Source organism: Arvicola amphibius, chromosome 2 (assembly GCF_903992535.2).
Source record: "Arvicola amphibius chromosome 2, mArvAmp1.2, whole genome shotgun sequence".
Classification (NCBI taxonomy): domain Eukaryota; kingdom Metazoa; phylum Chordata; class Mammalia; order Rodentia; family Cricetidae; genus Arvicola; species Arvicola amphibius.
Genome location: NC_052048.2, coordinates 60409691 through 60668564, shown reverse-complemented (window position 1 = coordinate 60668564; position 258874 = coordinate 60409691). Strand labels below are relative to the sequence as shown.

Sequence of the window (258874 nt, the reverse complement as noted above, 5' to 3'; positions counted from 1 at the left end):
AGGTGTTCCTGAGGCCCTCTTGCACCCACCGCCAGGGGAGTGCAACCCTGGAGAGGGTCCCAGAAAGAACAGCTTGGAGCGGCTTTCATAGGGTGACCAGCAGGGGGCAGCACTCTACCAGTTCCGGAAACCGCGAAGGGGGAAGGCACTCCTTGACCTGGGCGGGGAGTACTGCGGCTGAAGCAGCTGGGGCGCCTGCCCTCGAAAAGTGGGGCTTCTGGACCACCCAGGGCAGTGGACCCACCTCCAAGGAACCCTGCCTGCACCTGGGTCAGCAGACCCGGCTAAGAACACAGCCTGCGCCCGCTGCCCTCCCCCTGAGCTCCTTCCTCCCAGGAGGACAAAAGTTGTACCCGCAGCTCCAGCTGGCTCATCTGTCGCCTCTTTACCTGCACCTGGGTCTCAGGTGATTTTTAAGAGGATTGGGGGCGATCGCAGTCTGGCATCCTTTAGGTTCCTGAGTTCGGCAGGGACTGATAGCTGCAGGGAGCACATGGCCGCAAGGCGGCGCCCGAGCCTGGGAGAGTGCTGGGGGCTCAGGGAGGTACCTCAGGGTGATAGCTGTAAAATATGAAATTACTGTATGAGAAAATAATCTATTCTCAATAAAAAAGAAATAAAGAAAATGTAAAATACTGCAATTATTAATAAAAATGATTAATAAGAATGACCAGTGTTATTGTATGTAAGTAGGAGAAAGTTCTCTAACAGAATTGTTATTTAAATAAAACGTTTTTACAATACTATTTATAGCATAAAAACTGAAAAAATTTTTAAAAATGAAATTACACTCGCAGGAAGATGGGGGCAACTGGAGCCCATTAAGTGAAGCAAAACAAAATAAGTCAGTACAGACAGACAAACGCCTGGTGCTGGCTTTCATGTGAGGAACCCACATTTAAATTTATGTAAACATCCAGGACATGGAAATAGTAGCAGGTTTGCAGTAACAGTGAAGGGAGAGACCTGGGGACCGGGGAAGCCCCAAGAGAGGAGAGAGGGTAGGGAACTCATGAGGCCTTAGCATACCACATGCACAGGGATATACCCCTTCCTCCACCTCCAGCAACAGGGAGAACCCGCATCTGCCCACAACATCTCCCTCCAAGGGCCATGTAACTTCACAATGTCCTGCGGGGCACCCAAGGTGGGCCTTTGCTTCTCTTCAAGATAGTGTCCCAGGAAAAGGCAAATCTCATTCTGTGGTAGGGTTAAGCTATGAACACAGGCTACCTGAAGCCTTGACAATCAATGTATGTAGTTTCAAAAGGCAAAACAAAAACAGAGGGGGAAATACTTAGGGGAGGGGGAAAATCAGTGGAGGAGGATGATAAAAACGTTTAATTGCATAGGTGTATCAAATGTCACGATGAAGCCCAGTAGTTTGTAGGGTAATTATGTTAATTTAAATAATATAAAATCTATATAAATTTATAATACATTAAATATTGATATGTATTATAAATATAAAATTATATTACTTTATAATATATATTAAATACTAATATATATATATATATATATTTATATATGGCCCCAGCAGCAGAACAGGCCCGCTTGCCCTTGGAAGGCCACACCCTTGGCTCAGAGCATTCGCAGTTCTCAGAGCACAGAGACCCAGCAGACTGCAGGTCCTGCCATTTTCACCCAGTTCCTGGCAGAAACTGCAGCTGGACCAAAGCCGTTCCCTTCCTGCTCTGTAGGTTTCTTTCTCTCTCCTTAACTGAGCGGGAAGTGACCATTCCCTGGGAGAGGTCTGGCTTCCGGGAAGAGGAGCAGCAGGAGGCTGGCTCCTGGCTGGGTCTTGAAGCTCTAGGTGTGTTGGGTGCTCTCTTACAGTAGCTCAGGCCCCTCTACCCTGCTGTGTGGGGATACTTGGGTGCTCTCCTCAAACTGACTTAGGAGCACGAGGACACCAGCTGCTGTGCCCTCCAGCTAGGAGGCATCTGACATCTGACTGTAACTTTGCATCTTCCTAAGGCTTTGGAGATGAAGGGCTGAAGCATTGCCGGGAAGCTCTTGGCACACTTTCTCATGAGGTCTTTGTCCTCACACCAGTTTCTTCTGGGCTTCTATTCCTTTTGGCAGCAGGAGAATAGTTGAAGTCAGGGAGGTAGGGACAGTTCCCAGTCCACAGCCCCTCAGGGACCCATAAAGAGTGTTGGTGACTGAGGTAAGCCGGCTGCCTGCCCTGGAGCTCTGGGGTGAGGATTGGGAGTGACAAGTTCCTGCTTCTCCATAATAATGGTGATGGAGAGAAGGCCAGGCTCCAGTCTTCACCTTCTGCCTGGAGATCTGCCTCTGCTGGGATGCTCGGCAGTGGAATTGGTCACCCACTGCCTGGGGACAACAGCCATTAGCTCAGATGTAGACCTGGAGCTGAAGGCTGGGCACTGTGAAGCCTCCAGCATCAGGCAGAGCTCCTGTCTGCGCACAACATCCCAGGGTCCATGTTGCTTTACAGGGTCCTGCAGGGACCCCAAGGTGGGGCTTTGTTGCCTGCCAGAAGGTTTGCCCAGGAAAAGGCACATATGACTCCGAGGTAGTTTTAAGTTATGAACACAGACTACCTGGAGCCTTGACATCCGGTGTACGTAGTTTCAGAAGTTCTCTGGGCCTGGGTCCTGGCCACAGCTCAGCTTCCCATAAGCTTCCCTCATCACGCCTGTCTTCCTTCTCCACACCTGTAACCCCCTCCACCTGCATCCTTCCCTGTTGCACTGGAGAAGGCCCATGCCCCAAACTTGTCTCTCTACATTCTGGAGGCTCTGCATAGGCAGCCTCTAGAAAGTCTTTAGCCCCATCTCACTGGTCACCTGTTGCTAGCTCTGCAGGAAGTTAACAGTCAAACTAGTCATCTATAACAATCAGTCATGTTAAGTTTACTTTCAAGGTTAATCAGAAACATATTTTAAATAGATAGATGTCTTCAAACACTTCAGAGACATACAGAATAATGCTTTATAATGTTTTAATAACATAGGAATTTTCATGACGATGAGACATGTCTGCTCTTGGCAGCACCATTTTACTCAGAGAGGATGACATGCATCAAAAATAAAACTCCATATGGAGTTGGCTTTCATTTGTGGCAAAGTTAGCCACTGGTGACTCAACTGCTGGCAGTATGCTGTCCAAATTGGACTAGCAGAACACAAAAGAAGGCAACTGTCAATCTTTCCCAAGACAAATTGGGTCAGTCCTCCAAAATTCCTACTTCACAGAAAAGTCTGTCAGATATTCTGTAGGCCTAAGATGGATGCCCCAACATTACAGAGGAACCTTGGTGTGACTGTAAGGGCAGCCATATGTCTCTATCATTTCTATAGTTTTAGAAGTTGCTTACTCTGCACTTCCTGTTTACTCAAGCAATATTGTAGCCTTCTGGGGTCTTTGATGGGGTTAAAGATGAGATAGTTATAGTTACAGTTTTCTTTAGTCATGATAGAAGTTAAGTTAGGCACAAAACTTTGGACTCATCAAGAGAAAATAAATGATAGAGTATTTTCTATGATTTTTCCAATTGCAAATGGACTGGACATTGTAAATGTAATTCTTAGCTGATAATTGTTTTTATTACATATAGTTTTACTATATTAGAGTTAAAACCCTTCCTTTTTACTTAGACAAAAAGGGAAAAATATTGTTCAGTCTTGGTACTAAAATCTTTCTTTTTCTCTTTTTTTCTTTCTTTCTTTCTTCTTTCTTAAGACAGAAAGGGGGAAATGTGTGGAATAATTTTTTTGTACACTCTGAAGCTGTGTCACTCTTACTGGTTTAATAAGAAGTTGAAAAGCCTATAGCAAGGCAAGATTTCCAGGCAGAGAGGACACTGGGAAGAAGGTGGAGACACAGAGCAAGTAGGATGGTCATTACAGAGATGAGGTAATAAAGCCATGAGGCAAAAGATAAATTAATAGAAATGGGTTCATTTAAGTTATAAGAACTGGTTAGAAACAAGCCTAAGCTGAGGCTGAACTTTCATAATTAATATAAGTCTCACTGTTGCTTTTTGTGAGCTGGTGGGCCATAGAAAAGCCTGATTACAGTTTTGCTTTTTCTTCATACCGCTCCCCTTGTCCAGCACTGCTCCAGGGAGGCTTCTGGCTGATGTGTCTCCTGGTCTCACTGGTTTGTTTTGGGACACGGTGTCAAACACATGCTCCTCTCCTGGGCTCATTTCTGGGCGAACCATCTGTCACAATAAGCCATAACAAGAATCGTCTGTGGGGCACGTCTCTTCCTTATAGATTCTGCCACGACCTTACTGGTTCTCTCCAGCCTCCTGCCCCATAGACGCCCCCTCCATCTGTCTGCCCATCCTCCCAGTCTCCCCCTTCCTGAGCTTTCCTGACCTTTTGACTACAAAGTTCTGCTCCTTTATTCTCTGAGGTTTTGAACTAGGTGGTGTCTGTGTGAGCCATTTGATCCAAGTCTGTGCCTGCAGAAGGTTCTAAGCTTGTTTCTAACTAGCTCTCTGGGAAAGAACTGCTTCCCTCTGCAACAGAGTCTACATGCCCCAGTGTGGCCTTGAACTCACTATATAGACCTGTGCTGAACTTCTGATCCTGAGAGCTGGGATTACAGATGTGCACAGATGAGCACGACCATGTTCAGTTTTTGTTGTCATGGGGACAGAGTCAGGGGTTTGCAGATGCTAGGTAAGCACTCTGTCAAATGGCCCAAGAACTGCTGTCTTATTCCTCTGGCCCCTCACATACAGCCCCGGGGAACACATAGACCCTGGAGGGCAGAAGCCACGTGGGCCTGAGATTTTGAGCTTTCCTTTGGCCCTCTCCGAGCTACTTATATCATGTCTGACTATGGAAAGCTGTCCCCAGATAACTGTAAATTTGATACTGTCAGGGACAGCCACATTATAGAGGAGCCTGGTGGGTCAGAGCACAGCCTGTCCCTGTAGGCAGCCATGGTATAGATTCTCAACCTTTGGGTTTCAACCCCTTTGGGGTCAAGCAACCCTTTCACACCTAAGACTGTTGGAAAACAGATCTTTACATTAAGATTCATAACAGTAGCAAAATACAGTTATGAAGTAGTAATGAAAATGATCTTATGTTTGGGACTCCCACCATGAGGAACTGTACTAAAGGGTGGCTTTAGGAAGGCTGAGAGCCACTGGTCTGGACAGTACTACCCTCACACTGGCCTCTGCTCATTGCCACCCTGCCCTTATATATGGGGACACACGATGCTCGCACTTTGCAGACATCTTGGTGAAACTCAGCCTTCCTGGAAAACCTGGGCAGCTGCCTAGGAATGTTCCCAGCCCGGGAAAAGGGCAAGTGCCTCACCTGGCTCATCCCTTGAAGAATGACTGGCTCTGCTTTGAAGGAAAGAGCGGGCTATGTGCTGGGAGCCGCAGGGTAAAGCCTGGGTCTTACAGGGTGAAGGTCTGGACAGGGTGCTCTGGGTGGGGGTGGGACTTCTCGGAGTTGCTGCCCACAGTCAGTACTGTTGTGTGATATTTGCTTGTGTTCTGACAAATAGTTTGCCTGGAGATCAGAGGGCAGAGCTAGCCACTGGTTAACCACAGAGGCTGGGCAGTGGTGGCACACACCTTTATTTTATTTTATTTTATTTTATTTTATTTTTATAAAAGAAAACATTTATTTGGGGCTGGCTTACAAGTTCAGAGGTTTAGTTTATTATCATCATGGCAGAAAGCAAGGCGACACACACACACACACATACACACAGACATGGTGCTGGGAAAGGAGCTAAGAGTTCTACCTCTGGATCAGCAGGCAGCAGGAAGAGTCAGGAGACACTGGGCCTGGCTGGCGTGATCATTTGAAACCTTAAAGCTCACCTCTAGTGACACTCTTTCTCCAACAAAGCCACCCCTCCTAATAGTGCTACTCCATATGAGCCTATGGGCCAAGAATTCAAACCACCATACATATATGTATGACAGTCTGGAATAAAACTTTGTAGGCTAATCTAAAAATTTAAATTTGAAGATTAGAATAACCTTGAAGTAATATTTTTAATGGGACAATTGCAGGTCTCAACAACGGCAGGTTTCTGTCCGTAGCCAAGCAGGAAGAAGGAATGGGCAACTATCAATATAGGATCAAACAATGAAAATGCATACCTGTCTGCATATCTGTAGAATGGTATGGTCTAAAGAGACTCTGGACCCATTCGTTGCAACACTTGGGAGAGGCAGTGATAAAATAGATATCTCTAGAACTATGGCTCTAGGCCCTAGAGCAAGTGTATTTGAATCTTAGTCAACAAGCATGACCTTGAATCTGTTTTGCTTTGCTGTCGGTGCGTGTCATTTCTTGTGCTCACAGTAGAGGCTAAGGCTGTTGATGGATGAGATGAAACCACGTTTTCCTCACGTCCTTCCCTCCACCAACCAACATTACAAATTTGAGCACAGAGATCCCAGAGGAACCACTTTCGTGATTTCAAAGTGGAGAACAAAACTATTATCAGGCTACAAAGAAGAGGAGACTTGGATGCAGCAGAGGGAATCACTCCTTGGCTCATAGTTTCTTCTAGATTGAAGTCCATGTACAGAGACCTTTAAACCCAGCACTTGGGAGGAGGAAGCAGGAAGATCAGGAGTTCAAGGCCACCCTGGGCTCCAGGAGATTGAACCAGTCTAAAAGAGAAACAGAGCTGGGCAGTGGTGGCTCACACCTTTAATCCCAGCAGTAGGGAGATGGCGACAGAAATAGAATCCATTCAGTCTGAGGATTCGTAAAGACAGGATCACCCCATTTGGTCTGAGAATGTGTAGCGATAAGAACTCTCTAGTGGTTGACTGGTCGGCTTCTCCAGTTTGTTAGCTTTCAGCCCCGATGTCTGACTTCGGGTTTTTAGACTAATTAGACTAATTAGACTAATTAGGATCGTGCTGCACACCATCACTCAGATCCCACGGGAGAAGTCTGAGTGCCCTAAATGTAAGTCACACAAAACACCACACCTTCTTGTCCACTCTCGTCACCAGCAAGTTCATAGGACACCCCCCCACATCCTTTACAGTCTTGGTACCCAAAGGATGGTGGTCCAAGACGTACAGGGGTTAGGATGTGAGGACTTGAAGGTGGAACAGGACAGTAGACGCAGTACTTGGGAGGAAAAAGCAGGAGGGTGAGAAGTTCAAGGTCATCCCTGGCTTCACAGTGACTTTTTACTTTGCTTTAGCTAACTTTGTCATACAGCCCAAACCCACCTGCCTAGGAATGGCACCGCACCACCCCCTACACCAATTAATAGCTTTGTTGTTATTGTTGTTGTTTTTAATGTCTCATAGACAAGGTCATGGGTCACTTTTATTGAGCTGTTCTTCCAGGTTCTTTCTCCTCAGGTGACAGGTTTGTGTCAGGCTGACAGCTGAAGCTAAGGACAGCAGTGAGGACAAGGTCATCCTGGGACGAACGAGCTCCCCTTTCCAGAAAGCAAACACAACCAACCACAAAGTCTCCCTGATGGGCACACGCAGGCTTGGCTGATCACTGCTCAAGTGCAGTCATGTGCCTTTGGCCTTTCCATGCCCAGCATCCATAGGGAAAGCACTCGCACTATGGTTGTTTGGAAGGGGCTTTAGAATCCGGACTCTCCACAGCTCCTCTTCCCTGAAATACTGGCTTTCCTCTCGGCTTCACACACTAGAAGAGACACTTCTGAACACTGCGTGTTCACCTGTGATCCTTAAGCCTGCTCAACCCTGAAGAGATGTGTGTGCTCTGCTTAAAAAGAGAAAGGCAAATAAATAATACAACAAAACAAAAACCTGCTGTTTCTTTTCCCAAACAGCAGCCGCAGCTGAAGCCTCAGCATTGACACCAACACTATACCACCACAGCTGCAGCCATGACACCAGTGGCAACACGGGGAATAGCCACAGCAACAAAACCACGATAGCATCACCACCAGCAGCAGCCACGGCATCGCCAGCAGCAGCCACGGCATCGCCAGCAGCAGCCACGGCATCGCCACCAGCAGCAGCCGCGACATCGACACTAGCAGCAGCCGCAGCATTGCCAGCAGCAGCCACGGCATCGCCAGCAGCAGCCACGGCATCGCCAGCAGCAGCCACGGCATCGCCAGCAGCAGCCACGGCATCGCCGCCAGCCCCCGCTTCAGCAGCACTCTTAAGGGTCCACTGCAGCATTGAGTCTTACAGGCCCCATCCTCTTCTTTTATACAAGATTCCTGCCTGAGCTTCTCCCGCAGCGCCCTGTGAGGATGAGCTCATCCTTTGAACTTGGCAGGCAAGAAGCATTCTGATCTCGTTCAGCACAAGCACAGAAAGGTGATTGTTAGGCAGAAGCTATGCTGTCAGCAATCAGACGGAGCCAGCCCTTTCTTCCCCAGAAGATTCTGGCCAACTTCTAGAGAAGTTTCTGCTGGCGGGGGTTGCTTACACTCGCAGACCCTGATTCAATCAGAGGCTCTAAGATCTGGTCAGCTTTGAGGGTCTCTATGGAGAACAGGGGGACCCAGGAGAAGCAGACTAACAAGAAAACAGAAATGTGGGACAAAGGAAAGCAAATTAGACAAATTATTGGAACCTGGGCAATGGAAAGGCGGGGTTTGGAGGGGAGCCAGGCACCCAGCTGGAATGAGGGTGTGCCTGTCCTGCTGCTATTAGGTGGGCGTAGGGACCAAGCAGATGACAGTGAAGGCCTTGGGCCAGTTCTACACAGGAACCAGAACAAGAAAGCAATCCGCTGGGTAATTATGTGGCTGAATGCTCAGTGAAAAGGGCCTGGGGTTAAAAGAAAAAAATCACCCATTGAAATGAATTGGAAAGATGTCAAGAAAGCTTTTCCTGCTAATTTCCTGGTTGTTGCTATTGTTTACGTTGTTTGTTTTCTGGGGGGAGAGTATCTTTTTTTTTTAAGATTGCTTTATTTTTATGTGTATGCCTGCTTTGCCTGCATGTAATGTAAGGGCGCTGCATGCATGCCTGGTTCCTGCAGAGGCCAGGTGTGGGCATCAGATGCCCTGGAGCTGGAGTTACAGATGGTTGTGAGACACAGCGTGCTGGGAACTGAACCCAGGTCCTCCAAAAGAGCAATGAGTGGTGGAGCCATCTCTCCATCCCCCAAATAAGTCATCCGAAGAAAGGAAAATCCTAATTTCAATATTAAGGGATAATAAAACTAAATTTTAAAATTCATTTTTTTAAAATGATGTTTCTTACACCTTAGTGCAATGCCTGTGAAGGCCAGAGGCACTGGGTATGACTGAAGTTACAGGCAGTTCTGAGCCACCTCATATGGGTGTTTGGTCCTCTCACCTGCCCCTCTCTGAGAGATTTTGAAGCCTGAGTGTATACCATGGATGATTCCCTTTAAACATGTAAAGAATATGCATGGTATGTGTGTAGACACTGACTGGAAGTTACTGGTCATGAGAGATTTCTGTGGGAAAATAAAAGCTCAGTTGAAGATAAGGTTTTACAAAGAGCCAGTGAGAAAAGCACAGGTTTGCAGGCACACTGAGCCAGAAGCAGGAGTAGCTCCAAACATGAGATCAGAAAAGCAGTCATGGCAACAGATTGCGCACACAAGAGTGCTGGAATTACTAAAGAGAAATAACAGCACGAAGAACCCATAACAGAAAAAAACAAAACAAAACAAACAAAAAAAATCGAGAGAAGCACCAACAATAAAACATCCACATGTTCAAGCTCGGTTGTAGAAACAACTAAGCTAAAAACAAAGACAGCAGAGATCGCCCACCCCTGAAAACAACACAAGGCCCAAACATACAAACATACATTGATGGAGGACTCTCATTGGTTAATAAAGAAACTGCCTTGGCCAGCCCTTAGGTCGGTGGAGTAGACAGAACAGGAAGAAGGAAGTGAGGTAGATGCCTCGGGCGATCGCCATGCCTCTCCTCTGAGAGAGAAGGGATAGAGCCAGCCACCAGGTCAGACATGCTGAATCGTTCCCCGTAAGACACCACTCATGGTGTTACACAGATTATTAGAAATGGGTTAATTAAGATGTGAGAATTAGACAATAAGAGGCTGGAACAAATGGGCCAGGCAGTGTTTAAAAGAATACAATTTGTGTGTTGTTATTTTGGGGCATAAACTAGCCAGGTGGTCGGGAGACGGGCGGGATGAAAAGCAGGCCTGCCTGCAGCTCATCACTACCATACATGCTAAAAAAAAAAAAAAAAACAAAGCAAAGCAACCCCCCCCCCCAAATCTAGGCTTTGGAAAGCAAAACCAGGAAGTCTTCAGTGTGTGATTGCACCTGTGCACCCCCACCCACTGAAGCTCATTATGGTCTGTGCACCCCTGTAACATCTACCAGCTAACGATAGGTTCACCATGAGGGACAGACAATGCCTAGAAGACCAAGAGAGCTTTCTAGTATAAAGATGTGGTAAGTTGTAGGGATGGGGGATATTAGAACCATAGGGTTTCTGGGTCAGCATGCGTTCATCAGGGTAGGAGGCAACCAGAATCAACGTGGGAGAAAGAGATGGGAAAGTGTGTGTGTGTGTGTGTGTGTGTGTGTGTGTTGAGAAGGCATGTATGCACACACATATATGATGTACACGTGTAGGTTAACAGTCAGTCTCTGGTGTTGGTCCTCAGATGTCTTCCACATTTTGTTTGCGATAGTCCTTTATTATCTACAGCTTTACATATCTAGAGCTTGTTTCCATGGTGATTGTAAATTCCATCAGTTTGGGTCAGGAGCGGTGGCACATACTTTAATTCCAGTACTCAGGAAGCAGAAGCAGGAGAGTCTCTGTGAGTTAGAGGCAAGCGTGGTTTATGGAGGGAATGTCAGGCCAGCTAAGGCTATATAGTGAGACCTTCCTTGTCTCAAAACAAAACATAATAAAACAAAAATCAAGTCTCACCACATTGACAGTCATGATAAATGTTACACTTAAAAAGAATAAAAGGTTACCATTGTGTGAAATGATGAGAAAAATGGATCACATGACATCTATAGACAAAAATCATAAAAATGGCACTAGAATTCATCAGTGTTTTCCAAAACATAACTACCAGTGTGGTGGTTTGAAAGAAAATGGCCTCCAAAGAGAATGGTGCTATTAGGAGGTGTGGCCTTGTTGGAGGAAGGGTTGGGGTGGGCTTTGAGGTGTCTTTTGCTCAAGTTTTCCTCAGGGTGATTGTCATTTTTTTTTTTTTGGTTTTTCGAGACAGGGTTTCTCTGCAGCTTTAGAGCCTGTCCTGGAGCTAGCTCTTGTAGACCAGGCTGGCCTCGAACTCACAGAGATCCGCCTGCCTCTGCCTCCCGAGTGCTGGGATTAAAGGCACGCCACCGCCTGGCTAGGGTGATTGTCATTTAACTTCCTGTTACCTCTGTTCAAGATTTAGCTAGCACCACATCTGCCTGAATGCTGCCATGCTCCCTGCCATGATGATAATGAAGGGAACCTCTAAACTATAAGCCACCACCTCAACTAAATGTTTTTGTTTTTAATAGTTGCCATGGTGATGGTGTCTTTTACAGCAATTTAACCCTAAGATAGATGTTGGTACCAGAAACTGGGGTATTGCTGTGATAGACCTGACCATGTTTTTGTTTGGAGAAATTTAATGCTGGCACTTTGAGTTTGGAAGGAGCGGAATGCTTTAAGTGTTGCTTAGTGAGCCCTACTGGTAGGAGCAAGGAAATTTGAGCTAAGAGTGATTTGGACTATCAGGTACTCACGTAAGAGATTTTAGAGGAGAAGATTAGTATGTTCCTAGAGATCATTCTTGTGATGTGTTGGTGAAGAAAGTACCTTTTTCCCTTGTCCAAAAAGTCTGCCTAAGGCTAAAGTGAACAGTTTTGTATTAATTCTGTAGAATAAACTCTGTTGTGTGGTTATTAGTGGTAACTCTAATGAAGATTTATAATAAAAAGGAGCAAGCTGAGAAGGATAAAATACAGAATGTACAGATTGAAATAAGGGGCACCAGGAAGTAGAATGGAGCTAAATTCTGTGTCCAAGGAAATTAAGAAATGGAATAAAGGGAGTGGCGACCTCAGGGCAAGATCTCTCCCAGCTAAGTTTCCAACTTGTGAAAAGGAACTAAAGAAAAACTTAAGAGCTAGGTGTGGTGGTGCACACACGCCTTTAATCCCAGCACTCAAAGGCAGAGGCCGGCAGATCTCTGAGTTTGAGACCAGCCTGGTCTACAGGTCCAGTTCCAGGACAGCCACACTTAGGCCGTAAAGGTAATAATCGAAAACAGAAAGTTGGTGAAGATGTGATTAAATGTGGGGGCCATGTTCCAGCCCCAGTAAGCAGCAGAACTTGGCAGCTTCAGCCGTGTGGCTCTGGTTTTAGAGTTAAGGATAGAAGAAAGGGATTATGGAATATGCCTATGCATCTAAGGCAAGTCGCTGAGGCCAGGCATGTGTCAGGGGTGTCTTGAAATAGGAGGCCTAGAGAGGCCAATGTATGAAGTTGTGAAGTTGAAGCCTGGATTGCCTTGGAGACCCCAAGATGTTGGAGATGCCAGAGTCGTGGGATACCTGCTGAGGAAAGCTGCTAACTCAGAGTGGAAATAGCCCATGAGAGAGAAGTGAGCTGCAGCCAACAAAGCTGAAAGGAGTCGGAGATCAGAAGAGTGCTTTGACATCAAACATGTAGCGTCTGTGCAGCTGGGCTTTGGTCTTGCTTTGGTCCAGTGTTTCCTTGCTGTGCTCCCTTCCCTATGTTTTAGAATAGTAACGCGTATCCTGTGCCAATATATGTTGGAAGTATGTGATCTGTTTTTGGTTTTGATTTTACAGGGATTACAGCTAAGAGATTGCATGAATCTCAAAAGAAACTTTGAACTTTAGACTTTTAAATAAGTCTGTGACTATTATAGACTATGGGGGACTTTTGAAGTTGGACTGAAAGCATTTTTTTTTGCATTATGATGTGGCTACAAATCTTTGGGGGCCAGGGACTGGAATGTGATGGCTTGGAAGAAAATGGCCCCCAAAGGGAGTGGCACTATTGGGAGTTGGGGCTTTGTTGGAGTGGGTGTGGCCTTGTTGGAGGAAGTGTGTCACTGTGGTGGCAGGCTTTGAGGTCTCTCTTGCTCAACCTTCCTCAGTGTGACACTCAGTCCACTTCCTGTTGCCTTCTGATCCAGATGTAGCTAGCACGAGGTCTACCTACATGTTGTTGCTCTCTGCCATGATGATAATGGATGGAACCTCTGAACTGTAAGCAAGTCACCTCAATTAAATGCTTTCCTTTATAAGCGATGCCGTGGTCATGGTGTCTCTTCACAGCAATAGAAACCCTAAGTAAGACGGCCAGTAACTGTAGTTAAAATATATTTACAATAACAACAGCAAAGGCTAAAGCCACAAACTTCTAGAAGGAAATACACAAGTGTAAGACTTTTATGGAAAACAAAATAAGTGATTTATTAATTTATTATCTGTTTTAAGGACAGGGTCCCATGCTGCCCAGGCTATCTACAAATTGTTGTCTGGTTTGTGTGGCCCTGGAGATCAGATCTAGGCCTCTGGACACGTTAGGCAAGCCTCTACCAGCTGCACTCCACCCCTGGCCAAGAGCAATTATTAAAAGGCATAAAGCCAGTTCTAGCTAGTGAGAGACAAATATCCCGGAGAGAAAGACTTAGTATAGGAGATAGCAGAATAAACAATCCCTAGTCAAGTTTATTCAATTTCAATAAAAGTTCTTAAGATAATTATGGCAGAACTGGGAAAGATGTCCAAAAATCCAAGGGACAGAATAAAAACAATTGTGGGGATGAGAGAGCTGCCCTGCCAGATCTCAAACCCTGATGCCCAGTCGTAGCAGAGTGAAGTACCTGCTGGATGGACAGAGACTTTGGGGACAGACAGGGTCACTACACCTCACTTTAGGGGAGAGTCTCTTTTTATCTAATTTAAAAATGAAGTAGTGATTATAATAAGTCATTTGCAGACTCATTTGATTTTTGTGTATGTGTGTGTGCCTGCAAGTATGTATGTGTATTCAGAAGCCCTCCTGGACCAGACGAGGGCACTGGACCTCTTGGAGCTGAAGTCACAGGTGGTAGGAGACTGCCCCACATGGGTGCTGGGAATTAAAGTTAGGCCCTATGCAAGAGCAGCAAGCCCTCTTAACCTCTGAGCCCTTTCTTCAGCCCCCTTAACAGGTCCTTTAATAAACTGTCTTAGGCAATAAAATATGTAGAAAGTATAAGATACCTACTTCACTGCCTGCCTGCCCGCCTGCCCGCAAGCACCTGGATTATAATGTGAAATTTAATAAAGGAGGACTCAGAAGAGTTGTGTGTCTCTCTACACTCATCCCCTGCCAGCTGGGTCCCGATGTGATGCCATCATGGCTGCCTTTCATCACAGGGAAAAGTCCCTGAAACGGGCCAGTGGCAGATGTTCAGAAACAACTGGCTGTCCTGAACAGAAAAGTTTCAGCTAAGCAAGACGACGGAGCTAGAGCTGGGCACACGTGATCCTCTGATTCGGGGTTTGTAAGCATCAGAGAGCTCCGTCTACTTTTCTATTAAGAGCGGAGGAGTACAATCTGCAGCTCTAAAAGGATCAGATGCTACGTGCATTCCGGGACAGCGTGTCTGGACTGCTTGTCCCAGAGGACGAAGTTTGCGGAGAGCTAAGCGTTCCGTTTAGTGCAAGGTCGCTGTGACTACTCGAGCTTCTCAGGGGTGCTGGGACTCCGGGGAGCTCCAAGCAGGTGCTGTGTGTGTGTGTGCGTGTGTGTGTGTGTGTGTGTGTGTGTGTGTGTGCCTGAGTGTGTATATATTTGTACCATATTAGTTCAGGAACCTGCAGAAGTCAGAGGCATCAGACCCCTGGAGCTGGGGTTACAGAAGGTTGTAAGCCCTGTGGGTGCTGGGAAGTGCCCTGGATCCTCTTCAAGAGCAGTGAGCATTCTAGATTGCTGAGTCATTGCTCCAACCCCTGCTGTTTCATCATTATTATTATTATTGGTTTTTTGAGACAAGGTTTCTTTGTAGTTTTGGAGCCTGTCCTGGAACTAGCTCTTATCGACCAGGGTGGTCTTGAACTCACAGAGATCCACCTGTCTCTGCCTCCCAAGTGCTGGGATTAAAGGCATGCACCACCACTGCCAGGCAATTTTTAAAATTTTAATTTTTTTATAATTTTTCTTCATGTGTGTACAATGTGGGTATGTGGGCACGTGTGTTATAGTATGCATGTGGTAGTCAGTCAGAGGACAATTTTTGGGAATCAGATCTCTCCTTCCACACTGGGTTCCAGGGATTGAACTCAGCCCATCAGCCTTGCATGGCAAGCTTTTACTCGACATGTTATCTCATTGACCCTGCTTTTTAAATTTTAATTAGTTTATTTATTTATTTTGTGACCCATTGAATTGAATTAGTGCTGCTTCCATTTATCCCGGTAAACGGGTGATTCGCTGGAGTTGGGAAACTTGCCAGTGGCTACACCGAGGAGGAAAATGACTCCCTTCCTCAGGAGTCAGCTGCATGTTTCTTGGCGTATAATTCTTTAAAGATTTCAAATAAGATGGTCATCAGTGGATGAAGTGAAATAAAGGAAGAGTGAGCTACAATGCCTTCCTTTTCCTATACTCTTATTTATTACGTCCTATCTCAGGTATGCCATTTCCCTTTGCGTGTATGTGCACACGCACATGTGTGTGTGAATCCTGTACATACGTGCCACGGCACACGTGTGGACGCTGGAGGGCACCCTCAGGTATTATCTTCGCCTTCCGCTGTGCTCCACTATGTCAGCCTCTCTTGCTCTCCACTGTGTAGCTGGCGTGTGAGCTGCCCCTCCCTGTCCTCTCGCCATAGGGCACACTGGTATTGCTGACACATGATCTGTGACCGATTTACCACGAGTTCTCGGGATCACAACTCAGGTCCTCAGGCTCGCATGGCAAGTACTTTACCCATGAAGCCACCTTTCCATCTTCCCTTTGCATTTCCTCTCCTTGGTATTGCCCAGAGCTGGAGCCTGCCTCTCCATATCAGGGTGCCTTCTCTCGTAATGTCTTATAAAAACATACTGTGTGGAAAAAAATGCCAGGCAGTGGTGGTGCACGCCTTTAATCCCAGCACTCGGGAGGCAGAGGCAGGCGGATCTCTGTGAGTCTGAGGCCAGCCTGGTCTACAAGAGCTAGTTCCAGGAAGGCTCCAAAGCTACAGAGAAACCCTGTCTTGAACCCCTACCCCCCCCCCCAGAAAAAAGAAAACATACTGTGTGTGTGTGTGTATGAGAGAGAGAGAGAGAGAGAGAGAGAGAGAGAGAGAGAGAGAGAGCGAGAGCGAGAGAGAGAGAGACAGCATGTAGTTCAGAGGTCAGTATCAAATCTCTTTCTCACTATGTAGCCCTGGCTGACTTGTAATTCACTGTGGATCAGGCTATCTTTGAACTCAAGAAATCGGCCTGCCTCTGCTTCTTGAATGCTGGGATTAAAGGTGTGCACTGCCACTCCTACCCATTCACTTTGCATTTTGAGAAAGGATTTGAACCTGGAGTTTGCTGGCCACTGAGTCCCAGGGATCCTTCTGTCTCCAGAGCTGGGGTGACAGGCATGTCCCACTATCTTGGATTTTTACCTGAGTACTGGGGACCTGAACTCGGGTCCGTTTACCCACTGAGCCGTCCGTTTACCCACTGAGCCTTCTCCCAGTCCTGATGCTTCCCGGCTCTTTGTCCCATTTCCAGAGCACAGCTCTCACCCCATCGCCCTGGTTCAAAAATGCGAGATCAGCTTTGCTGGGTGTGTAATCTGTGTTGGCATGACTTCCTGCCCCTCTAGGTGCAGCTAGGGGAGGGGGTTCGCTTCCTTACAGCTGGGAGCCCTCAGGCAGGGCAGACAGGGTCAGGTTGAGCCTTTGCACTCCCAGACTCACTGGGCAGTGGTCTTGTTTCTCCTAGGATTCCTCACAAAGCTCTGGCACCTACTTCTTCAGTCCAGCTGGAGAAGGTCTTGTCCGACTAGACAGCGTATTTGGGATTCACAAAGGGACGTTCTGCTGTAAATCTGAATGCCATCAGGCATGGGGGAATTGAACACCGACTCTCCCCAGCCCCAGTGTTTCTTGAGGATCTAATTCTCACCGGTTATGCTGAGCCAGGATTTGTCAGGATTTGGGCTGAAATTGCGCATTTTCCATTCCCCCCTTCCCAGAGAACTGGGGCTGGCACCGTGAGAGCCAGTCCTCCTGGGAGCCAGAGGAGAAGCCGATTCTCGGGAACGCAAAAAAGAAAGAAAAAGGAAGTCCAACTTGGGGCCATTTTTCTAGTAAGTGCAGGAAAATGGAATATTTCAAAGAAAACCGTTGGGCGTGTTGGCCTATGCTTGCATGTCTACCATCCCGGCCCTTGGAAGCATCTGCCTGTGACCGTGAACACACTCGGCATGGATCCTGGGTGTTTTCCCTTCATCCTCACCAAAGCCTGGAGCTCTGTCCCTGAGCACCCAACTAGGACCTCGGCAACACTGGTGGGTCAGTCGTCCAGTTGGCACCCACACCTCCTGCAGGTGTCACTCTGCAGACTCTGAACTGTCCTTTCCCTCCCAACTCTGCCCAAAGCTGGACTGCCGAGGATCATTCTTCCGATCTTTAGGGCACCTTAGACTTCCAGCGTACTTCTGCATAGGCCGCCAGAACTAAGCTTCCGTTTTTCATTACATTTTTGTCAAGGAGTTACAGCTTTAAAAGAAAATTATAAAACTGAAAGTTTGTGTACATATATATACATACATAAATACATACACATACATATAAATACATGCACACTTGTATATATAGTCTAATATATGTATTTATAGATAGATATAAAAATACATATATTTTAGACTACACCCCCACATATATGACTAAAAGGGAATGAATAGGTAGAAAATGTGGTAGGACCACATCTCTCATACCATCATCTTCCTCCCCAAATTCTTCTTCCTTGGGGGAACCAGTTTTAGAGATTTACTTATCATCTTATTTTTTTTTTAGCATACAACACAATCCCTTGTATTTACTGCTTTTCATTATGGCTGTAGCTAGGACTTCTATCATTAATCTGAATAGATGAGAGAATAGGGACTCTCGTCTTATTCCAGACTTTAGAGGAGCCGCCTTCCGTTTTCCGCTGCCACTCAGTGAAGTGTTACAGTGTCTTAGCTATTCTCCCGTTGCTGTGTTAGAGTGCCCTAACAAAAGCAGTTTAAGGAAGGAGAGCATATTGTGGGTGGCAGTTGGAGGGTACCCACCTCGGTGGTGAGTTAAGGTGGCAGGGGTATGGCAGAGCAGATGGCTGGAGAGTCCAGGGAACTGTGCTGCCCTCCTTTATAAGAATGGGCCTTCCCGCCTCAGTTACCCTAAGGAAGATAACACTCAGAGATGTGCCCAGAGGGTGGCCTTCTCAGGGGCTGACACCAGATCCTGACCGCATGCCTCATCACAGTTACTACGGGCTTGTTGTATGGCCTTTAGCATGTCCAGGAATCCCTGTCAACCTTCTTTACAGGGATAGTCAACCTTGTTGAAGGCGTGTGGTGCGTCTATTGAAGTGATTGTGATTTCTGTCTGTAAGTCTGCCTGTGGGCTGTTTCATTTATTAATTTGCAGGTGTGGAACTATCCTTGCATCCCTGGAATGAGATCATGGTGTATGCTCTTCATAAACTATTCTTAAATTTGGTTTGCAAGTCTTTGTTGCAGATTTTAGCATCTGTGTTCAGGGTCATAGTTTATATTTTTTTAGACAGGGTCTCAATATGTAGCCTTGGTTGGCCTGGAGCTTGTCGAGAACCAGCCTCAACAAAAATATCTCTTGCCAGGGTAGGGGTGTGGGAATTTTAGTAATGTAAGTAAAGAATCTGAAGATGCATGAAACTACTAAGACAGAAACCATAGGATAATACCGGGAAGGTATCCTAGTTATAACTGAAATCCTGAAATCCTTCATGTTTAATTTTCTACAGCTTTTATACCCAACATAAATGGGGGGCAGGGAGGAAGAAGGTAACAAAATACTTTATTAACATGGTATAAAAGGTAACTCACAGTCATTCACTTTATCACTCTGGGACATCAAACCGTTAGCATTCTGTACTCTTGTAGTGAAGCTGCTCTAGGTCATGCATACTGAAGGCCGCCCTTCCCCAGGTGACCTCATAGTTACAAAAGAAGGGGCAGAAGTATGTTTGCATATCCTGGCCACCTGTCAGGATTGAATGGAGCTCTCTTCATGTCAAAAGAACCAAGCAATCACATCCCGAGTTGGGACATGCAACTATGTTTGTCAACCATGTTGAGCGACCTCCAAACTCTCTGACCATCAGACCAGGTGGAAATTAGCCTCACATTTTGGGTCTCCACAGGAACTCACTTTGTAGCCCAGGCTGGCATTGAACTCACAGAGCTCTACCTGCCTGTGCTGAGATTAAAGGTGTACAACACCACTCCTGATCTCACAATTTATTAATTTTTATTGTGTCTTTTTCTGGCTTTGGTATCAAGACAATGTCCACTTCACAGAATTGTTAGCTGTGTTCCTTCCCTTCATTCTGGGGACAGTTTGGGGAGCATGGGTGCTATTAGCTCTCTTTTCAAAGACTTGGTAGAATCCAGTGACTTCTTTGGGATTCTTGTTGGGTAGGCGATTACTGCTTCAATCTCGTTGCTTTTTCTGGGTCTGTTTAAGTGACTTATATCCTCTTGACTTAGCTTTGTGAAGGTTCAGGTTAACTCAATCCATTTTCCTTTAGACATTCTGGGATTTTCTATAATTAACTTCTGGACCATTGTGTAATAGTTCTCTGCATTTCACGGGCATCTGTTGTAAGAGCCTCTTTCTCAGCTCGCCTTCATCAACTTGGGTCTTCTCTCTCTGTTTAGTTTGATCTCTTTGTTCATTGACTCTTATTCTTTTGGTGGCCTTTGAATTATTTGCTGCCCTGATTTTAGTTATTTCTTTCCACCTAACTGCTTCGTGGCTGTTTTTGCTTTCGTAAGACTGGGATGTGCTGTTATTTCTTTGAGAGCTCTGATCTTCTAATGCAAACACTTCACAGCTACAATGTTTCTATGAACACCTTCCAGAAGCTGTGACAAGTTGTGCTTTCTATCATGGTCTTGTGAACGACTTGCTGGCCATTCAAGAGGGTAATGTCTAATCTCTAGTACTGGTGAAGCTTCTGTGGGTTCCCTTGCTCTTTACTTTCTAGTTTTATGATCTGATACAAGAATGCATTTTGATTTTTGTGTATTTAAGACTTGCTTTATGTTCTGAAACATGATCTGTTTACAGTAAGTTCCACGAAGAACATGTGCTCTGCTGCTATCGGGTGGCGGCATATTCCATAGCTGTCTGCTCAGCCTGTGTCATGTATGGTACAGTTTAACTCTGGTTTCCTTTTTTAAAGATTCATCTTCATTATTTTAAACTAAATGGATATGTGCGTGTATCTCTGTGTGGTGATGTCCAACCAAGTGCAGTTGCTCTCAGGGGCTAGCAGAGGCTGTACACTCATGTTTAGACCAGTGCAAGCCTCCTCGCACAGATAGCGAATTGAACTCGGGTTCTCTGCAAGGGCAATGTGTGCTCTTGGTCAGCAGGGCATCTCTTCAGCCCCAATTCTGAGCTTTCTTTGTTGATTTTCAGTTTGGATGAGGAGTGCTGAAGGCTCCACTGTTATGGTACACACACAAAAACATAACTTTTGTTCACTTGTGTTTGTTTTATGAAATGGGGAGCCCCAGGTTTCAGTGCATACATGCCTACAATTGTCTATCTATCTATCTGTCTGTCTGTCTGTCTGTCTGTCTGTCTGTCTATCTATCAATCAAGAGAACAATCCATCATATCTATATATTTATATCTATATATACATGTATATAGATGTATAGCAGTCCCCCTTTTTTAACCTCTTCTGTTTTGACTTGAAATGCTCTTGATCAGATATCTAAGGAAGGTAGCATTCCAGAGAAGTTCTGAGGTGGAGAGCGGTCCTTTGATGACTGGAAGGTGAGTGAGGCAAGGCAGGAGGTATCCCAAAGTGGGCTCTGTGCTCTTAGCTGTTCCCAGCCACAAGTCTGCTCACATGGTGAAAGACACAGGTCACCAGGGTGGAACCTGAGTCCCCAGGTGCTAGCACACAGGACCATTGCTCCTGTTCCCAGCGTGAACACCTGTGGACAGAGGTGGAAAAGCCAGCCTGCCCAGGAAGGTCAGGAGGCCTCCAGTGCTCCCTTCCTTCTGTTCCAGCAGGATTGCCAGGACCAGCTCCACTCCTCCATCTGCTGATCCAGTGGGAATGGACGGCTGCTGGACCTCCTCTGCGGCAAATCAGTGACCTTGTGTCCAGTTGTCCAGGCCGCCACACACACATACCTGGTGCCACAGCCACACTGGCAGCCTCACTTCAGTGGGGGAAGTCTGGGAGGAGTCTGGCTGGCTTTCAGGCACCTTGTGTGTGTGTGTCATGCCTTTCCTGAGGATGCTCTGACACCTTGTCTAGTAGGCAGTAAATTTTTATGGCTTGAAGCTGGAAAAAAGTGGAAGCTTGGGTCACATAAATACTAAGTGGGGGAAGTGGGCATCATTTCATTAAATTCTTCTTTTGTGGGAGTGGGGACGTAGTTCAGTTGGGGAAGTGTTTGCTTAGCACGCGTAAAGCCTTCAGTTCAAACCCCAGCACAGGAACTGGGAGTGGCGATATAGGCTTAAAATCCTATACCTGGGGAGGCGGAAGCCAAAGAATAAGAAGTTCAAGGTCATCCTGGGCTGCACAGAGACTCAAGGACAGTGCGGGGTACAAAACAATTGAAGCAACTAAAACACAAAGCAAGATACTTTTGCTTTTAAATATTTTAAAGATAAAAAAATAAATTGTGCATTGTTGTAGGATATTTTACTCTTTTGGCTTTTTGGACTCGAGCTCCCAAATAAATCACACACAGAGGCTTAAGTTATGAGGCCTGGCCTTAGCTTGGCTTGTTTCTTGCCAGCTTGTCTTAATTTAAATTATACTGACTACCTTTTGCCTCTGGGCTTTTACCTTTCTCTCTTCCTGTATACCTTACTTTCCTACTCTGTGACTGGCTGGGTGATTGGCCCCCGCTGTCCTCCTCTCCTTGTTCTCTTGCTTCTCCTTCTCTCTCCTCCCATATTTCTCCTGTTTATTCTCTGCCTACTAGCCCCAGTCTGTCCTTGCTGCTGCCTCGCTATTGGCCGTTCAGCTCTTTATTAGGACAGTCAGGTGTTTTAGACAGGCACAGTAACACAGCTTCACAGAGTTAAACAAATGCAGCCTAAACAAAAGTCACACACCTGAAAATAATATTCCCCAACAATGCATATATGTGAGTTTCTATGTGTTAGTTAAGTGTGAATGCAGTATCCGCAGAGGCCAGAAGAGGGCATCCAATCTCCTCTGGAGCGGGAGTTTCTGTGGTTGTGAGCTCCCAGATGTGGATGCTGGGATAGGAACTCTGTTCCTCCACAAGAGCAGTACACGGTGTTCTTCATCACCGAGTCCTTTCTCCAGCCCCTGTTATGAAATATTACAAACAAACAATGACTGTGGTAACTGATGCCTCTTTACTTATCAATAGCTCTGCAAGACGCCAACATGAAGCCCCTTCTGTCAGATTTTCTAAAGGAGAATGAAATGTTGCCATGTACAGCGGAGACTCTGTCTTGTTAGGTTTTCTATTGCTGTGATGCAACAGCGAAGCCAAGAACGCTGGGGAGAAGAGGGTTTATTTGGCTCACACTTCCACAGCCCTGTTTGCTGCCAAAGGAAGTCAGGACCAGAACTCAAGCAGGGCAGGAACCAGGAGGCAGGAGCTGATGCAGAGGCCACGGAGGGTGCTGCTTGCCTGCTTGCTTCCCCTGGCTTGTTCAGTCTGATTTCTTATAAAACCCAGGACCTCTTGCCCAAGGCTGGCACCACCCACGATGGGCTGGCCCCTCCCCGATCATTCACCAATTAACACATGGCTAAAACCTGATCTTACAGAGATTTTTTTTGGGGGGGGTGGCCTCTTTGAGACAGGGTTTCTCTGTATAACAGCCCTAGCTATTCAGGCTGGCCTCAGACTCATAGAGATTCTCCTGCCTCTGCCTCCTAAGAGCTGGGGTTAAAGGTGTGAGCCACTACTGCCTGGCTGGAGGCATTTTCTTTTTTTCTTTTTCTTTTTTTTTTTCGAGACAGGGTTTCTCTTTGCTTTTGAAGCCTGTCCTGGAACTCACTCTGTAGACCAGGTTGGCCTCGAACTCACAGAGATCCACCTGCCTCTGCCTCCTGAGTGCTGGGATTAAAGGTGAGCACCACTACCGCCCGGCTGGAGGCATTTTCTTGATTGCCGTTCTCTCCTCTGAGACGACTTTGGCTTATATCAGGTTGACATAAACCATCCAGTGCAGGCTCCGAATCCCTTCCTGAAGTCTTCTCTTGAGGAGTTGCCACTCTGTAATGCTGGCATTCATTTTTTCCATGTATGTGTCAACATTCATTTATATGTATGTGTGTACATGTTTGTGTGTATGTGTGCCCATATGCATGGAGGCCCAAGGCCAGTGACAGGTGTCTACCTTGATTGTCCTAAACCAGTGGTTCTCAACCTTCCTGGTGCCACAACCCTTTAATACAGTTCCTCATGTTGTGACCATGAAATTATTTTTATTGTTACTTCATAACTGTAATTTTGCTACTGTTATGAATCATAATATATGTGTATATATGTATATATACACATATATGTATGTGTATATATGTTTATGTATGTATACATGTATATATGTATATATATACACACATATAAAATATATATATCTTTGGAGATAGAGATTTGCCAAATGGGCTGTGACCCACAGGTTGAGAACCATTCTCTAGACGGTCTCCCAATGAACTTGAGCTTACTGATTCAGGTGGATTGGCTGGCCAGTGAGTTCCAGGGACCTGTTTATATCCACTCCTGCAGCACTGGGATGCCAGACCCGCTTATATCCACTCCATGCAGTGCTGGGATGCCAGACCTGCTTATATCCACCCCTGCTGTTTACATCAGTGCAGGGTATCTGAACGCAGGGCCTCATTCTCGGGTGGTAACCACTTTACTGACAGCCATATTTCCAGCTCTAAGGGTTTGTATTTCCATTAAATATATGACTACACATGAAACACAGCACATGGGTTATTTTTCATGCTTTCAAATATTGAATAAATAGCATCAAACTTTGTATTTATTCCTGGTCTACCCTGGGGATGTAGGTGGCGTCTTCAGCTTCCGCCGAGCCATCAGCTTTTGTCAGCTCTGACATGAGGCGGTCACAGCCGCTGGAAAGTGCCCTGTCTCACAGTTCTCTCTCTCAGCATGAGTCAACGCTTCAACTTTTGAGTTCTGAATGTGGATGTTTAGGTCAATTTCCTCACTTCCGTGGATAATATTACAAGCCTAATTATTGGACGCTGTCTTGGTCAAGAATTATTCCTGCCAAACCATTGTGTGTAATGGATAAACTGTGAGCAATATTTTCCAGAGTGCAGAGGTGGGGTGGCTGGAGGGGGGAACCCGCAGCTCCACCATAAGTTAGTTCCATAGGATTCCACAGCTTGCAGCCCTCCCGAGGCTCTCTCTACCCGTCTCTCTCCTTAACGAAAGCACTCCCATTTGGCACAAAGAACTTCCCTGGTATTGAACCAGACAGGAAGTGGAATGTTTGGGTTTTGTGGAAGGCTGTTTCTCATGTTTTGCTGGATATTTTTCCATGAATCAAGGACTATGAACTAAAACTACAGCCATCTTTATCAGCAAAGATCTCTTTGGCTTCTAGTACAGAACTGAGGTTCAGTCTCTCTTTTCACACCCCTGCTCTTTCTCTCTCTTGTGTGTGTGTCTTGTGTTTTGAGACACAGTCTCATTAAATCAGCCTTGGCTGCCCTGGAACTCACTCTGTAGACCAGGCTGGCCTTAGACTCAGAGGTCCACCTGCTTCTGCTTCCCAAGTGCTGGAATTAAAGATGTGTGCCACCACACCCAGCTAAATTGTTATTTTTGTTCCCCAAGGTCAACAAACATTTAGTTGGATCAACTAAGAAGCATAGAAGTCTCAGCAGCCAAAAGGATAACATTAATTATCACGAGGGATATCAACTCCCGGATAACCTCAAAGACAAGGGTGACTTTCTGACTTGTAACTTATCAAAATGAAATGTGAGGGGAAAATCTTCACAGGCCAATGATTGTGGGAAAAGAGATTAAAATCGGTAATAGCAATACATCTTTCATGAATGAAAGCCCAAGTTGCTGATGACTCAGCTGGCCAGTTCTACTAAACACTTAGAGGACTATAGCAGCTGTGTGAATCTCTCATGAGAAGCTCATGCTTCTCTGGTGTGTTTGATTCTTTCCTTGAGTGCTTCTCCCTTGGTTAGCACCCCTGTTGAATCACTGTTAAAATAATCATCTCAGTAAACTCCAACAGGGTTCTACACTGACTCGGAAACCCAGGAACCTGGCTTCACCGGCATGCAGGTCTTGGCCACGTGGATTTCTTTGGGATTTGTCTGGATGACTCTGAGCCTTTGAGGACCCTCTGAGAACAACATTGTCTACATCTGTAATTTGTCAAAAATAGTCAAACGTCCTTTCAAACACGATGTCCAGTGTTTTCTGCAGAATTGTGGAATGTCTGGAATTTTCGCAATGATTGAAATTTCTCTGTCTATACTGTGAGCATAGTCGTTGATGGTCACTTGCTACATGTGTACTTGTGAGACTGAGGGACGGGTTTTACATTTTACGTATTTAAATTAGAACAGACACGTGTGGCTAGTGAGGTTGTATTGGATGGTGTGGGTCTGCAGGTATTACACTAGTTCCGGCTGCCAGAACGTCCAGTCTTATATCAGAGGAGTTCCCACGAGACTGTGTGGTCCACAGTTCCAAGTGCAAAGTAGATGTTGCAAACGGAACAGCCTGGGTCCCTGCTTGCTCTGGACGCTGTTACTCAAGGACTGTTCTTCCAGAGTCGACTTTCGTTGCTTGCAGCCAGCAAAGCTTTGAGATGTTGTAGGTGTTGAGCACCAGGCATCATTGGCCCAGCTCTCTGTACCCCATTGTTCTTAGGGCCCCCACCTCTGCTTGCTCGGTCCACACCTCAAACCCTCAGCTCTTTCCATTCTGATTCTTCAGCTCAGCTGCCCTGGACGAGCTACAGATGTGGCTGCTCCACTCCCTCCCCATCCTGTTAGCATCCACATCCTCCTGTGTCTACAGCCACAGCTTCATCCGTACCCATGTCTACAGTTCTAAGAACGTGTGTGGACCCTTCAGACAGGTGTGTTCTCCCTCATCACTACACAACAGTGGTAAAACCCATTACATTAATAACGAATCTATAGACCTCATTGAAGCTTTGCCAAACACTCCAGTATGCTCCTTGCAATGTCAGAGTCCTTTCCTCTTTCCCACCACAGCACTTATGACCTTAATGAGTGTTTAAAATCGTAGGCTACTGTTCTTCGTAAGTCATATTTGCGATGACAGTGTTCATGAGTGTAGTTATACTGGATAGTTTTATATTAACTTGACACAAGCTAAGGTCATCCAAGGGGAGGGAACCTCAGTTAAAGAAAGAAATGCCTCCATTCTCTCTCCCTCTCTCCCCTTCCCCTGGCCCCACCCCACCCCCACCCCATGCTCCCAACTTTTGCCCGGCCATGTTCTCTGCTTCCAATTTCCAGGAGATTCTATATATGTTTTTCTTTAGGTTCACCTTATTATTTGGCTTCTCTAGGCTTGTGAACTATAGGCTCAATGTCCTTTGTTTATGGCTAGAGTCCACTAATGAGTGAGTACATACCACATTCATCTTTTTGGGTCTGGGTTATCTCACTCAGGATAGTGTTTTCTATTTCCATCCATTTGCATGCAAAATTCAAGATGTCATTGTTCTACCGCTGAGTAGAACTCTAATGTGTATATGTGCCATACTTTCTTTATCCATTCTTCCATTGAGGGGCAGCTAGGTTGTTTAAGGGAAGGATTGGGGAGAGCTTGGGGGAGTGGGAGGGTTGAGATGGAGTAGGGAAGAAGATATTTTCATTAAGGAAACCATTTTAGGGTTGACAAGAGACTTAGCTCTAGAGGGGATCCCAGGTGTCCAAGGGGATGTCCCCTGCTAGGTACTTGGACAGCAGAGGAGAGGGTGCCTAAACTGGCCTTGTCCCATAGTCACACTGATTAATATCTCGAATATCACCATAGAATCTTCGTCCGGCGATGGATGGAGATAGAGCCAGAGACCCACATCAGAACACTGGACTGAGCTCCCAAGGTCCAGTTGAAGAGCAGAAAGAGGGCGAAGATGAGCAAGGAAGTCAGGACTGTGAGAGGTTGGTCCACCCACTGAGACAGCGTGCCTGATCTAATGGGAGCTCACCAAATCCAGCTGGACTGGGACTGAACGAGCATGTGATCAAACCAGATTCTCTGAATGTGGCTGACAATGGGGGCTGACTGAGAAGTCATTGATAATGGCACTGGGACTTGTTTCTACTGCATGTACTGGCTTTTTGGGACCCTAGTCTATTTGGATGCATACCTTCCTAGGCCTAGGTACCACAGGGCAGGGTACCCTGCCCTCTCTTAAGATTGGAGGGTGAGGGAGGAGGGTGAGTAGGGGAGCAGGAGGGGAATGAGAGGAGAGGAGGAATTGAAAATTTTTGAATGGAAAAATAAAAATTTTTAAAAAATGTAAAAAAAAAAGAAGAAATGTCTCCAAAGAACTGGGCTGCATTTTCCTAATTAGTGATTGATGGGGGAGAGCCCAACTCAGCGTGGGTGGTGCCATCCTTGGGTAAGTGGTCCTGGGTTCTATAAGAAAGCAGGGTGAACAAGCTGTGGGGAGCAAGCCGGTAAGTAGCACCCTCCATGGCCTCTGCCTCAGTTTCCGCCTTCAGGTCTTCCCTGCTTGAGTTTTTGTCCTGACTTTCTTTGATGGTGAACACTGCTGTGGAAGTGTGAGCCAAATAAGCCCTTTCCTCCCCACCTTGCTTTGACTGCAGTGTTGCATCCCGGCAATGGTGACCCTAAGTAGGACAACCCACCAGGTGGGAGTTGATACAGTCACGATAACGAGAGGAATCCTTACAAGTTCCGCTGGAGCACGGGCTGTCCCGATGTTCACTTTCATTTTCCAGTCGTCTAGCTGTCTGCGTCTGCGATATTTCTAGATGTTTTTCTTTCTTCCCGTGCTTCCCTCCCACCCCTACCCCGAGCTCCCAGATTCCCAGTGAAGCCAGGTGTTGTCTAGGCTGTGGAACTGCAGTATTCTCAAAGGCTTCAGTCAAAGTGTAAATTGGTACAAAAGCTGGAAAAAAAAATCCAACATTGATCGATGTTGAAAAGTGTGTGTCTTATGACCCAGCAATTCTATTTATTGGAAAATTCCCGATCGCTGTGTTGTGTAATGTGGTAGTGGCTGACCGCATGTGGTTCTGGAGTCTGTGAAATGCCAAGCTAGCACTGAAACACTGTAAATAAAAAATGCCCAGTGGGCTGTGAGGATTTAATAGAAAATAATTAAACTATCTCTTTTAGGTTTTAAAATATTGAGTATATACTGAAATGATAAAGGTTTGAGGATATTCACTCAAACAAATTTATTATATTTTCAGTTTATAAAATACGGCTGGAATGTAATCAAGTCAGATTGTTGACATAAACAAGCAAGGATCAGTAGATGTGCAACGGAGGTAAAGAGGCCTTGACTGATGCAGGGGAATTCCAGAGCGGGAGTCTTCCAGAACGTTCTGAAGTTGAGGCGAGGGGGAGGTCTTTGTGGCACTCTACCAGCTAGCCTGTGGTTTTCGTCTGTCTTCCTGGATGGGAATGTAACTAAGGAAGTCTCTGTGTTGGGGAGGGAGTTGTCTCAGAAGGGACTCAGCTAGCCTTAGCCCTGGTAGTCCCAGCAGCGTGAGAACAAGGCGCTGACCTTGCAGAGGGTTCCTGAGCAGAGAACCCACTCTGCCACAGCTGCCATTGGTGCCACCCCTTCGAATCTGAGCATTTTATTTCTAGGTTCTAATTTGTCTCAATTCTTGGGAACTGATTGTAACACTACCCCAGTTCCATCCCATGTTCTACTCACTATGTGCTTCGGGAACTGGACTGAAAATTTAAAAACATAACAGAGACAGAGACAGACAGACAGACAGGGCCACGGGAACATCCTTGAGACAAGAATGCCAAGAACGGCCACTTTAATTGCTCAGGGGTAGCTTATATAGGGCTCTGGCCACGCCCCAGCTCTCGGGATCTTTCAGCTGCAGACTCATCAGAACCCACTCCCCTGCCATCAGGGTCTCGTAATCAGAGCAGCTGCAGGCTGCTCAGAGCAGAGGAAAACAAGTTGTTTATAAGAAATTCAGGGTCTGGTGGTCCGCAGTCCCCAACAACTGATATGAGAGAGTCGGTGGAGTGCATGCAGTTGTTGCTGTAGCTGATGCCGAAGCTGACGTGAATCTTGGTCATCCTTGTCTTCGGCTAGTTTCTCACTTGCATCCTTGACTTCTCTAGATTAACAGTCTGACGGAGAGACTTATCCTTATCCCTGTAGGATCTGAGTTCTGTTCCTCAAGCCAGGGTGGCTGTTCTTGTCCATTTGCTATATGCCTGGAGCCGGGAGGCACCCGTGTTGAGTGCCCCACTTTCTCCTTTCTCAGCAGCAGTACCCCACAGACACCCCAATGCTTTACTCCAGGACTCACCAGAGCCTATCCAGTGCCTCAGACTTTTGTCCTTGAACTCAGCTCTACTTTTGCCTTCCCTGGTTCTGAGACTTTCATTGTGTCATGCTGCAAGATCCTCAGACTGATGAATGGTAGTTTGAATGTAATTGGCCCCCATAAGCTCATAGGAAGTGGCACTATTCGGAGGTGTGGCTTTGTTGGAGGAAGTGTGTGGGGCGGGCCTTGAGGTTTCCTATGCTCAAGAAACCTCCCAGTGTCTCAGTCCATTTCCTATTGCCTTCATATCAACATGTAGCAGCTCCTTCCCTAGCACCATGTCTTCCTGCACACCACCATGGTCCCCACCATGATGATAATGGACTGAACCTCTGAACTGTAAGTCAGCCACCCCAATTAAATGTTTTCCTTTAAAAGAATTGCCATGGTCATGGTGTCTCTTCACAGCAATAGAAACCCTAAGTAAGACAGATAGATTTCTCAGTCATCATAGATAGTCACATGAATGAAGTCTTTAAGTTTTTGTCTGGAGGGAAGAAGACAATCCAGGGTTTGGCATTAGGAAGGACTGTTTGCAGCAAACAGTTTGAAATTTACCCCTGTCCTATCTCTATATAGATGCAGATTTGCATGCATATGGATTCTGTCCCTTTGGAGAATTCCTATATACAGGGGTAAGGGCTGGGGGAGGGGAAGGAGAAACAGGTAAAGTATGGGGGCTCCTGAGGGCAAGACATCTATTCTACCTATCACTGACTCCTGGAGTGTGTGTGTGTGTGTGTGTGTGTGTGTGTGTGTGTGTGTGCAGAGCCGTGCACTTGCGTGTTGCACAGACCTGTAGAAAGCAGGGCAAAGGCTAGCTGTGGACATGGGTGGACAATAAGTCAAGGCCAATAAACGTACTGGGCTCATGGAGGCTGTTGACAGCAGGGACGGTTGGGGTGGTTGATGTCAGGTTCTCTCTTAGCTTAATTTTCTGTTTATCATAAAATATTCAAAACTAAGTTCAATTAATTCAAAGGGAAACAGATAGCAAGTGAGCAATTAATGTCTGTAAGTAGTCACGTGACTGAACTTAACAGCGGCAGAAGAGAGGGACCCTTTCTGCCAGTTGAGGACAACCAGACCGTGAGCACACAAACATGCTTGTCAACAACAGTTTGACTCATGACTGACACAGACACGCAGCTTGCTCCACACAGTTGTGACATAACAGGGATCTCATGACAGGATGCTCGGTAAACAAATGAGGCAAAATGGAGCTGATGAGTCCCTGGTGAAGGCCAGGGCTGGCCTTCTCTGCTGTCATCCACCCCGAGTCCCTGGCATCTGTTTTTATTTTTCTACCCAAGCCAAAAGTCGAAAGGGACTTGACCCCAGTTGACACAGAATGTATGGACACGTCGAGAAGTGACCCAGAGAGGACAGGGTTAATGAGTTGCCAGAGGGACCCATTCAGTACCACCCAGGGAGAGTCCACACTTCGGAATACTTTGTTATTTGCTTGAAGGGAATGTGGAAGTGGGAACTGAGATCTTATTTATTGCTTCCATGTTCTCTTTCTCTCCCCCTCTAATGTGTGTGTGTGTGTATGTGTGTACAATTGTGTACTGTGTGTAGAAGCCAGAGGTCAACATAGGTGTCTTCCTTGTTCACCCTCCTTCTTATTTTTAAAATTACACGATTAACTTTATAGGCACACGTATGTACTTGCCAGAGCCTGTGTGTGAAGACTGGAAGACGACTTCCGGGAGTCATTTCTTTTCTCCACCCTGTGAGTCCTAGAAATCAAACTCAGACTGGTTTGGTGGCAAGTACCGTCAGCCACTGAGCAAGCTCACTGGTTCATCCACGTTATTCTTTGAGACACAGTCCCCTACTGAACCTGATATCCACCAATTCAGCTAGATAGGCTGGCCAGTGATTCTTCTGTTTCTGCAGTACCTGGATTATAGGCACACGCTGTGTCTAGATCTTACGTGGGTGCTGGGAATCCAAACTCAGGTCCATACTTGCAAGACAAGTACTTTCTGGTTGTTTTTGTTTTTCTCCTCCTGAGACAGAGTCTCACTATGCTGCCTTGACTGGCCTCGAACTCACTTTGTAGACCAGGCTGGCCTGGAACTGGCAGAGATCCCCCTACCTCTCCTGAGACTCAAGGCATATGTCACCATACCTGGTGGCCCTTGGTTCCTGAAAGGAACTCCTATCCCAGGCAAAGCTTCCATCCCCATTGCTAGTTTTCTTGAACTCTTGGAAATGAAATTCCTCTTTGATGTTTAATTGCTCACCTGGCTTGACTGAGCAGGAACCCTGGGCCAGGCACTGTGTGTGGAATTGCTTGTGACTGGGCTTCATGGATGTCCTGCATCTGTGGGATAGATTGTGGCCGCAGGACCCAGCCTCCTCGGAATTCCCACTTCAGCCACAAACACGGCAGCTCCTCTCCACCCTTTTCTTGCTCCTTCCTGGGAGGCAAGGCCTGCCTGGCTGGCAAGGTGATGAGACTCAGCAGCCACAGGATGGCTTATTGCTGATTAGAAGGAATCTTCTTTCGCAGCAGTTTGAATACATCTGGAATTTTCAATGCACAGAGATGGGGGTTCTACCTTATCTCGATCCCCGTGTGATCACGGCACTGAGCTGGAGGAGACACTAGACATGGCCGAGGATTGTCCCTTGTACCAGCTCTTGTCTGGAGGGAAGAGGACACTCCAAGATTTGGCGTTAGGAGGATTGATTGTAGCAAACACATGCCAGTTTGAGGTGAGAAAGGAAACTGCTCTTGCTGGAGAGAGAACTGCCACCTGAAGCTCCCCCTGCAAGGTGATTTGTCCGCTGGATGCTTGGGGTCTGCAGTCTTTGCTGTCAGCAGGAACCTGGAGAATGGAGCACAGTGGAGCTCAGGCAGAAGCCAGTCTCCAAGATAATGGATCATGGAGTGGGTTAGCTCTGTGTTATAGACAGACCAAGCAGGATTTGCCTGAAATCCTTATCTACATGAAAATGTGGCTGGAAACATAAGACCACCATTAATTCCAGTCCAACTTTTTTTAAAAAAGGATTTTATTTCTAATACATCTTTGTGTGTTTGACATGTGCCTGAAGGTGTGATATGTACACGTGCATGCGTGTGCCCAAGGAGTCCAGAAGCAGGCATCAGATCCACTGGCAGTTGTGAACTGCCTGACGTGGCTGCTGAGAACCAAACTCTGGCCTTCTGCATGAGCAGGAAGCCGTCATTCTAGTCTGTAAATAACATGAAGAATAGCGCTAAGCAGAAGTTCATAACCTGTGTATCCTGCAGAGTTGGGGTGGCATCTACAGATGGGGGTGTTAGTATGCTGTGGTTCTCTCAGGGCGAATAGTTTTAGGCGTGACTGAAGCATGGGTAACTGACAGGTCCCTCATTTCATGACCTTCTCTAATAGAATAAAGCATGTTTTCTGCACTTGGGTGGGGCACACAGGGCTATCAAGTCCCATGCTTTTCAAATCGTTTGTAAAAATGCAAATGGTTACACACGGGAAGCCGCCATTTATGAGCTCCTCCCATTTTAGTGTTGGAAGTCCTGACTGCAGTTAATTAGGCAGCTTCCAAAGGAGCTCTGTCTGGCGTTCTCTACTGACTAGCAAAGCCGTGTGGACTGCCGCCTCCGCTTTACCAAATGCCATGAAGTTGCACTTGAAAAATGATGAAAATGTTGCACTTTTGAGTTCCAAATATTAAAATAACATGTCCTACCAAACAGAGAAGACAGCACCTCTAATTCTGTGGCCGTGTGAATGTTGAGGGGACAAAAGAGGAGTCGGGTCACATGGGGTGGAAGCACAAGACTTCTTAGATGTGGTTAGCTTTGGCATGGGCTATGGTGGCTCCAATGATCACAGTGCAAGCGACAAAATAAAAACCACGTGTTTGGTGTATGCCAACCCTGCCTGTAAATCACATGTGGTGGTTTGATGTCCCTCATGGGCTCATGGATTTGAACACTTGTCTCTAGTTGGGGGAATTTTAGAACCTTTGGGAAGTAGAGTCTTGCTGGAGGAAGTACACCACTGGGGGCGGGCTTTGAGCTTTTGTAGCTTGACCCCACTTCCGGTTCTCTTTGTTTGCTTCCTGGGGACAGAGGAAGTGTGGTCTCTCTGCTTCCCACTTCCAGGCTAGCCTCCTGCGCCTGCCAGACTGCATGGCCTCTGGAACTACAAACAAAATCAACCCTTTCTCTCCCACATTGCTTTTATTGTCTGTGTATTCTATCACAGCAACAGAAAATTTAGTATATATTTTATATTATCTATATTATATTATAGTATTCTCGTTGTTTTATACCTGACTACAAATACTTCAAGTGACAGTGTGCTGGCTATTTTTTTTTTTTTTTTTTGTCAACCTGATAGAAGCTAAAGGCAATCTCAACTGAGAGCACGTGTCCACAGAGTTGTCTGTAGACAAGTCTATTGTGCATTTTCTCGATGAACGATTGATGTGGGAGGCCCAGGATATAGGGTGCGGTGCCACCTCTGGGCAGGTATAGGAAAGCACTCTGATCAAGTCAAGGTCAGCAAGCCAGTACGCAGCATTCCTCGTGGCTTCTGCTTCAGTTTCTGCCCTGACTTCCTTTGATGCTGGACTCTGATGAGGAAGAGTGACGTGAAATTAACCCTTTCCTCCCCAAGATGCTTTTGGCCATGGTGTTTCATCACAGCAAATGAAACCTTAACTGAGGCAGGTTGAGATGAGATCTATTGGTGAGCACCCATGGGACTCCAGTTCTTGCTCATGGTGGGCAGTTGGTTCATAATCTCATTCCCGTCTTGATGATGCATTGTGACACTACTCAGAGAACTAGAAGCTATTTCAGGAGAAAGTTGACAGTCCATGAAAGTGGAATGTAAAAATTTGAAATTATACCATACCATATAAATTTCCATTTAAAAATGATTTATTTTTATTGCCTTTATTTATGTTTATAAAGTGTGTATATATATCTGTGTGTATATGAGCATGTGAGTGTAGTGCTCTCAAAGACCAGAAGGGGGTGTTGGATCCCACTAGAACTGGAGTTGTAGGTGCTTGTGGATCCCCTGACATGGGTGCTGAGAACTGAACTCAGATCCTCTGGAAGAGCAACAGGTGCTCTTAACTGCTGACCATATCTCCTGCCCCATTTTTCAGTATAAGACAACTAGAATCAATGTTGGTGTAAGAAGTAAGATAGGATTCCAGCTTTTCTTTTTTTCCTTCAAATTGCTAGTTAATTATCCCAGATTTTGTATTAAGGACAAAATTAAAGATTTTGTATTAATTAATCTTTGTATTAAGATTTTGTATTTGTTTAAAAATCCATTACCCAAAGCTTTAAAGTGAATATTAATGAAAACTTGGAAAAAATGGTGGTCTGATTGTTTTGACAGATGTTGAATTTAGGCCTGATGAAGTCCTATAAGAAATAAGCCAGGAAACTAGGAAAAGACAATCGCCCTATGTGCAAACAGCTGCCTTGGAAGGGCCAGGGCATAGCACAACTGAAGCCATGGCAGAGACTGGATAAAAACAGTGACATAGTCTGTGATGGACAGGGAGTCATCACAGCATCGCCTGGTCAACTGCTCTGTGAGAAGAATTCATTTCCTTTCTGCTCCAGCAATCAAATCAGTCTTCACTGGTTATACTAGTTACTTCCCATGAGGTCCAGTACTCACTGGTTATATTAGTTACTTCCCCATGAGGTCCAGTACTCACTGGTTATACTAGTTACTTCCCATGAGGTCCAGTACTCACTGGTTATATTAGTTACTTCCCTATCAGGTCCAGTACCCGGCAGGAGCAACTTGAGGGCGAGTGGGTGCAGTCACGTCTATCACGGCAAGGAAGGCATGGCCGAGTGAATCCTTGGTGGTAGGAGCATGGTGACTACTGCTTCTCCATGGCAAAGCCACAGCTTCAACCCTCAATCCTGCCGGGTGACTCTTCTCTGCCATCCAGGCCCCACCTCCTCAAGGTCTGGGAGCTCTCCAAAGCCTTGGAGTCCCAGGTGTCCAAACCCAGAAGCCTGTGGAGGGGTATTTCAAACCATAGCACCCACACAGTGGTTTTGTGTGTTCGTTTGAGACAGGAGCTGACTACATAGCCCTGGCTAGTCATCCACTAGCAGCAAGCATCCTGTCTCCGCCTTAGGATATTTTTCGTCTGCATTTCTCTGTCTTCACTTTTTATCTCTCACCAAGAATTCACTTTTTCTTAAGCTTTATTTATTTAGTATGTACACAGTATTCTGTCTGCATGTATGCCTGCAGGCCAGAAGAGGGCGCCATATCTCACTACAGATGGTTATGAGCCACCATGTGGATGCTGGGAATTGAACTCAGGACCTCTGGAAGAATAGCCAGTGCTCTTAACCTCTGAACCATCTCTCCACCCCTCCCCCAAGAATTCACTTTTAAATTAGAAAATTATTACTAGAAATGAGGACCATTTTAAATCTTATAGCTAAAGAAAGAAGTAAAGATTTTAAGCAGAGGGCTGGAGAGATGGCTCAGAGGTTAAGAGCATTGCCTCTCTTCCTAGAGGTCCTGAGTTAAATTCCCAGCAACCACATGGTGGCTCACAACCATCTGTAATGGGGTCTGGTGCCTTCTTCTGGCCTGCAGGCATACACACAGACAGTATACATAATAAATAAATAATAAATAAATAAATAAATAAATATTTATATAAAAAGATTTTAAGCGGATAGAAAATAATTTGAAGAAAAATGTCTTTCAGTGTACATTTCTACATTTATTTTGTGCCTGTGTGCGCGTGTGTGTGGGTGCTTGTGTGCTTCAGTGTGCCTGTGGAGGTCAGAGGACGGCAACTCTTAGGAGTGAGCGGTTCTCTCCTTCCAGCATGTGTGTTCCGGGAATCGAACTCAGATTGTCAGGCTTGGCAGCAAGCTCCTTTGCCAGCAGAGCCCTCTCACCAGCCCGCTAGCTATTTCCTTATGACCCCCTTGGTAAGTACTTGAAAAAAAAAAACCGTGTACTTTATTTTAATGACAAGCACACAAATAAAAAGTAAAAGAACTTGTTTTAGGTATTTATTATTATTCTCTTAAAAAAGCAACTTCCAGGGTATACCATTGTACAGGTTCAGCCTAGTCTCCTACAGCACGGTACAGTGATGCTAGGTCTTTCATAACAACCACTCGGAGGTGCTGAACATCCATAACTAAATTATCATAGAAAAAGAGAAGAGTCTAATGTTATGTGCATCCAGAAATCATATTCTAATGCTTTTAAGTCGGTTCTCCAAGCATAATAATGCAGCCAGACTCAGATAGCTAAGACGACAGCTGACCAGAATGTTCCCTTCCCTTCCTCCTGGTGAGTACCAACAGGCTTGCTAGGGTTTGCAAACAAATTCCACCCTTTACACAGCATGAATTCCTTCTGCTGCTGAACTGTTGGTCAGTATCTTACACTCATCCTTTGATGGACTTCCCACCACCACGTTGTGTGCAGGCGGCAAGTGAAGATCGTGTCTGCTCCTTCTAAGGGTCCTAGTGAGACCCCCCCTCCCTGGCTGAGAGCCAAGATGCTCCCTTGGTGTACGGGTAGCTTTGTCCCCAGTGCTGGAGAAAGACAGCTCTTCTGTCTCGCATGCGCCAAGCTCCAGGCAGGACCCTGCTTGTGAGCGAGCTGTCAGAGGAGGGACTGACTGCAGTTCTCAGCAAGGCTGTCATTGATGTTGTGTAAACGAGGGTGTCGTCGGTTCCGTAACTATTGGTACATTAAAGCGGTATGGTCGTGGGAAATCAACAAGCACAGCTTGGAGAGTAACCTGCCGTGAAACATCACTGGCTTTAATAATTTACTACAACTGTTCTTTTATTCACACCTATAGGACGTGCTTCCATCTGTCACGTGGAATATGAATATATACAACAAAATTTGGCTTTTATATAAAAAAACTCCATAAGGACAATAACAAGGGGTCAAACAAATAACACACACGGTTTCCTAATTAGAACCACCATCTCCTGTTGCTTACAGGGAATGACACAAAACCGATGGACTTTGTAAACCAGGTAGACTTTCCTGCCCAGAGTAGCCTACTATGAAAGGTAGTAACCTTGTCCAGTTTCTAGAAACTTCTAAGCATAATTCTGAATGACCAAGGAAGACATACCGAGTCAATTCTAAGGTCAAACCTTGCAAATTCTTCTCAGAATCACCATGTACCAACATTCCTTACTCCTCAGACACTTTACTATGGCCTCTTGGGAAACTGTACAGGGCACAGGGTGGCCTGCTCTTGGGAGCCTGCTGCCTTCCCTGGAGCCCACTTTTGTTGAACAGCAACGCCAGCATCTTGGTTCAGACTTTCTTATGGCCACACAAATGTGCAGTCGTGGTGTGGGGGGCCCGTTTTGTACTGCCAGCAGTCAAAACAGTAGCCAAGGGGGAGGGGGCTCATTGTCCGCATGCTGTGAGCCTGGGGAGCCCATTCTCCTGGGAATGGGTGTCTGGGGCCCAGCAATGCCACCACCCTTGTTTAATGAGGGACTTGCACTAAAGAAGCTTTGTTCAGTAAGAGTAAGGGAGGTCGCGTCCTTAAGTCCTGAAAAGCAGGTTATGGCGAGGTCTGGGGTACAAAAGTGTCACTTTGGTGTTGGCACCGTGGATGGGCCATCATGGGTCATGGACTTAGGCACCCCTAGGTCAATTCTCCCCAGACAATACCTTTCATGCCGGTAGCTCCCCCATTCTCCTCTGCTTCTCTAAGGTGGGGATTGCAAATAGTGTTTATCTCTGTCAATTCTCAGTGATGACTGACAGGCCATTAGAGCTGCGGTTTGAAGTATTGTGGCAAAATATCATTGGGCTAAACTGCGAAGTAGTCCTGAGGCTAATTAGAAATGTCAGCCTGGGGAACAAGAATTGGCGCCTACGGAACTCACCATATCTGATGCCTCTGCTCTAAATAAGCAGAAGGAAGGAGGCTAACTTGTTCTTAAGGGGTCTTTGTGGACCACAGCCCAAAGCACAGAAGCTTCAATTTCTTGTTCCAGCTAAGAGTTTATAGTTTTGGGAGCCTGAGATGGGAATTTCAGGACCTATGGAAAACGGAGGGTAAGAGCATGATTTTGGAGGGGCTGCACACTGCCTTTGACAACGACCTCTGTTTTCATGGTTGGGTAACAATGCCCAGGATTTATGTGAGGCTAAACGTCTCACTGATCAGGCGGCAGATGTGGAGAAATGGGGTGGCAGTATCAGGCAGGGCTTTTCTGTGTTACACACAGGGTGTATTTCAACAACTGCTAATATTTGTGAGTAGATTGAAGGGCCAAGGAGAAACACACAATGGCCTGTTTCCGAGTGAATCAACGGGGAATAGCTTTCTTATCAGACCAGGATTACTGTCTCTCAGCTGGACTTCCAAATCTCTGGTGTCCTGAAGACGGAGGACGTTGTGACCTCATGTGGAAGGTGCCATGTGATCACCTCTGACCTATGCCAAAGCCAAACCTCTATGTGTAAGGCGAATATTAGCAGGCTGCCTCTGACGATGACAAGGCTTGGTGGTTTAGGGACTGTGCTTGGCTAAAGCCACCTCTAGATGTACCAGGTGGATGCTCCCATCAAGGCTTGCTCATCGGTGCTAAGGACTGGCTCCATTAACGTCTCAGCGTGGCAACACCTTTTCCACCGCCAAGACTGCTTCTCTCCTCACCGGGAACCTGGGGGGGGGGGTGGGGAAGGAGAATAGAGCGTGTGTTCTTATACAAGACATCCTGCAGATCCCCCGTAAATACCTGCTTGATGCACCCTGGGGACACCACACCTTTTCAGAGTTGCTGGCCAGTGCCCAGGGGTAAAGATGGCCTGGTTCCCAGTCCAAGGGTCAAGAGTCAAGTCATGGAGGAAGGTGGCATTCAGAATCTCAACCAGGTTATTTCTTATCCAATGCTGCATTCCGTTCTCAGAAATGACTTTCTTCCTTGTCTCCATGGGACATGATCTGGTTGAGAGCATCTTGGCAGTGCAGCCATCTCTGGAACCTTCTTCTAGAGGTGAGGGGTCACAGGCTAGAAATGTGACTGCAATTGTCTCATTGTTTGTCTTCAGGCAGTTCAAAATTTCCATTTTGTTCTGCCCATCACGACTTGCTTTGAAATCGTGCCAGGTCAGTCACCGCTCACCACCTTGGGCTGGGAAGATCTTTCTAACAGTAGAGGAACCTCCTCCCGGAGTTTCTCAGGCAGCCCAGAGCACAGACTTTGGGTTCTAGACAGAAGGTCTTGGAGGAGGTCGGGAGGGGGGTGGTGCCCTGTTAGGGGGCGGGGCCTGAGGAGGAGGGGGGAGGATGGAAGGTGGGGAGGGGATGGGAGGAGTGGGGGCACTAGGGGCTGGGGGAGGGCAGTGGGGAGCAGGGGGTGGGGGCGTGTAGATAGGAGCAGGAGGTGGGGAGCTGGGGTGGTAGGCGTTGTTGAGGGGATACTTGGCGGCCTGAGTGTTCTTCACTCTGGTAAAGTTGATGCAGCGCCCCTGGAAGAGAATCAGAGGAGGACCATGAATGGATGCTGAGCACGGTGGACCGCCGCCATGCTGCCGCTGACCTGGCCACCTGATAATACATTAGCCACTGGTCTCTTTGAATCCTTTCCCTTCCTGATCCGGCTGGGTATCAGACTGCTCCAATCCCTTTCCCTTACGGTCTCTCACCTTGGGTGGGGAGAGAGGGAAGATGGCTGACACTAGCTGGACCATAATGTTATGGAGGGTGTCACATTTACTTTTAGCCTTGCCAGTAGGGTTCCTGGCATTCCCTTCCCTGGAAAGAAGTTAAGGTTGAGAAACAAGAACCTTTCCCTAGCCCTTCACACCAGAATGCTTTTTTTTGAGGGTGTGTGTGTCTGGTCACAGGACTCTTTCTAGACCTGTCCTTGTAAGAAATTCAGCAAAGACATTTCATTGCTGAGTGTGTATGTCTCCTAAACTCGGCTTCTTTTTCATGTGTGGCTTCCTAGGGACTTAACAGGACAATGCTGAGAGACCCCTGTCCTTCCCCCAGACTCTGGAGAGCACAGAGCCTGGAGCAGCTCATCTTCGGCTGTGACCTCTGTCTTCTTTCTCCAGGCACCGGGCCCCACACTTGCGCCATGGCAGGGTCTCTTTTGCACGTTACCAGCTGTGCAAACTCCCTTAGCTTTCTGATGAGCTCCTCCCACACTGCCAACCAGGCCAGGACGGCCACCCTGTGTTCCTGGCCTCTCTTGGCTTCCCAGGCCCATGGGGCATGTGTAGCTGTCACAGAATCATCTTCCCTTCAAAGAAGGCCTTGGGAGGTCACTTCTGAGTGTGCCCTTCTGCTTCTCCTCCTGTTTATTTATTCACTGCTGGTACAGGGCACTACCTAAAGGTCTCCCCACACCGACACATAGCCTGTAATTCTAGCCTCGGTGGAGGCATGTCTAGAGAGCCCCCAGCTCCCCACATTAGATCCTAGGAAGGCCAGAAGGGGAATTCAGGGGGCAGGCTGTAGAATTTAAGGAACAAGTGTGTGTGTGTGTGTGTGTGTGTGTGTGTGTGTGTGTGTGTGAGAGAGAGAGAGAGAGAGAGAGAGAGAGAGAGAGAGAGAGAGAGAGAGAGAGAGCATGCATCCTGAGACCTGGCCTGTGATGGATCAGGAAGCTGCAAGCTTGTGGGGGTATGGGAGATGAGACCCTTTCCTTTCCTGTGTGCCCCCATCCTTCACGTGAGACGTCCATCTTCCCAGGAAACTCTGGCCCCCGCTCTTTATTTGCTTTCTTGGGTATTTTTCTAGTTACTGTCCTTAGCCACATCGTAGCCTGCACACTGCAGCTGTTTTATCTGTAACTGCTTAGCCTCTCGTGACAAGAGGAGATACTCTGCTTTTCTACAAGAAACCTCCCAGGATGCTTTGCGTGGAAGGTCTGGAGAGTCACAGTCAGAACGGAGTTGTCTGAAGTCACATGGGAAAAGCAGAGGCTTTGGAAGCATTAGCAATGGTCTGGGAATTCCTTTCCAAGACATCACGCTAGCCAGAGTGTCTGGCTCAGAAAGGGCCGGACCTGACCGGACTCTATCTGTTTAGGAATTACGACGTCCCACACAGGTGCCGGCACCCAAGTCCTTGGTGTGGGTCTATCACAAGGTGAAGCCAGATCCAAGCTTTCCTGGGTCTCCACTAACTCCAGCAACCACCTGGTGTCTTCTCACTTCCCCTCCCAGAGCACCCAGCTCTGGCCAGCTTCAAGGGTGAACATGGCAACTGTTGTCTCTACTAGCTAGGCCACTCTCTCTCAGAGTTGAGTGAAGCTGAGCCCTGTTACAGTTTTCTAACGACATTGTATAGGGCTCTTTCCCTCAAGTGCTATGACTGTCTGCCATAGAGTCCCACAGTGATCTCCGGAGCCACCTTCCCTGTCTTCCTTTCTAAACACCTAATGTGTACTAATAGCTTCAGGAACTGCGGTCCCTTTGAAGATGGAGATTCTGGGCTACTGGAGCTTAGGAGAGGACCCCTCTGCCTTTGGATTGTATTGTTGTCTCTAGGCCAATTAGTCCAGAAGGCCACGTGCTCACTGCGTAGATGAGCACACAGCTTTCCCCAGAGGTTCTCTCTGCAGGCTCGGGAGCTCCTGGCCCTCCACCAATGTCTGCTCAGAGCCCATGCTGGGAGTCCAAATCCGTGATGTGGACTGGGGCTCTGGAGAACTGGGGCTGCTTACAGGCACCCTGGGAGTCCTTCAGTCACTCTCAGGAAAGGGTCTAGAACACAGTGTGGTGTATCACACTTGGGAAACAGCCGAATTTAGTGCTGCCCTCTGCTGACGGGGAAACAGATGTCGGAGGCAGACTTGGCCTCCCCTGTGGTAGATATGCAGCTGGATGTAGGTCTGACTCCAGGTTCAGGGCTGAGCTGCACGCCACACAAGGCTTCTATGATAAAATTAGTAAACAGGGAGTAAGTAAAACGCAGGCAGGGATGGAAGAAGCCTCAGTGGCCCCTCCTGCCTTCCTGTTGCTACATAGCTGCTGTCACTTACCGCTTGCAAGACCTCCCACAGTGCTTTGCACAGGCAGCTGATGGTCGATAAATTTGTATTTATCTTACTGAGAAAAGGTGCAGACTCATCACCAGCGTACCCTGGAGCACTTTACAGTAAGACCGGCTCTTCAAAGAGCGGCCTGGCTCCCGAGAGTTCTAAAAACCTGGGCCAGAGGCGCGGGCACAAACATGAGCTACTCGGAGCATAATTGGCCTAAAGATTAGTTCGCAGGGCATTTTCTTTCCCTTCTCGCTCTTAGTTTTCGCTTGTGAGGGGATAATAGAAACACCAGATGTCGTTAGTGTTGTACTCGCCAGCAGATCTCCAGTGTTTGCTTAAAAGGTTGCTATGGCGACCAGAGCTTTCTCTCATGATACTGGCCCTTTGCAACTCAGTTTAATTCTCTGCAGCACTGTTTCTGGGTGGCTTGAGTCATATCCAAGGCTGGCTTTGACCTTAGTTTACCTTGCCTTCTTTATTAATAAAATAAGAATGCCATTTTTTTTAACGCACCAGTAGCACACGCTCTAATAGAATTTTTAGTTACAGATGTTTAGCCTGCATATATGTCTGTGTACCGTGTGTGTACCTGGAGATTGGAAGTTGTTAGGTCCCCTAGAACTGGAGTCACAGAGGGTTGTGAGCTACCACATGAGTCCTAGGAATTGAACTTGGTTGCTCCTCTGTAAGAGCAAGCAGTGCTCTTAACCACTGAGCCACCTCTCCAGCCCCTTTGGTAGAATTTTAAGAAGACCTGGGGATATAACTGAATGGTAGGGCATTTGCCTAGCACCCATGAGGCTCAATCCTCAGTACCATACGAACAAAAAAAATCCAAGAGGAAAATGTGACAATCTCTTGTAATACATGGGAGGGGTATCAGAAATATCCCCCCCGCCACGCACATCGTCTATGAAGCATCCATGAGCACTTCAAAATCCTATGAGTGAGGCATCATTATCTCCATGTGGAGAAACGAAAGGGAGAGCTCAGGCCTATTTAAATAATTTGTTCAAAACCCCACAGGCAGCAACAGGTGGGGTGGGAATAAAGCCTAGTTCTGCATGGCTCAGGAATGCATTCTTTTTACTATTATCCTGGCTACGAATAATAAGTGCAAAAAGATCCCCGAAGGACCAATGGCCAGCTTTACACAGTGTAGCACTTGGCCACAGTCCGTGAACTCGCCACACAGATGTGAGAGGTTGTTCCAGAACGTAAGTCTGTCTGCTCAGTTCACTCTCTAATGCAAAGTTCTTCACAGCCTCCAATGCCATGGGGTTCCGTGACGCTGGCTTCACTCTACCTGCAGGACGTCCAGCCTGTCTTGCCTCAGCCCTGTGGACACCTTTCCGTGGCATGGACAGTACTCACTACTGGTTTCATATGTCTCCCAGGCAGCCCAGGGTCTCCCCTTGAAGCCAGAGCTCCTAATAAAATCTCGAGGTCCAAGTAGTCACTTGATAAATAATCCTTACATAGTGTGGGTCTCTGAGCAGGAGATTCTTAAGGCTCATCTAGTCCTCATAAGCTTGCTTTTTAGAAGTCCAGGCTATGATGACAGGGCTATCTAGATATCCTTAAGTTATCTTGCCATGGGTTCTTCCCTGTTCTTGAGGAGACATAATAAGGATCCTATGTGCTCCCTTTGGTCTCTCTCCACATTTCTTGCTGGATTTCTTGTAGCTCAGGCTAGCCTTGATCTTGCTATATTGCCAAGAATAACTCTGTTTCTATTCTGAACTGTAGCCCACACAAGCAGGTACAGCCACACTTAGTTTTTGTGTCATGCTGGGGATGGAACCGAGGCTTAATTATTTTTTTAAAAGGCAAATGTCCTCCTAACAAATCCCTTTGCCTAATTATGGTGTGGTTGGGATGCAGGGTCCTGATGACCACATTCAAGGTTTCCCTTGAACTGTAGAGGGTATGGAGACAGGGAACTGGGAGTATGGGACTGTGGTCTGTCGGGGTCTTTGCTTTGTCCCTAACACACTCTTCCTGTGAGACCTACGGAACGTCACCCTCTTGGAGGCCCTCTCTTCCTTGGTCTTCTGTACTGGCTAGATGTGTCCAAGGGCCCTTAGCCCTGAGCTCTATGATTTCATCAGATCTGGGTGACTGCAGAATCCTCCGCCTGCAGTTTAATTGGATTCTTTCGGGCAGCCAGTTTGCACATCTTTTCGTGTTGCTTAGCTTGGCTAGCTCCGATCCTGCCTTTGTACTGCATATCTTCCAGCTGTTTGTTAGATTTTTGAAATATTAGGAAATTGGAGATTTCAGCATAGGAGCCTTCACCTTCCACGCTTAGGCAACTCTTTTGAGGATTCAAGCTGGCCCCTGAGTTCTGAGTTTGAGCTGTGGGATGCTGAGGAGATGGGAGAAGAGCTTTGGGGTGAGTGTGTTTGAGAAATGTGCCAGGGGTGAGCTCATGTATGCTGAGTGTTAGGAAACATCTGGCTATCAGGCACGCTCAGCAGAGATGGAGCTGGCCTTCGGAGATGGTTTAAAATATGCCATGGCTCCCACAAACTAAACCAAATAGTTTCCTACGAACAGAGGTCATTCAAGGAAATTGGATTTCACAGAGAGGATACTAAAGCAATCTTGGAAAAAGTGCAATGTGCAAGCCAAGTTTCTTCTACAAATACCTGTTCTCTGATCTACTTCTCACAGAGGGCAGCAGGTTTCCACAAGTGACAAAAGAATTAGCCTTCCAAAGTTTGTTTGGAGATGGCTGTTTGGGATGGGGGTTGGGGAAAATCAATCTTGTAAAGAAACTCTGGTTCTCAGAGTAGAAAGAAAATCTCAGAGCCATGGGCTCACTGATGTCCATTGATGAAACTATTGAAGTTGGCGCTTTGGGGATACCTTAGGAGAGACGACACCAAAGCAACATCTCCCCACGGACACCTCTCTCCATGCTCTGAGTCACTGCATCCCTTCCCAAGTGGTTGTATCGTCTATCAATCACAGGGGGCTTCAGACAGTTCTGAGAAAGCACCAAGAGCTTGCCCTCATGAGGGTACATAGTCCAGAGGTTGAAACAGAGCCAATGATTCACAAACAAATGGATCCTAGCAGGCATGTCTGTGCTCTATCATTGACTGGGCCAGAGGTAGGCACCTGATCTGGGTTGGATCAGGAAGATTCTCTCTCCTGGGAGTCAGAGCATCCAAGGAGTAAAATGCGGGTGGGTAGAACCAACCCTGAGATGAGAAGGAATGGAGGTGAGAATTGGGATGGGCGGGGTACCATCTTCTGTGTGACAGAGAGAAGCAGAGAGGACATTTAAAACCCCCCGACTCTTGCTGTTCTCTCTACTGCACATCTAAAACTGGGGTCAGGTAGTAGACAGGTCTCCCAGCCTTTCCCATGATATCCTGGTTTTCATGTAAATCTCCATATATAAATATGCACACACATGCATGCACACACATTTGTAGAAGCATATAAAATGTGCATATAATAAGTGTACACACACATTCAGTTTTCTTCCTGTCTGAACCATTCAGTGTCTCCCACCTACAGGATATCCAAGCTCTTAGCATGAGCTGGGGTGGGCTCCTCCGAATCTCTCTGGCTGATTTTCTTTTCTGTCTTTGAACCCTATACTTCAATGCTGGTCCGTCATTTTAAAAGAAGACACCATGCTCTGGCTTTACTCGTGACAACATTCACATCACAGGTCCAGTTCCATGACAGAGATAAACAGTGCAGGTATTGCGTGAGCCCTGAACCCGAGAAAGTGTGCTGTCAGGATGAAGCGGACATCCAGCTCCACGTTCCCCCCTCCCCGCAGCTCGGCTCGTCTGGAATGCATTTCCTTTCCTAGCCTGCTTTTTATGTGCTGTCCGGGAAAAGGATCCAAGGTCAACTCTCTTGGTTATTTGATTCATTCTGCTGACACACAGGCTGGCACGCTCCCTGTAATCAGCCCTTTTGATGCCAAAACTAAGGGCAAGATGAAAGCCCGAGGAAGATGTTTGGCAACACGAGGAAGCTAGAAAAATGAAGATGGCATACCTTTACCAAGACACATATGATTTGTCAGTAATTACTACCGAGGTATGATTTATTTCATACAAATCCCCCTTTCATCTGATCACAGAGTTCTGTGTTCTATATTTATGAAAACTTGGAAAATACATGAAGGAAAGAAGAAAAAGGGGACGAGAGAAGGAACACAGGTAACAGGATTCAGAATCATCTCCGTGGTTTTCCACCTTAGAAAGCACAAACACCCGTGGGCGGCATGTGTTTAGGATAGTCAAATTAGGCTGGGTAAAAAAGTACATAACACTCCCTTCTTGTATTCTGTCTCTTGCACCCAGGACCTTGGGCATGCTTGGCAGGGTCTCCGCCACTGAACCAGGTGCCCAGCCCTTCACTTCCTTGCTATTACTCGTTCTATAATTGCATAGATGTCTATCACTCACCTTAACCATATCTGCCCCCCGACTCCCTTCCCCTACCTCCCCTGACCATTCCCTAGGGTCTCTCCTTTCTTGCTTCAGGTGCCCCCCTCCTCCACTGAGTGCAATTAGTGCTCCCCACATGCACGTGGCTGTGGGGTGTCCACTGATGCATGGGGAACACGCCTGAGGTCCCCCCTGAGAAGGACTGAGTCTCGCTTTCTCCAAAGCCAACAGCTCCTCAGCTGTGGTGTGGTCCCGGAGGCACCCCACCCCTCCTGCCTCATGCTGGGATTTCTTACTCAGCTTGCACAGGTCCTGTGCTTCTCTGATGTTTCAACCTTCTCTCACACAGAAGCAACAGTGCAGCTATTAAACTCATTGTGAGTCAGTAGGAACCCAACGATCTCTGCTGCAAAAGAGACTGTGGTAAATGATAGATGTGTTTTCATTTACCCACCAGTCAGGAAAGGCACAGTGAGTTAGCTAACGCACATTCGAACAGCTTTTGATACTACTGCCAATCTTTCATCTGGGAAAATGGATAATAAATGATGCTTTCAACTACGGTTTTAAGAGGGGACGGCTTTCAATGTAATGATCAGAGGCAACACAATCTCTTCTTCGGTAGTTGTTTCATATGTGCGAGGTTATGTTTTACATCCACACCCTAGTGACTAGCCTGCTCACAAGCTCTGCTCACTTCTCTACTGGGCTGTTCCTTTAAATTTTTTTTAAATGGCTCTGAGTCCAGTTCATGTTGCCCACGTCTGCACAGGTGTGTGGTCATCTACTGGAGCCTGGTCAGCCCAGCGGGGTTCAAGAGAACAACTCCCTCTCCAAGGCACATCGACACCAGCATGGCCAAGCTGGGGGTGTAGGCTATGTGGCCCTCTCCACCTGCACTAGAACCCTGCCTGGCCTGGTCATATGCAGGCAACCACAGTGGCTGTGAGTTTATGAAAAGTATCTTTTAAGTTCTAGTTTTCTGAGTCTAAGAATGTAAAAATAAAGTTTTTTATATACAGCAAGATAATCATATTTATAAGTATTTTAGTCACATTAAATATTTTTCTATTCAATTGATGCTTTAAAAAGAAATATTTAAGCCTGGTGTATACTGGCACATGTCTTTAATCCCAGCACTTGGGAGGCAGAGGCAGGAGGATCTCTGTGAGTTTGAGGTTAACCTGGTCTACAGAGTGAGTTCCAGGACAGCCAGAACTATACAATGAGATCCTATCTTGAAACAAACAAACAAACAAACAAGTAATATTTAAAAATTTTATCAAGTATTTTTGAGGACTCAATTTAATATTTTATTTTGGTCTACTAACACAATAAATTTTAAAATTTTTCTAATGAAAATTATCTGAGTATTTTGAAGTAAACTAAAAGTTCTAGAATCATATCACTAACCTTTGATTTTGTGTGTGTATGTGTATGTGTGTTTTTTTTTTGCTATGCTCAAGGCTTTTATTTTAAAAAGTACAGAATGAAATTCTTGATTTTATTTTATTTTGTAGTGCTTCCATTTGTGACTGAAGTGAAGGAGGAAATATTAACAATGGCTCTCCATGAAGTCATAAGTTCAGGGTGAAACTCACTTCAAAATCATTTCAGAAAAAATAAATATATAAGTAAGCATCCATAAAAACTGCCACAATACATATGTAAGCATCAAGTACACTAGCTATAATAAAAATCAGCTTTAATGATGATTTTGCTGTTTCCACACAAAAAGCTCTGTATTTGAGGTATCACCGTAAGACATGCCAATATGGCACATGCGTGTATCAACCTAATAGTCCTGACCAGCACAGAAACTCCCTGCTAGACTTGCTAGTAAGCTAAGTGATTCTCTTTAAAAAGGGGATATTTTAATTGTTATAAAAACATGGGAGGCATGTGCTAAGAACATGCATTTCATAAAACATTGACACTTGTTACAAATACTTTCATCATTTTCTTATAGATTCCATTCATTTAAAAACATAAGATCAGTAAAGCAGTTTTATCTTCAATGATATTTACTCAAAAAACCTAAAAGACTCCGTATCTGTGTTGAGACCCCCTTTTGTTACTCTTAATATAATGTGGTCGCACACGGATCAGTCAACGATGCTCACATTTCCAAAGAACTTCCGCAGAGCCTTTTTCCAGGTCTGCTGATTGTTTTCTTTCCGCTAACTTGTTCTTACACTAACTGGCTCTGTGCGTCTGTTTTCTGCGGGTTAATCTCAGTTTCTTCTCTGAGTTTTAAGCCGCGTGTGTCTACTTTTTTCTCAGTCAGCAGTGGAGGGCTTCGGGGCTCTGATATTTGGAAACCCCAAAGGTTTCCCTGTGGTGCTCTGTTGTGACTACTTCCTAGATGCCTGCGATCTGCAGCTTTGGCTTTCTTCTAGGTCCAAAGGTAATTTGTGAGTGTTTGGAAACTTGTAAGTGCTTTCTACAAAGTAGAATTTAATCCATCATTACTAAATTTCAGCATGTGTATGCATGTGCGTGAGTGTGTGTGTGTGAGTGTGTGTTATGATGGGAAAATATGATCTATAAAAATTATATTTTTCAGATTTTCTTGTGTGGCTTATGCTATAGTCAATTTTAATAGATTAAAAAAGTAATGTGTAGTCTCTACTTGAGCTGTGCTGGCAAATGGCTCTCCCCTATGAGAGCCTCTCCCCTTCAGCTTGATCTTTGTGGCCCAAGGGTGGTGAGGGCACAGTAACTTTCTCCCCTAATATTTTATACAATTATACTTGTTCAAACTTGACTTTGTTGTTCCAATCTCTGGGCCTACCAAGAGCAGCAGGGAGGGACCCCTCTCAGAGCCAACTGGGCAGAGAATTCCTTTTGCTCTCTGTGGTGCCCGTTTGTCTGAAAAGACGCTGCCCTGAGTTTTCCCTTCCTATATCCTGCCACCCCCGCAGGGCCCGATGTCACCTGCACCTCTGTCCCTCAGATTCTAATGGCCTTAGCAGACCTGAATGATATAAATGCCATAGAAGAGGTGTGCTAGTCTTGAATGTGATTTCAAGGGCCTGGAAGTTTCTTTTCCTGGTTTCAGCACCCTGGCTTTAGTCCTGGGCTGTTCCACTGCAGAGAGCCTCATGAGACACACTGAGACACAGACAGGTGAAGGAAAACACCCTGAGAGCTTCCTAGGACAGGTAGCCCTGGGAACTTCAGCCTCCCAGCTTCATAAGAAATCTCAGGTCATAACTATTTAATCTTGGACCTGCTCAAACCAGAGAACTAGAGGAAAAAATTGTAAGCTTTAGTTAAATTAGCACATTTTAGAATAATTTGTCATGGAGCAGTACTGAAGGGAAGCCACCCATTTTTGCCTGGCAGGTGCAGGCACAGATGCAGGAAGGTGGAGTCGGTGCTATCATCGGCTTCTCCTTTCCTTTGGAGTCTGAACTCAACACTTCTCAGGGTACCATGGCCTGACTGGGTAGAGGACATTACAGCTCTGACTCCCGGGAGGACGGTAAGATTGTCAACGAAAGATGTAACCTTGGTGGTAACCAGAAGAGGTAACTCCAATGGTAACCAGAAAATACAGTCCCAACAGTGTCAGGAAATACAGCTCCACTGGTAACCAGGAGACACAACCCCGTGGTAATCAAGAAATACAACCCTTGCAGTAAACAGGGCATGCAGACTTGACTCAACAGAAGACGCAGGATTGACAATAACCAGAAAGTGTGACCCTGACAGCAACAGAAGATACAATGTTGACAATAACCAGAGGTGTGACCCTGACAGCAACAAAGAACGCAACATTGACAATGACCAGAAAGTGTGACCCTGACAGCAATAGAAGACACAACGTTGACAATGACCAGAGGTGTGACCCTGACAGCAACAGAAGACACTGCATTGATAGTATCCAGAAGACGCAAGCCCAAGGATTAACAGAGGATAGAATCCTGACCATAACTGGAAGCTCCAACCCTGCTAATAATCATGTGAAATTCTTCTTGTTCCCTTGATGCCACCTTGCAGTGCACATTTGGACACCGAGGCTGCTGTGGCACAGAGAGCACTGTCCCCAGAGGGGCCTGGGTTGACATCTGCCCATGCAAGTTCATGCCTCTACCCTGGACCTGCGCCACTCAACCCCTTCCTCCCATATCTCCTGCAGCAGCTCAGGGTCAGGCTCCTCCAGTCCTGGAATCATGCGAAGTTCATGTGCTTGAAGTGCCAATTCGACTGAAGTGCACCTTTTTAAAAAATTAATTTATTTCACACCCTGACTGCAGTCTCCCGTCCCTTCTCCCCCCTCCCCTCGAACCCCCAATCTACCTCTTCTCCATATCCACCCAGAAAGGGGCAGGCCTTTTATGGGCATCAGCAAAGCATAGCAGATCAAGCTGCCGTAAGATGGAGCTCTGCCCTCCACCCCCATATTCAGGATGGGCAAGGCAATCCAGATAGAGGAATAGGTTCCCAACCAACCAAAGCACTAGGGACGGCCCCTACTCCCGTTGCCAGGAGTCTCACACAGAGCTCAAACTCTACAACTGTCACATGTATGCAGAGGGCCTAGGTCAATCCCATGCAGGCTCCCTGGTTGTTGGTTCAGATTCTGGGAGTTCCCATGAGCCAGGCCATGTACCTTTTTACGTATTTATTTACTTGAGAACTAGCCCAGAACTCAACTTGTAGGCTAGGCTGGCTGACTAGTGAGGCCCTACACCCCTAGCCCTGAAACTTCAAGTGTGCACCAGCATGTCTGATTAAAAAAATTCTTTATGTACCTAGATGTTTTACTTCCATGCTTCTACGTGCACCACTTGTGGGACTGGCTGCAGAAGAGGACACTGGGGCTCCTGGAACTGGAGACACAGGCAGTTGTCAGCCACGCATGTGGGTTTTGGGATTTGAATCCAGGTCCATTGGAAGAACAACCAGTGCTCTTAACTAATGAGCCCTCTCTCCAGCCTCTCAGACTTTTTCTGGGAACTGAACTCAAGTCTTCATGCATGCAAGGCAAATGCTCTATTGACTGAGATATCTCTCCAGCCCTGTTTATAGATCTTGGTTCTGAAAAAGTGCGTGTATGTGTGTGTGCCATCAGATTGAGGAGATGAAGGGATTGTGATCAAGAGTATAAAGAGAGACCCTCTAAACAGGGATTAGATCTAAAATTTCAGACCTTTTGGGTAGGAAGATGAGGGCTCAGGCAGATTTGTGGGCAGTATTTTGGAGGAGGGTTGGGTTGGCAACATTTGCTGGAGAAAGGAACTTGTAATGAGTGGTGACCCAGCATGTTGCACCCTAAACACTGCTTAATTTTGTTCTTGTAAAACCTAGCGCTGGCATTGAACCAGCATCTCTTCATTGGAGACATGAAGTTCAATGTGCACTCCATGGGTCCTGCCAAGTCGCGCAGGGATTACTTTGCCAAAGAGCCTGGTTTTAATTGTCATTTGGATAGGTCTCAGCAATGCCATTGCTTTAATGCACTTTTCTACAATTTAAGGAAACACGTGGCACAGTGTACCACGTGGAGTCTGAGCCAGGATGAGTGGACTTTGCTCCATCTTCCTTCTATTGTTTTCTGTCCTTCCCTGTCAAACGTCTTGGCTATGTCTCCGTCTACCTCTATGGTCCAGTTGAGGGCCTCTAACTACTTAGACCCATCATTAGTGCAGTATTTCTATTTATTATTTTATTTATGTTGTGGTATTTGCCTAAAAATGCTGGTGGCAAAGATAAACTAAGATTCCTTAGCCAAGAGCATTATTTAGCTTGGAGAGCAAAATGTAAAATTATGAAATTGTGATTCGTTGGGCACATAGCTCGGATCTGTCCCCACTCTTATGTGCTCTCATGTCTGAAGGGAGGGCGTTTCTCCTCACTTCAGACCGAAGAAGGCATAGAAGAAGAAGACAGCCTCACTCGACAGCCTCACTGAAGAAGACGACCCAGACGCGTACGCCTCCTCAGGCCCCTCCTTCTCCGTCTCTTCTCCCTTCTCTTCTTCTACTCTTCTCCTCCACTTCCTATTCTTCCTCCTCTCTTCCTTCCTTCTCTTCTCCTCTTCCCACTTCTCAAAGGGTGAGCACTGCTATCTTTAGGATAGATTCTGTTCCTGAGGTATTTACAATCTTCCCCCAAAGCAGAGACAATTACTAATTAAAAAGGTAACACCTTTGCATTTGTGATTGCCACACTGCTGCCACTAATGGCTTAGGTATAGACTCCATGTTTGCTCCCCTCAGATTTGCATAATGAAGGACAAAATCCCCTTCATTTGGAGTCAGGTAGAGTTTCATGAGGTCACGAAGGTGGGACCCTCAGGGTGGATCAGTGCCCCGAGAAGCAGAGGCACCGGAAAGCCTATTCATTCTCCATGTGTGATACCGGGGAAAGACCATGTGAGCTCACAGCCTGCAGGAAGCCCTCACCAAAATCCAAGCATGTCAGCATCCTGGGTTTGGACTGCCAGCCTCCAGAAATGGGAAGAAATAAATGGGTATTGTATAAGCCACCCAGTTTACATTTTGTTATGGTGGACCGAGAAGATAGACAGGCACCATCAGTAGGTGTGTCCTGCCTAGGTTCTCAGCACTTCACACAGGGGCCATCGTCCAGTCCCACACAGGGACCAGTTATGAGACAGAAAGTTACAGTCTCACGGAACCCTCCACTCACTAAGTCCTGACACCACGGGGGACTGCTGCTGAGCACCCACGGTGCCCCCTGAGTGCTGGTGAACACTGCGAGTCTGACTCCACAGGCCTAAACATTGTGACAGGGTCTCGGGGTAAGCGAGTGACACGGAGGGGACAAGTCCAGGCCTGCCTGATTCTTCCTTCTCTTTCAGATTGGAGTGAAGGGACAGCACAGCCGCTCAGAGTCATCTACCCGAGGTTTTCTTTTGGTCCCAGTGCGCCTTAGCCCCCTCCCTCCTCTCTCCACGCCACTGCTCTCCCTTAAGAACATTAGCGCGCTCCAGATGCTTTCCCCGGGCACCTTCCACCCAAACCCGCCTGTCCCTCAAGCCTCTCCCCCACAATCCTCTGCACTTCCATCGTGACAAGTCTCTAAACTGGTCCACGAGATTGATGGCGGTGGTTTCTTCACAGGTTTAATCTTTCTGCGGACACAAAAGATTACAAGGACAGAGCTGGACAGCTGTCTACTGTTTCCTTTCCCTTCTTTAACAGTAGAGATTGAGTTGCACTGGGCACGTCGCCATGCTTCCCAGCTTGCCTTGTACAGGGTGGTTAGAGAGAGTAAATGACACCGAGAGACCTGACCTAGTGGGTGGGGAATGGGTGTGGCCTCCCTTACAACCATGAGGATGAAGGTGGACCGTGTGCATGACACAGACAACTTTGGGCTGTGTCTTCTTCCACTCCTGGGGTAAGGACCATCCTGAGGGCCTGGTGGAGTGGCAAGGCAGAAGTCCTCTGGGCCCCTGGCCACGTGGGGACACCATATGGACCATCTTGTTTGGATTTGTTATTTTGAGCTTTGGCTGGATGAGCTGATTTTCTATCAAATATTATATAATTCAAGAAAGACACTCCTAAAGAAAATGTTCTGTTACAAGGGAGAGGCCACAGAGCTGGGCATCTAGGGGCAATAGCAGTCTCTCACAGTGACATCCTGGGGTTAGGCAGAGCTTTGGGGGTGCTTCCTCATTCTGGCTAGGTAGCTGGCTTTCCAGTGGGAGCAGCTGGCTGTCCAGTGGGAGCCCTTGCTCTGTTCTCAGGTGAGCCTTGCTATGACCCTGCCTGCCTCCTCAGCTGAAACCAAAGACACAAGCCTCCGGCGCGCTGGAGGCTCACATGTGACATCTGCAATCGCATGGTCAGAGAAATGGAAAATTTATAGCTCCAGGAATCTGGGATTCATTTAGGAGCTTTAATTTAAATTATCCAACCTCAAAATCATTTTCAGGCCAACACTAGGTTCCAATAGCTTTCTCATTATGCAACCATGTAAAGCTGATCCTGGAGTGAGCATGCGCCCTGTGCGGATCAGCCTCATGTCTGTGGTTGAGGAGACACCTCACAGTTCAAAATCTGTGATGCCCAAGCTGAGCTGATGTTCTCTCTTACCCAGGGAGAAATCACTTACTGTCCTCCTTGGGTTACACGAAGACTCTTTAAAAAGAAGCCCTGCTCTAAAGCCTTTAGAGAGAGGCAGGCCGTAAAGGACAACAACACAGTCTTGATAATTGCTAAATAAAAACAAATTAGGTGGTGGTGGGGCAGTGGGTGGGTCGTGGAACATAAGCCCAGGGCTGCAGGCGTGCCATGCAGGGGTTCTGTCGCCGGGCTAGGTGCCCAGCCCTGATGAATCTTATTTGTTCGTTAGTACCAGACTCAGGAAGGGACTCTGCTGGTGTCTTCTGCACCACAGAAGTGAGGGTTGTCTGCACTAGGACACAGGCCTCCTGCAGGCCTGCCTGGCTTTACATGGCTTCATAATGAGGAAGGATATTGGAGCCTAGTGTTGGCCTGAAAATGATTTTGAGGTTGGATAATTTAAGTGAAAGCGCCCAGGGGAGGGGCAGTGCCTGTTCCTCCCGGGTGTTCAAGGCCGTATGGGGAGGGCAGACGCCATCTTGGGTATGGGGAGGGCAGACGTCGTCTTGGGTATGGGGAGGACAGACGTCGTCCCAGGTGCCTATCTGGGCTGTGGTTACTCCCTTCACTTACTCTCTAATTGCCCACATTTTCCGGTCACTGTTTTGGTTCCCAGAGGAGCTCTTCCAATGAGCCAAGGATACCTCTGGGACAAGCGCGACCTGTGTGGCCCCCCTGCTTTTATGTCCAACTCCATGGCCTTCTTCAAATGACTGATTGGCCTTTTACTGGGCTCAGAAAGGACAGAGGTGGAGCTGGGCTTCACAGGGACTGCTCAGAGACCAGACCTGGAGTGAATTCAGCCAGTGAACCCAAATAACCCCGAGACTCCTGGGAGAGGAAAGGTGACCTCATGCTTAGTAAGACCAAGGTTGCTCAGCCTCTGGAGACCCCACTGGGAGTGGGAGTGGTTTAGCCCACATTCCCTGCTGAGGCTGTGGTCACTGACCCCCTCCCATCTAACTGCAGAAGAGATTGCTGAGGCTGACAGATGTGGCTGGGTAGGGAGGCGGAGGAAAGAACGCAGCTGTGGGGTGGCCCTGAACCGCTCACTGCTTCTCTGGAAGCTTCTGCCATAGCCACTTCCACCTGGTGCCTTGATGTTTTCCAGCCGTTGTTCTGTAAGCTTGGCACCTCATCATGATATCTGGTCTTAAACCTGGAGAAAAGCACCGGGCACCTCTCTGTGTTCAGTTAGCAGACTGTCTGAGGGAGTTGAGGGACGATGCTGTGGAGCTGCAGAGTGACCTCAGGTTTGTACCCGTTCTCAGCTCGGTCCCCACTTCCATCCTGTCTCTGCACATCTCCCTGTTGAGGAGGTGCTCGCCCTCCCCTGTCACATGTCCTACCCAGGCAATGGAGCCAGCCAAATTAAGACTTCCTCCTTAAGGCATGTTTCTCAGTTAGTTCGTCCTGACAATGAAAGCAGACACAGCCTCAGGTCTCTTGTCCTGAGACACTCTCATCACTACACATCACTACACATACCATGAGCTCAGACCACCTCCAGGTTTGATAATTCCTTCAGGGCATCTAAGATGCCAGACGTTAGCAAGGGAAAGTCCCCAGATATAGGCATCGGCTAGTAAGGGGGCTATCAGAGTAATTATCTACATTTTTGAGGCCATGCCATGGCCTTCAAAGACTATCAAATCTAGTTATGAGGCCTGTGGACAGGAACGTGGGGATGAGGCAGGCAAAGAGATCAGGGTATATGGAGCACTGAAGGCTGGCTGGGTGGTTAGCACAGGGGCTGACCCATCTTGCTGGCCCGGAAAGGTGATGTTTCTAAAGGTGCCAGAGGCCCCAGGCATATGCTCTGAGGGTTGGAGAAGCAGTGTGTGGGATATGAACTAGGTGTTGCATGAGTCTAAGTCCTGCCCCATAGCTGTTTAGCACATCCAGGTCCCTGCTTGTGCAGAGCACCTGAGCTAATGGTGGGGCCATGGGCTCTTAGATGCAGAACGAGCCAGGTTAGCAGTTTCTGGGTACAGTTTTCAGGGAGAAGAGTCATAAACTGCTGCTTCTTTTTCAGTAGTCAGACACCCGACTCCTGAAGGGGCAGTATCAGTATGCGCACGGGGCAGAGGTCAGGCTAACGACTTCCTCGGTCACTCTTTTAACCTAGCTTTTTGTGACAGGGAGTTTGCCGATTCAGCGAGGTTGGCTGGCCGGTTAGCCTCAGGCATCAGCCTGTTTCCACATCTGAGGTGCTGGGATTACAAGTGTGCACTGCTGTGCTTGGTAAGCAAACAAAAGACAAGAATAACAAACACCCACGTCCTGGAAATCAAACTCAAGGCTCTATTCCTGGATGGCAGGTACTTGACTCCGCCCTCTCCCCAGCCCAAGAGTGATATCTTTTTATGGGAATAAAGGCACAATCTCCAAAGTCTGCAGGCATTGATGTACCTTCTGAGGAGATCCTGATTCATTTTAGGATAGTTCATTGCATTTATTTCTGGCTTGTTAAAGCAGAGATAACCCAGGATCTGTACTGACGCAGGTCATCTGTGAAAGACTGCCAATGCAGTGGCCCGGTTTTAGCCCCTTAATTGCCACTGCAGAGTCAGAGAGACCCTGGCCATACTGTCACAGCAGACAGTAGCCATAGTGACTGGGGACGTGACAAGGTGGAGGGGATGCCACTCACTCTTCTCATACCGGAGTTTAAAGCTCACAGGGGCATAGACAGGATTTTGCTCACTCAATATGAACAGCTCTGAATCTGAGCATGCCCGCATGCTCCCAGGCCGAACAAATCACCCGTGACCTTCAGCTCCTTCCTCTTGAGAGAAGTTGATGTTTAGATGTTTAGATCAATATTTCAGTTTGGTCACGTCTATTTTAAGAATACAGCATGTAATGAAAGCAAACATTTTTCACTTAAAGATCTTAATTATTAAGGCTATTTTCTTTGCCATGTGCTCTTCAAGGTGTTTTTCATGAGGCCCTTGTCTAAACTGGCTTGACCCGTGATCTCCTTTCTGGATCAGCCTTAGAGGAGACATCTCGAGTCATGATTGGTGTCTTCCCTGTGGGCGTTGCCGAGTGAAGTGACAAAGGCAGAGCTTCTGTCTCTCCAGGATGGCAAATTAGCCGGTGGGAGACTTCTCATATGAAAGAGGAGAGAAGTCGGGGTGTGTGGAGGGGCGCAGATGTCGGGTGTGTGGAGGGGCGCAGATGTGGGGTGTGTGTAGGGGCACAGATGTGGGGTGTGTGGAGGGGCACAGATGTTGGGGTGTGTGGAGGGGCGCAGATGTGGGGTGTGTGGAGGGGTACAGATGTGGGGTGTGTGGAGGGGCACAGATGTTGGGGTGTGTGGAGGGGCACAGATGTCGGGGTGTGTGGAGGGGCACAGATGTCGGGGTGTGTGGAGGGGCACAGATATCAGGGTGTGTGTAGGGGCACAGATGTCGAGTTGTGTGGAGGGGAGCAAATGTAGGGGTGTGTGGAGGGGAGCAAATGTAGGGGTGTGTGGAGGGGCGCAGATGTGGGGTGTGTGTAGGGGCACAGATATCAGGGTGTGTGGAGGGGCACAGATGTGGGGTGTTATAGGGGCACAGATGTCGGGGTGTGTGGAGGGGCACAGATGTGGAGTGTGTGGAGGGGCACAGATGTCGGGGTGTGTGGAGGGGGCGCAGATGTCGGGGTATGTGTAGGGGCACAGATATTAGGGTGTGTGGAGGGGAGCAATTGTAGGGGTGTGTGTAGGGGTGCAGATGTCGGGGTGTGTGGAGGGGCACAAATGTCGGCATATGTGTAGGGGCACAGATATCAGGGTGTGTGGAGGGGCGCAGATGTGGGGTGTGTGGAGGGGCACAGATGTCGGGGTGTGTGGAGGGGCGCAGATGTGGGGTGTGTGTAGGGGCACAGATGTCGAGTTGTGTGGAGGGGAGCAAATGTAGGGGTGTGTGGAGGGGCACAGATGTCGGGGTGTGTTGAGGGGAGCAAATGTAGGGGTGTGTGGAGGAGCACAGATGTGGGGTGTGTGGAGGTCAGCAGATGTAGGGATGTATAGAGGGGAGCATAGACATAGGGTTGTGTAGGGGTGCAGATGTCGGGGTGTGTGGATGTCAGCAGATGTAAGGGTGTGGGGGGGACGCAGATGTGTGGTACAGGATGGAATCATTGGTACCCAGGGATCCTCAGGGCCCTGTGAGGCTCCAGATGAACTCGTTGGTACACAGGGATCCTCAGGGCTCAACTGTCTCATCCTTTAGTCTCACAGTTAGCTGGGACAGGCTCCCAACAATCCCTGTTCAGGAGACAGTAGACTAATAGGGTCTGTCCCTACCACACACCAGGACGGCGACTGTGTTGCAGATGTTCATTCTAAGCTGTACACTTAGGTCAAGATGTAGACTGGACATTTTGAAACATCAATTTAAAGAGGTAAAGAATTAAGCATTCATATGCTTGTTCTAAGAGCTTTTTATAGACATGCGGGCCTTTGAGATGTCTTAGTGGGTGCAGGTCCTTGCTACCAAGCCTTGTGACTTGAGCTCCACTCCTGGGTCTCTGGAGTGGAAGGAGAGAGCCAACTTCTGCAAGCTGTCCTCGGACCTCCACAGGCTGCTGTGTATTGCATGTGTGCTAGTGGACGCACACACACACACGCACACACACACACACACACACACACTCATACACGGATGTTGCAAGAGCACAGTGACCCCAGTGTGTAATTAGCATAAGTTACAAGGAGGCCCTTCATGTTCTATCTATAATCTGTCATTTTGTTCATTGCCCTCCCTATTCATGGGAAGATTGGTCTGCCTCCAACCTGCTAATGTCCCACTCTTCCAGGTGCTGGCGGCAGTGTCTGGTGGATGAGAAGAGACTTCTGGGGGATGCTGCTGCTCCAGCAGCAACTGCTTATTTTCCCCGAGGAAACTTGAGGTCTGGCATAGCCTTGTCTTGAGCCCTCCTGTATCTATGAGTTGAGCCACTAAAAAGATAGTTTAGCCACAAGCATGAAGTTTCTCTAAGGCTAGAACATTATTGGGGTCCCTCTATGAATATTTGTTAAATTTGGATGCTTACTTAATAGGTAAAACATTAACACACACATGAACCAAGAGACCTCACCTTAGTTGGCTGCACACATTTACGAACCAAGTTTCTAACTCCAGGTTTAATAAAATGCAAACCGATACTGTCTATAGTTTGAGACAACTTGCTGATAAAAATTTCCTTCTAGTGTCTGGCTTTTGTTTTCAACAACACGCCTATTTAGAAAAACACACAAGGTTGGTCTGGTAAGATGGCTCAGTGGGTCAGGGCACTTGCTACAGAACACAGGGACCTGAGTTTGATCCCCATGGTAGAAGGAGAGAACCAACTCCTCCAAGTTGTCCTCTTGCCTCCACTTTCGCTCTGGGGCATGTGTACACCCTGCCCCCCAATAAATAACACACACTAGGATGCTTACTGAGGGTCTCAAGATATCAGCCCTACAAAGTCCCGTGGTGAGTTTGCACTGAGCTGTCTCAGCAGCTCTGGCCTCAGCGGGACTGCAGGGCTGGCTTTGACTTTCTATGCTGATGGTTCTAAGCTAGAGGTGCCTTCCACACGGAAGCATGGGGCGAGGGTGGAACAAGAGGCTCCATCAGCACAACAGTAGTTAGGAAGAACAGTCAGCTGTGGCACGTAAGTAAAGAGAACCAGCTGAAGAAGTACCCCTGAGCCAACACGGGAACCCACGGCCTGTCACAGCCCACACTAAGAGCAGATGTGATATGACTATCCACCTACAGCAAGGCCTTCTCAGGACACCCAGAGGGGAATCAGCGCCTCTCCCCAAGGTGGGTGCCGCAGTCAGGAGAGCTTTGCACAAACTATGAAGCCTCGCAGAACAGCGCCTTGGGCACAGAACTTTGGACTGCCTGCTAATGGCAGGTGCCAAAGCACCTTGGTCTGGGTGAGCAGGAGAATCTGACCCTTAGAATTAGGAAGGTTGTCAAACAAGTGGCTGTCACTGCATTTATGGTGAAGGACCAATGACTGCACGAGAGTGGTTGCAGAAGAGCGTCCCATTGAGGAAGATCTACTCCTAGCCAGTTGGTTAAGGGAAGAGATGCTTCAGTTTCTTTCATGTGTGTGTTTGTGAATGAGTGTGTGCACACACTTGGCGTATGTGTGCTTATGCTTGTATGTATATGTGTTATTTTTTAAAATGTATCTCTGTGTGTCTGGCTTTGTATGTGCACCATGTGTGTGCAGTGGCATCAGAGTTCAGAAGAGAGCCTTGGTCCTGGAACTGGAGTTACAGGCAGTGTGGGCCACCACGTAGGTGCTGGGAACAGAACCTGGGTCTTCTGCAAGAACAGCAGGAGCTCCCAACTGCTGAGGCATCTTGGAGACTGCATCTTAATTGCTGGGCCATCTCCCCAACCCCTTGTCATTTCCTTTCTGGTAGGTACTAGGAAACTAGCTAGGTCCCAGGACCTATTTTCCCTCGTAAGAGGCTACACATGTACAAAGAAGTCCTTCTAGCCATGACAAGGGCTTATGTCCCATCATTCTCCGTGCAGGTTCTGAATGAACACAAAACCCTTGACAAAATCATCAGGGCTGGATAAGAAGCAGCTCTTTCCATTAAAGGCTGGTGAGGGAAGGTACCTACCATGGCCAGGGAGGACTATGCTGTTGGGTCTTACTGTGCTCTGGGTGTATGCAATCTGAGTATGTCTGTATTTATGTATAAAATCTCTGCACCACAGCATGAGCAGACCGAAGAACAGCTTTCTGGGGTCAACACAGAGTGGCTAGTCAGGCGAGGCATCTGGCTTGTTTTAACTGGACTGGAGCCTTGCCTGCCGCCTTTGGCTCCTGCCTCTAGTGCCCCTGTCCCAATTAGGAGTTGAGGGTAGGTGGGGTGGGATAGTTAACAGGCTGTGGTTTCTGCAAGTCTTTACTCACACTGTGAGTTACAGAGGCCAGATGCCTGGGTGGGTTTCACCTCTGGAGCTGGCTTCCTGGCTGTTGGGGTTTCGTTCTCAGTGTGCCTCCAGACCCCTGCTGGAGTCAGTCAGTGTTAGAGCAGGGAGTGGCGTCTCTGCTGGGCCAGACCAGCTCGTCCAGCCAGGAGTAGGTGCTTCAGGAAAAAGTAACCTGGTCACACCCACCCAGGGGCATTCAGCCAGGAGAGCTGAGTTTTCCAGCGCTCTCTGACAGCCTGAACCCATGGCGTGCTGGAATGACTGCTGGCGGATGACAGTGGCACCCCCTTGCTGACAAATCTTTGACGTGAGACTATGAAAAGGGCTCCCAAAACCATCCATATATATTAGAACTGAGAAATAAAAGAACTCACAGGCAGTCCCTTGAGAACTTAAAGAAAATTGTCCCTAGAAATGAGCTCAGAACACTTAGGCCACCGCGGTTGAAACGCCCGGGGAGACAGCTCTGTGCTTTTCACACAAGGACTCTCTTTTTCCATGGTGGCCTCACGCAGGTTCCTTTCTCTCTGAGACAAGAGGCCTCAGGGAATGCCGGACTCCCCATGGTGAGTTCCCTAAGGGCTAGGGGCAGCCTGGAACCTCTTCCCAGGAGACACCCCGATGTGTACCAGAAAAGGTGTGTTCCTCTAGAAATCAGCAGGGCTGCTCTCTGGGACTCCATCTGACCTGGGGTTGCAGAGTCACAGTCCTGGAGGCTGAAGGAGACCACAGATAACTTCTCAGCATTTCTCTGCTGTGAGAACAGGAGCTGAGGAAGAGAGACTTTTCTGCAGGATTCCCAGGACCTAGAAAAGTAACCCAACTGTGTCCCCATGAATGTCCCCCTTCCATGTGGGCCTCCATCATGCCTGCTCTGCCTTTTCCCGGCTCTGGCTTATAGGAATGGATGGATGAGGTCACTCTTTACAGTAACAGCCATGCAGATCTGTGCCAGCCATCACGTGAGCGCCTCCTGCACAGAACCGTGTCGACTCCTCAAAGCTCTCCCATGAGCTCATCTCTCAGGATCAGGGAGATCATTAGGGAACGGCACACGCTGAGGAGGTCGGCTCGATCGTGAAGTCTGTTCTTACACTCTCGGCTGAGCCATCCTGAGCTCTGACTGGGTGTACAGAAATAACTACACAGAACTGAACTCCCTAGGGGGAACATCCCATCTCTCTGATAAAACCTAGAGGGATGGAAATGAAGAAGCCATATCTGCGACCTGGACACGGCCCAGCAGCAAGGGCAGGAGGTCCTGAAACCTTAAGCAATTTTGGTGGGAACTGCTGACTGGAGTCCTTGGCAAGAGCCTAGACACATTATTAAACAGATGGCCCCTAAGCCCCAAAGACAGGAAGCAGTGGTCACCCTGTGAGCAAAGGTTTGCAGAGAACAAACTGTGCCAAGCCTCATTTTTTTTTTCCTGCAGCCCTTACTGGATTCCCAGTCTTGCTGACAGATGTAGTTTATCTGTAGCTCAGCAAATGAGTCCACACTGTGGCAAAGCACATTTACAGCAAGGACAATGATGGGGGCTTCACAATTAGCTCCGAGGAGGTTAAACAACAGCACTGCCTGAGTGTTGGCTAACGCAAGGGTGGCTGATGACAACGGACATTTGTTTTTGTGAGCTGGGTAAACAGTTGGTCGTGCCATCAGATCTACGGGGAAGTGCTTAGCCGCCCTATGAAAGGCTTCTTTCTTTGGTTCAGCAAATGCTTATAGAATAGATGACCTTTGGGAAGCAGAGGGCACAGTCTACTCCGACTCAGGGGGAAGTTGCCTCTACTGCTCATTTTCTCCAGACCTCTGGAGAGCCCTTGGTCGTGGGGATGGCTGAGGGTGCTTGAGACCTTCTACTTATGGTGTGTAGACATAGTAAGTATTTCATGAGCACCTAGGGACCCTGTGAGAAAACTGTCTGACTATATTTGTTGGTATGTACATTTATATGTATGGATATGTATATGTGAATGTTTGTATGTCTGTATATACATATGAGTCTAAGTGTGTAAGTATGTATTTGCATCAATGATATGTACATTTTTGTGTCTTCATTATCCATTTAGAATCGGATCAACATCATTTATCTGTTTTTTCTTACTTGCTGCCAGGTAAAGATTCATTTAAGTAAGCATCTTTCTCTTTGACTCAGATCTGTTTGAAACCACACAATCTGATAATATTTATGATTCCTTCCAGCTCTAAAACCCAACTGATTCCTAACAGTCGTGTGGGTGGATAAAGTGCTGGCAGGAAGCTCTTAAGACGTATTGGCCTTACCTTGCATTTCTCTTTGCCTTCTTGCCAACATCTCAGGGTGCCCACTCCCTGCCTACTGTCTCCTTGCTTGGACCTTGCAGGTCCTTGATGCCAGCCTTCTTGTCCCTCTCTTGTGTACAGGACAGTGACTATACTGATGGCTCCCTTGTACTAGGTGGAGAGATCTGCATTGGCAAGAAAAACTCACCTAGCAGAGAGGATCTGTGATTGGCACTTTGAAACAGTGTGGCCAAGTGAAGGGAAGGAGGAAGGACAGGAGACAGGAGAGATACTATGGTGTGGTGGATCCTCCCTAGACTTGGACTGGAGATGTGGCTCGGTTGGTAGAGTGCTTGTTCAGCATGCACAAAACCTGGGGTTCAGTCTCCAGCCCCTCATAAGACAGATGTAGTGGCTCTGGAGGCAGAGGATCAGAGGCCACTCTGGGCTACGTGAGATCTCTCTCTCTGTCTTTGTCTTTGTCTCTGTTTCTCTCTCTCTCTCTCTCACACACACACACACACACACACACAAAGTGGCCCTTGCCTAGGCTCACGCTTTTATTTACAACCGTATGTAATACTGCTTACTGTGGCCAGCACTCTACGAGAGTCCAGAGGGGTAGCAAATGTTGGATAAAAACCATTTGGGAGGTGGGAGATTCAGGTCAGCGGTAGAGCGCTTGCCTAGCAAGGCCCTGGGTTTGTGTCTCAGTTCTAAGGTTAATTTCAGTTCCTATGTCTAATGTCTGTAGGTTGAGGGCACAGGGATGCCTCTAGTTACTGCTGGTGGCTGATTCAGTGATTATGCAGCGACTACTTACTGTAAGCTGGCATGTGGAATAAGCAGGCTGAAGCTGAACCCCCATGAAGCTTATATTTAAATGTGAATAACTAAAGTCTGAGACGGCGGTCATGAATGTTAGAATGGACATTTTGACTGGACTCTAAGACAGAAGAGGTATTAATGAGAAGCTGAACTAAGCACCTGGCAGTTGACCCCCTAGAGCATGGCCTCCCAGGCTAGTTGAAGGCTGGAAAGGCAGGCAGGGAGGGTCTGCAGGGACAGCAATGTCGGGCTGTGTATCTCCAATGCTTCTTCCTTCAGGGGTACAGAGGAGAGTTTTACTGGCTTCACCTGAACTAGAGGGACTCTTCCTAGTAAGGGGCTGGGAGCATTTGGGTAATTCCCCTGAAGGAGTGGATACAGGAGATGAGGTAGCCAGTGGGGGGTGGGGGCAGAGTCAAGGAAGCCACCTGCCTCTTATACCAGTGAGTGTCTGTAGGCCCATGCAGGCCATGTGGGAGGGGACCCAGTGGGTGGCACCATGGGTCTGTCCAAGAGGCTATTAAGTAGGACAGGAGCTTCAGTAGCAGGTGGTAACTTCTGGATCCCAGAGGCTATGGAACTGGTCACAAGCAACACTAGGGGGAGCCTGCCCATGCCAAGGAACTAACTACAGGCAGAAGGGTCTCGGAGTTCTAGAGAGCACAGGAAAAAAAGGCAGTGTTAAGTGTGCACAGCTCAGCTAGCCTGTCTGGAAGCAGGAGGAGTGGGGCTCACAGGTTAGACAGTGGCAGGGCCGAGGAGCACACAGACAGGAGAGGAGAGCCAGCCTGCTTCCTTCACACGGGTGTCTAGCCCAGCTAGCAGAGGAGTGAAAATTTAACTCTGGGTCAAGGCTGAGATTTTATTTTTCTACCAACCAAAGACAGACTGTTTTCAACAGTGCTCCTCCAAGTAGGTAGTGTCTCGCCTGAGCTGATCCTGCCTAAAACAGGGAGAAAAATCTGTCTCCGTGAATTAAGTGTATAAGGTATGAACAAAACTAAGGTCATATTTTTGTCTGTCCCATAAATTAACAGTTTGTGTGCACATATGCATATGGCTATAAGTAGACATGTGTACATATGTCTGTAAGTGTACATTGTGTGCATATGTCTGTAAGTGTGCATGTGTGCATATGTCTGTAAGTGTGCATGTGTGCATATGGCTATAAGTGTACATTGTGTACATGTGTGTGCATAGGACTATAAGTGTGCACGTGTGCATACGACTGTAAGTGTAAATGTGTGTGCATATGACCATAAATGTACATGTGAGCAAGGAAAGCTGCAATTGAGTTGACCTTTCTTCACGCCCTATCCCAGCACTCAAGGCCACTGTTCCCTGTTGGCACCTGAACTGTAGCCACTGGGTTGTTGCTTGTGAAAGTCCTGCGGAATGTGGATTAGAAACCAGCCCTGACACCCAGGCCCTAGCTCTTTCCACGAACCAAACTTGGAAGGCTGACTTAGGTGTTTCTCTGACACCCTGGAATGGAATTTATGCATATGCATGAAAGGAATACATCTGGGCACTTAATGGACTGCTGGAGACAGGAATCGGGGACCCACCCAGCTTGGACTTCCATAGGCCCAGCTTTGCCAGGGTGGAGCCCTGGCAGACTGGCCTGTGCAGAAGGTAACCACGTCAGCAGAAGCTGAGACTCCCTTGGGGGCGTCTGTCTGTTTAGTCTCGTTGACAACATGCTTTTTATTTGCATTTGAAAAACTGGATGAACGGGAATAAAATTCTGGCCCTTTTAAGAAACCAGGTTTGCGAAAAGGGATGGCCATTTGTGTACCCCTTAGAAGCATGAAGCTGGTGTGGGACACTTCTTGCGTCTCCTTCTCCGGCGGCCGGCCATCTGGCTGAGAAGGAGGCTGTGGATTGCCCAGCCAACCCTGAGAAGCAAAGCTCCAGTCAGCCACGTAGGCGCACTCTGGCCCAAATTGCTTGGGGCCTCGGCTCTGAGAAAGGCAGACCCAGGCTTTAGCCTTCTGCAGCAGCAGCAGCTCATGGTTGGTTTCTTTGTATCCCTCAGGTAATTGCTTTTCATATTTAGTAGCACCGTAAACTGTAGATTATACTGCCTATAAAACCCACACGAATCAATACTTGGGCTATCCTTGTAATAGTATAAATATGCATCTATTTATTTAAAAGTTCTGGTTATGGCGAGGGTCATGGCATGAGCATACCCACCCCTTAGAGCCGGTGCTCTGCAAATGTATCCTGCCCATCAGTAGAGCATGGCGCGAGGCAGCTCCACTCTGGATGATTCTATGAGGAGAACCTCATGGGCCCTGTCTGTCACACAGCAGTGAAGCCTGCTTTCCCTGGGCTCTGCCTCCCAGCTAGGCTCGACAGAAGTCTAAGATCCTGGGGATTCTCTTTCCTCTTGTGACACTCAGTTCTTCTCCTTTCCCTCCTTCCTACCGCTCCCAGCTCCTTCATTTTTCCTGCCTTCCCACTTCTCTGCCTCAACAAGAACTTCCTGGATGACGCCATATTCCAGGTGTCAGAGACAGAAAGAACAGAAGCCTCACCCAACCCTAAGCAAGTGTGACCTGAAGCAACATGAGGACGGTTCTGAAGCACAAAGATCTCTAACAACTGGACCTGACCAGCAAAGCTTTTGAGAGAAGAGGGGACTCCAGCCAGCTTCAGCAGTAGCGGCAGGAGTCCAGAGTCAGGAGCACACAGGTCTGTGGGCTGAAGCAGGGCCACAGGGCGCAGTCTCCCCAGAGCCAAGCTGATGGACTAACTATGGAGCTCCGCGATTGTCAGAGTGCCTTCCACAGAGTGTCAGTCTCAAGGAACTCTCTGTGAGAACAGAAATGTATCTACTTAGGAAGAACTGCATGGTGGGTTTTCCTCAAGGATTCTGATGCACATCAGCTTATTAAAGCATTTTGGAAGGGAAGGAGGGAAGAAGGGAGAGAGAGAGAATATTACTCTATCAACTGTAGCATCCACAGATTTATTTGATACCTGTGAGCAGCTCTAAAACAGGTGTTGAAGAAAACAGCTTGTGTGGGCAGACGGTGGGAGATAGACTCGGAGGGAGTAAATGGAGTTCACTGACTTGAGGAGCAGAGGCTCCCTGGGGTCCAAGAGGGGAGGGCGTGGAGTGGACACAGATGCCCTTCACACCTGCAGCCACGGCTCATCCCTTTCCCTCTTCCAGGAAGAAGTGGGCTGTACTGGCCCCATGCAGAAGGGTGAGCCCTCATTCCTGCACACTGAGCGCATCTACAACCCTTGGGTATTACCGAAGCTCGGTGGACACGCCAAGGAATTGTTTGAGCTGGCCCGAGGAGGGCGGCAAATGCACACGGAGCACATACAGCCTGCCACGTCTGCTGACCCTCCCCGCTGCCTTTGTTTAGCCAAAGCCTGAGCACAGGCCTCCAGGGGCAAGCTTGGGCCGCACCTCCTCTCATAACTCCTACAGTTAGGCCTTGGGCTGACCTTAGTTCTCCCTCTACCCATGGGATACCATGGGATATCTCTCTCCTCATCTTTCTAAGAGGATGATTTATTTTATGTGTAAGGGTGTTCGCCTGCACATACACACGTGCACCATGTGCCAGAGGAGGGCACCAGATCCCCTTGGTTAGAGATGGCTGTGAGCTGCCTGGTGGGTGCTGGGAACTGAACAAGGGTCCTAGGCAGGAGCATCAAGTGCTTTTAACCACTGAGCCATCTTTCCAGCCCCTCTCTCCTCATCTTACTGTCAGGGCTAAGCAACCACTTTCTGATACATCACCTGGTACTTAAGTACAGTTATTCTCCATGTCCCCGGCTTAAGCGTCCAGCCTCAGGGTGAGCTGTGTGCTCTGGTCACCAGCCAGTGTGATAACCAATATTTGGTTTTCAAATGGGACCTGCATAAGTGGGCAACTGGACATACAAACAGCCCAGCTTCCTGCCAGCAAAAACGAGGACAGAAGACTAGAACCCTTTGTTTTGATCTCTATGGAGATGAGTTTGGGTACCAGAGTCTCAGGGTTTATCATAGATATCTTCTCAAAGTCAATTAAGTCAACAGCTCCAGGACAATGAATTAACAAAGAAAAACCAAAGGGCACAAACCTTCAGCCTCGCCCCAGGCTCCTCCTACTTTTCAGGTGTTTCTTCGGTGGGAGGACTAGACAACCCAGGACTGAATGTCTAGGGGAAGACACTGCAGGAAAGGAAGGGGGGCCAGGAGGCATTCAGGTGTCAAGAAGGGTGAGCCATCCATCAGTCGGTCTCTTACATACTTCCAGGATCCGTCCATTTCTGTCCATTTTTGCTGGTTGCATGCTGGCTCATCACCACGGCCTTTACCCAGCACGTGTGCCGGTCTCTTCTCTTGACTCCTAGTTTCCACTCTAGTTTCCGTGTAATTGGTCTTTCCTTCTGTCAGCATCCAGGGAAGTCTAGAGTTAAGTGACATTTCTACTAGCCCTCTGCTCTAGACGTTCTCGTGTGCCATAGAGGAAAAGCTGCACAACTGTCCTAGCTCAGGAACCCTGCCCGCCCGGTCCCTGGCTTTGCCTCTCTATCCCCTGCCTACCGCACGCCACTGCCCTTGCAGCACCAGCAAGCCAAGCTCTCTCTTTCCAGCCTTGCAAGCTTTGCCTGGCTGTCCTGATCGTGACACAGTCTGTTTCTTTCTGTCGCCCAGAGCTCATCCTCAATGTCCCCTCTTTAGTGAAGGTTCCTCTGCCCCCTTGGGCTAGACACCCATTCTCCTCCTGCCCATCTCGTACACTGTCCTGACTCTTAGTGTAGCACACAGCTGGGTGCTGTGCACCTAGGGGTTGGACTTCAGGGAAGGACCACATTGCTCACCAAACTATCATAAATGCACATTGAAGGAGCCAACTCTGGTCCTTCATGTTTTTGCTTTTGTTCTTTAGGGACAAGGTTTCCCTGTGTAGCACCGACTGTCTTGGAACTCACTCTGTAGACCAGACTAACGCTGAACTCAGAAATCCACCTGCCTCTGCTTGTGGAGTGCTGGGATTAAAGGAACGCAACACTATCTCCTGGCCAATTCTTCCTTTGATCAGCCATAGGCAAATGTTTTAAAACCTTCTGCAGAGTGAGTTCCCACCACATAAAATGGGGATGAGAATACCTACATCACAGAGCAAGAGGAGGTGAACCACAGTTGATGGCTCTTACAAACACAGCTCTCGCAGCTACTCAAGGCACATGGATTTCCTTTTGGCAAAGAGGAGATACTTGCTTTCTAGGCAAAATTTTGAAGTCAAAATAGAGCACAGGCCCTAGAGATGTGCAAGAGTGTAAAGCAGAGTTTTCAAGGTTACAAGCACTTTCTTCTCTGTGCGGCAGTGCGGGACCAAGGAACTGACCCAGAAAAGCAAAGTCACACCTGACTCAGCAGAAATCTGGGAAGGGAAGATGGAAATTCCGAGATTCTCATTGTGCCCTCAGAGGACAAACAGTGGCAAGGTTAAAATCCTGTCATGTCACCTAGGCTGTCTGGACCTGTGTCATCCAATGGAGACATGACGGGGGCCACGGGTTCCCCTTCCACTCTGGTAGTAGTCAACATTCGTAAAACATACAGAGAACAGACAAAATTGGTTTAGATGATGTTGTACCAAGTCTAATACACCCATCCAATGTGTCTACCCCTGACGGTCCGGGGCACTTGTCAACACTGAGCCAACAGCCATGCTCAGGTGCTCATAAGTGGTAGGACAGATTGACTGTTTTTTTGAGGTGCTCAGTCATCTCTTGTAATTTTTATCTTAAAAATTTTGATTGTGTGTATATGTATGCATGTTTGTAAGTGCTTGTGTGTGCACACAGGTGTAGGTGCCTGCTGAAGGCATCATACCCCTTGCAGCAGGACTTACAGGTGTCTGTAAGCAGCGTACCATGGATTCTGGGAACAGAACTCCGCCCTCTGCAAGAGCAGCAAGTGCTCTTCACTGTGGTGCTCTAGCCTCACAAGCAATTTTTAAAATATGAATGAATCTACATACTGTGATGATATTTTGTTTGTGATCTAACAAATAAAGCTCGCCTGAAGATCAGAGTGTGGAGCTAAGGCACTAGTTAGCCATAGAGACCAGGCAGTGGTGGCGCACGTCTTTAATCCCAGCACTCAGGGGGCAGAGGCAGACAGATCTCTGTGAGTTCAAGGTCGCCCTGGCTACATAAGATTTGATCCAGTTTAAAAAGAGAAACAGAGCCAGGGAGGTGATGGGCTCACACATTTAATCCAATACCTGGGAGTCACACACCTTTCATCCCAGCACTAGGGAGGAGGAGAAAGGAAGGGATTGGCTGGGCAGGAGAGGGAAACATAAGGCTGGAGGAGACAGGAGCTCATTGCATTCAGTCTGGGATCTGTGGTGTCAGGGTTTTGCCCACTTTGGTCTGAGGACTGGTCGAGGTAAAAGGTCCATTAAGTGGCTGACTCCTTTACTTCTCTGATCTTTCAGCATTTACTCAATATCTGACTCTGGGTTTTTATTATTAAGACCAATTAGAATTAGCGCTACAACTTACCCACCTATGTGCCCATCTTCTGGGAGTGGTGACCAGGGAGATTATTTCCTTAAAACCAAACACTGTTTTCTTCCTGTAGCCTCAGTATTTCTGGAAAGATCCATGGAGAAACAATTTTCTTGCCAATGGTTCACAAAGCTCAAGGGTTTTAATAGTCGAACTGTTCCCAGTGAGACAAAAATCAAACTTGGAAATGGATGAGAACGGAACATGCTGTCAAAGGAACGGGCTGCAGAGAGCAAGAGAACTGTTATAGAATGAAGGCCGAAAACGCTGGCCCGCCTTTGACTCATAAATCTACTAGCAGCCTACTCTTGGACACAGAGTGGGTGAGCTTTATGGGGACAGGGCTCTCAGCCTGGTGGTGGCAATACTCTGATGGCCAAAGCATTTTTGTCATCACTGGTGTCTAGGAAATCTGAGTCTATGGGCCATGTTTCTGGTGAAACCACCCGGGCAGTCCGGCTCTTCCGAAAACCCCCATGCCGCTTACCAGTGGCATTGTATTGGGATGCTGGTGTGATGTCAACCACAGGTAAGGCCCTCTGTTTGTCAGGAGGTCGTTTTGAGCCCTTGGCAAACTCATTTTGCAACACAGCCCCACCCCCAGCAGAGGGCCTGACACAGATCAGGGGAGGTAGCCTACAGTACAGTGAAGACTGTGGGTTCTGGGAGCTTCTATGGTTTTATGTGCTGGTTTTAGGGGTGTCTGAAAGCATTGAAGGTGGTCCTGGTTCTGAAGTTGCCTTGGTCTGGGTGAGGACACACAACATGGTAGGTATTGAGCTGCTAGCCCCCAAGCCCTGGGGTCACTTGTTCCTTTCATACCTGAGAAGCCCAACCTAGGCTGGCCAGAACTTCTTCCCGGATGGGAGGAGAAAAGAGAGTCACTATCCTGCAGAGTAACAGGCCCCTTGTGGACTGTGGACTTGTTGTCGGGCCCATGTTCTTGGGGACATTGCTGAGGCTGCTTTTCCAGACCGGCATTTAGAATTTCCCGGTGGGATTATGTATATGGCAAAGTTCACAGAAGACCCATAAGGCCATGCGCAGGATGGAGCCCAGAGTCAGGGACTCAAAACAATGGCTGGTGTGGCTGCTAGAGCCACACCACCCAGGCGGCAGCTCAGCCCGATGCTGGGTGAAACTCAGAAATAGATGAGATGAGTCTAGAGGTGAGCACCCCAAGGCTACCTTTCATCACTGTGGGCTCTAAATGTGGCTTTGTTCTTAGAAGTATGGGGCCAAAGAGGAAAAAGACTAGGTGTAGAAATTCATTCTTAGGATACAAAGTCAGAACAAATTTAAGTAGTCATATTAGTATCTGACATTAACAAAAATGTCAGTAGTGGTTATAATGAACGTTCTATGTTTAATGACCTCATGCCCAGAGCTGGCACCCCCAGGGGACAGTGCGAGAATACTTCCTCAGAAGAAAGAAACAGTGTGAGCTATTTCCTCAGAGTGGTGTGGGGAACATGAAAATCAAATCTGATTGTGATCTCTTCCTTCACAGGGCAGTCAGCTCTTACAGGGAAGGACAGATTGAGAAACAGCCACACTGTGCCCATGCTGGAAGTCCAGGAGGCAGGAAGAGCTGTCGGAGCAGAGGGCAGGATGGGATCCTAGAGGTGCAGGTTCCAAGAGCATCTGGAGGATCTGGAGGGATTAAGGGCAGAGAGCAGAGCCCGCATGGAGTGTGCCTCTCCCTCCCCACTCAGTGCCACCTCCTCCAGCTCCACCTCCAGCCTGGGCCCCACACAGGCTATTTATTCTCTCTAGACAGAAGGCCGTCGCCACCCTTCACTGCAAGTTAACCTTTATGTCAAACTATTCCCTCGGACCCTGGCTTTGGTCAGCTCTCCTTATTCCACGTCTCAGGGAACCCCGAACTCCCACTTACACTGTTTACCATTTGGAATTGTGATTCTGTGAACTTTCTCAACTATTTCACTGTGCGATGCCCGAGGCAGGGGCTGCCCTGGCTCCCGTTGGCGCAACTGCTTGGCTTGGGGCCTGCCAGAGAGGGAGGGACCCGAGAGTTGTTTGTTGATGAATGGATATGCTCTGTCCTAGACAGGGCTTCTAGTAATAGTGAAGAGTACAAGAATAAAAATAGAAATGCAGATTCCAAAAATAGAAGGTAGAAATAAAGAAATATAAAGTTGTGAGCCAAGGAGAATGAGAGCAGTTGTCTCAGCAGCTTAAGGATTAACTGTTAACGGTGGGTTACTTTGCTTTACAAAAAGCCTCTGTCTGCAAGGCTGAAAGTGGCCTCCTGCAAACTGAGGGTTGCTCCACAAACTGAAAGTTAGCCCCAAGATAACACCCCAGCCATCCATGATCAGCAATGGACATGGGCTGAGTTAACCTTTAAGTGGTGGGATATACACGACTTTTTGGTTGTGGCATCTTCCCATATATACCCTTCCCTGCCATGAGAAACTGGCAGTGTCAGGGGAGGTACAGAGCCTTGGTAAACACTGTCAGGGGAATGCCAGGGCAAAACAATGGACTAAATACAAACACTAGTTTAACTGGAAAAACTCTGTTAATGGAAACTGTAAAAAAGACAATTTGTATCTGAGTTTTACCTCAAGATTGTAAAAATTCCTTTTTCATACCTGATGCTTGTTGCTTCTTGCTATAAAAAGGGGAGTCTGGAAACTGTCCTTGCAAGTCCATCTCTAAGCTGCACTCAGCTAGCTGATAAGCTTTTGTGCCCCATGGAGATTTGATTTTTTAATTTTTATTTTCTTTCCCTGGAATAAGTTTATTTTTGGTCCACTAGACTTTGGTGGACTGCCCCCATCTTGCGCGGCCCCCTGGACCCAACAAGAGAAAGGATGGGAGGGGTGGGACCAGGGAGAGAAAAGAGAATGTGTAGCCTGGAAGGACAGCAAATGAGAACAGGTCCAAGCCTGGGCCATTAGCAGGAAGGGTTCATTAGACAAGGTATAAAAAACAGAAGGTACCAGAAGGAATAAAGACAGGAAGGACTTCCCTCTGTCTTCCAAAACTGGTCCAGGTTTTCTCTTTCTCAACATATAAAGACAAGCCTTTTCTTTCTTGTAGAGGCCGGATTATACAGGCCATATTCCTACATGGTAAACTAGTCAGAATTCTGAGCGACCTGGCAAGACAAACAGTTTGCACCTTCTCCACACAAGGTGTTCGCTTAGCCTTTGATAATGAGACAACCTGATGCCATCCTGTGCGAGGGGTCAGGATAATGCTAATGTCGTCGGCGCCTTCTATTTGTAATTTAGGAGGTTGCCTAGGGAAGAGGTGTTTTCCAGTCTATGTGACAGAGCAGGCATAGATAGGAAGACACGACAAATGGGCACAGAAAGGAAGACCTGAACGAAGACATTCTCCCCGCTACCCTAGGAAACGGAATGCGAACGAACTTCCCCTCAGTTTACGTTTTGGTATAAAATCTGTTTGGAGGATAACGTGGTGATTTTCAGGATGTGAACTTGGGATTTCATGAAGGATCCCTGAAACTCCCTCCCGATTATAGTCACGCGAGTTGTGTTTTCATTCCCCACACACCTCCACTCTGGTAAGAGAAATTATTTTAAGGGGAAGATTCCAGAAGGCCTGGGCAGTGCAGGATGGCTGGATTCGACTGGTAACCACTTTGACTAATGGCCCCTGTGATTTGAACAGTGCAGGGGTCTTAAGTCCATCTTATCTGCCAAGAGGCCAGAGTAAGGGCAGTGTTGGGGACCATGTGAGATGCTGTACCTGGGTGACTGGGGTCTCCCAGCACCTTCTAGCTCTCAACTTACTGACTCCAAATGAGGGACTGGAATACAAGGTTTGACAGACCAGTCCCTCCCTGAGACTGAGGGTCAGATTGATGGGTGGACATGTGGTCATGGAAAAACAACACAAAATGGGCTGTGCGGCCGTCCATAAGCAGCCTGGCTTGCTCCATAGAGAGTTCTGGAAATCCAATTCCCAAGACAGGGGGTTGCCACCTATGATCCAACCTTTAGGCCAAGAGCAGAGCTTCCTGACAGTGATTCCTGACTGAGGACCCATCCCAGAGGCCAGCAGGTCCTAGACAGGACTTTTCAGTGGACATCAGATGAAGGTCTACCAGGAGAGCTAGGTTGCTAGACACAAGTATTTTTGGATGAAAGCCTCAAGCTTTCAAAATTACTATGCACTTGGGGGAAATGTTGGGCCCTAAAAAGGTAAAAGCCCCATTCCTCTCAAGAACGATTGGAAGAAAAAAACAACCAAATACAACATAGAAACAACATAGATAGAGATTTGAAGGGTGTTTTCTGACTCAGGTCTTTATCATTTGCTTCCTCCTCCCCCCTGTTTACTGTTTGCAGCCTGGAGCTGGAAATCTACAGTCTGTTGTTGCAGCTGCCAGGGAGATGAAGCAACGTGGAGCTAGAAGTCCAGGGAGGAGCCTGGTAGGAGGATGAAGAGGAAGAGGGTATGAGGCACACTTGTGGGAGAGGAGTGTTTTAATAAGGGGGCTGAAAGAGAAGGAAAAAGGAGGGACAACAGAGAGCCGCAGCATGCAGGAGCCTTCACCGTCAGAGACGCTCGCTACTGTGGAAGGAAGCTGGCACAGAAAAAATCCAAAGATGGAATACGTTACAGTCAACTTTGGGCTTGACTTCTCTGAAGAAAGTTAACCTTGCAGGTTTTGTGTGCAGTCTGGTTTTTGCTGTGGGGAGAGAATGTTTTGATCTTGTTTCTTTCTAAACTCAGGAAAGTAAGCCAAGAATTCCAAGTACTTGTCTCCCCCTCCAGAGACAGAGGGAAAGATTTCCAAGGGTGAGACCCAAGCCATCCTCCTGAGAATTCAGCTTCCAGAGGACGCCAAAGTAAATCACACCCTCTAGGACAGTTCCCATAATTTGCATTTTTTCTTTCTTTTTTCTTAAGTGACCCACTTCTCACAAAGGTTTGTAAGAGTCAGGAGCCAGCTGTCAACAAACTGGATTTTTGTTTTAGATTCTCAGACACCTACCGAAGGTCTCAGGTCTTAGTCGCAGCCAACGTACACGTGTCGTCTCTGCAGGAAAAACTTGACTTTCACATAGACAATGAGAGTCTTTACGCTGTTGTTGGTTTCCAGGACAGAGCATTACTGTGTAGCCCTGACTACATAGAAATAGTCCTGGAACTCTCTGTGTAGACCAAGCTTGCCTTGAACTCAGAGATCCACCTGCCTCTATCACCTGAGTGCTAGGATTAAAGGTCTGTGCTCCACAGCACCTAATTAAGACAATACGATTCTTCTCATAATTGTTGACTGGAAAGTAGGAAAATAATTCATCCCTCTCTGCCCCTGTGTGTAAACCACAGCAGTGCGCCCTTCCATCCAGAATGAGTCCTCCCTAATGTCATCCCTCCCTGCCACTGTGTGTAAACCAGTGCAGAAAACAACAGTGTGCCCTGCCTTAAGCAAAATTTTGAACGTAACTTGCTAACATTTGCAGGAATTGGCACTGTCCCTGGCTGGGATCCTCTGACCATTACTCCACATGCTTCACTATCCTCCACTCTGCCTGGCATGTCCTTGAAGTCTGACTTGAAGCTCTTCGCTTAAGAGCTTCTCTCAGACCCCTTTGAGCTCAGACGTGGCTTGCAGCAGCCAGTTTTTGACTCCCACAGCGGATAAGACGCATTCCTGGGGGTTTTAGCCACATCTCAGAGACCCTCCACCAGGTTGTGCTGGGGGACCTGCCCTGTTTGTTCCACTCCCACGCAGTGAGTGTCATGGAATACCCAGCACTATTGGGTATTCTGCTGAATGAGGGAAGGAACGAAGAGGACCGAGTGTGTGGTTAAATCTAGAAGCCCTGAAGTCATTCTTATGATCCTCTTTCCAGTTGTGCCTGCCGAGAGCTGAGCTCTGGTCCCCAGCTTTATGTGAATGGATGTCACAGGTGCCTGTGCCACATCAGCATGAATGGTTCTGTGTTTCTGTAACCATTTTCAGTTAGAGCAGTGCGCATACACCAAACTTGAATGTCAGAATGAAGTGCTACTCCATTGGGCATCACCAGTGCCCATCCTAGAAATGGATCCTTTGTGGGGGTACCACAGATGTTTGTTTGATGGGAAGGAGCCATGGAGAGATGAAAAAGAGGGAATACAGGCCTCATGAAAGAGAAGAAACAAGAAGACAAGGCAGGCATGCTTGCCCAATGTCAGTGCATGGTATTGGAGGCTCACCTGTTCTAAAGGTAGCAGTCTGAGGACACTCTGGGATGGACAACCTACTCAGCTCTTTCTTTTTTCTGTGACAGCGCAAACACAGAGCCCACATAATCTTGGTCCCTTGTTGCTAACAGCTGTGCAGAAGACAGGCCTGGGGCTGGAGCTCAGATTGCTCAACCTCCAGGGCTGGTTGTGCTGACATTCACGAGCGGCAGACATTGTTTACATACATTTACGTGTGCGTTTCCTCAGATCTATTCTGATCGTGAGGAGTTCCCAGTCTGCAAAACAAGCTCTGAGCGTGTTGTGTGCAGGGAGTAATGGAATGTACCAGTCCCTGATGCCAGATCTGAGAGCAACCAAGGAGCTAAAAACAAAACAAAGGTCTAGCTCCATGGGTCATCCAGCAGCACGTGAGGGACTGGAGTTCATGCTAGGGCAGACAGAAGGGGGTGAAGCTTAGGTTATGGAGAGACTTCCATCCACAGAGACTCAAGGTTGGGTTATCCTTCTTACTCCCAAACAACCACAACATCAGCAGCCAGAATCTAGACTTGGCATCCCTCCCTGGGTGGAAGGAGACTGACTTGTCCACTGTCTCCGAGTTTCAGAATGTGGAGACTTGCCTTTAAATTGTTCCCAATAGGAAAGGACGACATTTTGTGGAGCCATTCTACTTGTTCTCAGCCCTGGACCCTGTTAGAACCGCCCAGAGAGCCTAGACCGTAGCCAGAGCGATTAAAATCACTGGAGCGGGAGCCATGTGCCTTGAAGCCGGCCTGGAAAATCGCTACATGTCATCGCGAACTTTCTTACCTAATAATGTATTTCGGAATTAGTGATCTAGGCAAATGGGTCTGGCTAGGGAGACTTCTTGGCAGTAGCATCAGGGCTTATTACTTTCTTATTAAGCTATGGTACAGATATTCTGCACCAAGGCCATGGGTCATGTGGAAATACAGGGAAAGGTATGTATGGAAAATCTTGTTAAAATCCAGGCTCTCAGGGTTGGGGATTGGGAGGGCTCTGATGGCAACTGAGTTCAGTTATCTCCCTGGCTCTAAGAGTGAACCCCAGCCTGCAGCATTAGTGTTATCTGAGTCACTTAGAAATGCTAATTCCAGTCTTGCCCATAGGTCTGAGTGGGAATCTCTGAGATGGGGCCAAGCACCTGTTAAACTTTCTAAGTGATTCTGAAGCCTGCCCACCCCTAGAACCACTGATCTGCTTAGGAACCCCCAGCTGATGTATCTTGTTTTATTCCTGCGTGCTAACCTTAGTTACTGAAGAAAGGGTCTTTGGAAAAGTCAGCCTTAAAACTCAATAGAAAATGGATCAATAGGGCTGAAGAGATGGCACGATGGTTAAGAACATTTGTGCTTGCTGAAGACCTGGGTTCAGTTCCTACCATCCATGTCAGGCTGCTCACAACTTTTTGTAACTCCAGCTCCAGGGGATCTGATGCTCCTCTATGGGCACCCCCCCAACACACACATACAGATATCCTCCACACATACATTAAAAAAATAAATCTTAAAGGTGGATCAAAAGATAACTGGACAAAGAGAAAAGGAGCATCTGCAAAACTGTCCCACCAAATGAGCTCATATCAGACAGCTGACTTTCCTGAGTCCATTGAATCGGCTGAAGACGCTGACAGGAAGGCAAATTTATGTAAACTTTTAGGGCCGTGACTTGGGAATGCCTACGACAGCCTGAGTAGCCTGCACGAGATTGCCGTGAGGTGGGAATGCCTATGACAGCCTCAGCAGTTCAGAGCCGGACCACTTAGCCAAAGGACCCATTTCTCAGCTTAGTATTATAACAATATCACTTGGGAATAAATGTTCCCAAAGGAAAAAATACACAATGAAAGATGGCACGGTCTCTCTAAGGTAACCTTAGGACAGGGCACTCGCTGGATTGGAAAGCTCACTCCTTGGATACAGTGAGGAGAATAAACCAGGTTTATGAATGGGAGGAACAGCAGTGACTAAGAAAGGCCACTGAAAAGTTCTCACGAGCCTTCTGAGTTTTCCTTCTCAGGCTAACGTTCTAAAAGATGAGTAAGTCCCTGAAATCCGAGCTGCTCACCTGTGCAGGAAGCCTTGGGGACAGTCTAAAAACGTGCAAGGGTACTCTTTCACCATGTGTCACACGGGTTCTGCTTTGGCACTGCCATGGTGGAAGCATGGGTACAGCTTTCTGTGTTGATAGGGTCACCACGGAGATGGTGAACCGTGATACCCAAGCTAACAGATGTTCGTTAGTGGAGGGGAAGGGAAGGGCACAGCAATAGAGAAGCAGGACCAATTGGAGAGACAGCAAGGTCCGGGCAGATTCAGGGACAGTGGAGCTCCATTCAGCTGGCGTCAGGAGTTGACCAAGGGATGAGGGTGACAGCAGATGAAATAGAAAGGGAGACTTTGTTTTGGTCAATCCAAACATTAGAGTTTTCTTTCTTTTTTCCTTCTCTCCCTCTCTCTCTCTCCCTCTCTCTCTCCCTCTCTTTCTCTCTCTCTTGTTCTTTTCCATTTCTTGCATGTCAGACGTCAAGAGGATACACTGAAGGCTTTGTTTTAGAAACTTTAGAAAAGGGCACCCCAGTGACTGTTTACTGGAAGCAGGGATTGGTGCAAGCAAGGGATCCCTCCTTCCCCTTGCTTAGTAAACCTTTAAAAATGTTAGGATGCTGGGTATAACCAAATGGTCACTGGCTTGCTATTAAATGGTCCTGTCACTCTCCCTTCCACACTGACCTAGGATGTCCTGGGAAGGGTGTAGGTGGGGAAGCAGCCATGTCTGTCCTGTGCTCAGCTCTGAGGTTAACAGGCTCAAGTTTCCATAGCCCTGCATTGGTTGGGCTGGCCCTACATCCATCTGTCCTTCAGGTATGTTTGACTGGAGAAGGGGACAGGAGCCAAGAGGAGAGCTGCCAGGCTCCCGCATACAGCATCTCAGAGTGTGGCTGAGACTTCTGTTTTTGTTTTGCTTTAGAGGAAAATTCAGACCTGTGACTCTTGTTCACAGGCACATGGCTGGTGGGAGTGACTTCGAGTTGATGGAAAAGTGGTCAGCCCCATAAATCTTGTATCAGTCATCACACAGGTCTGTAGGGAGTGAGTGCCTGGGGTTATGCAAAACAAGCAGGGGAGGAGGGGTGGCACACCACAGAGGGTCCTTTTCTGCTCTAGAACTCTCTTAGGCATAATTGAGGGTTCTTAGCCTCAGGCACACCTGTGGGGGGTTCTTAGCCTCAGGCACACCTGTGGGGGGATTCTTAGCCTCAGGAACACCTGTGGGGGGTTCTTAGCCTCAGCACACCTGTGGGAGATTCTTAGTCTCAGGCACACCTGTGGGGGGTTCTTAGCCTCAGGCACCCTGTGGGGGGGTTCTTAGCCTCAGCACACCTGTGGGGGGTTCTTAGCCTCAGGCCACCTGTGGGGGTTCTTAGCCTCAGGCACCCCTGTGGGGCTTCTTAGCCTCAGGAAAACCTGTGGGGGTTTCTTAGCCTCAGGCACACCTGTGGGGGATTCTTAGTCTCAGGAACACCTGTGGGGCTTCTTAGCCTCAGGAAAACCTGTGGGGGTTCTTAGCCTCAGGCACTGTGAGGGACTATGTTGAGTAGGTTAACTGAGGTGGGAAGACTCACACTATAGGTGGACAACCCAGGTCCCGGGGTCCTCCACAAGGAGAGGTGACCTGAGCACCAGCGTTCATCCCTCCCCACTTCTGGACTTTGGTGGCAATGTGACCAGCTGCATGACTTCTGCCCTAATGGACTTTAGCCTCAAACTAGAAGTTTGAATATATCCTTTTTCTCCTAAGTTGCTATTCATTTACTTATTCCAGTGTGTGTCTGCATGTATTTATGCATACCACATATGTGCCTGGTGCCCACAGAAGCTGGGAGAGGGCATCAGTATGGTACAGGTGCTGGGTGCAGCCACGCAGATTCCCTGGAAGAGCAGTGAGGGCTCTAACTACAGAGTCTTCTGTTCAGCTTCCACACTAAGGTGCTTTCCTTGGGGGTTATTTTATCAGAGCAACAGGGAAAGCAGCTCAGACAAGGGGCTACCATTGCCTGCCAGCTGTAACGCGATATGGTTACCATTATCAAATTACAAAGAGGAAACCCAGAGGTTGGGGGTTTGCCTGAAATTTTTCCTCGCCAGGAAAGAAGTGACTTCAAGCTGAAGTCTGCCTGGCTCATAGAAGTCCTTAAGAGGACACCTTTATTTTGTGTTTGGGTAAACAGGCCAGGTTCGCAAGGAAGATGCAGGTGGCTGGAAGCAAAGATAATTTGTTCTGAGCCTGTCTTTCCTCATCTGTGGATTCAAACATCTCATAAGAAGGGGCATTGTCTCCATTTACAAAGAGAAGACAAGGGTGGCACTACCTGGATAGTTCCTCCTAGTGGGAGATTCTTCAACTGGGGCCCCTACAGATCCTGGTCAAAAACCCTTAGAAGAGTAGAAGCCTCCCTGCCCCAAGAGTTCTGGACAGCTGGCTGGAGCTCGCCAAAGCCTTCATGCCTCTCCTGGGGTGCTGGCTCTGTGTCTCTTCCAGTGGCCGGTGTAGATGAGGGCCCACAGACGTCCCACTGGAGGCTGCCTGTAGCATAAGCCTACCCAGAGCCGTCACCCACTGCACTCCAGACTGCAATTCTCAAGTTCTAGGAAGCTAAATGTGATATATTGCTGTCAGAGTCCTTTTCAGAAAAGCAAACCCAACACAAGGTCTGGTAACAGCCAGGATTTAAGAAGTTGGCATCTGATTTGTCGGCGCAGGAGACAATAGCTGTAGTTGTTCATGAGCAGTTATTCTGGCACTACTGAAACAGAGGGAAAGAAGTGTGTGTGTGTGTGTGTGTGTGTGGTGTGACCGCTAGCGCAGCCTACCGTGTCTCCCGGCTGTGGTCTCATCACGGACACTCGGTCATATCCCTTCCTTAGCAGAACCCACAAGGCATCGAGTTTTCCCTGAAACAAATCAAATACAAGAAAATTACATATAAAACCAGCCTGGTGGACAGCCACTATAGATATGAAGAAGATGACATAGAAAACCAGCCGGTGGACAGCCGCTGTAGATATCAAGAACTCCCCAAGTTTTCCCAGCATGTTAGAAACAGATTCAGCAACATGGTGAATTTGGGTTAGGGGTACTCCACTCTCGACGCAAGGGATACACTCTAAGAGCGGCAAGTAAGGTCGGGAAGATGAAGCGGAGGATACACTGCTTGCCATGCAAGCCTGAGGACTGAGGTGCAGATGTCTCCCACGGGTAAGTCATCCCGGTGCAGCGGAGGGCAGGCTGGCGAGCTTGACTAACTGATCTGCGAGTTTTGGGTTCAGCAAGAGAATCTGCCCTGATAAACAAGGTGGACAATGATTGAGAAAGACACTCAGTGCCAACTTCTGCTCTTCCCCCCCAACAGACACACACACAGACACACACACAGACACACACAGACACAGAGAGACACAGATACACACACATACACAGACACACACCCACAGACACAAACACAAACATAGAGACACACACAGAGACACAGACACAGATACACACAGAGACACGCACACAGACAGACACACACAGAGAGACAGACAGACACACACACACACAACACACTGAAGCTCATTCAGTTTCTCTCATCACCCTCTCAATCGGTGGCCAAACAAAAGAAGACGATGACAGCTGTGGACAATTCCTTGCCCTCCCCACAAAAAAAAAAAAACCCAAAACCAACAAAAGGCCCCTATATGGAAGTCTAGGGCCAGGCCCTCAATAGCTATGGTGTGCTTGGCTTATGATAAAAGTGCATCTCAAAAAGGACTCCCTAGAACTCCCAGCCATGTCACTTTCTAGGACAAAAGGGGCTTTTGTTGATGCAAACTAAACAATGGAGATGAGAGACCAGCATGGACCACCCAGGGAGACCCAGGATTAGACTCCCTTAGAGGACTCAAACCAGGGGGACTGGCCTTGAGGAGGGAAGGAGCTCAAGCCAATCAAGAAGCGCAGGCAGCCTCCGGGATCTGGACAAGGAAACAGATTCTCTTCTGGTGCCTCCAAAAGAAGAACGGCCTGGCCCCCCAACTTAGATTTTTAGCCCAGTGAGGTCTGTGGGCTTCTCATTTTCAGAACTGTGAGATAAGAAATCTGTGCCGCTTAACCTCTTGTATTCTATAATTTATGATAACAGTGACCAGAAACCAGGGCAGGCCTTGCGTCCCACTGCCATATTCTGTGGTCATCGGCTTGCTGTGTATCTCTGCCCACTGGAACATCAACCTTACCAAAGCAATGGTGTGTTTGGTTCTGCCCACTGCTGTGCACCTAACCCTCAATGTATGGTGCTGGGTGCTGAATGACCGTGGGTACTAGGTGCTGGGTGCTGAATGACCGTGGGTACTAGGTGCTGGGTGCTGAATGACTGTGGGTGCTAGGTGCTGGGTGCTGAATGACTGTGGGTGCTAGGTGCTGGGTGCTGAATGACTGTGGGTGCTAGGTGCTGGGTGCTGAATGACCATGGGTGCTAGGTGCTGGGTGCTGAATGACCATGAGTACTAGGTGCTGGGTGCTGAATGACTGTGGGTGCTAGGTGCTGGGTGCTAAATGACTGTGGGTGCTAGGTTCTGGGTACTGAATGACCGTGGGTACTAGGTTCTGGGTGCTGAATGACTGTGGGGGTGCTAGGTGTTGGGTGCTGAATGACCATGAGTACTAGGTGCTGGGTGCTGAATGACTGTGGGTGCTAGGTGCTGGGTGCTGAATGACTGTGGGTGCTAGGTGCTGGGTGCTAAATGACTGTGGGTGCTAGGTTCTGGGTACTGAATGACCGTGGGTACTAGGTTCTGGGTGCTGAATGACCATGAGTACTAGGTGCTGGGTGCTGAATGACCATGAGTACTAGGTGCTGGGTGCTGAATGACTGTGGGTGCTAGGTGCTGGGTGCTGAATGACCATGGGTACTAGGTTCTGGATGCTGAATGACCATGGGTGCTAGGTGCTGGGTGCTGAATGACTGTGGGTACTAGGTTCTGGGTGCTGAATGACTGTGGGGGTGCTAGGTGCTTCCACATTGTATCCTCTCATTTAATTTTTTCGGCAGTCTTCAGAGCAGTGTGGAGAAAATGGAGACTCAGAGTGATCAAATGACTTCCCCACAGACAGACACCCGTCACTGGGCATTAAAATTGTCTGACTCCAAAGCTCACACACCACCACTGCAGCCACAGATCCTGCCCTGAAGAGCTTTACCCCACAGCACGGGTAGCAGGGTGGTAACCCTTTAGGGTCTCATGGGATCGATTTTGTCCTAGAAATTCTGAGTAATATAATAGAAAATGTTAGAATGAAGAGCACATGACAAGGAAGGATAGGGTTATTTTGCGAAAGCTGTGTTTTGTTTGTGAGCGCATATATCTTAGACCTCCATGTGAAGTGGGCATCATACAGGAGCCTTGGGAATATTTGATGGCATGGGGTGTGCAGTGTCCTGGACAGTGACAGGAAGGTAGGTCCTGCAGAGCTCGGCCTCAGTAGAAACACTTTACACAGACAGCACCTATCATCCCAGAGAATTCCAGGTTTTGACGTCACTTTCTGGTGGGTTAGACACACACCTGAAAAACTCAGCTCTTGAACACTGGCTAGCTGTTGCTTAAGCTTTTGAGGGTTCAATGTGGTCTTGCCGAGTGTTGAGTTTCTCATATGCTATTGCAAAGAGGCTATAAAAGTCTTTGAAAATATTCTGAAGTAGGTTTAGTGTCACTGCTGGACAGAACTGGTGTGGGGAGTTTTCTGCTGGAGAGTCAGCTAAATGTTTCCTAGAAGGCTTTTAGGCACAAGTCCTTACAGCTCAGGATATTAGGTGGGTGATAGCTTTCGTCTTCTAGTATTTGGCTCATTAATCACCCCACCCATATCCCCTTATTTGCCAGCCACTTAACCCCTGAACAAATGAAGAACAATGGCACGAGGCTTAAAGAAGAAAATCTGGCTATTAAGAAAGGAATGGATTAGCTCAGCAGAGACAGAAAGTTGCACGTGTAGCAAAGAGCGGCTGAGCTCTGCAGGCCCAGGAGAAAGTGAATTAGGCTCCTTGGTGGAGCAGGCAGCCACACAGAGCCTAACACAGAGTACTCGAGAACCCTGGAAAGCTGCAGCTGGGCCTTCTCTTCTCCCACAGATCCGTCCCAACTTCCCAGGGCTTTCTCTTCTTAAAGTGGGGGCAGGGGTGAATAATACTGTTTTCTCTATAAATGAAACTATAAAATAAACATCGAAGTTATCTCCTCTCAGGAAAAGTCTTCATAATAGGCCATCTGTAATCAAAGTTAAGTCACTGAAATGACAACTGGGGAAGCTCAACCAAGATGGAGGAGCAGGGCAGAGTTACTCAATCTGTGGACATCTACAGGCACATGCTCAGCTTTTCTTTGTGTTCTTCCAGCACCCCCTTCTCAAGCTGGAGTGACATTCCTCCTCCTCATCACCCCCCTCCCTGCCGTGTACTCTGGCTCCAGTCATGCCCTCTGCGTGGCTCGCACTTAGATGGTCAAACCCTCCACATTCTGGAGGTCCACTGCGCTGTTCTCCCAGGAGTCTTCCTTTCCCCTGGCCTTGCCTCCGTTAGGGTTGGCCTGTGTCCTCCTCCCTCTCTGCTCCTTCCCCTCTGCCTGTGCGTGACTTGGGTGCAGTGCTCCTATGGGCCTGATTTGTGCTATGCCTGGCCTGACTCTCCTATCCAGTCTCATGCTTCATGTATTCTGTCTTCATCTTGGGCTTCTCTTGAGATCCAGGTCTAGGTACAGCGTGACCTGTTTAGGTCCAGATCAAGGCATGGAACGACCTACCAAACTTAAATTATGATGATGTACAGATGTCTAACAGGAGCCAAAATCAAGCAAAGTAAATCAAAAGATCTCTCTTTTCCCTGCATGTTCCCTTCCGCACACCCTGTCTTTGTCCGTGGAGGTGGACGCTATACAGCAGAGGGTTGGCCTCTCTCCACGTTGCTTCATGTCCACCATCAGTCATATTTGGGGAGTGTTCTCATCCCCCGCTCACCTGTCGCCTCTTTCCATCCCACCATTTCCACATTCCCTGATGTGGCCAGGGCCCTTGTCACATGCCACTTAGTCAGTGAAACATTCCCTCCCTCAGGCTCCTATCCTCTTTCTCTGTGTGCACTGATGTAAGCTTTCCCTATCAGTCCAAATGGATGCATAATGGTTAATAAACTAAACCTCAGACCCCGTGTAAAGGTGGAAGGAGAGAACCGACTGACTGCAAAGTTGTCCTGATCTCCACATGGAAGCTGTGGCACGTGACCTCCACACACACACACACACACACACACACACACACACACACACACACAGACGCACGCATGCACGCACGCCGTGGCACATGACCTCCAAATGTAAGCTCTGGCATGTGACCTCCACATGCAAGCCGTGGCATTGTGACCTCAACATGTGAGCCGTGGCACATGCCTTCTCCCCATCATGCACTCTCTCACACACAATAATAAAATTTAAAAATTAAGGTTAAAAAAAAGGCTTTAAAAGCAGACAGGTTTCTGACAAAGGTTCTCAGAGCCCAGATTTTCTGAACATGGCAGAGAGCCGTCATTTTAAAGCGACAGTGTCAGGCTTGTTCATGGCTCCCTTCTGAAGGCAGCAGTGCCCCAGAGGATCCCTTCCAAGGCCTGAGGGGGGTGGGAGTGGGCATCTGTCTCTGTCACATTTGTGTGTCCTTCAGGCTCAGCGTGTACACTTAGACTCTGGTGTTCGTCCCCCAGGCGAAATGCCCGCTGCTTCCGTGAAACTGTGACAGAGCCTCCACCACAAACCCCAGAGCCCCAGCCAGGGTGTGCTGGCTGACACCTAAAAATAGCTTCTTCCATATGAAGTGGACTCCGCTTGACTGGTAAATGGGAAATTTACCAGTCCCAGGCTCCCACAGCCACACCTCACCGTGCCTCAGACGGTAACTAATGCATGGAGACTGGCGAAGGGCCATGCCGCTTGGGCCGTATAGCGGGGAGACCTAGGGGCCACCATTCTCAGCACCCTGGGGCGTGGCTGAGCTTCTGTGCTCATTTTGCCGCTCTTTTGGGCTGTCTATTTTAGCTAGTGGTTTCGGCTCTGCGATGGAAACTTGACGATAGCTCAATTTATAGCGCTGCTCTGAGCAGAAAGCTGGAACTCCAGGCTTGGGAATGCATGACGGTTTAATCTACTGCTCTGTCACAGGCTGCCCCTTCTGGGGGGCAGCCTGGCAGTCTTTCAAGGCAGGCTCTGGCTTGGTCCCTTAGCTGTCGTTTCTTTCACTTCCTGGAATGTGGAGAAGCTACTGGAAAAAGAGATGGATAGTTTCTCTGACGTCTGCAGTCAGTCCTAGTTTTAAGCCAGTTGGTGGCCATGTATCTGGGCATGACTTAACTCGTCTGAAATGGCCAATTCTGTTTAATGAGAAGCACGGGGTGCTGTAAATCGAGGAAGCAAAAACCAAGCAAAGGAAAATGCAGCTAAATACCAGGGGAAATTCCCCATCATGAGCCTGGAACAAGGATGGGGGAAGTGTGGTTGGTGTGGTCAGTGTCTTAATATAGCATGGGGTACGATGGGGGGACAGGAGGAGGGGCCTATTGTAACCCTTTCCCCTCACCTCCTGCTGGGCTGCTTAGCCCACCTGCTTCTCCAATCTCAGGAACAAAGGAAGAAGGGGGGGTCCATTGCAACCCATTTCACTGTGTAGATGGTACTAGCCACTTTTGCTGACGAGCTAGACATGGTCCCAGGATCTGCTGAGAATTCTGTGCTGGATCAGGGTTCTCCCTGTTCACAGCGGGGATGGAAGGCAGGCTCAGTGTGTACTGACCCTTCTCCTGTCCTCACCTACTGTCTGTGTTTCTTGGCATGCTGCCCCTGCACTAGCTAGCTTCCCTTGGTGCATGGTGGGGGGACTGGAAGGGCATAAGTGGGGGCCGTTTGTTTCTTCATCCCCTCCCTGCTTCCCTGTCTCCCTGTGGTAACTGCATCCCTGTAGGGCATAGGTCTACAGACATCTAGAAGGAACTGAAGGACAAAGACTTCAGGAAGAGGAAAAGTGAGGAGGATAAGAACTTGCATAACCAGTTAAAAACATCAAAACCACAGTCTCTGTGAGCTCGGAAACTCATGTGTGCCAGACACAACAGGGCTGACACACGCTTGAACTCACAGCACTGGTGACAGCACACAGGACCTGCACAGGTTCAAACCGGATAAAAGTTCCAGCACGGAGGAGGGGAAGTGGGCATGAAGTCCCATCCCTAACCAAGAAGCTGTTTGCAGTTGGTAGACAGCTGCTGGGAAAGGGAACTGGAGTCAGAGATTCTCCAGTGGAGTCAGGGGAAATTCTCCAGTGGAGTCAGAGATTCTCCAGTGGAGTCAGAGTCCCTGGGTCCTATCACTCCAGGGCAGGCCCCGTGTCCAGTAGTTGCCCAACACAAAATATCCTGCACATTTTTGGTGTGTCTTTTTGTTTTCTTTGTCTTATTGTTTGCTTTTAATTGAGAGAGAGAGAGAGAGAGAGAGAGAGAGAGAGAGAGAGAGAGAGAGAGAGAGAGAGAATAAAGTTGGGTAGAGGGAAGGGAAAGAATATGATCAAAATATATCTTATAACACTTTTTAAAATAAGCAAATGTCTTTTGCTTGTGGAGGAGACAGCTGGTGGAGAAGATTAAGATGGCTGATCTCGCACCTTTGCCACAGCTCCCAGTGGTTGCTCTCTCCCTCTCACTGGGCCCTGCAGGCCTAGGGGCGTAATAATTCCTCTTGTAGCTAGTCCCTGGTGGCCTCACTGTGGGGCCTCTGGGCCTAGGTCGCCTTCTGTGAGCCCTATTGTTTGCAGTGTGCCTTCTGTGTCGATGTGGAACTGGGATAACACCATGAGAGGGTACCACACGGGACTTAGTACCTCATGAGGTCCTGTTGATGCCCACAGGCATCTGAACTAGAAAAGGCTCAGCACGAAGCACACACATTAAACACATGAGGTCTGGACCGCTAGTGGGAAACCTGCTCCTCCTCCGAGCTTCTCAGGTTCTTTCTGCAGTTTTCCCCTTTCACAAATCCGCCATTAAATGTCCTCTTCCTGGACAGAGCGTGCTGTGCTGATGGAGCTGGGTGGTCTAATGTGATGGGGCTTGGGAGTGCTTTCTCGGCCCCACCCCTTGCTTTGGTGGAACCTGGTGGAATCCCTGCTCTGTCAGGCTCCACACTGTTTACTGGGACATCAAAACCTAACTGGTGCCCGCAGGGGGTGAGATGCAGGGAGAAGGCTCAGAAACCAGGGATAATCTCCTCAATTGCCACCCGCCCATCTCGGACCTAGCGGAGGGCCTGTGTACATGCTGGCATTAGCTGTTCCACCAGGCAGGAGGAGCCTGCAAGCTTGCTCATGACCTCAACCTGAGTCTTGCCCAGGCAAGAGTCAAGAGTCTAACAGGCTTCCTCCATCTCTCCTGAGCGGTGTCTCCAAGGCTTGGATTCCAAGTGACGCCACATCAATGTGGTGGGTGTTAAAATGGCCCGGGTTTCTTTGCTGAGACTCCTAACACGTCACAGAGAAATGGCCAGGTGCTCAGTTCCTATCCTCTGAGCTCCAGCCCTGCCTCAGGCAATGACCTCTGGATGACACCCTGTCTACTGGGCTTATTAAAACCCAGATTCTGGGCCCTATACTGGAGTTTCTGATGCAGCCATTCTTAGGTGGGACCCCTCAATATGTGTTTCTAACAAGTTCATGGGCGAAGCCAATGCTGATGGTTTGGGGACCACACTGTGGGAATGGGTGGTTTATTACAATGACCAAGGAAGCTCGGGAGCCAGGCTCCTGGCATGATGAAGCACGGGTGTGATCCCTTCTGCCACAAGCGCCAGGGCATTCTGTGTAACTAAGGGAGACACTTTCTCAAAGAGGAAGGGTCGGGGAGGGAGCACCAGCCAGAAGTCCTTGGGGCGACAGAAAGGTATTATTGGGTGGGACGCTCGGGTGTGGAATCTAAAGGCTTGGCAACTGCGATAGTTTTGAGCTGGCACCTGGAATAGGCAAGGCTTGAGGGCACCTTGGAGGTCTTTTGTGAGATTGGGCCTCGAAGCCTGGATCCTCATTCTGACGTCCTCTCCCCACCCTTGGCTCATACAGGGCTGAGAAGGCCCACCATCAGTATCTGTGCCCGGCTCAGCAGGGACTTGACAAGACTCACTGGGCAGACGCAGATTTCAGGAGGGTGCTGGCAACATGTTCAGATTTCTAAACCTATTTGTCCACATCCTGATTCATTTAGCAAAACTCACCCTGAAGCTACCAGTTAAGAAAGGAACAACATGCCCTTCCAACCTCTAAGATTCCAGAAACAAAAATTCAGCTAGAACCAAGGATGCGGTGTTAGTCACAAGGTGGATTCCTGAAAACAGCAGGACAGAAAATCCCCTTTCCTCTTCTCGGAGGATCCTCTCGGCTCCTTCCTGTCTGCACACCACTGCACGTTCCTCACTGGCAAAGCATTAGCAGCAACAGCCGGTCCCCCAGCCAGCTGGGCTTCACCCACAGCTCAGCGTTCAACCCTTTGCCTCGGGGAGGCTTATCCTAAAAAAAGAATCTCACGGCTTCAAACAAGCCCAAATGGAAACTGCACCAAAGTTCCTGTGAGCCTGAGCTCATTCCTCCGAGAAACGGCAGCTTCCAGTTCAGACACATTCTACCTAGAAGCACGCACACGTGCGTGTGGAGGCCAGAGATGGACTTGGGTGTCCTTGGTCACTCTCTGCTTTACTTTTTGAGACACAGTCTCTCTCTGAGCCCAGAGCGCACCAATTTGCCTAGACTCCCTATCCAAGGAGCTTCAGTGAGCTCCGGGGATCTTTCGTTTATGCAGCAATCATTTACAGGCTCAACTATCTTCCCCAACCCTGGCATTTCTCTTGATTGATATAAGGGCTGTTCCTAAGCTAAAAGTACTGAGAGAAGGCTAAAAAACGTGTCTGTGCAGCTCCTGGAAGAGGGGCAAGGCTGTAGGCATGTGTGTGGGTGGGAAAGGAGAGTAACCAGCTGCAACCTTGGTTTGCAAACCTTGGAGAAAAGACTTTGCAGGAGCTGGGATGGATTTTGTCTAGAGTTATAAGCTTCTCGGGTTCCAGTGGCTGTCACAGTGCAGGTGCAGAGGGGCAAGGACACAGAGAAAAGTCCTGACCCCGCACATGAGCCATGTGCACCCACGGTGACAAAAGCCCCCTAGAAGCATTCCTCACCTCCCAAGGCTTTAACTTCTCAAGAAACCAGAATCAACGAGGGCCCAGAGCTGGTGGTGGAGTGCCAGGGGGCGGGGCGGGAAAGAGAATGGAAAAGAAAGAAGACTGGCTCATAGCTGGGCAGAGACACACCTTGATGGGCGAGTACCACTTCCGGGGGGAGGGAGGCCGGCGCATGTTGTTGTTGAGATTTCTGGGCTCCGGGAATTCATACTCTTGCTCTGGCATCTTCACTCTCGCGTTCTTTGCCTTTTCCAGCTTAGCCCCTTCCTCCGTGGAGCCCTTCTCTCCCCAGCGAACCTAATGGTGGCAAAGGCCCATAAAACAAAGTTACAGGATTGCACGCTTTGCCCCTTGAGAACCAGAGTGGCAGGGGTGACATGCGTGCCCCTGGGTCCTCTGTTCCTTTAGGGTCGTGAGCCAGAGATGTGGGAAAAGGGAAAGTGGGGAGCAGGAAGGTTGACAGAAATGGGGAGTCATGGGCTGGATGAATCAGAGGGAGAACTGCCTGGATGGGTTTGAGAACTGGGGTTTAGTCCAATGAAAACAGAAACCACTGGGGGGTTTGGAAGACATGTGACCTCTGCTGACTCACGATGGGCAAGATGCTGGCACGCGTTTAAAGGCTGTACCGTCCACCTTTCCATCTTTGTAGCTCATAAGTAACCTCTTCCCAAACCCCAAGCATGGGCCCCCAGCATTTTCTGTGTGTTTCTATCACTAGGTGGTTGGCCACAGGCAGCTGTGCGAGGGCTCTTACCTCCATCCTTTTGATGCCTCCCACACCGCGTCCACCATAGTAGGAGGCATCTACTGTGGGCCATTTCTTTTTAGGCAGACCATCATCATCTTCTTCCTGCCGAGAGATTGCGAGACATAAAGACAAAATCCCCTAAGGTTGTGTGTGTCTACTATGGTGAGGTAGACAGGAGCAAGCTGATACAGTCAAAGCACACGGTTTCAGAGCACAGTTAAGTCCCCATGCTCACGGACTCTGGAGGGCATTCTGTCTCTCTAAGTACAGTGTCCTGATCTGTGAAAATGGGTATAAGTCTGTGGACAGACAGCCCCGGAAGCAGGCCCGTTCCTTCACAGCAGGGTGCTGTTTGAAGGTGCCTCTGCTCTTCATGGGAGGGTAATCTCTAAGGCAACAGTGTTAGGAGATGCTCTGAATGACGCAGAAGAAGATCTCATTAGATGCAGGCCCCTTGCCTCTGGACTTCCTGGAACTGTGAGAAACTAGTTTCTTTCCTTGATAAACCATTCAGCCTTGGGTATTGTATTATAACAAGAGGAGACAGATGATTTTGTGTCGTCATTTGTTAATTACAGAAGTGCAAACATTGGTCACCACCTACTCCAGCTGTTCTGTGATACACAAGAGACTGTCAGATCCAAAGCAGCGGACAGGAAGTTCTGACTTAATGCCCTGTCCAGTGGATGCCCTGCCTCTTAGTATAAGAACTTGAGTCACATCTGTGTTTGCCTTTTTTTGGAGATAGCTGAACGCTCATGTATAGAGCAAACAAAAAGCCATCTCTATCCTTTCCTTGGCTTCCTGGCACACTCAAGGCACCCTCTCTCCAGTCTCGTGTGTGGGACCTTAGAAAAGGAGGGCAGATCATCCAGAGACAGCCCCCCCCCCCCCACTGCATGTAGATTCACAACAGGAAATACTTAGACATTCTGGCAGCTCCACCAAGCCCCACTTTAGTCCCTGACCTGAGCTTCCCCTCCAAACCAAACAACAGCCATGAAAGTCAACCTTGAGCCCAATGTCTGAGCAAAGAGAGAGCCAGCATTTCCCTGCAGTAAGCAGAGTACTGTGTATGCACCAGGGCAGGCAGAGTTGCGCAATCCCGGGGAGCTGGGAGAGAACCTTTGATGTGTTTGTTCACTTGACCAAAAGTCAATGGAGCAAGTTCTTGGGGCTCAGTGATTCTGGGAGGTGTCTTTCCCCAGTCACCTTCAGGGATGTATTCTGAGTTTTGTTTTGGTAAATAAACTTTGATGACCTCCATAGCTCTCAGTCAGGATTGGCTGAGCCAAACTGTTTCACAGCATCAAGTAGCAGGAATCAGGGCCTTATGAAAATCAATAGGGGTTGGTCAGAAAGGAATGGGCCGAGCCACCCTAATCTGTGAGGGTACCCACAGGAGATGGCAGGGAGAATGGACGGCAGGGTGGGAGAGGAGAGCCGGCTACCCCCACAGCCATGGTCGCACAGTGCTGCCCTCCAGGCCCTTACATAGGTCGGGAGGGGGATTGGAATCCAGCAAATCCAGGAGACAAAATGACACAGAAGCAGCAAAAGCCGTCGGCAGTGTGAGACATTGCCCAGCCAGGGTTGCAGTCGGTTTCCCACCAGGGAAGTCATGTTTAAATCTTAAAGGATGTTTTGCCCCAGACATCACTAGACTAACCTTTGGGCAACACCGTGGTGGCGTATCCCTCAGACGACAGAGGCCAATTTTGACGTGTTTGTCTTCAGGAAACCAAGCTGAGCTTTCTCAGGAAACCTGAGAACCTGCGCTCTTTAACTCTGCCCGCTGTGCCAGGCTGCGGTACAATCCCACACGGCACTGTGCAGGGGTTTGTGTGCCTTCCCCATGCCTCCTACCCCTTCTTCCAGATATTTCCTAAGTTACCTAACCTGTGTGGACTTCCAGTTCCCAGAGAATTCAAAGCTCCTTGTGCTCACCTCTATTGACTCAACAAATATTTAATTTTTAAAGTTAGTTATTAAGCAAAACGGTGGGTGGAAGGAGTGAGGTTTCAGATTTTGGGGCTCTCTATCTCTCGCACATATGCAGTGCACTGCTACTGGTCCAGGATGAAGGATGCCAGCCTTCAAAGCACTGGGCTCTTCCTGCTTTTCTGACATCCACACCCAGTGGGGACCAAGGGGAGCTTTGTTCCCCAGCTCACTGTGAGGGCCCCTGGGAAACCATGTGAAGCAGAGTCCAGCCCAATCTTTCTACCTAACTTTAAGTATCATAGCACCCTAAACACATCTTGAACCCATATGATAAACTCTGGGTGACCCCAAACAAGAGTCACTTGTATGACCTTTCCTTCGTTCCCGCCAATGACTGTAGTGGAGGTCCCATGCCAGACAGTGTTAGTGGCCTGGGGCTGCTTGCCTTCTGTGTTTGTCCAGTGATACTCTCCCTGGGTTCACCCATCTCTGTCTAAACAGTCAATAGTGATATGAAGTCAAACACTCTCTCTGCCATATATATACACACATATGAATGATCTGGGTAAGCACTAGTTACCGAAACCTTCATTGTTGAATAACATTGTGTCTCGAGGGAGCCATGTTATCATGAAGTAAACAGCACGGCTCTAACACAAATGTAGTCAAGGCATCCGTAGAGGTGACTATACCCAGATAAGCCTCCAGACAGAGGGCACTGCTAACACAATCTCCCAGAAACTGCCAACTCTTTGGGACAAAGTCAACGAAGATCAAGTCTCACTCTGGTGTCAGTGGGAGAAGACCTCACCCCCATGTCCCCTTTGAGGTGTTACCCTGAGCTTCCTCCCTTCTGCTGAGATCTGCAGCTCAGATGACTGGTCTTTATGTTGGCTTAGGGATTTCACTTCCAGGGACAGGGAATCCCCGAAAGACATAGTTTTGCACTGAGCGTTTTGTACTTCCTATCAAAGAGGATTCGACACGAAAGAGGATCACTATAGAGTTATGAAGCTGCCTTCATCCTGAGTTTAGTTATTTATACAGTGGTGCTCCTCTGGGCAGGATGGTTTTATGTAATTTGACACAAGCTAGAGTCATCAGAGCGGGGAGGCTCAACTAAGAAAATGTCTCCATAAGATTGGTCTGTTGGCAACTCTGTAGGGCATTTTCTTAATGAGTGCTCCATCAACAGTAATTGATGGGGAGAGCCCAGTCTACTGTATGACACCCCTGGGCTGGTGGTCCTGGGTTCTAAGCAGGCTGAGCAAGCCATGGGGAGCAAGTCAGTAAGTAGCACTCTGTATCAGCTCCTGCCTCCAGGTTCCTGTCCTCACTGCGTTTGATGATACACTGTTATATAGAACTGTCAGTGAAATAACCCCCCCCCCCCAAGCTGCTTTTGGTCATAGTGTTTCATCACAGTAGGAACCTTGACTAGGACAGCTTCCCTTGGGATGTGATGGTTACAGATCGATGAAGGCCAGTTAATATTCAGCTTGTCCATATATACAGTAGGCAAGGGGTTGCCTTCACAGGGCAACCTATCTCTCCCTTTTCTCTCTCCTTTCTCTCCGACCCAGGCTGACCTCAAGCTGGAGGTCCTCCTGCTTCAGCCTCCTCAATACTGGAGTCCCCAGCATGCACTGCCACTCCCGGTTTGCCCTCAGATTAACTAGATAGTTCCTGACCTTTGAGTATCTAATGGTCTTAATCTTTAATGCAGAGGGAGGAGTTAATGCAAGACCCAGAGACCGCCAAGAAGGAGAAGGGAGACATCCACTTGAGGACATCAGAGGAGAATCTTCAGGGCACTCTGAGGCCAGTGCACACACGCTGTGCTGAGGCCTCAGTGGAATCTTCACCTGGGCTGGGCTGGAGAAGTCGTCTAGATTCCAATTAAGATTTTCAGTGCATTGAATAAAATACTTAACATGGTTGAAGTTATGTTATTTCTTTCTGTGGGGTTTCCCTCTTTCCTTTCTTCCTGCCAGAGCGCTAAATTAGGAAGAGGACTAGGGCCCCAGGAGCCTCAGGGACAACACACATGCTGAAGTAATCTTCTTGGCAGTAGGAAGTTGCCTTAAGCCTCCCACAACCTTCAGGTCCCAAGTGTCTACGGTCATCATTGTGTTTCAGGAACTACGTTTGCCTTTTTCTGTCAAGTATGGTCTCCATAAAAATGCCAACGAAGCTGAAAAAGCTGTTTCTTCCTTTCCCTCGCTTTTGTCTATTCTTTCTTGTTTGGGCTCCAGCCTTACATCTTGCATGTGTGTGCACCCATGATGTCCATGAAACCTTGTACTAGATGTTACATGTAGAGGACATCAGGCCCCATACTACCCCAGTACCAAAATCTCCAGCATTTCACCTTCAAAAGGCCAGTTCAAAGCAATCTCCAGAAAGAGCCACTCCAAATTCCACTGAGGGGGAACATTTTCCACCCAAAGCAAACACAGCGACCGTCAGGATGCCTCACTTGTTTTGTTCTGGGATTCAGAGAGAAAGATGCACACAACACAGGCAAAGTCAAACAGAAATGTGGACTAGGTGCGGTTCCTGCTCTTGGAATGTTAAGAACAGACTCAACACGGAGAGAAGGTTCTCTTCTCCTTTCTCTCTGTACAGCAATGCAATTTCCTCCCTTGATTTCTGGGCAGAGAGCTAACATTCCTGCAAGATGTGCTTTAATTGATTGCAGCTATTAAGTCTCTCGGCGTTCATGCAGCTTTCAGCACACGAGAGACACATGGAATTTCAAACCTAATCATCGTTCTTTCTATGTACGGAGGCTGAGCTGAGACAGGGACAGCTGAGCTGGGACAGAGACAGCTGAGTTTGGACAGGGACAGCTGAGCTGGGATGGGGTGGAGGGTAGGGGACTGAGATGGGACAGGGATAGCTGAGAGGTGGTATCTGAAGTGAATACAAAAAATAATGAAACAAACAACCAAACAAAACCCTACAGAAACCTAGCTAAGAACTTGAAACCCCATCTTGGTTCCTCTTGGCCCCAGTAAGTTTTCAGATCTAGGGCTTCTACTCTGGTAGTGTTACTCCCAAGGATCCCAGCAGTCCCAGGCTGGGAAAGCCATTTGCTGTGAACTCCCGCCCACCAGCAGCTGTTAACACCTCTGCTGGTTTATTAGAGCCGCCCTAGCAGCACAGCGGCTTCCTGGCCCGTTGGGTGGAAGAGTCTGAGCGGTTGTCTGTAGACCGTGAGGATTTGAGAGTGAGGCCAGGATATTAGTACATCCTGCTCCAGCACAGTCATGACCACCTGGCAGATTTTACATAATACTGTTTTAAATTAAAGAAAAACGGGAAACTTGGCACAAGTCATAGGAGCAGGAATTCTATGCAGAGTGTGGCAAATTTGCCATAACCTATACATGTGAAGTGTATATCTGCAGGGGGACAGAAATCCTAATACGTTTCCGAGGGAAACTTAGCCCTTTAAAACCCCAAATTATTTATTGTACTGGTAAAAACATTCATATGTAGCAAGACATGTCTGTGATCCCACCCCTGGGGAGGCTGAGTTAGGAGCAACATGAGTTCAAGCCCAACCTGTGACACAGAACCCTGTCTCAGACAAATGGAGGGGGTGGCTAGGGCTATAGCTCAGGTGGAGAGTTTGTGGAGCATGTGTGACATCCAGAGTCAAGCACAGAAAAAAAAGCCGACAACTAAAACACATCCCATCAGCAGGAAATCTTCCAAAATCCTTGCAGACAGAAACGCCAGACAAGTGTATGCGCTTTAAAGTTTGTCTTTGTGGAGAGAAACCAGCGGGCCCCTGGCTGCTTGTGTTGCTCAGGTCTTGTTTACCCTGGCGAGGGAAGGCCCAAAGGTTCCCTTTCACAGACGGTGGGGCCCAACCATGCTCAGCAGGGGGCTATATAACCGGCCAATTTGCCCCATTCTGCCACCTGCACACCCCCAGCACCCTACTTTGGCCACTTACCTCACTTTCCTCAACAGGGGGTGGGGGGGACCTCCTTGATGATCTGTAAATGGAAAGGAGAATGTGTCAGTGGGGTCTTTAACCTCCTGCTCCCTAAGATTCTGCCTTAACCACCAGAGGAACAGTCCAAGCACGAGCCTTAAGTCTATGCCATGACCTGATTGGACAGGGTAGCCCAGTGAGAGCAGGAACTGCCACATGAGTCCATCTTCAGTGTGAAGTCCTGTGTGAAGAAGCACACTCCACAGCTGTTTGTCTCACCTGGGCAGCTGGTCTCATCGGTCGGTTCACTTGGCCACTCAGGCCTGAGGCCGCCCCTCCCTCCTCCCAACCATCTACACTTTAATACAGGACGGCGATACACATGAGCTAATGGGTGCTCCGGCACCAGCGAGGTTCAGACCAGGCTTCTGTGGCTGCAGGCCCTCGACCACCGGCCTCAGTGGGTCCATGTGGAGACGTGTGTCAGGCTGAGCAGCCCCTGAGAGAAGGCAGTGAGGAGGAGGGCCCAGGGATCTCTCCCAGGTACGGACGATGCAGAGGCAAACATATGCCAGTAACTATCTATAAGAATATTCCTCAGCTGCCCTGTCTGCTGCGTGAAAAGAGACAGACAGTTCCAGTAAGTCAATGCGAGTCCCTTCCTCAACATGGTGATGGGCCCGACAACTCCAGTCATGAATGGACAGTCCGGCAGTTAACTGGAGCTGAAGGCATTTCCGTAGCACCTTGGCTATGAATCATTGGTCTCCTACATTCCTTGGGGACCTGTTACCCTCACTCAAGCTTATAGTTAGGATTTTGGGACCCCACATGGAACACTTTCTTTAGGTGACGTCTGGCAAATACAAATCTTGTCCTGTAACCTCTGCTGTCTCAGCACCAGGGCTGCCCAGCAGTTCCCCGAGGAGCACTTTACACCCCTCCCCCTCTACTAAGTGTATGGCTTCTCTAAGTTAACAATACGAAGTGTTCACTAGGGTGCTCGTCCTTACCTCTGTCTCCACCCTACCACAGTCTGTAATGTTATCCGCATTGATTAGACAGGCTACCAGCAGCCAGGGGGCCGAGGCTGCTCCAAGCATCTGAGTACAGTATTCGTTCATTGAAGAGGCAGAGCTCAAGGCCTCCTGGGGTTTGGAACTACTGCTTCATCTGCTTCCACTTCCTGTTACTGTGGGAAGCTGTGCACCCACTCAACTCACTTCAGAGTCACACTCGGGGGAACCTCTGGGGAAGACTCTTACTGCTTGCTGCTGACTTGCCATCATTCCAGAGACAGTGAATTATTTTAAAACAGGAAATGGCTGGAAGCTGGAGGGGATGAGGAGGTGGGGGTAATGACTTGAGTGGGAGAAGTGGGGGGGATGGCAGAATGTTTGCAAAAAAAAAATGGCAGATGCTGTGGCTAAGACAAGGTCCTCAGATCTGAAGAGGTTCATGGCTGCTCCTTCACTGCATGGGAGCCTAGCACATTTGTCAAATGTAAATCCCAGACCTGCCTGTCACTGTGAGGATCTGAGAAGCCTCTGGGTCTCCTGGAGCCTCATAACTAAGTAGAGCAAAAACATAAACTTTGCAGGGGTTGAGTCATCCCGAGCAACTGCGTGTGCAGTACCAGTACTGTGAAGACAGATCAGAGTGCCCTCCCCGTGTGCTTCCTCCTCCACTGCATCTTTAATAACCCCCTGCATAAGCCAGGTGTGTGGCTGTCTCCCCAACACATGGGAGATAGGAGCCTGATGACTGGACAGTTGCCATGGGATTCAGGGATGTCTGCGGCCTCACACAAGTGAGCGCATGATATGGCTCTATTGGGGAGCGCTTGCGCTTTAAGCATGAGAACGGATGAGTTCAATCCCAACCAGCCACGTAAATGTCAGATGTGGAGTTTTGTGGCTGTAATCCCAGTACTAGAGAGGCAGAGGTGGGACAGTCCTTGGAGCTTGCTGGTCGGCCAACCCAGACTAACCCACAAGCTCCAGGGTTGTCTCAAAAATAAAGTGGGAAGCCATTGAGGGGGACACTCAACATCTAACAATGGTTCTCACATGCACACAGGTATACATGCATACATACTCACATGCACATGAATACACGCACACACACGCCACACCACACTTAACACATGACAACAGTTGGACACACAGCATCAGAATGACTCTGATTTAGTTTACTCCACACTTATTGAATATCTATCCCAGAGCCTACAGAGGGCTGGATCGAATGGAGCCCCAAAGACAGTGCCATCATCCATGACTTACTAATATTGGTTACAAGGAACTGGTTTGTGATCCAGATTCCACATGAATACACAGTAAATGTGGCACCTCATTTTCTGAAAATCAATCCACCATGTTCAAATCAGTCCACCGTGTTCAGCAAAACAGAAAGTGGTACTCTAACCTGGCCTTGTCTGCCGAGGGGCTGGCGGAGGCAGCAAAGAGGTCCTCCAATTGCTTTGAGCTGGTGAGCCCAGCCTGGCCTGGGACATCATAGCCAGAGAGCATTATAGCTATGTCAAGAGCAGCACATGGCACCCTGGGCACTCCCCCGAGCATGGGAAATGCCCATCTTTTTATTCTCCACAGTGGGAGTATCTGTTCTCCAAGAAACTGCTATTCAGAGCTTCATGGAAACACAACCCTTACTACACAATGAAATTTTATTCAACTTCAGGAAAAACTGAAGTAATAAAATTGGATAAAAGTAGATGGGATCTTAAACGAATTATATTATACGAGATGATCCAGACTCAGAAAGATAAGCAGGACATCTCCTGTCTTAGGTGGCTTGTAGCTTTCCATATTTTTATATATGTATTAACATAAATATGTAAGTGAGGGTGAGTGTGGGTATTGGCTATGAAACTGAAAAGGGGTTCGTTAGAAGAGACAGAGGTGTTGAGGAAGTGGGGCAAAAGGGATCATGTGATATAAAAGCAGAAAGGAGGTCACTGAGGATGGAGGGCAAGGGAGAGGATGGAGATGGGGGAGAAGCAGGGAGGAGAGTCTGTGGAAACCAATCCTGTACTGCTGGGAATCAACCCAGGCCGTAGCCGGTGCAGGGAAGCGCTCTACCACTGACTTACACACAAGCCAAGTTCAGGTTCTTGTGAGCGCCCCAGGTGGTTGCTGGAGAAACAGTGAAGCTGGTCGGATGAGATATGTGGCATGACAAGCTTGGGCTGGCTTACAGCTGCAGTTTAACCATTGTGGCTTACAGCCAGCTTCAGCTGCCAGGGCTCTAGAGAGCGTTCTCCATACCTGTAACATGCGGTGATGCACTGGTGGCCTGACTGTGTGTGTGCTTGTCCTCTGAAGTGCTTGTGTACGGTCTCAGCTCCCACAGCTCTGATTGGTCTTGCTGACCCAGCTGCTGTGTCCTGTGCTTTGGAACCCACACGTGTGCTCTGGCCACCCTTCCTGACCCGAGAGTGTCCCCACCCACAGGACAGAGCATCTAAAGAGAAAGAAATCAGGCCTCCACGCACATGAAGGGCAGGAGGTCACAGGGCTGGCTACCACCCACTCGCAGACTCTCCACTACAATTTCCCATATGTTTTTCAAGATTTGTTTTATTTTTAGATTTTATATGGATAAATGTTTTGCCTGCCTTTATGATAAGTGAATCACAGAAGTGCTAGTACCCTTGGAGGCCAGAAGACGATATCTGGTCCTCTGGAGCTGGACTTTCAGAAGGTTGTGAGCCTTTGGTGTGTTCTAGGAACTGAACTCCTGTCCTCGGCAAGAACAGCCAGTGCTCTTAACCGCTGAGCCATCTCCCCAGACTCATGGCTTTATATTCCCCCCTTGCCTGTCTCTTCTCTCCATGACAAGAGTTGGCTGTTGGTGAAATCGCACAAGCTCCTGGGAGCCAGAAGTTTATCTCATTCTACAAGACATGGTACTAACAGAACTACTTTTCTGGCCCCTTTCTCTAGAGTCTGTGTTTGCATTCCGCTTTGTTTGTGCATGAGTTGCCCTCCTAGTGCTCCACGCACCTCCTCTGGTCACTCACTGCTGACAAATACTCCACCAATACACAGGCCTCTCTGCCATCTCCACGGGCCCAAGGCATCAGCTGAGGCTAGTGAGTCTGTTAAAATTATGAACCCGCCCTCTAATTTTAAGGAGCTCAACAGCTGCCAACCTTTCCAGCATTAGAATTGTGTAGGGGACTTTTTGCTAACAGAACTCAAGGTGCAATGCTTCCTTAGCAGACTGGGGCCAGACACTTGCATTTCGAGCAGGTTCCTAAATAATACTGACCCCGAGGGTCTGTGGACCACATTCTGAGAACCAGGAATGAACTGATTTCTAGCCAGTCTGTGTATCGATCTGCTCTGGGCAGAGGTGTGTTTTGTGTTAGGTCAGATGTTCCCACAGCTGTGCTGTGGATTTCTGTGACTGATCAGAAACCCAGCTCTGAGTCCTGTGTGGCAGGGATTTGTAATTCTAGTGTTTGGAAGAGAAGGGAAGGGGATCTCAGGTTCGAGGCCAGCATATGTTACACAGTGCCGCCCTCTCTCTAAACACTGCTATTGTTTCCTTTCTGTTGCTGTAATAAAAGACTCTGACTAAAAGCAACTTAGAGGGAAGGGCTGATTTGCCTTATGTTCTCAGGTCCCAGTCCATCCCTGAGGGAAGTCAGGGCAGGAACTCGAGTGGGAACTTGGAGCAGAAACCATGGAGGAGTTTTACTTGCTGGCTACGCTCCCAATGTTTAATGAGCATCCTTATACAATCCAGGATCACCTGCCCAAAAAAGGGTGACATCACAATGGGCTGGGTCCTACCACATCAATTAACACTCAAGACATACCCTCAGGCCAATCTGCTCTGGGCAAGCCCTCAATCCAGGCTTTCCTCTCAGAGGACCCGAGGATGTGTCTTCCAGGGACTCAAGCACAGATCTTATCTGCGGCCCACACCATTGGCAGTGAACTCTGCGCTCGCAACTCTGATCTTCCAGGAGATACAAGCACACATGGGCAGCTTTTGTCTCTGACCTGAAGCTCGGAGGCAGGTTGCTCAATCACGATTTCTGGAAAGTATGAGCGTGTGCTCCTCTAAAGGAGAAGGTGCAGGAAGCATTTCCTCTTTCTTTCAACATCCTTGCTCTCAAGTAAACACTTGGCACTTAATACTGCAAGACTTGCTCCGGACTCTCAATCCTCTGGTATAATATTTTGGGGGTGAGTGGTACTTAAGATATTCAAAGTCTCTCCTTACACCAGAACAGCCTGGGACACTAATGTGTGGTGGGAAATCTCACAGCATCTAGGGTGGACAGAGGACTAACTGGCACTTTTCCAGATGCCACTGAGACCCATTCTGTTTCTCTTCCCCAGCTTCCAAGTCCATGCACTGCCCTGAGGGTGGATGTTTCACTTCTCAGCTCTGGGTCTCAAACTGACTTCCCGGACAGTGCTATAGTGATCTGACAAACTGGGCACTGCTGTCCAATCTGTGCTGTCACAACACAGCTCCATCCCGTGTGTGTTTGTTTACGTGTGATAGACACAGCTCCATCCCGTGTGTGTTTGTTTACATGTGATAGACACAGCTCCATCCCGTGTGTGTTTGTTTATGTGCTATAGGCACAATAGTTCTTTTTTCTATTGTAAAACTGAGAGATCGTACTAGCTTGAAAGAGATGACTTTCAGAGGCCAAGAGAAATTAACAAGTATTTTAGTTTTGTGTGTGTGGTAGTGGTGAGAGACTCGTGGAATGTTCACCATCAGACGTAGAGAAATATGTGACAAATCTTTTTTGTGTCCCTGAGGGGAAAAGTTCGACTGACTGGTAGTGAGTTGGGCAGGAAACACAAAATTTACACACGAATGCACACCTCATCCATTTCGTGTGTGCAATCAAGCAGGGACAGTGGTCCTGAGTGTGTGCTCTTTTCTTTATGGAGAATTGTATACAACACCGTGCGACGGGGGTGTGTCCTGGCTACAGCAACACCATGGGGATAGGGGTGTGTCCTGGCTACAGCAACACCATGGGGATAGGGGTGTGTCCTGGCTACAGCAACACCACGGGATAGGGGTGTGTCCTGGCTACAGCAACACCACGGGATAGGGGTGTGTCCTGGCTACAGCAACACCACGGGATAGGGGTGTGTCCTGGCTATAACCACAAGGTGAGGCAGGGGTGTGTCCTGGCTATATGAACCATGGACCGAATGAAGGAGAAACCTTCAGCGTGTGGCGAAGATCCTTAGACAGAGGTGAAAGGAGTGGGATGCTGGGAGAGCCAGGGGCAAAGAAGCTCAAAGTGACTTCATGGGAGACCTTGAAGGTCATGCCAGGGAGAGGACAGAGGGGCTCTTGATCTCTCTTTTGCTATACATGGGCCACGGGCATGTGAAGGTACAATGGTGGAGCAGGGTTGCTCATGAGAAGCAATATATATGTTAATATATATGTATACACATATGTATATTTTTCTGAGACAGGTTTTCTCTGTGTAACAGCTCTGGCTATCCTAGAACTCGCTTTGTAGACCAGGCTGGCCTTGAACTCACCGAGATCCACCTGCTTTTGCCTTCTAAGTTCAGGCTTTCTCCACCATGCCTGGTGATTTTTTTGAGTGGGGAGAGTAATCAGGCAATCTAACAGCAGGTTTTCCATCTCAGACAGTGCTGGGGAAATACCAAGACAGTGAGCCCCAGCCATCATGTCCTTCCTCCTGGCTAGCCTCTGCTCTAAGGGGCACCACTATGTCACCTTCGTGCTCACAGCCACACTGTGTGTGCTCACTCTTTATATACTAGATCAAAGATATGCATTTTCTGTAGTAATTTTTATCATACTTTGTGGTACCTAGGGCCAACAAGATGGCCCAGGGGATAAAGGTACTTTGGACAAGCCTGGTGAATTTGATCTCCAGGACATACATAGTGGAAAGAGAATTGACTTTTGCAAGTTGTTTGCTAACTTACACACATGCTTAAAAATATAATAAAAGTTAAAGTGTTAAAGACACTGAAAAGGACGAAAATTTTATTGAGTTTAGCGTTGTTTCCATAAAACTATATTTCATTTTTAAGATTTATATGTATGTATGCATACCTGCTTGTTTGTATGTACATTACATGTGTGCAGTACCTGAGGAGACCAGAAGAGGGTGTCGGATTCTTTTGAATTGGCACTAGAAATGCAGCCTTAAGGACTCTGATACTAGAGAGGGGAGGGATGTTTGCCTTTTACACTCTAGCCTTTTGTTCTCATCCCTAAGTCTTAAGATAAGCATTCCCATCTAAATCAGGAAGCCACAGGCAGGTGGGAACTCCATATGAGAGACTAAGACAGACAGATCAACCATCCTTCCCACAAACCGACTGGCTGAGTTTAACACAAACCTCAGGTCTGATTGTGAAGTGATTGCATCTGGCCCAGCACAGCCTCAATCTATAGCTTTTGCAACCCACAAGCTGAGCAAAGGCTTGGGCAAGGCATTTGGAAGGAAGTACAATACCTCTTCAAAGAGAAGAGATCTTTTTAGAGATAAGACCTTCTGAGTTTCTTTCTCCATTTGGAACTCCAACCTGAAACTGTTTTGTGCCTCTTACCTGCCTGAGGCTGGGGTTGTTTAAGAGGCCACATTTATTGATATCTAAAGTGACAGTCACAGTCGGAATGCTAACAGGAGTGGATAAGGCCCAAGGGACTGACGTCTGGGCACAGTGGCCACAGTGTGATGCCAGGGTCACTGCGGAACTCTTGGGAAGTGGCACAGTAACATAAACCCATGAGCTCAGAAGCCATGGCTTGGAGGAGGAACACCTCTGACCTCTGTCTGGGCTATGAGCCAGCTGTTTCCAGTTGTTAGCAGGGTCAGTGGAGTCTGAGCAAAGCCACATAGGTTAGTGTGTTGATGATGTGGTATTTTTGAGCTAGGAGACCCTGAGGCAGACTCCAGGGAGGGAGGGCAGAGGCCCCCTCACAGTCCCGGATTCTGCATTTTGAGTTGTTTCAGCCTCCTCTGGGATTGTATGCCTTCATCATTTCTGGTGGAATACCAGTGTCCTTGGTGTGAGCATGCAAAGACATTGGGGATTGTGGACAAAAAGGGTCAAAGAAGATCCAGGGTCAGTTTATTTGGGGATTCACCACACACACCATTCCAATAAAGCCCTGAGGGAGCCTGCCATGAAGACATTCTTCAGCCTAGTTCAATGGCATCTTTCAAGCTATTGCCTAAACTCCTTCTGATTTGAGGTGTGCCGTTTTAACGTGGAGTGCCATTACTACCCAGTGAATGCAGTTTGGGAGAGCTGTCCCTCAGCACCATAGTTTCGATAATGCAGCTTGATCTCAGAGCCCCAAACCAGGGAATCTCCAGAGGGACTCAGAGGAGGCAGACTGTAAGGAGACCAATGGGAAACAGCACAGTTCTCAGTTCCTGCTTATTTAATGGGGATCTGAAGTTAAAGAACTTCCCCATTCCTTCAACTGAAAGTGGAAGTCGAAACTTTGGCAGTGTGTCTCCAGTGACGGCTGGCCTCTTTCCCCTGTACCTGTAGGCACAGGAGAAGGGTGGGTGGGTGGATTTCAAGATAAGCCATGAGGTGGTCTCAGGTGGAGGAGGGAAGCTGGCAGGAGAAGGTGGAGTTGCAGAGGGGAGGGCAGGGATGCAGAGGGGGAGGGCAGAGATGCAGAGGGGAGGATGGGGATGAAGAGGTGAACAGGAATGCAGAAGGGTAGGGTGGGGTGCAGAGGGGGGGGCAGGGATTCAGAGGGGAGGATGGGTATGTGGGGGAGAGGAGGGATGCAGAGGGGAGGGAAGGGATACAGAGGGGAGGACGGGGATGTGGAGGAGGAGAGGAGGGATGCATGGGGAGGGCGGGAATGCATAGTGAATACTAATTTCCTAAATAGTGGAGTGAGAAGATCCAGATGGATGGTGTAGGCTGGAGAGCAATCAAGGAACACACACATTCGTCTGAGCCCACAATGCTGGATGAGCCGTTGTCTGCTTGTGCTGGGTTTAAATCACACAAACACTAGCAAGCTCCTTGGTGATGCTGGGAGTGGGTGTCTGAACCTACAATTTAGTGCTATGACAGGGATGGAGCCAGCATCTGAAGACTTTATTCTTGTTTCAGTTTAAGGTATATCGAGTTCTAATTGGTTACCAGAAATGTCCAACAGGCTAATGTGTTAAAGAGTCCCTGAGATTCAAGAAAATGAATCAAATGTGACTGGTGTAGGAGGTTCTTCTGTCTATGTGTTGCTTTCATTGGTTGAATAAAGAAAACTGCCTTGGCCTTTTGATAGGGCAGCACTTAGGTAGGCGGAATAGACAGAACTGAATGCTGGGAAGAGGGGCAGACATAGAGCTGCCTTGGAGCTGCCAGGTCAGACATGCTGAATCTTTCCTGGTAAGCCACGACCTCATGGTGACATACAGATTATTAGAAATGGGTTGAATCAAGATGTGAGAGTTAGCCAATAAGAGGCTAGAACTAATGGGCCCGGCAGTGTTTAAATGAATACAGTTTCTGTGTGATTATTTTGGGTGTAAGCTAGCCAGGCGGGATGAAACAAAGGGGCCCCGTGCTCCTATAACATGTGACCTTTACAAAACTACTAGAAAACTGCTCACAAGGTCCCTTAGATACAGATTTTCTACAGAGCGCATGATGAATGGGCACGCTCAACCCTGTTCTAACAACCCAAATACAGTCCTTGTTCTTACCTGGGCTCAAATGTAAGGGTTTGTCTGGACCTAAGGGGCAGCTGGTGTGACTAGTGGGACTGAGAAGAGCTGCAATTGTAGACTGTTTGTCTTTGAATGCGGGAAGAACCACAAAACATAAGATTCTCTATTTCCCTATTTTTATGAGTGCGGCTCAGTGATTTACATGCTTGCATCATTGTGTAAATCATTTTAGATCTTTTAAACTCTCTCTCTCTCTCTCTCTCTCTCTCTCTCTCTCTCTCTCTCTCTCTCTGTCTGTCTGTGTGTGTGTGTGTGAAGGTCAGAGGACAACTTGTGGGGTCAGTTATCTCCTTCTGCCATGTGAGTCCTGGGGATGGAGCCCATGGAGCTAGGCTTGGTAGTAAGTACCTTTACCATGACACCAGCCCCTGAGTTTAGCTTGCAGTATATGGAAAGATCTCTCTGCTTAGATTCCTGCTATACCATTGACCCATCGGTCAATAGTTACTGTCAGTCTGGGTAGACTTAGAGTCCCCTGGGAGACACACTGCTGGGTGTGTTTCTTTCCGACGGAGTTTAACTGAGGAGGGAAGAGATACATGGATGGGGGCTATGCCATCCCAGGGGCCGGGGCCTCAGGCTGAACAAAGCAGAGAAGCCAAGTTGAGCATTCATCTCTCTCTGCTTCCTGACAGGGAACACCATGTGACAGCTGCCCATGTCAGGGAGTCATGACCCATGGTGACTGAGTCCTCAGACCACGAGCCAAGATCATCCAGATAGACCTTGTATTCCATAAGCTGCTTCCTTTCGGGTGTTTTGTTACAGTATCGGGGAAGTTACTAACACACTCCCCATAAAATGAACATCATATCTAGGATAAAGAAACTGATGTATCTTTTGTTATATGACATTTGGTAAACATAAAAACAGCCTATAACATATGAGTAGGTTATGATAACACAAACGCTCAAGAAGTCACCACCCAATACAGTTTGCACTGTGGGTGAGCTCTTTCCCCAAAGATGAGTTAGCTTTTTTTTTTTTTTTTTTTTTTTTTTTTTTTTTTTTTTTTTAGCTCAGTTTGGAAAATAGACAACTTAGGTACTGGTCACTGTTCTCCAGTTTGGAATCACTCTCTGCGGCTGCCTTTCTCTTTGCCCTGGTTGGGTTCAGTGGGAGAAATGGATGTGAGTAAACCCTGGAAGGACTAACAATGCGGCCTGAGATGAGAAAACGGGGATATTGCTGCAGAAATTGAGGCGTAGCATGAAATGCGTGCATACTATGGGATGACCATCAGTGGTGTATGTTCTGAAGACAGAGAAACTGATGACAGCAGAGAAAGAAAATCTAAGAACCAGAAAATCCCAGCAAGAGGTAAGAGGATGACCACAGTGGGCGTGGTAGGGAGGAATACAGGGGCAGGCAATGACTCAGTCTGTAAAGCACGAACAAGACTTGAGTTCAATCCCCAGAGCCTATACTTTAAAAAAAAGATGAGATGTGTACTTATGATCCCAGTGCTGGGGAGGCAGGGACAGGACGACCTCACTGGCCAGCCAACCTACCCTAATTGCTGATTCTGGGCCATGCAGGGACCCTGTCCCCAAGGAGAGAGATGATGTAACTGACGATACTCAAGGTTGACTTTGGCTTCCACGTGCTCATGTACACACATGCACATGTACCTGCATACTCATGTGCATGTACCTACACAGACATGCAAACACGGTAGTTAGAAAATATAGCCAGGTATTCTTAGGATAGGGTGTTCCTGGAGACGGCCCTCCAGCCCCTTGGATACTCCAGGAACTTTGAGGTTTAGTTAGGTAATGTGCTGTGCTCTGGAGACCCCCAGGCTTAGTTTCCAACAGTTGCAGCTAACAGGCAAAGACAAATAAAAAGAAAACCATAATGGTATTATCCGTTCCATGGGGAAGCTGTGCTACCTCCGTACCTGGGAGCAGAAGGTGAGAGCTGAGGTTGGAGGAGGGCTGGGTTAGGAAAGGCCTACGCAGGTCACCTTGTGGGAGGGACTGAAGAGCCGCGAGAACTTGGGGTGGGCTGGTTATGGTGATGATCTGGGGGCTTTTTGGAGTCAGCTGTATTAGTTACTCTTCTTCTTATTGTGACCAAATACCTGACAAGAGGTAATGTGTGTGTGAGTATGTGCGAGAGTGTGTATGTGTGTGTGTGTATGTTAGTTTGTATGTGTGTGTATGAGTGTGTGAGAGTGTGTATGTATGTGTTAGTGTGTATGTGAGTGTATGAGTGTGTGAGAGAGTGTGTATGTGTATGTTAATTTGTATGTGAGTGTATGAGTGTGTGAGAGAGTGTGTATGTGTGTATGTGTATGAATGTGTGTGTTAATATGTATGTGAGTGTATGAGTGTGTGCGAGAGTGTGTATGTGTGTCAGTGTGTATGTGAGTGTATGAGTGTGTGAGAGAGTGTGTATGTGTGTGTATGTGTGTATGTGTATGAATGTGTGTGTTAATGTGTATGTGAGTGTATGAGTGTGTGCGAGAGTGTGTACGTGTGAGTGAGTGAGTGTGTGTGTGTGTTTATTTTGGCTCACAATTTAAGAAGGAACACAGTCCATGATAGTGAGGAAGTTATGGCAGCAGAACGTGCGGCACTGGTCACATTGTGCAGAGAGTGGAGAGGGGAATGGGCCAGGTTAACAAACCTCAAACCTCATTCCCAGTGATCCACTTCCTCCAGGGGGGCTCCACCTCCTAACGAGTCCATGACTTTTCAAAACCAGTGCCACCAGCTAGAGACCAAATGTACAGACACACAAGCCGATGGGGGACATGAGAGGCTGGTGCAGGCTTCAGTTTGGTCAGTTGGAGGTATTGGCACAGACGCAGGGGACAAGCAGGTCCAAGGATGATGTGATGACTTTGGATGTTCTGAGAGAGGGGCCTGCAAATGTGACACCCTGTGGTTCCTTGTAATGGAGCGTGGCTGGGTTGTTTACAGCCACACCAGGGATAGGTGACCACATGAAGTAGTCAGTCATTGAATCTGGTGACACTGTCTGGGGATAAGATGAGGAGAGGAGGGTTGGAGAGAACCTGGAGAAAAAGACACAGGATATAGGCGAAAGTGAGCAGAGATATTGGAGGCATGTGCAGACACGGGGAACACGGTGCCTACTCAGCAAGGGACACGTGGGAGCTGGGAGGGGTGCTGGGGCAGTAAATTCACCATCACTGGCTAGCCAGGATGGAGGTCATGTATGTATTGTTTGTGTTTTCAGAAAGAAAATTTAAGGGCCTGATGTCTGGTCCCACTTTGTGTCCCTGCCTTGGGTAAGTAGAGACTAAAAGGTTAAGACTGGTTTGTCTAGGGTGGAGGCCTTGCAGGTTATTGGACACTGTGAATCTGATCCCGGAGAGAAACTTCCTGTGCCCACACTCTGTAAGCCTCTACGGTTCCAGCTGTTTCCTTACCATGGATACGCAACTCAGTTATGGGGTCCAAGTGACATTTCCCACACTTGGAGGAAGGGTAGGAAGAATGACAGAGGGAGGTTTGAGGACCATGGCTCACAAAGACACTGTCTGTTAGTTAGAGGACTGTGGGGTGCAGTCTCTCAGGGTGGAGGAACTTTCCAGAAATCTCTGAATGGGTCCCTGTGGGGAGGCCCTCTTTCTTGCACACCACACTCCCATTCCGGAAACACATGACTTCATCCAGCCCCAGTCAGGATCCCTAAAGTGAGTGGTCAGCACAGAGTTTGGAGGGCACTTGAAACACTGGGGTGCACGTCAAGAGTCAGCAAAAAGGGACAGGGCAGTCAACAGCATCACAAACAGAATGCGTTGTCTGTCTGTCTCCAGGATCTTTCCTCATCCAGGAACCCTCAGCCTTTCAAAGGAGACCACATGAGGACGACGCTGGCTGCCTTCCCAGGCAATGGGGACTTAAACCAGGTAAATTCGTTTAAAATTATTTTGAAAATTGCAAAACAATCCTGCCTTGGATGACACTGCTTCCTGTCATGAAAAGTTTATTTTGGGAAACATTTCCCACCGATATAAACCCAGCATCGTACGAAGTATCAATAGATCCCAACTCCAGCAACATGCTTTTGGATAATGAACACACCCAGCATCGGCTGCATGCTTTTCCAATGCCAAATGCATATGCTTTAATCTTTGCCTTCTACATGTCTGTACCCAATGACTTTGCCATTGGAGGTCCTGCCCCCAGCCCATCTTGACGACTCACACTACTCCTCGGTACCAAGCCTGGTTTATGCTGATTTTGTCAGAAAACAAAACAAAACAAAACAAGCAAAATTTATCTCCTACTGTTGCAGTTGCTGGTCTCCCCCTGACCCCCACTGATGGACCTGGGGTCTTCTGGTTACCCTTGCCTGTTATGGCCTGAAGTTGGCTCACTTACCACTGTGCAGCAGAGAGGCCAGAACCACCAGAGCAGTGCCAGGGCCAGCAGCAGGAAGAGGATCAGCAGGGCAATTGCCAGGATGGAGCCGTCTGACTGTGGGCGAAGAGAGGGTGGTCAGTGACAGGTGGGGCGCTTGGGGTCTCTCCTTCCGTCCCCTCCCCACATAACGATGGCAAATTTGAGGCCTAGATAAGTTCACAGTGCAATGCAGATCTGAGTCAGACTATACCCATCATTCAGAGTCAAGTGTCCATAAAGCCTCTCTTTGGCTGATTTTCAAGAGAAATAGATTTGATGTTTCAAGGAGCCTCTGATCTTTATTTTGGGATCATTCTGAATGATCCATCTTACAGGTGCAGAGGTAGCTTAAGACTGCGCTTTGTCTCTGGGTACAGTCAGATTTCAGTCCCCAAGGCCTGGGGTTCTGGCCACCGCCTGGGCTGATTCAGAACAACCCTACTTAGGATTCAGCCCCACACCCTACCCAGGAGTGCGTGCAACAGCCTCCTCGGGTGTGGGTGGAAAGTCTAGAACCACTGATGAGAGGCCACATCGGAAAGGGGACAGGGCCACTTCTGCCAGCTGGCAGGGGAGGTTAGTGTGGCTGAGAGACTGGCAGTCAGCTCATGTGGCTGTATGTGGTGGGGGAGCCAGGCAGCCGAGGTCAGTATTAACCGCTTCTACACGTTCCCAGATCATCCTGCAGAAGGGCACGGTTGCAGGGCCTGAGGAGTAGCAAACATAAGTTCCCCTTGTCATCAGCTGTCACGTTCTGAGACTGCTGATTCAGGAAGCACCCAGGATTATGAGTCTAGGTCCTTCCCTGCCAGTTATACAAGGCAGCAGCTTCCTGGGGGAATGGGGCACCGCTGTGCACATCAAAAGCTGCTGAGTGAAACTGGTAGCCCCATCTTTGACCTAAGAAAACCATCAGGCATATTTACTTAAGTTATAATAATACAAGTAAAAAACAGTGGCTGTGCAAATTCTTAATGTACAGTTTATCAAGCCATCAGCTACTATGCTGGAACGTGCTACCAAATAACATTTAAACAAGGGAGACAATTCCTGGCATAAAGAGATCTCTGTGCACTCAAGTCAAGAGCGAGGGACAGGAAGATTGTCTCTGCCATTTACTAACAATTTCACCAGTAGCTTTTTATTTGTTTTGAGACAGGGTCTCGTGTGGCTCAGGCTGACCTTGAACTCCTGATCCTTTTGCCTCCATCTCCCTAACGCTGAAGTGCTAAGATTATTCCGTCAGTGATCTGGGCGATCCGTAGAAGGGCTCAGGAGGATGGAGGCTTGCCACTCAGCCGAATCACCACCATGGTCTTTAGGGAGACCATTTACAGCGCTCCCAGGCTCTGAAGGCTCTCCCCCCCCCCCCACAGCTACCCAGGAGGGCGGCTGGGTGGCCTGTCTAGGACCCCACAAGCTAAATGGCAGAGCCAGGAAATGAGTCACTCCCACTCTGAGAGGTCGGTAGGACTCTGGAAGAGGTTTAAAGGCAACTCTCATTCTCTGGAACTCTCTGGAATGTCTTTGACCAAAAAGCCAGGGAACGAAACACCCTTGGCTCCAGCCAAGAAGCCAAGGTTTGGGAATGTGGGATTGCCCTCAAGGGAGCCAGGCCTCAGGCTCAGGTGCAAGGCTGGGCAGCCAGAGTGTGGGGTGGGGGAAAGCAGGGTCCAACAGCAGACAAGGCCACGGAAGGAAGGCCCATTGGACCCACGCACGAAGTCTGGAACGAAGCGTATCGTTAGTGGTGTTGATGAGAAGTCACGTGTTAGTTACGGGCAAGTCTTGTGGCCTGTCTGTCTCTGTATTCTAGGTGACAGAGAGAAGTGAGAAAGCCACAGCCTCTGTAGCAACTGATGACAGCAGGGGCATGGGACGGGAGCGGAGAGGAGAGGGCCAGGCCTTCCCATACAAGTGATCACTTCAAACTCTGAGCTGGAACTTTCCTCTGTTTCCCCATAGCAACCAACACAGTGAACATTTCAGATCGTAAACCTGTCTGCACTTGGAATAATAAGTGGTTTGGTCACCAAGAGGCTTATAAAACTTCAGCCTCCATAAAGAGTGCAGACTTCAGCTATTCACATTGTACACGTCACCCCCTCCCTTATTGTTTCTGCCTCAGATAAACTTAAGCAGAGCCTGAGATGCTGCACAGCACGCTTCTACACTCCATGGAAGACAGGGGCAGTTTCCATGGGCAGCAAGGGCAGAGGACTGCCCCGTGGCGGGTGAAGAAGCTTCTAAGTCACCCAGAGTGGACACTGGCAGCTGGTTCTGCAGCAGCCCCTTAGGAGTCGTATTCCACCTAACTGTAGTGGAGGAGGAAGAGGGGGTTTAGCAAGGCACCCTCTCCACATGCCAAGGCCCAGGGTGGGGTGTTTAAACATTTTCTTGTGCCTTGGAGAAAGCTGCTGCCGAGGTTCCAAGTGTTTCTGGAAGTCATCGGTGCCACGTTCATAAATGTCACTATCAAATAAGAAAGAATGCCCTTTGTTTGCTAGAAACAGACCTGGAGCTAACAGCTCATCAGGAACATACACAGCGAGTGTGTATTGTGTCTATACTCTGTGCTTAGTGGGCAGAGCTAAGGGGCGCGGATCAAAGTAACTAGACAGCCTCAACGCGCTCAGTCTGTGGAGTGATCTAAGCCACAGTGCAGGGGGTCATGGCTACTCAACGCCTGCATTCCTGCCATGGTCTGTGGAGCGATCTAAACCACAGTGCAGGGGGAAACGCCTGCATACCTGGTGCCGAACTAAACACACTCTCTCTCTTTGCACATTCTGATGGAATGGTGACGATAATGGCGATAAGAATAATTACGAACATAACTAATATTTATTAGGCACTTATGTGCAGGAAGTAGCTTTATTCTTTCTGTGTGCTAGGCTAGCACATTTCATTCTTATCAATAATTTGATGAACTCTAAACTTCATTTTTTTATACTCCCCCCCCATACTTAAATATACCGAGGCAAGGAGATCCAGAGAACCTTTGAAGGCTTACAGAAAGGCCCCAATGCTTGTTTGTTTTGTTTTGTTTTTACACAGAGTTGGAGTCTCAGAGTCTCTCCGTAACTCAGACTGACCTAAACTTCCTCTTTGTGCCTCAGCCGAAAGAGCACTAGAGAAGCTAGAATTCAAGGGTGGGCAACCTGGTTCCCAGGTGTAAGCAGCTGGCTCTTGGCATTAGCAAGCTGCCTTGTTCTGAGGAACAGTGCCTGGGAACCGGCACTTCACATAGGAAGTGACTCTTGGGTGGGTAGCCACCCCACAGGGGCAAGGAGAAAGGAGAGATGGGCACTCCTGCTCAGAGGCAAGCATGAAGTTTGTTCCATGAAGGTTTGAGTGGGGATCCATGGAGTGGGAACTCAGCGTGTGTGGAGTCAGGTGGAAGACAACTGGACTGGCTATAAGAGGCCACTCAGGGCAAATGGAGGACTGTGGCGTCTATCCACACCCAAGGGAAATTCTGGGTAGCCTTACCTTGGGGATTCTGTGATCTCATGGTCAAGTTTGTTTCCTGGGAAACCAACATTGTTTATACTATAGAGTCACAGAGCATGAGAAGTTCAGAGATCAGAGACCAAAGGGCAGGCTATAGCTCCCAGTCCATCAGGTTCTTATGGGTGAATTTGGAGAGGGTCACTCCCAAGGTGCTTGCCTTTTAATGAAAGTGTTCAGTGATCATCTTACTGACTGTGGCTGGACAGCACCTTGTGCTTCCTAGAATCTCAGTGTGGGACTCTGCTGTGGAATAATCTCAATTAGACAGAAAGGGGGAAATGCTGTGGAGTAATCCTCTTGTACACTGTAAAGATTTGCCACTTGAATTGGTTTACTAAAATGCTGATCAGCCAGTAGCCAGGCAGGAAATATAGGTGGGGCAGCCAAACTAATGTTTATGGAAAGGAAAAGGGTGGAATTAGGAGTTGCCAGCAGACACAGAGGGAGCAGGAAATGAATGTACCATTCTAATAGAGATACTGCCATATGGCAGAGTGTCAATAAGGAATATGGGTTACCTTAAAATGTAAGAGCTAGTTGGTAATAAACCTGAGCTTTTGGTCAAGCATTTATAACTTGTAAGCCTCTGTGTGGTAAGTTGGAAAGTGGTTGCTGGATATTTTGGAATAGGTGCTCAGGACAAGAAACTTGCATTTATAGGGCTCACTTCTTGAGGCTCAGAACTAGCTCAGTTGCTCTAACCTAGTCATTCCTTCTTCATCTTCATCAAATTCCTAGAGGAAGATCTTTACATCTCCATTCCTCCCCACATGCCAAGGTACAGGCTCTGTCTGGTGCCAAGAGTTATCTGGAATGTTCTACAATATATACCAGATTATGCCCAGCCACGATAGAAGGTACTCTGTCTTGTGCTCTGTACCTTGCTCTAGGGCACACTGCCCTGCCTCCTTGAAGTCTGACCTCTGACCTCCAATAGCCCTCAGTGTTCCCAGCTCACTCTTGGCCCATTCTGTTTTAAATGACACCTGCTCTGGAAGACTTCTTCCTGGGTGAGCATCCAGAAGGCTCAAGTTACCACTGCACACAACCTGATTCTGGATCGGTGTGTGCTGGGCCTCTGCCCTGCCTGTCCATCAGGCCTATGTGGACACAGCCTGGGGTCTAGTGGAGCCATCTGGGCCAGTAACTGCCCTCAGGAAACTCTGTCTCCAAGGCCCTGTCTTGACTGGCTGTGTGAAGTCAGGCTATGCCCTGCTGTAAATTATTACATATTGCATATAACTGTACTTATTAAAGAACACCCTAGAAGACTCTATTTTACACATATCTGCTGACTCCATTTGAGGGAGGAGGAGGAACGCACCTCCTCCTTCTGTGTGTACCAGAAACTGCACCATCAGTCAGGAACCACCGTCTGGCACAGACTGATGCATGATATCTTCGCAGGCAGGGATGAAATCACCCAAGAAGTTCACTGTGTCTGAATTGCAACTGTATGGGCACACAGATGTATTAAAATCAAATCATGTAAACCAGGCTCATGAAGTTATTAGGTACATCAGACCAAGGAAAAGGTGTAACTCCTTCATCTGGACCCCATAAAGTAATGAACACAGAATACTTGGACGGTACGGCTCCGCACCAACCTGTCATCTAATACCTGTTGAGTGCATCATGGACCAACAAGCAAAGACCTTGCTAGAGCTTCAGCTTGTCTGGGTACCCTATTGTCCATGCGACTGCCTGCCCATCCACATGCTCACCCATCTGGTCCTGGACCTCAACCCACCATTTCCAGCTCTGGACGCTTCTTGTTCCAGCTTTCCTCACAGCTGCAACCTTGTGGCTTTCACGCCCTGATGCCAGCAGCAGCCTCATCCCGGCTGGCACTGATCCAGTTCTCTAACAAACTCTCTCACTCCTGGACCTCCTGAACTCTGTCGTTATTGTGTAAGCCACATATATGCATGTAGATATGTGGATTGTGTGCCGTGTGATAAGAGTTAATATTAGTCATTAAAATTGGCATACAAGAACCTGTATTTATCTCACCCAGGCCACCAGGGTCGACGGATTATAAAACAAATGGCTGTCATCGAAACAGCCAAACCGTGTGAATTATTGTTATTCAATAAATGCTGACCCCGTGGGAAGACACAGAGCTGTTTGCCTGTTTCTGGCACAGTGTGCTCAGGACACCAGGTGGAAGCAAGCAGGTGGTCCAGTCCACAGCGTGTGGGGTTATTACCGTCCAGCTGGGGAGTGCTGGGCTTTTCCAGTGAGCAACTTCAAGCCTGTCCCCACCCTACACTCAGAGCTGCTACAGAAGGGAACATGTAGACAGGCGGGGCGACATGAAATCCGAAGGTGAGGGGTGCTCAACTCTGCTCCCTTCTCACTGGAGCACAGTGGTTGGCTGGGATGGTATTCTCTGAATGTCAGCTTCATCTGGCTTCCCTAGGCTCTCAAAATGAGGGCAGCCGCTCTCTTTAAGACAAGGAGGGCATTGCACTCAAAGGTAAAGATTTGCAAACACACAAAGCGAAAGCTTGTCTTGGTGGGTGGAGTCTAGGGATTTCGGATTTCTTACCCACAGTATGGCATGGGGGAGGGGTGTGGGATCATGTCTGGGCTTGTTTGCTGTAGGAGACAGAGGCCTCTGGATGACACAAAACTTAGGACCATTGCCCTTTTCTGTTTTGTTTTGGGGGTTGCCATAGTGAAGGGACAAGAAATTAGCAGGAGCCTGGGTTTGTTCGATGTAAAGAAATGTGAAACCCGAGTCTTCAGGCCAGGCTGTGCTGGGAATCTGCCTAATGCCCATGGTCTGGGGCGCAGCTGAGAAAGCCTCTTCCTGCAGGGCCTAGAGACAGTGACGGTTAAGACTGTTCCTTCCCCACTCCCGACATTTCTTCCCGTGTTGGGGCAGAGCGTGTGTGATCCAGGTCTGTTGCTTCCTCCCTCCTCACTCAGCAAATAGGGCAAGAGCTCAGGGCACGCCTGCATCTGCCCTGCCTTGTCTCTTGGGCCTGTGTGGCTCCAGGGTCGGTTGCCCTGGCTGCCCTACTCCAGCAGGCTTTCTGAGGCCCGTGCTTCCACAGTCTGAGGAGGGGCTCTCTAGAGTAAGAGAAGAAAAGTCATCCTAGGACCTTAGAAAGCAAGGGGCCCCAAATTCTAACTAAACATTTCTGGGTAACTCAACCCCCACTAAGTGTCTTCTCTGGCCAGTGCCCTGTCCAGTGTGGGTTGATGAACCTGTTCAACACAGTTCCAGCCCATTTTTGGCCACATTCAGCCAGGCTTTACCCCATGGCCCTGAAGACAGCATTGAGCTCCTTCTATGTCAGTTCCCTCACAGTTGAGGCAGGAAGAAGGCACACTTTATTGTCCCGACTATGTGGCCCCAGTCTCATTCACCCTAGCATCAGGGTGACGGCAGCAATGGTGCTTTGAGAAGCACATGCCGCAGGAGAGATGGGACAAGAGCCCGAGATGGTGGGTGGTGGTTTGCTGCGGGTTCGCGGTCTCCGCTAAGTTGGACAGTGTCGAAGCTCCGAATTATTGAAGCCACTTGTGTTTTCAGAGGGCTGGGCTGTCTGAACACACAGCATTTAAAAACTGAGTGTCTGCTGGGACCCCTGAGTGTTAGGCTGGTTGAACGATATCCACAGGACGCCTGGGGACAGGCTGATGACATGGGACTCTAATGTTCTCCACGTCTCTTCCTTCCCATAACCTCCTTTTCTTTGCTACTAAGCTGGTTGTGTCTGAAACACACTGAGAGCCCTGAAGGGAAAGAGACCATCCAGCCAAGGGCAGCTCTGGCCACCCACTTGTGACGTCACAGCAATCTGTTTTTTTCTAAATGGAGCTGTTGCTAGTGAGAGGAGCATGCTCAGTCAGGGACTATCAGCTGTTAGCTTGTCCCTGCTTTAGTGGGGACACAGAGTCAGCCCAGGGCCGCAGGGCAGAAGGGCACAGGAGGGCTGCACCCTGCTCTCCTCTCCCTCAGGCCAGGGCCACGCTCTGACAGTCACATTCCAGGGCTCTGAGGAATGCAGAGCCTTTCTAGCTGGCTGCACAGAGCCCTGCTTCCTGCCCAGACAGAGCCAGCGGAGCATGGGCAAGTTTTATTTTGAAAGATGAAATTTAAGTCATTTTACTGCTGCTGAGACGTTCTGCATGGGCAAGGCTGGAGCTTGCGTCTTCTCCCGGTATTTCTGGCTCAGCTGCCAAACCTGTCCCCTCACCTCGCTGAAACTCTAGCCCTCTGCACCTGTGCTGGGCAGCCCCACCCTGCCCCGCCCCTTCTTCCACCTCTGACCATTCCCTCCCAGCTTCTTCACAGGCTTCAGCTGGCATGGAAAAGCCAAAATGCCCCGTGGAGCCATCCTTCCCCACCATTAGAAAACTCCTTAATTTCCTTAACTATTAGCTCAGTCAGTCCTGCGTCTTCATTTGGTGGTCTCAGGTTTGCGTGAAGTCTGGTTATCTTGCTGTGTGGCTCCTGGACCCATCCTTGGTCTGTTGCTTTCTTCCTAGCCCTCTCCAGAATGGGCTCACTTTACTTCCTGACTCAAACTCTCATCTCCATACAGACACACAAGTCTTTATCTTGAGCCTAGACTGGTCCTGTTTTCCTTCCCACTGACATCTTAAGCACAGTGGTCCAGGCTGAGCCTGCATTTCTCCCTCACACCTGCTTGCTCTCCAATTCTGCCAACCCTGGCTGGAACCCTGAAGTTAGGAGAATTTCCTTTTCCTATCCTTCTCTCTCCCCTACTGCCATACTCTTTGTCAGTGTACCCTGCCCTCTGACCCACACCCTAATTCAACCTGCCTCAGCCCCGTCCACTTCCAGGTGAGGTTTAGAATCTCCAAGTGTAACCCCAGGTTTTCGGGGTCCCACTCTCTACACAACACCATGACACCTAACCTGCTCATCTTTAGACATCTGTTATGCTTACAAATGTTCCTAACACTGGAGAAGATGGTGAGAATGGCACACCCCTTTCTTCAGAAAAGGACAGCCACATGTACAAACAAGCTCACAAGTTTTTGTTAAAGCCTCAGGGAACCCGTCAACTCCTTGAGACCCACCCTGAACATTCTGCAGGCATGGTTCCGGCTGCTCCTCCCCAGCCCTTTCTCATTTCTCCACAGTCTCCCAGCTCCCTCCTGACTCGGTGCTCAGTGGCACCTGGGACAGTGTCTGCTTCACGTTTCCCCCAGTTTCTTCCCGAAATGCCCTTTCTACCCTCCATTGCTTGGGCAACTGATTTTCGGTGCTAGCTGAAGCATGTGTCTTTCATACCCAACACCGATGAAGCACCTACTATATGCCTTCTCAAAGCACATCACAGACACAAAGATGTAGCTGGGCAGGGAAGACAGAGCAGTGGGTGTCTAGGTGCCTGTGCTTTCCTTAGCTCTATCTGAGCATTTCCCATGTCTCACAGGGGCTCTCTTCATGCTCTCCCCTACCCCACCGCATTCACTGGCTTTAAGCGCCCAGAGCATACATCTGATTTTGTCGCTTTTTTACTTTTAAGCAAAGTACAGTGTTTTAAATGGAAGGATTCGTCAAAGGGAATGATTCAAGGTGGCCACCTCACTATTGGCTAGCTAGGAAGAAATGAGAACATGGCAGGTTGATGTCTGTCACAACCTCTCCGGAACGTACCCCTGCCTCAGACCTTTGCTGGGACAGCTGTACCAGCCTCACTGCAGAGAGCTTGGCTGTGAACTCTGAAAGGCGATGCATCCTACCATCCCCTCAAGTGAATACGGGGATGTGGCAGGCCATCCAGCCCCTCTGTCTTCTCTGCAAACGTAAAGCCGAGACGACCATTCCTTCCCAGGCCTGACTGATTACCCGAGACAAGTCTGCAAGAGCCCATGGCTGTCCTTCAGTCCGCTTGGCTTGCTTTCCCGTTCTCTCCTCGCTTCCACGCTCCGCACCCGGGTTTGGCTCAGGGGCATGAGCCTGATTCTTGTGAACGACCTCATGCTAACTTGACTGGCCTACAGTGTGTGTGTGTGTGTGTGTTGTGGGGGTGTCCCCGATTGCATATTTGAAAAACCAAAATCCCTAGCTTGCCACCCTAGCGTCCATGAAAACACAACGCAAGGGGATTTTCTACTGGTAAACCTAAGCCCCGCCAAGGCTGACCAAACACTAGTGAGGGCAACATAACTAAACACACAGATTCATTCTTGCCACCCGAGAGGCAATGATGGCAACGAGACTGACAGCACTGGAGACGGTACAGTCGTCACCGGGAAATGTGGGCAGTGCGGGAAAACACCTGGGTGCGAGCCCCCTCAGCCTAGTACAGAAAACCCCTGGTGCGAGCCCCCTCAGCCTTTGTGGAATTCCTTTTAAAACAGGTCGGGGAAGCAGGGGCCTGTTCCTGTGGGAAATGTAAGAGAACGCCCACATCTGAACGAACTGAATGGCCTGCAAGCTACAGGCTTTGGGAGCCGAGACTCCCTCTAGGATACAGCTACCGGAGTCTCTGAAACCCACGAGCAGATCTCTCCTCATGTAATTTCCACCATCTGCTTCCCCAGATGACAGAGTTTGTGAGAATCAAATGACAATGGCATCTCTATTGTCCTTCCTGAGGACATTCGAATGCTACATCTTTAAATTCCAGCAGTTTCTAAGCAAGCACAGGAACTAGTCAGAATAGTGACAATATTCTGGAGGAAGTCTGGCTTTCTAAGTACTCAGAAACCATGCAGATGTGTAAACTATAGTTTGGTCTATCTATCTATCTATCTATCTATCTATCTATCTATCTATCTATCTATCATCTATCTATCTATCTATCTATCTATCTATCTATCTATCTATCTATCTATCTATCTATTCCTGTCCTGAAATGAATGAATTCTGGCCCTGCTAGGAAGACAGGGCAATGTCCAAGGGCCGTCTCAGAGAGAAACACAGGTTGCAGGCAGTCTGGCTAGGGGATGAGATAACACAGAGCCAGAGCTCACAGAGTGAGGATATGACATTAGCTGAGGGCAGGGCACCATCTGTGGCACGTTCACACAGCCCTTGCCTGGCCTTGAGGGCACAGTGACACTGGGTGGGGGGGAGGAGAGGGGACATTCCAGAGGTAAGACTGAACCATTATCAAAGGTCCAAGTGGGGTGGGGGAAGTGCAGAATGCAGGAGCTCACCACACATGGTATCTGGGGGAAACCGGACACACTCTAAAAACTTGACGGCCACCATGTCTTCCTCTTAAAGACACACGGGTATATATTTAGGTTGGGCTTGGACCTTCTATGAGGGTCTTAAGAACTTCAAGTGTTGCGGTTGCCTTTTCTAAGTCTGAGAATTTGGGAGATACAGGTAAGATGGCCACTTCTTTCATGCCTCCTGGACGGGACAGCGGAGCCACTTTCCTGGTGCTGGGCTGTGTCTAAAAGATCCTAGGAAATATTCTGGTTGTCACTTATTCAAGTGCTTTTTAATCTTGGAAGAAAGGACCAAAACATTAAGCTCACTGCTCTGGGCAATGAGTAAATGAACATCTGCTTCAGCAGCCACGGGGAAGGCAAAGGAATGCTGGCTGGGGTCCTGCTGCTGTGGCACTGGGGGGAGGGAGAAACAAACTCGACTTCTGGGGTCCTTGGTGGCCTAGTGCATGTGGTGAGACAGTTGGTTGTTCCCCGAAAGGTGTCTGTTTACCCCTGCGAGACCTGGCTCATTGCTGATAGCTAAAGAATAGCTGGCTGTTCTGTAGGGGAGAAAGGGGATAATTTGCTTGCTCTGGAAGAATAGGATAATATGATTTATGCCAGTTCCAAATAAGATCTGCTTTACAATTAAAAAAATTACACGTGTGTGTGTGTGTGTGGTGTGTATGTGTAGTATGTGTGTGGTGTGTGTAATGTGGCATGTGTGTGTGTATGTGGTGTGTATGGTGTGGTCTGTGTATGTGTAGTATGTGTGTGATGTGTACAATGTGGTATGTGGTGTGTGTGTGGTGTGTGTATGTGTAGTATGTGTGTTATGTGTATAATGTGGCATGTGTGTGGTGTGTGTGTATGTGTGGTGTGCATGTATGTCTATATATGTCTATATGTGTGGAGGTGGAAGGCAACTTTGAGAAGCTGGTTCTTTCCTTCTACTGCAATGGCTCTGGGGATGGAAATCTGGCCATCAGACTCGGTGGCCAGCACCTTTACCCACTGAGCCATATCACTAGCTTTTGAATAAGAGAGAAAATGACCTCAGAGGCCAGGACAATGTGCAATTTGCTACACTGTTACCGTAAATTGTTGCATGCTGTCATGGCCTCGCCTAATGACTTTGTGTTTAAATATCAGTCAGTTAGCTCAGTGTTGGGGGAAGGAGATCTCAGGCTCCCTCCACTTCTGATTCCATTTCACACACGGATATCTCTCCCTTTCCCCCTTTCCTTCTCTTTCTTTTGATGTTTCGTCCCATGGAATTAGCTCTCTTTCATAGCTGATCAGTGATTACCCCAAGTCTTAGCCCTCTGGCTTAGCACGGGCCACCAGGAGCCAGTGGAAATGGACACACTGGCCTTTCTCCAAGGCCTGTGTACTTGCGGTGCACACTTCTCCCCCAGGCTCTGACTCAGAGGCTGGCCTTAATAAACGCACAATTCACACACACTTGGTTATCTGATATTGGGATACTTAAAAGCTTATTATGTCAAAGTAGGAAAGGGAGGGACCAAGAAACAAGAGAGCAGGAAAAGTGCAGCCAAAACAGCACAAAAGCTGAGGCTGAGCTGGAGAGCCCAGGCCTAGCATGCAGGGGGCCCTGACTTCTGACCCTCCAGCCCTAAGGCAAGCAAATCCTAACAAGACAGTGGCCAGAAACTGCTTTAGGGTTCCACCGCTTCACCACTCCAGGGGCTCAGAGCAATTGGACAATTTTAGCTGGGGGTAAAAAGAGATGAAATATAAACTACAATATTTCATAACATTCCCTGTGAGAAAGGAAACCGAGAAGGGCAGGGGTGCTCCCAGCATGCATTGCTCTCTCAGTCCGCTGTGTGAGTGACCTCACCCCAGCCCAGCCGGTGACAGCTCTAGGTTTGGCTGGTCTTCCCAGGGAACCTCTTCAGCAAGAACACAGCCCTGAGGATCCATGCCTGTTTCCTGTCACATCTGCCATATTCAACTAAAAGCTACCTTGCTCTCCACACCATTCTTGTCTCATAATTTTTGAGTGGCTTGTTTGAAAGACTTATTTTGTTATTTACTTATGTGCACACACGTGTCTGCATGTGTGTGTACACATGTGCTTTGGGTGCCCATGGAGGACAGAAAAGGGCATCAGATTTCCCGGAACTGGAGTTCTAAGCAGTTATGGGCTGACTGACATGGGAGATAGGAAATGAACTCTGGTCCTCTGAAAGAGCATCTTACTAGCTCCTGCCCTTTAAATACATAATTTTAAAAGTTTTTTTTTTTACTATTTTGTTCTTTGATCTCTCAAGTCCAATGCGGATATGACCTATCACTATTTTTTGTTTCTTATACAAACACTTAGGAATATGAATTTCCCTCTGATAGCTGCTTTGGCTATACCAGAGGTTTTGGTATGTGGTGCCTCTGCAATCAATCAGTTCCAAGTGATCCTTAACTCACATTGGCTCATAGATTACTCAGCTGTGAGTTTTGAAGCATGCAAGATTTTAATAATTGGTTGGTAGCTTTGTTAACTATTGATATTTAATTTTTTCATTCCAGAACATGGCTGTGTTCTGTATGACACAAGTCCTTAGGTAGGTGGTGGAGAGGAAGTGACTGATCAGATGTTTTTAAGTATATTCCATTTTTTTAACTTTTGCTTTTACAATACAGATGAATGGAAAGTATTCTGCCAGATTCCAATAACCCTCTCTGGGATGCCTCCTGTTTTATGGTCCACTAAAGAAAACATTTGCCCATTAATTCATGGTGCTTTATTGATTAGCAGAATCATCTTAATTTCAGAGATGTTAAAATGTGGAGGAAACAGTGTGTGTGACTTCTAACCAAAGCGACACCTTGCTAACTATTATACCTCTCATCTTATACAGCCCTAAAATTCTAACCCCTATTTAGGACTTTGCGCTGGATCCATAATCTGTCCAGCAGCTATTTTTTTTTACTGTATCATTCAAATCATTTATACTTTATTAACTTTGTGATGTCCCCTATCAATTCCTGAGATGCACATAGCTCTCCTCGGAACAGAGAAGGCGGGTCTACAAACTTTTCTGTCACCCTCTCAGATTTGCTATCTATGTGGTGGGGGTGTGTCACTCCATGTAGACCAGAATCATGGGAACTTCCGGGTGAACCGCTACTACGCACATCACGCTGTGGTCCTCATGACAGCAATATGTCACTATTGTCTTCTCTCCTTTTTCTTCTTGCTATACAGTTCAGTCTCCCTTCATTAGACAGCCACACTCCTTTGCTTTTTCTTTTTATTATTATTTTTTAATATAACTTTCCTCATATGTTTCGTGGAATGTGTTCTTATTGTAAACAGCAGATAGCTGGGGGGTTTGGCCATACAAGCCATCATTCCGTGTTTCCTTATGGCTGACCCACCACATCCATTTTGTTTATAGACTCCTAAATTTAACTTGTACTTTTACCATTTACTATATGGGTATCTCAGAGTTTTCCAAAGCATAGTTGCAGAAAAAACATTTTTTTCTCTTATCAACTCTCAAAACAAGGAAATTTCAAACTCAGGGTGCACATTCCTTACCGTACTTAGAGATAAAATATTTAAGATTCAATCATTCAAATATCCAAGAAAAATAAACCAGCGTGAGTCCTCCTAAACATCTTAAATATATTTTTATGCATCTGAGGGCTATCAAAACAGAGGTGCTGGCAAATTCCTTCTGTTTCATTTGTAAGCAGTATCTGAGATCTGAGCTTTGCACTCGTATTCCTATGGCTCTCTTCCCTCTCCTGACGATCGTGCACCAGACCACAGGTATATTATTAAAGTGACTTAAAAAACAGGACATCGCTTAACCAAACAAAGCTTTGGGTGGCTCTCTGAGTAAACAGAAGCGCTGCCTTGCAAACAAGAACGCGTGCTTGGAGCACTGTGGCTGAAACCTCATTCGTCCTAGGTGCAGCCTGGCTGACCTGCATCTCACAGGGGACCCCCTCCAACACCAACACTAAGGTCTCTCAAATTGATTTCCTAAATGTAAAAGCCAGGTTCATCGGTTACACTCTGGAAGGCTGTGTTTACCCTTCTCATTTCATGTGCGCTTAGATCCACAATCGCCGACGCTCAGTTGTGGAAGGAATCTGTTGGTTTTGCCAGCCCAGTCACCATCTGATGCCAAATGACCTTTTCAGAACTCTGCCAAGCTGACAATTACTTGTGCTTGGACAGAACCATGGCAGAGAACTCAGTTGTGCCTGAGACAGACAGCTGCACACCTGCTTTAGAATGGCCTTTTCTCTCTGTGCCAGATGTGTCCCCAGATCAGTGAGCTCCAGCTCCATAGTCTGCATAACACAGTAGATTCTGTAATGTTTCTCTCACATCCAGCTTCTTCGGGCTCACTCTAAAGAACCCTCCTGTCACTGAACATTAAGCTCAAATAGAGAGTTTACTTTTGCCAGGTTCCAGGGGCCCATCACCCCCTTAGTTTTAGGAAGCAAACTTCGTTACGGTGTCAGGATGTCTTCAGAAAGCGCGTCACTAGGCCAGTCGCGCAGAGATCACAGCCCAAGGGCGAGAGCACCTTATCCCGAGTCCAGCATGGCACGGCCAGGATCAGGATGGAAGCAGATTCATCTGGCCCAAGGCTGCACTCAGTTTTATTGTTCTCCTCAAGCAAATCTTTCCCGTTTTCCCAGCCCACACATGTTAGAGGACACACCACTTATAACAATCTAAAGCGTGTAGCTGGCCATCCCTTTTCAAGGCTGAGCATGAAGTGCGAGGATCCAACCATTTGTGCCTCAGGGCTGCAGACCCGACACCCTTGGCGCTAAACTCCTTCAACTAAATAATGGAAAGTAAAAAAGGACTTATTCTTTCTTTGACTGACCGAGTGCATAAACATTAACACCCCTGGCTGCAGTTTGCACATCTGCAGTGTGCAAAGGTAGGGGCAAGCTTCTGCAGCAATGCCTTGGACTTGCTTTCTATGGCTTCGCTTTGCCTAACCCCCACATTTCGTCACCGTCTCTCTCAAGGCCCCTTTCTACCCATCCCCCAGGGCAGCCTCTTCCAGGGGATGGGAAGGTCAAGGAGGGGGTGGGCATGGGAGAGAGCTGGGTGCAAGGTGGGATGTTGCTGGTCTGTAAAAGCCTGTGAGGGAGGTCGGAGCTTGGGTCTCACTCCTTCAGAGGTATCAATTTGGGGGAATCTCTTCTCTTATTGGGGTGAAAGACACTTACAGGCAAGCTGCATACGTGTTATGATCCTAGCATTTTTTAAGGAGCCGTTGGCTTTGCTTTGCAGGAAGGACACTGAGTGACTGGCTGGAAAGTAAACCCCAGATGTGGCATGTCTGTGCTAATTCATTATTCGTCTAAAGATGCATAGACACAGAAGCATCTCGTCTTTAGAACTAATGAGGGGATTTTGCAGGCCCTATGTCCTGCTGCACCTCATACTGTACAATGTTTACCTTTGGGCTGTCTTCCCAGCAGAGCATTTGTGTCATGGCTTCTGGAGGTCAGGGGCTGGCTGCTGTTCCCAGACTCTCTGACCCTCTGTCCGCACACGCTGGCCCTACTATGATATCTCTGGTTTCATTTGCCACTGTGGCCCTGTCCCTGGACTTGGTTCCTTCACTAGGAGGATGACCCATCACAGACTTTGATGGATGCTTTGGAGGATGGACTGTTTACTTGACCTTGGAAAACAGAAGGGAAAATATCTGCTCTCATTTGTACTCCTAAGAGCGCACAGTCATTTTTTATTATGTGGCAAGATGAACTTGCCACTCGGCCCAGGCTACTGGACTCACTCCCTACCCGGCTGGTGAAACTGAAGGAACTTTGGCAGTGGTGGCTATGCCAGGCATCTGTTTACCTAGAGAGCTGACCATAAAACCAAGCTGAATCTGTGGGTTTCCAAGTTCTTTTAAAGCTATTGGTAACAGATCTAAATCGACATAGAAAATGGGCCTGCGTGGTTGTACTGGATGGAGCTGAACTCTTCAGATAGTACTGGGTGGTGGACCCTGTCATTTCTGTACTTACACCTGCAGCCACAGTGGCCTCTGTCCTGTCTGTAGTCACACCTGCAACCACGATGGCCTCTGTCCTTTCTGTAGTCACACCTGCAGCCACAGTGGCCTCTGTCCTGTCTGTAGTCACACCTGCAGCCACGGTGGCCTCTGTCCTGTGTGTAGTCACACCTGCAGCCACGGTGGCCTCTGTCCTGTGTGTAGTCACACCTGCAGCCACGATGGCCTCTGTCCTGTCTGTAGTCACACCTGCAGCCACGATGGCCTCTGTCCTGTGTGTAGTCACACCTGCAGCCACAGTGGCCTCTATCCTGTCTGTAGTCACACCTGCAGCCACGATGGCCTCTGTCCTGTCTGTAGTCACACCTGCAGCCTTGCTTGGTGGCTTCTGTCTGGCATACCCCTTTCTGAGCAGCCTCAGCAAGGCAGATTGTCAACGCGGGCAAATACCTATATCTGTCTCAGACAGAGGACTCTAAAAGGGACATACAGAATGGATTCTGAATGGAAGGCTGTGGGACTCTTTCGTGAATGGACTAGGCTTGAGTCAAGAGAAGAACCCCTGTTTCTTCAATGGATTTTAGTGGCTTTTCTCTTTTTTTTAAACTTTAGATGACAAAGTAAGAATTAGGTAGCTATGAAGGTAAGAGTCTTTTCTGTTTAAGATTTAGTTGGCTGGCTTGTTAAAAATGTAGACTCCTGGGCTAATTCTGATTGTCAGAGTTTTCTAACCATTGTACTATGGCCACTCTGAGCCAGACAATTCTTTATAGTGGAGGAGGCATTGAAGATTGCCCTCTCAGTCTCTGTTCTACACACACACATACACGCATGCACACACACACACACACATGCACACACACATATTAATAGAAAAATACCACCTATTGGGACGAAGAATAGTCTGGATTCAGGATATAATGACTAAAATGGAGGTGATGGTGCCAGCATAATTTCTCTGTTCATTATGGTACTTGCCACCAAGCATGGCCCCCCTAAGTGATCTCAGGACTGACATGACGGAAGGAGAGAACCGTCTCTGAAAAGTCATCATCCTGTGGTCTACATTTGCCCTCCCCCCAGTATTAATAAGTACCTGTAAAAAAGTTAATGAAGAAAACCATTGGAGGACAAGCTGGAAGCGGAAGCACATCCACAGAAAGGGAACGGTACCCTAAAGGTGAAGTGTGGCATAGAGACTGTGGTGCCACCACAGGTAGGGACACAGATGTCATCTGCATGGCAGGGATTTCAGAGTTAACGGAAGAACATCTGCCCTAGTAAACACTGCTTCTCTGCCTCCAGAGGCTTGACTGCTGCCCCAAGGCTACTACTTACTTTATTCCTGCACTGGGGAAACATTTTTTTATACCAAAGCAGCAGAGGAAGACTGCAGCCCAGCCCTATCTGACTTATCAGTAAACCGGATTTATGGGTTTCCTGCCTCTAGTTATCCTGTAAACAACATTTTCAAAGGTTTTCCTCCCTGATCCTAAAACCCAGGCTTATTATACCCTAAGAGGGAGTGTGCCTCTTAATCAGGTGGAGAAAAAGCTGCCATGGGTCATGCACAGAAGATCCTGTAAGGGGGTAGGGAGATGAGCCGATAAACAACAGAGCCACCGTTCTTCAATAGACAATCCAGGCTTCCAGCTCCTAGAACACGTTACCATTATCCCAATTACAGCCATGCACTGTGGGGTCTAAGAACAGCTAGATGACCTGACACGATCACTCTCCAGTGTGGTTGTGTTGGGATTTCATTTGTTTTGTTTTGTTTTGTTTTAAACGTGTTCTCACATAGCTTGGAATGGCCTGAGAACTCACTATGTAGCTGAGGATGACCTTGAACTCCTGACACTCCTGCCTCAGTCTCACCTGAGCTGGGATGACAGTGTGCATTCCCACGGCTGACTCGGAACAGGGGCTTCTGACTTAATAGCTTGAATGAAGCCCCCCATTATTCTGTAGCCACAGCACATCATTGCCATACCCACAATGCTCAGGGAGTTTTGATGTCTCAAGCTGGAGATCACTGAATTCTTATCTTCGTTTAAAAAAAAAAAACAAGAATTTATCTGACCAGTGACACCAAATGTTTTTTTTTTTATTATTAATCATTGTTTACAGTTAAGCTCTTTTTCATATAAACGAGGGAGAAAATGGAAGAGTAGTCTCCATTTCCATAGTGGTTAATTAGACTTAGCGCCTTTATGTTTCCTACCTTTCTTTGAAGATTGTGATTTTTACAACCTTGGTAAGAAAGGCAAAGAAGCCCTCACAGAGAGCCAGCAGTGAGTCTGGCCTTGGGTCGCTTACTAAGGCGATAGGACCAAGAATGGTGGGTTTGTGTCCTGGGAAAGGAGCCATTGTAGAGTTGAGAAATGGCCCCAATCAAGAGGCAGCAGGCATAGAAACAGAAGCAGAGGGGAAGAAACACAAGTCACAGGTCTGCCAGGCCCCCAGCCCTTGCAAAGGGTGCCTACCCCAGCATGGAGCCTCTGTCTATGCATTCCCATGTAACTATCAATCATTTTTTTTTCTTTTTTTTCTTTTTTTTTTTTTTTTTGGTTTTTTCGAGACAGGGTTTCTCTGCAGCTTTTTTAGAGCCTGTTCTGGAACTAGCTCTTGTAGACCAGGCTGGCCTCGAACTCACAGAGATCCGCCTGCCTCTGCCTCCCGAGTGCTGGGATTAAAGGCGTGCGCCACCACCGCCCGGCTCTGTAACTATCAATCTTAAGATCACCACTGTGGCATTACCGCCTCCGCAGACATTGCTTTTGCCCCCTTCTTTAAGAAATCCTACAGTATTTACACCTGACTCGCGCAACCCTGTTCTCTCTGTGTGAACACACATGTGTGGGTATGTACAAAGTCTAGAGGACACCCTCTGGGGACATGTCTCAGGAGCTGTCCACTTCATTGTGTTTGAAAGTGCTTCTCATTGACCCGGAACTTGCAAAAGGAAGCCAGGCTGGCTGGTGAGTTAACTAGAGTGTCTGCCTGTCTCCATCTCTCCAGGCTGGGATTATAAATGTGCATTATCATGCCCAGTTTTTTTTTTATGGTGGGTTATAGGGATCAAACCTCAAACCCCAACCCTACCCTCATTCTTTATTACACACAAGCCTGGTGGGCTCCTTCCTCCAACAGCAACTTTGCAGATTATTCACGGAGACCAGATACCCAGAAACTGCTTAAGAACTGCTGGTTGAACAATGTTCTGAATTCTGTGCTCTTTGGGTAAAACACGATGATAGACTTATAAAGTATTTATTTAAAAGAAGATAATCTTCAAGGAAAGTCCCTTAAGGTCCTAAAACTTGTTTTGTACTGTACTAAATCAGTGATTTTTTTTTCTCAGCTTTAGCTTGGGGAGGAAAGGAGTCTAGCTAGACAACCTAACTGAGGTGTCTCGGAAATATTGGGGAAAAGGGACCAAAGCCTGACACTTTCTATAGCCGGGCAACTCTGCCAGGTTTACCCTGAGTGTAGAATCTTTTGGTGCTAAGTAGAAAAAAATCTCTATCCTGTAAAACTGCATGGAATTTCTGCCTCTAGCCAGAGCACCAGTTATTCACAGTGGCTCTTGAAATGCTCGGAGCACACTTGTCCAAATGGGCACCAAATAAAGCAAGAAATCTTAGCTTCATATTTTAAAATGAGTTTTGCTTCCTGGTGACAGCCTGGGCAGGCTGTGACGGGCATGGGCAGGGCTAATCCTTTGTCCAGGCCCCAGGGATCATTCTGATCTGAAAACCAAGTCATCCAGACAGACACTAGCCTGAGATTTCTCACTCCTGGATGCAAGCCTTCCGCCTTCCACTGAACCTCTGCTTTGCCTGGGGCTATTTTAGTGTTTAATCTGAGCTTATGCTGGGGCCAGTGTGACTGGAGCTCTGTCTTTGAACTGGAAGGTTTTTGCCACCTTGCTTGTATCCTTCCCATCACTTAGGTGTGGCTGAGTGACAAGCGTGTACACCATGGACATGTCTTTTCTCCAAAGAGTCCCAAGTCCCTCTGTTACCATGTGACCCAGGACAGGGTGTTTGTGGGGGACTCAGTTCTCTAGAGAGAATCCATTAGTTCAAACTGTATGGGTGGCTTGTGAAGACTCTGAACTCAGGATCCTTCTGCGTAAGTCTCCAGAGAGCTGGGGTTACCGGCATGCAGCACCACACCCAGCTAGCTTGTTCCGTGATAAAACTCTTGAGTGTTGACTAGCTCCAGGTCTTCTGTTCATTACAGAGACCATTTATATAACACCAGCAATAGTATCAGCATGTACACGCTTACCATCTTCTTTTTCTTAGTTATGAAACAGAATCATAGGACAAATAAATAACCTAGTCAAGACTACCCAATGAATAACCAGCAAAACTGGATGTCCCAATTTCCCCTCACCCCCAGGTCTCCTCCTCAGCTTTCCTCCTGTCTGTCTGTCAGCGGTCATGCCATCCTTTTAGATACAAGGTCTGGCTCTTGGGGACATCCTGGTCTTTCTTTTCTCAAGTTTCATATTTGATACCTCAGCTTCCCTCCCATGTCACTGAATCAAAACAGAATTCCCTCAAGAGCCACGCAGCTCCCTCGTTTCCTGGTCTGCTCACTGGCTAGCTCCACAGATAGAGCTTTCACATGCAAGTCAGATTGCAGCTCCCCTCTTCCAAAGCCCAAGTTCTCACAAGGCCTCACATCCCCTGTCTCCGGTCACCTCACTGACTGGGACCCTTGACAAGACTACTGCTAGCCTCCTGACTTTGCTTCAGACGCCAGAGGCCTTTGGCCTCAGGGTCTTAACATTAGGGCTCTTGGTTTGAAAGCTTCTACCCTCTTCAACCCTCCTGTGGCTTCACAGTTAACTTCCTCGCTATCCAGGGCTGCCACCTTCTCAGTGTGTCCCCTTCAGGGTTTACACTGGAACCCACTCACTGAGGCAGTACTAAACTCTCTTATTTAGTTTTTCTCTATCACGTATAGTTTAACATAGCATGGAATCATTTCTTCTCTTTACTGCTCATCGTGTATTCCCCACCCTCTGTCTACTGATGTACCCTAAGTTCCTAGGAGGCTCCATCTTACCATAAATTACTGTTTATTAAGTAGATGAAAGAATGGACTTGCATCTCAAATAATAGGGTGGCGATAATTTTCTTATAGACTAACAGGACAATGTCAAGTAAAAAGGAAACAATGCAGAATATATTGGAAAGCGATTTTAATCAAGAGTCCATTGAACTGGAAACTTGGTGATGTAATCGGAGAAAGGCAATTTGAGGTAGATGGGGGTTAAAGTGAGTTGAGAAGACACAGTGGACGTTTCCTGGCATTATTTCAACTTTGCAACAGATTGGTAAGGTCACCCTTTCTTCTTCAGAGACTCAACTTTAAATTAGTAGTCTTGGATTTTCATACCACAAGCTAAGTCAGTCCTAAGATTGTTTGCTTTTCAACTTCCCTGTCCTTGAGGTCTGAGAGGCATAACTATTTGTCTGTAGTGTGGTCAGACATAACAAATAATTATTAGCTCCGAAGGGTGGTGGAGAATACTTCTAAGCAGGAATTAGCAAGGACAGTCATGCCCATCATGAAACTCGGCCCCCTGTGCATTTAGAAGGTACATCATATTTGCCTCATTTAGCTTTAGGGCTCAACTGCCATCTCTCATTTACCTGCAACACTACTAAGGCCACAATACCAATTACCAAAGAGTTCTAGCAACACACTTTCTAATGGCTGACCCGGAAGGAGCTTTGTAGACATATTCATTGCCTTCCTTCATTGCTAGAAAGATCTAACGGAAGGCATGCACTTAGCTAAAGAAAGAAAATTTCAAATAACTGTAGTACAAACATTTCCATTAGGGGATGAGTGAAATAAGCCCCAACTTCCCAGGCAGGCTGAGCTTGGAAACAGTGACTCTGCTAAGAAGGGACGTCACAGGCCTAAGTGTTCCCTGCACAGCTCCCACTCCCCCCCTCCCCCCGCATTACCTCCTCAGAAGGCCTTGGGATCGCCAACACCAGGGTTCATGCTCTAGTGTACTGTGGGATGAAGGTGTCTCACACACTCCCTCTCTTTTAAACATATAGTTTCGATTTATTGGACATCGTATTTAAAGAAAAAACCTAGCTCCTCAGGTGACTTTAGGGGTGGTCAGAAGTGAGAACTGCCGGCAGGATCCATGTTGTGGGAGCCAGCAGAGAATACTTTGTGTCCCTAAGGTTAGGCCCCTTCCTTCTCGCTCTCCGGCTTCATCAGTTTTCCCCCTAGATTATTTCCACAATCACAGGAACAAGTCCCCATTGTTCCTGTCCCTAAACAACAGCTCCTCTAAAAATTCTATGCCTTTCTTTAGCTGGTGCCCATTTCCTGCTCCTTAAAACAGAACAAAAATAAAACACCCAGACTCTTTAAGATATATTTTCTACGTTGTCCAATTCCTTTCTGTCTCCCCAGTCATAAGGGTATCTGACGCAGGGGCCCACCCTCACTACAGCCTGTGCAGTATTGAATCTCCTATGCAGGCTGGGGCAACCAGGGATTCTCCTCAGCCCCAGGGACAGAGAACCCGAGAGCCTGACACAGGTATCACAGTAAACCACACCTGACCCAGATGCATCAGGGCTTGGTGGACAGAACAAAGAATCAAAAAGCATTTCATGTTTGATGCTGGGGAAGGCTGGGGCTTGGGAAGAACAGTTGAAAACAATAATGGCGAAGGGGTGGGAGGTTGTGACTTACACAGTGTGTGGTGGTGATGATGACGGAACTGGAGATGAAGGACAGGCCATCGTTCATGCTCACCTGCAGCGCAGCTTTCCTGCAATGACAAGAGGACAGGATGCACTTAGCATGGGGTGCTGCGAGCAACTGCTTGAGAGCCAGACAGCATGCTTACTTCCCTGTGGGGCCCGAGATTCTTCCTTGTAGCAAGCAGAGGACAGTCTCTAAGGGCCGCACATCTGTGACATACAAGAGATGCTGGGGTGTGTTCAGCTGACATGTCAAGGTAGGATGTTAACTCTGCATTGCAGTGAACTGCAGTGGGCAACGAAAGCTTACCTCATTTGACCTGTTTGCCATACTTCGTGATAAGATGAAATAAGACAAAGTTTCCCTCCTTCCCTCCCTCCCTCCCTCCCTCCCTCCCTCCCTCCCTCCCTCCCTCCCTCCCTCTCTCCCTCCCTCCCTCCCTCTCTCCCTCCCTTCCTCCCTTTCTCCTTCCCTCCCTCCCTTTCTTTTTCCTTCCTTCCTTTTTTGAGACAAGGTTTCTGTGTGAAGCCCTGGCTGTCCTGGGACACAGCCCTGGAGACCAGGGTAACCTTGAAGTTAGGATCCACTTGCCTCTGCCTCCTGAATGTGGGATTAAAGTTCTGCTCTACCACATCCCATTAGATAAAGCACCTTAAGAGCCATCCAAGTCAGTAGGGATAATTGGGCAAACTGTAGGCTGCATGCTCAGCTCTTGTTAGTGAGGACTCAGTGGTCTGATGGGGAAGTTTTGTGGGTCCCTGTAAGACTCGTGGAAAGACAGCTTGTGGACAGATCGGTTTGTCTTCTCCGGGTTTCTGTCCATAAAGTCTCACTGAGATAAGAACTGACACCAAGCTATATGATTTCGGGCTGTTTAGCAGGACCCAGTGAACACTCAGTCTGAGTGGGGACAAATGGTGAAAGGAGACTTCAATGCTTTCCTTGGACGCCATCTCCAGACTGCTGGGCACGGTCTGGAGAGGCTCTTTCTGCTCTGTAATCGTCTGGGCTCTGGGCCCCAGAGTCTTGCCCTAGCTCAGGGTGCTGACCCTCTTTATGGACATATCACTCGCACTTATTTTAATGGCACCGTGAGGTGTTCCCTGTATGTGAGGCCAGGGAACGGAGGGGAGCACCTGAGGCTCTGTGGAGGCTCAAGAGTGGTGCCCAAGGTCATGAACCAACCACGGCACTTACTTTGCCTTTCTGAGTTTCTTTGTCTTGAAGGAACAGATAACAGCCATTTTCTAGGGGACAGATGATGATAGGGTGAGGTAATACATGTGAGAACTTTCTAGAAATGTGGTTGGGATTGAGTCAGCAGCCTCAGGCTTGAGCCCAGACTCTTCCACTGGCTCCTGTGTGACCCTGGGCAAGTTATTCAAATCCTTCTCGCTGGCCTGAATGAGAGTTTGTTGTGAACTAGAGATGCTCAGTCGCCCTCCTGGTGGCTGGTTTGCCCTAGCTTTGGCACCATCGTCATTGAGGGAATGAGAGAAAGAGTCCGTGATGGCAATGACAAAAGCTACCGCTGCCCCTCTGGTCCCTCTGCCTCCTCTTCCCCGGCTACGGGACTCTGTGGATGATGAAAACTTACATGCCAACTTCTTTTAAGATGGGTGCTGGGCACAGCAAGTAAGTGTCTTCCACAGCAAACGGCTTCTCATCTGCAAAAAGGAAGTCGCAAGGTTATGTTTCCCAATTCAGTATCTTTGGAGGTCATTAACCATGTCCAGAGGGACTTGATGAAAGCAGAGAAGTGTGTGAAATAAAAACTCCTCTTGCACTGAGTTATGGTTGTAATATGAAATGTCCCCTGAGGGCTTACTGTTGAAACCAAGTACCACGCTGGTGGGCGGGGCCTAACTGGGGGAAGCAGTCACTGAGGGGCTGTGTCTAAGGCTCTCTCTCTCTCTCTCTCTCTCTCTCTCTCTCTCTCTCTGTCTTTTCTCTGTCTCTCTCTCTCTCTTTACACACACACAGACACACAGACACAGACACACACACACACACAGACACAGACACACACACACACACACACACACACACACACACACACACACAATTTGTCTCTTTCTCTCTCTGCCCTAGTCCCCTCCCTGGCTGCCATGAGACAAGGTACTTTCTTCCTTCTCCCACTTCGGACTTGATGGATTGAAACATTTAAGACGTTTGCTCTCCTTGTTTCCCTTAGGTATTTGTCAGAGCAGCAGAAAGCTGAAATATGTACTAGACCCCCCCACAGAGTAGCACCCCAACATGTGTGGTAGCATCTACTAAAAAAGAACTAATCAAAGCCTCCTTTCTGACGCTGGTCCCCTGGTCCCACGTCCGCTGAGACAGCCCTTTTACAGCTTAGTTTGAGTTTCCTGTTCTCTTAGGGACAGCTGAGGGGTTCTAAGGAGAGTCACATCTACGTCCACTTTGAGGCCATCTTCATGGAGAAGATGAGCTGGCAAACACAAGCAGATACACCATGGTATCCCTGGGTTTTAGAAGGCAGGCTGCTTCCTTTCCATGATCCTATGGTTAGGTTTCAGGAAAATCCAAATAGGAGTTAGGTTTTATTAGGGAACTGGGAAGGGGTGGGGCCTGGCATGAGCCCCTAGGGCAGAAGATCAGTGTGCATCATAGAGATTGTAGGAGAAAGCTATTCAACAGGCTCGTCTTTAGTACACAGTACAGCCTTTGCAGAGACAGCTAGCTGATAAAGTTCTGTGTGCAAGCAAGAGATCCCAAGTTCAGATCCTGAGCATCCATACAAAAGCCAGGTAGGTGGTGGGTGATTGAAATCCCAGCACTGGGGAGGCAGAGACAGGCAGATTCACTGACCAGCTCCGCTAACTGAACCACTGATTCCTTCTTGGATGGCATGCGGCCAGATGGCTGCAGGGTCTGGATGCCTAGCCAACAAGCTGCTTGCCACCTTGACAGCACTCTGCTAGTGACAGCCTTGGGAGCTAAGGCAGGAATGGATCTTAGGTTTTCTCGCTCACCTCGAGTGTGTGTGTGTTGTCTTCCTCTATGGTTCTCCATCTTATTTGTGAGATGGATTTTCTCTGTGATCCTGGGTCTTCCTGATTCAGTAAGGCCATCTAGCCGGCAAACCCTGGTTATCCTCCTGGCTCTACCTCCCCAGAGTTGGGATTGATGACAGGCTTACGTTGCTGTGCCCGGCTATTGATTTCTTTTTCATACGTGGGTGCTAAGGGATTCAAACTTAGGTCCTCATGCTTCTGCAGAGCACCTTACCCACGGAACCACTTCCCCACCCCAGGATCATTTTTCAGATGCAAAATGGAGGTTCAGAAAGACAGGGCCATCTTGGTTGCACAGCAATAGACACAAAGCCAGGTTCATACCCCAACTCTGCAGCATCCTGTCCTCACAGAGAGACTTCTGGCTTCAGGGAAGTCTGTATGAGGGAATAAGCCAAACTGTCCGGCGTGGCTGACTGGAACCTGTATTTATTTCCTCGTGGCTATGGTTTATCCACAGCTTTTGCACCCAGTACCTGTGGTGCAGCTCCACCCACAGAGCCACAGGCAGCCACAGGGTGGCCCCAGAGGCCTTGTGACTTTAGGCTGCATGCCGTGGTTAGAGCTGGAGGGCTTCTGAGGAGGTCACAGCAGTGAAGCAGTCAGTGTCCCCGCAAGGGCCCCATGCACTGGTCCTGTGAGCTCCTGTCTTGTCTCCCTGCCCTAGCTCACAAGGGCCGGGAGACAGACTGTGTCCTCAGCAGCAGGACCTTTCTAATTCTCCTCTTTTCATCTTCCTTTTCTGTTTGGGACACCAAATATTTCTGGGGCATAGTAGACGGGAGGATGGAGGGCTGTGGCTGCCTGGGGTACAGCTCTGATGTCCCTGAGGTTGAACCCAGGCTGGGAGGCTGTGGGCTAGCTCTGTGGAGCTGGCATTTTCTGCCCTGAGAGGGACTATTTGGTTTGGAGCCTGTTTTCACTTTACCACAAAAATGAGTGGCTTTTTCCCCCCTCTCTCTTTAAACAAAGGAGGGCCATTTGGTTTCCATAACTCAAGTCATCTGACTCCTTCCTGGAATGGCCACTTGGGAAGCAGGGCATAGACTTCCTCCTCTGCCACAGAGGGGCCCGTGCCTGGTTTGGGGGCCATGCCAGTCCCACTGCAGCCCCTGCCAATGCCAGTGTGTTGTGTTGTGCTGTTTATGGGGCCGTAATCCATTCTGAGGACAATGCGGGCCCTGCTGCTCTGCTCACTGGGTGGTCATTTCACTTCACTGCTCTCTGGCACCAAGTAGAAACGGTAATGGAGACCAGGAGCTGGGGCACTCCGCACGGCTGTTTGCACCCAGGGAGAAAATTAGAGAGGGGTGGGAGTTGGAGACCAGAAGGTTTTTTTTTTTTTTTGATGAATTCGAAAAACAGATATTTCAGAATTGTAAACACACCTATGACATATTAGCCTAAATCCTTTGTCATAGGAGTCTGATAATCAGATAGAAATTTGACTTAAGACAGAACTGAAGAATCAATGAATGCCATTACATTGAACTGCTGAGTGCAATCTGGAAGGCGGGCATTCCGGAAGCTGGGTACAGCTGTGGGAAGGCCAGAAGATACCGATCTGACAGACTCAGGCTCAAAGCCCAGGTTTTCCTCTGGCTAGTGGTTTACTAGGATCAGGTTCGTCTACAGGTGGCGTCTCTGACATCATTGTGCTGTTGTGTGCAAATAAATAAGAATGAATGCAAGCACAAAGCCTAGTACGTGAGGCTCAGTATGGATTCGAGAGGCTTCCTTCCACTTTATTACACGGCACCCAAGCCTTTACAATCCACTGCAAATGTGAAGACCACAGCTTTCAAAGTGCCAACGTCCGGCCATACTAACGTGGCTTAGACATTAGGAGTTTTGGAGGTGTGTGTGTGTTTGTGTGTGTAAAACTAAATAAATATGCATAAGAGTTCATCCACCCTTTGTATACACACAAAAGCATTTATGATGGTTTTGCTCAACACTGAACAGCCACAGTCTTATAAGATGCGTTCATACCCGTCCAGAAGGGTGAGAGATGCTTGTACTACAGTTTGGGGTTCAGAAATGCTAATTACCCCAAATGTTAGTTAAATGGGTTAGCACTACACTACTAGAGGGGTCACAGCTAAAATTTGTATCTGTTTTGCTGAAATGATCGGGACCTTGAATAGGCTAAATTGGCCCCCAGCAGTGAGCACACCCTTCAGGGCAGAGGACTAGAAGTCCCAGCGCCATAGCGAGGCCTGCTTTAAGGACAGTGAATTAAGAATCCGGAACCACACTGAAATGAGCCCAGTCCCAGGGTTCTAACCTCACAACTAAATAACATCGTTAGGTTTGGGGAGAAGTTTCCAGCATCCTTCTCTCCCATTTGGTGACTGTCTATGGATTTGGGATAGAACCAAGATTGAAATTCATTAGCCAATCCAAACACCAATCAGTGGATTGTTTTTAAGGCTGATGAAATAATTCAGATACTTTACAAGTCTTGGCAACCTTTTCTTGCTATGAATATGTATTCTGGCAAAAATAAACAGAAAAATGGTCCCTAGTCTTATCTAAGCCTTCAAGAATTGATGTAAACCCCTGAAAGGAGTTTACATTCCTGCTGAGCTATTTGCACGAGGTAGGAGGACTAAGCTGGGCTGCTCTGCTGTTGCTCTCAGAGCCCCCTTGGTCTAGGGAGCATTTCATGGCTTCTCTGAACCAAGTGTAAGGTCAGTACCAAATTATCAGCTGGTTTGTCAACACAGGACCAAATTAAGTGGAAAGAGGAGTTAGAGTTGGCTGAACAGGTCCCCTGCCCTCTGCCTTCAAATGCTAACAGCTTTGAGGGAAACCAGAGTCAGGGCTCCCTAAATTGGTGGAATCCAAAGCATCTGGGTTGAGCTTCATGGAGACACAGGCTGAAAGGAGGTGGCCAAGTGTCCAGCTGCCTCAGGTGTCATTTATGAACTCAATGGGTCCTCAAAGGGACCCACGACTGAGACAACAGAGAGGCACACTACTGGGCAATGTTGAGTGTGGGGGCTCTATGCTGGAAGGTTTCCACAGATGGGGGTAACAGCTCAGGATTCTAGCAGTAGACGTCTGCCTACTTTATGGAACGAAGCAGAGGCTGTGAAAGTGGAGCATGACTTCTGCTAAGACAGGCTGAGCAGCAATGGTGAAGTCAAGGGAAAGGGGAAGAGGAGTCAGAACCGAATGTGGGTGGCATGTGGGCCAAGCGTGTCTCCCTGCAATGCCCTCCTATGCTCAGCAGGAACCAGAGACCGCCTTCCAAGGGGAGAATTGGGAGTTTAACCTGGTGCTTACACATGACCCCGAGCTATCTAACCCTCCTGGCCTGGAGCTGGAGGGCTTCATGGAGCCCTCACTACCCAGCTGCGGTAAGGTCACAGGTTCGAGGTAACTGTCCTGGATCAAGGAACTACTAAGTCAGTAGTTGTGGCACAGGGGCCCCCAGGCTCTGCTCCCTATCTCCTCTCCCCGTCCTGGTCTGTGGGGTAGCCTGCAGCAGGATAGAGTCATAGGCAGACGAAGAGTTGAGCTGCAGAGGCCCAGCACAGCTCATAGGGATATAGCCCTGGGCAGCGCCTTTTACCCTGTTCACAGCTTAGAGTTCTCCTCTGAAAGATGTCAACAATACTCAGCTCTTGTTTTATAAATCGGAATGGGAATCGTTATTAAAGTTTAGCCTTTGATAAACACTCAACACATTGTCTACAGTAATAAGGTGGAAACACAGGATGAGGGCGCTTTTAAACTCAGGGGCTCCTGCAACTTGCCCAGCTACGATGTGTGTGTGTGTGTGTGTGTGTGTGTGTGTGTGTGTGTGTGTGTACACATATATGAAACACAATCTTTGGAACATGTATACATGGTGCAATAGTTTCTCAAACGGGGAGATTTGCCCCATAAAGGGGTATTTGGCAACATCTGAGACAAAATGGGAAATGGCATGGACATCTCCACCAGAACCTCCAAACCTCAGTACTGCTGGGAGGGAAATGCCTGGTGTAATGTCAGATGTGGTTCAAGATCATCCCTCAGTCCATGGCAGTAAGGCTGAAGGCATCAATTCAGAGTTCAGGGCCCCTGGGTTGCTGGTGCAATGTCCAGAAAGTTCAGAACTGTCTAAGACGATGAGTACAGGAAGGAGAGGGAGCACGTTTGGAGAATAGGAAGAGTGTTTCCCAGCCAGTTTCTCACGTAGGCTCCGTGGGACCCAGACCATCCTTGTGACAGGTTGGCACAGCATCAGCATAGAAACACGGTTCATTCGGGCATTGTGTTAATGTCGGGGTCATGACCTGATGGGGGTGGGGGAGCCGTAGAGCAGCAACCGATGTACAAATACCCGCGCAGGGTTCAAGGCTGAGGACAGTTACAGCAGGAAATGAGGGTTGCCTTGGTCACTGCATTTGAGGGAAGGGATGATCATATGCACAAGCTTTGGTTTCCGTAGCTGTTGACACACCAGTGTTTAACTGCTTGCCAGAACCTCTTTTGAATTCGCAGGATAAAATTTTATTTTTTATCTGTTACAAAAGTAACATGTGTAGTATAATTATTCTGAGTTGACAAAACTCTTAAAATATTTGATAATCATAATTCTCAGTGCTAAACTTTTTGGGTGCATATGTGACAAGCTCTCCCCATACATCTCAGACTGCCTTTAAACTCACTGTGTAGCCTAGCATGGCCTTCCCCTGGTAGTCTCCCAAGTGCGTGAATTATTAAGGGAGTGAACCACCATGCCCAGTTGATAAACATCATGGAGGCCTTTGGGTATATATAATATTTCATTCTCTGTGTAGTGTTTTTATAGAATTGGGATCATACTACACATAACTTTGTGGGATTTGGCATTTACCTTGCTCTGAAGTTATTAGAGCAGCTCTGGGTATTGCAAGAACACTAGATGAAGGTAATGAGGCACAGGGTTCTCACAAAGCATTTTCTCCTCTCTATAAATCCACACCAAAAAAAAGTCTTCACTGTTGACTTCGTAAAACATACAAATTATCTTCTAAGCAAAGAATTGGCCTTTTAAAATGTTGTAATCCCGAGGTCAGGATCACTGCTGCGTCCAAACAGCTGCACTTTGCTAAGAATAAATATACTTTTAAAAACCCTGTTTTTCCCCCATAAAGGACAGTTGAGGATTCATGCACAAGGCATGTGCCTTGTGACATACAAACTCTTCTGACTGTGCACAGTTAGATTTGGAAAATGTTTCCCTTTGGAGTTGCAACTAAGAGGCAAGGCCACCCCAAAAGCCTGAAGCATGACCACAGGTCACAGCAAGAACTTGAAGGATGAAATCTTCACAGAAACCCAGTGCAGGGGAGGGAAGGAGGGGGCTGGTACACACCTGAGCTGTGTAGCATGTGCATGGCATGTGCATAACATGTGCTGACGTGGTGTGTAAGTTGTTGCCCAAACTGAAAGGCAGAGGGAGACAGCTACCAGTGCGTTTATTCTTTCCCTCAGCAGACCCAATCCAGCCTCTCCAAAGGAACGCCGAATAAATATTTAAACAACACAAAGAACAGCCTGCCTGGGGCTCCTGGGCTCTAGCTGTTTCTCTGCTCAGGATCTTCTCTTGCATCATCCTATGAAAATGACAAAGGAGCAGGGTTGCACCAGGTCCCTATCCATCACTATACACATACGGGCAGTGACTATGAAGGTTCAGCCACCTGGTGCAGAAGAGAAGGGGGACGCCAACTTCTCACATAGAGCAGAAGGGGAAGGGTAGAGGCAGGGGAACACATCCAGCAAATTTTGCCTCAACACTGCGTTTTTCTGTAGGGTTTACCATTTTCTGTTGGGGCCACTGAGCACTTGGTGGCCCCACAGCAAGTCTGACCGCATACAGGCCCCTGCACATAACTGTCAACTTGCCCCTGTGAAAGTCTCTCTGGTGGCAGACCTCACAATGTACATTCCCAGGGTAGACTCCAACCTATCTGCTGTTTTGTCTTGGTTTGTGTGACATGAACATGCGGTGATGTACTCTGTCCAGGAGCCACTTCAGAACTAGGACAAAAGTCAAGCTCTCCTGAAAGGAGGGGCAATGGAGATGCCCAAGCAGTAAGGAGAGGCTCCCGAGGCTCAGGCCAAAGGGACCACTTAGGAAAGCAGTGGGACTTCACCATGGTCAAACTGCCAGCCACTGAAAGTGATGCTCTGCACCCTGGGACCTGTCTTCGCTGGACTGAGGCTCACCTATCTGCTCTCTGATGTGTGACATCAGACAAGCAGTTTAATCCTGAGGCATCTTGGCTCTAGAGGTGCGGCTTTGGGATCTTGGGGAATCCAGGTTTCTTGGCAAAGCAGAGATCGCTCAACTTTAAGTTGTTAACCTGGTCATCTAGCAGCCTCTGGGACTTCATTAACCTGAGTTTGTTTCCTCATTAGTAAAGATGAGGGCACAGATAACTCTTCCCTCACAGCCTGGCTATGGTGCAATGAGGTGGCACGGGGGAGAGATGACGCAGAAAGAGATACACGGACAGACAGAGACCAGCTGGATGCTCAGCAGTCAGCAGCTGCTGCCTTTTAGATGAAACTTGTTGGGAAAGAATCAAGGCCCCACAGGCTCCTTATATCTCTAAGTGACACTGTGACATTCTAATGGGACAACAGCTCCTCAGGAACTCATCCAAACTGCATGTGCATGCAGTGCCTTTGACCAGCACATGTAATACTCTAACCCAACTTTTGCTGGGAGGTGTACGATTTCTTTTTCCTCTGTCTTTTCCTTTTATCTGCTGTCACAGATACACCGGCGATTGCCTCTGGGTGCCCCCAGCAGCCCTGGCTCCCAGATATCTTCTAAGATGAAGTATAGTTTCTGGATAATAAGACAACGTTTAAAAAGCACCCTGGACCATCTACATTCAAACAAGGGTCTTTTTCTTTGGGGATGCTGAGCCTCTTTAGGGGAACTTTCAAAATAGCCTGTTTGAGAAAGTATCTTCGAATGGGACAGAGCCCTGTTCTTTGGGGGGTGTACAGAAAGTAAGCCATGGCTAGGCCTGTTAAGTAAGAAATCAAGCTGGGAAGTAACATTTTATATAAACAATAAAGCATGGCCCTGAAACCATAGAGTGAGCCTTGTGAACTGCACTAGTCTGTAAAACGTGTCCTTGCTTCTAGCCACTGTCACACAAAGACAGTCTAGCACGAGCTGTGTTATTGCATTAGTAAACTGTCCGTTTATTATTTACCATGCATAAAATGGGTTGGTCCTCAGCTCATACCCCGGGGTCTCTATTTTGGCATTCTAATCGCTATGCAAGCGGGTTTCCAATTGGAAGCAGACCTTCTCTTGGTACAGCACACTGCAGACTGAAGTAGGCTAACGTGCAGCCAGGGTAAACTGCTAAAAATTGTGGTATTTCCAAGGTATGCAATTGGCCAGAAGGCACTTCAGCCTGGCGATTGGAAAGCCAACCAGATGCTAAGTATAGTATGTGTGCTATACCTAAATAATTATTTAAAAAATTAAATTAAGTTTAAAAATAACCTTAGTGAGCTCTTTTCTAATTGTAGGGGGAGCATGGGTGTGTAGCAATCTTAGATAGGGAGAAGAAAATATGAATTTACTGTTGTCTTATTCAGGGATGTCTGCTGCTAATGGCACAAGGTGTGTCCTTCAAGTTTGTTGGGAACGTGTGTGAAGAAAAACAGACCCTAGTGCAGCTCCTTCGTACCGCCTGTAGCTGTTCTAACACAGGACGCAACATCCCTCAGCGCCAGTCACTGCCCTACAGTATTAGCTAATTATAAAGGGCGACTCACAATTGACATGTGGCTCATCTACCATGAAACATTCATGCCGTTATTTAAATGTCCCTACCCCCTCTTCTTGCTTTTTTTTGCCATCACGAGCAGTAGCATGATAAGCAGTCACGCCGCCCATGTCTCTGTATATCAGAGGTTCTCAACCTTCCTCATGCTGCGGCCCTTTAATACAGCACCTCGTGTTGTGGTGATCCCCACACAACATTGGTTTTTTTGATCCTTCATTTTCATTGCTACTTTTAACTGTAATTTTGCTACTGTTGTGAATCATAATGATAAATATCTGTGTTTTCCAATGGCCTTAGGCAAACCCTAAGGGTCGTTTGACCCCAAAGGGGTCACAACACACAGGCTGAGACCTGCAATACACATTCCCTTTCATTTCCTTTGAAAGATGTGGATATTGAAATGTGGGCCAAGAATGGATAGAAGGCCTCTCCCGTGAGGAGACCATCCATTAGCACACTTAGGTGGGTCTCTCTTTCCGAGACTTTCCTTTGAGAAATGCACCTCCTTGCTTGCAGGCATGTTTTACTCTCTTCCTAGCACCTCTCTTTCTTCTAACCCTCATGCTTATGCCTGCATGAAGATATCTTTATATCTTAAACCCCAACTCTGCTTCATTAAAAAGTTGTGTGAAAGCAGTCGGCTCATTTCAAGAATTGCCTTCTAGGGTTTCTGATGGTGTCTCACTGACCATGCATGAAAGCGCCTTTGCCTGCCTCTTTACCAGTTCTGGGCACCGGGTCTTTGCCACCCTTCCTGACTGCTGCTGGATATGGTGGCACATGCCTGTCGTCCCCGTACTTGGGAGGCTGAAGGATTAGGAATTCGAGGCAATCCTCATCTACATGGTATACCAGGGGCCAACTTGAGCTTCACGGGAACATGTGCCAAAGGAAAATCCAAGAAAGCCTCCTTGCCTGCCCCTGCTCACACTGAGCCCTTTCCGTGGGGTTGTGGGCCACCATTTTTCTTAGAAGTTTCCTTTTCATATATTTTATATTTCACCTGTTTTTTTTCTTTTGTAAACAACTTTATTATTTGTGTGCACATGCATGGAGTCCAGAGGAGAACTCTGAGGAGTGGTTCTCTCTCTCCACTGTGGGAGCCGGGATTGGACTCGGCTGGTCAGGCTTGCAATTTTAGCTGCTGAGTCATCACATCAGCCCAATTTCCCTACTTTTTTTTTTAAAAAAATTTATTTTTATATGCCTGACTTCAGCAGATATCTTTATACTAAACTTTTGACCTCGTATTATATATATTATAAATAATTTTCCTTTATTTCCTTTTCCTTTTGATTTTTGTTGGGGTTGGTAATAGGAGAATTTAAAAACATGTGCTTACGCTATCAAATTTTTCCTTCAAGCACAGTCACTTTTTGCTCAACATCTTTATACCCTTGGTAATTATGCAAACATTTACTTTTCTAGAAATTTTATATTTTCATGTTCACATTAGAATTTTCAGGTCATCTGGAATTTGTTTAACTGGAAAGTGTAAGATAAAAATCAAACTTAATCGTTTCTCTAAGCAGCTAGCCAGTTGTCCCAGCATCATGATCGGAATGGTCATTTAATTCAATGCTAAGTTCATGCCGGAGTCTGGCTCTGTTTGGAGCTCTGTTCCTTTGCCATTTGCCAGTTATACTGGTCACACAGTCTTTGAATGACTACGCTTTTTTGGTTCATCCTAAAGTCAGCTCAGGCAGTTTCTGCATTTTACTTGGCTAATCTTGTAGTTTATTCTTCCATATAAAGCTTAAAATTATTTTAACTTTAAAAGCACCACGGAGATTTTCACTGGGATTGTACTAAAAGTAAATATTAAATTTTAAATAAGCGATATCTTTACAATGCTCATTTATTTCTCTGTTTAGTAGGAGTGGCATGGTTCCTAGTAATAATGAAATAGCACCCGCGGTCAGGACTGGGCGGCTGTCCGTAGCAAGCCTGCGATAAGTCCCGCCTGTCACACTATGCCTCTTAACAGCCTAGGACACAGATGCTATCGCCACAAGCATCGCACAGGGAAAAACCAAGACACAAAGTGTCGGATAACCTGTTACCGCCAACAGCTGGCGGTAGCTGAGCCAGGGCTCTTCCCTGGTGTTTGTCTCCAGAGACGGCACTACGCCTGGAGACTAGACCATGCATTTATTCTCATTTTAAAAATAGTCCTCACAAAGGTTTTCCTTATATGTCACTCATATGTCATTCTGTATGTCTAGACAAATTGTTCTCAATAGATTTTGTTTGTTACATTTTCCCTGGATATTTTTATTTTAAAAAAGATTTTATTTTATTCACTTATTTTTATATGTATATGTGTGTGGGGGAGCTGATGCCCTGGCGCTGGAGTTATAAACGGTTGTGAGCCACCTGATGTGGGTGCTGGGAACTGCACTAAGGTCCTCTGGAAGAGCAGACAGTGCTCTTAACTCCTGAGCCATCTCTCCAGCTCCCTGGAATGTTTTCTAATGGTCGCCATTGAACTCTGGACAGAGGTAGCAGTAAAAGTTGAAGTGCTTATAGCTGGGGGGCAGTGGTGGGGTGAGCACAAGCAGAGAACAGTGAAGAATAGGTATGAAAATGTCACAATAAAACCCATTATTTGTATGTTAGCTAAAAATTAATTGGAAATTAGAAAAAATTTACTGAGGGGCTAATTCTGAAACATTCAGTTTAATAACCCTCGATTGTCTAGCAATAAACTAAGAACTCTAGTTTTTTAGGAATGCAAGATCATTCCAAAGTATTTAAAAGTCTTGATGTTATCATTATTTTCTGGTGTCTTTAACGATGCCATGACATTGTCTAATGTGGCAGAGACTGGCCATGTATGGCTTTCAAGTATCAACAGCTGCCTTCCGCATGTGGGGACCACCTCAGCTAGCTCCCTAGAACGCTCCCACCATTTATAAGATGGTGATGCTAGAACCACCAGATAAACATTGCAGAGGAGGTGGGATGACTCGCTATTTCCTCCCAACTTTAAAGTGACCATCTCTTCATAGTGACATAGTCTTGGAATGACATTGAGTTTCAAATCTGTACATGGAGATGAGTGTCACTGTGTCATGGAGATGCGTGTCACTGTGTCATGGAGATGCGTGTCACTGTGTCATGGAGATGCGTGTCACTGTGTCATGGAGATGCGTGTCACTGTGTCATGGAGATGCGTGTCACTGTGTCATGGAGATGTGTGTCACTGTGTCATGGAGATACATGTCACTGTGTCATGGAAATTATGTATGTCACTGTGTCAAAGAAGTCCTATCTGATGTTTTGTTTCTAAGTGATTTTAAATATTTGAACTGAGAGTGAATTCAGCACCTTCTGTATCCAGTGTGGCTAAGTGCCAGGCATAGTCTCTCTGGGATCAATTTACTGTCTCTGTCTTCGGCAGTCCCAGTGTGCTGGAGTGGGGTGAGTTTGGAGTTCGAGGTGCCCTCCTAGTCCAGTGGCCTGTATTTGTCTGTGAGTGAGTGGACAGTGGGCACAGGCGGTGCCGGCAAAGGGGTGAGAAACTGGAGTTCACGGATCAGCTGGCAAGTGCCGGCTACAGCGTGGGTCTGACCCATGTGTTGTGCCCCCAACAGACACACACACACAGACAGACACAGACACAGACACACACACACACACACACAGACACACACACACACACACACACACACACACACACACACACGGTTTGCCCCACAGAGGCCAGTTCAAATTCTCAGAGCTCTTAACTTTCCTGGGGTCTGAGCTTGGGAGGGAAAGCGAGAATTTACAGTGGCTTAGGAAGCAGCTTCCACACTATGGCTGCTCAGGGACATGGAAAAATGGTTTCAAGCAGCACACACATTTTAAACATACGAGAGCATTCCAAATTTTTAATAAAACTAACTGAATGTTTTCAATGTTTGATATTATCCCAAGCCAGCAATTCCAGATGTCTGTTAGGAAGCTAAGGTGTTTAAGCTATCAAGATGGTTTGAAGGTGTCAAGGAGAGAAAAAAAGGTGTGCCCTTCAACTTTCCTAATTAAAATAGAGTTAGACCTCCTCTCTTCCGGGGGTATAAGGAGAAAACCCAGAGTGAGCAGTGAACGGCCTGTGGGTGGGGGTCTGCCTTCCTTCCCTCCCAAACCTCTGGGCTGCAGAGCAGAGAGGATAGAGCAAGGAGCACACAGCGTGATGGAAAATACAGCCCAGCGTGGCTGCTGTTTATCACTGCAGACAGGGAGCCAGTAATTGTCCGCGTGATGGATGCCAGATGCAAGTAACAACCAGGCTCCCGCCATCTGCCTTTCTGAAACCAGACCTCCCATCTCTCCTGGATGGCCACCGAGTCACACGTCTTTAAATTCAGATCTTGCCTGCTGCAAAGGTCTCCCGGAGGCTCGGCTGCTGTGAAAGCCTGCTTTCCCTCATGAGATGCCCTTAGTTTTACTGCCATTGTTCTGACTGCATGCAAAGTCTTCACCACAATGAGTGTTTCTTGGCTACTCTAATCAAGAACCTTCCAGATTGAAAAAAAGTCCCGGAATCCACACATGCAAGCCCAGTGGTCTGGTTTTTGCTTTATTCAAGATTGATCAATTTAGACCCATCTTGTTTTATCATTTCTTTAAAATCTCCAGTACTTGGCTGAGAAGCCTCGAGAGTTCCACAGGCCCTAACTAAGCAGGGCTTGCAGGACCAGCGGGGGTGGGGTCAGGGACTTGGTAAACCATAAGAAGGAAGCAGGCACTCACTGCCTCCTTAGGTCTGGCTCTATGTTTGTGTGTATGTGTGTGTGTGGGGGGGACACTGAGAGCTCTTGTCAAGCCTTGTCCTGATCCCCAAGCTGGGTACCCTTGGGCTGTTCCTACCCAGTGTGGTCAGACTCTGGTCAGAACCAAGGGCACAAGAGGACCAATTGTTCTCACTGGAGGCCTCATTAGCACTGAGCAATTCTCTGAAGTGGCTGTGCTGGCAATGTCCCCCGTCCCACCCTCAAGTTACCAGGACTTACTGAGTGTGACTGAGTCGTTGATCTTGAAGCTGCAGAGGACCCTGTCCACGTTGCGGGCGTGTCGGAAGCCATTTCCCCTTATGACCACTTGAAAAGACTCTGAAAGGAGGAACAACAGCACACATTACTTGACCATCACCCATGGACTTGCTTTATGTCTGCTCCAGAGCCTCTGGCTACTGTTTCCGTAGGCTTCAGAAGCCCAGGGATCAGGTCAGGTAGGAGAACAAGGACAGCGTGAAGGCTCCTTCCCGCTCACTGACCCCTTCTCTCCTGTGTTCTCAAGGAAGACACTGTTTCCTGCTCAGAGGTGCCACTCCCTGCTTCTGCTCCTGCCTGCACTGCCGTCCTCCCTATCTCTATTTGAATCTTACCCACTTTTCCAGTCTAGACAGTGCTAAAACAGCCAGAGGGGACCCAGAGAAGAGTCCTCCACTTCCTCCCAACATCCCTCCTCGAGTCTGATTTACATTTTGGAATCTCCTGAAAGATTTTCTTTAGAGTCAAGATACCTCAGGAGTTTTGGGGACTACGGTCCATGGCACGTAGAGCCTGTGGGGAACCACTGCTGGGCACGCAGCGATGTAGTGCCCTTTGGTCTCTTTCTCCCCAACCAGGAAAGCATTCCTTTAATTAGTGGCGGTGTGACTTTTGCAGCTTTCCCTTCTCCTGGATGCACTGTTGTTCCTCAGGAGCCATCTATCTTGGTTTCTGAAGCAGGGTCTTCTCTGACTTTAGGCTTGCCGAGTGGGCTAGGCTGGAGGGCCAATAAGCCCACATGCCTTTGCCTTCCTGATGTTAAAAATTAAAAGTGTTGCCACCATACTGGCTTTAAAAGATTTTTTCTTTAACCTGTAATTGAACTCCAGCCCAGAAGAAAAGCTTCAGTGTCTGTTAAAGTCGACCTAGAGTAACTTGCTACCTAAATAGAGGCTTCGCTGGCAGAAGAATGGAATTAAAAAGCCAGCATATGGGACTCTTTCAATGTTAAATAAATGTCATGAGTTTATGTCACTTTCATTCCCATGGAATTCAAAGATCTTGTTTGCCAAAGCAATAACTGATAGTTAATGGTCCCTCGCTGTGCCAGCCCAGTGGTGAGCGTTGTATGGATCTGATGTCATTTCCATCCCCCTGCAATCCAGGGAGTGTAGCTGAGAAAGTGATCTCAGAGAGGTTATGTAATTGCTCAAGATCGCACCAATTAAAAAACCCTCAGACCTGTTTTGGAATCCAGGGCAGCCAGGCACCAGGGACCACTAGCCTAGCTGTCACCCACTATCCTCGTAAGACCATCTGACTGAAACAGAAAACGGATGTTCACTGTGTTGTGACCCTTGAGTAACGTAGGAGTTGGGGTATGATTTCTTTAACGCCCATCTTTGGACTAACTTTGGACAGGTGTGCTCATCTGACAGTTGTGTTGGGCAGACCCACACATGAAACAGGAAACTGTGAGGAACCCAGACACACTGTGGGTTGAGAGTACAGATAAGGAAGGCTTTCAGAAGAACTGGGGCCAGAAGAGAAAGGGAGTAAGACCGCAATCTTTTGATGATTTACTCAGAGCTAGCAAAACTGGACTCATATCCTCAGGGTCAGAACCTTGGTTGGGAACTTTATTAATCAGTGTGGTTTTTCGGGGCTACAGTCACGAGCAGTGAGAATTTATACATGCGTATTGATACTTACAAGCTATTGCAAAGTTTAGAAAGGTGTATTTAAAACTTTAGATGCTTCCCATCCTGGCCCATCTCTGATCATCGGCTAGTTCAGTGGTTGGAAAGACTCTTACTGCATCTTATTTTCTCAATGAAGCTCAGGGAAACTTATCTTGGGTTTCTAGTTTGAATGCCAGACATACAGACATCTGGTCGACACTTCTGCAGATTCTGCATGTTTTCTGCTTTGCCTTTGGCCTCCCTCTCGTTCCCTCAGAGATCAGCAAAGGGAGAGGAGATGCTGGACACAGGCTGCATGCCAAGCTCCCTTCTCTAACACCATGTTCGGCACTGCCAGCTCAGCTGTCGAACCCTCTATAAAAGCAGCTCCCCACATGTCTGGTTGGCTCAGCCTCAGGGAGTAGAGGAAGGAAGACATCAGGGACCCATGATAGGAATCAAACCATGCAACCATTTAGGCCTGGGGAGAAGATGCCGGAGTGAGAGGCAGACTCCTACCCTGCCTGGCACAATTTCCACGTCAGCACACATATTTGGTTTCCAGAACAGCTCAACGATCTAACCCAGCAGCCTCATTGGAATGCCAGATTCTTGTACAAAGAAGTTATGTAATCCAGCTCTGTGCAATGGATCTGTAGCAGGAGGATCCAGGATACACCCCATCCAGATCATTCCTCTCTAATGTCCCTTATCCCCAGAGCCCTACAGTTGACCCTTCACAGTCTACACAGTTCAGTGTGTACAGAGAATGTGAACACAGGATTCTCTGTAGGATATCAGCTCCTTCAGGAAGTTTCTGGATGGACTATGAGCCTTCAGGTAAAATTGTTTATGTCTTTGATTTAATCTTTTGTGATAGTTCTCCTTTTAGGTATGTATCCTCAAGACAAAGGCAAGGCAGAAAACATGTAATTTAAGGTTCTTGATGACAGATGTTAGCATTTCTATGTCTTATAGATGCTGTCCTGCTAACCTGGGGTCATTTACCTCCATGTAAGCTCACTGGATGACTGAAAGAACAAAATGGGGAAAGGCAAGATGCTCATGTGTTCAGGTCCAAGCCAGGTCTAATCTGGGTACTTTTTGAGGTCAACAAATGAAAATATGTCCAACACCATTAGTCATTATGGAAATGCAAATAAAAACTGCAATACTATTTCATAGCTGATAAGACGGCTATACTGAAAGTAACAAGATTAGGGGAAGAAAGGAAAATCCATGGGCATCGTTAGTGGGATTATAAAATGGTAAACCTCTTTGGCAATAGTCTGGCTGTTTCTCAAAATTTTAAATATGATTACACCATGAACCAAACTTTCTCCTCCTAGATATGTTGTAGGACAATGGTCTTGTACCCTGCAAAGATTTGTCAGTTGTATTGCTTTAATAAAATGCTGATTGGCCAGCAGCCAGGCAGGAAGGATAGGTGGGGTGATGAGAACAGGAGAATTCTAGGAAGAGGAATGCTCAGTCTGCAGTCTTCACCCAGATACAGAGGAAGCAAGATGAGACTGCCTTGCTGATAAAAGGTATCAAGCCTCATGGCTAACACTGACAAGAATTATGGGTTAATGTAGCATGTAAGAGTTAATAAGAAACCTGAGCTACTAGGCCAACCAGCTTACAATTAATGCAGGCCTCTGTGTATTTCTTTGGGACTGAATGGCTATGGGACCTAGTGGGACAGAAATCTCAGGCAACATAGATATATATCCAAGAGAAATGAATACTGGGTGTCCACACAAAAACTTGCACAAGAACTCACAATAGCACTGTTCATAAGAGCCCGCAATAGAAACAGCCGATGCCCACTAACTGATAAATAAAATTTCTCTACATAACAGAATATTACCTAACCATAAAGAGACCAGGTTCCAATGCATGCTGTAACATGGGAGCCTTAGAAACACTGTGCTAAATGAAAGAAGTCAGGTGCAAAAGGTTGCATGTTGCAGGATTCCATTTTTGTGAGTTGCCTAAGTTAGCAAAATCAGGAAGCAGACTAGTGGTGGCTATGGTGGGGGATGGGAATGATTGCTCACTAAGTACAGTTTCTTTCTTTCTGGATGATGAACGCATTATGAAATTAGGTGGCTGCTGTGGCCACACAACATTGATATGTTAACAACATCAAATCAATTGTACGCTTTAGAAGGGCAAATTTCATAGTTTGTGATTTAAAAAGAGCAAAAAGTAAGGGATGTAACAAACCTACTTTACACCCTCTTCTTCAGTTTTCTTCCTTTTTTAAAAAAACACATAGTTTCTGGATGGCTTCCCATCACTCCCTGGACTAGAAAGAGAAATATTTGCACATTTTCCCCTTTCTCAGCTCTCTCAGCACTGCTGTGTCCCACGACAGTCAGAGCCACTTCATCCTGGAAGTCGGTTTGGATTTTCTTTCCTGATAAATGCTTATTGCACCACCCAATATTCTTTGGAACACTGAGATTTTACAACATGGTCTGTGAGTCATAACCGGGGTACATTAGCATGCACAGAAAGGGTAAGATTTGACATGAGACACATAAAGCAGACAGGATGTTGACCTCTTTACCACCATCAATGTTCCTCCACTGCCTCTGCCATCTCTCCCTGTTCCTCCTTCCGACTGAGGAGCCGCTGCTCTGCTTTCTAATAAAGCATCGATCAGGTCCAGCGTCCTGGGAGTTCATCGAGTGGGGTCACACAAGCAAGCGTTCCACTTGGCTCTCCCATCAGCGCGATTAAGACTCACCTGTACTTACTTTGAGGTTTACCCAGGGTTTGTTTTAGGGATGAGTATTATTCTAACATACAGAAAAATTATTTTTTTTTGTCCATTCACTTGCTCATGAATATGTGAGTGGTTTGCAGCTTTGGGTCTATTAAAAGTAGAGCTAGTATTAACAACTACCTATTGATTTCGTCTGGTCATAGATTTCATTTTCCCTTTTATTTTGGGCAGATGTCTAGGGATGGCAAGGCTGGGCCATTCAGTCAGCGTGTGTTTAACTTTCTAAGAAACTGTGGGCTTCCCACTTGGCATTTTCATCGCCAGTTCTTCTCCAATCAGAAATATCTTAAACTAAGGGGAGTGTGTGTGTTCAGAAGACCATGAAACGTTCCATTCAGAAGAGGGTCTAGCAGCAAGCATGAGTGCTTTGCAGAACACCAAGCAGGTCAAGAAATGAGAACACCTTCTGACTTTGCTCGAATGAGTCTCCTTCAAGCATCTAAAGTTCAACAGCAGACATGAAGGCAGAAATGGTTTGCTTTTGTATGAACCTTCCCTGCCTCATCAGAAGCCGTGGGAAACAGTGGGATACTCCAACTGTCTCTGAAATGTCATGTGAGGGACTGGGTATGGCTTCCTTTCTAGAAGTGCTGGTAAGGACTTTAAATGCAGACCAGACTGGATCCCAATCAGTCCTTGCCTGAAGTCCGTGCTTATCGAGTATGTGATGAACTCTGAGCCTGAGACCCACTGAGCTCAGCACAGTGTGTGTTTCCTAAACAAGGGTTCAGATAGGTGGAGCAGCCTATAGATGGGCCATCTTTCCTAACTACACGACATGCACGAATGGTTAATAAGAACCTTCAAAGGCATCTGTGTTGGAAGGGAACCAAGTTATTTAAATGAAGGTGGTGTCAAAGCTGCCACACAGCAGGTGACTACTGTGTGCTTTGCAACAGGGACTGAATCAAGACAAAGGAGTGAGCAGAATGGCCATGAGTCAGGGGTGACAATAGGGAGTGGAAAGGGGCTATTGAGTGGGAAGAAATACACACATATTGGTTACTCATTCCCAACAATGGCTATCCTGGGCAAATACAGCACCACTGTTATTAGGTTTGATTTCCCAAGATAGTACAAAAACTGGACTCCTTAAGTACATTGGTGTTTGAGCATAGTAACTGTATCTTTAAAAACCGCAGTGTGGATAAAAAGAATGCATGTGACAATCACTCAAAGCCTGCAGACTGGCAGACCCAGCCTGGATGCATTCTGCAGAGGTTCTGCTCCTCAGGCACTTGGGTTATTGACACTTCTTTTAGTGACATGTACTTTCAATCCCCTGTATCAATGAAATCAGGTTTTCCCTAAACCTGTTTGTGTATGAAACTGGCTATTTGAGCCCAAATTCTATCCTTAGTAATTATCCTGTAAGAACCTTATTCCTCTCTATATCCTGCTGCCTCACACAGTGTCTGCCACTGGACAGCCCACTCAGAGAATCTGGCAGATCTCGTGGGCCCTAGTACTTCTGCGCCATATGCATTAAGTTTATGTATATAATTCTTAAAATTGTCTCGAACATCTTAACAGTATGTGAGGAAGACTGAGTAATTTATTGAGTCTAGAATTATTGAGGAGGGCTTTTTATTGTCTAAATGGCTATTGCTTTTTAAAATTCTGTTTCATTCTACTTAAACAATTAAAAAGTGGATGACCCTCTTACGGTTGTATGGAAGGAGCTAAAAAGGATCAAACAGAGAAAAGCCAAAGGTATTGTTAAATGAAGACACTCATCAGATTTTACTAATGACCAATTTAGTGCCAGGAACTTTGCTAGGCAGTGGGACATGCTTAGGGGAAAGAGCTAATGATTCTTGAGAATTAAAAACTGCCCATCCCCTGCAGGCTTTCTGATGGATCACAGGGTTGCTCCACAGCCAAGGTTGCAAAGCCGTAGCCTGGGTTTTCATCCCGCATGAGATAATTGCACAATCAAGGGACTTCCTTGTCTTCTAATTACTTTAAAGTTTAGGATTATAAAAAACACATTGTATTCACACACAATACACAAAGTTCAAGTCCTCCAAACAGCCCACTTCCTTACAAGACGCTCCCAAAACTTAGGATGACTGTCCAGTCCAGTTTAGGCTCTTCTCTGCACGGCCCTTTACAACACCCCAGTATGCGTTTATGCATTTATCTTCTGCCAAATTTCCCTCCCCTGTGTTTTTGATTTATTCATTTTATATGTGTGTGTGTTTTGCCTGCATGAATGAGTGTGCACCAAGTGTGTGCTTGATATCCTTGGAGTTTCATCAGAAAAGGGCATCAGGTCCCTGGAGCGAGAGGTACAGATGGCTGTGAACACCCTGTGGGGGCTGGAAACCAGGGTCTTCTGCAGGAGCAGCAAGTGCTCTTAATCCCTGAATTGTCCCTCCAGGCCACCCACTTCTTCCTTACATGGTGCACTGTGGAGCTCAGGCTGGCCTTGAACTAGCCTCAGCCTCCCAAGTGATGGAACTGTACATGTTAATCACCCCACCAGGATTTCTTTGAAGACATTCTCCTGGAGTGTGCCCTGTGGTGAACATATTCCCCTGTCATCTGTGCTGGCAAAAAAAACCCAATTATTTGAATATAGAAAGGAAATCTTCTCAAATTGCTTTTCCTTAGGAAATTAACACATAGCTCAGATAGCCACCGTGTATTTTGCTAACAACTTTACATACATGTGTATGTATACCCGTATGTATGTATTCACGTGTTCACATATGCACTAATATATGTATGGGGTTTATACATATGTGCACATTTACATATGCATTGATTCATGCTAACATGTATGCATTTATTGTGATGTTGACACAGATTTAGTGTCTGCCTCCTTGGCCATTTTCAATTGCTCTAAAATCCAATTAAGAACTGAGAAGGAAATCTTTAAGCAAGCGCCTTGATTATACCAGTAAAATATGCCATAAGCGAGCTTTTCTGCAGGATCTACTGTCTCATCTGGGTTGGGCGTCAATAATCAATGACTGGCATTTGGTGTTCAGAAAGGCTAGAAATGGGGTATCAATAGGGACTCTCAACAGTGAAAGACAAAAGGTTCAGGGGGACAGGGACCCACAGAGTCTATCTTCATATACCCAGCACCCAGCAATGTGCCTGGCCCACGGCAGGTTAAAAAGCCCATTACACGGCTGAAACAGAGCTGACGCCTGTGCATCAAAAGAGCACACCCTTGAAGTGGGAGGCAGCCCATACTGCAAAGCTGGCCAAAGCCCCCGTCTTCATCACTTGGAGATGATACTGAAAGTCAAGGCAAAGGCTGCTCCCTAGAGAGCTCCTCCACTGATGATACATTCTAGTAGACCTTACAGCGATGCCTGCAATTCTCTACCACTATTTTGTGAGCCCTGGTAGATGGAACAGTTAGGCCAAATGAATATACCGAGTACACAGAATACTTAAGAACAACATTCCAAGGGAGGCCCAGGGTTCACAGTGACCCTCTGGTGTGATCTGCAGGGCGGTCACAGGTGGGGTGGCACTGGGATCAGCCTTGCATCAAGGTGAGAATCTAGTGTTTCTACAGTTTCCTTGTACTCATGTCCCGTGAAAGAAGGGATTTTGATGGCTGATTTTAGACTTCCCAGCAACTGACATGGTTCTCCTTTCTTTTCCCCACAGCAGATTTAATTAGCAATTTTTGATTTTTGGAGTCACACCTACCTGCCTCTTGTCCTACTTCTATGCCCTTACACATGAAGCAAATACAGATTTGAGCTCGAAATACCAACTTAATGGAAGCGATTAGGACTTAGTTTTCATTTACCTCCTGCGCATATGGTAGACGGTTCAGCTGCCAGAATTTCGATGCAAGATTTCTTTAAAATCTAGGTGGAGAGGAAATAAAACAGTCAATGGTGGGCTTGTTCTACTAAAAGAGAGAATTAAGACAGTACTACGAGACAGAGAAATTCACGGACATCAGAGTGCGGGAGAAACCCTGCGTGATGCACCACTGTCAAAACCACACGTCAATGAGCCAGGCTGCGCCAGGAGCCGCCGAGTGTCCAAATAGCTCTAAGAACCATTCATTCACTTGATCCTTCCATATTTATTTTAGGATTTTATTGAACCTGTTATACATGAGTCCCGTTGAACCAAGAGATTCAGTATGGCATTACAAATGCCATCTCTAAAATTGCTTCCCTGGAGAAGATGTGAACATGTCAACAGTTGGTAGGCCCCACGGAGTTGAATTCTCAAAGGAGGCATCACTGATCTTGTGAAGATGGCAGCAGTTTGGCTTGGAGGATAGTGCCCACAACGCCATGGGGCTTTCCCTGTGACGTGACACACAATGGCCAGTCCTAGTAGAGTAAAGCTAAAGGGGCAGATGGAATAAACCAGAAGGGACATGGGGACCGTTGTGGGGACACTATGCTAAGGGTACCTAGAAAAGGCAGGTGCAATGGGACTTTAACAGCCGTTGGGTCAGCTGGGGGTACAGCTGGGGAACATGCAGGGCGCAGAAAGAGTGACCAGCAGAGAGGAGGAGCAAGCCCAGATGTGGCTGGAGAGAGATGGAATGCTCCCTCACTGCAGGCATGGCGGTCACACTGTTCGCAGCTTCCTGTCTGAAAAGTTGACCTGGTGAGCTTCGCAGCTTACATGTTTGCTTACTCTCCTGCTGGACTCTGCCCTTGTTCAGACGGGACTCATCCTCTAGCTGAGTCACGAGGGACTGAACAAGAGCCAGGGGACCGTGAAGGCTCTGACGGGGCCAGGGAAGCTTCTCTTCACCATCTATGCATTCTACCCCTTGTTGGGTACCGACTGACATTTCAACCAAGTATTTTAAAGAAGTAGGGGGCACTGAACTAATCTGCTAACCAAAAATGATTGGGGCTTACTTACTATGAAATTTGAGATGGCTCGGAGAGCTAAAATGTACCATTTCTGAACGTGTGAAAGGGTATTTGTGAGATCAACTAATGACGCAATTCGGAGAATTCAGTTTGTAGAAGGCAGAGGTGACTTTCAGAAGCGGGAAATGTCCATTTGTCTGCATGGACGTTTACTTAGGGAAACCTCTGCTTCCAGCTTACGTTTACACAACACCCCCTCCCCAGTATATAATCAAACGGAGAGGGCAGTAAACTGCAGTTCAGAGAATGGGCTCAAGGGTAAGGAAAGGGAGAGGACGTGAGCAGTGAGCTCAGGGAAGACATGCGGGGGGGGGGGGGGGGGGGGGGGCTTATCTTCCGTGAGCAGTGGGGTTGGCGCCAAGCCTTCCAGTAACAAGTGCAGAAGAGGTACTCAAGAACATCTCAATCCAGGGAATGAAAACACATGAGTTTCTCAAGAAAGACAATATTTACCCATTCCAGGGAGAAATCTGGGCGTCCTCAGAGAGCAGCAGTGTAAAAGGAAATGAGCAAACAAGCTTAAGAAAAAAATCTTTATCTGGAGCGCAGATGATGGAACAGCAATGGTCACTCAGCTCTGGCAGTAGTTACGGCATGGCTTTTGGGAGCCGCTACAGCTGGAAGCTATAAAAGGTAGCCTTTCTTTGCCAATTTTATTTTGAATCATTCCGCGTATGTGTGTGCGCATTCATGTGCGTACATGTCAGTTGTGAAGCCCCGGGACAACACTGGGTATTGTTCCTCAGGCTCTGCCCACCTTCTTTTTGAGAGTCTCTCATTTAGGCTGGTTAGTCAGCCAGCCCCAAGGATCTGCTTGTCTCTGCCTCGCCAGGGCTGAGATTATTTACTTAGGTTTTTTTTTGTTTTTTTTGTTTTTTTTTTTTTTTTTTTAAACTTGTGTTCTCGGGCTAGAACTCAGGTCTTCAGGCTTGCAAAGCAAGCACTTTACCGAGTGAGCCATCTCCCGGTTCCTCAGTTTTTAAAATGCACAGTTCCTAGGCCCTTCTTGCCGAACAGCTTCATGGGGTTTTTGTAATTTGCCTTCCCATGACCCTATCTGCTTTTAGCTTCCTCTTGACTCTGCACTGGGGTGGTGGTCCGCTCAACTTTAGCTTAATCAGAGACCCTCCCTACCCCACACAGGTGTGGCCTCGTGCCTCACTCCTGCTAATCCCTGTCCCAGCTGCATGGACATGCAATGTTCTGACGTCACGTTTCTCTTGTGCATCTGTCACTGTTGGAGTGACAAGTCCCTTCGTAGTTGACTCTGGACGCTTTGTTTCAATGCTGAGCTCTTAATTCCCCCTTGTCATGAGTCCTGCCTTGACATCAGGGACAGCCCCAATGATAGATACATCTGGGGAACAGGCACGTAGCTTCTCCATGCTTCCCTCTCCTAGGTCCATCTCCTTTAGGCCTTTGGTAGTATCCTAGGACAAGATACTGCCTTCCTCAAGTGGCCCCTACCTGAATGTGATCTATGCTCCCCCACCGTATACTGCTTTCCTGGGTCACTTTCCAAGTCTTCAAGGACAGAGCTCCAAACAGACCACATTTAAAGAAATGGAGCAAATTCAGAGGGAGTGCCTCAGTAAACAGTGGCAGCAGAGCAACGCAGAGCTGTGTTTTGATGTTTTGCAAGAATTCCTCAGATTTCCCCTAGAAAGTTGAATCAATCATTTAATCATTCATAACTGAAGATTTCAAAACAGTATAAGAAGAAAGCCGAACTATTGGGTCTGTCTTTTTTCCGTTTCCCAAAACAAGTACATGACGTGTCTGCTCACATAAGCTCCCGAGTTTCCATCGACATATCCGAACCAACCCTAACGTGTAACCAGGATTTGGTAAAATGAAATTTCCATGAATCTTTGACTGCAGACATACTAACAGGGTCTGTCACAATAAACACACGCTGTATTATTTTCTTGAAGTGTCTGCAATTAGCTGATAACTCTAAGGAGCGTATAAAAGGCCAAAATATGTCAGCCAAGTGCTGTGATTCAATCAAGTAAAAGCACAGCTTTCCAAAACTTAATCTAAAACATCTGGAAGGGATCGTAACTGCCAGTAGAATCAAATTCACTAGGGCAGATAGGCAGGCTTTGTCCCGGACTATAGCCCCTGCTAGCTTGAAATCTCTGGTGTCAAAAGGTAGAAAAGTCTTAATGGTACGCGTGGGTCTTGGGGGTGGGGTCACCCCTCGATTATCAGCAGCCCAGACTATATTGTCATCAGTCTTCCTGAACTGCAGCCAGCAGCAGACCAGTTCAGAGACTCTCTGAAGGTGAGGAGCTCGAGGGCCCCTCTCCTGCACAGTCAATAGTAGCCAAGGAGGATGTATGGATATAGTGTTAGGTCCAAATTCCCTAAAATGGCAGTGATCTGGACATAGGGGCATTGCTGGATGATAGATAAAAACTCACAAGCAGCATCCCTCAGAAACCAGTCAAATGGTTTCTGCCAAGAAGACCCACTTCCTTCATCCCTTCTTACCTGGACAAGTGGGGTATCTGCGTCCCTATCAACATGTGACCATTTGTTATGCACACCAGAGACCCTGTGCTAGCTTCCCGACTCTTCGCCCCACCCCTTCTTCGTTATGCCAGTTCCTAGGCTGTTCCAGTTTACAGGCTTCCCAAACAGTTTCCTTTAGAACCCACAAAGCCTTTTCCTGCTCTAATTTTCTCTCTGTTCCTGAGAGATAGCTCCGGGCACTCACCAGTCGGCTCCTCTCTCTGTTGCCAGGAGACAGCCATGGCGGCTACAGGCTCCTCCAGATGCCTCTGGCTACTCACTTTCTACCATAGGGGAGACAGCCATGCAGCTACCATATTTACATCAAATCTTCCTTTCCACCCATGGAGCCGTCCAGTTCAGGATAACTTCCCATTGGCTGGTTAAATCTGCCCAGTTCTCTAACACAAAAACTTAGCAATTGTCTTTAATGTCATTTTCCCTGCGACTCTCCAGAAAGAGTCAAATCCCTGCCAGTGAGTCCAGGTGAGAGGAGCATGAAGAGATCTGTGGCCTCCTTCACAGCCATATCACATTTTATTTTTTTAAAGATTTATTTATTTAGTATACAACATTCTGCCTTGATGTATGCCCGCACACCAGAGGAGGGCGCCAGATCTCAGTACAGATGGTTGTGAGCCACCATGTGGTTGCTGGGAATTGAACTTAGGACCTCTGGAAGAGCAGCCAGTGCTCTTAACCTCTGAGCCATCTCTCCAGCCCCCATATCACATTTTATAAGTATGTATGCTTCTAACGGGCCGCTGCCTTCAGATCATATACACTACATGGGTTAAGACTGCATCTGTTCTTACCCACTCCTGTATTCACAAAGACTAACCTGGCACATAGTAGGGACTAAATATTAGATTAAAAAGTGAATTCAAGGAACACTTTCTGTGTTCCCTTAATACAGCAACCTTCTCATGGCTTTTCTTTCTATTATGTATGTAATTCCTGGGCCTTCTGAATACGAAGCCATTGTTTCTATCACCCTTACTTGGACTGCCTTCCCAGGAGGACTGCTTTGCTGCTTTCCTCTCTTTAGTGGATAATTTTCCAACCATAATGTTGTAGATGGTTCGTTCTAGGGCGGCTTTCTTTTAAAAGACATTGTCATCTTTGCTCGGGAAACCCCACAGAGGTCTCTGTTTAGAGGGTGGGACTCAGGCTACCCCAGAAGGGCCATACGATGTCACAGCTGATAGCAGAAGGCATGGGTGAGCCTGGAACCCTGTTCTTTAAGACAGAGCCCGACAGCCTAGGCCATGCAACTGATTCATTCCTAGTTTCTAGGCCATCTTGTGAGCTCAGATGATTTAATCTGTAACTTGTGAGTTAAATATGAAGAAAGTCAGACACCATTCCTAATCAAATTCTACTGTACACTTTCAATCAATGGCCACACATCTATTAACAGCAGACATGGGCCAAGGTCCTCGTCAGTCCTTACAATAAACACTGAGCATTTTACATATATCTTCCTGAGGCACAGCGGTTTTATGTGTTCTGGTATAATATGCCAAATGAAGAAAGCACAAGCTAAATGCATGGGAAAGTCTGGGTACAATCCCCAGCCTGCGTAAGTACAGCCTCCTTTATTCATTTTATCCTAACTTGCTCAATGGGAATCTGGTCTGAAAGCAGGCAGGGAAACTGAGGACACTGCTTTCTTTCCCACTGAACCATGTTCCCACCATGTCTTCAGGAGGAAAGCTCGGGTACCCCTGACCACTTGGTCCCAGTCTGCTCAGCAGGAGAACCTGCTCATCCTCCACCCACCCCACCCCAGCCCACTGGAGCGCCCCACTAGTCCAGCAAGGTTGCTTGTCAGAAGCCATTTTTCTATGAAATCACGGCTGCTGTTTCCTGGAGAGAAGGGACTGTAGAGCCCAGGCAGGGAGCTGCGACTTGCTGAGACTGCTCCTGGAGCCCCTGCAGCTGTGGGAATCTTGTGACTTGGGGCCTTTTAACAAGCAGAGTAAGAACAACAGCAGGAGAAACGCCTGGCCCTGAAGTCTGCAGAGCTTTAATGGAATTAGTAACTGCTGAGGCAAGTGACTTAAAAAAAAAAAGCCTTTCTGCTCTACTCCAGCAACTACAGTTTGATTCTATTTTTATTTCATATTCCAGCCTGCCAGGAAGAACAGAGCCGAGAATGCCGCCTCTTGTCTCTTAGAGCTGCAATATTGGAAGCACGGATAGGGTAGGACTGAGGGGATTCTGCTCAGCTACAAAATGCCTATCTGCTGTTTAGTGTGGGTCTTCCCTGGGTCACGAATGCTGTGAAGTTCTCTGGGCAACTTTGTAAGGCCTGGTGCCAGAAACAGGATAGACAGGCAGCTTCTAGGGTCATACAACTTAGCATCTGTGGAGAGAGGGGCTGCCTTATGGTAGGGAAGAGATCCAAGGGAGGCCCGCAGAATGGCAGCCACTGGGGTGTTCCGGGAGGGGAGAGCTCCTGCTGCAGGAGACGCCAGGGTAGTCTCCAGGAAGAGACTCCACAGCACCTTGGGGTCAAGACATGTCTTGAGACAGGAGCTGGAGGGGCCCCAGCAGGGAAGCAGTTCTGAATATGAGAAATGAGCTGGCTTAAGGCAAGGGCTACTGCTGTGGAGAGACTTGCTCTGGAATGAGGTTTTAGCTCCCTGAAGCAGGACACGGGGACTGCAGGGCTGCCCTGTGGACTCTGAGAGAAACCCTCAGTTCCTGGTGGGGGCTTGGAAGACAAACACTGCCTTTGGTCAGAGTTTGCTAGGCTCCAGGCCAGATGTGGGGGCTACATCTCTTCCTAGGAACAGAAGGGAGGGAGCAGCACAGGATCTGGTTACCATGAATAAAAATAAATTTCAATATCCTTATGGGCAGATGTGTCCCCGGTTTGCTGATCCTACAGCTTTCCTGAGAGGAGGTTCTGCCAGCGTTTGCTCAGCACTTGTTGACTGTTGATCATACACACACAGGCTGTATGCGCTGACTCATGCTCCGGTTAATAGGAAGCCAGGCATACCCTTAAACATCAACCGGAGGGGAAGCCTCTGAGGCACAGATGGCAAGGGCCAGTGGCTGGGCTCCCCTCCCCATAACCAGACACTGCCCTCAACTGCAATAAGTGGGGAGAGCTGGGGACAAAAAAAAATCATAATAATTAGGCCAAGTGTCAAGAATCAAAGCTGCAAACCCATTCCAGTGCTCTCTGAGTCCAGCTCGCATGCAGTTTCTGGTGTTATTGCCCACAGCCCTTTGAAAAGGCAAACTAAGGCCCAGGAGCATGGTCAGATCATTGCGTCATTGTCTCCCTGGAGAGTTGGTGATAAACTCAGGTGGTGGCAGCAGAATTCCCCAGTGAACCACAAGGAGAGGAGACAAAGGAATGGGCTCTTTCTTTAAAATTTACCACCATATTCTGAAATAGCAAGTGGGAATCCTGCGAGGGTCCCGTGAGGGCAACTCTGGCCTAGGTGTGAGGTTTTCTTTCCCCCTGAACGGCAGCCTTCAGAACATGGGAATTTTATTACCTTTGGTCCTTTAAAAACACTGAATAGACTAGTTTACATCTTCAGCGATACCATCCAAATGTTCCTGACCTCGGAAGCTATGCAGAGCTGTGGCTGGCTAAAACTCAGATGGAAGAAATAACAGCTTAGGAGGAACGCCTGCATGAAGGACCACAGAGTCTGATAGTCAAACTGTCCGATTCTCATGAGTAACTGAACACCAGCTGAGCTTCTGGAGGTGCTTCTAACCCAGTGTAGAAGGCAAAGGACTCCAAACCCAACCAGTGTGCTCCAAGATTGGACCCGTGGATTCTGTTACCTTCGTGTAATCATGTGAGTCACTTCCTGTATTTGGTTTTTAGAGTCTCCCTCTCTGAAACGGAGCTGTTTCTGCCTAACGCTGCTCAGCAGAGCTAGGGATCACTCTCTCGAGCAGACACTGGCAGCATATCCTGTATTGCCGCTCACTTGCTGAGATGTTTGGTCCTGGTTGATTTACCAAACCTTTCCAATACACAACATCCAATCTATTGCATGGCTCCAGTGAGGGCTGAGTGATGTGATCAGCCCAGCGACTGAACTTGGTGGCTTTTATTTTTATGTTCTTAAAGTCACGGAGAGAGGAAGAACTGTGGGGTCCCCCTGCCCACGAGCTTTGTACCCATGGGAATATTAACTGGGCATCAGGTTCTTCATCTGCAAATGGCAACAAAATATGGGCCATATGGCAATGGTAGGGCTTTTAAATGGAGTAATATTAAATGGGGAGAAGAGGCATTTGTTAAAGCATATTTACTCCAACAGAGACTTCCTTCTGCCCTCTTTCTCCCATAGATGGACACAACAGATTCTGTAGGTCTGGCAGGCAAGGGTTTCCTGTAAGAACTGGGAGCCTCGAAGGGTGCCGAAATGACCAAACTAGGCATCAGAGAGAGGCAGCAGAGGACAGGGGTAGACCTTCCCCTGCGCAAAGAGATCCTGGGCACCTAGTGTCTACTCTACTTCCCCAAGTGGAGAAGGTGGGGCTTCTGGAGACGCTGCTGGGTTCAAGTTCCCCGGCACACCATTCTGAGCATCAGGTATGACAGTTCATCCAACCTGCCTGTGGGTCCCTGCCTGGCCTGTAACTCAGGATAATAGGTGATTCTCCAGAGGGCAGTTACAGAGGGCCCTGGGAAGTTCAACAACCAGTGGCATCTCTTCTTCCTTGCCCAGGCACATACCCTCTCGAGACTGCTTCTGAGCACTTAGTCATCTCCCAGGGGATTGTGGGTAGGAGGCCACCATGCCTTTCTTTCCTGAGCCTTGGGGAATGGCTGCTCTGTTTGCAGCCTCTGCACATGGCTATCTTAGAGCAATCACCACGGCCTTCAAGTCTACCTGCTGCTTCATCTCATCTGCCAACCTAACACATCGCCCGTTCATTCTACCAGGCACCTTCTCAGGGACCACACACCCGCTCGGTAGCTCCAAGCCTGCACGTCAAGGTTATCTTCTTAAAGGAGCCTGGATCACTGCCTCCCACTTCACTACTCTCCTGAGGCACATGCTATTTCTTCATACTGTTTGCTATAAATTAACTTCATATATTAGTTTTTTTTCTGGGTCTCTCCCATAGATTTCCTGTCCTCTGTTGTTGGGACAGGCCACTTTCTGCTTCACTTAGAACTGTATAGTCAGTATCTACAATAAGAGATTTTTCAATTAGCATCTTCCTTCTTCCTTCCTTTCATTTTATTTATTTATTTATTTATTTTGGTGGGGGACAATGCTGGGAACAGAACCCAGGGCTTCACAAATGCCAGGCAAGCAGCTGTGAGTTACCCACCTCTCTGGCCTGTCAGTGAGCATTTGATTGATGAATCAGTATTAGCCCTTGCACTTTTATTTGGGGCTCAAAAATGCAGAAATCTTTGTGATCTGTTTGAGTCATCAGAAGCTGCTCTGCTATCTCATTTTAGATAATTAAGTCCGGTCCTATTTTATTACAAGAAGATAGCCAGTCACAGGCTAGTGATGGGAACGAGCGGGAGTGGGTGCCTTGGGCTGGGGGAAATGATGGCTTTTTTTTTCTGATACTGGAAAGAGAACAGAACCCACCTCTTAAAAGCAGCCAGCCAGCTCAGGCCATAATTATTTCTGTCTGACTTGAGAAGGATGAGCCCTGCCGTGCTCGTCTCTTTCTCTGTCCGAACAAACAAGTTAACAGCAGCCATAAACATGGGTTTCCAGTCCTGGGAGGATCAAAACTGATGTAATTCCCAGATAAATGCTTATAAGAAAGCCGCCATTCAGTTAAAGTTTGGAGCCTGAAGTCTGCAATGGGGACACTGTCCTGACAGAACTTGTACCACACCCTTGGATCTATTTCAGTTTGGGGCTAGGGGCAGTTTTACAAGCACCCTGGCTCACACTGAGCTCGGGTGAGTTGTTTGTAATGCTGAAACATTCAAGGCCAGCACTGATTCACACAGATAGAAGTGCCAATAATTTGTGTAAGAATTGACTCTTGAAGAGCCTTGGTCATGTGGCTCATGAGAGCTTGAACAGGGAAAGGAATCCCAGCCTGTCCAGAAGCTGTCTTGCGGTGGGCTTCTGATGGGGCTACTGTCTCTGGTGTGTCTATGTAAACAGACAGAGAAGAGCTCAAACCCCAACACAAAGAACTCATATGGCAACGAGGATGCTTATTACCCTGGTTTGATCAGAGCATGTTGTATAAATGTATTGTGATATCACACTGTCTACCATTGTGTCTGTACTGAGACATCACACGTCTACAGTTGTGTGTTCTGAGACATCACATATCTATAGTTATGTGTCTGTATTGAGAACCACATGCCTACAGTCCCTGCACACAGTGTGTGCCTGATCTCCTGTGATCTCAGAAAGCTAAGCAGGGTTGGGCTTGGTTAGAACTCAGAAAATAGATGGGGCCATCTTATATTAGACCCCAGAAATGTACAATTATTAGATGCTAGTTTAGAATAAAATAAAAAACAGTGACACCCGCTGCCTGCAGGTGCAGTTAAAACCCTTCGGAGCTTTGGCAGATTTGATCCAGGCCAATGTGCTGGCTATCTTCCCTCACCTCCGAAATTACCAGCAATCAGAGCTGTCCTTGTCACCCCTGGATAGGCCCCACTCTCCTCCAGCCTCAGGGAAGGAGGATGAACTCAAGTTCCTTCTCTGCTGTGCCACCCACCTCCTTAAAGGTCTTTCAGCGGCAATTCAGGTCAGCCCACCTTGTGAAGTGACCCTTTCGCGCATAGCTACAGGGTCAAGGTCAGCCCGAACCCCACTGTTAGGGCTCCACAGTGCTAGGCTGCTGCTCCACGTGGTGCTTTAGTTCTGGTGTTATGCTCCCGAGTATGCCACAGTGACCCCAGAAGTTTCTGTGCATGTGTGCAGAGCTGATAAACAGGAGGAACTGGTTTGGCTTCCACCATGTGGGTTCTCTGGGGACAGAACTCGGGTAGTCAGGTTTGGCAGCAAGAATCTTTACCTACCGAGCCATCCCACTGACCCACCCAGACATGCAGGAAGTTCCTTCCTTCCTTGTGGACTAATTACTGGGTCTGACATCCTCCATTTTGCTGATTCTTTCTACTTTTTCAGTAGAGTAAGTCTGTACATATTTAAGACGTGCATTCGCAGTCTGAAGTGAGACTGTTTTTTCATAATCCTCAAAACTTCTGCTTATAGACATCAGTGTTCTAAAAGCATTCCTGGGCACGGGTTTCGGGATCCACCTTGGCTGACTACTGTGGAGTGTTTTGGGAATGATCTCAGAGCTGACTGGAACTGCAAGTGAAACTCTTACCTGATTTTTACTTTGTAATTATTTAATTTGTAATTTATGGGTTAGATTTTTTTTTAGGTGTCATGTCACTGCGAGCAGCTATGTTTAGTCATGGCTAGGTAGGCTGCAGGTCAGTCTAGCTCCGACTCGGAGAACAGAGGCTGCCTGCGGTTTGGCTTGCTACCAGGGCAGGGTCTTCCTCAACTTGTAGGATGGAGTTGGCACGAGAGAAAGAAAAGAAACGTGACTGAAAGACCGAAGGCAGATCTAGGTCATAGTAGACGAAAAGACCAGTGAAGGAATGTTCTCTCAAGCAGAAAAACAACAGAGCATGCATGGCGGGGGAGGGCGGGTTCAGGGAGAGAGAGAGAGAGAGATCATTCTTCAACAGCCGATCAACCCTTCAGAAGAAGCCTGTACTCACTGAGTGGATTATGCCTTGAAGGGCCTGGAAGCCGTCATTCACAGGAAACACATGGTCCTTACTGTCTGCAATCCGAGCCAACTGAGAACAGACAGACAAACAAGTGTAGAGACGTGTCAGGCATGGATGTGCAAGGCTCGGGAAAGCTACCATGGACTGCATGGGCTTGGGGCACCCATGAGTAGAACCCAGAGGAACCTGGAGCTTCACCAGGCTCAGGGCCTCACTGAGGGGCCCTCAGCAATAACACACTAACCAGGGAACCCTGGAGCAGGCTGAGGATGGCACCAGCTCCTGCATTTGTTTGAATCTCTTCCTTCTTGGGAGCAGAGGAAGACTGCCCAGTTGGATGAACAAATGACTTGGGGTGATACATTTTCGATTTGAGGATACTGGCTTGTTTTTCACCCAGATAGCTGCTGGTAATTTTATTCAAATCAGACAATTTCAGAACCAATTTAGGCATTCTCGTAGAACCAGGCTGATGAAAGGGGTCCCACCTTTCACCCCAAATGCCATGAGGGTCAGGCCCATTGCTTCCTTCTGCTTTGTGAATCGGAAGGAGGATGAGGAGCAGCTGACCAGGGACCCTCAACATTCAGAGTCCTGGGACTGCCATAGAGCCATGGCAACTTTAAAATTGTTTTCATTGTTTTTTACTGATTGCAAGAGCAACATATTTATTATTTTAAAAACTTAGGAAAATTTAAAAATTAAACTGGAAGAAAAACAAGGTCTATTCATAATGGATCTTCCCTCTATATTTGTAGTTTGGCATGTAGACTGTCACACTCTTTTAAAGCAAACACATGTGTACTTTTTCTAAGAGTATCTCACTGCTTTGCAATCCTGTTTATTTACTCCACAACTTACTGAGAACACTGTAACAAAAACAACCATGAGCCACATAGAAGAGCTCCTATTTAGGATATTACTTAACATTTAGGTTTCTACTTCTGGGCACACTCAAACTATTCCTACATTCCTGAATAGAAAATGCATTACATTTTAATAAGCAAAAAAATCTGTTGCTTGAAAAAAAATCGTATTTGTCAATTTAAAAAATTTAGAAAGTTTTCTAAGCTAATTGAGACCTGTGTTGAGACCTTGGCAAGTTAATGTTACCTAGAAAGTTAAAGGAGATGTGCCCTGGGTGGTCTATGCTTAGATCCCAGAAACTTCAAAAAATGATGTCAAACTCTTCACACAGCCAAAACTTTCTTCTTGCCTAGCTTCCCAGAGAAACATCCTATTTACGGGTATGTATTCCACAGATGCCCCCACTACGCTGAATGAACTTGCTGTCCATCACTCCTGAGCTCAGCACATTTCCTAACGGGGGAGAGCCAGGCTCATACCTGAGTTTCATTGAAATCCTTCACACCAACACAGTAAACAATTGCGCCAAGGTCCCGGGATCTGTTAGCCTGTGTGAGGAGACAAAGGGGATTAAAGGGAGATGAAGGGGCAAGTGTCGCTCTCTTGAGCTTTTGAGTGCAAGACGGCTACCATGGCAGGTGACGCAGTGAAGGAGCAATCTAGATCCCAGAGAGCACAAAGGTGCATGTAAAGCATGCGGACTAGAGGACAGTGGTTAGTGTCAGGGGCACCCGCCAGAGCAGCCTTCAGTGACAGCTCTGGGAGGATCTGGGACATATCCAGGAAAAAGGTCGGCCTTTGCTATTCCTGAAGTAGGTTTGTTGGCATACTTTCTTCTTTGGGGGATGACAGCCCAGTCTTAAAAGGGAATGTAGCCTTTGGCACCAGGCTCCTTAGGCAGATGCTTGGCTTCACTCTGTACCGTGTCTGGGGAATTAACTGTGACCGTCGTGCAGAGCTCACTGGGCCTGGGATGTTTCTAAAGTCAGCATCTTTTATGAACTAGAAGACTTTATCTCACTGCCACAAAGCAAAGCGCCTTCATGGTAGGTCCGTATCTGAATAGGTAGCCAGGACCTTTGCGACACTGAGAAGGCAGCCTACTAAACAATATCCTGGTTTTGGCTTAGTGTTATAGTCGATATATTAAAGGTATGTTGATTTGCTTTGGTATTTGTTTTCTGTATTTCCTGGGTTTCAGGCTAGACCACAGGAACTCCTCAGCACATGGAGCAGATGCTCAATAAATATGAACAATAAGCATACAGTGCCCATTACACGCATATTGACTTGATTGTAACTTCTCCCCTTATGAGATGTCAGGCCCCCTGCTTCTCACACTGACTTGTAGAAGGGACAGAGCATAACTTTTCTTCTTTATGTTGGGAACATTTCCTGCTGTACTCAAAATGAAATGAACCCCCTGAGACACAGGCTATCCCTCGCCTCTCTCTATCAACTTCAGGACTCCTCTCCTCTATCTGGGCTTTCTGGGGAGTCGTGCAGAAGGGAGGATTCATGCGCTGTATCTCCCTGGGAACGCTTTCTTGTGCTGAGCGCTTTCCAAGTCTGTATGCGCCATACCTAAAATTGCTTCCAGCTAACGTCTGCCTCGAGTCCCCCACAACTCATCATCTGCTTTATTCCAGTTCTTTCCTTATTAGGGGTTTTATTTTACGTGACGGTTATTTAGTGCCTAAATAAGCCATTTTGCATTCCGTCACATAGTTAAGTTTAGAACACAGAAATGTACTACTCCCCAGATGCTCAGGGCATCTGTCATGTTAGCTTGTGTTTCCCATGCCAGGCATGTGCTCCTGGGAGAAGGAAGAAAGGAAAGCATTTCATGGAAGAGCCTAGCAACTGTGCCTCACTCTCTTGTGTGTCTCTAGAGCGTAGCCAAGACCAGGCTCAGAATGAACAAACACACTACTTCACACTTGTGGATGGAGTTCAGTTTAAGCTAAACAGTGGCAGAAGACCCAAGACAGCAATGCTGCCATTAATGTCTTCCAGCATCTGCCCCCCACTTTGTATCTTTTCTCTTCTGTGTGAATTCCTGCCTGGGCTTGAGTGAGCCTGTTTCTGTATATCTGTGGGCTCATCCACTGGGACATAGGTTACCAACCAGTGACCACACCTCTGAAGAAAAATAACTTTCTCTCCAAACAGCCATCAACACCAATATCTCCTCAGTTAGAGGGTGAGGCCTTTGGAGTTTATCCTCTTGGGGAATAATTTTTGAAATCATAAGGAAACAGAAAAGAGGGCTGCAAAGTTGGCTCACCAGTGTGCAAGGCTCTTCCAAAGAACCCCAAACTGGTTCTCAGCACCCACATCAGACAACTCACAACCAACTCCAGCTCCACAGGGATTCAATGGCTTTGGCACCCACACTCACACGGTGGTTCACAACCATTCATAACTCCAATGTTGGGGATCTGGCACCCTCTTCAGACTTCCACAGGTACCGGACACACACACACGGTGCAATACATACATGCAGGCAAAATCCTCATACACAGAAAATAAAATTTTTAAGCCTTTTAAAGATACAGTGAAGACAAACCTTAGAAAAAGGGAGGAAAGGAGAAAAACAGGAGACAGCAAAGAGTGTCCCACCCCCTCTGCTTAGCCTCGCTTCCTGAATCGGTTTTGTTGTTGTTGTTGTTGTTGTTTGTTTTGTTTGTTTTTAGAGACAAGGTTTCTCTGTGTAGCCCTGACTGTCCTGGAACTTGCTCTACAGATCAGGCTGGCCTCGAACTCACAGATCTCCGCCTGCTTCTGCCTCCCAGGCATGTACCGCCACCACTGCCTGGACTGAGAATCTGAATGTCACTCTGGTGTCCTGGTTCTTATGTACCTCAAGAAGCTCTTTCTCCATTTCAGTAGAAAATCTGAGGGGGAAAGGAAGAAAACTGGCACTACCACTTTCTGTTTAAAACTCTTGTGTGACCCTTTGTAAGCTGCTAAAGTAATGCATTATTTTCAATAAGGGAGCAGTAGACTTTTTTTGAAAGGAGAAGAGTGTTTACCATGTGTGAGATGTGAAAATTCACATAAAAATAAGGTGCTATGATTATTTTTATGCTTGAGACAGTCCCATTCAGGTTTTGCCAAGAACGACTGTTGCTTTGTCTGAATACAGAGAAAGACCTGGTCTCTCCACACACGCCAGGTACACACTACACTCTAGCACTGAGCTGCATGCCTGGTTCCATTTCCACACTGAGACACAGCGGCTGTTACTCACCTCCCGCTCTGAGTAGAAGAAGAGATCTTCATGCAGCTCCCCATCCGTCAGTGCAATGATGACACTTGCTGTCCTGTATCCTGCTCAGAAACAGCAGAAACCTCTTGTTTATCCTGGACCCCAGGGCACTCCACAGAGACCTCTCACTAATCCTGTACCCCAGGACACCCCCATAGAGACCTCTGCTTATTCTGTATCCTCAGGACACCCCCACAGAGACCCTCTTACTTGTCCTGTACCCCAGGACACACCCACACATCCCTGAGATTTTATCTTTTTAAGTTCAATCACCGAAAATGAACACAATAAGAACCGTCAGTCTTGTATTGGGGTGTGGGGCAACTCTAAGACAAACTTTTTAGGGTCAGACTTCTGGATTTCTCGGTCTCATCTCAACATATATGTCACCTGGCTGACCAGGTGACATGGCCGCTGAAACACTCAGTCACTGCCACAGCTCCTGTGGCCAAAGGTCACCAGGCCTGGGGCAAATTCCACACTTGGACTGTAGTGGCCCTTCTTGAATGCCATAGCCGACCACATATACCACACTTGCCAAAACATAATATTTATCAGAATTTGCAAGCTGACCAGAAGTATTACAGCTGTTGGCAAAATTCTACTGGAATTCTTCCAATGTTATTTAGACTTCCAGTAACAGCGCTTACAATTGATTTTGCTGGGCAAGTTTGAGGCCTACCTTATGTGCAGCAGTTTAATTACAGTCAAACAGGAAGTGGCTATTAGGAGGAAAGTCCCCACAGTTATACGGAATCTCATTGAAGAGACTTGTGTGACATATCGGAGTGCTCTCCACGAAGGAGGCCAACAGCAACCAGAGTGGCGATGATGTCCCTTCCTGAGGACTTAGTAAGAATACTTTAGACATTTATATTTAAGCTAAGGGACGTTTCAGTCAAACTTGATCTAAATACCAGATTCAACCACAGGAGCTCAGAGAGAAACAAGGTAATTAAATCTGACACAAAAATCCAAGACCTTACTAGCCCATCCAAGTATTTATTAATTTAATCAATTCATCATGCTAAACTATTCATGTGAATTGCAGACTGCAGCCGTAACGGGATCTTAATTGTTTTTAAATAATGCTTCCTGGCACAGCCTGGCAGAATTTGGTTTGATAAAAGCCACCTTTCTAGGCACTTGTTCTTATTTCTTCTTTGATAAAATGAATATACAGAATTTATGGACCATGTTACACATGTACTTTGTGTAAAAATTCCCTTTCAGAAGCAAACGCTGAGCTATGAGACCCTTCATAATGTGACTTTATGTTACAATCTTACCTTGACTGTTTTCATAGTAAATCTGCTCACTGGCCTGAAAAACACACGGAGAAGCCATTAGAACATTAGCCTCACAATGCTGCTTGCCAGTCCAGTATCATGCATGGAGGCCAGCCCAGCTGCATGCATGGAGGGAGACCAGCCTGGGTTGCATGCATGGAAGCATGATGTTGCTTGTCTGCAGCCAGGGCTGTCTCCATTCTTAATGTGACTCGCCCGGGTCTCACTCAAAGTGACAGTGCTGACATTCAGGTAAAGTGATTCTCACCCTTGAGTCAGCTAACTGTTGACATGGGTGGAGATCTTCTCAGAGTCTTGGAAAAGTTTCCTTAAAGCCAAAGGTACTGAAATTCCATCTCAGCCATTGTGGCTGCCAGCCACGAAAGACACTTTGGAAATTGAGGGACTTGCGTGTGGCACAGTTCCTGAGTGACATCTAAGTACTGGCTAACAAACCATTTGTGGGTGTCAGTTAAGGAGGGAAAATCCATTCCCTTAGTGCATTTGAGGGCAGCTGTCAGTGAGCTTATGGAGGGAAACTGGGCTTTCTTATCTCTAGGCATTATAAGTCCCCTTAACACACATGCTTTATCTCATCAGCCATCTCTGTGCTGGATCCCAATGTGACGCCTTATACTGAAGAGTTGAAAATCGTCCTGAAATTACCCTTTCAAATCCTTCATGCATGTAAGTGTCTCCTCCGGGCAGAACTTTCTGGAGTTCTTCTAGGCCTTGTCGGATCTGTTCCCTGAAACCCAAAAGTATCTTGTTAGCCTCATGAGAGTATGTTCACCTCGCTGTTGACAGCATAGGCACCAGTTGCTTTCTGTTCACATGCTGGATTGCTCCAATAGCTCCCCGAACCCTCCGGTGGGCATTATCCATCCGGAGTCAGTCACAGCTAGAGAAGGATGGTTAGATTTCATCAACGAGAGGAAGCTTTCACAAGGATCTCCACTTGCTTTTAAGATGTCCCTCTTTGGTAACAGGGACAAAGCTTTCTCTCAACACTGAAAATTAACCTTGAAATGTTCCTGCTCCTAAGGGACACACGGTCACACACGTGGAGACACAGATGGCTTCTGTGAGCCAGGGAGGGATGAGCACTAAGAAACAAGGAGAAACCAGAAAGAGGCCACCTTAAGATGCATCTGGGAGGAATCCGAGCAAACGCTGCCAAAGGAAACCGCGCAGTCAGCTTCGAAAACCAAAAGGAACATGGAATCCATACTTCCCATACTAGCAGGAGCTATTGGTTGACACCTGGGTGCTGTTCCTTTGTCTGGACAAGGTGATGGTGGGGGAAGGAAGAGGAAGTGAGACAGAGGATGGGAGAGAGCTGGAGTAGCATCTGGAGCCACAGGGTCTCCAGACCACTGACGCGGGACAGTAAGATATGCATTCATGTTCCTAGCTCTGCAGTAGCACTGACTATGCTGGAGCCTCTGAGCCCTAATCCCACTCCTGTACCTTTGAGAGGGTAAACCAGGGAGAAAGAGCCTTCAGGTCGGAAGAGACTAACATTCCGGGGGAACATGATATGTTAACCCCACTCACAGATGCTGATCTTGCCTCCCGATAACCTCTCAGTGTGGGTGCTGCTGTCCCTGCATCACAGAGATAAAGAGGGCAAGACTGGGAGCCGAAGGTGCTGCCTCTGCGCATCCCAGCTCAGAGTTCCACAGACAGGCTCTGCTGGGGATGGGCGATATGATGTTCCCAGCACTCAAGCCTTGTGGTGGCTCTTCAATTCCACAGCTACGACCCTGAATCACAACCCCCCCCCCCCCAGGAGCCTGTCCAAGGCCTCATGACTAGCTATTGCCAGGGGTGAGATAGGATCCTAGAGGCCCTACAATTAGGGGCACTGAGAAGCTTTTTCTTGAATGGGTGAGCCAATGAATGGAACACAGCTGCTTATCCCAGCATTTGTTCGGGTAGAAATTCTAATGATAAACACCAATTCTGAATAAAAATTGATATGACAGGAGGCTTGGTTGGGAAAGGGGGAGGGGAACATTGTAATGGCACACCGGAAGGGCCGGACACAAGTCCCCGCTGTTGCTGCTTTCAGGTGGACGATTCAACGCCCTGTCACTCAAACTTTAGGGAAGGTGCAGACGTTGTCTGGCTGCCCCATTAGAACCCAGCCGCACAAGGCGGCCTCAAGAAGTGGAAACCTACCTGGACCTCTGCCTGAATCATCAGCAAAATATCTGGAAATGGATCCACACCCAACCCAGACAGCACCGGGGGCTGCACCACCATCTGACCTTGCTTGCAAAAGCCTCTGAAATAACACCTGCTCCTCTACTTTCACTTACTCTGTGTGAGGCTGCCAGAGGCTTCTTAAAATGCAGATCAAATCACACCGTTCTCGCCTCTGCTCAAGACCCTCCGTATCAAGTCCCTGTACAAGAGGAGCCTCCCTTGGCTTTGCGGTGCACACCTGTAGGTGTGGCCACTGCCTCCCTGTCCAGTCTCTCCTTTCCCTTGCCTGCTTCCACCACCCCAGACTCAGCTGCACTGGTCTTCTTGGGTTCCTGGTTTGAAAGACCCTCTGCGTCAGCAACCCCTGTAGCGCGACCTTTTCCTGAACCAGGTCTGTTTGGGTCCCTGCTATGTTTTCTAGGTCTTGTGGCTGGAATTTGACAGACATTCAACAGGTTCCTGTGAAGTGGGTGGGGGAGCAGGTACCACGACTGTCAGTCATCTTGGAAAGAGAGGGGCCTCACTTGGCCATGTGGAGGAAGGCCAGGCTGAAGTGGGGCCTGGTCACTGGCCCTGGGACAGGTCTGGGCCCTTGCGGTGGGTGGAAGCCATTTTTTTGTGTTGTGATTTTTTTCCCATCACATCCAATATCTCAACATTCCATCAAAGGGCATGATTTCAACTGTGTTGTTTGGTTTTTGATGAGAAAGAGAAAAATAATGCATGTTTTAGTAAAATAGATAAAGACAAGAATGGTGTTCCTCAACAAGGCCACCAGAGGTGAGGATGGGACAGGCACCAGTTGTCACCTGGCAGAGCTTTGTCTTGTGGATTAGGACAAACTCATTTGTTCATGATTTCCTAGCAGCAGAGGCAGGGATGGAAAATCAGAGTCTGTTCCTGAGCTTTGAGAGATAGCAGTCCCAGGATCCTTCAAAATAGCTAAGAGGAGGGGAAATCATGGGGATGAAGATTATTCTCTGAAAATTAGATTGGGTGTAGAAAGTAAATATACAATCCTAAAATACACAAGCAGAAAACATCCCGGGAGTCTAAAGCAGTCCTGAGGGGAAAAAAAAAGCAAAACTGGAAGACTACAATACTCGACCTCAAACTACACTACAGAGCCACAGTGACAAATACAGACGTATAGACCAGTGGAATACACTAGAAGATTCAGAAATAAACCCCCATTGCTACAGTCACTTATTTCTTGACTGTGTTAAAACAAGCAAAAAAACACCAACAAACACCCCATACATTGGAGGACTAGAGAAACGGCTCACTGGTTAAGAGTTCAGAGTTTGGTTTCTTAGCACTGACACCAGGCAGCTCACAGTATAACTATATAATATAACAGCTCACCTGTAACTTCAGCTCACAGGAATCTAATGGCCCCGTCTAGTCTCTGAGGACACGAAATTCATGTGTACATAGCCCCTCTCAGATATATATATATATATAATTAAAAAGAAAATAAATCTTAAATATGCATTGGAGACCAAAGACAGCCTCTTCACAAATGACGTCGGAATGGGTTATCCATGTATAGAAGGATGTCATATGATCCCTACCTCTTGACCGGTACATAAATCAACCCAAAATGAGTCACTGACTTAATTGTAGTACCTGAAACTCTGAAACTACCAGAGGAAGAGGCAGAACACTTCGGCATAAGCATAACAGAGACCATGTAAAACGGGCTTTGGCATCTCAGGAAATAATGACCAGAATTGGCTGAGGTTGTATTAAACTCAAAATCTCCACAGCAAAGGAAACCGCTGAACGAAGAGAAAGCCTACACGTGGGAGAAGAGATGAACATCCAGAATCTGTAAGGAACAAACAGTAACAGCAAAATACCCAAAGAACAAATAATTCAGTCTACCCACAGGCTTTACAAACGGAGAAACACAGAAGGCCAAGACACACTCGAAACAATGTCCAACACCCTCAGCCACTGGGGAAAGTGACGTTACACTGAGATTCCATTTCACCACAGACAGAATGGCTATCTCCAAGAAAATGAGGAATGCAGGGAGGATGTGGGAAAGAGGAGCCCGTCTCCATTGCTGTGGGACTTTAACTGCTGAAGCCACCATGGAAACCAGTACAGAGTTCCCCAAAAGCTGCAAAGACTTGTCGGTGGCAAAGCCGTTCCACTCCTAGGCAACACCCGAAGGAATCCAGTCAGCCCGCGACAGGAGTAGGGCATAGCCATGCTACGGATGCACCATTCATGATGTCCAGGACAGGGAACCAATCCAGATGTCCACCAAGAGATGGACGTACAAAAAGATGTGGTGCAAATATGAAGATATAAAGAATGGATATCATGACCCAGGAAATGTACTACAGTAGAGATTATAATGGTAGGTGAAATAAACTAGGTTCAGAAAGATAAATAGTGCATGTGTTCACTCCTATGTGGAAGCCAGAAGAGAAAACAATTGAACACAGTACAATGAGGCGAGTTAGGGCTGTGGAAGGGAATAAAGGGATAGGGAGACCAGAAAGCACAATATGAGGGACATATGCCTAAGCTGGGCTGCGTGCAAGCTAGAAAATCTCTGAAGAAACTCGTCACTTTAAACTTCATAAATGCTAATGGAAAAGTTAAGGTGATCTTGTACTTTGGTCATGGACTAGTAAAGCTGGAATATTCTTGGAGGACTAAAGCTGGAATATTATGTTAACACTGAGCTTTAAAAAAGAAAGTTTAAAAAATGGTGTGTTGGGGGCATGGAAAATGTTCCTTGGCTTTACTGTATTCTTCTTCTGCCAAATAAAGTATGAGGACAGGGGACTTTTTTTCTAGGCCCATTTCTTTTCTTTTACAAAGATTTTCTTAAGCTGGTACTCTCAGCATCTCTCTCTCTGTATGCCTCTCCATCTTTCTCTGTCTGTCTGTCTGTCTGTCTGTCTCTTCCTCCCTTTGTCTCTAGAAATGTCTCTGATACACTGGCTTTTTAACTGGTCACCTGCTTTGTTGCCTCTTCCTCCACTCCCTGACCTTTCTCTAAGACCCCCCAAAGCATCTAGAAATCTGCAGAGAGACTGGCCTGGGAATGGTGGGTCTGTCCTGATACTGGGACAGCTGCTGCTCAGGGGGCGAGTCCTTATGTCGTCTTAGAAATCTAAGGACTGGGATGACGACCTCTCTGGAAAATTCAATTACCATGCAACATTAACTTCCTGGGAATCGAGAGGCTGGGTGTCCTACATAAGAGGCTGCTATTAAAATGTCCTGTTTGCCTTGGTGGTTTCTCTGTCGGCCAGTGTTCCCACTTAGAAGTTGGGGGTTTGCAAGCCACACATCTCGTGTTTCTTTAGCAACACAACACTTAAGGACCGGCGCGGCGGAGGCAGCTGTTGGATGAGCGGGTCCAGCTTCCGTGCACTATTTAGTCATCTATCGCCGTCTTAGCGTCTAGCGAATCCATGCGTGTAGCAGAGCGGTGGGCTGCCAGGTGGTCGTGGGAGGAATCCCCTGTGGACTTGCGGATGACTTTCCGGGGTCGTAGTCTGATGTCTGCTGACGTAAGCCCTGAAGGAACAGCGCACCAGGACGCACTTCCTCTACCTCCACTGGGAAATCCTCCTCGGGGTTACTACACTCTGTCTATCATAAATTTTGTTAAAATAACCTCCCCTACACGTAGATAACCCAACAGGAGGTCTGCACTGCCAGTGTAGCAGCTCCCTGTGAAGGCGCATCTGTGGTACTGGGCTTTTCTCAGCTGCGCTGTAGCTGTGGCTCTGGGGCCTCACTTACACAGTAAACACGTGTGACCGTCCAGACCCCCAGGTCAAGACCTTCTGCTGTCATCCTGGCACCCCCCAGTTCTAAAGAGAACACTAATAACTGCTTACAACACACGAGATCATGGCTTTCTCAGACACTCACCGAGGGTTGGTTCAGCGCTTGCTTGAGAAGAGCTTGTCCAATCTGTTACCGAGTTTATTTCTAGAAAGGACAGTATCCCCTTGCTTTCTCTTATCTCTATAGCAAGATCTTTTCATACTGATCATATTTGTAAGTTATGTGTTATCTCTCAAAAACCAATCTTATCAAACGTTTATCAGTTCCTTCTTTTAAAATTCTCAGAATTTTTAGTTATTTTCCTCTATTTACTTTGAGCTTCATAAAACAGAAAAGCTGGTTGCTGCTGTTAAACCCTTCACACTTCTCGTCTGAGAGACACCTTTGCTGTTTTCTAGCTCTTCTTGCACGCTGACCCGAGTCGTGTGCACAACTGCTGATTCCTGGGTTTTCACTGTGCTTCAGCTGGCAACACTGTTTAACTTCCCTTCTGCTTTCTTCTTCATCGGTAGCTTGACCTTGACAAAATGGTGTTTGGACTTTATCCAGTAAACAGTTTTTGTTTGGAAGTCCACTTTGTGTAATATTAATATAGCCGTTCCAAGTTTTATGGTTAATGTTTATACAATGCATATCTTCTACTCGTTCCCTTAGCCCATTGCTATTATTTATCCCATGCATTGCTTGGAATATGGAATTGTGTGTAGAAGACTGCCCTAACAGTGTCCTCAACCTCCGAGTACCCCTGCTCTCTTGTCCCTTCCCACACTGCTTTGCACTTGGCTCTGTGACTTGCTTTCGCCTGGAAGACATCGGCAAACACAATAACCAGGGCTCTGTTCTCTGGGTTTGCCATCTTCAAATGCTGCAGACTTGGAGGGCAGCATGTGATCTCCCAACCTTCTGAGAATATCACGGATCCTGCTTTTTTTCAACCTTTTATTTTTATACCTAGAATTATTTGGGAAGAGAAGCCTCAATGCCTCAATTGAGAAAAATGCCCCCACGCTGTAAGCAAGTCTGTAGGGCATTTTCTTGATTGATGCCAGAAAGCCCAGCCCACTGGAGGCAGTGCCAGCCCTGGGCAGGTGGTCCTGAGGAACATAGGAAAGCAGGCTGAGCTAGCCATAAGAAGCTTTCTTCCGTGGCCTCTGCTTCAGTTCCTGCCTCCTGCTTCCCTCCTTGGGCTCCTTCTTCTGTGACTTCCCATGGTGATACAGTATGATCTGAGAATGCACGGAGGAAATTAACCCTTCCCTCCCCACAGTGCTTTTCTGTCATGGTGTTTCATCACAGCAATGGAAACCCTAAGACACAGATGTGCCATCCTTGGCAACTGAGGCCGGTCCTCAGTCCATCCTCTAGAGAAAGGCAGCTGGATGAATGGTCCAGCTCTTGGTTGGCTCTTGCAGCTTTCTCTAGTGTGGTATCCTTCGTCTTTGGTCGAAATATGTTGGTCACTTTCTGTTTAATGTAAATATCGGCACAGTTGGGATGAAGTCTGTGTTGGCTTGCAATGGCCAGTTCTTTTGTTTCTCTTCTACATTCTTTTGTTTGATCAATTACCTCCGTTCGCCTTTAAAAACAGAGCTATCTGTTGTGGGTGTCTCTCCATCATCAGCCTTTTTTTCCCCAGCTGATCATTGGACTTCAATACACATTCTTATTTTATTAATCTTATGCCTTTCTCCGTATAATGAAATACTTCACATCAATATCATTCACTTTCATTTTTGCTACTATTGTAATCTATCTCACTTATTTATTTATGAAGCTTTAAAATATAACAGATGCCATACTTCTGTTGAGATATGCCACGATGCCCAGGAGACGCTCCGAGTCCTCTGTGCACTACCATTTCCTGTGTGTGCAGGCCCAGCCCATCCACTGATGTTTACAGTTTTAGTCCAGTCTTATTCACGGCTCTCTGACTTCATCCCTTACCCTTAGTGAGCTGTGGTGGCACTGGCCCCAGGAGATCTCTTGCTGAAGTAGCCATAGAGGCTTGGTGCTCTCTGGTACTCATCCTGACTGCTTAGAGCACATTTTCGGGTCTAGCTGGCCACCCTCCTCCCATGTCAGTGCACTGTGAGCAGGACTAGAACTCTCAAAGTCTGAAGTGTGATAAGAAAACTAGCAACATTTCTTTTTTGGTCTTCATGATTCTCTGATAAATTTGTTCTTGTCTTTGATCTTTTCTTTGGAATATTCAGATAGCCAGCACTGCTATTCCGGTCCATTAGAGCCACAGTAAGTAAAGTGAGAACTATTTTAACAAAAGCAAGATGGTCCCACTCCAGCCGTCCCATGATGAAGACAGCCACTAGCAAGGTGGCCAATGGATGGGTAATGTATACAGCACAGTCACACTTAGTAAACATGACTCAAGGGAAGGCAGAGGACTGCTGCTGGACGTCCTCACATACTGAGAAATGAACGCAATTTAAGACCTACGCATTGTTTCTAGAAATTTCCCCTCAACAGTGAAGGCTATAGTTCTCCACCACACATAGTACCTCTCTGTCCACATTATGTAGCCAAGCTGAGCTGGAGGGGGAGGGTAGAAGTATGCTAGATCTATCTGGATAATACAACATATGAGGTGCTTGTGGGCAGGAAGGATCTGCAAAGACAGAATTAGAGGAAAGAACCAAGAAGCCAGAGGGAGTGGAAATCACAGTGGAAATTAAGCTCACACAGCACTCTACCTTTGAAGATTAACCAGTAACACCAAAAATACTCCCGTACTGAGCAGCCCACTCACCCACCCTCCCCATCACAGAGCACAAGAAGTCCCTGCTTCTGCCCAGCCCAGTCCTCACAAGGAGACGGGCATGCCCAGTTGATAAAATCCTTGCTACACAAGTAAGGCCCTGAGTTTGATCCCAGAACACAAGTGAAAAGCTAGGCATGACAGCATGTGGTTGAAATCCAAACATTAAGATAGCAGGAACACATGGATCCTTGGGGCTCATGGGTTAGACACCAAAGAGAGATCCCCCAAGGTTGACCTCTGGCCTGAACCCACATAAACATATGTATCCATAACTTGCTACTCCCACAACACACACAAACACACATTTATTCATTATTAAATAAGTAGTTCAATATGAAGTATATTGTTCCTGGGGTTGTAAAAGTATACACATTCCTGGAGATGATAGACTCCAAATTCAAGGCAGCAATTCCTTTTGTGGAAAAAGACAAAGATTGTGCCCCCAGGAAGTGTCTCCTGTGACATTCTATTTCTCAAGCCTAGAGGTGTGAAATGGGAGTTTGTGATCCTTTTCTCTACACATTTTCACACCCCAAATGTTCAACCGTTTAAACACTTGCTGGAATGAGCAGCAGAAGAGGAACTTGGGGGTTGTGTTTGGGACCTGTCAGGGGCAGCCATAAATGCAAGGTTCAACAGGTCCCCCAACTGCAGCAAGAGTGACAGCCCAGATGACAGTGTCACCATCTGGCGTGACCAGGATTTTGCAGGGAGTGGGGTGGTGTGGGGCAGAGACCTTGATTCAGCTTCTGTCCCTGGATGCGAGAATGCAGCCACAGTTGGGGCCAGTGGCACAGTGACTATGGAAGATTTGGGATGCAGCCATTCATCGAGCACTCATGATAGTAACTACTGTTCACTGAACACTTACAGCATGTTTGCACTATGAATCCTTCCAGCATTTTACAGAGAGAGAAAAGGTGCCATATTCAAGTTCTTCCAAACACTAAATATCCAAGACTCCTCTCCCCTCTCAGCTTGACCATGCTCTGGAAACATCTCTTGGTTCTGAAGTAGAGTGATTCCATGTTGCTATTCCTGAGAGATTGGGCTCTAAATAAATCCCTCTTTAAATTTTAAAATGAGAGGGGAGAAGAGTCTTGGATATTTAGTGTTTGGAAGAACTTGAATATGGCACCTTTTCTCCAGTCCAGGTTCCCACAGTTACACAGCACAGTGGCCTTGAGCCTCCTCTGCCTGGGTACCCCCACCTATGATATAATAACAAATGCAGCTCTAAAGAGAGCCCCACGGGTAGACATTACTTTCTATTTACTGGAACATGGTAAACGATTATTAAAGAATATATGTAGGCACCCCCACATATTAATATTATACACATATGTGGTCCCATGTAAGTATCTCATAGACGACAGACCAGAAGGCAACACACAGTAGACACAGGTAGACAGCAAAGGTTATATGCAGTAGGGAAAAAATAACTGAGATAAAATCTTAAATTTGTGAATAAAATCTGGCGCCGAGTACATGAACGGAGCAGCACAAACAACCCGGTCCATCTGGGAATCCTTTTCATTACTGGTAAAACGAGGCCAGTGGGTTGAATAAGATATGATAATCCTCTGACTCGCGGCTGTTTTGTTTGTTGGCTTTGTGTTTGAATCTGGGAAAGTCTGGAAGAAAGGCGAGACTCACAGTCCAAACCGGTCCTTTAGGAATACAGGTCTAACCCTCAGTGCCCTTTTCAGAGCATCACAGACACAGCTAAATACCAGGATCCAGCAGACGGTCTTTACGGCCTGAAGGAAAGCAAGCAGGGTGTCAAGCCCAGATCTTAGAATCCCTGAAGGAAACGGAGCTGCTGGGATGGAGGAAGACACATCCTCTCATTCCAGGTCACAGGAGGATGGCCTGAGCTTCCACAGGGGAGGGATCCTAAACCTGCCACCCAGTGAGGGGCCTGGAGAGGGGTCTTAACCCAACTACCCAGTGGTGGGCCATGGGAGAGATTGAAATCAGTCACCCCCTGGTAGGTCATGGTTCTGGAGAGGGTACCAGGCATGTTGACATGCACCTGTAATCCCAGGTCTGTGACGGCAGAGACAAACAGTTGCTTGGGGCTCTTTGTCTAGTCAGACTAGCTGAATCAGCTGGCTCCAGATTCAGTGAGAGGACCTGTCTCAAACCCATACACATAAAAATAAAGAGAATCTCAACAAATTAAATAAAAAGTGTTGGGGTGAAATGGAGAAAGACGCCAATGTCCCTCCCTGGCCTTTCCATTCGTGTGCACACACTGACATAATGAAAAAGACAGATTAAACATATGTTTAGACCATCAAAGAGAACTAATAAGCAGATCAAAGGAGTAATGATAAATAATAGAAGAAAAAGGTGTTGAGTGGAGGGAGTTAAAGTGTCAGATAGAATGGCTTAGATACTCTACACAGTCATTCACAGAATCAGTAAGATGACTCTGACCCAGATATAATGCTAATAATTTTTTAAATATTTGAGATAGAGAAAAAAATCTTCCAAAAGGTTCTGGGAAAGAAAATCCTGGAGCTAGGGGTTGGGGGTATATAGCACATCGAGCACATGGAAGTCCATCAGCGAAATGAATAAAGCGAGAAACTAACACCCCAAATTAAATTATCCTAATTGTCTTCTAAGACCTGAGGGAAGGGTAAACAAAATCACATGGGAACACCTTCCTGAATCATTACCTAGCAAGAGTAAAGCTGTTATACCTGCAGATGAGTCCGAAGTTAGCACGGAGAACAAGACACATCAGCAGAATGAGGTTCAACTTCAACAGGTCTGAATTCAGATCTATTTATTTCAACACCAGCTTTTATTATTAAGAAAAGATAAGATACCAAAAAATAATTCCTTTCATCTCAAGATGGCAAAAAAGCGTGAAACAGAGGAAATGAGAATCCATAATGGTAATATAAAATAATGAATCATAAAATTGAAAAAAACATACAAAACAGAAGTATTGATAAATTTAAGGAACAAACAATTAGGCAACTGAGAAAGCTTGAGCTAATAAAATATTTCATTAAAAGGGTGTGTGTGTGTGTGTGTGTGTGGTGTGGTGTGGTGTGTGTGTGTGTATACAACTGTACAGGGCCAGGGATATGGCTCAGTGACACAGTGACACAGTGATACAGCACTTAGATAGCATGTCCAAGCCCTAAGTTCTACCTACAATACCCAAGAGAAGGAAGAGTGGGGGACAGGGACAGAGAGAGAAAGAAGTGGGTGGCAGAGAGAGACAGAGACAGAGAGGAAGATAGAAGAAAAAGTTTTGTAAAAACCAGCAATTTCCCCTCAAGACATTATTTTTTAAGTTACTTCTGGAGTCGCAGGCTGAACTGATTGTCCACGCTAAAGTCCCATGGATGCTCCTATAACAATTATATGCTGCTTATGAAGCCTGTGGATTCCAAACACCAAGCCCACCATGTCTGTGAGTGCTAATAAAACTAGGTGCTGGAACAGGTGATGTTCCACTCACAGTGGGAACAGTTAACCAACACTGAATGCAACTTAGGAAAAAAAAGCTCAGACCTTCCTGGAGGACATACCCCAGAAGTGCTAAGCACCCTGAAATAACAGTGAGTGCTGTGTCGAAAAAATGCCTCCCAGGGGACTCGGATGAAAACCCCAAGGATATTTGGAACACTAAAGAAAACCCTAAAAGCACATGGTTGGAAAAACCCACTAAAGACCAAGGAGATTTTTGCTCAATATTAGAAATGAGGAAAGACTGGTCCTCCAGATGTTGAAACTAATTAAAACAGCGTGGTTGGGTGTAGAACTGCAGGAAAACAAAGTGGAACCATAACAGAGCAGAAAGCAGTGCCCAAGTCCACCCAGGCCACTTCTATGTGGCTGGTTAAAAGGCTGCTCCACAGCAGTTCTGGGATGCCGGTTCCCAGCACAGGAAATGTCAAACATTGGCCCCATGCCTTACATAGCAATAACTTGGGGCAAAACTTAAATTAAAAAATGCAAAATGCCATAAGCAAAAGCAGTAATAACAGAGATTATGAATAAGAATGTTAGCTTTTGAATAATGTACAATAAGAATAATATATTAAGAATAAAGCATAACCAAATACAACCAGAAATGTGAAAATCAGCCAGCACTTTAAAATCTTTTTAATGGTTTCTACTCCCATGGTATGTAAAAACAAAGAAGAACTATATGAGCACATTAACAGACAGCACAAGGGCCCTTGGTGGCACCCACCAGCTCTCTGGGTTTCCGCTAAAGTGATAGACTCCTCGGACACGATCTCATAGTCAGAAAATAACATGTTTGAAGTGTTCCAAGTAATGTCATGATTAAGACTTGAAGTTTTCAGGGCCTCGTCTGTAGCTGTTAACGCAACACTGCTGTATTACAATACTTCAGTCGGCACTGGACATGCTACTGTGGCCCATAGATCTTGGCTTGTTTAAAATGAAGAAGATGAGCAACTGTGGAAGGGGACATGACCTGACACAGGCTCTGACTCAACCAAGTTCAGAATCCAGAGATCAGAAATGAGTTCTGCCATTAGCCTGTTAGTAGACCTCAGTGAACTTCCGGAATCTCAGTGGCCTCATTTGTGGAAAGGAAGGAAAGCCCAAGCCTTCCACAGCCTACCATGGCCTTCCACAGCCTTCCACAGCCTTCCATGGCCTTCCACAGCCTGCCACGGCCTTCCACAGCCTGCCACGGCCTTCTACAGCCTTCCACAGTCTGCCACGGCCTTCCACGGCCTTCCACAGTCTTCCATGGCCTTCCACAGCCTGCCACGGCCTGCCACAACTTGTCACAGAACAGCAGCCACAGGAATGGTTAGAAAGTGAACAAAGCTGAGAAGAGTCAAAACCCCCCAAAGATGGACCACACAAGTGAGTTTCAGATTTTCACTTTCTCTTTTCTCTTGTGGTCTTAACTTGACAATAAGTTCCATGTGGTAGATGAAGTGTCTTGGAAAGGCTGAGAAAATCCCCATTTCTGGGAATCCTGGGGAGAGGAGCCTCCTACTCTGGCTTTGCCTCAGAAGATGGCTGCCTCTTGGCAGCCTATCTGACCAAAATGCCAACAGACACCCCCTCTTGGGCTGATTCTGGAGTGCTTCTGGCGACTCCTAAGTCTGTGGCCAAAGCTGGAGGTCTCAAGGTCACTCTGGTGCTGCACCAGGGTAGGTTCCAAACAGCCTGGTTTCATTAACAGGGAGGACACTGAAACCTCTGTCCACACTAAAGATAGAAGAGTGGCCTGAACCCAGGTTACAGCAAACTGAAGCAAAGAAAGGAAAACAACCCCCCCCCCCCAAGGTTTAGGCAATATAAAAATAAAGCCACGTTCTAAAAACTTACTCAACAAATAAACACACCTAAAGACATGATAAGCTCTCATGGGGAGCAGCGATAATGATGCCAGTCCCAAGAAACTGGAACCGTGGCAGACATGAACACAGGTACATGGACCACCCTGTGAGGTCACTGTGGACACTTGGAATGGAGATGAACCAATACTTGACAGAGGCACGGAAGTTTCAAGAATTTAGAACTGAAAAAGTAAATGTCTGTAATAAAGGATTCAGCACAGGAGCTGAATGGCTGAAGGAAGATGACAGAGGGAGGAGGGAGTACTGGCCTGGGAGCAGAAATCATCCACCAAGAACAGAGAGAAGGACTGGAAAAGATCTAAAGCAACTGTAGGCCTGTGTGGAGTAACACGGAGATGTCTTTGCCTGCTCTGTGGGAGTCCCAGAAAGAGCAGAAAGTAAACGCTACAGAACAAATGAACAAACAGCTTGTACAGCGGGCTTGTAAACTTGCCAGATCTAGAAATGACTTTACAGACTCAATACGCTCTGCCCAGCCCCCTGCATCATCATCAAACTGCTGAGAGCTAAAGACGAGAAAGTTTAACAGTGGTTAGGAATCGCTGCCGTAACTGCACACAAAATAAGGACTTAATGACACACCGTGAGAAACCGGAGAGGACTACGTCATCGTTCTCATTGTGGTTCATTTACTATGCCTCAGCACGCAGCCGTTTACACTTTATTTCTTCAATCTTCCCATAGCTGTCTGAATGCATTTTGGAACCGATGAACATATCAGAATACATTGCTAATATATCTCTAATATTATGCTTTTTGATTAACATATGTTTTCATCTTGTTAAAATGAGAATCTTTCCTGACCAATGAATGCCTTGTTGTTTTGTGTGGGAGTGTGTGGGAGTTCTAGTGTAGGCATGGGCGTGCATGTGCACAGGATGTGTGGGAGTTCAAGTGTAGGCACGGGCGTGCATGTGCACAGGATGTGTGGGAGTATGTGCTGGCCCTCAGGTGCCTTCTTGAGGACGGATCTCACCTAGATTTGCTGAGCAGGCTGGCTAGCTGCGTGCTGAACTTCCAGGCAATCTGCCTGTTCTCAGCACCCATCCCACCATGGCTGGGATAGGAGGCACACTCAGTCTGCCTTGGTAACGTGGACTGGAGTTCCAAACTCAGGTCCTTATGTTGCCTCATGTTGGCAAACCAAGCATTTTACATCTCTCCAGCCTGGTGCCTTTTATCTTCACAAGTTTCTTTTAAAACTCTATAAACTTTGTCAAATACACATAGGGTATATCAGCATCCTTGACTATCTCAGAGGGATGCTGAGAAGAGCAAATGCTCTCAGAAGAGACAGATTTCCTGTAGTAATATTTCATTTGTATTTTATTAAATAAAGCTTGTCTGAAGATCAGAGAGTAAAACAGCCCCACTGGTCAGCCTTACAGACCAGGCAGGGGTAACACATGCCTCTGTTCCCAGCAGTGCACGCCTTCAATCCCAGCCCTAGAGAGGAATATAAGATGGGAGGAGACAGCTCTCAGGAACAATCTCATTCAGAGATTCCTGGAGGCAGGATCACCATTTCAAACTGAGGTAGAGCCAGTGTCTGGTTGCTTTGCTTTTCTGACCTTCAGGTTGAACCCCAATTTTTCTCTCTGAGTTTTTATTAATCGTGCTTCAATTCCAGAATCCAACAAACCATTGTAAGACAAGGTAGAACTGGATCAAAAAACTCGATCCTTGCAGCCTCTCTCCCTAGGGCAAGTGAGTTTGACCACTAGTCTCCTCTGTACGTGGTAAGATTGAGTGTGTGTCGGGTGCATGCTTGACCAAGCCATGCAGTCACCCCCGGAGGCTCACAACCTTCAGCAAAGTGGGGGTGCTAAAGAAACTAGTGTTAATGCAGAACCCAGACTCTTGCCAAGTTAAGTGTATGGAGAGTGGGGCTAGCCACTGACTCTCTGGGTTCCATCTCGCCATGTGGTCTTGGCTGCTGTAATGTCATTGGCCACATCTGATGTGCAAATGCTGGCATATACTGACTCTCCAGAAATGTGAGCTAAATAAAACTTTTCTTTATATAAAGTACCAAGTCTGTGGCATTTTGTCAGAGCCACAGAAAGATGGACTAACCCTTGCCCTTCCTGCATTTCTTTTTCCAGTGCACCTATATTTAAGTCATCCAGGAATCCCACGTTCCTACAGTGCTTCCCTCAGGTGGACCATGCCTCATTTTTCAGAAAAAGTATTCAGTGGCATGAATGCGAGGAGACTTTTCATGGCCCTTCCCATGCATCATGATAACTAGGAATAAGTGGCGTGTGTTAGTCACCAACGGTCTTCATGTGTGATGTGGAACATGGTTAAATCCCTGAGAATGTTTGTCAAAACTGACATTTTCCCTTACTTAATTAAGCTTTCCTTCTATTTATTTGTGCCACAACTTTCCTCCTTGACAATCACACAGGGACACATTTCAGGCTCTTACCTCCCAAGTGGAGTATTTACTGGATTTCCAAAACTCTAGCTTACCAAATAAATCCAATCCAAATGGGTAAAAACACAATCCCTAAAGAACCAAATTGGTCAACATTTTGCTCCAACTCAGCAGATGGAGTTAACATTCAAATGCAAGGCTCATCTAAACATGGTCCAGTTATTTAAAACATCTCACCAGTGTCAGGAAATGTCATCGGAAGCCACTGCAGAGTGAGCCAGCAGAAGGCCCAGATGCAAACATCACGGCTCGAGTTAAGAGATAGATGTTAGATAGACGGGCACCTGAGATGCCAGGAGGCGCAAATCTCAGGGCTACTCAGGACAGACTTTGAAAGGACGTGTGCAGAGTCCCCTTACCTGTCCTCAGTTAGCTTCATTAAGGTTGTCCCTCGAGTGGAGAAGACAATGAAGGACATCCTTAGCTGTGGGCTGAAAAGGAGAGAAACTCTGTTAGGTCAGACAGAACACCTGAGGCAGATCAGTCCCTTCCCAGCTTCCTTCCTGTTTTTGGCTTTATGACATGGCTCCCAGCACTGAGACACCACCTAGATGGGAGTCCCAGTGGGTGTGGCAAGAGTTTAGCCAATGGCCACCTTGAAGCTCTGAACCAAGCTGCCTTCTATGTCTCCCTTCTGACAGGACACTGTCACAGAGTAGATATATCACAGTAAGAAAGATGAACTCTATCCCAACCCAAGACTTCCCCAAAGGGAGCTTATCTACAAAGTGTCTGTGAAATGGGGAATCGTATCACCTAAGTCTGACAGCCTCTCCAGAAGAAGGGAGTATCTCAGAAGGATCGCTGTTCACTTAGCTCCTCCTCAGCTGCCTCTGAGGGAAGAGGGGCAGCTGGGCCACAGAGAGTCTCTTCTGCTCGGTGGCTCTATGATTTATTCAGCACTCAAAAACTTTCAGTGTAAAATTCACTCTCTGGGTAACAGGGCCGTCTCATGTGAGGACTGGCAAGAAGCGCTGGCAGCCTTCACAAGGCTTGGCAACTCGCTGCCATCCTGCAGGGCGCTTGTCAGAAGGCCAACTGGTCAACCAGCATAGCACCAAGCTGTGTCTTCACAAGGCACTGACCTCACAGAGCTGAGCTGATAATGATCCTTGAACACACAGACCTCTTTTCATTGCTTAGCTTCAGGCCCGAGGCTCAGTTGCCTGCCCATCACGGCTGTCTCCTAGCATCACCCCTGACGCTGCTGCATTCTCCGTGCTGCTCCCCAAGTTATTTATCATGAAACATAAATCAGATCTTGTCTTTTAACTGCTACAAAAGCTTTGGGCACTCTTAGTACTTTCCATTATTTCTATGTGCCTGATGTGTCTTTGATTGGGGGTTTTTGCTGTGTCTGCTTTAGCAGAGTGAAGAAGCAATGGTGATTGGACAGGCAGGAGGGCGTCAGCAAGAAAGTAGAAGTTAGAAGAGGAACCAAGGCATCCAGGAGTCTAGAGTCAATGGCATGGAATGGACAAAGTGGGAGAATGGCCCTAAAGGTGGGCAGTTGGTCCTCATGGGTACAGGAAGGACAAGCATGCAACTCTTCGGGGCAGGACTGGGTGCTAAGGGAACATCTGTCTGCTTCCCTCTAGGCTCTCAGTGGCCAGGAAATGGGGCTACTTCCTGAGTGTGATGGGAATGAAGCGTAGGCCTGGAGCTCAAGGAAAGGGTGAAGAGTAAGAATTATTTTTAGGAAGGTGAGGGGGTCAGAACAAAGGGCAATTAAAGGATTTCAACTCAGAAAGACCCTCTGCAGTCAGCAGTGACATATTATGCTAGTGTCAACCCATTTTATATTGGCTACCTCTACCCCACAGTGTGCTATTTAAGAAATAAATAAAATCATCATTCAGGTTTTGAGAAACCCGCACACTGATTTCATAATAGCTGCACCGGTTCACACTCCAACAACAGCAGATAAGGCTTCGCCCTTCTACACATGCTTGCTGGAATTTGTTTTCTTGGTAACAGCCACTCTGACTAGGATGAGACAGAGTCTCAAGGTAGTTTTGATTTGTATTCCTCAGATAATTTTTCTGAGAACTTTCTGTTCAATTTCATAGCCCATTTTCTTAGTTTTTCTTTTCCTGATGATTAATTTTTGAGTTGTTTGTATGCTTCGGATGTTGCTTCTCCTATAGGTCTGTAGCTGGCACAGGCTTTATTTGATTCTATCTATTACTTCTTCACTTGATTGACAGCTTCCTTCGCTACTCAAAAGCGTTAAATTTCACAAAGCCCCGTTTGTTAATCATTTGCCTTATCTTCCCGTGTAGCCAGAGTCTTTTGCAGAAAGTCTTTACCTATGCATATATCTTGTAGCAGTTTCAGAGTTTCAAGTCTTCAGTTGAGGTCCTTGATCCTCTGGAATCTATTTTTGTTCAGGGTGAGAGATATGGATCTAGTTTCATTCTTCTACATGCAGATATCCAGTTTCCCCAGCAGCATTTGAAGACAATACTCCCCCTCTCCTTATTCAAGAGAGTACCTGGCACTGTTAACAGCCCTTGGACCATTGCAGAAACAAAACTCGGTGACAGACTTGGCCCCTGCACACAAGGGATCTGCTATGGTCTGGATATGGAGCATCTCCTTGAAATCTTATGTTTTGATGCCGATGTAAGCAGTGTTCCGAGGTGGGGCTTCAGATTGGATCAAGAGACACCACCTTCATTGATAGCTCTAACTACTGATAGAGTCAACATTTGAACAGTCTGCTGAGAGGTAGGGAAACTGTGGAATATGGAACCTAGGTGGAGGAAGTGGGTTACTTGGTGGTGTTTTCTTGGTGTTCTACCAGGTCTCCAGTCCCTGCCTGATGCTGCCTCTGTTTCTTACCCACCAGGAGGCAAGAAGCATCGCTACACCGCACATTAGGCCAGGAAGCTCTACTTCAGGACAGTCTGAGAACAGTGGAGGTAGCAGGGCACGAAACCTCTGCCACCATGAACCCATATGAACCCTCCTTCTAGGCTGCTCTCCAAGGCGTTTGTCACAGAGACAGGAAGTATGACCAACACAGAAAGCACCTCGAGGTCTAAGAGTAAGCCTTGTAGATGTCTCTGGTTTTTTCTTTCTTCATCTGTACAGCAGAAGACTGGGGTAAGTATTGACTCAGTAGCCCCACCGTGTCTTTGATTCTAATATAGTGAAGAGTATGGAACCGCTGATGGGCCTGGCAGACAGCACTGGAGGCCACTTCCATGCAGATGCTGGGCAATATGGCGTCACACGCTTAATCTTTGTCTGTTCCTTTTATGGAGCCTCTGTTCATCCAAAGTTAAGCCCATTGCTAGGGTTGCACAGGGAGCTTGGATTCAAAACTCATCTCGCCCAACTGGATCCTCTTCCACTGGGCTCCTCAGCTCAGAGGGAGAAAAGAAGACAGCAAGTGGAGACAGAGCAGATGCTGTCAAGGACTTGGATGTGGATGTGCTTTGTGTCACTTGAAAGGGTCACTGGGTGAGAGTGCAGGAGAGGATGTTTGGCTCCATAACAAAAAAAGACTTTAAACTGAAATGACCCAAAAGGCAGGAATTTCCCACCAAAAGCTTTTCAACACGCGGCTCCCCAATGGCTCTCAATCTAGACTGTCATATCGAAGTTCAATGATTTGTCGAAATGTTTGTTTAGCATCACACATACATGGTCTCTCACCTTGCCCGTACCTCTTCTCCATGTTCTCCTCTCAGCACCTACTTTCTAAGTCACCCGGGTTTAGGTGATTCCTGCTGCAGATTCAAGGCTACCCTTCCTTTCCTCTTAGGGAAGTAAGAGCATGTTGCTTGACAGCTAAGTATGGGAGGAGGATGTGTTACCCTGGACTCAGAGGACCCTGTGCTATAGAAATGGACTGAAGAGTTTTGTGCTCGCTCACATTGGTCTCCATGGAGACCATCTACCACTAGGGGACCCACATCAGCCCTCACAATGCCCACACCAGCTGCATCAAGGATCTTGACAACACAGTGCAGGTGCATCCAGAAAGCTGTGTGACCCCACAGATGGTGATGTCACCTCCTTTAGTGGGTGCACCTCCAAAGTTTATAGTGACCATGCTCAAACCTGCCTGGGAAGATGAGGTCAAGCCCACAGAGAGAGGATGCAGGGGTCATGTGGCCAGCCATGACTCGCTCAGGGCTGTGGTGTGTTCACATTAAAACCAGAAGGGCTGTAAGCAAATTGGCATGAGCTGGTCACCTAGCACCTTACCCACAAGTCTGCTCAGTGTGCACTTCCACCGTGTCTGGGAGTTTTCGGAACAGTGGATGGGCTGGATTTACCACCAGCCATGAGAAAGGGGACTGTGGAGTGACACGCACCTGATGAATCTGTGAGCCAGCTGCTCCACAAAGTAGTAGATTTCATTCCAGTGGTGCAGCACGCTCCCTGACCTGCGGGACAAAGCGGCATGTTGTTAGGACCTTGTGTAGGGTTCCTCTTCAGTCTATTGCTCTATGCAGAACCAACCCATAAACTGGGCTCGTTCCTTACTTGGAACTGGAATAAATTTGGAAATTATCTATAAGGCTGTTTTAAAATTTTTAAGAATTCCTCCAACTCCATCTCCCATTGCCAACCCGGCCTCCACTCCAAACTCTTACAATGAAGCAAGCAGACAAACAAAAGCCCTGGGGTTCGAACAGATCACAGGCTGGCTCCAGTTCTTGATAGCACTGTTATTTCTTTCTTTCTTTCTTTCTTTTTTTTTTTTTGTTTTGTTTTGTTTTGTTTTTCGAGACAGGGTTTCCCTGTAGTTTCTAGAGCCTGTCCTGGAACTAGCTCTTGTAGACCAGGCTGGCCTCGAACTCAGAGATCCGCCTGCCTCTGCCTCCCGAGTGCTGGGATTAAAGGCGTGCGCCACCACCGCCCGGCCCAGCACTGTTATTTCTATGCTCCTCTAAAAGACTTTATTCCAATTCCAGCGAATAAAATCAGCAAACTGACTGTGGTGGTTTGAATGAAAATGGCCTCCATGGTCACATAGGGGCTGGCATTATTAGGAGGTGTGGCCTTGTTGGAGGAAGTGTGCCACTGGGGGTGAACAGGCTTTGAGGCTTCAGATGCTCAAGTTGGCCCAATGACACACTCTCTTCATGCTACCTTTGGGTCCAGATGTAGAAATCTCAGCTACTTCTCCAGCATCATGTCTGCCTGTGTGCTGCCATGTTTCCTGGCATGACGATAACCTCTGAGCTGTAAGCCAGCCCCAATTAGATGTTTTTCTTTTTAAATTTGCCATGGTTATAGTTTCTCTTCACAGCAATACGAACACTAACTAAGATACTGACATAAAAATTACATATCAAGTCTTAATTTGTTTATAAATACAGATATCTATAGAATTTTTAAATAAATCACTGGATAACTGAATCTAGCAGGTTTCCTAAATAATAACCAACCAATTGGTGGACTTTATTTTAAGAAGGCACCGAGAGTTAAACATGGAGGGAAATCTTTTGTCTCTAATGTGGTTATTTAGAAAAATAAATAAAAGAAGAAAATGGCTCAGCCTCTCACTATCTCAGACGGGAATGCACCCACCAAAGAGAGGGAAATCAGTTCTCTGAAAATATGCAGTTGTGGGATTTTTAGACTTGGAAAGGCTTTTGAATCTTCTGGATCTGACATTGTGATATTTATAATCTTCTGCTCACCCCCTTGACTCCGCCTGTTTTCCCACAGTGCGCCTGCTCAGGCTCTCACAGCAGGGACGATCTTAGCCTTTGTCTCTCAGATCTGTTATGCCATTTCCCTTAGGTGCACAGATCTGTGTACCGGCAAATGTACCGGCAAGTACCGGCGGTACCGGCGGTTGTAGGGGTTAGGGAATAACTACGATAGTCCTTTTATAATTAATCAGTTTTAATACAAGGGGAAATAAGGGAACTTACAGAACCAAGGGTCCAGCGGAGCAGAAGGTACGCGGGGGAGAGCAAAACGGGGCTCCTTCCGGTGCCCCGATCCTATTTAAGGGTATCCTACTTCCCTGGGGCAGCCACGCCCCTGAACGCAGGGATTGGGCCAGCTGCCCCAACAGATCTGTGCAGCCGAGCCCCAGCCTGTCCTGCTGGGAGCTGAGGCAGTGGCGTGCTTTCTGCTCTGACTCTTCGTATTGTGAACATTTTCTGCTGGGGTCTGATTTCGTTTTACTCATTTATTTCTGTGTGTTATTTGGGTACATGTGTGTGCATGTTTGAGTGTGTGTGTGCACATATGTGTAATATGTGTGTGATACATACACATGCATGCACTGTAACCTGAGGCCAACAGAGGGCATCAGATCCGCTGGAGCTGAGCTGGAGGTTGTGAAACCCTTTCCTCCCCTTTCTTTTTCTTTTCTTGGTTTTGCTGGGTGTTATTCTAGGTCTTTTATGTTTTAAATTTAGTGTCTTAATTATTTGAAAATTGCATCCACATATATAATGCTCAATTTTTGTTCATTTTCACCCCAACTCCCCTCTTCTACCCCCTCCCACTGAACCCAGCTTTCTAAACAAAGCCCTTTCTCCACTAGTTCTCCCGCTGCCTAACAGGAACATCTTTCCAGTGCCACCTAACATCAGACCTCTGTGAGAACCTGGCCACACTGAGAGCAGAGACTCAGGCTCGGGAGAGAGGAGCCCTTCAGTGCACTGTAAAACAATGGGGTTTTACACCAACAACCCTAGCTGAACCCAAACCCCCACTCAGGAGGCTGGCCACTCCCAGCGAAGCTGACCTTTGGTAGCTCAGACGTGGCCCCTCTCACTCTGAGCTTAGAAGCAGATTCCTGATCCCAACAAGGAGAAGCCAGGGTTGGCTGGAGAAATGGCAGCATGTATTCAAGCTCGGCTTTTCTCCACTCAACTGTGCGTTGTTAACCTTATATGGTATGTCATGTCCCATTTGCCTGCTAAGAGTTAGTACCTGAACCCCAGCCATGTAGGACTAATCTAGTCATTGCTATCCATGCTGCAAGGTAGAAACCAAAACTTCTCTCTAAGCCCAAATATAAACAGTACCAAAAGATGCTTTTCCATCGAACTTGGTGGGTTTTGTGGTAATGGGACTAGTGAAGGATCTCTTCTCGGGATTTTTGTGTCTCTATTCTGTAAGTACAAATTCCATCAAACTTTGGAATTAAAATAGCTTCCCAGGAATTCTAACTGGGCACAGCATCACAGAATCCTCTGTTTGAAGATTCACTTGATTCACTTGGGATCCAATCAGAGCCAAGATCAGTGTCCTCTCCCAGTATCAACTGTGGTGGCTTTCGCAAAAGGGCTCACTACTCCCCAGGGAGGGAAACCACCCTTGTTCACTCTACGTCTCTATAAACGATCACTGCAGAGGGCACTTGCAAAGCTCCTTACTTTTATTTGTCTAGTTTGTCTCCAGCATTTGAAATAGGATAAGAAGTCAAGAACTATTTGACATCACACCTAGTGAGGGATTCTGTATAGAACAACCTGGCATTGCCCTCAGGTGACAGGCCAGGCACTTGCAAGGTTTAATAAGCAAAGAGTAGGGGCAAAGACAGAATCCCAGATTTTACCCATTTCTTTTCTGAACAAAGCTGCATTCTTTCCTGTTTCTGAGAGTTTCTAAACCCCTGCGGTTAAATGCCTTAGAAAACACATTTGTTATACAAGCAACCAGAGCATAAATAAAAACGTAAGCAAGCAAGCATGTGGCTGGATCCACTACCAGCAACCTCTTACCAGGGAGAGCTAAGTAGCTAAGAGAGAGATTACAAAATGGTCAGGCCCCACTCATCCTTAGCCCCACCTGGCTTAAGTCATTGGTGTCAGTGACCCTCTTGGGTCCCCAGACAATCCTGGGTGGGGATGGATGCATTCAGTAGACTTCAGGAAGATTGGGTGGACCCAGAATTAGAGCCAAAGCCCTCTTGCCACTGTGTGCCTTCTCCCAGCTTCGCCCCACACAATTCTCTCTCCTTTGCTCCTCTTCCTAAGAAGCTGGAGCCCATGCGGCCCAGGCCTTATCAGCTGTTGCCTTGTGGCCACAGCCAAGTCTCCCTCCTGGACCTTCCACTTCTACTTCAGACACCACTTCAGATCCAAACCACGCCACTGAGCCCTCTTCTCTGCCCTTGGTCTGGGGACACACATCCTGCTCCATCTGGTTCTGTGAGGCCTCTACCAGCCAGGATGTTCAACTCTCCTTCTGCCATGTGACTTCCCCTTAGTCAACCCAACTGATGGCTTTGAAAACAATGACGCTTACCCTGCAGAATGCAGTTAGGGAGTTGGGAAATCAGCGACTGGGGTATGGCCAGCCTTTTTTTTTTCTCACAGAAATGAAACAAAACAAGATTGAAAAACCAGAATGTGCTGTTGAAAATAACCGAAGGCAGCGCTATAGGGAATTTCTGGTCGACTACAAGTACGGTACAGGCGCCGTGGTAGGATATCAGGGTTTTTCTGTGGCTCGTGATTCAGAAGATATCTTAACCAGAGAGGTGCTCCCTTCTCCACTCTGCCTTTCCAGCGTGCGTGCATGCGCACGCGCGCGCACACCCACACCCACACCCCCCCACACACACATATACACGCACCACAAGCACACTTCCACCACACAAGTACTCACACATTCATGTACACAAAAGCACACTCACATACATAACACATACACATGCATGCATATAGCCACCACACACAGACACCACACACAGACACCACACACACACCACATACTTACACAGACCACACACACACACACACACCACTCACATGGACCACACACATGCCACACAAATAGTTGCACAAACAATACACACTAACATGTAACATGCATATACACATACTCACACATGCACACACACCACACTCACATGTACCTACACATGAATATACACACACATACACACAACCAAAAAAAAGCTTACACAAATTTTTTGACATGAACTACTGGTACTATGTCAAGTTGTTACTGGTGGGGAAGTGACAAACAAGGGTCCACAGGACAGGGTTTTAAAATACAGCATAATCAAAGCAACTAGTTCCCTGTCAGAAACACAAGTGTAGAAGACAAGTAAAAGGTAGACCACCACGAGGCTCACCTCCAGCCGCAGTCGGACAAGGGCACTGGCAACCATACTTCTTCCCCACAAAGCAGACATGGGCACTGCCCACCATACATCTCCCCCACAGCAGACATGGGCAGTGCCCACCAAACATCTCCAACACAGCAGACATGGGAAGTGCCCACCATACATCTCCCCCACAGCAGACATGGGCACTGCCTACCCCGCAGTGACCTGCTTCCAGGCATGAGGACTAAGGCCGGGGTCCCTGCCGTCTTCACCTATGAGCATGTTTTCATTTCCTTAAATGGCATTGCCCACATCATCTGTCACGTCTGCATCTTCTCTATGCTACGGCAGCAGCGTGCAGTAGAAGGATGCCTTCGCTTTGCACAAGGCCTGGTGTGGGAGGGCCTTCTGTCTATGTGTTGTTTTGATTGGTTAATGAATAAAGAACTGCCTTGGCCTGTTGATAGGGCAGAACTTAGGTAGGTGGGGAAAACTAAATGGCATGCTGGGAGAAAGGAGGCAGAGTCAGAGAGACGCCATGGAGCCGCCGCCAGAGATAGACATGCCGAAACTTTGCTGGGAGGCCATGACCTCATGGTAATATACAGATTAATAGAAATGAGTTAAATTAATATAAGAGTTAGCCAATAAGAAGCTAGAGCTAATGGGCCAAGCAGTAATTTAATTAATACCATTTCTGTGTGATTATTTTCGGTCTAAGCATCCTGGGAGGCCGGGAAGAACAAGCGACCTCCCCCACCAATGGCCTGGCTTCCATTCCTCTTTACTTTCATAGGCCAGTAGGTCGAGCACTGGTTCAGCGTCTTTTATACGTAGTGGAGGAGATGCTGTGAACTGCTGCAGTCTTTCTGGCAATTGCACAGGAAATGGTCCTCTCTGCATCACTTGCATAAGAAATGTGCATCTGAGAAAGGCAGTTGATGGATACTCCCCTGGCTCCTTGAGAATTTCAGAAAAAAGAAGGGCAGATGCTAAAAGGGAGGAGTCATATCGGCTCTAAAGGGGGCAAGTTCCCCACCCCTTAGCAGGCACCCCTCATGGTGACTGTGTTAGGCAGACAGTGGGACAAGGGAGGACCAAAGATTTCCTCACAGTTTTAATGAATTTAGTAATAAACCACAGAGCTTTAGAAAGACTTACTGCTCCTTCAATTTTCTTTATTAGCAGTTAGGACTAGTGCAGATTGGAAACTCAGGGCCCTTGTTGGAAAGCTCTTAAGAATTTCAAGTCAAGGTGGTAATAACAGATAGAGCATGTGACCAAATGCCAGCCCTTCTCACCGAGGGCACGGGTCCCAACCACACAGGCAAACACCCAGAAAGCCACCTCAGTAATGATATTCTTTGTACAATCCTACTGTATTTTCTTAGTTCAGGGGTCAGTTAACTGTTTCTGTGAAGAGCCAGACAGTAACTACTTTAGGCCCCTTGGGGGCGTGATATATGGTCTCCATGTCAACAACTCATTTTTTAAGCATAAAAGTAACCATTGAGCCCTAACAAATAAAAGTGATTCCGTTACAACAAAATTTTTTTTTAGCGAAACAGGGAGTGGGCCAAAATTTGACAACCTCTGGATTAGACAGCCACTTTCTTCCATTCTGGATCTTTCTACTTTTATTTATTTATTATTATTATGATGTGTTGATATAAAAACATAAATATCTTCCTTATAGCAGAAGTTCTGAGGTACTTCACAGCTCACTTCTGGTTCTTTGTCGCTGAGATTATGGAAGCAAAACCTTGTGTGCTGGGAGACATGGGACATTATCTGTGACTTAATAAATATTTCATGGGCATTTGAAAGGGAAGTCTAGTGTCTGTGGGGTATAGGGTTTAGGATGGATTTATTAAATCAATATTAATATTAAATATTATTCATATGCTGTCTTCAGAACGTGTAAGTGTTCAGAGTCAGACATGAAGATGCCATGTTTTCCCTCTCCACACAGGCAGAAGCCATCTTGGCACATTTTGTAAAAGTCGAAACACTGTGAAGTCCATGATTTTTACCAGGGTTCAGGATCCATTATTTGACCAAATTGTTATTTTCTTGATATTTTAAATTTAGGATTCAAGGTTTTACATTGGTGCACAGGACTGAGCGCCCAAGGTCCAAATGAGGAGCAGAAGGAGGGAAAACATGAGCAAGGAAGTCTGGACTGCGAGGGGTGCTCCCATCCACTGAGATGGTGGGGCTGATCTAATGGGAGCTCACCAAGCCCAGCTGGACTGGGACTGAAAAATCATGGGATAAAACAGGTCTCCCTGAACATGGCGGACAATGAGGGCTGCTGAGAAGCCAAGGACAATGACACTGGATTTGGATTCTACTATGCATACTGGCTTTTGGGGGGCCTGGCCTGTTTGGATGCTCACCTTCCTAGACCTGGGTGGAATGGGGAGGAACTTGGACTTCCCACAGGGCAGGGAACCCTTACTGCTCTCTGGACAGGAGAGGGAGGGGGAGTGGAGGGGGAAAGGGGGTAAATGGGAGGCGGGGATGAGGAGGAAATTTTTAATAAAATAAAATAAAATAAAATAAAATTGGTAGGCGGTTTTGTCCATGATCACACTATCTTCAGCAGATTCCGGCTTCCTAAACACACTGAGAAGAAACTCATCTTCGCCTGTGTCTGTGAGGGTCCAGCATAGAAATCTCTTAGTCCTTGAGGACATGGCAAATGTGTCCAAAGGACCCCACTCTCCCAGTCTTCCTCAAGGAAGTGCATGAATAAAAGGTAGAACATCTCACCTGAAAGGGTCTTGGGGGAACAAAAAACCTATAACATGGGCAATTCTCATCAAAACGTTGGGTGTTCTAGCTATCTCTGACCCAAGCAGGTGGGACTGGGAGGAGATTGGGAGCAAAAAAAAAATCAACAACATTTACTACCTTATGTAAATGTAGTAAGAGGAATTATTGGCTATTTTAGATTAAAAGTGCATATTTTCTTTGAAATCTAACCAAGTCTTGCACTTTGCTCCCTAATCTCATTGGAGCATTGTTAGGGCCATTACATACTTCTGCTTCTTTTTTACATCTTATTTTAAATATATTTTTTCATTTTGATACTAATCTCTTCAAGTAGTCTTTTCAGTAGGGAACAATGGATGGCACAGACTTTGAAGCCTACATGTCTGAGAAGGCTGGCTGAGCAGTTTAAAAGCCACACTCACTCAAGAGCTGTAATTACTGGGGTTGTAGAGCAGTTGGTGTTGTAAACTAAAAAACACTAAATGACAACCCAAGTCTTACTTTTGGGGGTGTGGGGGAATCTATTGTCTTCTCTTTTTCTGCTTACTCATATGCTTTAAGAATTTTTCTAGGATCAGGTAATCTAGGGACCACTTAAAAGTTCATTTGGCCCAGTGTTTGGTGAATCATAGAAGTCAATCTCCTCTCTCTGTCTCTGTCTCTCTCTCTTAAGGAAATTGTCTTCTACCATATTTATTTACTTATTTGCTGTATTATTTATAAATATGTTCTCTTCCTAGAAATTAATGTCAGATACTCATGTGCACACTCACACACACACACGTGCACACAAACATACACACACTCACAATGTACTTTACACACTATTAGTATTCTAAAGTCCTCTCTCACAATTTAAGTCTGGGAATATTTTCTGCTTACGTTCTTGCAAAAGTTTCACAAAGGGTCTTTCAACGGGATGACCCTACTTTGGGCACTTTTCAGTGAGGTGGCCATTATTTCCAAGTATTTTAATATTTAGATATGGTGTAGGCATTCCCCACAAAGACTTCTCATGATAGACTGTTCTTGTTTGTTGACATGGTCCCAACTCAACATTGAAATTATCAGGGAACTTCTTGTTTCCTTAAAGGGCTTCAATGCTCACGGCTGGCTTCATTTATTTATTTGTTTTTATTTAGTTCGATAGTTGGGTCTAGCTGTATAGCCCAGACCACTCTTGAGTTCTCATCCCTCCTGGCACAGCCTTCTGAGAGCTACAACCACAGGTGCACACCCCACATACAGCATCACATCTTCTACGCAACAATAACACAGTTTAAATGTTTCTGTGCATCTTGATTCACCTTTATGAATTTCATTGAAAAAAACAAAAACAACGCCCTTTCTAGAACAATCTGTATCTATCTGAAAATACTTTCATGCTTTTTTCACTAGCAAATGACACCAAAAAATAATTTTACTCATTAAAAAAGATGATTTTTGGAAATCATGATTCTTGGCATTAAATGTTCAAAAGCCATTGTAGGCAGCCTGTGTTTTCTTTCTTCTTTAGTCTTGAAAAGAATTTCTAACCAGAAAATGTCTACATATCCTTATCTTCTAATAAATGATTAATTTTGATTCTTGGTCGAGGGAGCTATCCAGTCTGTATTTCAGGCTTTCCTTCAGTCAGACACACTGTCTTCCACTAAGTCTTTAAACGATTTTCCCCTGAATGTTCTTCAGCAGTGAGCACTCTGGCACTCTGGATGTCCCCCCCTTCTGTTATCATCTCCCCCTCGTGGCTTTCATCTATCTATTTCCTCTTCAAACCACGCCCCCTCAAGCCCGCCTTCCAGCTGCACTTTCTGCATGGCCAGCTCTGCTCCTCATTACTTCTTGGGTGCCTTTAACTATTTCCTTATTGTTTTATACTTCATTAATTGTCCTAGATCCCTTGCTTCCCATTTCATATTTTATCTTCTGTTTCACAAATTCTTGTTTTATTTGCTTCACTAAAGCCATGTGGTGCTAACCGCTGTCTTTAACACCTTTGCCTTAACAATTCTATTTAACTGCTTATTTTAAGATGTTAAGATCTTTAGGCTCCATCTTCATCTGTGAACGTGAAGTGTAACTGAACTTCAAAATACAACAAATGACTGGGCATGAGTTCTACCGTTTGTGTCCTACAGTTTTAAGCTCCTCTGAGAACATAATCTGAGTAATGCAGTTGGCCTTGATAGGCTGAAGAGAGCAGTCGTCATCAAGCTAGGCAGAGTTGGGGATGGACTTGACCCCTGGCCTTGGCCATTCACACAAGGACACATCATCCTTGCAAGGTTTGTTGCTTGGCTCTGAACATTTACACCACTCCCACTTTCCCCTTGTTTTCTTGGTCTCTACCGGAGGTTCTCTCGTGCTGTATCTGGTCTCATTCTGGATTCTACTGCAGCCACGTAATCAAAGACAGAAGTTCCCACTTCCCTGGAACCCACACCGGATAGTCAGTGTCCGAAAGATGTCCAGGCCATTTCTTCCATGACATGAGGGTCTCTCAGCTCTCCCACATAGCCGCTCTGTGCGGTGACAGCACACGGTGGCATCTGGACACTCTGTGCGGTGACAGCACACAGTGGCATCTGAGCGCTCTGTGCGGTACAGCACACAGTGGCCCCCTGGGCGCTCTGTGCAGTGACAGCACATAGTGGCATCTGAGCGCTCTGTGCGGTGACAGCACACAGTGGCCCCTGGGTGCTCTGTGCGGTGACAGCACACAGTGGCATCTGAGCGCTCTGTGAGGTGAGAGCACATAGTGGCATCTGGCCTCCAAGGAATAGTTTGTCCCACTCAGGTCCTACTTATTTTTAATTTGAGTTGAAGATTTGATTGAAAGTTCCCTGGGAGCAAAATAAAACTTTAAACCATAACTATGGTCCATAGATTGACTAGGAACCTTGCAAAACAATAAACATAGTCAAAGAAGGACAGGGAACATTATTTTCTCAATTCTTTTATACTGCACCATTGTAGCATATTGCAGCTTTTGTATGGCTTCGTTTATCCAAATAGCTAAAGCATAACACAGTTAGCAAAGACGGAGAGGCTGGAGGTGTATTTACATCAGTTATTGTTAACCTGAGAATAATGTAGGAATTTATAAACCATATTTACCAAATATATTCTATTTATTAAACATGCATTGTTATTATTTATAATGTTTATATTTTAGGACAAAGCTTATCATATAAACATCCATTCTACCAGGTCCCATTCTTTACTATTCCCTACTTCAAATTTATTTCCAGCTTTGATACTGTTCCAGAAACTCCTTGAAAGTGTTTCTCTATTTCTTTTTTTAAACTTGGCCACAGGGTTGAAAGTAGACCCTGGCTGATCTCTTCCAAACCCAGCCCATCTGCTTTGTTTCTCATATTAAACCTACAAGCTTTGCCTGTCACCATGCCCGGATGTGATGCAGGCTCCCCTAGTCACCCCCAAGGCCTCTGTCGAGAGAATGGGCATCTCTAGGTGACGGCAAGAGCAGGGTGAGGCTGTCTATGTCTAGCATCCTGTCCTGAAGTCACAAACTATCTCCCCTTTCTCACTCCTTGGATCATTACATTTTAGCTTTCGCACTTATGATGTCCCCAGTAACACTTCTAAGAACCATTAATGCCTTCATTAAAAAAAAGATTACGTTTGTTTATTTGTGGTGCAGGAGTGGAGGTCCATGGACAACTTGCTGCAGTCGGTTCTATCCTTCTGCTGTGAGTCCCAAGGAATGAACTCAGGTTGTCAGGCCCCACAGTGAGCACCGCTGAGCCCTCTCCCAGCCCTGATGCCTTCCTCTCTGCCAAAACATTGTCTCCGTCTTCATCTTCTTGCGCCTTTTTATTCATCCATTCATTCAGCCAGCCACGTTCTTTGGAATCGACAGGGGTAAATAACGAAGACTCCTTGTGTTCTGAGTACTCTCAAACAGCAGGCCCCTGTGCTGAGCGCGTGGCGTTCACTGTCATTTAGCAATGGCAGTTGGCACTTTGGGTGTGGCCAGTTCTGCTCCCTCTGCTCTACATTTCCCCGCTTACAGGTGAGTTCACAGAGAAGCCAAGCAACTTCTTCAAGGATGCACAGCTAGTAAGTGGTAGACTTGGGATTTGATCCAGTTAGTCTAGTCTTACAATCCATCATTTGGTTTCAAACCTCAAGTCTTCAGCATCTAACCCTGTGCAAATGACCGCTATGCAATACTGCCTCCCCATGGCGGGGTTAGGAAATGTACAATTGCAGTTGATGGTGAAGATCGAGATACACTGATATGGGAACTGGGGAGTGGGGCTCCAGGAAAGGCTTAAAACTGTGGCATTTAACTGGTGGACTATTGCCCACAATAAATGAACAAAGGGTGGAAGACCAGTCACAGGTTTGTCTTCAGTCTGCTTTCTCTCAGATGACAGCTAATAATCTCAATCACTATATAATTGAAAATCCAGTTTTGAGAGACAAAGGAAGCTTTAATTACAATGGGTTAACAAAAATACACCAGGCCTCTCCTGGGCAAGTCTGGATGTTTGGTCACCTAGGTACCAAGGATTCCTACCATCCCAGATGTACCCATTGGTGGTTGGCTGTTGAATGCTATAGCTCTAACTGGGATGCCCCGCTCTTATCTCGCTGCTGCGCAGCTTCGGAAACCTGGACTTGCCTTTTCTGGGCGGGGTGACAGCAAACTGGTCGGGATGCTGCTTTTAGATTTTTGCCATTGCCAGAGGTCCTTTGTCTACTAATGGGTTCTACGTCAATGCACAGAGGTCTACAGAAATGCTACAGTCTGGATGAGATGTTTCATGACGAGCATTGAGCGTTTTTCCTCTCCTTCTCAGCACTGGGCCACCCCACTGCTGTCACAGGGTAGGAGTTGTGTGGGGTTGGGAGATTCTGAACGAGAGAAGGATTTTAAGTAGATGCAATGCAGAGGGGGCGATTGTTCCTGATTACCTGGGGACCACAAGATGCCCCAGTCATGTGTCTTAAAGAGAAGTGGGCATCACTTACGTGGAGATGGGGTGGGGATGGCACCACTGCAGCTAAAGGTGTGGCTTAGTTACAGGACTCACACAGTATCTTCATTGTAAGTTTAAAAGGTGTGGGATGTGGTAAGAGATGAAACTTGGGCACTACACAGTGAGCACAGCAATGAAAGTCCTGAGTGTTTCGCCAGGGCATTCACCCTCGGTACTGAGGGAGCGTTAACCATGTTGAGAGCATTGCATAAGAGGAGGAAGTTGGTGTCAAGGTTAGATTTTGTTTTCATTGTTGGTGTTTGGATTGATTTGGTACTAGAGTTCCAGAAGACAAGATGGATGAGGTATAAAAAGAGATCAATTTGGGGAGAAGTTCACTGAACTGATAAAAAAAATGGTGGAACCCTGAGCTAAGGAGATGGCCGGGAGAATGGGGCAGACCCAGGGCAGATGTGGGTGTCAGATCTTCAGCTCAAGTGCCCAGCTTGCAGCAGCATCATCCTTTGAGACCAGTACCACGGGAGGAGATGGCTTAGAAGCAAGTGTCCAGATAATCCTCCTTCCCCCAGCTTGCTCCCCTCCTTCCCTGGTGCTACAGTCCTGTGTGGCTTCTCTCCCCACCACCCTGCTCTGCTCTGCTGAGCGTAGCTTCTTCTTCTGCCCAGACAACTCCTACTGGCAAGTCCTCTGGGCTGGACCTTGGCCGTCCCCCTCCTCAAACCCCACATCTTCTTGACATTTTAAAGTCCTTATGTCATTATATTAGTTATGAGCCATGCCTATATTTTCACCTGCTGCCCTTGGGCTAACAATATTCAAGGCTTTATTTCCAGTCCCAAGGCTCCAATGAAGCCGCCTACTCAGTGTCTCCACCCAAGCGCCCTCCATGCTCAGACTCGCTCCAGCCACGACAAGGCTCTCTAGCATTCTGAAACCTGCTGCTTCCCAAGGCAGCTTCCCCTCCCCCACACTCTCAGCCTACTGCTCAAGTCTTGCTCTCACAACAAAAAGCTTCCAGCTTCACTATTCTCTTGTCTCCATCCCCGCCGCAAGCAGAGGTGATCGATATATAGCTAATAGACATGAGGTGATCGATATATAGCTAATAGACATGAGGTGATCGATATATAGCTAATAGACATGAGGTGATCGATATATAGCTAATAGACATGAGCACACCGCCACTGCTCTCAGAAACTCCTCATCTTAAAAAAAGAAATTACTAATCTACAAAGTTATTGCTGGAAGGATAAAGTCCAGATTCTTCCAGGGTCTTCCCTGTCACACTTACACGGCAGTTAATGTCACTCGGCTTTTCTGTACATTGCTTCTTTACCATTTGGCAAAATCTCACTCAATTTCCAGGTTCCTGCTCCAAAGTTACCTCCTCTCCAAAGCCTGCAAAAATCCCTCTCTTATCAACCCAAACTACATCACTAGCATTTCTCTTGCTTTGTCTTTTCCAATGCACCTCGAGCTCCCTGAGAAATGGACATGCTCTTTATAATTCTTAAGGCTTAGCAGTTTCACAAATACTAAACTGAGCCAGGCATGGTGGCACACGCCTGAAACCCAGTACTTGAGTGACAGAAGCAGGCACGCCAAGAAGAGTTGAAGGCCAGTTTGGGTTACACGAAATCCTGTCACAACATGCATACACACACACACACGCACACGCACACGCACACACACACACACGCATGTGCACGGGAGTGGGGAGAAGAGGAGAAGAAATAAACAGATTTGATATGTACCTTACCCTGGTGAGATAGTCTCCATCGCACTGAACATGGAAGCATCATTGGAGGACCACAACATTTCTCTAGGGTAGTTATCACCGCCAGCGGCATGGACCACTGATGTCTTCATTGCCGCTGTGTCCACCATGACCATCAGCCTTGTTGCCATCATCACTGTTATCATCACCCGTCACTGTCAGCACCATGAGCATCATCATCTCTTTCACCATCACCACTATGATCATCCCTGTCACCATCAGTACCATGAGAGTTACCCCTGTTATCATCACCACCATCTCTATAACCATCCCTCTGCCATGACCATCACCATCATCCCTGTCACCATTACCCTCATCTCTATCACCATCATCCCCGACACTACCATCTTTGACACAATCAGTTACCATCACTATCATCCCTGCCATTATCATCAGCTCCATCATCCCCATCACCTTCATGTCTGTCACCATCATCCTTATTATCACCATCAGTACCAGCACCACCATCTTTAATACTACCACTCATTGCCTGGATTTCACGTATGTTATATATGTCTGAATTTCACTCATGCATGCATTTGCCAAATGCAGGTTAAAAATTTTAATATTTAGAACATTTCCCTGAGAATAAGTTTAATGCCCATTTTATTAACGAGAAGGAGCAGATCATTGGAGAGGTTAACAGATTTAAAATCACTTCCCCAAGTCCATAGTGCTTGGTTAAAGCTTGAGCTAAGGTTTAAAACTGGAGCTGTCTAAGCCCAAAGTTGGCATCCATAGCCCCTGTGACTGAGCCTTCGTTTATCCCTGTGCAGCAATGAAGCACAGTTCATTCTAGAGACTTGATGGAAACAGAGCCAAGGTTGGTCCTAGTGAGTGAGCATCGTGGCTTGTGTGTGTGTGTACAAAATAGGATTTGTCAACACTGGTGGACAAGTAATGGCCTACCTGCTACACCGTTCTCCCTCCTCCAACTGCTACACCCGTTCTCCCTCCTCCACCTGCTACACTATTCTCCCTCCTCCAACTGCTACACCATTCTCCCTCCTCCACCTGTTACACCCGTTTTTCCTCCCCAACCTGCTACACCGTTCTCCCTCCTCTGCCTGCTACACCCATCTCCCTCCTCCACCTGCTACACCGTTCTCCCTCCTCCACCTGCTACACTGTTCTCCCTCCTCCACCTGCTACACCGTTCTCCCTCCTCCACCTGCTACACCATTCTCCCTCCTCCACCTGCTACACCCGTTCTCCCTCCTCCACCTGCTACATCCGTTCTCCATCCTCCACCTGCTACACCGTTCTCCCTCCTCCACCTGCTACACCGTTCTCCCTCCTCCACCTGCTACACCGTTCTCCATCCTCCACATCATGTTGGCTTTTTCATCACCACCCAAACAAGGACTCTCTCTGGCGTTCCGTTTGCAGGAGCATGCTGCCTCAGCTACCGTTTGTTCTTCAGGGAGGAGGGAGGCCAGTTGTTCTTGTCTTTCCCCTTGGCCTCACAGATTCTGTGAGAATGAGTGACCTACACCATGGCCATCTGAGAATCATCTGAGGAGAGTTTGTAAAGTTCCAATAAAACCAGGACCTAGCCTGGGCAGAGAACCACGGCTTTGGTACTCACTTCCAAGGTCAACACTTCTCACTGGTTCTTTATAACTTCCCCTGACCCTGCCCCGCCCCGCCCATTGCCATTTCTGCTGGGATGGATCCTTGGGTACTAGTAATAAACAAACCTTTTTTAGTGTATTTGTGTGTGTGTGTGTGTGTGTGTTTTTAACAATTTGTTTTGTTGGGATTGTGTTTCTGCATGGAAGTCTGTGCCCCAGGTGTAGTGCCTGCAGAAGCCAGACGAGGGCATCGGAATCCCTGGGATTGGAGTTGTAGATGACCATGAGCCAATGTGTGGGTGCTGGGAGTGAAATCCAGAGACCCTGGAAGAGCAGCAGTGCTGGTAAACACTGGGCCATCTCTCCAGCCCGGAAGCAACAAACTCAGCATGTGTTGCTCTACTCTCCATCCTTTATCAGGGATTCTCAACAAAGTGGAACCAACCCTAGGTGGCTCTTAAAAATAAATATAGAGCCGGGTGGTGGTGCCACGCACCTTTAATCCCAGCACTCGGGAGGCAGAGGCAGGTGGATCTCTGTGAGTTAGAAGCCAGCCTGGTCTACAAGAGCTAGTTCCAGGACAGGCTCCAAAGCTACAGAGAAACCCTGTCTTGAAAAACTAAAAATAAATAAATAAATAAATAAATAAATGAATGAATGATAAATGTAATGATCAGGAAGAATCATGATATTTAGATGACTAGAACTAGGAATGTTAAGTTACCCTTCACTCCTGCATAATGAAAAACTGCCTTACTGGGTGTGACAGCCTCATCTCCATCAAGAAACACTGGTAGGAGTAAAAAAACCCCAAAGTCACACTCCGAATCCACCTCTTAACTCAGCTGCCTCCGTGTACCAGGGCTGGATTTGCTGCCTAGCCGTCAAATTCCCTCAGATTCCACCAACTAAATAAAGAGAAATTCTTGTCTTTCAAATGTATTTGTGTCACACTTTGGTGACTTCCCCTTTCCACCCTATCAAGCTGATTCCTACCTGTGGCACTAAAGGGTTCCTCTTAAGTATGGACGAAATGGGGAAGGGAAGAAAGGAGATGTGGTGCCACCTCCCAGGTAGATCTGAAATGCTAGCCTCGTAGTCACTCCTGATTGGTTAGCACACCCTAGCCCATCAGCTCCAAACTGACCCCTTCCAGACGTGTTGGCTCCTTATCCGGCTTAGCTGCTATTCTTGCTTATGCAGGCCAGTGGAGTGTATAATTATGCTTGCAGTAGAGGCAGCAAGTGCCCACACATATCTGGCATTTCTGTCTTCTGGCATACACTTCTTCAGCCCCTTTCCACAAGGTGAGGGCCCATGTCCAGTATGAGCCAGTGGGCTATGAGTGGCAGGATTTGAGTTGCTTCCTCTGTAGCTGTGATGGAGAAGAGACCCTCCTTCTCCATCCATGGCAGCCCTAGCTCCCAGGACAGCCATGAGTGCAGCCTGTCATGAGTCTTGAAGGCTGCTTATCACCAGAGCATAACGTAGCTCGCCCTGACGCCCTGACTTATTTAATGTTCTTTTGACTGCTCAGTCTTGAATTTTTCAAGTAAATTGTGGCTTTGAGGTTGGTTTTACAGATTAAAGTGGCCTCAGCCAGTCTTTCTACACTTCAGTTCCCCCCCACCAGTACAGTGGTGACGGTGACTGTACAGATGTTACGGGACTGTAAAGGCTAACCAGGCTTGCACAGATACCATTTATACCATAGCGCCTGGCAGGGAGCCAGGACCGTGACAGTCACTTGTTATTTGTCCTGCTGATATAAACTTGACTTTGATTGCCCTGCCCCAAACCATCACTGGAGCCTTCAGCTTTGGCTTACCAGAGGCCCTCTTGTGTTCTCTGCCTAAAAAGCCACCAGTCCAGACTGCTTCCAGACTGCTTCCGGCTTCCAGACTGCTTCTGGCTTCAGCCGTCTTTGCACCTCCCGGGACAGGACATGGCTTGTTGTAGGCACTGTCTATCCCGGTTTTCATTGCGGGGCCAAGTGCTTCAATCACTTTGACCACCACTGAGTACATGTCTATGTCAAGTACATGAATAATAAGCCAAGTATAATGGAGGAAATCAAGTGTCTTTCTCAATGAGAACTTGGTGTGTCTGAAAAAACACATCAAAATGTGTCCAAATAGCCTCTTTGTCTTGTGTTAGTACAAGGGGCTAAATCTGGCCTCTCGTTCTGCCACCCAAAACGGACACCCATTTATATTAGCATGAAGTGAGTCTAATTTGCATTTGTGTGTCAGGTGTGTCTGTCCAAGGGCTGCCAGAGTTTGTCCTAGACACTGGGAGATAATTACAGGTTATAATTATAGGAGAGATGGCTTCTCCCAGCCCCTCCTGGACTCTATTCTCAGTGTGACACCGAGTTTTCCCAGGTCTCCAGAGGTAAGAAAAGTGGAGGTAATGTACTTGGCAGTCGTAGAGGTAAGTTAATCACCCAGATAGAAACACAAAACAAACGCTTTCATCTTACTTGGGTCTCGTCTACACCAAGCCTTCCTATCTGTAGGCAGTTCTACCAATGATCGCTTGGCCCACTAGGCCCTCTTCAAATCTGGAACCAAACTGCTGGAATGTTAGAACAAAATAAAATCCTGGCCCCAGAGAAATGCTTGTTCTGGTGTCTTTTAAGGTTACTATTGCAGCTTGTTGGAGGTAGCCTAATGCCTGCTGCCCCCTCGCTCGGTGCCAGCTTTGCAGCCTCGTTACTCTAAATGACTTTCCAAGACATTCAGAAAACAAGCCCCATCTGTGTACCTTGACATATCCGCAAGCTTGAATTTCCCCGTTCCATCAAACTCAATCTGAACAAACCACCAACTTATTGGACCTTTAAGCGCAGAATACTCGGAGGCACTGGTCACACCCGGGAGTGTGAATCACTAGCCCCAGGTCTCCGGGAGGTGGGAGGGGTGGATGCAGGAGCATGCAAATTTCTCACCAGCAGTAGCTGATGGACACTGGTCCAGTAGCTGCTCCATAATTAAGCAGTCTTAACTGCTTGGGATCCATGATTTACTGAATCATGGTGCAGGGATTTTTAATTTCTGGAACCTTCTGGGTCTCACTGGCCGTACTCCCATGTGCTTCTCATTATAGCCCAACGGCACAGGGTAGAGATCAGCAGAGAAGGCCAGGCTGGGGGGCCGGAGCAGACAGGGTCCTGCTCTGCTGCTCTGTCAGGATCTAGTCCTGGTTGTAGACAATTCTAACCCAGGGGGGTGAACTAAAGTTTCTACCACCTACAAAATAGGGTTCACCCCATCTACCAACCAGGGGCTGCCTCGGGCCTTGTGTAAGCATGTGAGAGACTGGGAACTCACCTAAATCTGGACTTTGAACATTTCCTTCATAGATTAATCATTGGGAACCCGGGTCTTTTCAAGAAAAGCAATACTCTACCCAGCGAGGTTCCAGTCTAAGATGACAAATATCTGTCTGTATCCACTAGTTTGTGTGCCATGCTCCCTCACAGCTTGCAGATCAGCACACCTTACAATACCCAGTGGAAGTCTGTGAAAATGACAAGCTGGGCTTCCTTTGTTTTGGAAAAGGAGATAGAGACAATTGGTTGAGCAAAAAGTAAGTCTCACCCTGCAGCCCCACCCTCGGCATCCCTGCTCTCTTGGCAGAGTTCTATTTTTGAAGTCTTTATGGCACAAGTATCACGGCCAGCACTTCCCCGAGACTGGAGATGGAAAAATCTGCCTTCTCCTTCTACATAAAGAAGATTAATACGTGGCATGTAAATGCACATTGCCGTGACAAAGGACCCTGCCAGGAAGGAAAAGTACATCCATGTCCATGGTGGGTCCTGAAGACCCCCTGGGAGACTTTTAAGAGAGGTTCTGTTGTTCTTCTCTGGGCAGGGACCTTCCAAATCGGATTTTCAAGTCCCTGATTGAATTCCCAGCAAATTACTCTTCCCAACTATAACCAGAAAAGCATGTTTATATAAACATGAAATTCCATCAGTGTAAAACCCTGTACAACCCAGTTGCCAGAGCCCCTAATAACGCCCTATTGTGTTACTGTGGTGTTCTGGGTTATCATTATACAGTCTTTGCTCCTGGTTGAGAAAACATGACGTTCCATTAACTATACAATCTGGACTCCCTCCAGGCCAGAGATGCATCCTGCTCAAAGCTGAGGAGAGCTGAGCTTTAATGCCACAGGAAAGTGAACTGACTATCGGAGGGGAGAAATAGCAGGGGTGGGGAGAGCAGCCGCAGACTTGGTCCCTGTGACCCACAGCTCTGCCTGTAGCTAGCACCCCAGCCATCAAGGGGCTCAGAAGCCCAAGCACAAACCAAGTCAGCATTCTTTCCCTTCCCACTCTGCTGTGGTCTGCTGATGCACAGCGGTATCTGGGGAGCTCCTCTCCAGGATGGAGGAGTCTGCAGGGAGACTACCCTGCAGCCTGCTTGCCATGCCTGCCTGCTGGCCCATTTACCGGTTTGCCTGATTGTGGGTGTAGCTAGAGGCATATACACAGAGTAAAAGTTCCAGCAAGCTTTAAAAATACCCCAGAAAGACAACGATGGGAAGTCAGAGGCTAGAATTAAGTAGTGAGGGGTTGAGAATTTAGTTCAGTGGCCAGAGCCCCCTCCACACATCTCCTTAAGAATTCGAAATTGCTGGGTGGTAGTAGCGTACAGCTTTAATCCCAGCACTCAGGAGGCAGAGGCAGGTGGATCTCTGTGAGTTCGAGGCCAGCGTGGTCTACAGAGCAAGTTCCAGGACAGCCAGGGCTACACAGGGCTACACAGAGTTTTTTTTCTTAAAAAACAAAACCAAAAACAAACAAAGCATTTTCCTGAATATAAAATTGGTATGTTTATTATAGAGAAATTGGAAATTTCAGAAGTTAAAACTCTTATCTTCTGGAGAGGAATTCTAATCCTAACAGTAAGTCCAGACATGCACATGCAGGTGGTAGCTTGGCTTTGCTCTGTTCTGAGAAGGGATCTAGTTACTTAGCCTAGTTTGGCCGTGGTCTCCCAAGTGCTGGCATCAAGCCTGGCCTCACTTCTTACAAAGGTGGAATGCACACAATGTTTGGAAACATAATAGTATAAGTATTATGTATTTCTCCTAAAATATCTTGCAAACATGCACAATCCGCAAAGGCTATGCAGTATATATACTCTGCATATTTCATGTCTTACTTAAATCCCATTGTTAGACATTTAGGTAATTCTCAGCTTTTTACTATAAACCGCACTACCATAGACACACAGTAAGGGCTCCTCTTTGACTACATTTCTTTCTTTCTCTCTCTTTCTTTTAAGATAAGGACGTGCTGGATGGAAAAGAAGAACCTTAGCTGTGTTAAAAGCATGCGATACTTCCTGCCAAAGCATTGTCTCGCCCACCCCCCTCACATGGCAGCCACATGTGACTATTTAATTTAAACAAAATTAAAAGTTCACAAACTCATTTGCATGGGGACCACATACAACGAGTAGCTACTGTTCTGGACAGCAGGAGCACAGAGCACTTCTGTCCTTCTAGAAAGTTCTACCATGCAATTCAAGTCCACAAAGACCATCAATTTACACCATCCCTAGCAAGACAGGACACAGGTGGTCGACATTGGGCTCTGCAATGCTTTAAAAACCTCTGCCGACCCAATAAGCACAGCATCTTGCTTGATCTTTTTCATTTCTTTAATTGCAAGTGAAACAGAGTGGTTTTGTTTGTGCATTAACTTTCCCAAATTTAATTTCCCAAGAAAACTTTATGACATAAGGCTAATTTCATTTCTAACTAGCTTTTGCATACTAAGATCAGGCTTCAGAGAGTAAATTAGGCTGTAAAACCTTTCCCAGCTTCCTATATTCCACTTACGCTATTGTGTCACCCACTGAAGAGCACAATGCTTACAAATTCAGATCTCCCTCTATTCTTTCCCATGGCTTCTGTGTTCCTGTCATTCTCTATAAGATGCAAACCTGAGGTTACACAGACCTTCTTCACCACTCGCCAAAGAGCATTTCTAAAAACTAATGAACTCATTGCCCATTTATTTGAAATTCCACTAAGCATTCACAGGTACTTATATAGTTTTCTATTTTGTCCACATACGCTTTGAACTTTTCCAAACTGTTTTTATTAATTTGCGTTCTAATACATTCCAATATTTTCTGAGAAATTATGTCTTCATTATTCTTTTCCAAAAATGTTTTATACCTTTTGACTTGGTTGCCCCCCCCCCAAATAATCCTAAAATGATTCTTCTGGATTTCTTCCATCACCACAATAAATTCGTTTATAAACTGGACCAAATGTTCAGCCCAAATTATAGAATTAGGTTGTGTTCACAGCACCCCACAGTCCTCTGGGGGAAAGGGAATTTGTTGTTGCTGATGTTCATGGTTCAAATTTCCCCATGGGTTCCTTGGAAACCTGTGGTTTTTGTTTCTTTTGAGTCTCAGGTAGCCTGGGTTGGCCTCAAACTCACTATGTAGCCCAGGAGCACAGGATCATCTTAAACTCCCGGTCCCCTTGCCCCCACCTCCCTACGGCAAGGATTGCTGGACTCAGCCACCACCACCACCACCACCACCACCACCACCACCACCACCACCACCACCACCACCACGAGTTTATTGGTTTCTGTGGTGCTGAGGAACAAACCCAGGGTTGGGCATTCTAGGCAAGCTTGCTACTGAGATGAGCCCCAGCCCTCGAGTTCTCTTCAAAGAGCACAATGCCCAGCACCTTTGGCTTCAGAGTCCCAGAGTTCCCCGCACCCAGGAGCTCCAGCTCCCACCTGCTAAAAGGCACAAAAGATTTTCCATTTCTTAGCCTGAGCCTGAAATTTTAAGTATCCACCTTCTCGTAAATCTGTAAGAAAAGAGATCTCACTTTTTATCCAAAGAATCTGGAGTTCAAAAGAGCCTCTACGGAAAAACCAAGCCCCAGCAGCAACTGCGAAGCACATTTGGTGTCCAGCGGCCGGCTTATTTTTCAGCAACTCCTGTTCCAACTCGCAAATACTTTCCAGTCTGTGAAATTCATCTCCCGACCACTGCAAGCGCCTCTCCTGGCTCCGGCACAAATCTAAGGAGCCCGGATCTTGAGGGACCTTTTATTGTTGCTTCTCAGCAGAGCGCATGAAGGAGCGCTTGAGTGACTGCGGCTTGGCAACCCTGTGGGGATCTGGAAAGTGCTGGACTGGTCTTAACTCAGTTCTTCCTTAAGCAAAGTCCATTTTAGTCAAGAGGCCAATCAGGCTGGCTTCCCTGGCAGCCCATCAGTCAAAAAAGCCAACAGCCCAGATTTACCTACTTCTCAGCTCTGGAGGCAAAGGGCGCTGAGGACATCTGCCAGTATCTGAAAGCATTTTTGGTTGACACCACTTAGGCGGAAGGGTGGCAATGTGACTGGCAGCTATCTATAGGGTAGGGGGCAGGATGGTACTCAGCCCCCTACTAGACCATTCCTCAAACGGCAAACTGGAATCCCAGAGGTAAAGAATCCCCGGCTTAGACTCACATTAAGTGCCCAGGGTCATCAGGCATCAAGCCACGAGAACAAAGACTGCATTTTGGGGCCGGACATTTGCAAAAGGAGATAGCTGGCTTTGAAGAGTACTCTTGCCTCTCTGGAAGTATCTGCAAGTTCTACTTTTGGTTGCAATCGTTACCACTAAGATGGGAAGCAATCAGTCAACTGCATCCTCCCGGGACTCACAAGCTAGGGGCCAAAAACAGTAAGAAAAACAGGCAAAGCAGCCAGAACCGCGCACAGCTGGGGACCAAGTCCAGCAGTGGCGTCCTTGGGGACCACCCGCCGGGGAGCAGCATCCTCCAGACACTTACTTGTCCAGGATAAAGTAGAGGTCGAATCCCCCATAGCAAGCTGGTCCCCCGTCCTCGCGACGTCCCCCGTGTCCGGCGCACACGAGCACGAGCGCAGCCACGCAGAGTCCCCGCAGGCCCGCGCCCAGGCTCCCCGCGCGGTCCATGCTGCTGCCGGAGCACTGCCTCGCTTGTGTCCACAGGACCTCAGGGACTCGCCATTCGCGGCGGGGCTCCCGTCCGGTCCCCTGGCTCCCTTGAAACGCCCGGAAGCAATTGTCCAGAAAAGTTCAAGGGTTTTGCTCTGGTTTCCGCCGGTTCTGCGCCGGGGTTTCGGATTTCAGGGACCCCAGGGCGCTCTGCAGAGTGGAGCTGCTGGGCTCGGACCGTCAGGCCGCTCCCAAGCTAAGCTTCAAGCTTTGCAGTCGAAGCAGTTCCGTCCTGACGGCTCTTTGTCCTAGATTTTAAGTATGATGGGGTGGGTTTTCAAATTGTTCTTGGTTGGGGCAGTGCGGTGTCTTGCTCCCTCCCCTCTCCCCTCCTTTAGTTTTTTTTTTTTTTTTTGTGGGGGGAAGGGAGGGTGTGGGGAAGAAAGTCCAAAGAGTGCCACCTTGTGGCCAAGATCGGCGAATGTGTTGCTGGGGTCCGATAGACCTTGGCTGGGGCAGGAGGATAAATCTTACGAGTTTTTAGGTAAGCTGTAAGCCTTAAATTAATCTTTCCTTTTTGTCTTGATGGTTGCCTTCCCCACAGCCACCTCTCCACTCTCCCTAGCCTTTCCAAGCTTGCTTTCTTTTATTCTTCTTCTACATCTGCGGATACACGCACTGTAAACATTGGATGGACACCCATTTCCTTCAAGCATGGTGGCTCCAACCTCAGGCCAGGACTTTTCAAACATGACCCTTTGTGCAAATGAAGCCGGGAAGAAAAAGGCCTTTGTGATCTGGTCCATCGAGCGACCTTACATAGTGTTATTTCAGATCGTGAAGAGCTCTCTGGTTGTACTCTGCACACACAATGCCACCAAATGAGAGGCTTGCCTTGAGGCTGCTGCGGGTGGACTTGAAACGGCCAGCTGGGGCCTCTAGATTGTCTGGGCCTCCACGTTTCAGGGAGTACATGATAACAGGTCTTCCTTTCTGCCTGTGAACTTCGTTATCCCTCCCCGACTTTGATGACACGCTGAGGATATAACTTGCTTTCAAGGCTGTCAACAGTTCAAGCCGTTAGCGCTGTCCTCAAGCCTTGTGCTTGCCTTTCTAGACTGCAGGGTCTTTCTTAGTTGGAGTCCCAGTTCCCACAGGACACAAGGTCTAGCTTCTCCTCCACTCTAGAAGCCGCCAGGCAATGGATACTGTTGTCCCGGCTTCAGGGCTCTTCCAGATAATCACACTTTTTGTCCTCCACTCAAGGGCCTCTGAGACCTCTACTCCCCACCATGACCATCCAGGTACTTTTCCTCCAAAGCATATTCCAGTATCTTAGAATGCTTTATTAATTGTTGATTGCGTTTTCAGATCAGCACACTTTTAGCGGATCACACTAGCTCCTCTCTGAAGTGGTCTCCAGAGCAGCCCGGCCTCCGTTCACACACCTCCCACATAGAGGAATGTCTAAGAGACTTATTTGATAGTGCAGATATGTTGGTGTCTGCTTTTCAAGGCATAAATGTAAGATTTGTGGCTTCCCCATTCTTGGGTCACTTACTCTGAGGAGACGCAGTGACCGTGATGGCTATTCCTGGTTGTCAACGTGACTATATCTGGACCGAATTACAATCCAGAAACGAAGGGCACGCCTGTGATCCAGATCTTGAGGCAGGAAGACAACAAACCTTTACTCCAGATCGCTAGGCTGCAAGACACCTTTAATCTGGCCTGCACTTTCTGCTAGAAGCCCGTGGACAATGGAAGAAGGAAGGGTTCGCTCTTACCCTCACCTGTCCACACACCCATTCCTTCACTGGCGTTGGAGCCTACTTCTTCAGGACTCCAGCATATACAGAAGACCAGCTGGGACCCCCAGCCTCGTGGGATTGAGCAGCTACTAGATTTTTGGACTTTACATTCTCAGCTAGCCATTGTTGGATTACTTGGACTGCAGCCCATAAGTCATTCCAATAAGTTCCATATCTATATATGGGCAGAAAGAGAGCGAGAGTCATTCATTCATTCCTCAAGGTCTCTGTGAACTCCAAAGAACCCTGACTAATACAGTGGTCCATTATGAGAAACCCCAGCCCCCAGCATCTCTACCCCATGTGGCTGATGCTGCCATCCACACTGACAGCTAAGATCAGTCACCAGCCTGGTGGCCTGGGAGCCAATTCTCCAGGGCCTGCCAAGCCTTTGGGTGACTGCAGCCTCTGAGACCCAAGCTAGCCCTCCCCTGACTTCTGACCCATGGAAGCAGAAGGCAGTGTTTGCCTGTGTTCTCTGTTAATAACTTTGGGGACAGTTTGCTAGGCAATAACAGGAAACTAACAAAGCCTGCTGTTACTTTAACCCTTGGAGAACTTCTCTAGGATGAAAGTGATTTGACAGCTTCCCAGGCTTGCTTGTCTGCGAGGCTGTGTGCAGGTAAGACCTGCTGGCACCCACATTTGAGGAATTACTGTTGGCAAGAAAAAAATAATTAGAGGAAGCAAAAATACTCTTAACTGGTCTAAGTGTGCTTTTTCTGTATTTTCTCCCACCTCAAAAGAGGAAAACCCATCCTGGTCCCACCAAGCTCTGTGATATAAGAAATAAGGAGGGAAAATCTGCAGAAACCAGCTGCGCCTCTGAAGACTAGAAAAACAGGGGGCACTGGTCCAGAAAGAGAAGGAACTTGAGGGCAGTGTAATAAAGAACGTGTTTGCGAGATTGGCAGGGAAAGAACTTGAATGTCCCTGCAGGGAACGGAGGGACAGGAGGAACCAGGAAGGTTTTAGGAACATCTTCTCTCATCTGCCTGCCCTCTGGATTCAATGAGCTATTTAAGCCTGGGGTGGCAGAGGGATGCCTTGAGAATATTACAGGGAGAATGGCTTAGGAAGTCAGCCAGGGAGAGCACACTGGGTCACTGATAGAGCCTCTCTAAAGTCAAAGACGCCATTACAGAGGACAAGCAGAGGCATAGACTCCAGAGCAGAAGGAGGGCCCATTCAAAATGTTTCCAGAGAAGCAGGAAGGGTAGAAGAGTGTTCCCCATTCCCAGGATAAATCTGGCCCTCAAGAAGGCCATGACGTGGCTGGAGTCATCCAGGCATTAGAGTGTACCAGTTGCCCTTGCCTTTCTTTCAGGATTTGCAAAGATGATCATCTCCATCTTGAAACCGCCTCAGCCACTGCAGCTCCCTTCCTTCCCTTCCTCCTCTTCCTCTCCCTCCTACCCCAGTTATGCAGGTAGAGCCAGTGTGTGAAGGAATCTAGACAGTGCTACATGCTGTGGAAGTCAGGAGAATAAGCCCCAGGAAACGCCCATTTCCTGACAAGTGTCAGCTTCACTAAAGAGTGTTCCAGTGGAGAACAGTGGAGGGATGGATCCTGTGCTCTGTCCTTAGGAAGGGAGCACCTTCCTTCCCAGGAGGCAAGAGAAAGAGGTAGTTTGTGGCTGTTCAGATGTTTTATCTTCAATAGGAAAAGCACCAAAATATTTAAGGATTCCATAAATATCAAACTCTTTGTCTTTCCAGAGATTAGAGAATTTGCCACCGGACTGACGTGCCACAGCTTCAGTGTGGCACAGTAATCGCCATACCAGAAGGGGCTGAGTTTCTTCCACAGAGACAGTAGTTATAAAATGACATGCCTACCTGTCAGCTTCATCAAACTCACTGCCTAGATGACACCTCTTCCCTGATCAGGTCCTTCAGTAAAGCCACAGACACCGGATAGGTGCTGTATCCATACTATCACACTGCCAACTAGTCTTCCCAGGATACCACTGGGCACCAGAGTGCTCCTTGGGCTATTGGCAAAGGCTCCAAAAAAGGCTCCAGACAGTGCAGTCTGAATAAAACTTAAGCTGTTTTCCTAATCAATAGTGAATGACAATGCGGACAAATCTGATAGACTCTAGTACATTTCATGTCAGTTGGGTCAACCCACTATTTGTTGGGGCTTGGATGGCTCGCTGGTGGCCACGACCACACACCATGTGTAAAACGGTCAGGAGACTATTTACCAGAAGCAGGTTCTCTTGAACAACAGAATTTCTGAAGAACCTGAGCCATATTGGCTTTGGTGATGGGATAAACAAAAGTGTCCGCCATCAAAGCGAAGCCCAGGCACTGAAGCAGCCTGCAGGAAGAGGTCCTAAGGGAATCCCAGAGGCCAGGCAACCTGCATCTTCAGCCCAGAAATGGCCAGAGCTGTTCAACTCAGGAACATTAATACTCCAGCCAAAGCCAAGCTGAGTCTAGTTTCAAGCAGGTTCAGTAGAAAATAGCCCTTGATTCGTTCCAAAGCTCCAAAGCCCTACTAACAATCCGTGCCATGAAGCGATGAAACCCTCTCAAGATGGAATGTGACCCAACGCGGACTGACCCAGATCCCTCCAAAAAGTACGCTCATTTTGTAGCTAGATTAGTTATCAGCCCAAGACTGATTCTATTGAATCTGATCCATGAGTTGGCTCTGCTAGGGCCACACACCATCTATATTAGACACTTCTCTCACCATTGGGACAAAATGTCACAAGTGCGCGGGGGGGGGGGGGGGGGGGGGTCTTTAAATAGGAAGGAATACAGTCTCCGACGGTGTCAAAAACTTGAGGCAGCTGGTCACATTGCACCTATGTTCTGGAAGCAGGGGTTCGGCTGGGCCCCAGCTTGTAGGGTGGTCTCACCCCAGTCAGGGTGGGACCTCTTATTTCAAATGACCTAATATAAAAACTTTCTCACAGTTATGTTGGAAGGTTTAGCTACCAGGTAATTCTCTCACGCTGATGGTCATTACAAACCCAGCCTTTTGAAGAACTCATTCCCTGGCCCTTGCTGAAAAAAGGAATAGTTCATTTCCTGTAGAGCAGAGACTAGGCCAACTAAATTCAAAATTCAAATGTTGACATGGGCCACTCAGTACAGCACAGGGCTCTGACAGGCCTGGAACTTACAAACCATGGAAAGCTATTTTAGATAAGATGAAGCCAACATAAAGCTAATCACAAACCAGGCCAGTTCAGTGCCAATTCCGCTCAACTCTAGCATATTTAAGGGTCTTACTCACAGATTCCAGACCAATTCACACTGATGAGAGAGCAGGGAAAGTCTCTCCAGTCCTGTCAAGCCCATAATCGTTCTGATCCTTCTAATGTCTGCTGTTGTGAGGTCCCCATCAGAGAACACTACCCGGACAAAGGTTCAAGCCAATAGAAAGTCTTTATTAGTCAGCTGGTGACTACACTCGGCACTCAGGACCCCACTGGAGCCCAGAGCCTTTCTCAAGGTGAGCTTTTAAGCATAGAAGCCACAACCTGGGTCGACACACCTCATTTAGCAAGAACAGTTAGCCCAAAGTAGAGCTACAGAAGCCAAAGAACAAGGGAAGTACCTTAGAGAATTTCCCAGGACTATAAACTTTGATAAAGTAGGTCTTTGTCCTTGCTTTGGCAGGTGTTGCTGGCTATGTGCTGGGTTTCAAGGCCTGAATGGTTCTTCCATCAGGGTGTCAGTTCTGGGAGCCTGTTACACTACCTTCTAAATTGCATGCAAGTGGCCCTCAGAGTGTGTGGGCATGTGGTCCACGTGTGGATGGATGTTGAAAAGGAGGCTTGCTCATTGTGGAACAATTCCATAGAGCCCTTCAAGATACAAATATCTGTAGAATACCAGAAACATGTTTAGGGGTTTGAGGAATAGAAATAGCGGTGGCCTATTTTGTTTCCTTCTTTGTCTGACACCTTCTTTCTTCCATGATGAAAGCTATCAAATCAGGCAGAACTAATGCTCATTCTCCAGGACTAGTCAGGGCGACCTGCAAGTGAGTAACAAAGCCTCCAGCCAAGCTGTTCAGGTGAAGCATTTCTGCTGCTGGCTGTGCAAACTCCTTGGCCTACCCTTAGCTCAATCCCCAACTGCGTAATAGGGAATAATACCGCCTGCCTCACTGGGTTGTTCAGCAGTTCAACAAGATAATATATCATCCGTAGCCTCATGAAGAACCGAATAGATCTGGGCTTTACTGCCAATGGGAGACTGAAAACTCACCCTCGAGCTTCTCCTGGAACCACTTGCAGATCATGTGATTTTTCTAACAATGAATCAAAGCTCACTTTGTATGTAGGCGATTCATATTATCAACGTGTGAAAATGCAAAGATGAAGACTTTAGCTCATCTAGGAACAACTGGGAATTGGTGGTTTCCTAGGATGCATGTAAGAAACAAATGGAAAACAGACTTAGGCTATCAATAATAACCCATTGGCTAACGTCCTGTTTCCACCAGCCAAGAATGTTCAATAGCTCAGCTCCAGTGAGATGTCTGAGTGCGATCAACAACCAGTGACGGTCCTTTCTGTTACTTAAAACTTTTTTTTATTATTACTGCATGTAGTGTGTGTGTGTGTGTGTGTGTGTGTGTGTGTGTGATATGTAGTGTGTTTGTGTGTGGTGTATGCAGTATATGTGTGGTGTGTGTGGTATGTGTAGTGTGTATGGTGTGCGTAAGGTTGTGGTGTGTATATGGTATACGTGTGTGGTGTGTGCATGTGTGTGTATGTATTGTGTGTTGTATGCGTGTATATGTATGGTGTGTGTGTGGTGTATGTATGGTGTGTGTGTATACAAGGGGTGGAGGACACGCATGCTATAGCATGTACATTGGAGGTCAGAGGACAACCTTGTAGAGTCTATTCACTCCTTCCACCTCTTTGAGAATTCTAGGATCCAATCCAGGTCTTCAGGCTTGTTTGACAAGTGCTTTTATCAGCTGAGCCATCTCACTGGCTCTTATTCTGGATTTTCAGATGTATAGATCCATTTTAAAAGCCCAGATTGGGGGTGGATCTGGGAGGAGTTAGGGGAAGGTGTGGAGGGTGAATATGATCAAAATATGTTGTATGTGTGCATGATATCACCAATACTCAATAGAACACCGTATTAGTCATAAGCGGACTTACTCTTCACTCTTATTAACATGTTCAGTGGTTCAAATACTTTGCAGATATCTAATGTGAGGCTCCTCTTCATGGTCAGCTTGACTAGACCTGACCCCCTTGGGAGGTACATTTGGGGGTGACTATGAGGGCTTCTAGACAGTTCACCGAGGAGAGAAGAGCTGCCAAGTGGGCTTGCTGCCAAGACTGAATAACAAGGGGAGAAGGGAGCTGGAACGCCTGATGAGCACAGCGTCCATCTCTCTGCCTCCTGACTGGATGCAACTGTCCGGCTGCCTCACATTTGTGCCTTCATCCTCTCTCCACCACGATGACATGCAGCCTCAAACTGTGAGCCACAGACAGCCTTTCCTTTTCAAGGGTTGCTCTCTCACTGTCTTTGTGTTGTGAGAAATAAGAAAAAGTAAATGATCCTCTTACCATGTGTAAGACCCGTGCTTTGAATGAGCAGATACATAACAACAGCTTGGACTTCACAGGGATTATCGGGCAGGCGGAGATGTATGCCCAGTATTGGCACAGATGATTTTCATCCTCACTTTGAGAGGAAACTTGACATGTCTCTTCCACCCCAGCATGACAATTCCAAGAGAATAAGAGCATCCCGACGATACACCCACGAGGATGACTTGTCCCAGAGGTGGATGAACTATGAGAGCACAAATGTCTCTTTCTATTCTAATGAGCCCCCTTTTACTAAGAGACCTAGGAGTGAGCAAGAAGGAGCCCATGACATTAAGATTTAGCTCTGGGATATACAAACTGCCTTCGGCTTGTGTGAGAGATTCAGGATGTTCGTGCTCACTCCCAACCCATTAGAACTCACCAGAGCACAGAGGTGTAGCTAATGCGATGTGCATTATCTGATGTGTTTGCTCCAAGCACTGCACTTTACGAACTGCTTGAGAGCAGTAAGAACTGGGGCAGATTTTCAGAGCTAAAAAAATGTGTGTGGAACCAAGATGGGTCTCTAAGATGTTGGTTCATCCTGGATCTTCGTATTTGAAAGCATCTGCCTTTTTTTGTGGCCAAAGTAAAATCTGAGATAACCTATGTCACCTATTATACATGAGGGTCAGCAAGTTTCCTGAGTAGGGACCAGTTCTGAGACTGGAGCACACTCGTCACAATGCAAAACTCAAGGCATGGAAGGTGCGGTGATTCCAGCCTGTTTTCTTCTCCGCTTTATTGCTCATCATGGGTGATTGTTGTACAGTCTTAATGGTGTTATGAACTTAGGCACATAAACTTGTGCCTCAAACCCAAAGAAAACAGCGGAGCCAACAAATAAACATACAAAGAAAGCCAAGGGGACTTATTATCTTTGGGTTGAAATAGAAGGCACATTCAATGGAATTATTACAAATCTGAGAGCCAACAAGAAAGAAATAAAGACCCATAGTTAGAAATCTGTCCCTTAGCAGTCAGATCTGCCCATAGGCAGAAGGAAAACCTTGGGTGGTAGATAAGGAGGAGTTCTGATTTAATGTCGGAACAGCAACTTACAAGCAGAAACATCATGGGAATTCATTACATACTTCCTAAGTAATGGGGTCAGCTGAAAACACAAGTCTTGATCATGCCCTCAATCCAGGAACTGTGGGAAAGAGGAGGGAAAGAACAACACCGAAGCCCAGCGAAGCAGTGCGCTTCAGGCATCCGCAGTAGATGTATTTGGAATGCTTTCCCCACATGTTGATAGTTCCCCATAAATCAGGGTTTCCTAATGTAGAACTGTTACTCTTAAATTTTCTAGTCTTCATTGCTCCTGAATCCAGTTACATGAACTGCAGTATAGCCATGCCTCCCAGTTGGATTGACTTGTCCCTGCTCTGAGGTGTGCCTTCATATATCTTCTTTACGAAGTTTCCAACGTATTTTCCATCCCTCTTAATTCATCCTACAGCGTTATATTTAATTACAAAATTATAGACCAGAAAATAGCTCTGTGCATTTTGCTCTCAGGAGCAATGCATGGCTGGAAGTTTTGGAATTCGTGACTTATGGGGGCTGGAGCTATGTGTGTGCTTAAATGCTACCCTAGGTGATGAAGATGGGGAAGAAACGAGGGACTGGGGAATGAGCCCAGGAGAACAGCAATATCTGTAAAGACCTTGGCATAGAAAGAGAAGAGAGATCCAGGAGAAAACAGTTGTGTGTGTCAGCTGGAGCACAGGGGCAACACCATAAGGTCTTTATTAGATTTAGCAACTAGAAGTTTTTGGGAGATTTTTATGAATAAAATGTAGCGAGGTTTGGGAGAAAAACCCACAGTGCAGCAGATATAAACCAACAGGCAGCATCAGGTAAAGTCGGTGTGATGGTTGGTTTTAAACACCACCTTGCCACAACTCCGAATAACCTGCGCAGGGATCCTCAACTGAAGGATGTCTATATCAGGTAGGGCTGTGGGGAATTATCTAGATTGTTAATTGATGTAGGAAGGTCCAGCCCACTGCAGGCAGAGGGCTATTTTTTGGGCAGGTGGTCCTGAGTTGCATAGAAAGCCATAGAAATCATGAGCCTGAGCAATCCAGCAAGCAGCTCTCCTTATGTTTTCTGCTTGAGTTCCTGTCACAAATTCTCTCAATGTTAACCAGTGACCTAATGGTGTAAGTCAAACAAACCTGCTCCTCTCTGGTTGTTTTGGAGAGTCTTACTGCTTTCAAGTCCCTGCTTTGATTTTAGCGAGAATCTGAGAACAAAATTATATGATTCTTCTCGCCATCTGTTCCAGTGATCAGCGCTGGCCCTCCGGTTTAGTGCCTCTCACCTGAGAAGGGCACAGAGAATCACTTCCCTCGCTTATACTTTAGCTTGACCCTGCTGCTTCAGTCTGCCTGCTCCCGGCGAGCTGATCACAGCCGTGAAGAAGATGCTTACTCATGAATGTTGCTGAGATTCCAGCTTTAGTAGCTGACTGGTGTGGCTGATCCTGCTCCGGAGCAGTTAGTTCATTTGCAGAGGAACCAGTTTGTGGCTCCAGCTTTGCCTAATGCACCAGTTCATACTCTCTACATGGGGTGCGACAGAGACGGCTATGCCAGCAGTGCTCATGCTCTGGTACTGCTCAGATGAAGCTTGTGGAGAGGGAGCAGGACGGGACGTGTTTCTCTGTGGGAAGACCCCCTTCTCTGGATTTCTTCTCTAGGAGATTCTCAGCAAACTGCTGGCGAGATGTCTGTGCAGAATTTCGCTGTTTCTTGAGCAATTTCCATGGAATGAATTGATGGAGGAGGGAGGAGCCATTTGCTTTCCTGGAGCATGAAAGGCAGTATTGTTGATTTGACCTCCCTATGTGGTTAGCTAAAGGATTCAGATGCTCTGGGCAGGCATAGATCCTGTGTGTGTGTGCATGCGTGCGTGCGTGCGTGCGTGCGTGTGTGTGTGTGTGTGTGTGTGTGTGTGTGTGTGTGTGTTAAGAATCTGGCGTTTGATGCTCCTCACAATAAGCAGAAAGGGCATAGCCCTCATCTAAGGCTTAGTTTGTGATATTGATGCAGATCACAGCTCTGTCTTTCAAAATTCATACATGTTCTGTCAATGAACAGTACTGAATAAATTTCTGTGAGAAGAAGCCCTGTACTCATACTAACTAGGCTAACTAACTAAAGTAGGACTAAACACAGCTCTGTCCGACCCTTCAGCATTGTATATTTGTTTCCTATTTTAGTGGTTGTGATGTTAGTCAATAACTTTATTTTTACTTTAGATATAGTTTATTTTCCCTCTTTAAAATTACTATTTTTTTTTATCTATTTACTTAGTTGTAGGATAAGGGCCCGCTTGTTTGTCCCGGCTGCCCAGCTAGCTTAGCCCCAAAACAACCAAGCAGAAACTGTATTAATTAAATCACTATTTGGCCCATTAGCACTAGCCTCTTATTGGCTAGCTCTCACATCTTGATTTAACCCATTTCTATTAATCTGTGTATCACCTCATGGCAGTGGTTTACTGGCAAAGCATGTCTATCTCTGGCGGTGGATCCATGGCAACTCTCTTTCTTTCTCCCAGCATTCAGTTCTGTCTTCCCTGCCTACCTAAGTTCTTCCCTATCAACAGGCCAAGGCAGTTTCTTTATTCATTAACCAAGAATCTGTCCTATTGTGAATATGTAATTCTTTACTGTCTAGGAACACTTCTTACAATGCTAAGAGTTTCTTAAAACTTAAGCGGCATCATTGCTATCATTGCTAGGGATAATATGGAAGTGCCTGCTTGCCCCGCCCAGTCCAGCATGGCAGACCTGCTCGTGCCTCTGAGCCGTGTGTACCACCCCACTTTTAGGCACATAGCCGGTCCATGCCAGCATCAAGCAAGCTGTGGCAGTCAGTTCACAAACCCCACTCAAATGCTCCATCTCCCGAAAGAGCCAGAGGTCGCACTGGCCGCATAACCCAGAAAGCCTGCATTTCAAATGGCATGGCTTTTTTTTTCTGTTGCTGCTGTCGGATCTCCTGGAACATGAGTTACGGATGTTGTAAGCTGCCATGTAGGTGATGGGAACTGAATTGGACTGGGTACTTAGGAAGAGCAGCAAGTTCTCTTAACTGCTGAGCCATCTCTTCAGCCCACTTTTCTCTCATTTTTAATGTGAAGGCCTAGCTCAATGTTCAGCCTTCTCTCTTAAACAAAATGAGGATTTAAGGCTTCAGATTTCCTCTTAACATGGCTATGGACACCACTCTCATGGTTTTCTGTGTAGGGCTTTCATTATTTAATGTTATAATATGTGCTCTACTTGTAATCATTAACTTTTCTTCAGCTCTTGTCTTATTCAGAAACATACCACAGAATTTCAGAGCAAATGAAACTTATTTTATTTCTTTTGGGGAGGTATTTGTTGTCTCAACTAAATCAAAACTAGAAGAATGTGTCATGTATAATGCTAATGATTTGAATAAGTCTAATTTGATTTATGTCTGAGCACACAGTATTTATATGACTTCTATATGTACTTATAGAAAGTATGTATTTTGTGGTATCCTATATGTGCTCATTAAAATAAGGTAATTTATCTAAATGTCGATGTCCTTAATTCTTCATACTAAGCAATTAAAAGATAAGTATATAAAATATTCAACTAGGATAGTAAAATTGTTTTTCTTTGCAGTTCTTATAACTTTCCTTTGTATATTTTGATAAATGTATATAATCTAGAATTTTTATCTTCCCAGTAGTTTTTTATTCCTAGAATAGATACTAGATAATTCTGTAGAACACTGACTTCACCACTTCCCAAGGTCAGGACCACGACACTGGGCACACTTCCTGGGACTTACTTTCTTTCTTTGTTGCCTTCACCAAGGCAACATTTACAACTGTGGACTTTAAAAAAAATCAGATCTATTTTATTTATTTTATGTATGTGCATTTTTGCCTGCACGAGTATGTCTACACACTGCATGCATGCCTGGTGAACACAGAACAGAGCACTGGATCCCCTGTAACCTGAGTTACAGATGATTGTGAGTTGCTGTGTGGGTACTGAGACTGGGCCTGGGTTATCCGGAAGAGCAGCATGTGCTCCTAGCCACTCGGCCATCTCTGCAACCCGCTACCACTGTGATCTCTGATGGATCTTTGACAGGTTGTTTTGCTTTTATGGACTTCAGAATATTTTGGAAGTAACAGTAATTTGCAAAAAGTGGTGAAATTACCACATAAAGAAGATAGTTGCTCTAACTTCTTCCCCATGAGCACTGGCCAATATAGATCATTTCCAAGTGGTAAGAACCAATATCTTGTTTAGTTTTGATAGGTTTACCTATGAATAGCTCACGCAGTGAGTGGAGTAAGAGGCCACCGTCGAGCAAGCTGTGGCAGTCTGCTCACAAACCCCACTCAAATGCTTCCTCTCCCTAAAGAGCCAGAGGTCACGCTGGCAGCATAACCCAGAAAGTCCGCATTTCAAAACGGCATGGCTTTTTTTTCTACTGCTGCTGAGTTAGGAAAATCTCTCTGAAAGGAGCTGCGGCACACCACCAGGACACAGCAAAAAGCTGTGCCAAATTCTGTATTTTTTTTTCTAGAATTCCATTTCAAACTTTCTCAGGTTTTACGTGGATTTAGCTAGCACACTAGATGCAAGACTTAGCAAGGAGGGTTGCTTGTTCGTCCCGGCTTCCCGGCTAGCTTAGCCCTGAAATAACCACACACAAACTGTATTAATTAAGTCACTGCTTGGCCCATTAGCTCTAGCTTCTTATTGGCTAAGTCTTACATCTTAATTTAACTCATTTCTATTAATGTGTGTATCTCATTTTTGCCATGGATCTGCTGCCAGAGATAGACATCATCAGAGAAAGAATTCTCTGATGACTTCCAGGAACTGAAAAAAATATATATTTTAAAATGAAGCGCAGGTTCTCCAATGCTTGGAGACTATTTTCTCCCAGATCTTTCTCCTTTGGTGGAGACCCTTGTGCTTGGGTACCATGCGATCTTACTCTTGGTTTGTCAAGGAATGGAGGTTGTAGACTACTGAACCAAATATGGTCAAGAGAATATGGAGGTGGGATTCAACCTTAGGTAATGTTTCCTGACCTGGGAAGGCATATGGAAATGAAGAATGAGACTGACTATGCTGTCCTATGAGAAAACCAAGGGCCATCTTCAGATGAAGGAAGGGGGCAGAGTTTACAGAAGTGGAACGTTCTCTTCTGGGAAGAGAGGCAGGAGTGTGCTTCTAGTCTCCCATTCCCAGCATCTCCTTGGGTTATTATAGATACTCCTGGGTCCTTATAGGGGACTCCCCTTTCTGATTATAGCCACTATATTTTTGCCCTTGCTGGTCCAAAATGCCATTTCATACACCAGCAAGAGAGCAGTGGCAAAGTCTGAGGCCTGTCCTCAGGCTATATGTCTGGAACCTCTGAAGGGGTCCTTTCTAGGGGAGAGGTCTTGAATACAGACTGACAGGCAGGTCTAACATAGGCCATGTGGCACTCCCATAGGAATCATGAGTTTGTTAGTACAAATTATATGTGGTCCCAGGTGGTTTATTGAGCCGTAAAGAAGTAAATCAACCCTCAGAAAACATTCTCATAGTTGTGTGTAGCAATGGCCAGAGCCCACATTTTATTTCTCTGATGAGCAAATCTACAGTGACTTCTAATACATTTCCTCTGATGTTCCACAGAAGGACATCTGCAGAATCCAGAGTATGTTGGCAGTGTAGCACTTCTTTGAGTAGAAAGGCTGGTTTAGTACTGGTAAAAACAGAAGACTGGATTAGTGGCTATCCTGGAACTCTTTGGGGACTGTGGGGGGTGTCACACAATTTCTAAGGTACACACTCACTTCAAAATCTTTCTCCTCTCTACTCCCTCTGTCACTTTGTCTCTGTCTCTCTGTTTGTGTCTCTCTCTGTCTTTCTCCTTTGTCTCTCTCTCTGTCTCCCTCCCTCCCCACCCCCCCCCCCCTCTCTCTCTCTCTCTCTCTCTCTCCTCTCTCTCTCTCTCCTTCAAAGATGTGGAAAGTTGCACTTAGATTAAGTTTTTAACTTGTAGATAGTATTCTTTGAATGTCAGGAAATAAGTATTGGAGCTATAGGAAGTCAATAAATTTTATTGGCAGTCCCCTTTCATTTAGCCATCCATGCCTTTTATGTTTTCTTTTGAACACATTTGGAGTTTATTCTACATCCCACCCACCCAAGAAAGACAGTATTCTATAACACTTAAACACAGAACTAGAGCCAAATGTGTTGAGTCACCCTGAAAAAGGGTTTGTGACCTTCTTCTGTGCTCTAGTTTTCATAAAGTAAGATTCACAGCAGAACCTATGGATTCTAAGGTTACTTTGGGGAGCCTATGAACTAAGACTTCTGAAGGCTGCCCTGATGGTCAACCCTTCATGATTGGTGTCATCTGTGGTCACACTTTAGGGAGCCTGATGACTCCACCAGCACTGACTTGGGGTGAACAGCATCAGGGGGTACACACCTGGAATCTCCTCGGCTACATAGGTTGGGATGCCCTGGCACATGCCAGCAATCTTTGTCCCAAATGTACTCAGGTCCTCCACTCTGGTGGGGTTGATAGAGTACATCAGTTCCTTGGGGGATGCTCCTTCAGGCCCTTTACCCTGAAGTCGAGAGCGAGGAGGAAAGGAAGAAAATGAACGAGTGCTGAGTCTGGTGATTTGCTCATCGTAGGGGCACAAGGGCAGCAGGGGCATTTCTTGGCTGACTTTTTTTAAAACCAAGGTGAAGAGACAATTCTAGCTTTGAACATCTTGGTGTTTCTAAGTGTCCCAAGGGACTTAGATAGTTTGAAATCTCAGTTGCTCATGAAAACAGAAGTCTGGAGCACAACTCCTCTCTTAGATTCTAGGGTAGGACTCCGTGATATCTTCTGAGGATGGAATTTATTTACATTTTCTACCCTGTCGACCATACGGACCAATTTATCACTTTGAAGACAAGCTCAGACATCAGACTGAAAACCGCAGATTCCCTCTTTATATCTACTGCAGCTTCGGTTGACAGAGGATACAGAACACTTAGTTAAATCTGATTTTCAATCAAGCAACGAATCCTGCTAGTGTTGAGACTATCTCAAATATTGTATAGGACAAACTTAGACTTTCAAAATGATTTCTTTTTATCTAGAAATACAGCTTACCTAGGCAGTCTATTTGCTAGTTCTGATAACCCTAGCTACCGCAGGAATGTGTCCTTGAAGTACTGAGGTCTTGCCCTGAGCTGTGCAGATCTTTGGACCTCTGACACACAAGGTGGGCAGTGTTTGGCTCAGCCCTGCAGAGACAGGTGTGAGCCCTGGCATCTGATACAGCAGAAGCTGCCCCCACTCCAGCAGTCACCTAGAGTTCTTTACACTGTGCCATTTACCACCACAAGCATGCTGTCATGCTGTGCAGAAAAGGAATGGGTGCGACTTCATTATTTACTGGAGACCATAAGACCTCTCATTCCGAAAGCTCGCCTTTACCTTTTGCTCCTTGGCCAGCGTGCCAAGGTCTTGAAGAGAGGGCATGACCTTCGTGTTCATTTTGTGCACAATGCATGATTTCTTGGCGAAGAGTCTGGTTGCAGCAAAACTCTGTGAAAGAAGAGAGAAGACAGTGAGGTGGGGGTCCCCAGGAGCTTTGTCACAAGTCACAGCTGAGAGAAGCAGAGCCAAGATCACAGGGAGCTGGGATGAATCCCTGGATCCCGCTGTCCTGCAGGTGTGCCTGTGGTTTACATGGGGAGACAGCCCGCAAGCTCTTAGAGGGCAGAGATAGGGCTCTAACCTACTTCCTTGGCTTCAGTTCTAGCATGGTAGGGGGCAGTGTGTGTGTGTGTGTGTGTGTGTGTGTGTGTGTGTGTGTGTGTATCTTAAGTAAACTTTTTAAGGCTGTCCCATCTTAGTCTACTTCCATCTTTGCTGCTTTTAGAAGGCAGGGAAAATAGAGTTTGTTTTCCAAAGGTACAAATTTAAAGACTAAAGTAGTAATTTCAGGATGGAGTCAAGTGGCAAGTGGCACTTAGCTTTCCCTTCTCTTTCAACTGATAGCGCTGTTCCTGTTTCACTTGGTCTCATTGAGTTAAAGATGAAATAGTGGGTCTTAAACATCATGGAGGCTCCCTGCAGGGGAGACCAATGGATCCTTGTATTTGTCTTTGAGCATAGTTAGTTTCCTTACCCTCGTTGGTTTGAATGTTAACCTACTGTGTAACGTTGATCACCAACAGTTATGTGTAAGACGTAAAATCAGCTGAGCAACATGGGTGTTTAATGGCCGGTGAGCACACCGTATCTTTGCCCTGTGTGTCCAGTACCTACATTTTCATAGTCCCAGAGGGAATTCCAGGAGTCCCAGCCGTTATTATTGTCGACGTTGGCCACGTTGTGCTCATTGTTGATGCTCACAGACTGCTGACCACTTCCGTCTCTGTTGTTGTCATTGCTGATGTTGATATTCTAAAATGTATAAACGTGGGCGCTGATTTAAGATCACATGTCTTTGCTAAGGCATCTTGGTAACAGCCCTTAGAAAATGAGACTTACGTAAGGAAGACCAGGAACTACCAGGAGCCCGAGCAGGCCGACGAAGAGCATCTGAAAGTGCAGATAACAGTGCCTGTGGTCACGTTGTTTATAGCAGCCACAACCCCCTCAAAGCTCACCAGAAAGATTTACTAATTTTACCAACGTGCCAAACCATCCTTGTTTTCTTCTTCCACCTTGAGTTTTTAACTACAGAAAAATTTGATAATAATAAAGAATTGTTGACTTATTATAATTATATTAATATGTGGTTAAAATTTTTGAATTATACACTGAAAACTGATGAATAAAACATAAGTTAATGTGTGAACAATATAATGAAAACTCTGGAAATCACTTCTAAAAACTGTTTTTTTTTCTTTGATCTGGGATGCTTTCTTCCTAACAGGAGACCTCTTATCATTTTCTTAATAGGTTAAGTGGTTCTATTATTTTTATTTTCAGCTTAAGAAAGAGTCAAAATTTGTCTCTCAAAAAACCAGATGTGGAAGACATTTCTGAGCACAGTGTTATCTCCTGTACACAAGGCACCTACTGAGGTCTAAAGGGCCCTAGACCAGTGTTTCTCTTCCTGTGGGTCGCAACCCCTTTAGGGGTCAAACAACCCTTCCATAGGGGCCACCTAAGACAATCAGAAAACACAGATATTTACATTTTGATTCATAAAAGTAGTAAAATTTCAGTTATGAAGTAGCAATGAAATCATGTTATGGCTGGGGATCACCACAACATGAGGAACTGTGTTAAAGGGCCGAGCATTAGAAAGGTGGAGAACCACTGTGTTAGACAAAGGCACGCCCCTGCTCAGGGCAGAGCTAGAAGAGATATCCAAACCAATGGCCTGTGCTTGGCACTCTCCCTGTTTTTATCCAACCTGTTCTGGGGAGGACATTTCTAGGCCACAGTTACAAATTTATGATCCCATCCTAAGGCAGAATCCACGGAGTGTGCCACAATAGAAAATGTCCATTTGATGTCAGTCCCTCTGCATCCTAAGACTTCAGAGAAAAAAACTGAGCTTGCTTCATCCCCAGACAGAAATGCCTGGATGGGGCCTGAGGATGCTTATTTTTTAGAGGGCCAGCTAACAGCCAAGAGTGTTAAAGACTAGTTTTGACGACAGTGACCTTCCAGTCTGACCAGAACATTCCCAGGACTCTTGGCAAAAGCAGAGTCAAGGAGAAGAAAGATCAGACACTTTCTGGAGCCCAGAGACTGCTTGTGCTGAGTAGAACCCTGGAGCAGGTGTTGTGGAAGACAAGTCTATTGCAATTAGCTTGTGCCAGACCCTCCTAGGGCAATTATTCATCTTTATGGACATACGTGTAAATGCCACGATTCCATGAAAGGGAAAGAATTATTTCCGTTATGGCAACAGCGCCGTAAGACCAACCCTTCTCTCCTCCCTATTAATGGTCTCTAGTTGTATTGAGTTTCAGAGGAAGAGCTGACTTACCGTGAACTTCATGTTGTCAGCCGTGAGGTGGAGTGGAGAACAGGCAGGCACGCTTGCAGACATGCAGCCTTCTGGTATTTGTACCTGAGCAGCTTTGCTCAAGCTAGGTGTGCTCAGGTGGAGCCCACAGTTTATCTCTGACCCCTTCCTGTATCTGCATGGCAGCTGAGGCCCCGGAAGCCGTTAGCTGCGTGGTCAGGACGAGGCTTGGACCGGAGGCAATCTGAATCATCACCGCTGTAGGTACCTCAGTAAACTCAGCGTGATCTGTGATAAGTTCTGGCTCAGTCGAAGCCATGGGTGTGGGTATTGTATGCATTGCCACTGCTCAGATTCAAGAAAAGAGTAATCCCTAAAGCCAAACACTTCCCAGATGAGATCTGTGTGCATACCTGCCCTCTTAGATGCTGACTCCGGTGGGAATGCCTGAACAGCTTCTCTGCCCTCTCTTGACCTGACCTATTGTGAGCGGTCCCAGATTTTCCATCTGCACCCCCCCTTCCTAAGACTTCTGAGCATGCTCAAGTTGCATCGAAAGCTTATTATCAAAACCAGTGGGTGAGAGATTATGTTCTTGGCTGTGAAATGGATCTCCAAATAAGAAAGCTGGATCTTGTGCCATGCCCAGGCATTTCCACCCGCGTCATGAGTGGCTTGCACCAAAGCCATCTCACACCGTTCATCTCTGGGGTTCTCAGTGGTAACACCAGACACCGGGTTAGAGCTCTGGGGCTGCTGGCAGAACTTTTCCCCCATCTACATATCCAGCAACCAACCCTTGCCATTACATCTCAACAATGCCTCTCCACTCTGGTCTTGGCCATGGCACTCCTTAATGAATTTTTACCAGAATTGTAGGACAGACAGCCTCATCCCAGGTCTCTGATATTTCAATGGATGTCCTTTATTTTCCTAGAGCATGGAAAGTACAGAGACATTACTCTCCAGACCTTAGAAACTTTGACCAGTGGTCCTTCAGAAAAACTTCAACTTTGTTGGAATGGCATCCATGGGACTTCCTAAAGGGGTTTCCAGCTCCCCAGCTGCCTCTGTCCTGAGTGCCTGGCACACACCAAGGGTCCCAGGCTGTCATCCATTCAAGCCATCCCTTGTACACTCAGCCTTTCTCCCTCGGCCTCTCCTCCTGGAGTGTTACTTGGCAAACGCTTTTGTCATTTCAAGCTCCACATTGCTGCCTCTATCACGTCTTCCTCAATTTCTGAATGGAAACTTCTTTCATCGTCTCTGAGTGCTCTCAAAGAACTGTCTTCTTATTTGCCTCTAGACAATGACAGTTTTGAACACTATATTAAAATAAGGGAAGTTTTCTCTGAGGGGAGGGAGCAGAGACTGTCACCTGGGAAAATGAGAAAATGCTCAGAGTGGTTTTTGAAGGTGGATTAATACTTAATTTTCCCCCCTGTTCTCTTCTACAACTGAAGCTAGTGGTTCAGATTTGATAATGGGGAAATGTGTGCTTCATTAGTGCTGACCCACAGATTTCTACTTTGGAAACCTCCTTGTGTCCAGAACCTTCCTCTCCAGAACCTTCCTCTCCAGAACCTTCCTCTCCTACGTGGTCCTTCCAGGGCTACATGGTTCCGAAGCTCGGCTCACTGTCAATGTCTTCCAGAATGCTGGAAGGGCTGGATGAGGACAGTTGGGGTAAAAGTGGCCTGCTGTTTAAATTCATCCTCAAAATATTTCAGGTTCATTCTTTAACTGTACAAAGGTCAAGAAGCCTGGGGTTGGGTGTGGGGAGCGGTGGAGATGTCGTCCTCTGCTTCAGAGAAGGCCACAGCGCTCTGGGGGTCAGAGTGGCAGTGTTGGCCCTGCTTTTAGATTTGGCCTCTGATGGCGATTTGGGGGTCCCTGTCCAATTCCCAGCACAGTTTTGTGTGTCATGCCTTACTAAGGACTCAAGGTGACATGTGGATCAGTGAAATGCTGGTGTGGTAGATGTTCATGATAGGAGATATGCTGTTAGATGACAGACAGACAGACAGACAGACAGACCGACCGACCAAGATGGTCAGGGTCTCTCTTTTGGATAAGAACCATTTATAGTCGCGTGGCAAATGAGCTAAAAGGCCTCTAGGCATCCATTTTGTACTACACCATGATGTCCTAAATATAAATGGGAATAGACCCTCGTTGCTGCATGTCTTATTTATTATTTTTCAGACACACCTTAGCCCTGTAAGGATTCATTTCTTGGTGGAAATGCTGCCCCTAGGTTATACTTCGGGTGTGAAAATCTGTAGGGGGAGCTCCTGGTTGGAGCTGAGAGCCAAGAGGCTTAGGTCTGCTCCTTCCTCCCCGCCTTAGGTTTTCACCTTCCCATGGGTGGAAGAGAAGAATTCCTCTCTCATACAGTATAATTAATCAACTAGCTTCTTCCTGTGGCCTCTGTGTGAGTGAGTGTGTGGCTACCCAGAGAGATCTAAAATTGATATCTGCTTCCCAGCTGGGATGGAACCAGCAACTTAGCAACTCTTATAAGCTCACCCCAATGAGCAAAATGGATTTATTGGGAGCAATGGATGGCAACGCACAGCCACAATTTCCAGAAAGCACCTCTCCAACCATGTTCCTATTTTATGTCTGCTCCTGAACCCATGTAAGTCTGGGCTTGGAGTGCTACCCTGTGTTGGGACACCAGAGGTGACAGCAGGCTCAGACAACGGAAGCCATGACAAAGCCATTCTCTGGGAAAGTTGTGCTTTTAAGGGCATCCTATCATTGCCCTTATTGGGGACTCTTGTGGTCTCAGAAAACACTTTCCTGCTGTGGTAACGGTAGGTGATCTTGTTGCAGTCCAGCATGTAGGACACATAACTGGTAGCTTACTGCATGATGGCAGTCCTTTGGCTAGAATTTGGAGGACTGGTCTCACCATTTTTTTTTCTTTTCATGTGTGCATGTGTATGTGTGTGCCCTGTCCCTTCCATTCTGGTCTCCTTTAAGACCTAGATTCCCCAGCAGAACCAAGGCTCTTGTTCCTTCTCTGCCTGAGAGCTATGCTGTCTGTGGCTTGGATCTCCTCAAGGAAGGAAGGCATAACAATGGTTTTTTTTGTCACCTCACGGGACTTAGACTAACATACATGATACTCATTAGACACCTTTAAATTCTTTGAGTAGATAGAGATGACCAAGCTAGAGTGTACATCATACTCATCCGTTTCTGGTTTGGGGTGGAACCTGGGAATTGCTGCCATATGCCGGCCATGGTGACACAATGGGGGAGTCTTGGATGACAGTGTGACCCCAGGACCCTGGGGTTAGTGTGGAGCAAGTCAGGTCATGGGTAAATAGAGTCTGCCCTCCTACAGAGGTGAAGGCTGGGTTTTCCCCCCAAGCAAGGCCCTGCTATCACTCCCCCCAAGCAAGGCCCTGCTATCACTTATCGGCCAGAGCACACACCCATGGCTTCATTTCAGCCCACACCCTGCCACGTGAGGCTGAGTGAAAACTTTCTTTGTCTGGAACAATCTAGATGCATTCCGTGTACAGCACACTCGCACATGGAGGGAGAGTTAGAGTTTCGCACAGAATCGGGCTTATTGAATGTAGTTTTCCCTCTTTTGGTGCAATGTTTGCCACCAGGGCACAGTCCCATTCTTAAATACTCATGACTCCCCCTGCTGTGTGAACCAGCGAGTGTTAGTAGTATCTTTGAAGTCTGCAGCTGTCCTGTTCTTATTTTCTGGTACTTAAGGACTTGTTGGCCAAAATGACAATCCTGTTATGTATTAGTTGGGTGAGGAATGGCCTCTCATGTAGACACTCTGTCTCTGTCTCCTTATTGTTTATCTGTGAACTTGGCTATCAGTCTGATGGATCCCGTGGCTGCCCCAAGTTAGCTGTTACGTGAAATCTGAACACGTTTCTTTCCTGCGAAGAAGCGGTACTGTGCCTTTGCTTGCCTGCTTGTCGCTAAGACTGTAGCAGAAGCTCCAGGGCCAACACCCTTTGTGTTGTGGCACGGTCTGCTCTCATTGCTCGTTCCGTTTGTACTTTTAACCAAGAGGAAGACACCCAGAAAACAGCAACAGGGAAGGATAAAGTAACATTTGAATAATTGTTGCTAGAAAGTTTTTGATTCCAGAAGATCCAAGCTTATTACATAGCTGTTTTTGCACAGGAGGGAAATTCTTTCCAAATTACAGCAGTGTTGGGACAGTTTTTCCTGAGGCATCTCGAGCTGTTTCTCTTGGGACTGTCATCTTCCAAATACACACAGCTCTCCCTGCCTCTCCGTTGCTGCTTGTCTAAGTCCATCCAGCTGCATTTGCCAAACCGTCTGCATCCCCAAAGCCTTGATGCATGCCTCAAATTCGTTTTGAGCAATATCGGGGTTCCCCAATCATTCATACCGAAACAGTTTAAAGCCAATATGTAAAAGAACTCATGAATGAAGTGTGTTCATGTTCATTCAGTCCTAGCCATTAGGCCTAGATGAGCTTCTCATTGAAGGATGAGGGAGCATCCATTAGATAGATAGAGAGAGAGAGAGAGAGAGAGAGAGAGAGAGAGAGAGAGAGAGCAGAGCCACAGCCAGAGAGAGCCAGGTGCCCTCAGCAGTCTGCCTGCTGTCCACAGTCTCCATGGTGGAAGTAGAGATGAGCAAGAAGAGCGGGAAGTAAAGGACCACAGCACAACAAGAGCAACAGGCAGGCGTGGCTCTGTAATCCAAGGACAGTGGCCCTTCCTGACCAGCGAAGCTTGGCTCTGTAAGCCAGGACAGTGGCCCTTCCTGACCAGCGAGGCTTGGCTCTGTAAGCCAGTTTTCTGCAGGCTGACTGGTCGGCATTGCTTCCCTTCTCTCCATCTATCTCTACCAGACCGTGCGCATCTGGATGTGCCTTCTTCACTTCTGGAGGAATCCATGCTATCCTCAGAGCCTCAGGGAATCCTGACATTTACAGTCATTCACCAATGTTCTACCCACAACCCCATCCACAGTCTCCAGTCCCTGGAAGGGCTTAGTGAAGCAGGTAGCAGGTCTATACTCTGGGGTGTTTTTCCCTTCACAGTTTCCACTGGATTCAAGTGAAAAGCAATTGTCTTCATCTAGTTCAAGACAACAATCCCATTGACACCCCCACAGTGGGCACTGGGTTGATAGCTTCAGGCTTGTGTTGGGAGCCACTACACAGAGATTCACTGTGCTCTAGTAGGGCAAAGCCCAGTGTAAGCCCAAGTGCTGTAAGAGATCTCCAGTTGTAAAGCAGCCCGTGCTCATATCACAAGGCACGGAGCTGTGCCTGAAAGTCCGTGCTGCCTTGGTGTCACAGGCCCAGGGTGGTCCTCCAGAGCCCAGGTTCTAGTGTAGGAGGTGACAATGAATGCCTTCAACTCCAACACCAGAGAGGCAGAAACAGGAGACTCTCTGGGGCTTGCTAGCCAGCCAACGTAGCCAATCAGTGAGCTCCAGGCTCAGCAAGAAACCCTGCCTCACAAAAACAAAGTGGAGAGCAATTGAGGAGGATACTTGACATTGACCTTTGACCTCCAGGCTCAGATATATGAATGCGCGTGTGCACAAACACACATGCACACACACAAGAAAAAAGGGAGGTAGAAGAAAAAGCCAGCCTCCCCAAACAAAGCATCCTGTATTCCCTTAAAGCATGGGCTCCACAGGTGGGCCCTCTTGAGAGGTGATGTATGCATGTAGGACGGATACTGGAGTGTAAGAACAGGAAGAGGTCCTGAGACCGTTCTAACTTAAACGAGACACATGGCAGGTGACAGCGGAACGAGCCCTTCCCAAACCCCTAGAGTCCATGCCTTCCCTTCATGCTTTGGGGCTCCCTCTCTCGCGTGAGCTGTAAGGCAGATGCTCAGAGGGATGTGGCCTCCCTGCGCTGGTGTGGTTAGAGAGCTCCACCCAGGAGGCAAACCCGTGGTTGGGGCCTGTGAGACAGCTCCATGGAGTCCAGCAGAGTCAGTGGTGTGAGCTCGGCTCAGTGGCCCCAGGAGAACTCATAACATCACATTCGTGACGTTCTCAGACTCAGCTTCACAACCTTTAGTTATTTCACTCAAGCATGTGAGAGAGAGAGAGAGAGAGAGAGAGAGAGAGAGAGAGAGAGAGAGAGTCAGAATTGTCCAACTTACCAAGAACCTACAGTTCTCTACACAGTGAGCCAGAGGCATTACGAGATTTAGGTTTTGCCAGCATCCGGCCCTTTCCTTCAGGCCAGCACCACCTCCTGCCACTCCCTCCTTCCCCTCTTCCACACCCATGTTCTGACAGGCTGCAGATCCTCCCTCTAAATTAATATTTTATTTAGTTCATGGACATGGGTGTTACCTCTAAGAGAAGCAATCTTTCTTATTAATCTTTTCATAAGTGACTCGCCCTTAAATGTCATAAGGGACTGTCAGGACCGAATAAAGGGAAGTCTATGAGGAAGAATGCCTACCGTAGTGAGGAACTCATGTGTAGATGCTTTCTGGAGCATCCCTGGGCTGGGGGCCCTGTTGTTGACTTGTCGCCTACACCTGCTGCTGCATGATTAGAGCTCAGTGAAGGATTACCTCATCGAACATGCAGACATAAAATGGGCACATAGCTTTAGGCTCTATACCCAGGCTTACCGGTTTGAGCTGCACCTCTTTAGCTTCCCCATTCAGCTAGTCTCCATGGCAACTCCTCCCGGGGATGTATTCGTATAACACTGCCGGACCAGTATCTCCATCTTTGACTTGATTTTCTCTATCCAGAGACTTCCTTTTCCCTTCTTTCAAACTGCCACCTCTTCCTGCTGGTGTGTGACCAAAGTGCTCCAACTCTAAGGAAACAAAATGAACAGAGAAAACATCCCTTATTTTTACCTTCCTCATCAATGGGTAACCTCCCCACCCGTAACACACATGTGAGCACGCATGCATGCACGCACGCACGCGCGTGCGCGCGCGCGCACACACACACACACACACACACACACACACACCTGTCAACTTGCAAAAGAATCATGCTTTTTGATGTCCCCTCTTCATAGCTCTGCCCACTGCAGTTTGGCATCAGGGTAAGCGGAGAAGCTGCTGCTGCAGTGGGGGAAACTCAACTCCGGAATCCCTCATAAGGTGGTGTTGTCTCTCCCCCTCCTCACTCTCTTCTTACACTGAGACTCCTTTGACTTTTGAGGTCTCCTCCCTCAGCTGTTGCTTCTTCTCTCCCACCAACTTCCTGCCTCTCTTCTTCTGTTGGTTTCTTCAGTGTTGCTATTGGTTTCTGTCTTTTGTCTTGTTGCCTTCTCTCTGTGTGAGCCACTCTGTTCTGAACATTTAAGTTGTCCCAACACTCTCAAGCCAGCCCGACACATTGAAGAAAGAGATGCCACCACCACGCTTCAGGCCGCGCACCAAACCACCCTCATTAGCTCTCAGACATGCTGCAGTTTCTATTCATTTTAATGGACTTTAAACTATGAATCAACCACAAAAGATTCTTCGGCCAACCCCAAACTGTAAGTCTTCACACCCCACTCTAGCGCAGCTGAGTGCTATTGCCAGAGCCTTCAGTTCCACCTTTTAAATATCACTTGTAAAGAGCAATACAACACTTATTCTCTGACCAAAAAATGAAATCATAGAAAGTTGTAGAAAACATGATAAAATGTGATATGTAATATTCTAGTAGAGAGTGATATTTACAGTAACTTTTGAGTTTATTTCTTTATAATTTCTCTTAAGGATTCTTTAATCCATATGTTATGTAGAAGTATAGTGTGAGGTTTCCCAAGTGCTTGTTAGGGTTTCTATGCTGTGAAGAGACACCATGACCATAGCAACCCCTTTTTTTTTTGGTTTTTCGAGACAGGGTTTCTCTGCAGCTTTTTAGAGCCTGTACTGGAGCTAGCTCTTGTAGACCAGGCTGGTCTCGAACTCACAGAGATCCGCCTGCCTCTGCCTCCTGGGTGCTGGGATTAAAGGCGTGCGCCACCACCGCCCGGCTCATAGCAACTCTTATAAGTGAAAGCATTTAATTAGGTGGCTTACGGTTTCAGAGTTTTAGTCCATTATCATCATGGCGGGACCATGCAGCATGCAGCAGACATGGTGCTGGAGAAGGAGCTGAGAGTTCTGCGTCTTGATTCAAAGGCAACAGGAAGTGAACTGTGTTACTGGGTCTAGGTTGAGCAAAGGAGACCTCAAAGCCCACCCCCACAGCCCCACAGCAACACACGTCTCACAATAAGAACACACCTACTCCAACAAAGCCACACCTCCCAATAGTACCACTTTCTATGGGGAACATATTCTTTCAAACCGCCACACTCCATTCCCTGCTCCACATAGGCTTGTAGCCATATCATAATGCAAAACGCATTCGGTTTAACTTCAGAAGTCCCCATAGTCTATAACAGTCTTAAACTTATTTAAAAGTCTAAAGTTCAAAGTCTCTTCTGAGATTCATGTAATCTCTTAACTGTAATGCCCTATAAAATCAAAGTCAAAAAGAAGCTCACTTACTTCCAACATAGAATGGCACAGGGTATACATTACCATTCTAAAACATAGGAAAGGGAGCATAATGAGGAAATACTGGTCCAAAGCAAGACCAAAAACTAGTGAGGCAAACTCCAAACTCTGCATCTGCATGTCTGATGTCAAAGCACTCTTCAGATCTCCAGCTCCTTTCGGCTTTATTGGCTGCAGTGCACTCCTCTCTTGTGGGCTGGTTCCACTCCCTGCTAGCAGTTCCCCAAGGAATCATCCTTAAGTATGTACCTCACATCTGTGCAGCTTTTTGTTTTTGTAAATGATTTTCCTTGTATTTCTGGTGGGAAGAGTCAATACCTCCCCTTTATTCTCTTGGACAGTTCAGCTGCAGGGGCTCAGCCTCACTGGCAATTTAGACAAGTCACCGGTCATGCTTCACCCTCTCCCTTCCGTTTGCAGTCGCTCGGGCTTCCTCGCTTGTCTTTATTATGTCTTCCTTGCCTTTCTGCTTGAGGGCATTTTGGAATAACTGTGATATTAACTTTCAAATCTCTTTTTTTTCTTTTCTTTTCTTTTTTTTTTACTTTGCATTCCTGGTATTTGTTAACCCAACAAGTTACCTGATTATACCCAACTTTATGTGTACTGAGAAAATTGCTATCCCTATCCCCAGAAGTAAAGAGAGCTAGGTATCAGAGAACAGGAATCCTGCTTAGCACTCTGTTTTCCAAGAGTGTGAAAGTCAGGAGAAGACACCAGGACTCACTGTTGTGAGCCTCATAGGAAACCAGCAAAAGCTCCCAGAGAAAGCAGCTGCTGCTTGTGCCTGAGCCTGGCCTTGCATCCCACACATTAGATCCCCTGGAACTGGAGTTTAGGCAGCTGTGATCCATCATATGGGTGCTGAGAATCAAACTTGGGTCCTCTGGAAAAGCAGACAGTGCTCTTAACCACTGAGCCATCTTTCTGGCCCCTGTTTTCAAATTCCTTAAGGCAGGTATCCTAACATAAACATCGACATCACATTTTTATGTCCATTTAATTAAAAATGTCTTTAATTTCTATCTGGGTTTCTCTTTAACCTATGGCTTATTTAAAATTGATTTATAAAGTTAATATACTTGCAAATTTTTCCAGACATCTTACTTTTATTTTACATTAATAGTTCTGCCTGAGTCCTGAATTCTCTAATGATTTTTGCGGTTACTTTGTCTATAGTAATAGCGATGATTTTAAGGAGGCCACATTCTGAGCTTACTGCTCTTGGTGTGTTTTGCTGGCCACCCTGTCGATGTCTGAGGGCGACGTGAGGAGATCTCTGTTCTTTCTCTCCAGCTGAGGGTCATGAGAGAGACTTTAGGGTCATCATAGGAAATGAGTTATCACTTTCATAGAAAACAATGACCACTATAATCATGATTTTTCTTGTTTATAGTTTATAGTTTATAGTTATACACACACACACACACACGGAGAGAGAGACCACCAGGGTCCCAACAGCCTGTCTTCAAGGACACACTCCTACTAATTTAACTTCCTACACTTGGCCCCACCTCATAACTGTTCCACTTCCTGCCTTGACCTCCATAGTATGACATGCTGGGGACCCAGCCCCTAACACCTGGCTTTTGAGGTACAATTAAGATCTGTAGCAACTTCTCTCATCTTACTTTCAAAGTTCCTTTGGAAAAAGACTACAGAGCGAATTGAATGCCAACCTCAGAGTTCGCGTTTTGATTATATACTTGATGGAGTTTTTCTTTTTTTTTTAAGTCTGAACAAAGAGAAAAATGAAGGCAAGGCAATGTTTCAGAGCTTAGACCCACAGCAATGCTGATGCTGGGGAATGGGCAACCCACTCCCTCCCATCTAGACAGGGCCATGTGGCTGTTCTTCCGCAAGAGCCGTGAGCATGGGTGCTTAGCGTCAGCTTGAAGAAGTTAAGAGCAGGTGTGTTTTCTTTGTACCATTGCTCTACATCCAAATTGTGCCAGGATGGCCACACATCCACACACTGAAACCTCACAAGGAGGGAGCTGAAAGCTACAGGTCACCATTTTGAGGAGAACTAACCACTACATAAATCACCTGTGCCCGATAGCACACAAATGCAACACAGGATCATCTGCCAGTCATGGAGGTTCAAACATTGCTTCCGGCAGAAGCTGGTGCCGGCATCCTGACTTAGACACTGCAATGGAGCTTGTGTGTGGCGGGGGCTGAGGACAAGAATTGCATGAGGAGAGATGTGGATGAAAAACACCTTACAGAGAAAAATGGCAGCCGAGTCAAGGACAACTTCAAGGTGCACACACTGAAGGCCTGAAGAAATTAAGAGGAATATAGACATAGAAAGACGCTGCTTTTACATTAGACACTGTGAACCTGGTATAGAGCATTCGATATAAGTGCTTGGTAAAGAGGTAGGGGAGGGAGAGAGAGAGAGAGAACAAAACTTTATATTAGAAATTGAAAAAAAATACCTTAATAACTGGGTTAAAGAGAAAAAAATCACAACAGGAATTAAGAAATTTTTTAAAAGGTAAAATAGTTACATGAAGAAAATAAAATGTACTTAGTGGTAAATCTATTATTTCTCAATGCTTCCATTTATAATAACAAGAGAGACTCAATGTACAGAGCGATGTTCAGCTCAAGACGACAAAGAATACAGTAATTCTGTGAGACTCAAGACAGAGAACGCAGAAAGGAAACTTACAGGATGACAGGAACATTGAGAAGTAGTAGCATTGGGGGGTTTGGTCTCCTGGGTTTCAGAACTCATCTGTGTGGACCTGGGAGCCATCACTGTTGGGTACCAAATGAACCAATGAAATATGGAGACAGCAAGCAGGAGGCTGTTTCCATGGAAACTGCCTGGCTTTAGAAGTTCGTGGCAAAGAGCTACAGTATTTACTAACAGATGTTAGAACTACTGGATGTCTAAGTGGGAAAAAAACTGTTTTGGAGCTTCACACTACACTCAGAACTAATAGTAAAATTGAATGTGAAAAGCAGGACTTTAAGAACACATAGGAAAATGCATTAAGGACATTGGTCACATTTCTAAAGCAACACTAAAAGCACAAGTTATAAAGAACAAGGCCTGCGAGAGTTGAAAGAGCCCTGTAAGTGAATGCTTTGGAAGTCCCCACGCCCGCACTGCCTCACATTCCTGCTGGGCTGCAGCAGATCCCAGGCATGGCTGAGCTCGTCACAGGCCCCTGGTGTCTGTGACACTGGCAGGCATATGCAGGGGGGTCGTCCTTAGCGATGTTTGTCCCTGCAGCTAGCTTCACATTCCCCTAGTGAAGCTTTCAGTGGAGCTGTGGCCAAGCCTCCCAATTTCCAAGGCTGTCTTTGCGCTGGGAACAATCTAGGCACAGACGTCTGCTCGTGGCCCCACTTCAGCAAGCTGAGAACAGTCAGGGAGGACTTGTGTCTAGGACAGTGGTCTCTGGCGCCAGACCACATTCAAACCTCAGCTTTTGCCTTTGAAAGTTGTGTGGTCCCAAGCAGTTAGTTACTTTACCTTCCCTGCATATTGGTGCTTCTCCTGGGAAATGGGAACAGGACTGTAAGGACCACTGAATTAGTATGCTCCAAGTGTTTAAAAAGCACCAGCATATGTTCCATAAATGCTCACAGTGTCATTAGGCCTACGGACTTGGAACTCCTGGGGATGGGTAAATGAGGCAGCGGGTACCCACATGTTTGAAAGCGATCCTGTCGAGAACCCTGGCCTTCTTGCATCTTTATGTCACTGGAGTCAGGGATGGGAAAGCCTTGGCAGATGTCCTGTAGAACTGTAGTCGTTCCTGCCACAGTGACCTCAGAAAAAAGACACACCATTTGCCTCATTCCCACTGAGCAGCCAAGGCAGCGGAGTTCTGGAGAGCCAGGGACCCCTCAATGTCCACTTCTAAAGACATTGATTGTTCATCTTAGCTTCTTGCTCAATATTCACAATTTACAGTCGGGTTAAAATCAAAATCTCTGTTGCTTGATAAGTTCATGACCCCCTCCTCACAATCTAACTAGCAATTTCTAACTGTAAAATTTACTCACACTAAGTAGTAAAAATTACTCAAACTAAGCTCTGCTTCCTTCTCCCAATCTTTGTAAAATCTGAGAGTTTCTTAAGGTAAGAGGAGATGTGTCCCCCCATTGTTTGTGGTGCCCTGGACAAGGTCCACCTGAAACATTGGGTCAGTGCCAGCAGACTCCCAAATCTGTTCCTCATGCATCTCTGCAGACTGCTGCCTACTGGAAAGGAAGGAAAGACAGCCATTGGGCTATTCATATTCCAAGACAAGCTCCCAAATGCTATTCTCACCTCTGCTTGTATGTCTGATGCTGAGGCGGACAAATTCAACAAGCCAGGCAGTGGTGAAGGGATCCTGAGTGGGGCCCCGAAGTCTTAAGGGCTTTACATTTGGGAGAGGGAGCCAGTATGCCCCTTCGGAATCTATGTGGGAAGAGCATGTGTCTGCAGTATTGTTACAGGGTGGGAGCCCAACTGGAGCAGATAAGCTAGGCGTGTTTGCAGAGTGACCAATGGGGAGTTTTCAGTACTGATTAACAAACTTCACTGATACCTGGGATGTGGTTAGGTCTCCATCCTGATTAGGGAGTTTGCCAAGGTGTGACCGAGATAATGGGCTCGATCTTTTCTGACATGACCACTCAGGAGAAAGATTTTCACCTCTTCAAGCCGATATAAAGGCTGGATACTTCACAGGCGTCTGCACTCACTCCAGCTCCTTCTCTTCGGGCAAAATGAAAATCCCTGTGAGTATGCGTTCACATTCTCCATGTTTCTGCTTCTGCTGCTGCTGCTGCTGCTTGTATCCAATGTGCCGTGGACTTCAAGGGTCTTAGACAAACACTGTGCCCTTCTATGCCTCTGGGGTTGAATTTATGGTGTTTGAGGGCCAGGAATAATGTTGAATATTTGTATGTCCACTGCCTATATTTCTTGAGTTTACTCAAAATATACAAAGAAAAAAATGTAAATATGTGGAGATTTTATTTGGAGGCTGTATAATAGTAATCTCTTCTCATCACTTTGTGAGGGGTGCAGGCATCTGAGAGTAATTACATTTGTCATCCAAAAGAGAAGAAATGCTTTTTAAAACAATGTCTGCAATAAGAGTGAGAGCAGCTACCCCCAAACTGTGCTGAGCCCCAGATTTTCTCATGAACAATCACCTCTGCTTGTGCTCACAGCACACAGCACGCATTGCTGCCCTTGTTGTGAAGCTGAAGAGACTGAGACAGAGGGGACTGAATTCTCCAGATTTGTAAACATGGGGTTCAGGATGGGGTTTCTCTGTCCTGGGCCCCATGCGCAGTAGTAACTAGGTGAACTTAAAGAAACCAGAGTGATCTGGTGTCTAAAATCTTTATTAAGGTAAAATGAACCCTTCGGTGACTTCCCCCCACCCAGTCTGATACTGGACTCCATGGCTCCACCTGTGTGCTGGGATTCAGGATAGAAACCCTCCCCCAGTTTCTGCCTCCTGTTTCACTCAGATGCTAACAGAGAAAGCTGAACACTGTGAAGCCCGAAAGGGACAAAGACTGTCAGATGGACAGTGTCCCCTCCCAGAAGGAGATCTAAGCCTGAAGTGCACACTTAGAGTCAAGCTGTGCCAACCTTGGTGGGTAGGAGGGATCTGGGGGCCAAGGACATGTCCTGTGCTCTCGCTAGGCATCCACCGAGATGGTCAGTTGATTCACTTATCCCCACTTCTAGTCCAGATTCACTGAATAGAACATACAGGAGTGTCTGAGGCTCCAGAGCTGCCTGAGGTGTCTGGCCTGGGGCGGGGAGGAGCCCCATGAAAGCGGACTGCAGGGTGTCTGCACATAGGTTGTTGCTAGAGTCTCCTCCCCAGGCACCAGGAGAGAGATCTGAGGAGAGGGTTGCAAAGGTTAACTAGAATCCTCTTCCATAGCTATCCTTAAAAACCCATTGTGACCATGTCATTCATGGGTTCATTTTAAATGGTTCATTACCTCAGTCTCAAGAAATTGACACTTTCCCCTTTGAAGACATAATTTATTCACTAATCCCAAAGTGGGTGTGACTCCTGCCAGCTTTTCCCCTGGTAAGAGAGTCCTTCACTGCTCACCTGCCCACCATGTGTCTAACAAATAACACGAACTCAACAAGGGCCTGCTGAGTGTTTCCTACTTTTTAAAGTCGAAAAGCAGACTGCCGGCCATCTCTAAGGGCTGACTGTTGTCCCTAGGTACCCCCCATCTCCTACTGAGCCCCTCATGGAGTGACAACCCCACAAAGAATTGATGTGTTTTTCAGGTGGCATTTCTGGTGGTGCTGTCCATCTTTGGAACTCAGTCTCAGGCAGAAGAGGTGAGTTGGCTTCGTAGAGCTGTGGGAAAAGACGAGAGGCCAGGCTGTGCAAGGCCCAGGTAGTCCACATGTCTTCACTGAGACAGAATCCCAGGAATGGGAAAGATGAGGGGTTATTTCTTTCTCCTTCCAATGCCTCCACAATGTAACCCAACATACTAAAATGTCCCGTTTCCCTTGCAATGACATCACTTCAGAGCTCACTTCGACCTCTTGTACATAATATAACAAACCAGTGGGCAAAGCTTCGTATTCAGTCTCAGCCCGAACATGGCATGGGCTTCCAGTGAACTGTCCAGTGAAGGGTTTCTCCCGGTGGACTGTCCAGTACAGGTTTATCCTGGTGGATGTACAGTGAAGGCTTTTATCCTGGTGGACTGTCCAGTGTAGATTTATCCTAGTGGAGTGTCCAGTGCAGGTTTATCCTGGTGGACTGTCCAGTGCAGGGTTTATCCTGGTGGACTGTCCAGTGCAGGTTTATCCTGGTGGATGTACAGTGAAGGTTTTTATCCTGGTGGACTGTCCAGTGTAGATTTATCCTAGTGGAGTGTCCAGTGTAGGTTTATCCTGGTGGACTGTCCAGTGCAGGGTTTATCCTGGTGGACTGTCCAGTGCTGATATTTTATCCTGGTGGATGTACAGTATAGGTTTTATCCTGGTGGACTGTCCAGTGCAGCGAAAGAGCTGCTTTCCAATGCACACTATTTATGTAAATCTGATTTTGTCTTGGTTGTCGATTCTAGGTTTTTAACATCATTGCCCCAGGCATCAATGGCGGCACCGTCCAGGAGACAGTGAGCATCGACAACCAGAAGGACACTGCCACTGTCAACATCCACGCAGGGTCCTGCTCTTCGACCACCATTTTTGACTATAAGCATGTAAGCAGCAAGCTGTAGGATTGGTTTTATAGAGGGACATATTTAATTATACTATCTGACTTACATGTCCTTAAATTTTTCCTCACGTCTTCCTTTCCCTTTAAATGATCAAGCAAGAAAATAAAACATCTCTAAGAAAAAACCCTACATTTCCTCAACAGTGATGGCGCTGTCCCTCTCCTGGTGCAGACCTGGGCTGGAAGAATGGCCAAAGCAATGCTTAGAACATAAGCAGGAAAATGCCTGTTGGATGAAGAAATGAGAACTTCTGATATAAAACATACAGAAAATGAGCAGAAACCCAGAACAATGCACACTTAAATTACCTCTGTAGACCTTACAACATGACTCTTGCTATGAGGCCTTCCCCGTGTTGGTTACCAGGGTAACAAGTCTTAGAAACTTCCTCCATCCATTTACTGATTTAGATTACTTTACTATTTTTTTCTTCCAATACTTATTATGGGCTGCCTTACCCAGAGATACCCAGCATGGACATCAACAATGTGTGTCTGAAGTTGGTTTTTTCCCTTTTCTTCTCAAAGCTACCCAGATGTATTCCTCCTGGCACTGCTGGGAGTTTCATGTCACTTTCTGAGTGGAGAGTTTTGAAGTCCTCAACAGGAAGTACAGCTAAAACTATCTTTAAATAGATTCATGGAAATCCCAAAAGTGACTTTTAAAAAGTGAATTGTGGAGATTTTGTTTACGCCCCTTCCTTTTTCATCAGCCTCGGTGCCTCAATCTATTGTCAAATTTTAGGTACTAAGGACTTTTGAGTGTTGAAAAATCAGAAGCAGAATAATTTTTAAGTATTTGACGCATCATAGAAATTTTCTATTCGAGATCAAAATGTGATGACCTTTGATCCTTTCTCATGTCAAATTCTCAACATCCCTGCGTTCCTCAGCCTCCTCAGGCCCCCCTCTCCATGTGGTGGATAGAGTCTGAGGCAGAGAAAGGATGGAGAAGAGGGAAAAGGAGGGAGAGGAAAAAGGAGGGAGAACAGGTAAAGTTGTGTGGGGTGAGGGTAGGCGTCAATGTGCCTAGGAGAGAGACTTCTGGAACGTCAAGCCAGGTCGAGATGTTCTATGTTTGAATTTTCCAGAAGGGAAGCCTCTAGTCATTGTGGCTACTGTGTACTCAAAATCCATTGTGAACTAAGTGGTAAATTTCACTGGGTTTGAATTTAAGCAGCCACATATGGAGCCATTATGGTATTGAATGATACAGTTCTGAAGGATATTGTTGTAGTCAGAATGGAAGAACAGGCTAGCTAAAATACAAAAGAAGAGGCAGAGAGCCATTCCTCCTCAGTCTTTAAACCCTTAGCTGTAGACCCTGCTTCCAGAACACAGAGCACATGCCAGCTTTGCAGGCATACAGAGGCGAGTAGGGAAACAAAACTCCCTATCAAAGATGAATGGACAGAATTTCGAAATGACATTAACTCACGACTAACCCAATCCTTTCTTCTAAGACTCAATGTCAATCTCACGCAATCAGGATCCCAGAACCTTTAGGGTCAGTAACTGTGCTGTTGCTCCTTCAGGGTTACATCGCATCCAGAGTGCTCTCCCGAAGAGCCTGCTACATCCTCAAGATGGACCACAAAGCCATCCCAGCTCTGGACAAACTCCAACGGTACATCTACGAGACGCAGGTAGGTTGGGAGTCCAGCACAGGCTGCTGCCCACAGAGAGATGTGAAAGGGATGGTAGACTCTAGCCTCTATTTCCATGTATACGATACTCAGCTTACTAACGTGTTCTCACACAGGGGGCGGGGGGAGCTCGGTTTCCATCATAGAGCCCTGAAAACATAACCTTATAAGAACTGTCTTTGCAGAGGGGGCTGGTGAACCTTTCTTCTTGGAAGTGAGATCTAAGATATGTCGTTTGCTTGAAAATGATATTGAAGGATACAAAGATACAGACAAGCAATACCACAGTGTGAGACTCTCCACCAATGCAGTGAGACTGGACACCTAGTTTTGGCTCTGACTACACCATCTCATCTGCCTCTCCCCTCTCAGGAGGTTCACCTTCTGTGGGTTTATTGCAGTGAAGTACTGTGGGTAAAAAAGAGCATCTCTTCCACGCAGAGTAGTCACAGGAAACCATGACTTGAAATCTCTGAATGCCCTTTATCTAACCACTGACAAGAGAAAGCCATGCACAGCTAAAGGCAGGTCCAGCGGGCTTCCGGTTCCGTCAACCCTGTTCTCTGTTACGTCACCTAGACAATGAGAGTCATGGACTCCACAGAGTACACCTGGGTCAAGTACAACCCTTTGAAGTCTCTGCTCATGAAGGCGGATTGGTTCCTGTTTGGGTCGCCTATTGAACATCTGTGCAAGCACGTCCCCCTGTATGAGGGGGAGGTGGTTACAAAGTCACCTGGTGAGTGCCAAGGAGGCTAACCAAGCTCTGGCAGCTGCTGCATGCCACCCTGTTGGGAGGTGGGGGTGGCGCAACTGTGTGAAATACGCCTAAGTAAAAATGTGACCTAGCTCAGTTTGCTTTAGGAATTGAAGT

At 47.1% G+C, this 258874-nt stretch overlaps 3 protein-coding genes across 5 annotated transcripts in view; 1 reads left to right on the top strand and 2 right to left on the bottom strand.

Annotated features, from left to right (window-relative positions):
• Window positions 1–36776: 36776 nt before the first annotated feature.
• Antxr1 (ANTXR cell adhesion molecule 1) lies at window positions 36777–222539 on the bottom strand. Of its 3 annotated transcripts, XM_038320077.1 has the most exons (18): window positions 222070–222539; window positions 198421–198492; window positions 194452–194523; window positions 178135–178216; window positions 177469–177502; window positions 176162–176241; window positions 173388–173456; window positions 172030–172110; window positions 160691–160751; window positions 152455–152553; window positions 138218–138287; window positions 136609–136687; window positions 113142–113245; window positions 99056–99089; window positions 93151–93246; window positions 92523–92690; window positions 82977–83057; window positions 36777–40252 (listed from the first exon to the last, which is right to left on the bottom strand). In XM_038320077.1, exons 1-18 carry the CDS (start codon window positions 222213–222215, stop codon window positions 39992–39994), a joined length of 1689 nt encoding a protein of 562 aa, XP_038176005.1. In that variant the 5' UTR covers window positions 222216–222539; the 3' UTR covers window positions 36777–39991. The 3 variants fall into 3 exon arrangements, with proteins under 3 accessions (XP_038176005.1, XP_038176003.1, XP_038176004.1); XM_038320075.1 differs by lacking the exons at window positions 36777–40252; window positions 82977–83057; window positions 92523–92690; window positions 93151–93246 and having other exon boundaries at window positions 99055–99098; window positions 113150–113245; XM_038320076.1 differs by lacking the exons at window positions 36777–40252; window positions 82977–83057; window positions 92523–92690; ... (1 more) ...; window positions 99056–99089; window positions 113142–113245 and adding an exon at window positions 136005–136133.
• A 13723-nt stretch (window positions 222540–236262) lies between these two features.
• On the bottom strand, window positions 236263–246875 carry Gkn1 (gastrokine 1). The gene is made up of 7 exons (XM_042054532.1): window positions 246747–246875; window positions 243728–243898; window positions 239166–239216; window positions 238941–239078; window positions 238104–238214; window positions 237096–237237; window positions 236263–236360 (listed from the first exon to the last, which is right to left on the bottom strand). The coding sequence occupies exons 1-7, from the start codon at window positions 246873–246875 to the stop codon at window positions 236263–236265; spliced, it is 840 nt and encodes a 279-aa protein (XP_041910466.1).
• Window positions 246876–254920: 8045 nt separating this feature from the next.
• Gkn2 (gastrokine 2) overlaps window positions 254921–258874 on the top strand; it is a 4752-nt gene continuing 798 nt past the window's right edge. Inside the window, exons 1-5 of the mRNA XM_042054531.1 lie at window positions 254921–255013; window positions 255403–255456; window positions 256200–256337; window positions 257890–258000; window positions 258580–258739. Coding sequence (XP_041910465.1) covers window positions 254921–255013; window positions 255403–255456; window positions 256200–256337; window positions 257890–258000; window positions 258580–258739 — 556 coding nt within the window. The remainder of the gene's footprint in view (window positions 255014–255402; window positions 255457–256199; window positions 256338–257889; window positions 258001–258579; window positions 258740–258874) is intronic.

Excerpts from the sequence above, each read along its gene's own strand:
- Antxr1 (XM_038320077.1), bottom strand. The coding sequence starts at position 222,215 with ATGGACCGCGCGGGGAGCCTGGGCGCGGGCCTGCGGGGACTCTGCGTG. Across the intron at positions 194,524-198,420 it reads CTGGCTCACAGATTCATCAG|CCCACAGCTAAGGATGTCCT; the intron begins GTGCGTGTCACT and ends TCTCCTTTTCAG. Across the intron at positions 99,090-113,141 it reads TGCTGCACAGTGGTAAGTGA|GAGGTCCCCCCCACCCCCTG; the intron begins GCCAACTTCAGG and ends CAGATCATCAAG.
- Gkn1 (XM_042054532.1), bottom strand. The coding sequence starts at position 246,875 with ATGGGTGTGGAAGAGGGGAAGGAGGGAGTGGCAGGAGGTGGTGCTGGC. Across the intron at positions 243,899-246,746 it reads TAGAGAACTGTAGGTTCTTG|GGTCCTGGGGTCACACTGTC; the intron begins GTAAGTTGGACA and ends CACTAACCCCAG. Across the intron at positions 239,079-239,165 it reads TAGTTCCTGGTCTTCCTTAC|AATATCAACATCAGCAATGA; the intron begins GTAAGTCTCATT and ends TATACATTTTAG.